Below are 288,358 nucleotides of genomic sequence, written 5' to 3'. Positions count from 1 at the left end.
CGTGTCCCTCTCCTGTTACCCCCACCCCCGCTCATGCCCCATGTCTCTCTCCTGTTACCCCCCACCCCCCTCTCATGCCCCGTGTCTCTCTCCTGTTTCGCCCACCCCCCGGTCATGCCCTGTGTCTCCCTGCTGTTGCCCCCCACCCCCTGCTCATGCCCCGTGTCTCTCTCCTATTGCCCCCACCCCGCTCATGCCCCGTGTCTCTCTCCTGTTACCCCCACACCCCTCTCATGCCCATGTCTCTCTCCTGTTGCCCCACACCCCCCGGTCATGCCCTGTGTCTCTCTCCTGTTGCCCCCACCGCCTGGTCATGCCTGTGTCGCCCTGCTGTTTCCCCCCACCCCCCGCACATGCCCCGTGTTTCTCTCCTGTTACCCCCACCACCCTCTCATGCCCCGTGTCTCTCTCCTGTTGCCCCACACCCTCCGGTCATGCCCCGTGTCTCCCTGCTGTTGCCCTCCAACCCCCGCTCATGCCCCATGTCTCTCTCCTGTTACCCCCCACCCCCCGGTCATGCCCGTGTCTCCCTGCTGTTGCCCCCCACCCCCCGCTCATGCCCCATGTCTCTCTCCTGTTACCCCCCCCCCCTCTCATGCCCCGTGTCTCTCTCCTGTTTCGCCCACCCCCCGGTCATGCCCTGTGTCTCCCTGCTGTTGCCCCCCTCCCCCTGCTCATGCCCCGTGTCTCTCTCCTATTGCCCCCACCCCGGTCATGCCCCGTGTCTCCCTGCCGTTGCCCCCCGCTCATGCCCCGTGTCTCTCTCCTGTTCCCCCCATCCCCCGGTCAGGCCCCGTGTCTCACTGCTGTTGCCCCTCACCCACCGATCATGCCCCGTGTCTCCCTGCTGTTGCCCCCCACCCCTGCTCATGGCCCGGGTCTCTCTCCTGTTACCCCCCACCCCCAGCTCATGCCCCGTGTCTCTCTCCAGTTGCCCTCCAACCCCCGCTCATGCCGCGTGTCCCTCTCCTGATGCCCGAACCCCCGCTCCTGCCCTGTGTCTCTCTTCTGTTACCCCCCACCCCCTCTCATGCCCCGTGTCTCCCTGCTGTGGCCCCGCACCCTCCGCTCATGCCCCGTGCCTCCCTGCTGTTGCCTCCCACTCCGTGCTCATGCCCCGTGTCTCTCTCCTGTTACCCCCCACGCCCCTCTCATGCCCCGTGTCTCTCTCCTGTTACCCCCCAACCCCTCTCATGCCCCGTGGCTCTCTCCTGTTACCTCAGATGCCCCGTGTCTCTCTCCTGTTGCCCACCTCCCTCTGGTCATGCCCCGTGTCTCCCTGCTGTTGCCCCCCACCCCCCGCTCAGCCCCGTGTCTCTCTCCTGTTACACCCACTCCCTCTAATGCCCCGTGTCTCCCTCGTGTTCCTCCCACCCCCCGCTCATGCCCGGTGGTTCCGTGCTGTTGCCCCCACCCTCCTCTCACACCCCGTGTCTCTCTCCTGTTACCCCCACCCCTTCTAATGCCCCGTGTCTCTCTCCTGTTGCCCCCCACCCCCGGTCATGCCCTGTGTCTCCCTACTGTTGCCCCCCCCACCCCCCAGCTCATGCCCCTTGTTTCTCTCCTGTTACCCCCCACCCCCCCGGTCATGCCCCGTGTCTCCCTGCTGTTGCCCCCCACCCCCCGGTCATGCCCCGTGTCTCCCTGCTGTTGCCCCCCCACCCTCTGCTCATGCCCTGTGTCTCTCTCCTGTTACCCCCCACCCCCCTCTCATGACCCGTGCCTCTCTCCTGTTGCCCCCCACCCCCCGGTCATGCCCCGTGTCTCCCTGCTGTTGCCCCCCACCCCCCACTCATGCCCCGTGTCTCTCTCCTGTTACCTCCCACCCCCCCGGTCATGCCCCGTGTCTCCCTGCTGTTGCCCCCCACCCCCTGGTCATGCCCTGTGTCTCCCTGCTGTTGCCCCCCACCCCCCACTCATGCCCCGTCTCTCTCTCCTGTTACCTCCTACCCCCCCGGTCATGCCCTGTGCTCCCTGCTGTTGCCCCCCACCCCCAGTCATGCCCCGTGTCTCCCTGCTTTTGCCACTACCCCCTCTCATGCCCCGTGTCTTCCTTCTGGTGCCCCCCACCCCCGCTCATGCCCCGTGTCCCTCTCCTGTTACCCTCCACCCCCTCTCATCCCCGTGTCTCCCTCGTGTTCCCCCCACCCCCTGCTCATGCCCCTTGTCTCCCTGCTGTTGCCCCCACCCCTCTCTCATGCCCCATGTCTCTTTCCTGTTACCCCCCACCCCGCTCTCATGCCCAGTGTCTCTCTCCTGTTACCCCCCACTCCCTCTCATGCCCCGTGTCTCCCTCGTGTTCCTCCCACCCCCCGCTCATGCTCCGTGTTTCTATGCTGTTGCCCCCACCCCCCTCTCACACCCTGTGCCTCTCTCCTGTTACCCCCACCCCCGGTCATGCCCCGTGTCTCCCTGCTGTTGCCCCCCACCCCCTGTTCATGCCCCTTGTCTCTCTCCTGTTACCCCCCACCCCCGGTCATGCCCCGTGTCACCCTGCTGTTGCCCCCCCACCCTCTGCTCATGCCCCGTGTCTCTCTCCTGTTACCCCCCACCCCCCTCTCATGCCCCGTGTCTCCCTGCTGTTGCCCCCCACCCCCCTCTCATGCCCCGTGTCTCTCTCCTGTTACCCCCCACCCCCGGTCATGCCCCGTGTCTCCCTGCTGTTGCACCCCAACCCCCACTCATGCCCTGTGTCTCTCTCCTGTTACCCCCCACACCCCTATCATGCCCGTGTCTCTCTCCTGTTGCCGCCCACCTCCCTGGTCATGCCATTTGTTTCCCTGCTGTTGCCCCCAACCCTGCGCTCATGCCCTGTGTCTCTCTCCTGTTATCTCCCACCCCCGGTCATGCCCCGTGTCTCCCTGCTGCTGCCACCCACCCCCCGCTCATTCCCCGTGTCTCTCTCATGTTCCCCCACCCCCGCTCATGCCGTGTGTCTCCCCTGTTCCCCCCCACCCCCTCTCATGCCGTGTCTCCCTGATATTGCCCCCACCCCCCGCTCATGCCTCGTGTCCCTCTCCTGTTACCCCCACCCCCCTCTCATGCCCCGGGTCTCCCTCCTGTTGTCCCTACCCCTGCTCATGCCCCGTGTCTCTCTACTGTTACCCCTCACCCCCCGGTCATGCCCCGTGTTTCCCTGCTATTGCCACTACCCCCGCTCATGCCCCGTGTCTCCCTGCTGTTGCCCCCCGCTCATGTTCTATGTCTCTCTCCTGTTGCCCCCCACCCCCTGCTCATGCCCCGTATCTTCCTCCTTTTCTCTTCCACCCCCGCTCATGCCCCGTGTCTCTCTCCTTTTCCCCCACCCCCGCTCATGCCTCGTGTCTCCCCTGTCCCACCCCCCGCTCATGCCCCGTGTTTCACTGCTGTTGCCCGCTGCTCATGCTCCGTGTCTCTCCTGTTGCCCCCCACCCCCCGGTCATGCCCCGTGTCTCCCTGCTGTTGCCCCCACCCCCAGTCATGCCCTGTGTCTCTCTGCTGTTGCCCCACCCCCCGCTCATTCCCCGTGTCTCTCTCCTGTTGCCCCCCACCCCCGCTCATTCCCCGTGCCTCTCTTCTGTTACCCTCCACCCCCCTCTCATGCCCCGTGTCTCCCTCGTTTTCCCCCGACCCCCCTCTCATGCCCTGTGTCTCTCTCCTGTTACCCCCCACCCCCTCTCATGCCCCGTGTCTCCCTCGTCTTCCCCCCAACCCCCGCTCATGCCTGTGTCTCCCTGCTGTTGCCTCCACCCCCCTCTCATGCCCCGTGTCTCCCTCGTGTTCCTCCCACCCCCCGCTCATGCCCCGTGTTTCTGTGCTGGTGCCCCCACCCCCCTCTCACACCCTGTGCCTCTCTCCTGTTACCCCCACCCCCTTCTCATGCCTCGTGTCTCTCTCCTGTTGCCCCCCACCCCCGGTCATGCACCGTGTCTCCCTGCTGTTGCCCCCCACCCCCCGCTCATGCCCCTTGTCTCTCTCCTGTTACCCCCCACCCCCCTCTCATGCCCCGTGTCTCCCTTCTGTTGCCCCCACCCCCAGTCATGCCCTGTGTCTCTCTGCTGTTGCCCCAGCCCCCGCTCATTCCCCGTGTCTCTCTCCTGTTGCCCCCCACCCCCGCTCATTCCCCGTGCCTCTCTTCTGTTACCCTCCACCCCCTCTCATGCCCCGTGTCTCCCTTGTGTTCCTCCCACCCCCCGCTCATGCCCTGTGTTTCTGTGCTGTTGCCCCCACCCCCCTCTCACACCCCGTGCCTCTCTCCTTTTACCCCCACCCCTGCTCATGCCTGTGTCTCCCTGCTGTTGCCTCCCACCCCCCGCTCATGCCCCGTGTCTCTCTCATATTGCCCCCGCTCATGCCCCGTGTCTCTCTCCTGTTACCCCCCACCCCCTCTCATGCCACGTGTCTCTCTCCTTTTACCCCCCATCCCCCTCCCATGCCCCGTGTCTCCCTTGTGTTCCCCCCAACCCCCGCTCATGCCCCATGTCTCCCTGCTGTTGGCTCCCACCCACCGCTCATGCCCCATGTCTCTCTCATATTGCCCCCGCTCATGCCCCGTGTCTCTCTCCTGTTACCCACCACCCCCTGCTCATGCCCCGTGTCTCCCTGCTGTTGCCCCCCGCTCATGCTCCGTGTCCCTCTCCTGTTGCCCACCACCCCCTGCTCATGCCCCGTGTCTCCCTGATGTTGCCCCCCACTCATGCCCCGTGTCTCTCTCCTTTTACCTCCCACCCCCCCAGTCATGCCCTGTGCTCCCTGCTGTTGCCCCCCACCCCCGGTCATGCCCCGTGTCTCCCTGCTGTTGCCACTACCCCCCTCTCATGCCCCGTGTCTCCCTGCTGTTGCCCCCCACCCCCCGCTCATGCCCCGTGTCTCTCTCCTGTTACCCCCCACGCCCCTCTCATGCCCCGTGTCTCCCTCATGTTCCCCCCACACCCCGCCCATGCCCCGTATCTCCCTGCTGTTGCCCCCCACCCCCGGTCATGCCCCGTGTCTCCCTGCTGTCGCCACTACCCCCCTCTCATGCCCCGTGTCTTCCTGCTGTTGCCCCCCACCCCCTGCTCATGCCCCGTGTCTCTCTCCTGTTACCCCCCACGCCCCTCTCATGCCCCGTGTCTCCCTCATGTTCCCCCCACACCCCGCCCATGCCCCGTATCTCCCTGCTGTTGCCCCCCACCCCCCTCTCATGCCCCGTGTCTCTCTCCTGTTGCCCCCCACCCCCTGGTCATGCCCCGTGTCTCCCTGCTGTTGCCCCCCACCCACGCTCATGCCCCATGTCTCTCTCCTGTTACCCCCCACCCCCAGTCATCACCCTTGACTCCCTGCTGTTGCCCCCCACCCCCCGCTCATGCCTCGTGTCTCTCTCCTGTTACCCCTCAACCTCCGGTCATGCCCCGTGTCTCCCTGCTGTTGCCCCCCGCTCATGCCCCGTGTCTCTCTCCTGTTGCCCCCAAACCCCCGGTCATGCCCCGTGTCTCCCTGCTGTTGCCCCCCACCCCCGCTCATGCCCCGTGTTTCTCTCCTGTTACCCCCACACCCCTCTCATGCCTGTGTCTCTCTCCTGTTGCCCCACACCCCCGGTCATGCCCTGTGTCTCTCTCCTGTTGCCCCCACCACCCTTTCATGCCCGTGTCTCCCTGCTGTTGCCCCCCACCCCCCGCTCATGCCCCGTGTCTCTCTCCTGTTACCCCCACCCTCCTCTCATGCCCCGTGTCTCTTTCCTGTTTCCCCACACCCCCGGTCATGTCCCGTGTCTCCCTGCTTTTGCCTCCCAACCCTCGCTTATGCCCCATGTCTCTCTCCTGTTATCCCCCACCCCCGGTCATGCCCCGTGTCTCCCTGCTGTTGCCCCCCACCCCCCGCTCATGCCCCATGTCTCTCTCCTGTTACTCCCCACCCCCCTCTCATGCCAAGTGTCTCTCTCCTGTTTCCCCCCACCCCCGGTCATGCCCTGTGTCTCCCTGCTGTTGCCCCCCACCCCCTGCTCATGCCCCGTGTCTCTCTCCTGTTGCCCCTACCCCGGTCATGCCCCGTGTCTCCCTGCCATTGCCCCCCACTCATGCCCCGTGTCTCTCTCCTGTTCCCCCCACCCCCAGCTCATGCCCCGTGTCTCTCTCCTGTTGCCCCCCACCCCACGCTCATGCCATGTGTCTCCCTGCTGTTGCCCCCCACCCCTCGCTTATGCCCCGTGTCTCTCTCCTGTTACCCCATCCCCTCTCTTGCCCCGTGTCTCCCTACTGCTGCCCCCCACCCTCCGCTCATGCCCCGTGTCTCCCTGCTGTTGCCTCCCACCCCCCGCTCATGCCCTGTGTCTCTCTCCTGTTACCCCCCCTCTCATGCCCCGTGTCTCTCTCCTGTTAACCCCCACCCTGTCTCATGCCCCGTGTCTCTCTCCTGTTACCCCCACACCTCTCAGATGCCCTGTGTCTCTCTCCTGTTGCCCCCCACCCCTCGGTCATGCCCCGTGTCTCCCTTGTGTTCCCCCCCACCCCCCGCTCATGCCCCGTATCTCCCTGCTGTTGCCCCCCACCCCCCTCTCATGCCCCGTGTCTCTTTTCTGTTGCCCCCCACCCCCCGGTCATGCCCCGTGTCTCCCTGCTGTTGCCCCCCACCCCCTCTCATGCCCCGTGTCTCCCTCGTGTTCCCCCACCCCCTGCTCATGCCCCGTGTCTCCCTGCTGTTGCCCCCCACCCCGCTCTCATGCCCCGTGTCTCTTTCCTGTTGCCCCCCACCCCCCGGTCATGCCCCGTGTCTCCCTGCTGTTTCCCCCCACCCCCGCTCATTCCCTGTGTCTCTCTCCTGTTACCCCCCACTCCCTCTCATGCCCCATGTCTCCCTTGTGTTCCCCCCACCCCCGCTCATGCCCCATGTCTCCCTGCTGTTGCCCCCACACCCCTCTCATACCCCGTGTCTCTCTCCTGTTACCCCCACCCCCCTCTCATGCCCCATGTCTCTCTCCTGTTTCCCCCCCACCCCCGGTCATGCCCTGTGTCTCCCTGCTGTTGCCCCCACCCCCCGCTCATGCCCCGTGTCTCTCTCCTGTTACCTCCCACCCCCCGGTCATGCCCCGTGTCTCCCTGCTGTTGCCCCCCCACCCGCCGCTCATGCTCTGTGTCTCTCTCCTGTTACCCCTACCCACCTCTCATGCCCCGTGTCTCTCTCCTGTTGCCCCCCACCCGCCGGTCATGCCCCATGTCTCCCTGCTGTTGCCCCCCACCCCATGCTCATGCCCCGTGTCTCTCTCCTGTTACCCCCCACCCCCCGGTCATGCCCCGTGTCTCCCTGCTCTTGCCCCCCACCCCCGCTCATGCCCTGTGTCTCTCTCCTGTTCCCCCCACACCCCTGCTCCTGCCTCATGTCTCCCCTGTTCCCCCCACTCCCAGCTCATGCCCCGCGGCTCCCTGCTGTTGCCCCCCCACCCCCCGCTCATGCCCTGTGTCTCTCTCCTGTAACCCCCCACCCCCTCTCATGCCCCGTGTCTCTCTCCTGTTACCCCCACCCCCCTCTCATGCCCCGTGACTCTCTCCTGTTGCCCCCCACCCCCTGGTCATGCCCCGTGTCTCCCTCCTGTTGCCCTCCGCTCATGCCCCATGTCTCTCTCCTGTTACCCCTCACCCCCGCTCAAGCCCCGTGTCTCCCCCGTGTTCCACACCCCCTCTCATGCCCCGTGTCTCCCTCGTGTTCCCCCCACCCCCGCTCATGCCCCGTGTCTCCCTGCTGTTGCCCCCCACCCTCCTCTCATGCCCCATGTCTCTCTCCTGTTACCACCCACCCCCCTCTCATGCCCCGTGTCTCTCTACTGTTCCCCCCTCCCCCCGGTCATGCCCTGTGTCTCCCTGCTGTTGCCCCCCAACCCACGCTCATGCCCCTTGTCTCTCTCCTGTTATCCCCCACCCCAGCTCATGCCCTGTGTCTCCCTGCTGTTGCCCCCACCCCCCGCTCATGCCCCGTGTCTGTCTCCTGTTACCCCCCACCCCCAGCTCATGCCCCGTGTCTCCTCTGTTACCCCCCACCACCGCTCATGCCCCGTGTCTCCCTCCTGTTCCCCCACCCCCTGCTCATGCCCCGTGTCTCCCCTGTTCCCCCCCACCCCCAGCTCATGCCCCGTGTCTCCTCTGTTACCCCCCACCCCCGCTCATGCCCCGTGTCTCCCTCCTGTTCCCCCACCCCCTGCTCATGCCCCGTGTCTCCCCTGTTCCCCCCCACCCCCCTCTCAAGCCCCGTGTCTCCTTCGTGTTCCCACCACCCCCCGCTCATGCCCCATGTCTCCCTGCTGTTACCCCCACCCTCCGCTCATGCCCCGTGTCTCCCTGCTGTTTCCCCCACCCCCCGGTCAGGCCCCGTGTCTCACTGCTGTTGCCCCTCACCCACCGATCATGCCCCGTTTCTCCCTGCTGTTGCCCCCCACCCCCGCTCATGGCCCGGGTCTCTCTCCTGTTACCCCACACCCCCAGCTCATGCCCCGTGTCTCTCTCCAGTTGCCCCCCAACCCCCGCTCATGCCGCGTGTCTCTCTCCTGATGCCCCCAACCCCCGCTCCTGCCCTGTGTCTCTCTTCTGTTACCCCCCACCCCCTCTCATGCCCCGTGTCTCCCTGCTGTGGCCCCGCACCCTCCGCTCATGCCCCGTGCCTCCCTGCTGTTGCCTCCCACTCCCTGCTCATGCCCCGTGTCTCTCTCCTGTTACCCCCCACGCCCCTCTCATGCCCCGTGTCTCCCTCGTGTTCCCCCACCCCCTGCTCATGCCCCGTGTCTCCCTGCTGTTGCCCCCACCCCCCGGTCATGCCCCGTGTCTCCCTGCTGTTGCCCACCACCCCCCAGTCATGCCCCGTGTCTCCCTGCTATTGCCCACCACCCTCTGGTCATGCCCCGTGTCTCCCTGCTGTTGCCCCCCACCTCCCGCTCAGCCCCGTGTCTCTCTCCTCTTACCCCCACTCCCTCTAATGCCCCGTGTCTCCCTCGTGTTCCTCCCACCCCCGCTCATGCCCGGTGGTTCCGTGCTGTTGCCCCCACCCCCCTCTCACACCCCGTGTCTCCCTGCTGTCTCTCCCCACCCCCCGCTCATGCCCCGTGTCTCCCTGATGTTGCCCCCACCTCCCACTCATGCCCCATGTCTCTCTCCTGTTACCCCCCACTGCCCTCTCATGCCCTGTGTCTCTCTCCTGTTACCCCCCACCCCCCTGGTCATGCCCCGTGTCTCCCTGCTGTTGCCCCCCACCCCCCGGTCATGCCCCGTGTCTCCCTGCTGTTGCCCCCCCACCCTCTGCTCATGCCCTGTGTCTTTCTCCTGTTACCCCCCACCCCCCTCTCATGCCCCGTGCCTCTCTCCTTTTGCCCCCGCCCCCCGGTCATGCCCCGTGTCTCCCTGCTGTTGCCCCCCACCCCCTGCTCATGCCCCGTGTCTCTCCTATTGCCCCCACCCCAGTCATGCCCCGTGTCTCCCTGCCGTTGCCCCCTGCTCATGCCCTGTGTCTGTCTCCTGTTCCCCCCACCCCCCGGTCAGGACCTGTGTCTCACTGCTGTTGCCCCTCACCCCCCGATCATGCCCCGTGTCTCCCTGCTGTTGCCCCCCACCCCCGCTCATGGCCCGTGTCCCTCTCCTGTTACCCCACACCCCCAGCTCATGGCCCATGTCTCTCTCCAGTTGCCCCCACCCCCCGCTCATGCCGCGTGTCTCTCTCCTGATGCCCCCAACCCCCGCTCATGCCCCGTGTCTCTCTTCTGTTACCCCCACCCCCTCTCATGCCCCGTGCCTCCCTGCTGTGGGCCCCCACCCTCCGCTCATGCCCCGTGTCTCCCTGCTGTTGCTTCCCACTCCCCGCTCATGCCCCGCGTCTCTCTCCTGTTGCCCCCCACCCCTGGTCATGCACCGTGTCTCCCTGCTGTTGCCCCCCACCCCCCTGCTCATGCCCCTTGTCTCTCTCCTGTTACCCCCGACCCCCGGTCATGCCCTGTGTCTCCCTGCTGTTGCCCCCCCACCCTCTGCTCATGCCCCGTGTCTCTCACCTGTTACCCCCCACCCCCCTCTCATGCCCCGTGTCTCTCTCCTGGTGCCCCCCAACCCCCCGGTCATGCCCCGTGTCTCCCTGCTATTGCCCCCCACCGCCCACTCATGCCCCGTGTCTCTCTCCTGTTCCCCCCACCCCCCTCTCATGCCAAGTGTCTCTCTCCTGTTCCCCCCACCCCCCGGTCATGCCCCGTGTCTCCCTGCTGTTGCCCCCCACCCCACACTCATGCCCCTTGTCTCTCTCCTGTTACCCCCCACCCCCGCTCATGCCCTGTGTCTCCCTGCTGTTGCCCCCACCCCTCGCTCATGCCCTGTGTCTGTCTTCTGTTACCCCCCCACCCCCAGCTCATGACCCGTGTCTCCCCTGTTCCCCCCCACCCCGCTCATGCCCTGTGTCTCCCTCCTGTTCCCCCACCCCCTGCTCATGCCCCGTGTCTCCCCTGTTCCCCCCCACCCCCGGTCATGCCCTGTGTCTTCCTGCTGTTGCACCTGACACCCCGATCATGCCACATGTCTCTCTCCTGTTACACCCCACCCCCCTCTCATGCCCCGTGTCTCCTTTGTGTTCCCACCACCCCCGCTCATGCCCCATGTCTCCCTGCTGTTACCCCCACCCTCCGCTCATGCCCTGTGTCTCCCTGCTGTTGCCCCCACCCCCCGCTCATGCCCTGTGTCTCTCCCCTGTTACCCCCCCACCCCCTGCTCATGCCTCGTGTCTCCCTGCTGTTGCCCCCCACCCCCGGCTCATGCCCCATGTCTCTCTCCTGTTACCCCCCACCTCCCTCTCATGCCCCGTGTCTCCCTCGTGTTACCCCCACCCCTGCTCATGCCCTGTGTCTCCCTGCTGTTGCCCCCCACCCCCTGCATATGCCTCGTGTCTCCCTGCTGTTGCCCCCCACCCCCAGTCATGCCCTGTGTCTCCCTGCTGTTGCCCCCACCACCCGCTCATGCCCCGTGTCTCTCTCCTGTTGCCCCCCACCCCCCGCTCATGCCCCGTGTCTCCCTGCTGTAGCCCCCCACCCCCTCTCATGCCACGTGTCTCTCTCCTGTTACCCCCACCCCACGCTCATGCCCCGTGCCTCCCTCGTGTTCCCCCCACCCCCCGCTCATGCCCCGTGTCTCCCTGCTGTTGCCTCCCACTCTCCGCTCATACCCCCTGTCTCCCTGCTGTCGCCCCCCACCCCCTCTCATGCCCCGTGTCTCCCTGCTGTTGCCCCCCACCTCCCACTCATGCCCCATGTCTCTCTCCTGTTACCCCCCACCCCACTCACATGCCCTGTGTCTCTCTCCTGTTACCCCCACCCCCTCTCATGCCCTGTGTCTCTCTCCTGTTGTCCCCCACCCCCCGGTCATGCCCCGTGTCTCCCTGCTGTTGCCCCCCACCCCCGCTCATGCACCGTGTCTCTCTCCTGTTACGCCCACACCCCTCTCATGCCCATGTCTCTCTCCTGTTGCCCCACACCCCCCGGTCATGCCCTGTGTCTCTCTCCTGTTGCCCCCACCGCCTGGTCATGCCTGTGTCGCCCTGCTGTTTCCCCCCACCCCCCGCACATGCCCCGTGTTTCTCTCCTGTTACCCCCACCACCCTCTCATGCCCCGTGTCTCTCTCCTGTTGCCCCACACCCCCCGGTCATGCCCCGTGTCTCCCTGCTGTTGCCCTCCAACCCCCGCTCATGCCCCATGTCTCTCTCCTGTTACCCCCCACCCCCCGGTCATGCCTGTGTCTCCCTGCTGTTGCCCCCCACCCCCCGCTCATGCCCCATGTCTCTCTCCTGTTACCCCCCACCCCCCTCTCATGCCCCGTGTCTCTCTCCTGTTTCGCCCACCCCCCGGTCATGCCCTGTGTCTCCCTGCTGTTGCCCCCCACCCCCTGCTCATGCCCCGTGTCTCTCTCCTATTGCCCCCACCCCCGCCCATGCCTTGTGTCTTCCCTGTTCCCCCCCACCCCCGCTCATGCCGTGTCTCCCTGATGTTGCCCCCCACCCCCCGCACATGCCCCGTGTCCCTCTCCTGTTACCCCCACCCCCCTCTCATGCCCCGTGTCTCCCTCCTGTTGTCCCCCATTCCTGCTCATGTCCCGTGTCTCTCTACTGTTACCCCCCCCACCCCCGGTCATACCCCGTGTTTCCCTGCTGTTGCCCCCACCCCCGCTCATGCCCCGTGTCTCCCTGCTGTTGCCCCCCACTCATGCTCCGTGTCTCTCTCCTGTTGCCCCCCACCCCCTGCTCATGCCCCGTATCTTCCTCCTTTCCCCCTCCACCCCCGCTCATGCCCCGTGTCTCTCTCCTGTTCCCCCACCCCCGCTCATGCCTCGTTTCTCCCCTGTTCCCCTCCACCCCCCGCTCATGCCCCGTGTCTCCCTGATGTTGCCCCCCACCCCTCGCTCAAGCCCCCTGTCTCTCTCCTGTTACCCCAACCCCCTGGTCATGCCCCGTGTCTCCCTGCTGTTGCCCCCCACCACTCGCTCATGCCCCGTGTCTGTCTCCTGTTCCCCCACCGTCTGCTCATGTCCTGTGTCTCTCTCCTGTTGCCCCCCACCCCCTCCAGTCATGCCCCGTGTCTCTCTCCTGTTCCCCACCACCCCCCGCTCATGCCTCGTGTCTCCCCTGTTCCCTCCCACCCCCGCTCATGCCCCGTGTCTCCCTGCTGTTGCCCCCCACCCCCCGCTCATGCCCCGTGTCTCTCTCCTGTCACCCCCCGACCCCCCTCTCATGCCCTGTGTCTCTCTCCTGTTACCCCCACCCCCCTCTAATAATAATAATAATAATAATTTGGCATTTATATAGCGCTACGAACCCTCAGGTATCTGAGCGCTGCTTATTACCCACGGTGTGTGGTGCTCATTTATCGACCTCGGAAGGATGAAAGGCTGAGTTTGGCCCCGCCGGGATTCGAACATGCGTTAGCAGGCTCTGCACGGATGTCAAAGCGAGCGCTCTACTCGCTGTGCCACTTGACCAGCTCTCATGCCCCGGGTCTCTCCCCTGTTGCCCCCCACCCCTCTCATGCCCCGTGTCTCTCTCCTGTTGCCCCCCACTCCCTGGTCATGCCCCATGTCTCCCTGCTGTTGACCCCTACCCCCGCTCATGCCTCGTGTCTCTCCCCTGTTACCCCCCACCACCGCTCATGCCCCGTGTCTCCCTGCTGGTGCTCCCCACCCCCCGGTCATGCCCAGTGTCTCCCTGCTGTTGGCACCACCCCCCTCTCATGCCCGGTTTCTCCCTGCTGTTGCCCCCCACCCCCCGTTCATGCCCCATGTCTCTCTCCTGTTACCCCCACCCCCTCTCATGCCCCGTTCTCCATCGTGTTCCCCCCACACCCCGCTCATGCCCCGTGTCTCCCTGCTGTTGCCCCCCCTCTCATGCCCTGTGTCTCTTTCCTATTACCCCCCTCTCATGCCCCGTGTCTCTCTCCTGATGCCCCCCACCCCGCGGTCATGCCCCGTGTCTCCCTCCTGTTGCTCCCTACCCCTGCTCATGCCCCGTGTCTCTCTCCTGTTACCCCCCACCCCCGGTCATGCCCCGTGTCTCCCTGCTGTTGCACCCCAACCCCCACTCATGCCCTGTGTCTCTCTCCTGTTACCCCCCACACCCCTATCATGCCCGTGTCTCTCTCCTGTTGCCGCCCACCTCCCTGGTCATGCCATTTGTTTCCCTGCTGTTGCCCCCAACCCCGCGCTCATGCCCTGTGTCTCTCTCCTGTTATCTCCCACCCCCGGTCATGCCCCGTGTCTCCCTGCTGCTGCCACCCACCCCCGCTCATTCCCCGTGTCTCTCTCATGTTCCCCCCACCCCCGCTCATGCCGTGTGTCTCCCCTGTTCCCCCCACCCCCTCTCATGCCGTGTCTCCCTGATGTTGCCCCCACCCCCCGCTCATGCCTCGTGTCCCTCTCCTGTTACCCCCACCCCCGCTCATGCCCCATGTCTCTCTCCTGTTACCCCCCACCCCCCTCTCATGCCCCGTGTCTCTCTCCTGTTTCGCCCACCCCCCGGTCATGCCCTGTGTCTCCCTGCTGTTGCCCCCCACCCCCTGCTCATGCCCCGTGTCTCTCTCCTATTGCCCCCACCCCGCTCATGCCCCGTGTCTCTCTCCTGTTACCCCCACACCCCTCTCATGCCCATGTCTCTCTCCTGTTGCCCCACACCCCCCGGTCATGCCCTGTGTCTCTCTCCTGTTGCCCCCACCGCCTGGTCATGCCTGTGTCGCCCTGCTGTTTCCCCCCACCCCCCGCACATGCCCCGTGTTTCTCTCCTGTTACCCCCACCACCCTCTCATGCCCCGTGTCTCTCTCCTGTTGCCCCACACCCTCCGGTCATGCCCCGTGTCTCCCTGCTGTTGCCCTCCAACCCCCGCTCATGCCCCATGTCTCTCTCCTGTTACCCCCCACCCCCCGGTCATGCCCGTGTCTCCCTGCTGTTGCCCCCCACCCCCCGCTCATGCCCCATGTCTCTCTCCTGTTACCCCCCACCCCCTCTCATGCCCCGTGTCTCTCTCCTGTTTCGCCCACCCCCCGGTCATGCCCTGTGTCTCCCTGCTGTTGCCCCCCTCCCCCTGCTCATGCCCCGTGTCTCTCTCCTATTGCCCCCACCCCGGTCATGCCCCGTGTCTCCCTGCCGTTGCCCCCCGCTCATGCCCCGTGTCTCTCTCCTGTTCCCCCCATCCCCCGGTCAGGCCCCGTGTCTCACTGCTGTTGCCCCTCACCCACCGATCATGCCCCGTGTCTCCCTGCTGTTGCCCCCCACCCCTGCTCATGGCCCGGGTCTCTCTCCTGTTACCCCCCACCCCCAGCTCATGCCCCGTGTCTCTCTCCAGTTGCCCTCCAACCCCCGCTCATGCCGCGTGTCTCTCTCCTGATGCCCGAACCCCCGCTCCTGCCCTGTGTCTCTCTTCTGTTACCCCCCACCCCCTCTCATGCCCCGTGTCTCCCTGCTGTGGCCCCGCACCCTCCGCTCATGCCCCGTGCCTCCCTGCTGTTGCCTCCCACTCCGTGCTCATGCCCCGTGTCTCTCTCCTGTTACCCCCCACGCCCCTCTCATGCCCCGTGTCTCTCTCCTGTTACCCCCCAACCCCTCTCATGCCCCGTGGCTCTCTCCTGTTACCTCAGATGCCCCGTGTCTCTCTCCTGTTGCCCACCTCCCTCTGGTCATGCCCCGTGTCTCCCTGCTGTTGCCCCCCACCCCCCGCTCAGCCCCGTGTCTCTCTCCTGTTACACCCACTCCCTCTAATGCCCCGTGTCTCCCTCGTGTTCCTCCCACCCCCCGCTCATGCCCGGTGGTTCCGTGCTGTTGCCCCCACCCTCCTCTCACACCCCGTGTCTCTCTCCTGTTACCCCCACCCCTTCTAATGCCCCGTGTCTCTCTCCTGTTGCCCCCCACCCCCGGTCATGCCCTGTGTCTCCCTACTGTTGCCCCCCCCACCCCCCAGCTCATGCCCCTTGTTTCTCTCCTGTTACCCCCCACCCCCCCGGTCATGCCCCGTGTCTCCCTGCTGTTGCCCCCCACCCCCCGGTCATGCCCCGTGTCTCCCTGCTGTTGCCCCCCCACCCTCTGCTCATGCCCTGTGTCTCTCTCCTGTTACCCCCCACCCCCCTCTCATGCCCCGTGCCTCTCTCCTGTTGCCCCCCACCCCCCGGTCATGCCCCGTGTCTCCCTGCTGTTGCCCCCCACCCCCCACTCATGCCCCGTGTCTCTCTCCTGTTACCTCCCACCCCCCCGGTCATGCCCCGTGTCTCCCTGCTGTTGCCCCCCACCCCCGCTCATGCCCCGTGTCTCCCTCCTGTTCCCCCACCCCCTGCTCATGCCCCGTGTCTCCCCTGTTCCCCCCCACCCCCCTCTCAAGCCCCGTGTCTCCTTCGTGTTCCCACCACCCCCCGCTCATGCCCCATGTCTCCCTGCTGTTACCCCCACCCTCCGCTCATGCCCCGTGTCTCCCTGCTGTTTCCCCCACCCCCCGGTCAGGCCCCGTGTCTCACTGCTGTTGCCCCTCACCCACCGATCATGCCCCGTTTCTCCCTGCTGTTGCCCCCCACCCCCGCTCATGGCCCGGGTCTCTCTCCTGTTACCCCACACCCCCAGCTCATGCCCCGTGTCTCTCTCCAGTTGCCCCCCAACCCCCGCTCATGCCGCGTGTCTCTCTCCTGATGCCCCCAACCCCCGCTCCTGCCCTGTGTCTCTCTTCTGTTACCCCCCACCCCCTCTCATGCCCCGTGTCTCCCTGCTGTGGCCCCGCACCCTCCGCTCATGCCCCGTGCCTCCCTGCTGTTGCCTCCCACTCCCTGCTCATGCCCCGTGTCTCTCTCCTGTTACCCCCCACGCCCCTCTCATGCCCCGTGTCTCCCTCGTGTTCCCCCACCCCCTGCTCATGCCCCGTGTCTCCCTGCTGTTGCCCCCACCCCCCGGTCATGCCCCGTGTCTCCCTGCTGTTGCCCACCACCCCCCAGTCATGCCCCGTGTCTCCCTGCTATTGCCCACCACCCTCTGGTCATGCCCCGTGTCTCCCTGCTGTTGCCCCCCACCTCCCGCTCAGCCCCGTGTCTCTCTCCTCTTACCCCCACTCCCTCTAATGCCCCGTGTCTCCCTCGTGTTCCTCCCACCCCCGCTCATGCCCGGTGGTTCCGTGCTGTTGCCCCCACCCCCCTCTCACACCCCGTGTCTCCCTGCTGTCTCTCCCCACCCCCCGCTCATGCCCCGTGTCTCCCTGATGTTGCCCCCACCTCCCACTCATGCCCCATGTCTCTCTCCTGTTACCCCCCACTGCCCTCTCATGCCCTGTGTCTCTCTCCTGTTACCCCCCACCCCCCTGGTCATGCCCCGTGTCTCCCTGCTGTTGCCCCCCACCCCCCGGTCATGCCCCGTGTCTCCCTGCTGTTGCCCCCCCACCCTCTGCTCATGCCCTGTGTCTTTCTCCTGTTACCCTCCACCCCCCTCTCATGCCCCGTGCCTCTCTCCTTTTGCCCCCGCCCCCCGGTCATGCCCCGTGTCTCCCTGCTGTTGCCCCCCACCCCCTGCTCATGCCCCGTGTCTCTCCTATTGCCCCCACCCCAGTCATGCCCCGTGTCTCCCTGCCGTTGCCCCCTGCTCATGCCCTGTGTCTGTCTCCTGTTCCCCCCACCCCCCGGTCAGGACCTGTGTCTCACTGCTGTTGCCCCTCACCCCCCGATCATGCCCCGTGTCTCCCTGCTGTTGCCCCCCACCCCCGCTCATGGCCCGTGTCCCTCTCCTGTTACCCCACACCCCCAGCTCATGGCCCATGTCTCTCTCCAGTTGCCCCCACCCCCCGCTCATGCCGCGTGTCTCTCTCCTGATGCCCCCAACCCCCGCTCATGCCCCGTGTCTCTCTTCTGTTACCCCCACCCCCTCTCATGCCCCGTGCCTCCCTGCTGTGGGCCCCCACCCTCCGCTCATGCCCCGTGTCTCCCTGCTGTTGCTTCCCACTCCCCGCTCATGCCCCGCGTCTCTCTCCTGTTGCCCCCCACCCCTGGTCATGCACCGTGTCTCCCTGCTGTTGCCCCCCACCCCCCTGCTCATGCCCCTTGTCTCTCTCCTGTTACCCCCGACCCCCGGTCATGCCCTGTGTCTCCCTGCTGTTGCCCCCCCACCCTCTGCTCATGCCCCGTGTCTCTCACCTGTTACCCCCCACCCCCCTCTCATGCCCCGTGTCTCTCTCCTGGTGCCCCCCAACCCCCCGGTCATGCCCCGTGTCTCCCTGCTATTGCCCCCCACCGCCCACTCATGCCCCGTGTCTCTCTCCTGTTCCCCCCACCCCCCTCTCATGCCAAGTGTCTCTCTCCTGTTCCCCCCACCCCCCGGTCATGCCCCGTGTCTCCCTGCTGTTGCCCCCCACCCCACACTCATGCCCCTTGTCTCTCTCCTGTTACCCCCCACCCCCGCTCATGCCCTGTGTCTCCCTGCTGTTGCCCCCACCCCTCGCTCATGCCCTGTGTCTGTCTTCTGTTACCCCCCACCCCCAGCTCATGACCCGTGTCTCCCCTGTTCCCCCCCACCCCGCTCATGCCCTGTGTCTCCCTCCTGTTCCCCCACCCCCTGCTCATGCCCCGTGTCTCCCCTGTTCCCCCCCACCCCCGGTCATGCCCTGTGTCTTCCTGCTGTTGCACCTGACACCCCGATCATGCCACATGTCTCTCTCCTGTTACACCCCACCCCCCTCTCATGCCCCGTGTCTCCTTTGTGTTCCCACCACCCCCGCTCATGCCCCATGTCTCCCTGCTGTTACCCCCACCCTCCGCTCATGCCCTGTGTCTCCCTGCTGTTGCCCCCACCCCCCGCTCATGCCCTGTGTCTCTCCCCTGTTACCCCCCACCCCCTGCTCATGCCTCGTGTCTCCCTGCTGTTGCCCCCCACCCCCGGCTCATGCCCCATGTCTCTCTCCTGTTACCCCCCACCTCCCTCTCATGCCCCGTGTCTCCCTCGTGTTACCCCCACCCCCTGCTCATGCCCTGTGTCTCCCTGCTGTTGCCCCCCACCCCCTGCATATGCCTCGTGTCTCCCTGCTGTTGCCCCCCACCCCCAGTCATGCCCTGTGTCTCCCTGCTGTTGCCCCCACCACCCGCTCATGCCCCGTGTCTCTCTCCTGTTGCCCCCCACCCCCCGCTCATGCCCCGTGTCTCCCTGCTGTAGCCCCCCACCCCCTCTCATGCCACGTGTCTCTCTCCTGTTACCCCCACCCCACGCTCATGCCCCGTGCCTCCCTCGTGTTCCCCCCACCCCCCGCTCATGCCCCGTGTCTCCCTGCTGTTGCCTCCCACTCTCCGCTCATACCCCCTGTCTCCCTGCTGTCGCCCCCCACCCCCTCTCATGCCCCGTGTCTCCCTGCTGTTGCCCCCCACCTCCCACTCATGCCCCATGTCTCTCTCCTGTTACCCCCCACCCCACTCACATGCCCTGTGTCTCTCTCCTGTTACCCCCACCCCCTCTCATGCCCTGTGTCTCTCTCCTGTTGTCCCCCACCCCCCGGTCATGCCCCGTGTCTCCCTGCTGTTGCCCCCCACCCCCGCTCATGCACCGTGTCTCTCTCCTGTTACGCCCACACCCCTCTCATGCCCATGTCTCTCTCCTGTTGCCCCACACCCCCCGGTCATGCCCTGTGTCTCTCTCCTGTTGCCCCCACCGCCTGGTCATGCCTGTGTCGCCCTGCTGTTTCCCCCCACCCCCCGCACATGCCCCGTGTTTCTCTCCTGTTACCCCCACCACCCTCTCATGCCCCGTGTCTCTCTCCTGTTGCCCCACACCCCCCGGTCATGCCCCGTGTCTCCCTGCTGTTGCCCTCCAACCCCCGCTCATGCCCCATGTCTCTCTCCTGTTACCCCCCACCCCCCGGTCATGCCTGTGTCTCCCTGCTGTTGCCCCCCACCCCCCGCTCATGCCCCATGTCTCTCTCCTGTTACCCCCCACCCCCCTCTCATGCCCCGTGTCTCTCTCCTGTTTCGCCCACCCCCCGGTCATGCCCTGTGTCTCCCTGCTGTTGCCCCCCACCCCCTGCTCATGCCCCGTGTCTCTCTCCTATTGCCCCCACCCCCGCCCATGCCTTGTGTCTTCCCTGTTCCCCCCCACCCCCGCTCATGCCGTGTCTCCCTGATGTTGCCCCCCACCCCCCGCACATGCCCCGTGTCCCTCTCCTGTTACCCCCACCCCCCTCTCATGCCCCGTGTCTCCCTCCTGTTGTCCCCCATTCCTGCTCATGTCCCGTGTCTCTCTACTGTTACCCCCCACCCCCCGGTCATACCCCGTGTTTCCCTGCTGTTGCCCCCACCCCCGCTCATGCCCCGTGTCTCCCTGCTGTTGCCCCCCACTCATGCTCCGTGTCTCTCTCCTGTTGCCCCCCACCCCCTGCTCATGCCCCGTATCTTCCTCCTTTCCCCCTCCACCCCCGCTCATGCCCCGTGTCTCTCTCCTGTTCCCCCACCCCCGCTCATGCCTCGTTTCTCCCCTGTTCCCCTCCACCCCCCGCTCATGCCCCGTGTCTCCCTGATGTTGCCCCCCACCCCTCGCTCAAGCCCCCTGTCTCTCTCCTGTTACCCCAACCCCCTGGTCATGCCCCGTGTCTCCCTGCTGTTGCCCCCCACCACTCGCTCATGCCCCGTGTCTGTCTCCTGTTCCCCCACCGTCTGCTCATGTCCTGTGTCTCTCTCCTGTTGCCCCCCACCCCCTCCAGTCATGCCCCGTGTCTCTCTCCTGTTCCCCACCACCCCCCGCTCATGCCTCGTGTCTCCCCTGTTCCCTCCCACCCCCGCTCATGCCCCGTGTCTCCCTGCTGTTGCCCCCCACCCCCCGCTCATGCCCCGTGTCTCTCTCCTGTCACCCCCCGACCCCCCTCTCATGCCCTGTGTCTCTCTCCTGTTACCCCCACCCCCCTCTAATAATAATAATAATAATAATTTGGCATTTATATAGCGCTACGAACCCTCAGGTATCTGAGCGCTGCTTATTACCCACGGTGTGTGGTGCTCATTTATCGACCTCGGAAGGATGAAAGGCTGAGTTTGGCCCCGCCGGGATTCGAACATGCGTTAGCAGGCTCTGCACGGATGTCAAAGCGAGCGCTCTACTCGCTGTGCCACTTGACCAGCTCTCATGCCCCGGGTCTCTCCCCTGTTGCCCCCCACCCCTCTCATGCCCCGTGTCTCTCTCCTGTTGCCCCCCACTCCCTGGTCATGCCCCATGTCTCCCTGCTGTTGACCCCTACCCCCGCTCATGCCTCGTGTCTCTCCCCTGTTACCCCCCACCACCGCTCATGCCCCGTGTCTCCCTGCTGGTGCTCCCCACCCCCCGGTCATGCCCAGTGTCTCCCTGCTGTTGGCACCACCCCCCTCTCATGCCCGGTTTCTCCCTGCTGTTGCCCCCCACCCCCCGTTCATGCCCCATGTCTCTCTCCTGTTACCCCCACCCCCTCTCATGCCCCGTTCTCCATCGTGTTCCCCCCACACCCCGCTCATGCCCCGTGTCTCCCTGCTGTTGCCCCCCCTCTCATGCCCTGTGTCTCTTTCCTATTACCCCCCTCTCATGCCCCGTGTCTCTCTCCTGATGCCCCCCACCCCGCGGTCATGCCCCGTGTCTCCCTCCTGTTGCTCCCTACCCCTGCTCATGCCCCGTGTCTCTCTCCTGTTACCCCCCACCCCCGGTCATGCCCCGTGTCTCCCTGCTGTTGCACCCCAAACCCCACTCATGCCCTGTGTCTCTCTCCTGTTACCCCCCACACCCCTATCATGCCCGTGTCTCTCTCCTGTTGCCGCCCACCTCCCTGGTCATGCCATTTGTTTCCCTGCTGTTGCCCCCAACCCCGCGCTCATGCCCTGTGTCTCTCTCCTGTTATCTCCCACCCCCGGTCATGCCCCGTGTCTCCCTGCTGCTGCCACCCACCCCCGCTCATTCCCCGTGTCTCTCTCATGTTCCCCCCACCCCCGCTCATGCCGTGTGTCTCCCCTGTTCCCCCCACCCCCTCTCATGCCGTGTCTCCCTGATGTTGCCCCCACCCCCCGCTCATGCCTCGTGTCCCTCTCCTGTTACCCCCACCCCCGCTCATGCCCCATGTCTCTCTCCTGTTACCCCCCACCCCCCTCTCATGCCCCGTGTCTCTCTCCTGTTTCGCCCACCCCCCGGTCATGCCCTGTGTCTCCCTGCTGTTGCCCCCCACCCCCTGCTCATGCCCCGTGTCTCTCTCCTATTGCCCCCACCCCGCTCATGCCCCGTGTCTCTCTCCTGTTACCCCCACACCCCTCTCATGCCCATGTCTCTCTCCTGTTGTCCCACACCCCCCGGTCATGCCCTGTGTCTCTCTCCTGTTGCCCCCACCGCCTGGTCATGCCTGTGTCGCCCTGCTGTTTCCCCCCACCCCCCGCACATGCCCCGTGTTTCTCTCCTGTTACCCCCACCACCCTCTCATGCCCCGTGTCTCTCTCCTGTTGCCCCACACCCTCCGGTCATGCCCCGTGTCTCCCTGCTGTTGCCCTCCAACCCCCGCTCATGCCCCATGTCTCTCTCCTGTTACCCCCCACCCCCCGGTCATGCCCGTGTCTCCCTGCTGTTGCCCCCCACCCCCCGCTCATGCCCCATGTCTCTCTCCTGTTACCCCCCACCCCCTCTCATGCCCCGTGTCTCTCTCCTGTTTCGCCCACCCCCCGGTCATGCCCTGTGTCTCCCTGCTGTTGCCCCCCTCCCCCTGCTCATGCCCCGTGTCTCTCTCCTATTGCCCCCACCCCGGTCATGCCCCGTGTCTCCCTGCCGTTGCCCCCCGCTCATGCCCCGTGTCTCTCTCCTGTTCCCCCCATCCCCCGGTCAGGCCCCGTGTCTCACTGCTGTTGCCCCTCACCCACCGATCATGCCCCGTGTCTCCCTGCTGTTGCCCCCCACCCCTGCTCATGGCCCGGGTCTCTCTCCTGTTACCCCCCACCCCCAGCTCATGCCCCGTGTCTCTCTCCAGTTGCCCTCCAACCCCCGCTCATGCCGCGTGTCTCTCTCCTGATGCCCGAACCCCCGCTCCTGCCCTGTGTCTCTCTTCTGTTACCCCCCACCCCCTCTCATGCCCCGTGTCTCCCTGCTGTGGCCCCGCACCCTCCGCTCATGCCCCGTGCCTCCCTGCTGTTGCCTCCCACTCCGTGCTCATGCCCCGTGTCTCTCTCCTGTTACCCCCCACGCCCCTCTCATGCCCCGTGTCTCTCTCCTGTTACCCCCCAACCCCTCTCATGCCCCGTGGCTCTCTCCTGTTACCTCAGATGCCCCGTGTCTCTCTCCTGTTGCCCACCTCCCTCTGGTCATGCCCCGTGTCTCCCTGCTGTTGCCCCCCACCCCCCGCTCAGCCCCGTGTCTCTCTCCTGTTACACCCACTCCCTCTAATGCCCCGTGTCTCCCTCGTGTTCCTCCCACCCCCCGCTCATGCCCGGTGGTTCCGTGCTGTTGCCCCCACCCTCCTCTCACACCCCGTGTCTCTCTCCTGTTACCCCCACCCCTTCTAATGCCCCGTGTCTCTCTCCTGTTGCCCCCCACCCCCGGTCATGCCCTGTGTCTCCCTACTGTTGCCCCCCCCACCCCCCAGCTCATGCCCCTTGTTTCTCTCCTGTTACCCCCCACCCCCCCGGTCATGCCCCGTGTCTCCCTGCTGTTGCCCCCCACCCCCCGGTCATGCCCCGTGTCTCCCTGCTGTTGCCCCCCCACCCTCTGCTCATGCCCTGTGTCTCTCTCCTGTTACCCCCCACCCCCCTCTCATGCCCCGTGCCTCTCTCCTGTTGCCCCCCACCCCCCGGTCATGCCCCGTGTCTCCCTGCTGTTGCCCCCCACCCCCCACTCATGCCCCGTGTCTCTCTCCTGTTACCTCCCACCCCCCCGGTCATGCCCCGTGTCTCCCTGCTGTTGCCCCCCACCCCCTGGTCATGCCCTGTGTCTCCCTGCTGTTGCCCCCCACCCCCCACTCATGCCCCGTCTCTCTCTCCTGTTACCTCCTACCCCCCCGGTCATGCCCTGTGCTCCCTGCTGTTGCCCCCCACCCCCAGTCATGCCCCGTGTCTCCCTGCTTTTGCCACTACCCCCTCTCATGCCCCGTGTCTCCCTTCTGGTGCCCCCCACCCCCGCTCATGCCCCGTGTCCCTCTCCTGTTACCCTCCACCCCCTCTCATCCCCGTGTCTCCCTCGTGTTCCCCCCACCCCCTGCTCATGCCCCTTGTCTCCCTGCTGTTGCCCCCACCCCTCTCTCATGCCCCATGTCTCTTTCCTGTTACCCCCCACCCCGCTCTCATGCCCAGTGTCTCTCTCCTGTTACCCCCCACTCCCTCTCATGCCCCGTGTCTCCCTCGTGTTCCTCCCACCCCCCGCTCATGCTCCGTGTTTCTATGCTGTTGCCCCCACCCCCCTCTCACACCCTGTGCCTCTCTCCTGTTACCCCCACCCCCGGTCATGCCCCGTGTCTCCCTGCTGTTGCCCCCCACCCCCTGTTCATGCCCCTTGTCTCTCTCCTGTTACCCCCCACCCCCGGTCATGCCCCGTGTCACCCTGCTGTTGCCCCCCCACCCTCTGCTCATGCCCCGTGTCTCTCTCCTGTTACCCCCCACCCCCCTCTCATGCCCCGTGTCTCCCTGCTGTTGCCCCCCACCCCCCTCTCATGCCCCGTGTCTCTCTCCTGTTACCCCCCACCCCCGGTCATGCCCCGTGTCTCCCTGCTGTTGCACCCCAACCCCCACTCATGCCCTGTGTCTCTCTCCTGTTACCCCCCACACCCCTATCATGCCCGTGTCTCTCTCCTGTTGCCGCCCACCTCCCTGGTCATGCCATTTGTTTCCCTGCTGTTGCCCCCAACCCTGCGCTCATGCCCTGTGTCTCTCTCCTGTTATCTCCCACCCCCGGTCATGCCCCGTGTCTCCCTGCTGCTGCCACCCACCCCCCGCTCATTCCCCGTGTCTCTCTCATGTTCCCCCCACCCCCGCTCATGCCGTGTGTCTCCCCTGTTCCCCCCCACCCCCTCTCATGCCGTGTCTCCCTGATATTGCCCCCACCCCCCGCTCATGCCTCGTGTCCCTCTCCTGTTACCCCCACCCCCCTCTCATGCCCCGGGTCTCCCTCCTGTTGTCCCTACCCCTGCTCATGCCCCGTGTCTCTCTACTGTTACCCCTCACCCCCCGGTCATGCCCCGTGTTTCCCTGCTATTGCCACTACCCCCGCTCATGCCCCGTGTCTCCCTGCTGTTGCCCCCCGCTCATGTTCTATGTCTCTCTCCTGTTGCCCCCCACCCCCTGCTCATGCCCCGTATCTTCCTCCTTTTCTCTTCCACCCCCGCTCATGCCCCGTGTCTCTCTCCTTTTCCCCCACCCCCGCTCATGCCTCGTGTCTCCCCTGTCCCACCCCCTGCTCATGCCCCGTGTTTCACTGCTGTTGCCCGCTGCTCATGCTCCGTGTCTCTCCTGTTGCCCCCCACCCCCCGGTCATGCCCCGTGTCTCCCTGCTGTTGCCCCCACCCCCAGTCATGCCCTGTGTCTCTCTGCTGTTGCCCCACCCCCCGCTCATTCCCCGTGTCTCTCTCCTGTTGCCCCCCACCCCCGCTCATTCCCCGTGCCTCTCTTCTGTTACCCTCCACCCCCCTCTCATGCCCCGTGTCTCCCTCGTTTTCCCCCGACCCCCCTCTCATGCCCTGTGTCTCTCTCCTGTTACCCCCCACCCCCTCTCATGCCCCGTGTCTCCCTCGTCTTCCCCCCAACCCCCGCTCATGCCTGTGTCTCCCTGCTGTTGCCTCCACCCCCCTCTCATGCCCCGTGTCTCCCTCGTGTTCCTCCCACCCCCCGCTCATGCCCCGTGTTTCTGTGCTGGTGCCCCCACCCCCCTCTCACACCCTGTGCCTCTCTCCTGTTACCCCCACCCCCTTCTCATGCCTCGTGTCTCTCTCCTGTTGCCCCCCACCCCCGGTCATGCACCGTGTCTCCCTGCTGTTGCCCCCCACCCCCCGCTCATGCCCCTTGTCTCTCTCCTGTTACCCCCCACCCCCCTCTCATGCCCCGTGTCTCCCTTCTGTTGCCCCCACCCCCAGTCATGCCCTGTGTCTCTCTGCTGTTGCCCCAGCCCCCGCTCATTCCCCGTGTCTCTCTCCTGTTGCCCCCCACCCCCGCTCATTCCCCGTGCCTCTCTTCTGTTACCCTCCACCCCCTCTCATGCCCCGTGTCTCCCTTGTGTTCCTCCCACCCCCCGCTCATGCCCCGTGTTTCTGTGCTGTTGCCCCCACCCCCCTCTCACACCCCGTGCCTCTCTCCTTTTACCCCCACCCCCGCTCATGCCTGTGTCTCCCTGCTGTTGCCTCCCACCCCCCGCTCATGCCCCGTGTCTCTCTCATATTGCCCCCGCTCATGCCCCGTGTCTCTCTCCTGTTACCCCCCACCCCCTCTCATGCCACGTGTCTCTCTCCTTTTACCCCCCATCCCCCTCCCATGCCCCGTGTCTCCCTTGTGTTCCCCCCAACCCCCGCTCATGCCCCATGTCTCCCTGCTGTTGGCTCCCACCCACCGCTCATGCCCCATGTCTCTCTCATATTGCCCCCGCTCATGCCCCGTGTCTCTCTCCTGTTACCCACCACCCCCTGCTCATGCCCCGTGTCTCCCTGCTGTTGCCCCCCGCTCATGCTCCGTGTCCCTCTCCTGTTGCCCACCACCCCCTGCTCATGCCCCGTGTCTCCCTGATGTTGCCCCCCACTCATGCCCCGTGTCTCTCTCCTTTTACCTCCCACCCCCCCAGTCATGCCCTGTGCTCCCTGCTGTTGCCCCCCACCCCCGGTCATGCCCCGTGTCTCCCTGCTGTTGCCACTACCCCCCTCTCATGCCCCGTGTCTCCCTGCTGTTGCCCCCCACCCCCCGCTCATGCCCCGTGTCTCTCTCCTGTTACCCCCCACGCCCCTCTCATGCCCCGTGTCTCCCTCATGTTCCCCCCACACCCCGCCCATGCCCCGTATCTCCCTGCTGTTGCCCCCCACCCCCGGTCATGCCCCGTGTCTCCCTGCTGTCGCCACTACCCCCCTCTCATGCCCCGTGTCTTCCTGCTGTTGCCCCCCACCCCCTGCTCATGCCCCGTGTCTCTCTCCTGTTACCCCCCACGCCCCTCTCATGCCCCGTGTCTCCCTCATGTTCCCCCCACACCCCGCCCATGCCCCGTATCTCCCTGCTGTTGCCCCCCACCCCCCTCTCATGCCCCGTGTCTCTCTCCTGTTGCCCCCCACCCCCTGGTCATGCCCCGTGTCTCCCTGCTGTTGCCCCCCACCCACGCTCATGCCCCATGTCTCTCTCCTGTTACCCCCCACCCCCAGTCATCACCCTTGACTCCCTGCTGTTGCCCCCCACCCCCCGCTCATGCCTCGTGTCTCTCTCCTGTTACCCCTCAACCTCCGGTCATGCCCCGTGTCTCCCTGCTGTTGCCCCCCGCTCATGCCCCGTGTCTCTCTCCTGTTCCCCCCACCCCCGCTCATGCCTTGTGTCTCCCCTGTTCCCCTCCACCCCCGCTCATGCCGTGTCTCCCTGATGTTGCCCCCCACACCCCACGCATGCCCCGTGTCCCTCTCCTGTTACCCACACCCCCCTCTCATGCCCCGTGTCTCCCTCCTGTTGTCCCCCACCCCTGCTCATGTCCCGTGTCTCTCTACTGTTACCCCCCACCCCCCGGTCATGCCTCATGTTTCCCTGCTGTTGCCCCCACCCCCTGCTCATGCCCCGTGTCTCTCTCCTGTTGCCCCCCACCCCCTGCTCATGCCCCGTATCTTCCTCCTTTCCCCCTCCACCCCCGCTCATGCCCCGTGTCTCTCTCCTGTTCCCCCACCCCCGCTCATGCCTCGTTTCTCCCCTGTTCCCCCCCACCCCCCGCTCATGCCCCGTGTCTCCCTGATGTTGCCCCCCACCCCCCGCTCAAGCCCCATGTCTCTCTCCTGTTACCCCCACCCCCCGGTCATGCCCCGTGTCTCCCTGCTGTTGCCCCCCACCACTCACTCATGCCCCGTGTCTCTCTCCTGTTCCCCCCACCGTCTGCTCATGCCCTGTGTCTCTCTCCTGTTGCCCCCCACCCCCCCCGGTCATGCCCCGTTTCTCTCTCCTGTTCCTCACCACCCCCCGCTCATGCCTCGTGTCTCCCCTGTTCCCTCCCACCCCCCGCTCATGCCCCGTGTCTCCCTGCTGTTGCCCCCCACCCCCCGCTCATGCCCCGTGTCTCTCTCCTGTTACCCCCCGACCCCCCTCTCATGCCCTGTGTCTCTCTCCTGTTACCCCCCCACCCCCCTCTAATAATAATAATAATAATAATTTGGCATTTATATAGCGCTAAGAACCCTCAGGTATCTGAGCGCTGCTTATTACCCACCGTGTGTGGTGCTCATTTATCTACCTCGGAAGGATGAAAGGCTGAGTTTGGCCCCGCCGGGATTCAAACCTGCGTTAGCAGGCTCTGCACGGATGTCAAAGCGAGCGCTCTACTCGCTGTGCCACCTGACCAGCTCTCATGCCCCGGGTCTCTCTCCTGTTGCCCCCCACCCCCCTCTCATGCCCCGTGTCTCTCTCCTGTTGCCCCCCACTCCCCGGTCATGCCCCATGTCTCCCTGCTGTTGACCCCTACCCCCGCTCATGCCTCGTGTCTCTCCTCTGTTACCACCCACCACCGCTCATGCCCCATTTCAGCCTGCTGTTGCTCCCCACCCCCCGGTCATGCCCAGTGTCTCCCTGCTGTTGGCACCACCCCCCTCTCATGCTAGGTTTCTCCCTGCTGTTGCCCTCCACCCCCTCTCATGCCCCGTGTCTCCATCGTGTTCCCCCCACCCCCCGCTCATGCCCCGTGTCTCCCTGCTGTTGCCCCTACCCCCTCTCATGCCCTGTGTCTCTTTCCTGTTACCCCCCTCTCATGCCCCGTGTCTCTCTCCTGTTGCCCCCCACCCTGCGGTCATGCCCCGTGTCTCCCTCCTGTTTCCCCCTACCCCTGCTCATGCCCCATGTCTCTCTCCTGTTACCCCCCACCCCCTCTCATGCCCCGTGTCTCCATCGTGTTCCCCCCACCCCCCGCTCATGCCCCGTGTCTCCCTGCTGTTGCCCCCTACCCCCTTCTCATGCCCTGTGTCTCTTTCCTGTTACCCCCTCTCATGCCCCGTGTCTCTCTCCTGTTGCCCCCCACCCTGCGGTCATGCCCCGTGTCTCCCTCCTGTTGCCCCCTACCCCTGCTCATGCCCCGTGTCTCTCTCCTGTTACCCCCCACACCCCTCTCATGCCCTGTGTCTCTCTCCTGTTGCCGCCCACCTCCCTGGTCATGCCATTTGTTTCCCTGCTGTTGCCCCCCACCCCGCGCTCATGCCCTGTGTCTCTCTCCTGTTACCTCCCACCCCCGGTCATGCCCCGTGTCTCACTGCTGCTGCCCTCCACCCCCGCTCATTCCCTGTGTCTCTCTCATGTTCCCCCCACCCCCGCTCATGCCGTGTGTCTCCCCTGTTCCCCCCCACCCCCTCTCATGCCGTGTCTCCCTGATGTTGCCCCCTACCCCCCGCTCATGCCCCGTGTCCCTCTCCTGTTACCCCCACCCCCCTCTCGTGCCCCGTGTCTCCCTCCTGCTGTCCCTCCCCCTGCTCATGCCCCGTGTCTCTCTACTGTTACCCCCCAACCCCCCGGTCATGCCCCGTGTTTCCCTGCTGTTGCCACTACCCTCCGCTCATGCCCCGTGTCTCCCTGCTGTTGCCCCCCGGTCATGCTCCGTGTCTCTCTCCTGTTGCCCCCCACCCCCTGCTCATGCCCCGTATCTTCCTCCTTTCCTCTTCCACCCCCGCTCATGCCCCGTGTCTCTCTCCTTTTCCCCCCACCCCCGCTCATGCCTCGTGTCTCCCCTGTCCCAACCCCCGCTCATGCCCGTGTCTCTCTCCTGTTACCACCCACCCCCGCTCATGCCCCGTGTCTCCCTCCTGTTGTCCCCCACCCCCCGGTCATGCCCCATGTCTCTCTCCTGTTACCCCCGGTCATGCCCTGTGTTTCCCTGCTGTTGCCCCCACCCCCCGCTCATGCCCCGTGTTTCACTGCTGTTGCCCGCTGCTCATGCTCCGTGTCTCTCCTGTTGCCCCCCACCCCCCGGTCATGCCCCGTGTCTCCCTGCTGTTGCCCCCACCCCCAGTCATGCCCTGTGTCTCTCTGCTGTTGCCCCACCCCCCGCTCATTCCCCGTGTCTCTCTCCTGTTGCCCCCCACCCCCGCTCATTCCCCGTGCCTCTCTTCTGTTACCCTCCACCCCCCTCTCATGCCCCGTGTCTCCCTCGTTTTCCACCCACGCACCTCTCATGCCCCGTGTCTCTCTCCTGTTACCCCCCACCCCCTCTCATGCCCCGTGTCTCCCTCGTGTTCCCCCAACCCCCGCTCATGCCTGTGTCTCACTGCTGTTGCCTCCCACCCCCCGCTCATGCCCCGTGTCTCACTCATATTGCCCCCGCTCATGCCCCGTGTCTCTCTCCTGTTACCCCCAACCCCCGCTCATGCCCCGTGTCTCCCTGCTGTTGCCTCCCACCCACCGCTCATGCCCCGTGTCTCTCTCATATTGCCCCCGCTCATGCCCCATGTCTCTCTCCTGTTACCCACCACCCCCCGCTCATGCCCCGTGTCTCCCTGCTGTTGCCCCCGCTCATGCTCCGTGTCTCTCTCCTGTTGCCCACCACCCCCTGCTCATGCCCCGTATCTTCCTCCTTTCCCCCTCCACCCCCGCTCATGCCCCGTGTCTCTCTCCTGTTCCCCCACCCCCGCTCATGCCTCGTGTCTCCCCTGTCCCCCATCCCCCGCTCATGCCCCGTGTCTCCCTGATGTTGCCCCCCACCCCCTGCTCATGCCCGTGTCTCTCTCCTGTTACCCCCCACCCCCTCTCATGCCCCATGTCTCCCTCCTGTTGTCCCCCACCCCCCGGTCATGCCCCATGTCTCTCTCCTGTTACCCCCCACCCACCGGTCATGCCCTGTGTTTCCCTGCTGTTGCCCCCACCTCCCGCTCATGCCCCGTGTTTCACTGCTGTTGCCCGCTGCTCATGCTCCGTGTCTCTCCTGTTGCCCCCCGGTCATGCCCCGTGTCTCCCTGCTGTTGCCCCCACCCCCGGTCATGCCCTGTGTCTCTCTGTTGTTGCCCCACCCCCCGCTCATTCCCCGTGTCTCTCTCCTGGTGCCCCCCACCCCCCGCTCATTCCTCGTGCCTCTCTTCTGTTACCCCCCACCCCCCTCTCATGCCCCGTGTCTCCCTCGTTTTCCCCCCACCCCCCTCTCATGCCCCGTGTCTCTCTCCTGTTACCCCCCACCCACCTCTCATGCCCTGTGTCTCCCTCGTGTTCCCCCCACCCCCCGCTCATGCCCCGTGTCTCCCTGCTGTTGCCCCCCACCCCCTGCTCATGCCCCGTGTCTCCCTGCTGTTGCCCCCAACCCCCTGCCCCGTGTCTCCCTGCTGTTGCCCCCCACCCCGGTCATTCCCCGTGTCTCCCTGCTGGTGCCCCCACCACCCGCTCATGCCCTGTGTCTCTCTCCTGTTGCCCCCGACCCCCGCTTATGCCCCGTGTCTCCCTGCTGTAGCCCCCACCCCCTCTCATGCCCCGTGTCTCCCTCGTGTTACCCCCACCCCCGCTCATGCCCCGTGTCTCCCTCGTGTTCCCCCTACCCCCCGCTCATGCCCCGTGTCTCCCTGCTGTTGCATCCCACCCTCCCCTCATGCCCCGTGTCTCCCTGCTGTCGCCCCCCACCCCCCGCTCATGCCCCATATCTCCCTGCTGTTGCCCCCACCTCCCACTCATGCCCCATGTCTCTCTCCTTTTACCCCCACTCCCCTCTCATGCCCTGTGTCTCTCTCCTGTTACCCCCACCCCCTCTCATGCCCTGTGTCTCTCTCTTGTTGTCCCCCACCTCCCGGTCATGCCCCGTGTCTCCCTGCTGTTGCCCCCCACCCCCGCACATGCCCCATGTCTCTCTCCTGTTACCCCCACACCCCTCTCATGCCCGTGTCTCTCTTCTGTTGCCCCACAACCCCTGGTCATGCCCTGTGTCTCTCTCCTGTTGCCCCCCATGCCCCGCACATGCCCCGCGTCTCTCTCCTGTTACCCCCACGCCCCTCTCATGCCCTGTGTCTCTCGCCTGTTGCCCCACACCCCCCGGTCATGCCCCGTGTCTCCCTGCTGTTGCCCTCCAACCCCCGCTCATGCCCCATGTCTCTCTCCTGTTACCCCCCACCCCCGGTCATGCCCGTGTCTACCTGCTATTGCCCCCCTCCCCCCGCTCATGCCCCATGTCTCTCTCCTGTTACCCCCCACCCCCCTCTCATGCCCCGTGTCTCTCTCCTGTTTCCCCCCACCCCCCGGTCATGCCCCGTGTCTCCCTGCTGTTGCCCCCCACCCCCTGCTCATGCCCCGTGTCTCTCTCCTATTGCCCCCACCCCGGTCATGCCCCGTGTCTCCCTGCCATTGCCCCCCGCTCATGCCCCGTGTCTCTCTCCTGTTCCCCCCACCCCCCGGTCAGGCCTCGTGTCTCACTGCTGTTGCCCCTCACCCCCCGATCATGCCCCATGTCTCCCTGCTGTTGCCTCCCACCGCTGCTCATGGCCCGTGTCTCTCTCTTATTACCCCCCACCCCCAGCTCATGCCCCGTGTCTCTCTCCAGTTGCCCCCCACCCCCCGCTCATGCCGCGTGTCTCTCTCCTGATGTCCCCAACCCCCGCTCCTGCCCCGTGTCTCTCTTCTGTTACCCCCCACCCCATCTCATGCCCCGTGTCTCCCTGCTGTGGCCCCCCACCCTCCGCTCATGCCCCATGTCTCCCTGCTGTTGCCTCCCACTCCCCGCTCATGCCCCTTGTCTCTCTCCTGTTACCCCCCACCCCCCTCTCATGCCCCGTGTCTCCCTGCTATTGCCCCCCACCCTCAGGTCATGCCCCGTGTCTCCCTGCTGTTGCCCCCACCCCCCGCTCAGCCCTGTGTCTCTCTCCTGTTACCCCCACTCCCTCTCATGCCCCGTGTCTCCCTCGTGTTCCTCCCACACCCCGCTCATGCCCCGTGTTTCCATGCTGTTGCCCCCACCCCCCTCTCACACCCCGTGTCTCTCTCCTGTTACCCCCACCCCCCTCTCATGCCCCTTGTCTCTCTCCTGTTACCCCCCACACCCCGGTCATGCCCCGTGTCTCCCTGCTGTTGCCCCCCACCCTCTGCTCATGCCCCGTGTCTCTCTCCTGTTACCCCCCACCCCCCTCTCATGCCCCGTGCCTCTCTCCTGTTGCCCCCCACCCCCGGTCATGCCCCGTGTCTCCCTGCTGTTGCCCCCCACCCCCCACTCATGCCCCGTGTCTCTCTCCTGTTACCTCCCACCCCCCCGGTCATGCCCCGTGTCTCCCTGCTGTTGCCCCCCACCCCCGGTCATGCCTCGTGTCTCCCTGCTGTTGCCCCCCACCGCCCACTCATGCCGCGTCTCTCTCTCCTGTTACCTCCCACCCCCCTGGTCATGCCCTGTGCTCCCTGCTGTTGCCCCCCACCCCCGGTCATGCCCCGTGTCTCCCTGCTCTTGCCACTACCCCCTTCTCATGCCCCGTGTCTCCCTGCTGTTGCCCCCCACCCCCCGCTCATGCCCCGTGTCTCTCTCCTGTTACCCCCCACCCCCCTCTCATGCCCCGTGTCTCCATCGTGTTCCCCCCACCCCCGCTCATGCCCCGTGTCTCCCTGCTGTTGCCCCCCACCCCCCTCTTATGCCCCGTGTCTCTTTCCTGTTACCCCCACCCCCCTCTCATGCCCCGTGTCTCTCTCCTGTTACCCCCCACTCCCTCTCATGCCCTGTGTCTCCCTCGTGTTCCTCCCACCCCCCGCTCATGCCCCGTGTTTCCGTGCTGTTGCCCCCACCCCCCTCTCACACCCCGTGCCTCTCTCCTGTTACCCCCCACCCCCCTCTCATGCCCCGTGTCTCTCTCCTGTTGCCCCCACCCCCAGTCATGCCCCGTGTCTCCCTGCTGTTGCCCCCCACCCCCCGCTCATGCCCCTTGTTTCTCTCCTGTTACCCCCCACCCCCGGTCATGCCCGGTGTCTCCCTGCTGTTGCCCCCCACCCTCTGCTCATGCCCCGTGTCTCTCTCCTGTTACCCCCACCACCCTCTCATGCCCCGTGCCTCTCTCCTGTTGCCCCCCACCCCCCGGTCATGCCCTGTGTCTCCCTGCTCTTGCCCCCCACCCCCCACTCATGCCCCGTGCCTCTCTCCTGTTGCCCCCCACCCCCCGGTCATGCCCTGTGTCTCCCTGCTCTTGCCCCCCACCCCCCACTCATGTCCCGTGTCTCTCTCCTGTTACCTCCCCCCCCGGTCATGCCCCGTGTCTCCCTGCTGTTGTCCCCCACCCCCCACTCATGCCCCGTCTCTCTCTCCTGTTACCTCCCACCCCCCCGGTCATGCCCTGTGCTCCCTGCTGTTGCCCCCCACCCCCTTTCATGCCCTGTGTCTCCCTGCTGTTGCCACTACCCCCCTCTCATGCCCCGTGTCTCCTTGCTGTTGTCCCCCACCCCCCGCTCATGCCCCGTGTCTCTCTCCTGTTACCCCCCACCCCCTCTCATGCCCCGTGTCTCCATCGTGCTCCCCCCACCCCCCGCTCATGCCCCGTGTCTCCCTGCTGTTGCCCCCCACCCCCCTCTCATGCCCTGTGTCTCTTTCCTGTTACCCCCTACCCCCCTCTCATGCCCCATGTCTCTCTCCTGTTACCCCCACTCCCTCTCATGCCCCGTGTCTCCCTTGTGTTCCTCCCACCCCCGCTCATGCCCCGTGTTTCCGTGCTGTTGCCCCCACCCCCCTCTCACACCCCGTGCCTCTCTCCTGTTACCCCCCACCCCCCTCTCATGCCCCGTGTCTCTCTCCTGTTGCCCCCACCCCCAGTCATGCCCCGTGTCTCCCTGCTGTTGCCCCCCACCCCCCGCTCATGCCCCTTGTCTCTCTCCTGTTACCCCCCACCCCCCGGTCATGCCCAGTGTCTCCCTGCTGTTGCCCCCACCCTCTGTTCATGCCCCATGTCTCTCTCCTGTTACCCCCCACCCCCCTCTCATGCCCCGTGTCTCTCTCCTGTTGACCCCCACCCCCCGGTCATGCCCCGTGTCTCCCTGCTGTTGCCCCCCACCCCCCACTCATGCCCCGTGTCTCTCTCCTGTTACCTCCCTCCCCCCGGTCATGCCCCGTGTCTCCCTGCTGTTGCCCCCCACCCCCCGGTCATGCCCCGTGTCTCCCTGCTGTTGCCCCCCACCCCCAGTCATGCCCAGCATCTCCCTGCTGTTGCCCCCCCCCCCCACTCATGCCCCGTGTCTCTCTCCTGTTACCTCCCACCGCCTCGGTCATGCCCTGTGCTCCCTGCTGTTGCACCCCACCCCCGGTCATGCCCCGTGTCTCCCTGCTGTTGCCACTACCCCCTCTCATGCCCCGTGTCTCTTTCCTGTACTCCCTAACCCCTCTCATGCCCCCTGTCTCTCTCCTGTTGCCCCCCACCCCCCGGTCATGCCCCGTGTCTCCCTGCTGTTGCCCCCCACCCCCGCTCATGCCCCGTGTCTCTCTCCTGTTACCCCCCACTCCCCGGTCATGCACTGTGTCTCCCTGCTGTTGCCCCCCACCCCCCGCTCATGCCCCGTGTCTCTCTCCTGTTCCCCCGACCCCCGCTCATGCCTTGTGTCTCCGCTGTTCCCGCCCACCCCCCGCTCATGCCGTGTCTCCCTGATGTTGCCCCCCACCCCCCGCTCATGCCCCGTGTCCCTCTCCTGTTACCCCCACTCCCCTCTCATGCCCCGTGTCTCCCTCCTGTTGTCCCCCACCCCTGCTCATGTCCCGTGTCTCTCTACTGTTACCCCCCACCCCCGGTCATGCCCCTTGTTTCCCTGCTGTTGCCCCCACCCCCCGCTCATGCCCCGAGTCTCCCTGCTGTTGCCCCCCGCTCATGCTCCGTGTCTCTCTCCTGTTGCCCCCCACCCCCTGCTCATGCCCCGTATCTTCCTATTTTCCCCCTCCACCCCCGCTCATGCCCCGTGTCTCTCTCCTGTTACCCCCACCCCCGCTCATGCCTCGTTTCTCCCCTGTTCCCCCCGCCCCCCGCTCATGCCCCATGTCTCCCTGATGTTGCCCCCCACCCCCCGCTCATGCCCCATGTCTCTCTCCTGTTACCCCCACCCCCCGGTCATGCCCCGTGTCTCCCTGCTGTTGCCCCCACCACTCGTTCATGCCCCGTGTCTCTCTCCTGTTCCCCCCACTGTCTGCTCATGCCCTGTGTCTCTCTCCTGTTGCCCCCCACCCCCCCGGTCATGCCCCGTGTCTCTCTCCTGTTCCCCACAACCCCCCGCTCATGCCTCATGTCTCCCCTGTTCCCTCCCACCCCCCGCTCATGCCCTGTGTCTCCCTGCTGTTGCCCCCCACCCTCCGCTCATGCCCCGGGTCTCTCTCCTGTTGCCCCCCCACCCCCCTCTCATGCCCTGTGTCTCTCTCCTGTTGCCCCCCACTCCCCGTCATGCCCCATGTCTCCCTGCTGTTGACCCCACCCCCGCTCATGCCTCGTGTCTCTCCCCTGTTACCCCCCACCACCGCTGATGCCCCGTGTCTCCCTGCTGTTGCTCCCCACTCCCCGGTCATGCCCCGTGTCTCCCTGCTGTTGGCACCACCCCCCTCTCATGCCCCGTTTCTCCCTGCTGTTGCCACCCACCCTCCGTTCATGCCCCATGTCTCTCTCCTGTTATCCCCCACCCCCTCTCATGCCCCGTGTCTCCCTCGTGTTCCCCCCACCCCCCGCTCATGCCCCGTGTCTCCCTGCTGTTGCCCCTCACCCCCCTCTCATGCCCCATGTCTCTTTCCTGTTACCCACCACCCCCTCTCATGCCCCGTGTCTCTCTCCTGTTGCCCCCCACCCCGCGGTCATACCCTGTGTCTCCCTCCTGTTGCCCCCTACCCCTGCTCATGCCCCGTGTCTCTCTCCTGTTACCCCCCACCCCCGGTCATGCCCTGTGTCTCCCTGCTGTTGCCCCCCAACCCCCACTCATGCCCCGTGTCTCTCTCTTGTTACCCCCCACCCCCCTCTCATGCCCCGTGTCTCTCTCTTGTTGCCCCCCACCCCCCGGTCATGCCATTTGTTTCCCTGCTGTTGCCCCCCACCCCACGCTCATGCCCTGTGTCTCTCTCCTGTTACCTCCCACCCCCGGTCATGCCCCGTGTCTCCCTGCTGCTGCCCCCCACCCCCCGCTCATGTTCGTGTCTCTCTCATGTTCCCCCCACCCCCGCTCATGCTGTGTGTCTCCCCTGTTCCCCCACCCCCGCTCATGCCGTGTCTCCCTGATGTTGCCCCCCACCCCCGCTCATGCCCCGTGTCCCTCTCCTGTTACCCCCACCCCCCCTCATGCCCCGTGTCTCCCTCCTGTTGTCCCTACCCCTGCTCATTCCCCGTGTCTCTCTACTGTTACCCCCCACCCCCCGGTTATGCCCCGTGTTTCCCTGCTGTTGCCCCTACCCCCGCTCATGCCCCGTGTCTCCCTGCTGTTGCCCCCCACTCTTGCTCCGTGTCTCTCTCCTGTTGCCCCCCACCCCCTGCTCATGCCCCGTATCTTCCTACTTTCCCCCTCCACCCCCGCTCATGCCCTGTGTCTCTCTCCTTTTCCCCCACCCCCGCTCATGCCTCGTGTCTCCCCTATCCCACCCCCGCTCATGCCCGTGTCTCTCTCCTGTTACCCCCCACCCCCGCTCATGCCCCGTGTCTCCCTCCTGTTGTCCCCCATCCCCCGGTCATGCCCCATGTCTCTCTCCTGTTACCCCCCACCCCCGGTCATGCCCTGTGTTTCCCTGCTGTTGCCCCCACCCCCCGCTCATGCCCTGTGTTTCACTGCTGTTGCCCGCTGCTCATGCTCTGTGTCTCTCCTGTTGCCCCCCACTCCCCGGTCATGCCCCGTGTCTCCCTGCTGTTGCCCCCACCCCCGGTCATGCCCTGTGTCTCTCTGCTGTTGCCCCACCCCCGCTCATTCCCCGTGACTCTCTCCTGTTGTCCCCCACCCCCTGCTCATTCCCCGTGCCTCTCTTCTGTTACCCCCACCCCCTCTCATGCACCGTGTCTTCCTCGTTTTCCCCCCACCCCCCTCTCATGCCCCGTGTCTCTCTCCTGTTACCCCCCACCCCCCTCTCATGCCCCGTGTCTCCCTCATGTTCCCCCCACCCCCCGCTCATGCCCGTGTCTCCCTGCTGTTGCCGCCCACCCCCCGCTCATGCCCAGTGTCTCTCTTATATTGCCCCCGCTCATGCCCCGTGTCTCTCTCCTGTTACCCCCCACCCCCTCTCATGCCCCGTGTCTCTCTCCTGTTACCCCCCACCCCCCTCTCATGCCCCGTGTCTCCCTTGTGTTCCCCCAACCCCCGCTCATGCCCCGTGTCTCCCTGCTGTTGCCTCCCACCCCCCACTCATGCCCCGTGTCTCTCTCATATTGCCCCCGCTCATGCCCCGTGTCTCTCTCCTGTTACTCCCCACCCCCCGCTCATGCCCCGTGTCTCCCTGCTGTTGCCCCCCGCTCATGCTCCGTGTCTCTCTCCTGTTGCCCCCCACCCCCTGCTCATGCCCCGTATCCTCCTCCTTTCCCCCTCCACTCCCGCTCATGCCCGGTGTCTCTCTCCTCTTCCCCCACCCCCGCTCATGCCTCGTGTCTCCCCTGTCCCCCCCATCCCCCGCTCATGCCCCCGGTCTCCCTGATGTTGCCCCCCACCCCCCGCTCATGCCCGTGTCACTCTCCTGTTACCCCCCACCCCCTCTCATGCCCCGTGTCTCCCTCCTGTTGTCCCCCACCCCCCGGTCATGCCCCATGTCTCTCTCCTGTTACCCCCCACCCCCCGGTCATGCCCTGTGTTTCCCTGCTGTTGCCCCCACCCCCCGCTCATGCCCCGTGTTTCACTGCTGTTGCCCGCTGCTCATGCTCCGTGTCTCTCCTGTTGCCCCCCACCCCCCAGTCATGCCCCGTGTCTCCCTGCTGTTGCCCCCACCCCCAGTCATGCCCTGTGTCTCTCTGCTGTTGCCCCACCCCCGCTCATTCCCCGTGTCTCTTTCCTGTTGCCCCCCACCCCCCGCTCATTCCCCGTGCCTCTTTTCTGTTACCCCCCACCCCCCTCTCATGCCCCGTGTATCCCTCGTTTTCCCCCCACCCCCTCTCATGCCCCGTGTCTCTCTCCTGTTACCCCCCACCCACCTCTCATGCCCGTGTCTCCCTCGTGTTCCCCCCACCCCCCGCTCATGCCCCGTGTTTCCCTGCTGTTGCCTCCCACCCCCCGCTCATGCCCCGTGTCTCTCTCATATTGCCCCTGCTCATGCCCCGTGTCGCTCTCCTGTTACCCCCCCACCCCCTCTCATGCCCCGTGTCTCTCTCCTGTTGTCCTATCCCCCACTCATGCCCCGTGTCTCCCTGTTGTTGCCCCCCACCCCCGCTCATAGCTGTGTCTCCCTGCTGTTGCCCCCCACCCCCTGCTCATGCCCAGGGTCTCTCTCCTGTTACCCCCCCGCTCATGCCCCATGTCTCCCTCCTGTTACCCCCCCACCTCCTGCTCATGCCCCGTGTCTCTCTCCTGTTACCCCCCACCCCCATCTCATGCCCCGTGTCTCCCTCCTGGTCCCCCCTACCCATGCCCAGCGGTGTTCTCTTTATACACCCCGCCTTCCCTTTCCATGGTGTCCATCTTGGTAAAAGATTTTCCTTCCTACACCTGGACGCCACAGGCGTTCCGGTTTGGGAAGAAAAATCTTTTTTTTACCACCCAGGTTCCCACTTTGAGAACCTAGGATGCTAGTGGTCTTCATCCATTCAAAAGGATGTTATGGTTACGTTGCACTAATAAAAAACTATGAAATTCAATTAAAAATGTGTTAAAGGGACGTTATAGTTAAGTTGCACTAATAAAAAACTATGCAATTCAATTTAAAAAATGTGTTAAAGGGATGTTATGGTTAAGTTGCACTAATAAAAAAATATGAAAATCAATGAAAAAACTTTGTTAAAGGAACGTTATGGTAAAGTTGCACTAATAGAAACCAATGAAATTCAGTGAAAAAACTTTGTTAAGGGGACATTATGGTAGTTGCGCTATTAAAAACCTATGAAATTCAGTGAAAAAACATTGGTAAAGGGACGTTATGGTTAAGTTGCGCTACTAAAAACCTATGAAATTCAGTGAAAAAACTTTATTAAAGGGACATTATGGTTCCAAGTAAAACCGAAAAACCCTTGAAATTCGCAAGTTATGGTAAGCTAAGCAACCATAACTTGCGCCGCCACCGTGCACTGCTAAGCCTAACACCCAGGACATCAAAGATGACATCACAAATGTCATTGATGACATCACTGATGACATCACATGTCTGACGCCCCCTTTTTTCCTTTCCTGACATATCTAGGCCACATGATTTTCTTCAGCAACAGTCAGGAACTAAAAATTGTAAATGTACTATATTTGTAGACTTATCCTTCAAGTATGTTCTTACAATAATTCCCTTATGGTCCAGTCATATCATATGAAACATATACATAGGGGAAGACACAACCTTGAAAGACAGCAATCCTTTTTGTGCATTAAAATTATCAGTGGAGTTATCAACACTTTCTGATAGTTTTGATGTATTTTATTACTGTACTTTCCCTGTATATGCTGATAATTTTATATGTTGTACTCACACTATTTTCCTTAGAGTCCAGACACATCATGTGATATATATATAGATAGGTTAAGTAACAGCTTTGAAACAGAGCAATAATTTCTCTGCATAAAGGTAATCTGTTAGGTTATGAACACTTTCTGCTACTATTGCTGTTTTTTTTCTCACTTCAATTCCCTTGTATATATTCATATTTTTATGTGGTGTTGTCTCTTTGTGATTTGTCTATAATAATGCAATTATGTAGTAAGTGGGTTTTATTACCTACTTATCACAAGTTTCACTGTACGCAAAACTCTAATATGAAAACAGGTATCATTTCACTATTCAACATGGCAAGCTTATGAATATTGCACCTCCATCATGTAGGATGCACACAATGCCTATGTTTCTACATTAGTACCTTAGTATACTGGATTGAAGTTAATAATAGAATGCTATTTATATCAATGCATAGCTTAATGCACTGATTAGCACTTGATATTTATTCCAATAATCTTTGACACTTTTTTTTATTAACATTACACTAAGAATCCCCTGTACAGACTTTTCATGAAAGGTAAATGCACACGTGATGTCATCAGTGATGTCATCAATGACATTTGTGATGCCATCTTTGATGTCCTGGGTGTTAGGCTTAGCAGTGCACGGTGGTGGCGTGAGTTATGGTTGCTTAGCTTACCATAACTTGCGAATTTCAAGGGTTTTTCGGTTTTACTTGGAACCATAACGTCCCTTTAACAAAGTTTTTTCACTGAATTTCATAGGTTTTTAGTAGCGCAACTTAACCATAACGTCCCTTTAACAAAGTTTTTTCACTGAATATAGATATAGACAATATAAATTGGATACATGTTTCCTTAGATTCCCTTAGTGTATATACACATAACATAGAACATACTGAACCCCCTACCTGTGCTAGTGGGTCTGATGTTTGTGGACCATGCGTATGTTCGCGGATGGACTCGGTCAATATCAGCATTATCCAAAACCTCAGGGGGTATCTTACATTGTTGTATCATGCAATAGAAACACTGAACATGTTCAAAAAGCAGCACATAAATACATTACATTCAACAATAAATAAGAAGTGGAAACTGTATGTATAAGAAACCAACCGTCCAATTACATAACATATGCTACATAATGCAATATACCAAAACAAAATAAATATGCCTCCAAAAGAATAGCCTCACGCAAACTGCACAGCAAAAATCTGCAGCACACCTATGCAGCAGTAACAGCAAAACTTAGCAAGAAACAAGTTAGTACACTACATTTATTTTATACATTTATAAACTTAATAATATATATATTTTTTTTACACAGAAATGTCTAGTACTTTAGAATGCCTGGAAGAAAATGTTCCTCGTGATCAAATGAGTGAAAACAGTGATAGTAATGGTAGACACTACACTCTATATAAACCAATTATTACCCATTACTTTATGTGTACTTACCAATTTCTTTCTTAAATACACCATACAGACATTAAAAATAATACTGAAACAGGGACCTTAGTAAATCATCTGCCGCGAATGGAGCAAAAAATGGATCTATTGAATGAATACTGCGCTCAGAAATATTATTGTCCCAAGGGTTCGGGCATGTGTTTCTAAGCATACGTTGATCGATCGTACAAAAATTTCCTATGCACCTTACCGTAGTTTTCCTCTTTTTTACACATGCAAAATCAGGCAGCAGGGTGCGGCCATCTTGGAATGCCCTGGAGGCACTAATTAATATGCCTGCCCCTGAGGCTGACATCACCAAACCTAGTGATATTCTCTGCCTATCTCCAGGACGTTACTGGGCAGCGTAGCCAAACACATCCATTCACCACCTACGTGATAACGTTAGTTGACACAGAACCTGGAATATCAACACACATCATCTCACAACACAGCGCGTCCCAATTTTGAATTTAAAACTATACATTTAAAGGAAATAGCAAAACTGTAAATTTTTTAAAGTACTTGTATTTCACAATAAACGCGCTGAGAACATCCTGCGATTTCCATAATCAAGCAAATGGGTAATTTTTTTCTTCTTTCTCGATCCACAAATGTTTATCGTGAGTCATGCGGTGTTCCTTTTGGGTATAAAAAGCGCATTGGACGCACTGTGAATCGTCGGGCTGTGGCATCAGCTTGGCGCTAGGCCACCGTAAACGATGTCAGGTTGCTCCTTATCACTGGTACTGCGTAAGGGCATATCGGCCTGTGGCGATCGTCCCAAAAAAGAGTCGTTGTTATCCAGCCATTCATGTGTATCTGCAGCTGCTGGTTGAAAAACCCATCAGTTGGTATCTGGAATTGATGACAATCGCAGAAAGGCAGGATGTAGCTGTTTAAAAACAATAACAGAAATGTGTCTCAGTAGCCGATCTTTAGTACAGTTTATTATTTTACCCATTAATTCGGCCCATGTTAAAACTAATGATGAACACGGACGTGAAACATGGGAACACAGAGAAAACAACGTGGAAAGTAGTCTTCAATTTACTTCAAAGGTTACTGCTATGCAATATGTTCAGCTCAAAAAGGGATGCTGACGCTACAATCAGGGAGCAAGCTAAGGGCAAGAAGAACACATAGATGTAATTTTAATTAAATATTAGCGTTGAATTACGCGTTTGTGGAACCTGGAGGAACCCACTAGTGGTGTACACACATCTCGATGCTGGACTGCCCATGAGCCCGGGACAAAGGCAAGTACACACACAGGTTGTATTTGCGTGTCGTTCCAATATGACACAAACAACAACCGAGTACAATGTAAGCCAGCAATAACGGTCGGCAAATGATAAGTTGACTCGTTGCTCTATAAAATCATCAAAAGTAAAACTTACATAATATTTGGCATTTCCATTCTCTCGGCGTAACAAATTTTCATAAAATAAAATTACATGTTCCTTTGTCCAGTTTTGGAATGGTGAACCTTATCATATTTGACAGTGTTACATCCGTCCCTTCAAGCATTCCTTTTGGAATCCTCCCTTTGTTTCAAGGTCAAAAACTAATTGAACCTTATACTGTGAACGATGTGTGGGTTTGCTGAGCTCGGAAGCAAAATTTCAACAGCGCTGACCTTCACTCAGAATGGGAGCCAATAGCCCTTCCGACCATAGTTGCAATAGAAATATTTTTTCAAAAGATATGAATTGTTTGCTACCATTCACCAATGCGGCCGACATTTCTACGGATTTACTTTGTTCTTCTGGAGAACTTCGCACTCTCCCAGTGACTCCCACAGCAAGGCCACACCACCTGTCAGCTGAGCCCATCTCCTCTTCACACGGCAAATCACATAAACATTTTTTGCATGGAGCAAATCTCGAGCCCTGACAAAATGTGCTTGTATGAGAATGTCCGAGCAAGCCCTGCTGCAACCCCCTCCAGCCAGGCTGTGGTCCCCTGACCCCATGACCGCAGTTATGTGTTAGAGGCCCATACTTTGCACACGTGTCTTTGTACTATCCCACTTTGTGTCACTAGCGAGGTGAACGGTGTGGGGGTCTTGCCACCATACAAATGCAGACACATAGTAAATACGTAATAGTAATGCTTTTACGTTATAATGCAGATGGTACCAAAAACAACTGCAAGCTAATGGGATTCACAAAGGGTAAAGTATCACTTGGTAAGGAAACCTTCACAACAATAGGTATAATCTACCGTGCAGGAGCCACAACCAATGCAGGTCACTACACTGCATATATATAAAAAAACTATTGTGGATGGGTCAAATGTAATGATACTAACATTACTGTAAAACAGAGGTTACCAGCAAATCTTGTAAACGCTTACTTAATATTCTCAAAACCAACAATTACTAACTAATCTGTGTATGAAATCCTTTAAGTTCCAAGGACGAGGTATCTCGTCCTTGGGATTACCTCCCCAGTGCCAAGGACGAGATAGCTCGTCCTTGGCACTTAAGGGGTTAATGAAGGAGAAAATGTTAGAAGGCTTTGCATGGTGAAATACTAAAATCACCAAAAAGGCCTTGGCACTGGGGGGAAAACCCATGGCAGTTAAAAGGTTGAACAAAACTTGACCTTCAAAACTATGACCAGTTAGAAAACGCCAACAGGTACCTAACTGCCCCAAGATTCTGCAACATGCAAACAAATAAATGAATACCATTAAAATGAAACAAGAAATACACAGTTACTATACGCCAACAGGTATCTAACTGCCCCGAAAAATCTGCAACAAACCAACAGATAGATGAATACCACTAAAATGGGAAAAGAAAGAAACAAATACAATACACCAACTGCTATCTAATTGCAACAATACAACAATACTACCACTACTTCCAAATAAAAAACCATACACATATTAAATTCCTCCTACTGAACTCAATGAAAGAAATGTATTGTACCACAACTTAGAAAGTTTTTTTTTTTAATCCAGCAGGAATTTCTTTCCCACACACCCAATGATTTAATCAACAAACTCAGGAACTGAGCAAATTGCACAGTACACTGGTTTGAACTATAGTACTTCAAAAGTGCTAACTATGAGGGTCTACAAAATACAGAAATATCTACTACGCAATGCAATACTCATTATAAACTGCCTACAGTAACTACCCATGCCATGAAAAAACTGCAAAAAACAAGGGGTTCCTGGGAGTCTCTCTGCCAGTCATTAGTCCTGGGTACGAGAGCCTTACCCAGATTTTTAAGCTCACTATCTTTCACAGAGGAAAAATATCCCAATCATATCAGTCTTTGTCCTGCACAGGGGCAGTCCAATTTTTTAGACCTACTTTTTGATCATTTAAAAAAAAAATACTGGTCGGATTTTCACCAAATTTACAAAACCACGCTTTCAGGACCAAGCTGTCACTCCTGCTGCAAATTTGGTGAAACTCTGTCCAGCGGTTTTGGCTGTAGGCGCGACAGACATTTTTTCTCCATTCAGTCTATGGGAAAAAAAATAATTTTGGGACCCCCCTACAACTTTGCCCCCCCTGGACCAAACCTCACCAAACTTTGGAAACCAATTCAGAGTGCACCACATACGTTCTTTGCAACGTTTGGTGAAGATTCGTCAATGGGAAGCGAAGTTATAAGCCTCCCAAAATAGCCCGGGATAGCCCGAGGCCGCCTAGCAAGATGGGACCACCCACAGAGGTCGTCCTCTGGCCTCACACTCCATGTGGGTGGTCCTGAGTTTAGGAAAGGGGTCTGTTGCACAAGACTCTCCCTAAGGGCCCCTGAGCCCCTCCAAGGAAGAGTGAGCTAAAGTAGCAGGTCCCCAGTCAGTTGGAGTTCACTCCAGGGGAATACTAGGGAAAAGGTAAAGGATATATGTGGTGTTATTAAATAGAGAGGGGTCCTCATTGGGATCCCTCTAAAATTCACTTTGGTGTCTGCGTCTATTAGTGATCAAAGAACACAAGGTGTAGGCCGTATCCTGTTAACAGCTTTTTATTTTAGCAGGTGCAGCAGCCCTCCCTGCCCTGTGGGCTGGGGGTTGGATGGTGGTATCCATGGCAGCAGCTGCACATGTATACCTTACCATTTGGTGACTATGCCAGGCATGTCATTGCATTATTGGGGTATTTGATGCAGAACTTGAGCAAGGACAGCCAAAAACCATTGGCTTTTTCAATGTGTGTTGTGTTTGGGCTGTTGTAGAGTTTCAGCTACCTGGGTTCTCCTAAGACATTAAATCTTTGTAAATTTGCAAAGGTAGAGAATGATGCCAGCAGGCAAACCTAGAGGCTACCATTTGTGTGAGGGAATAAAAACCTCCTGAAAATGGATACTCAGATTAATACTGTGTGTGGATTGGGTTTTCTCAAGTTAAAGCAACTCAGGAAAATCCTTCCTTTTTTTCCTGAGGACCTCTACGTACAGGTAGTTACAGTGAATCGTAACGGTAGCCTAGAGTACTGTAGTGCTTTTTTTTGTCTCAACCTGCTTACCGAGTGATCTGTTGCAGGTTCTGCAAAACGTAGCAGTTCGTCTGGTGAAAGGTATGCCTTTCGGACAGCATGTATCCAATGCTCAGCGGGAACTTCACTGGTTGCTCGTTCAGGCCCAAATTAATTTCAAAGTTCTGTATATTATTCATCGGGCTCTGAATGAACAGGGTTGTTTAGCCCTGGAGGAAACAATTCAACGGTACTGTCCAGGCAGTGCACTTCATTCAGCAGATGCTGGACTTTGAAAATACCCGCCTATCGTCGAGAAAGGATAGGTGGCTAGGGGTTCTCCATCTTCGGGCCTTAAATTGTGGAATGCCCTTCCAATAGGGTTCCGCTGTCTGCGATCCATTTATTTGCATAAACTGTGTGCTTTCCCTGCCCAAGCTTCTAGACAACGCCATGATACCTTTGGTGAAAGAGCACTACACAAATACAGTGATTGATTGATTGATTGCTTGCGAACCTATATTCAACAACATTTCTTATTTGAGCTTGAGTCTGCCTCTCACTTTCAATGACAATACAAATAACAACAAGAACAACGGCGGCACAGTAGGTGCTGGAAAATTGATGAATGTCCAATTCCTGAATTATCAGGCATATTACATTTGTTACGAGGGTGACCAAGTCTGACAAGGGTTAGAACGTCCTGTAGGTAATAGTATGGATCAGCTCAAAACATGTCTCCATGGTGCAAACCCTGTCATTGTTCTGGCCAATAGTAGGGCCAGGATGACAAAGGAATTCACTAAACAGGATGCTAAATTGTAAGTTTAACATAACATAACATAACATAATGGTTCCTGGTAGACAGCGGCTTAAATCCTAAGGGGTGTACCTACAGGTACAACGGCCCTGTACAACTGCCCTTTCAGGTTGATTTGGGTGCCCAAGACCACTTGTAACTGAGAGAAATGCCCACTTGACTGAGCAATGTCCACTCGACTATTGTCATGCTTCTAAATATCCACTGATGGGCCAGGATCTTCTGTCCACTGGGGCACTCGGTTCATGGAATACAGCATTGTGGGGAACGATTCCAGATGAAGTGACTCTACTTCCACTGCACTGTCAATAGATGTTAAAGCAGAACCTTCACCCGGAGAACCTGCACCCTTCCTCTCTCACTCTCTCTTTCTCTTTCCCTTTCTCTCTCTATCGCTTGTTAGATTAGGTAGAAATGCAACACTCCCAAATCAGCCCCAGCATCTGTTTGAGTTGTGTTAGCGTGCAGCCATACCCCATCAAGCATTGCATGCATTTTGTGGTGGCCACTTTGGCCGCTTCTTCAGACAATGCTCCACGATACTCATGAGATATAAGCATGACTTTGAGGAGGTATTGAGCAAGGGACACTCACACTTCTCTCGGCTGTTCCAATTATGAGCCCTCTGAAGTCTTGGACACCCAGCTGTAGTGGAGTAACTTTTCTGAAAATGTTGGGGGTGACATGACATCTAAAGGAAAGGAGACCCTGCCAAAAGTTGGGAAAGACAACCACCCTTGTTCCACTCCCCCACCCCCACCTAAACTTATGCCCATGCCCTGCCGGGCAAGCAATAGCAGTTCAAACAAACTCTCTTCTAGTTTCACCTCTTATCTGACTAGTCTACATCTGATATATCTCTGGCATTTTTCTACAATGTCTATGTCCGACCCACCAGGCAGTGGCCCCCCTCACTACGCATTCTCTAGCATACAACTTTGTTCATGGCCATATTAAACATCCACCTGTGCAAATCGTGACTATCTCAGCATATAGACTAAACCAACTGTAGAGGTAGGATGCATTAGCACAGGGTAGGGCAGAATTTCTTAGAGGGTGGCAAGCATGAAGTCTCACCCATAAAGGACTTTTAATGGAAGATGCCAAAATGTTATAACATTTTCCACTGTCACCTTTCTAGGTAACCCCCATTATATGGACCAATGAAATCTGACAGTGTGAACAACGAGGACATTATAGTGGCTCACAAACTCTTCATTGTACTGCAGATAGGCAGACTATGGAAGACATGTTGGTTCAGTCTGTACATCCTGTGAAGGATTTTTCCATATGCGGTGTTCCTACGCTGGGTTAAAGTCATGGCAACGCGATTAACATTGTTACTTGAATACGATAAAGGTCTCTATCAGAGGCTTGTGGCTTATGCCATTGACAAGCGGCAGCAAGTCCCGATTGGGGAAACCTATTTGCTATCACAGTTGTCAAGTAAAGGTCACACTTGGCCAGCACTGCGCTAGCCGTCCTGACAGCCTAAATTGAAATTAATTGATTTGACCACCCTGTACCTTCTACCAGACATATTGCACAAAATTCCACCATCTCCGCCATGGAAGTGCTATGCAGACATTAAACGTATGCAGATCCATCGATACAGACATAGATGGACCTGCATGGAATAGCATTGGCCCATAAATTTGAAAGACTTCCAGTTCTTATAAGAGCACTAGAACGAGAGTGGACCGTAGGGAAGGCCCATAAGATCCTAAACCCTGTCTGATGTCTTCTGTCTACTTTCACATCTGGTTTAGATGTTCAAGGATACACTACCAAGAAGCCATAGCATTGGCCAAAGTGGGGGCTTATGAATAAAGAATAATGCGAAATGACATACACACTTTACAGAACCTTACATAGGTTGGGTTATCTCAATTTCACTAAAGTGTATTTGAGTCATGCCATTCAAGTAGGAAGGGCCTATCCTGTGGTCCTGTCTCATGCATATAGCACAGCGGGCCTCATTCCGAGATTGGTGGTAGGCATGGTGTTATTTGCGCCATGACTGCCACCAATAACGGGTCATGGGGACTTACCGGTGTAGTCCGACCCTGGCGGGCCGGTAAGTCCCCATTGAAAATGTTTTCCCCATTCCCATTTGAGTCACCTTAGGGCTCAATGGGAATGGGGAGGGCGCTAATAACGGGCTCACGACTTGCAAGGCCATTATTAGCGCCCTGGTCCCTTACCGGGCCCTGTAAGGGACGTGTGGTCGGACCACACATTCCTTACGGTTCCCTCCAAGGGACCTCGGAATAGGGCGGTAGGGGATTACCGGCACCGGTCTCCTTACCTGTGCCCGGTATCCCTTACCGCCCTACTCCTAATGACCACCAGTGTCTTACTTTGAAGAGTTGCGTCACTGTGTCCAGTGTAGGACTAGGGGGGCACCTCTAATATGGCCATATCCTTGCAGGGTGCAGATCATGCATGCTACATATATGTGTATTGTTTGTAGTTTTATAGAAATTATCAATTTCTTTGATAGACCTGCTTTATTACATCAGCCCAGTGGGGCTGCTGCACAGACTTCAACAACTCTTACATTGTATAAGAAGCTGGATGTGGAAGCATGTTCTTGGCCAGCACAGGCTAAATTTGGCCCGTTTACTTTTTTGGTTCACTTATTCCTTTTCGGCGAGCCCATGGTGAAAGTTGACTCTCAGGTTTTGTTCTTTCTGGACATGGCTTGAATGGTGGCTGAACTTCTGAGCACAGATGTGGAAGATGATGTCGTCCACATGGTCTGCTGCCAGATCCAATCCCTTTTGTGTTGTTGCTGCGCATGTCACAGCCAGTTCATGCTTGACCATTCTGAGAATTCTTTACCGGGAATTCACAATGTTTTATGGGAGCTTTCTGTGGAATAGATTTGTAAGTCATATTTGAGGGTGACTTTGTTGATGATCAATGTGATAGGACTGGATGCCGTAGAGAGGGTGTGATGAAGCAGGCTGCTGTTATGGAGGTGACCATGATGGTGGACTCTAGTGTCTGGAGGTGATCTATGGGAGAGCAATGATGGGACCCACTCGTTTAATGTCTCATCTAATTCCACTAGTTTGTGCATATTTAGGCGAAATTAGGGGTGGCCCATGGCCTCTAAGGGCGCAGAGTGATAGAGAAGGACCAGCACTGTTTACTTTCTCTTGCCTTGGCCTCTAGCAAGTCTACAATGACACAGACCACTGCTGGTTCCGTTTTACATACATGTTATGTGATTTCAGCTGAGTTATGATTTTTGATGACAGTCATTTTTCTGTACCTGGAGTAACTTTTAATTCCATTTCCAACTTGTCTGTCCCCTTATAGTAGGAGAACAACATGTGCAAATCAGCCTGGACAGCAGAAAAAATCAGAAAGTGATGGCTGGAAATATTTCGATCAGTGCTTCTTGACTACTTTCAGCACTCGGAATTCCTCTGAGCAGCACTCCACTACATCATTTTGTAAAGGATGTCAACACTTTTCCAGAAGGGGACAGCTCTGTGAAATCACTCTTGAATCCCTTCCCCAAAAAGGTGTATTCAAATCATAGCTGCTACAATATGTCCTCTCTGCACGGTAGGGTGACCAGAATTCAAAAGTAAAAAACCGGGACAGGGCAACTGACATAAAAGTCAGACTAACGCTTGAAAGTGGTTGTCAAGGCCCTGCACTTCAGTAGCGGTTGGGTTGGAGGAGAAAGGTCTTTAAGTGTTAGTGTTCAAATTAACACATATTATAATTAATTTATTACAAACTAACACTGACTACCAAAAACCGAGACCCCTGCAGTTTCCAATGTAAACATAATCTTGAGAAAGGGGGACAGAGCAGCAAAAACCGGGACCGTCCCAGAAAAAACAGGACGTCTGGTCACCCTATTGCACAGGCACACAAGCAACCACTGTTCACAAAGCAACACAGAAACAAGATGTCTCCCGTAGCTAAAGGAGACAGGGCATTGAGGCTCAATCCATGCACGTGCATCCCCTCAGATAAAGCATAGTCACATGGCAGCCAATGTGCTCAGGAACTGCATACAGAGCAGAGGGGGGTTCATCCACGCTAATACTGGTGACATGGCAAGAGTGTGGGTGCACCCTACTCCATGTGGAAAATAGGCCAAAATCTCCCCATGGGTGGGGTTGCAATCTGTTGATGTACCCTGCTGTGGGTTGCCGCTAAAGGATCCCAGGTACTCTCCAATTCCCCTTCGACTGGGCCCCTCTGATGCATTCTTCGTATATGCCATTTCCTGGGCCTAGTACATACAGACCGCCCCAGCTCCCAGGGCCTGATTGCCTATATACATTCCTTGTTCATACAACACATGTACACACGCAGTAGGGCATGTCTCATTGCATAACATGCGTCCCATGCAAACGAGAAATGCCCTCTTTGTAGTGCTTACAAGCAACATTAGCAGACCACCTTTGCTATTGAAAAAGGGCCCTGTGACCCTTCCACAATACCAATTTGAGGCAAGCAACAGCTGCGGTGGGGCCTCGCATTTTTTAATGTGGCCAATAGCGTGCAGGTGTATGGAGGGCGAGACACACAGGTATATCAGTTGTAAACAGTGGGATGAAGGCGGAAATAGTGTTTCATGAAGTGATGTGTGAACATGCAGAGGAGCTGCTTTCCAACCAGAGCACTTCCGAAAGAACTCACAGGCATTCCTGGGACTGAAAGAGCAAGAGTCTGATATTCCATCACGAAGACAGACTCTGCAACAAATCAACAAAGCATCGAGAGAAAACACTTCTCTACCGCCAAGAAGCAGTGCCAGCATGCACATAATGGCAGTAAAGTTGATATTATCAGCTTGGAGAAAGAAACATTGCTCAATACCAACATTTCTAAATAATTCAAAGAAGCAAACTGGGTACAACAAGCAGCACGCAGGAGTGATGGAGGAGGAACGATGGAGGGGCATGCAGGTGTGATGGAGGATGAAAGAGAGGTGCGCAAAAGAGGAGAAGTTGCTGAGGAAAGAGGGGGGAGCATGTAGGTAAAGAGTGGTGTCGGAGAAGGTAGGGAAGCCAGTAGCCTGTGGATCCTGTTCCCGGAGTGATGGTGTGAGGCCCACACACAAAGAATGCCACCCATTGCAAGCAGCATCCCGAGATGTGTGGGTGCCCGAGTCACTGTCCAAGAGATCAGGGACATGGAAAACATTGCCCTGCAGCTTGAGACGAGAGAATGGCGACCGTGTTGTTGTGATGGAGCTGGCAGCAAGAGAAATTGCCAATACATTTAATTTTATTGGGGGACGGTAGCGGGTTTATATTCTTTTAATTTTCTACTTCCCCTCCTTCTTAAAAAAAAATAGTGTAAACAATTCAAAATAAAACTTAGTACGGTGTAATGCTTAGTCTACACAAGAATAAAGAATTATGTGAGGGCAGACATTTGAAGGGCCAGAGTCTTACTCCAGGAATCAGGACATCTTTTGATTTGGATGGCTGCTTTTCACTCACTGCGGTTTCTATAGCCTGTGTCTCCTCTTTTTGGTAAGTGGTGCGCCATTCACACATCTAAGAGGAAACCCTGTAAGAAAGGAAGGATTATCATTCCAAATACAATAATGCCAATGCAGACAATTGCAGAGTCAATGAAGAGGTGCACTATGTGCCAACCATTTGCAGGCTAGCAAAGTCCTGTACATTAGCCCAGCGCGATGGATGATGCTTTAGCTGCTGGAGCCCTGGCCCTCACGGCCCACCGCCAGCAATACGGAGGATACAGAGGCTGTTCTGGCAGTGATAAGGGTAATAGGAAACAACATCCACGTCACACGCCGAGTTCCACCAGATGCGCTGGCTGAGCGAACTCTATGGGAGGGTCACTCCCCATCCCCCAAGCCATTCCAAACCTGGGGGTGTTGATCCCAGAGTTAGCATCCCAGACAGAAAATAGATTGGCAGCATTGCCCATTATCAGCCCAGGAGAGATTGCATAGTGGACGACAAGACCAGCTATTCATGTGTTGTTGAAACCGTGTTACCGAGCATGAGGCCGTAACCTCCTGCAACAGTGGAGTGTGAATTGTTGAATTTTGCAACGGGCACCACCCCATGAAAGTAGTCATCTGAGACCTGAGAGGGGGTCCATCAAGAAATTCCTCTCTTGGCTTGGGCTGATGTCTCATGAGAGAGACATACACATTGTGTGTGTGTGTGTTCTCCCTTCACTGTGAAAGATCGGCAGAACTTGTGTTTGCACCCCCTTCCCTGCAGGAGCGCAGCATCACTTGCATGTGTGATCTGCCTGCGGGAGTGTGCCAAAAACGTTTCGTTCGCCCCTTCCATGCAGAGTGCTACAAAGATTGAGTGTACACAACATTCCATGTGGAAGTCCAGTACAAATATTGTGTGTGATCCCTTTACTGAGGGAGTGTGGCAAAAATGATGCATGTTCCCACTGTAAGAGTGCTGCAAACATTGTTTGCACAACCTCCTGTGGATGTCATGCAAAAATGTAACATGTGCCCCCTTTATTGTGGCACTGTGACAAATATTACGTGTGTGAGTGACTCAGTGTACTCGTTTTAGAATACTGCCATTGTCCATGAAGGACCTTGCAATACTTTGCTATGATGTGGTGCTCATTCATGTTGATGAAGGTCAGTTGTTCAGCTTGGAATCACTGAAACCATGTTCTGATTGCACTCTAGCTGGGGGTAGCTTAGGATGTTGGTGGAAACACAGACAAGTGCTGCTGACCACACAGACACATTGAGAACCAATGCTACAGTAGGTCATTGTCCTTTCCAAGCTGACATGTGTCGCTCAAAAACATAGCCACCATATGTGCTACCGCTAGTTGTTGTACACCCAAGCCCATACACTTTGAAGAATGCAGAATCAGGAAGTGAACCCCACAGGGGTGTGTTGTGAGCCCTGCATGGGGTTCCCCTGGACCTGACACAGTTGCACTTGGTAAGAGGCAGCTGCCACATGCAAAACTTCTTAATGGCTGTCAGAGATACTCACCTGCCATCTGCCCTCATACCTTTGCTCTCTAAGCAACTGTTTTCGCAAATACCTCTCAAGTGTAATCTTGCACATTTCATCTGTGCCTTCTTGAAATGCAGTGTTACCTCCACTCTTGGAACAGAGCCAATTGTACCTTAAAGTGGGGGTGAGGGGGTCAAAGAAAGATGCCAAAATATATTAAATGTTTTCTTATATGCTTGCGCAGTACGCATGGTTCGTCAGAGTAGTCGTCGCACCATCTGCACAATTTCTGAATGGCTTTTGATTTCAAGTTCAGTTGTTTTTTTGGACAGGTTAATTTCCAACAATATATCAATGGAAGCACATTGCGAACAGACACGAAGCTATGGTTAACATACTGTGTGTATTCGTCAAAGAGCCACAGCACAGAGCAGAAATTGTGCATAAGCGCAGTCGGTGTGAAGAAGGCCCTGTCCGATGTTCAACCGTGACTGCAGCTGTAGTCACTTACTGCTTTACATTGTTCACACAGGTTGTCAAGAGTATGCAAGGTTGAATTCAAGCAGGACAGAATAGTGCATTTTAACTGGTGATGTGGAAGTTTGTGTTGCACTTGCAAAGCATTTCTGGTGCTGTGTGACTGTTGAAAATTAGAGCAGGCCTCATCTGCCATAGCAACCATTTTAAGGAAAGGATAACAACATCTGACCAAAACGGTGTCACCACTAGATGGAGAACATGTACAAAGCATGGGATACGCATTGTGTTCACCAGCCTCAGGGCAGAAATGGCATTGGCCATATTGTCTGCTGCCACAACTCCCAAGGGTATATGATTGTGCGTTTGTCATTCGGCTTCTACCTGCTTTACTGTGTTCCAGATGCCTGACCTGAGGGGCTCCTGCCATCAAAGCCTTGCTTGCACAAACAGACTTCTGGGTGGATGGCATGCTGCTGCTGTGGTCACCCCACTTGCTCGCCAGTGCCGTCAATAGTGGGGAAGGCAACCCAGTGTGTCATTGTAGGTATTTAGTCAATACTCTGACCACTCATTTACATATCGATTTTGAAGTCGACATTCCTACCTGCCAACTTAGCCAATGTCTTTCTCACTGCAAGAACGACTGCATCATACAACTCATCATTGCGGACAAAGTAATTCTGGCTGGGAATTTGCCAGCGAGCATCAGCACATGCCATCAGCTTCCTGAAACCTTCAAAGGTGCAGAACAGAAGGTCTACTCCAAGCATGTTTGGCAGTTTGGCATACAGCAGCCATGCTCATGGATGGTTACAATGATATTCCTGGTTCTGCTGAATGACTCACTGAGAGAGCAAGGCAAGGCATTGCCAGCCTACTGCTGACTGTTCGATTATTCCTGGGAAGCTGTTGATGTGTGTTGGTCCCATTTCTGTATATGATGTCATTTCAGATAGCCCGGTATCAATGAGGTACCCAGATTGGCCTCTGGTTTCCCAGAGGAGACCATTGTTTTGGCATGGTGTGCAAATGGTGGCAATATACAGCTTTTAACCCTGACCAAACTAATTCCACACAAAATATATATGAACTATGGGCCTACAGCAGCAGTAGGTGCCATTGGATGTTCAGCAGTGGCAGGAGGAGAGGAAACAAGCACTCCAAAATGTGATAAGAAACAAGAAATAAAAGAAATTCAAGGGCTTTCGTACATAAGCTATTGTGCTCAACCAAGTTGTGTGTGACTATGCATTCAATCAAGCCTGAAAGACTTTTACCCTGCATTCCAAGTGAAACATTACGTTTGATAAGTAATGTTATGTCAGCTTTTGCACTCAACCAAAACTTCTAAGTGCATGTTTAATCAAGCGGCACAGCCCAAAGATTTTTCCCTTCACTCAACATGTACTCATACGTTTGACAAGAAATCAAATTGACTGTGTGAGTTTAATCTAACCACATGCCCCATGTACTTTCCCCTCTAGCTCAAATTGTGCTTATACATTTAACAAGAAATTAAAGTGCTCATGTTTGTCTGTTATTGAGCTCAATACACTTAAGTGTGAGCACACCTTCAATCAGGTCACTTGCCCCAGAGATGTTCCCCTTCACCCAATGTTTTCCAATATATGCAACAATAAATTCATGTGCTCATGTATGTCAGCTATTGCTCTCAGCTGAGTCATGTGTGAGCATGCACTCAATCAAGTTTCTAAAGTGTGCTGATTAATTTTACAACATGTCCATGAGCTTGTGTATGTCAGTTATAGCACTCAATCAAGTCATGTATGACTATGTGCTTATTGAAGCTGCTCCAGCCCAAACCACTCCTTCATCCCTCCTAATCACATGCCCAATCAACCTTCTACTAAAGGCGCTGTTTGAGTGATAAGCATTGCCCAAACACTTTTCCCCTTTGCTCTAAGTGAACGTATGCATTTGACAATACATGCAAGTGCTTGTGTTTCAGCTGCTGTCCTCAACCATGCCAAACGTGAACACACATTCAATCAAGCTGCATGCCCCAAAGACTTTATCCCTTCAAAATGTGTTTATAAATTTGACAAGACATTGAAGACCTGGTGGATGTTAGTTATTGTACTTACTAAGTCATGTAAAAGTGAACATTTAATCAAGCTAAGTGCTCCAAAGACTTCACCCCTTTACTTAAATTGTGCTAATTCATTTGAGAATAAAGTCAAGTGGTCATGTGTGTCAACTGTTGTGCTCAACCAAGTCATGTGTGAGCACATGTAAATCAAACCACATGTTCCAAAGACTTTTTCTCTTTTTTCAAAGTGTTCTACTACATTTTACAAAATGTTTAAATGCTTGTGTTTGCCGGCTACTGAGCTCAACCAAGTCATGCATGAGTGCTTGCTCAAACATGATGGCCAAGTGTAAATTCTTCCTCCTCCCAAGCAGGAGGTGTGTTGGATCACACACCCAACCCCCCTGCCTCTAATTCCACTGCCTGAGTGATCAGCAAGACCCTGAAAATAACTATTTTCCAGAACGTCCCGAAAGTATGCTAATAAATTAGACAAGAAATTCATCATCATCATCATGTTTATTTCGGATATGTATGAACAATCCATAAAACAGTACACAATACAAAACATATCTAGAAATGGATACAATAAAAACAACCATCCAAAGACAATACACAGCAAATTATGACAGTTCAAAACATTAAAAATACAATTCATTGGACGGTATATGTTAGCTCATTTCAGGGCATCATATTCATCAGACATTTCCTTTGATGCAATGCTTTCTTAAAGAATGAAAGTAGAGAGCAACCCACACGTGGGGAGTCCACCCACAACAATTATATTGGTGCAGGTCGATACTGTACAAAACCCTGTTCCTGCAACAAGGGTTGTGGGATATTTTGACCCACTCAGATGTGCCTCACTGCATCACTTTACTGCATTGGTGCAAGAACAGCACAAAATGGCCATGCTGACTCCTGTCTGTGCCAATATCTCGAAACTGTGTTTTATAACAACCAGAAAATGGCTGCACAGCCCTGCCAACACAAATTTCAGGTGGGATGGAAAAGAGTATTCACTGCAGGAATGTGCCAGTGTGCTCTGCAACATTTAACATATAGTGGAGTGAAAGAGGCTGCATCATTGTGCTGAAAACCCAAAATGCCTCTTGAAAATGACACATTCCAAACTTTAAAAGTGCTGCTTGGTGCTAAATTCATCATTTCCTCATGAACCTCTGTGATTAAAAAGGACCTGCAATGGCCAGGACCATTCATGGTGTCTCAGAGGAACCGGGCCTCATTTGAATGACAGCTCCTATCAAATGTATCCTTGAAAAATCAACCAGGGACTGTGTTTTCATTGTACACGGGAAACGCGGCTAAAACATTGCAAGTGTAGCTATAGAATCAGCTGTAAGAGAAAGACTCTAAACAGATGCCTGATACATGTATCCATGCTGCAAACAACTGCAGCACTCAAGGAAAGAAGTAGAGTTGTACCAAGTGTATATTTACTGCAGATGAAAACCGAATTTAAAGAAATAAGTTAAATGCGCTTTTTCCTGAATGAAGAGCAAAATCGCATATGTAAAGTACATTGTTGTGTAAAGGCATGCTCATTTAGAAATGTAAAAATATGTCTTGCTGGTAAAAGTACTCTTATAAACTGTTTTGATTCCTAGGTAAAGTCAAGATTTAAAATAATAAAATAAAAGCTAAACCCAGGATAAGTTGGTAAACTATATATATAAAAAAGAACCTGCTCTGCTAGTGCTAGCCCTGAGAAAGGGTGACACCTCATAAACTGCTGGCACAGAAAAGGCTAATTGCTAGCTTGGAGACGTTGAATACCCAGGACAATGGGACTTCCCAAGTCGTCATCAGACATTCGTCTTTCCCCCAGGCTGAGACAATAGCAGACTAAGACTCTCACCTTTCAAGTGTGAGGGGAAGGAAACTTCAGTCAACAGAGAGGCCCCTCATCCTGCTTCAAAGGAATTGACATTTGGTGGCAGTTGGGGAAGAGAATAAACAAACTGATCAAGTGACAGTTGGTTTTAAAAACCTTATTTGTAACTGAACTTTAAAGACATTTAACTTTACAGCAACAATGCGGAAAATATGAAAAGTTGTAGTTTTAAATCTAATTTTATGCTCTTTCTTTGGAGACGTGGAAGAACTCAGTATTGCATAAGGAACAGAAGTTGTAAAGAATAACAGATTGTGGGGAAAGTATTGATATTGTGCAAATAACATTTTGTACACACATTCCAGGAGTAAATGCACATCTGTGTACAAATTTGGGAAATTGTAGGCCAAATCTTTCATGGTTAAAATTGCCAAAATGTAGCAGAAAAGCAAAACCAGGTCCCACAGACTTGGGGTTTGGATTGAAATGTGACCCACAGAATATGTAACCTGTGTGTATGATTTTCTCAGAGGTTCTAAATACATAAATATGTATTTGTGGGAAAGTTAGATTTTGGTTCCAGGAGCTAGGGGAGGTTTCTAGACATTGTCAAAGTAACACCATAAAGATGACATCCTTTTCTGTGATCCAATCAGCGAAGAGCAAGGCGGAAACTATGCTCTTGCCCAATCCTAGCATTATGGATGTGGACAGTATGCCTGCCCCTGCCATATTCTTTAGTGATGTCATTTGGCATGATAAATAAGGGAACCTGACAACACAAAGACACTGATTCCTGGCTTTCTTCCTGAATTCCTGTGCGATGTCCTGTTCCTGATTTCTTCATCCTTCTTGATCCTGATTCCAGATTTCATTGCAAAGCCAAGGCCTATGCATTGCTGAACCCCTTTTCAGCTACTCCTCAAACTCTAAAAATCCCAGAAAACCTAGGGAAACATCCTGATCCAGTTTTGCTTGCTACTGCTAGATGCATGCCTGCAAACTCACCATCCCACTGATCTCCAGTCTCCAGTGCAGTCCAGTCCGGTCCAGTGCAGTCCGGTGACCAGAACTGCCCACCTGATCCTGTTCCACCTCAGTTACCCAACTGTCCTTGGTTAGACCCGATCCGTGCGATGACCAGAACCCTTGACAGTCCAAAATCTTAAATTAAAGTGGACTGTAAGTATAAGTAGGAATCATAGAAAACCATAGCATACCTTGCCTTGCCTTGTCCTATCCCCATCTCTAAAAACCATCCTATCCTTGCCTTAATAACTTGTAACATTGTCAGAATCCTTATTGCCATCCTATCTTTGATTTATCTTGCTAAGCGCCATTTCTTTAGTCATTTTTTTCTTGTCTAAATCTTAAGTTATCCATCCTACTTCGAGTGATCCGACTGGTCCTGCCAGTGTGGGCACTGGGGATTTGCCATTGAAGTCATGAATCAACTCCAGTGCTTACTTTGTCCCTCATTGGTATTCTAGCCGGAATGCTCTAGTCATAGAGTAAAACTATAGTAAATATTTTCTTGTCCAAACTGAGTTTCTTTTCTGTTTTCACTACCCGATTTTTCTAAAAACGCCTCTTATTCAACCTTGCATATCTTCTAGCTACATCCCAACCCAAAAACCGCACTCAAAATCAGTGTATTTTACCCGTTTTCTTAAAAACCTTTTGGTTAATTTTAGGCGGGAATCTGCATATTTTGCAAAGTTTCAGACGTGTGATTTTTGTTCTAAATTATTTTCAACCTTCCATCCAGATTCAAAGTGTTAACTTTTGCTCAAACTATAGCTCATGATTGTTAGCATCTTTCCAATGTTGCTCCAATAGAAATGTGTATTGATTTAAGGATTTTTGCACACATTCACTGTTTTACCCAGCCATTTCCGAAATGTCATTTTATAGTGTAAGATTTCAAATCCGATTTTCTCTCTTGTTGGGGAGAGAAGGTTAGGTTTGAATTCTATGTTCTATTTCTTATTCCTGATTGCCTGCTGCTTCCTTATATATGTGTAGAATTGTTTATTTGTGGGTTAAGGAATATTGTAGGGGGAAATCCTAACTTAAGTGCTATCTTTCCAAATAAGCCAAAAATGTTCTTTTCTCTGGTGTTTTCCTTCTGTGTTGCTAAAGAGTGAATTTAAGTGCATTACATATTTTATTTATCTGTTATTGTCACCACATTGGTGATTGCTGCTCCCTATTGAAAGTATATGTTTGATTTGAATTTTAAATAAATAAATAAATATTACTTTTACCAACCAGCCTGATTCCTGGTCCATCGTGACCCTGGGTATTTCAGAAGGGGTGTGATATGAGTGGTATATCACTCAGAATATTGAACCTATAGACATAATAAAATAAGCATTTCAGCTGTGCGCTGCATACTAAGCTGAGACCAAGGTGCATCGCCTGATTGAAATGCTTAACAGATTTTGGGGCTTGTGCCATGATGTTGAGTTTGGGTTACCACCCGTGACAGTCTACCACAGCAGACTAACCTGCATTGTAGTGACACCTTGCTTGGTTGGTGTACTGTTCTATACTGTATAAGCGACCTCCCAAAAACAAATACTTGTTAAGCGAGATTTCACAGGATCGCTGGTTACCTTTTCTTCCCGGGGTTCGTGGAGTCGAGGCAGCCAGTCTGTCGGAGCGACGATGCCGATGAAGCTGTAACGCGGGAAGTTAACCCAACACCCTCCTGACAATAAATGGCAGGATAGCGCTGAACCAACTCCCAACGCCACGGGTGGCACTTCTCTGCATTAACGTGACATCGGGACAGTGTTTCCACTGACAGAGAAGGCGAATGAGTCCTTAAACACCAGTAGATAGATTGGCTGTTCTTCGGAATTTCCAGGAAGGCAGCGGGCACCGGCAGGGCACAAGGAAGAAGAGAAGGCCAGGCAGCAAGGACAGGAAGGACTGACCAAGAATTCACTCGGGATGGGAAACAAGGAAGGAATAAGGCAAGACAGGCAACCCAAAGAAGAACCCCTCCAAACCCCAAGGCCAGGAAGTAGGGACAGGGCCAGGCAGGAAAACCAGGAACTAAAGGGACCAGGGGGCAGGGGGGAGAGAAAGGTAAGAGGACAGGACTGAGCAGGGCAAAACTGGCAAGGATAACAGGAGAGACTGAAGCAAAGGAAACCAGGCTCCAGCAGCGTGTACACGGAAAAAACCACGTTGAGACGCGCTATCTCCGTGCATGCAAGGCCCTTTTAGAGTCCGGGACCAAAGCGAGGTCCGGAACGCAAGTCAGTGTTACTGCGCATGCGCCAACGCCAAACGTTGACGATCCGTGCATGCACAGAACACGCAAGATGGCTGCGCCCATGGACCGTGGAACTCCATGAAGGAGAAGTCTGCCGAGGTCGAGAACCCGGATCCCCACAGGTAAGTGGCACACGCGAGCGAGCGCGCGGCGTGACACCATACCCCCTCACGGACAACCCCGGGGCACCAGGCTTCCAGGGATAGCGGAGATAGAAGTCCCGAACCAGGCGCGGCGCATGCACAAAGGAGCACGGTTCCCAAGTGCGGTCAGAAGCCGGATAGCCCTTCCAGCTGACCAGAAACTGCAGTGCACCACGCCTAATCCGTGAATCGCAAATCTCCTGTACTTCAAACTCAGGAACTCCCTGAACCAAGACCGGGGCAGGACGGGAACAGGAACGTTCCAGAACATCAGGTACATAGGGCTTCAAAAGAGAGACATGAAAAACGGGATGGATCCTCCAAGAACGGGGTAGGGACAACCGAAAAGCTACAGAGGAAACCCGCCCAATAATGCGGAAGGGACCAAAAAAGCGGGGGGCTAGTTTCACAGGTAAATTGCGTATCGGCAGATTCCTAGAGGACAGCCATACTCTGTCACCAACTTGAAGGTCAGGCTCAGAACTTCGTTTCCTGTCAGCCTGTTCCTTCATCCATGCCCGTGCCACTGCCACTGCCAAGGTACCGGCCGCCAGACGATGTTGAACGCGTATCTGAGTCACCAAGGCATCTGCGGATGGAACAGTACTGGTAGAAATAGGACGAGCAGGTAGTAGCTTGGGATGTAATCCGGCAGAACAGAAAAAGGGACTGAGTCCGGTAGCAGAATGAACAGCATTGTTGTAAGCCACCTCCGCGGTGTCCAACCACTCTGACCAGTTGTCTTGAGTGGCATTGGCGTAACAACGTAGATACTGCTCAAGAGTTTGGTTGGTACGTTCTGTCTGCACATTGGTCTGGGGATGATAACCAGAACTCAGAGCACGCTGAATGTCCAAATGCCGACACAGTTGGTCCCAAAAGGAAGAGATGAATTAAGACCCACGATCCGACAGAATCTTCTCGGGAAGACCGTGGAGACGATACACCTCGTGAAGGAAACGTTGTGCCATCTGGGAAGCGGTGGGTAGTTTAGGAAAAGGCAGGAAGTGAGCCATTTTGGTGAAGCAGTCCACTACCACCATGATACACGTGTAACCACCCGAAAGCGGTAAATCCACAATGAAGTCCGTAGCAATGGTATGCCAAGGGTACGGGGGTGTAGGCGTAGGTTTCAGAAGACCAACGGGTTTCTTGCGCGGAATCTTAGTCTGGGCACATACTGGACAGGAATCCACTTAGAGCTTCACCAGCGTGGCCCATCCAGGCCACCAGAATTGCCGTGCGACCAGTTCTTGAGTTGTGCGAACTCCTCGGTGACCACAAACGACTGAATCGTGACAATTTTGCAGAATGATCTTCTGTAGCTTTAAGGTGGGAACGTATAGACGATCCCCTAAAAACAACAAGCCATCACGTTCTTTGATGTCAGAGCGTTGCAGTATCTGTGACCTGGAGGGATCCGTCCTAGTGGCTTCTAACACCTGTTGAAGCTGGGGAGTCACCATCGACAGGAAATGCTTCAAAGTAATCAAAGGTTCTGGGTCCTTGGCCCCTTCGACGTTGTTTTCCAGGGACTGGGACAGGGCGTCAGCCTTCACATTCTGGGAACTCGGAATGTACGTGACCGTGAAATCAAACTGCGAAAAGAAGAAGGCCCAACGAGCATGCCGGGATGTTCTGCATTGCAAAGACCATAAAAATTGAAGATTACAGTGATCCGTGCGAACTTCCACCGGATGCCTTCCACCCAGCAAGTGATGACGCCATTCCTCGAATGCTGCTTTTATGGCCAGTAATTCGTTTTCGATCACAGCATAGTTTCTTTCACTCACAGACAATTTCCGAGAATAGTAGGCCACCGGGTGTTCAGTTTTCGTAACTGGATCTTGCTGTAGTAACACCGCACCAATTGCGTAGTCAGAGGCGTCGGTTTCGACTACAAATGGCTTTTCATCATCCGGATGTACCAAAACAGGGGCCGACATGAAAGACTTCTTCAATTCCCGAAATGCCACCTCAGCCTGTGAGTCCCAGTGAAATGATACTTTGGTGCTGGTCAGGCAGGTTAACATGTTGGCAAGGTGAGAGAAACGAGGTATGAAGCGTCAATAAAAATTAGCGAAGCCCAGGAACCTTTGTAAGGACTTAACCCTGTGTGGCTGTTTCCATTCCTGTATGGCTTGCAGTTTCCCGGGGTCCATCCGCACTCCTGTGCTGCTGACTACATAGCCCAGGAATTCCATACTCTCCTGATGGAATCGATACTTCTCAGCCTTGGCATACAGGTGATTGGCAGTTAACCTACGGAGTACCTCCTGAACGTGCGCAACGTGCGCAGTGCGAGTATCAGAGAAGACCAGGATGTCATCCAGGTATACTCATACCGATATACCAATAAGGTCGGAAAAGATATCATCCATGAACCGCTGGAAGACGGCCGGGGCATTGCAGAGCCCAAACGGCATCACTCTGTATTTGTAGTGACCAAAAGATGTCTTGAAGGCCGTCTTCCACTCATCCCCCTTCTTAATCCGCACCAGGTGATAGGCCCCTCTAAGATCTAACTTGGTGAAGACCTGCGCGGATTTCAAGGATTCGATGATGTCCCGGATGAGTGGCAGTGGGTATCTGTCTTTCCTTGTGATCTCATTTAATTGGCGATAGTCGATACAAGGGCGCAAAGTACCCTCTTTCTTCTTGACAAAGAATAGCGGGAATCCAGCGGGAGACTTTGATGGCACGATGTAGCCCTTGTTGAGGCAATCCTTGATGTACTCCTGTAAGACTCCCTTTTCGAGTTGTGTTAATGAATAGATCTTGCCGTGGGGAATGACAGCATCAGGCAGGATATCGATGGAGCAGTCAAAGTGTCGATGAGGCGCTAAAGGAATGTCCTCTGGCTTGGAGAACACCTTGAGGTATCCGGCATACTCCTGAGGTACCGACTGAGTGGCACATAGACGGTCAGATATATTGACAGGATTGAGAGACTCCAACTTCACTGGGAAGGAATCGTGAAGACCACAATCCTGAGGACAACGTGCCGAAGTGAATGTCAGGGATCGAGCAGTCCAATCGACCTGGGGATTTTGATAAAGCAACCAAGGCAAGCCCAGCACCACCGGAAAAGAGGGAGACTTGATGACATCCAACGAGATTTGTTCGAGATGCCCTTCCACAGAGAGCCACAAGGGATCGGACCGTTGGGACACCGGACCTGAAGATAATGGAGAGCCGTCGATTACTTCTACCACAGTAGGCCGTTCTTTGTGGTGTAGACGGATCCCCTTGGAAATCGCGAACGAGGCATTGATGTAGTTACCTGACGCACCACAATCCAGAAGGGCCTGGGTCTTAGTACACTTCCCTAGCCAAGCCAAACCTACTTCCAAGGTCAACAAAGGAACCAGGTTCATGGGTTGAAGGTCTGATTCAAGGAGACGGCCCGTCGCTGCCTTCACAACACACAACGGGCCTGTTAGTTTTCCTGCTTCCTCAAAGGACGTAGGGGGCAAGTGCCTAGAAAATGGCCAACACCACTGTAATACAAACACAAGTTTTGCTGCCGTCTTCTTTTCTTTTCGGCCTCAGACAACGGGCCTCGGATGGCACCCAACTGCATGGGTTCTGGGCCCACGTCTGTTGAGGTAGCTGGCCCGGATGATTGTACAGGTAGGACTGGGCGGTACTTGTCGATTCTGCGACGTTCACTCCGTCTTTCTGCTAACCTGTGGTCGATGCGTAAGACTTGCGGGCAATGTTTCCGGCTCCGGAATGTGCAACAATTCGTCCTTGTATTCTTCTTGCAGGCCTCGACAGAATAAAGTTTTCTGAGTGATTTCGGGCCATTGGGAATCGGTTGCCAGTTGTCGAAACCGACTGATATACTGGATGATATCACCTGATCCCTGTTTGATCTCCATTAGTTGGTTCTGGGCCATGGCTGCCAAGTTAGGTGGTTGAAAGACATCCAAAAAGGCCTTCTCAAAAGCGGGGAAATCACCCAGCAGGGGGCTGTTAGTAGAGACCAGAGGTGCGGCCCAAGCAAGCGCGCTACCGGTCAGGTTTCCTAGAATGTATCCGATCTTGGCCTTGTCTTGAGCGAAATGACTGGACCTAAACTGAAAATGGATCCTACAGTGGGTACAGAACTCTGCCACTCGACGCGGATCTCCATCAAACTTCATGGGAGTCGTGTAAGCCATGGTGTTCTCAGGCGGTAGAACTGGTTGTGATAGTCCGCCCATACCCCGGCCCATCGCTTGTCGAAGAGTGTCGTTCTCCTGGCGAAGTGTAGTCATCTCAAGGCGCATGGCACGCATTTCTTCTCGTAGTTCCTGCATTTCATCCATGTCGAGACTGGAGGAAAGGCGTCTCAATCTGTTAAGCGAGATTTCACGGGATCGCTGGTTACCTTTTCTTCCCGGGGTTCGTGGAGTCGAGGCAGCCAGTCTGTCGGAGCGACGATCCCTATGAAGCTGTAACGCGGGAAGTTAACCCAACACCCTCCTGACAATAAATGGCAGGATAGCGCTGAACCAACTCCCAACGCCACGGGTGGCACTTCTCTGCATTAACGTGACATCGGGACAGTGTTTCCACTGACAGAAAAGGGGAATGAGTCCTTAAACACCAGTAGATAGATGGGCTGTTCTTCGGAATTTCCAGGAAGGCAGCGGGTACCGGCAGGGCACAAGGAAGAAGAGAAGGCCAGGCAGCAAGGACAGGAAGGACTGACCAAGAATTCACTCGGGACGGGAAACAAGGAAGGAATAAGGCAAGACAGGCAACCCAAAGAAGAACCCCTCCAAACCCCAAGGCCAGGAAGTAGGGACAGGGCCAGGCAGGAAAACCAGAAACTAAAGGGACCAGGGGGCAGGGGGGAGAGAAAGGTAAGAGGACAGGACTGAGCAGGGCAAAACTGGCAAGGATAACAGGAGAGACTGAAGCAAAGGAAACCAGGCTCCAGCAGCGTGTACACGGAAAAAACCGCGTTGAGACGCGCTATCTCCGTGCATGCCAGGCCCTTTTAGAGTCCGGGACCAAAGCGAGGTCCGGAACGCAAGTCAGCGTTACTGCGCATGCGCGAACGCCAAACATTGACGATCCGCGCATGCGCAGAACATGCAAGATGGCTGCGCCCATGGACCGCGGAACGACGTGGGAAAAGACGCCACCGCGGATAGAGTCTCCATGAAGGAGAAGTCTGCCGAGGTCGAGAACCCGGATCCCCACAGGTTAGTGGCACACGCGAACGAGTGCGCGGCGTGACAATACTCCAAGACCAGGCCGGTCTGTAAAAGTAAAAGTAAATCAACCCCAAAATAATTAATAAAGAAATTGATATTTCCAAAATGGCGATCCCTGTAGAAATCAGTATGGCTAGGGAGCACCCCCCTGCACAAACTTTTTGTCAGGGGTGAGTGGCCAGAACAGAATGAACAGGTCTGGCTGCAGGAAATCACAGAACAGGTCGCTGCTATGAACTTGGATTTATGGCAGGACAAGGGCCCATTACACCAAGCTCTCAGTGAATTGTACATGGCTCCAAAAGTTAAAGAAGAGCAAAGCAAAATTGCCAGAATTGCGGCCTACCTATACCTCCACATAGGAGTGATGCGGGAAAAGCATGCTGAAAACATAGTTCTGACACAGAATCAAATTGAAGCACTAGAGAGAATCCAGAATGATCTAGACTCTGCAGAACAAAGCTTACTGAAGAGCCAAGAATTAGAGGCAGACTCTAGAGATTGTGTCACAAAATTAAAAGAAGATCTGGCTCTCCTACAGAAAGAGAATGCAGAGCAAGACACCCAACTACAGGCACTAAAAGAGGAGTGCCAGAAAGGGTTCACTCTCTGCAACAGAGTCAACAGAAACTGGCGCAACAATTAAATTATAATAGAGCCTGCACAGAACAGAACGTTACCCTACAAAACCAGATAGAAACCTTGAAAGAGGAAAATAATAAATTAATTATGAGAGACCTACACTCTCAAACAGAGTTTGATGAGGAGTGCCAGAAATCCAATGCCATCAAAAAACAAAGGGATGACCTGGCTGAACAGAGAGGTGCCCTCAGTCAGGAGACGCCTTAGACTAGGAAGTAAGCCAATTAAAAACCAAGCTTGAGGGAAGAAAGCTGACCCTCCAGGAGCTCAATGAATTAGAGACAGAGTATGGGAAGCTACTAGAGCACACCAGACGGGCGGAGGATGCTCTGGAAGAGAACAGCCAGGCCAAAGATGCTAAAATTCAGGAGGTGAGGCTCCTGCAGCAGAAATTGGCCCAGTATTCCCAGACCATGCAGGAAGCGCAGAGAGACAATGAGGCTCTCTGTGAAAAGAATGATGTGCTTCGCCAACAAGTGGCAATGCATGAGCGAATCATTGAGACCAGTAAGGCCTTGATAGAGGAACAAAAGGCTCAGATTGTGGCTTATCACCAGGAAATAGGGACTGAAAAAGAAAAGGTAGAGAGGGACAGAGCAACCCCTGATCATTACACAAGGACCCCTGTACTCAGGGACTCAAACCCCTTCAATACCATGAACTCTGACAGCTTCATGTCTACTGGCTCATATGAACCAGGGGCCATTGGGATGGTAGAATTCAATAGAGTTGGGAAGATGGGACTGACAGATCAGCACCCCTCCAGAAATTGATGGACGGGCGTCCCTGTACAGATCGCCAAAGATTAGGGCTAATATCTCTGACCAGGAAGACTCATATGAGGGGAGAGTCAGGGAACTGGATCCACATAAATACCACTTTCCAAAAGATCAGTTGGTGAAATTTGGTGGGGAACCCTAGGAAAGAAAGCCCAAAAAGAGTATCCCAAAGACCTCTACCCAGTTAGGGCTGTTGGGGGGGGTACTCCACCAATCCTGGGAGCAGGGGAGAGTCACAAGACTCTTCTGAGCACCACAGGAATAGGGAAACCAGGCCCCCACATTCTGAAAGCCCTTCTCAAGCTCGCAGAATTGGGGAGTGCCTAGATGATCAAGGAGCCACCTCTAGTAGCAGTGCCTCTGAGTCTGAGGACGAGTGGACTCGGGTGACTAAAACCAAAAAGGCAAACAAAATTAAGAGAGCTATACAAAAAGATCCCCTTAAGCAGATCAAGGCCATTAGGAGTGTCATAACTCCATATCATAAACATTCAAAGTATTCTGTCAGGGAACACCTAGAATTATATGAAGAGATGATGGACACTTTTCATCTGAAAGACAGCCAGAATTTCATACAGTAGATGAAGTGGACATTCTCTCCTGAATACTCCAGTTTCTTTGCGAGACTGGAGGATCAGAACCACTCAAGATGGACCACCTACAGAGACGGCCATCTTAAAACATGTTTCTGCACATAGAAACCCCGAGGAGGCCAGCACGGCGGCCTCCAATCTTCAGTGCAGGAAAGATCAGGCCCCACAAGAATGTGTGCAGGAGCTCAAACGTGCCTTTGCGCAGACCACAAAGAGGTTTCGCACAGATAGTCGGGAGTTCATCACCACCTTCTTCCATGCACTCCCCAAATACATAATGACCCAGCTGGTAAGGCACTTTCGTGAGAAAAGATCACTGGACTGGGTCATAGAACAGGCGACCCATATTTATGAGGTACACAAAAATGTAGATAGCAAAAACGCAAAAGAAAACCCCAAACCAGCCAACATCCCTGCTGCTGCTAAGGTGGCGGAGGTGAAGGTTGCCCCTATTTTAGTTCTGGAGATGACCTAAAAATATACCTGTACAAAATCCATCGAGCCAAAGAACCAGAAGGCCCTCAGGCCAATCCCAGACAGGTGGTAGTCAGGGAGGTAATCCCAAAAATGGGACCTCTAACTCTCCTGATTACATTACCCCCTGATACAAGGGTAACAAACCCATCCTGGGGTATGTGTGGACTCCCCCAGCCCAAGTGGGGGAATCCAACCAGGTAGGTACCACCCCAGGAAACCTCCCTCCTAACTTTCCCCAGGAGGGCAGTAATCCCCCAAATGCCATGTGGGTTTCTTTCCCCGGTACCCTCAAAACTTCAACCTACAGAACAACCCTCCTTTCTTTCCCCACTTTCCTGAGCCCAGACAGCCCAATCCGGGAGAGGGGAGTTCAAGGGTGGAGGGGTACTATGGGAGAAGGGATAGTTACTCTTCCTGTGTCTCACCTAGGTTGGATCAGAGACCCCTGTTCCAGCCAGAACGGGTGTCACAACTGGAGTGCCAGATCCAGAACCTGTCCCAGGATCTGGGTCGCATGTTGAGGGCTCAGCAGAACCCTCAGATGAATATGGCAGCTCAGAACCCCACAAACCAAGGGTCTGGTACTCCAGAACAATGACGGGAAGAGAACCCCGACAACTCACTGGTTCCAGAGGAGGAGGCACGGGAGAAAGGGAGGTATAAAGCCTTAGAGGAAGCTTCCATCTCCACTCGTGGAAAGCTCCTGGAAACCCAGGAACCGGAACCAAAATCTCCTGCCCCCGAAAGTCTGCAACCCAAGGAACAGAGGGTGGGTAGGAGAAATAAAGGACCCAAAAAGGCCCATTTTGTGGAGGAGGTTAGTATCCTCCAATTTGAAGGAGAGGAGTCCTCAGAGGTTTCTGGATAAAAGATCTTCTCCTTCAAGGACAGGGAACTCCTCCCAAAGAAAAATGGGTCCCGAGACATCCTAATGAAGACTGGGTGAATGTGGGACTGAGTTAGAATCGCCCACCATTGAACCCCAGAATGATAGTCAAGAAAACCACACTGCCTAAACCTATTCTGGTGACATCCTCCTAAAAGGGGGGGTGGCCCAGAATCAGAAAAAGGGGAGCCCAAAACTCCCTGAATATCCAACTGCCACATTTGTCTTGCAGATCCCCAAGCTCCCACACAAAATCATGCCTAAACTACCCCTGTGTCGGAATCAAGAATCAAGAAATTGACCAACCAACTTGCCCAAAATGCACATTATCTCTGCCCCCTTGAGGAGAAGGAGGGAAGATGTTATGCCATGTCCAAATAAAAGGGCAGTGTACAGTATCGGCACTGGTGGACACTGAATCCCAAGCAACTCTTCTGTCAAAGAGGGCTTTTGATCAGCTGAATTCAGGAAGGGGAGAGAGATACCAGATCCCTCTCACCTCTCCTCCTGGACAACTTCAGAACTTCAATGGGAATGAAAATCCTGTCAAGGGGACTGAGGATCTGGAAATTAAAATTGGGCGACACAAGGTGAGACACCCGGTCATAGTTTGAACACCGGAGGGCACACCCTTTCTACTGGGGAATGACATCCTGCGAAGGTTGTCCCCCCTAATAGACTGCGTGAACAAGGTCCTCTGGACCCAAACTAACCGGCCAATAAAATTAAAACATAGTGTCAACCATGTTAGTTTAAATGGCACATACCACATGGTTGAATAAAAACAGGATCACATTGAGTTCCATTTTCAAAACCACCATTTCCCTGATGTGACAGTAATTGGTGTGGGACAACAATCTGGTGATGGGAATTCCTCTCCATTTCTGAAAATCAACCTTCCTTCCAGTTTCAAGTGGCATTCCACACTGGAAGGAAATACTCTGAAGTTCTATATTAATTCACAATCGGAAAATCCCAACTCCATAGTCAAGAGTGATGAGAGACCAGCTCAAAGTTTAGCTGACATTCAGAAGATTAGAGAACAGTGATTCATCCCTATACAGTTAAATGAGGGGAAGGAATCTGTTCTCGCCCGAGTGTGCGTGAACAACGATAAGAGCTCCATTAGCAAAGCCATGTTGCGAATACTTCCGAATGATCCAGCCATTCCCACATTTAAATTGATTAATAAATGGGAAATGGACCTGGAAACTCAAAATTCCAAACATATCCTGCCTAGGTGTATGCTTAAAATTTCTATAGGCAACAAAAACATAGTACATAACTGTTGGGTTGTGCGAGATGTCCCTGCTGCATTCTATTCAGGCGGTGACATTCTCAATCGCTTTGCCATTAATTTGGACCTGATAAACTACAAAGCCTGGTCCCGATTAGGGGGTGAATCCATGGACTTTGATGATTCAGAAAAAGCATTTCGGTCAACCCAATTGCTGCCATATGCAGTTGAAGTTCAAATTGGAGAGGGAAGTCAACATCCCAGGATGGACACGACTATTCCCACTTGAAGTAAAAATTAAAAGAGGACAGAAACTGCAAAATCCTGACGCATATGTTCACCTCAACGCCCATCTCCAACATCAACGGTTGGGTTAATCCCAACACCATTAGTCAATTTAGAGCACAACACCATTCCAATATTGATGGATAACAGCAACCTTAGGAGCACTATTATTGGAATGGCGGTTGATGACCGACATTTTTCCATAGATTTAGGTAATGGACTGATAGGACTAATCCCCAATGACTGTTTTGACAGTGATAGTGACAATGACATAACACTGGACAGAATCTTCACCCAGCATGGGGGGAATTTTCTGGTGTACTCTTCCTGCCCTTATGGTAAGGAAGAGGTGACCTGTGACTTCAGGAGGGTTGAGGTGATCTTCCAAGTCCACAAGGACTGCCTTCCCTGCCTGAAACCCGCTGTCCAGGTCAATACTTTAACCAGGGACTTCTCCACCCAACTGGAGGAGGCCGCTGAAATAGCCAAACCAGAGGTCTTTCCGGGCTTCAGGCAAATGGTTGAAGAGCAAGTCAACCTAGCTGATGCCTGCAAGACTCTAAAGCAGAAGCAAAAGTTGAAACGACTTTTCTTAGATTTTCAAGATCCGAAATCCATACACCAACAATTCCCACAGACCCTGGTATGACACCAGTGTTTGTGAAGCAATATCACTTGCCTCTCGCATCCATGGAGTCCCTCACAGAAATAATCAAAAACCTTGAGTCCCGTGGGATAATTCGTCCAGTCCACAGCACCTTTAATAATCCGGTACAGGGGATTTTAAAACCCAACAGCCAGTGGAGACTCTGTGCTGACCTAAGGGAGCTAAACAAATAGGTCCATACACCCCGATGGCCCCTCCCCTACATTGACCAAGGGCTGGCCCAGATCCAGGGGTCAAAGGTATGCACTGCCATTGACCTGGCCAACGGGTACTGGACTGTACCTGTCAGTAGGGAGGACCAATACAAGCTGGCCTTCACCTTCGGGGGGCAGCAGGACACATGGACCCGGACTCCCTTCGGATACATCAACTCCGGCAACAAATTAAACATATTCTTACACAAGGTCATGCCCGACTTGGGTGAAAGGGGTAACCTGGCCTATGTAGATGATGTTCTGATCAAAACCTCAACAGTGGAGGAACACATAGCTGAAATCCGTCATTTTCTGACGCAGTTGAGGGCTGCCGGAGCAAAACTATCCTTCCAAAAGGCACAGTGGTGCAGGAACCGTGTCAATTTCTTGGGGCATGAGATAACTCCTCAGGGTCTCTACCCCCAGGAAAAGAAAGTGTAAGCACTCCTGAAACTAAAATACCCCACAACTCTGCGTGAGCTAAGGAGCCACCTTGGACTGACTAATTACAGTAGGAAGTTCATTGAAGATTACGCAGAGATCACAAGACCCCTGATCATCTGTTGAAGGGGGGGGTCAAGTGGGAGTGGGGTCCAGAGCAAGACGAGGCAGTAAAGCAACTCAATAGAAGCCTCTCACAAGCGCCTTGTCTAGTTTACCCTGTCGAAAACAAGGAGTTCTTCTTGGAGACAGGGTTCTCCAATACATGCTTGACCGCAGTATTATATCAAAAGCATGACAAGGTCAATTAAGTCATCTCCTATGCAAGTAAGACTTTATCCTCTGTGGAGGAAAAATTCAATGATTGTGAGAAGGCCCTCCTGGCAACAGTGTGGGCATTGAAAAATTACCACCCGTTCATCCAGGGGGAACACATCATAGTGGGGACTCCACAACTGCCTCTGCAATATCTCCAAAGTGACAGAATCCGGCCCAGAAATGTGAGTAATTCCAGAATTACTTCCTGGAGTCTGTCAATGCAAGGCTTTCCTGTGGAGGTCATGTATGGCCAAAACAAGAAGAGTCCCCCCGCGCAAGGTCTCGCTGACTTGCATGATTGTACCATAGAAAACTGTCTCTAGGACAAAAGTCTTAAAATCCAGGACAACATGGAGGAATACCTGAATTCCCTGCACAAAGACTATGAAGAAGACAAATGCGAGGGAATGCCCACTGTTTATATGGATGGGTGCTCCTACCATGTTGACAACAACAGGGAAAAGGAACTGGTGGCCGGCGTTGGGAATGCCTGGGTGAATGATGCCCCGGAACCCTCTCCTGGGTACAAAATCGGTCCCTGTAATAGTCAGGTGGCAGAGCAGATGGCAGTTCATCAAGCCATCCTCACTGCCGTCCAACACCAACTCCACAAACTGGTTATAATCACTGATTCAGATTATGTCCAGAATGGGTTCGTGGAGCACCTGGTTAATTGGACAACCAGGGCCATGCTACGTGCTAACAACAAACCAGTCAAACATGGCAAGCTAATACAAAGTATGGATGATCTGGTCACCTCTAGTGGGATGACCATCTACTGGAAAAAGATCAAGGGTCATTCCAGAATAGAGGGACCAGACAAAACTGGGAATGACCTAGCTGATCAGCTGGCCAAAACCAGAGCCATACAAGGGGATCTCCTTGAGATTGAGTCCCTATTGGGGGAAATCCAGGTCACTGCTATCACTAGGTCCCAGACAAATGCTCACAATGAACTCTCAACTGCCCAGTGGAGTAAGGAGACCCCAGATGCTGATTTAATCACGGCTCAAAAAAGGGATCCAACCATTGGTAAGTTTTATCAACACATTGAGGACCCTGAGAACTTTCCCCTGATGAATACCGATTGCATTGGGAAAGAGGACCTCAGAGTGTTGATGAAATGTCCAAAAATGTTCCGAATCCAAGACGATTTGTTGGTGAGGAGATCTGTATCTGACTGTGACCAGTGGGTGGTCCCAACCTCATTCCGAAGCCTGATGTTAAGCCACGCCCATGATGTGACCACAGCCGGTCATCGGGGGTTTAGTACTACATTAATAATCTTGAGAGAGGTTGCATATTGGCCACACATGGGGCAGGACCTCGACCAATAGTTGAAGGGATGTCTTGTGTATGCATAATTTCAGCCAACATCACTCACACACCGAGCTCCCCTCCAAAAGAGGGGGATAACACTGCCTTGGTCAGATTTACAAGTAGATTTCATCGGGCCCGTGATTAGCTCCTCTAAGGGGAACAAGTACATTTTAACCATAACAAGCTTGTTTATTAAATGGGTGGAATGTCTCCCGGCCCCAAATTGCAAGGCAGAGACAGCAGCTGCCCTGATGATCAATCACATCTTCTCGCATTTTGGACTACCCAAAAGGATTGAGTCAGACCGAAGTAGTCACTTCATCAGCGAAGTGATGACAAAGATTTGCGAGATACTTGGGGTAAAAAGGAAACTGCACATTGCATACCGCTGTCCTCTAGTGGTGGAGTTGAGAGATACAATAAAACCATTGTGAGCATACTAAAAAACTTTGTGGCAGACTCGGGGCAAGTTGGGATATTCGATGACCACTTGTCCTGATGTCCATCAGATCTACCCCTTCTTCTGCAATTAAAATGTCTCCATTTGAGCTGATGACTGGACGAAGGATGGTGCTACCCCAGCATCTGCTCTACAGAACACAAGAGCAGACACTAATAAACGCCTCCACAACTCATGAGTATGTTGAGACTCTGAGAAAACACCTTTAACATGCTTTTCCGTATGCTCAGCGGAATCTAGAAAGATCTGCAGACAGCATGAAGATAACCAAAAAGGAATATCAAGTAGTAGACAGGGTCTACTTGTATAATTTCCAAAGGAACCAAACCAAAGAGCGAAAATTCTTGCCTAGCTGCCAGGGACCTTTTGAAATTGTGGACAAAATCTCACCAGTCGCCTACAGAATCCGCATCCCCAAGAGCGACTTGACAGAGAAAAAGTGGGTCCACATCAATCAGCTAAAGAGTTGCCACCCCAGGCAAAATAGCAAGCAAATAGAGGAGCCTAGAGAAAACCTAGTGGGAGATACTCCTGAAGCTTAGGAATATTTCAAATTGTCACTGAATGCATGCATATATCCCACAGATGTCATCCCGATTGGAGGACAGTTAGTGGGAAAATTGTCATATCCGGTTTGTGTTCTATTTTATAGATTTGCACTGATTATGCCTAACAACCACGGAGGACTTCTTATGTTCTTGGCCCTACGTACATCCCTGAAGAAGTTCTGATACCAACTTGAGGGAATGAAAGATGTAGATTTTGTTTTTTAAAAGAGAATCTGATCATGTTAGATTCCAACCACTTTTTGACTTTTTATTTGTTGTTCTGTATCTTTTGAAGGATAAACCTCACACTTGGTATCAATTGTGTCAGTCTTGATGGCACGCTGTGCGTCTGTGACTGTTGTTTTTAAATACAATGCTATTTTTTTGCTTCTGAGGATGTTGTAATATGTGAGTGTAATGACTAAAGAATGTTCACAACCTACAGGTTGAGCAGTAACTGAGGCCGACTTTTTGGTTTAGTATTGCCCTAAAAACGCATGCCTGCCTGAACTGTGTCAATTAAATACTGATACTATTGTAAAATGGTGCACAGAAATAGAAACATCGAAGTGTATTCTGTTCAGAAATGCCTAAAATCACCCCTGAAATCGAAGCTTAGTAGTTTATGTAAAAGGTCCCACTCTGAAGTAAACAGCAAAGGAAACCCTTGTCCCTCTCAGAATGATTTCCAGTGATTGCTGAAAAGCGCCAGAAGCAGATTCCCTGCAAGATATTGCTACACAAACACAATTACCTAAAGCTCTAAAGTCTGAAAAGGTCAGCAGATCTCAAATATAGAAAGGAATTAGATGACCCATGGTTCAGCCAAACCTATTTGCCCAGGATTAGTTTCTGGTCATTGCTCGCTGGAGCCAACATAATCTTCTCTATGTATAATTTTGTCACCAATGTCCTGCTTTTCTAATGCTAGGAACCCATCAATTCCCAAAATAAGACATTCTACCTTATTATGAGTGGTCATTCCACCAGGATGCATACATACTGGATGCCAGACCTTTACTTCTGCCTCCTCTCATTATTGGTCATCCCTTTGTTTAAGACCAAACTAAGAGGTGCATGTGGTTGTAATATGCTTCTTTGCCAAAGATAATGACCTTGATCTGCAACCCTGAATCTTCTGGTCTTCTAATCAGATCCCTAAGAGATTGTAATCATCGGCAGGATAACTTACACTTGAGGGACGCTCCTCCTCTAACACAAGTATTCAATAGATCTCCAGGCTGCCTCTCTCTTTGTCTTTCAATCATTTTTTTTATGATAACAGTGGGTATTTACTGCTGCAACTCTGGTTCAAAGTGTGTTTCTTTTCTTCTATATGTTATGTTATGTTAATTTGACTTATACTGCATACCGTTACCATTAGCATGGACTCACACGCTCACGTGGTTCTGTAAGAAAGTTGGCTGGAGAGGTTAGTGAGGGAAGAGGGAAAGGATAGAGGTTGTGCTTTTCTGTTGGTGCTTGTAGGTGGCCAGGTCAATGGCAGTGCATACCACATTCTTATCTCCTTCGGAATTGGGTTCCATAGATTGGCAATTGGACGTAACAATGCAGTTCCTCCAAATTTCCTTTTTTGTATTGTTTTGTTTCTATTTGGAGCTCGTTGTTTGATCTTAGGTTTCTTCCTGGTTGGTAGCGGTTGATCTTGGTTTGGAGGAATTCGGTTCCTTGTTTGTGTACTGATTTGTGAGCGATGAAGAGGGCTTTGAATTGAATGCGTTTTTTTTTCTTCCTGGCAGCCAGTGCAGGCTTCTCAGGGCTGGTGTGATGTGGCCTCTTCTGTTTAGTCTCAGGAGTATCCTTGCTGCAGTGTCTTGGATGCGTTGGAGTTTTTTTGTGAGCCGTTCTGGCATTCCAAGGTAGAGGCTATTGAAGTAGTCGATTCTTGATATTACTAGGGTGATGATTGTGAGAGTTCTGTGGGGAGGAGGTAGGGAAGGATCCCTCTAAGTAGTTGCAGGAGGTGGAAGCATTTATTTGCTATAGCGGTAACTTGTGGTTGTAATGAGAGTCTGTTGTCCATGAGTAGTCCCAGATTCCTTATCATGGCCGATATGCTTCTGGTTGGGTTGCCAGGCCAGGTGGCAATTCAGTTGTGTATCTGTTTTGTTATGCTCTGGTGGTGAGATCATTATTTCTGTTTTGGATGGGTTTAGCTTGGGATTGTTAGTTGTCATTGAGCTGTATGTGTGAGTGAGGCAATTGTTGAGGGTGTTGTTTCGGTATTGGGTTGTTGCTAACTTGACAATGAGTTGCGTATCATCTGCGTAGTTGTAGGCTGTCAGTCCGTGGTTTCGAACGAATTTCCTTAGGGGGGACATGTAGATGTTGAAAAGAAGTGGGGAGAGGCTATAGTCTTGTGGTATGCCACAGGAGATGTTTTTGGTGTTAGAGGTAAACGGTGCTAGGTACTTTCTTTCAGTTCGTTTAATGAGGAAAGATGTTAGCCATTGTAAAGTGAACTCGTTTACATCACATTCCTCCAGTCTCCCAATTAGTCTTGTGTGTCTGATTGTGTTGAACATGGCTGATATGTCCAGTCGTATGAAGGCATATTGTGTGTTGTTGTCTACATTTATTTTTAGGTCATCCCATATGGCTGGAAATGCTTATTCTGTTCCTCTCATGTGTTGGTCGAGTTTTCCATTTGTTTCTACGTGGTTGAGTAGGATTCTGCATACATTGTTCTCCAGTAGCTTCATGTGGTAGGGTAGGTTGATATAGGTCTGTAGTTTGTGGGATCTTCTGTGCTACCTGTTTTGTTTTTTAGGAGTGGCTTGATGTAAGCAGATTTGAAGGATTTTGGTACTATCCTGTGTTTAGGGATAGGTTCATCAATAGTCGGAAATAAGATGCTTGGGTGCTGAGGTTGAGGATTTCTTTGTAGATGCCTGGGGGGCATGGGTTGCTGGGGGATCTGGCAAGGTTGCTGTCATTTATTAGTGTGGACAAAACCTCTTAATTTATTGGTTCAAATCGAACCAGATGTTGAAATCCCCTAGGATTACTAAGTTATCATGATAGGTGGAAAGGTGAGAGATGGAGTCAGTGTTTTTTGTTGCAAAGTTCGGGATCTAGGATGGCAGCCTGTAGATCAGAAGGAACAGTACATTGGCTTGATGATTGAGCTTCATTTTGATGAGGAGGCATTTGCAATGAAGGGAGTCGTGTGGCTCAGATGTGGTCTTAGTGCGCCATTGATTCTATCTCCTCTATGTTTTTCACTGTTGGCGTCTATTAGTTTTGAAATTGTCTGGTATGGCTTTGTGAGTAATAGTCTTGAAGTTGCTTGAAAGCCAAGTTTCTGTGAAAAAGAGTGCATCTGTGACACCTCGCTTAGTAGGTCATACATTTCTGTTATGTGTTTTGCCATGGATCTTACGTTGAGTACGTTGCAGTGCAGTATGTCTGTTACTCCTTGTAAGTTGTTGCTTAACCTTTCTGTCTATTCTTTATCTTTTTTGGCCCCATGCAGACACACTGGCACAGGATTCCTTTCATCACGCATCTGCTTGCTGATTAGGTGGAGCACTCACATATAGAAAAATGTCCCATTGAATATTTAATCCATTCCCCAGGACATGGATTATCTCGTAATTGCATCTAGGTTGGCACATGCAGCAAGTCAGATTTCTCCGACTGGAGACGTGCCATTTCCATGTTCTATTTTTTGTAATTTTTTTTTAAAGGGCAACAATGGGTGAGGTTCTCCCAGGTACCTGTTGTTTGTTTTTCTCTCCCCAATAAATTGTTCATTAGCTCACCCACAGAGTTAATGTCGATGACGATGTGATGATAAATTGCTAACTTGCCGGATGCACTGGCCAGTAATGACCCTGAGTCCTTGGTAATGGCCTGTGTGAAACTCAAGATAGGTGGACCATTGCTGACTGGTGCAGCCTTCCAGCTCAGCATTTTTTGCCACATTGTTTCATACTGAGAAATGAGATCATTACCTTCTGCGTGTTGACACCTTGGTTGTGACATAATAATGTATGCCTCCCACCGCTCTCTGATTCCTGCCAGACTCTTCCCTCTTTTTATCCATTAATTAAGGCACTCTCACTGCTAGATTCCTCCACCTCACCACACCCCTCTCATGGCCACCAATAGAAGTAAAGATTGGTCAAACTGTAGTCCCCTTCCCTATTTTTTACAGTGAACGTCTTTTCTCAAGTAAGCAGGGGACTATTAACTAACCATACATAATTCCAGGGTTTTAATAGATATAGACCATCATGCACAAGCTCTCCTGGAGACCACACTCAGCCCTGCTACTTGGTGTCTGAGCCTTAACTACCCAGGAAAGACCACCTTTGCTTAAATAAAAGGTTCTGATGGATGCTTGATCTGGCAAAATAACTAAACTATTAGGCCACTAAAATAATAATGTATTGTAGCTTATCCTTGAAAAAACCTTAGTTAAGACGAGATACATTGATCCAATGTATTGCAACAAAATCTATGAAATTCAGTGGTTGTGAGAAGTGATGACCATCTTAATTCAGTCGCCTTCACAAAATGTTCTCCGTCCTATGTCATTTTCTTATCTCATTGTTGAGCCATGCTCTGATCTTATGAATGTGCTCAGGGTCTGAGCAACCTGGGTAGTTGTGCTGGCCACTAAAAGATGGCACAATGATTTGCAGGCACTAAATGCAATCTCTATCTGCCTACCAACAATTATGATTCTTTTCTCCTCCATTGTTATTATTTTGTATTGAAAAGCAAAGCTGACAAACTCAGCCACAGACCCTGAATTCACTCTCTTGCCTAAACAGAATGCTAAGATTTGTTATCTGCAACTTTGCAACTTAATATCTGTTCTGGTTTCTAAAGGAAGCTGTATTGATTTAATGCAATTGATTGAATGTAATCTTATCTCATGCCTGCCTCACAAACAATGATATGATGTTCTGGGTCCAAAATAGACTCATAGCGACAAAAAGATGCCTTAATCAATTTTTAATGTCCTACCACACTAGCAGCTAAATCCTATTTTAATGCTCGAAATGTCTCCCAACCAAATCCTTTTTTTACCTGGCCCTTGACTAAACCCCATTTTAAATTTCTATCTCTCCTGTAACAAAATCCCGTTACTTTTCTTCCTCTCCCTCACCTAAAGTCTACTACTGCACTGCTCTAGCAACCGTCTGCCTTTGACTCTGTTTAACAAGGCTGATTCTGAATTTGAAGTATGTGTGCCCTATTCCAATCAGTCAACCAAGAAATATACTTTATTTCAGCTAATTTGCCAGCATCGAAACACATTAAAAGAAAAATTCCACTTCGTTTAAATATGAAAAATGTCATTTATCAAACGTACAGATTCAAATCATGATGTGTCTATAGATCACTACATGTGGGGCTGAAAACATTTTCCCTTAAAATAAGTTAATTTAGTTTTAGAACCAATATGAATTAGCAATACAATATTAAATAATGAATGCAATGGTTTTCACAGTGTCAATCAAAACCTTGTACAAAATAGTTCAAAATATTTTAGACAAGAGAGATATAATGGACTTAGCAAAAGTATTAATATCCATATCTTAAACGTTATCTCTCTGATTTATTATCCGACTAGTTTTAGAAATCTTCTCATGCTACTCCAAGCGTAGTGCAAGAAGTCCGTAACAGCAAAAGTGGAATCATGAAAGATGGTACTCTTGCATAACACCTCTCCACTTACCAATCTCTTATGCTATCGGTTGTTAGACAGTGTTCTACATTTCTCTGCCTAATAATTGAAAATGCTGGACATAGAAAAAAAAAGTTGAACATTTTCTACGCAATCAATACAAAGGGGACATTGAGCAGAAGTTATAGTATTCCATCGTGCACCTTTTCATGCAAGGGGTAGAATACCTAATCTTAACTTCATGAAAAGGAGTCGGGCATAGGGCCTTTCATCTGCCCTTAGATAGATTTCCATCCCTGTGTAACTATTTAATGTCAGGTAGGATGGCCCGAGTATATTGTCTAATTTCTTCTTTAGAACATGCTCCTTATACGCCTGAGTCACCTGATCTTTGCTAGCCTTACAGATACCTAATGTTTTTGACTACAGGTTCTCTAAATTCAATCTCCTCAGCCAGCTCCTGACATGCTTAAACCAGCAGAGGCTTCTACCACCCTCACTGAATAAAACATCTAGGGTTGCATCTTGATGTTATTGGAGATTGGGATTTAACCAGAGGCATAGCCACTAGTGCAACGGCTTAAGGGCAGTTCTATCCTCAATCAATTGCCATCCCAGTTCCAGATAGAGAGTAGCATTGGGGGAACTCAGAGGCAGTAGGAGTAATTCTTTGAGAGTTTTATTTTCGACCGTTGCTAAAACATGTGTACATCACTACATCCCCATATCTCTGCACCATACACTGCACCAGCAACTGCCTGGGCTTCAAATATCTCAAATATGGGAGCTAGATTTCAATGTCCATGCTTCGCTGAGAGGGTTATTATTGCTGAGCCCCTTTTCTCTAATATGATCTTAGCTCTGGCTGTGTGCTGTTCCCATTTTTTCAAACAAAAACTGCTTTGGGCCATTCAGGTTTGGATAGTTTGGTAGATGACATTGTGAGAAGCGGAATCTATGACATACGAGCCAGAGATAGGGATGTGGATTTGGGGGTCATCTGCATAGTTTGTGTAGGTGACATCCAAGTCATCCAAGGTTTTGTAAATATATTGTAGAGTGTCGCAAAAACACAGGTAGCTTGTGGTATGCCACAAGTGACCGGGCTTGGCTGTGCTGCTGCTGTAGGTGAGCAGATTCTCATTGTTCTATCCATTAGGAAGGATTGTATCCATTGAATTGCTTTTGATGAGAAGTGGGCCACTGAAGCTAGATGGTTACAAAGAATCTTATGATTGACCAGATCGAATGCTTCAGAAAGGTCTAGTAGCAGGAGCAGAGCTAATTTACCTTTGTCTTTTCGTCCATTTGAATTTTTAAATCCAGTAGAGCTGTTTTCTGTCCCGTTGTCTGGGCCGGAAACCGGATTGTTGGAGGCCAAGGAGGTTGTTGGCTTCCAAATAGATTTGTATCTGGAGATAAGATACTCTATCCAGTATTTTGAGTAAAAAAAGCACTGTTGTGAAGCAAAGACTTTTGTAGTAAAGGGAGTACCCATGCCTTTTTCAAGTTGGTTGGGACAGTACTGTTTTCGAAAAAAGCGTTGATAAGCCTTGTGATGAAGAGAGTTAGATCTGTTGCGTAGTCTTTGATGACTGCTGCCGGTCAAGGGTCACCTTGGCATCTAGAACGCTTGAGACTGGTGATCATTTTTAAGACTTCAGTATTGGTGTCTGGTGTGAATTCATATTACGGACCCATATTGCTGCCCGAATGGGCAAGTGTCATGATCCCAGTGAGAACACAAAGCACATGCATTAGGCTCCAAGGCACACCCTCTTATATCAGTGTAGGAAGAGGCTGGACATGCAGGGTGGCTGGCTGGCGCAGGCGTTTATTAGGAGCTACTTTGACCCACACCAACATGGCCACCAAGACTGAACCTGTAGTGGAACTAAAAATGGCCCCCGGCAGATCCGAAGATCTGACATCCCTGGTGGTCTAGTGTTAACAGGGCGCGTCCGAGGCTAAAAGAACACCCCCCAGACCTGAGCATTTCTTCTGATACCTGCCACAGCAGTGTAATGCTTACAGCTCCTGTTTTCATGTGCACGGAGACTGTAGTTTACCGGTGCACGCCCCAACTCACTTGCAGCCATACTTACCCGAAGACTTCATCCTCTGACCCCAGCTTCAGCCTCCATCTTGATACTTACTTGGAATCGATGCCGATCGAAGTCCGCAGCAACCACAGCTCTTGAAACAGAGAAAACTACAGTAAGAGCCTGAGGTTTACTGAAATTCCCACCCGAGTTTCCCATTTAAAACAAACTTACCTGAACAATCGAACAGCCGCTTCACTCATTCCTCGCGCTGCAGCCATCCGGAACAGCATTTCGCGAGAACCGCATCTGTGGAACGGAAGAGAGAAAGAGACTTGTTAAAGCGCACCACGTCTCCTGGCAAGAACGAACAATACGAAACAAGCCGCTCTCTGCGCAGTAAGCTGCTAGAAACCCCAAGAAGACAAGGCAGCGCTATACAAAGACTTACGAATAAGACTTACTTATTCACGATCCATTGTGTCACAGCTGGCCTGGATCCCTACTCACAGTGAAGCAACTGGAGTCAGATGCATACCTGACATCTCCAGCCCACCTTCTTCATCTAAACATAGTCTTCATCCAGACCCTCCTTGCACATCCTACCAGAGGCTCCGAGTTCTACTGGGCTCCTCCCAACTTCACTGCTCACTGGAGATTTCGTTCTTCAGCGAGCCACTGGAGGAAAGAGTGGCTTGGGTATCCACCATAGCAAGATTTCCAGTGGGGGCAACGCTTCGGCACAGTCTGGACCAGGCACTCCTGCAGGGCACCAGAGGTAAGCTTTACAGCAAGGGACTGTTGAGAAGGCACAGTAGGTTGTATTAAGGCTTTTTTAAGTTCAATTTTGGATTGTAAGATCGGTATTTTATTGGACATTGCTTGCAAGATGTTAAAACACCAGCTGGATTCTTTGTTACAAACTTCAGAAGGAGGTACTGGGCATTCTAATTCTCTCAGGATGGGGAAGAGTTCCTTTGTTCCTGATTTAGCATTTGTTATTCTCTTATTGTAGGTGGAACCTTTAGTCTGGATGACGATTTGTTTGTAATTTTTAGCCATCTCAACAAATGTTGCTCTGTTTGAGTCATTAGGTGATTTTTTCCAAATGGTCTTGGCTGTTCTTTTTGCATTGTGCAGAGTTTTTAGTGTAGGCGTGAATCATGAGTTGGTGTGGGCTAATGGCCTAGCTTTGCACATAACAAGAGGAACTAAATTACCAATAGCAGCAAGGACTGTCTGGTTGTAATGGTCTGCCATAGTGGATGGATTGTCAGTTTCTGTGATGTCACATGCCAGAATAGGGTGCAGTAGTGGTAGAATATTTATGGCTGTGATGTTTTGTTTGTTTCTGGATAAGGTAGCTGGTGCAACCGGGGGGGTGCTTGATTGGCCCTGAGTTTAAGAGGATATTGAAAGTGATAATGTGATGGTCAGACCATGGACATTTGATGTTAGAGGTTATGACAGTATTGCAATTCAAGTAAACTATCCAGTCAAGCGTCCGACCCTTGATATTTGTGGGATTCTTGATCCGATGCTTGAAGCCTAGTGCCGAGATGGAATTAGCAAGGGCTATGGCATTGGCATCTTTTGGATCATTGAAACCTAGGTTAAGTTCACCCATGAGGAGGGTTTGGGTACTGGGTTTAGTGTTTGTTGATAACAGTTGAGCTATGTCATCCTCAAATGAGAGTATTGGACTGGGCGGTCTCTAGATCAGGTGAATCTGCTACAGCAAGAAAACAGTGAGGCCACAGACAGCTCTGGATCATTTCCTATTCTCTGCATACCTTGGTCTCCATGGGCATTGCTGGGCGGTAGAGCCACTTCATTCTAGTAAATACTTGACAATGACTCAAGGAAATAATAAAAAGCAGGGCAGCAATGCAAAATCCCCCAAATCTTTGTCTAAAGCCGGATCCCCATCTATCTTGGTGACTGAGAAGGAGGTTCAATCTGCCTGTCATGTGTTGCACTCACCTGTTGATATGAAGAGGGTCCATCACAGTATGAACGAGAGTTTTGCCTCAATTAATACCAAGCCAGATGCCATCACAGCTACAGTAGCTCAATAAAGCCAAGCAACAGGATACAGAAACCTGAATGAGTGCTCCAAAGGATACCGTGACTGACCTTCAAGACTCAGTGACAGACCTGACCAGAGACCTAAAGCACATTAAAATAAAATGTGAGGACTTGGAATCCCATACTTGAAGTAATAACATTTGCATACTTGGAGCATCTGAGAACAAGGGCAGCATGAAATATTTTGTTGAGGACTTTCTGAAAACATTGCTGAGTTGCCCCACAATCTCCCCTCATTTCATGATTGAAAAGATGCACTGCTCTCTGGCACACAGACTGAAGCCTGGACCAGCCCCGCAACCAATCACCACCAGAAATCTGCACTATACAAGAGCTTTTTCTTCAACATGCTAGGGAAAAGGCTGAGATTCACTATCTCCAGCCAGATCTTTCTACTCCCAGATTTTTCAACAACTGTACAGGCAGAGCTTTAAACATTCACAGGAGCCAAAAAGTTACTTGGAAATGGAAATGTTCCATATGCTACTGTCACACGTGTGAGAGCGGACACAAGACAACATAAGTGGCATTTTGGTGCTCTAAAATCCCAAAACAAGGATAATGTGTCAGGGTGATGTGAGTGAGTGCTTCTAAAGAGGGCGAGAGTAAGAGGGTAACATAAAAATACCGGATACTCAGTTCATTATCATTAATGGGATTAGGGATGAACACAAGGACCCATTAAATCCGGCACTCAGAAGTCTGCGGAGTTCCCAGTCACTCCACAGACATCTGAGCGCTCCATGTGCGGGGTTGGGGCTCTGTGTCCTCCTCCTTGTTTCTTGCTCAGTCACATTTCACTTGGTGAAAATGCAGCACAATCGATGAAGCGGTCATTATGCCATCATTTAATGCAGACCTGAGTACTTTATTGGCGTGTCCTCGTGTTCAGCAAAAAGTAAGGATCACAGACTACAAAGGTGTCCAGCCCTGATGACGGAGTGGCTGATAAGATTGGGACACACATCTGTGGATGTACAGTGCCTCTCCATGTAATTAAAGTAATCGGGAAACCTTGTACCAAAAGACTCATGAACCTTATTTCTGAAGCTATATGGAATCATTACCAAACTGCTGCAACTTGTTCTGAGAGCACCGCGTGAGCGTATCGTGGATTAGGGATTCCTTCCTAGTTCTTTTTCTTTTCTGGATTCATACATCCTTGAGCCAAGGCTTTATTGGTACGCTCCGAACAATCTGAACAAACTATTTTTCCTATGACTTAATATCATTAGGCAAGATACTGAGGTTCTCACCCTCCTCTCCGTTTCATTGTACATCATACATTTCCACGTTAGTCACGTTCAGACCCCCGTGACTTTACTGTAACACCAATGTTGCCCATTTAATGTGAGGTGTTTTAACGCCCCCGCCCACAGACAAGATCAGTAAGGATCGATTTAACCATGTTAAAAAATTGGGTGGTAAGTTTAATTGGAATATTGCAAACAAATACAGGTATTAGAAAGTAATACCATTTTCACTGGTGATCCTCTGGCCATAAAAAATAACAGTAAGATGGATGACCTTTTAGCTTTATTTTGCAGTTCGGTCAATAAGGAGCTATAGTTTCATATGTATTGCAAGGTTGCTGAGCAAGCCACGTGTATACCCAAGTACTTAACACTAGACTCAGAAGTTCCCACTATAAGCACTTGGCGCCGCCCCCTACGTTAGGGGGCAGAGCTCTGACTTATCTCAATTTATTCTGAATCGGCAATGGTTACCGAAGTCAATTATTTAGTCAACAATTGGCCGGAGATTGCGAAATCAAATCTGCTCTTGATGTGTTATGTAGAGCTGCCAAAAGGGAGGTAAAGTACTTTGCTGTTCCTACCATGGCAAGGGGATGTGGAGAGAATAACAGGCCTGCGAGGGCACTGGCATGCCTGATAAAAGACGAAATGGGTGCAAGTGCTGCATCAGCAATTTGTAATAAGGAAGCTAATATGTGCACTAAAGGTTCTGATATAAATTATACCTTTTTTAATATTCATCATCCCTAGGTGGAATGACAAAAAAACGATGACAACGGTTTAACCTTTCTTGATGTTCTTCCAATGTCAGTGTTGTCCCCCAAAGCGGCTGTGCCGACAGTACTCCCGCTCAAAATTGAGCTCCTGTGTGCAGTAGAGGATGTCCTTAATGGCAAGGCCCCTTGGTCGTATGGCCAGGCCCCTGTGTTTATAAGGAATACCAAGCTCTGTTGGCACCATATCTGTTGAAACTGCATGTGGAGGCGCGTACAGTGGGATCACTTCCATTCGCACTATGAGAGGCGGTTATTATCCTTCCCTTAAAGTCTAACCAACCAGGAATGTTTGTGGATCACATCACCCACTTTTGTTTGTTAATGTTGATATCAAAATGTTTGCAAGAGCTTTGGCCAACCACCTTTTACCATTTATGATCCACTTGGTTCATCTAGATCAGTCTGGATCTATACCTGGTCCTGCAACAGTGCTAAATCTGCGTTGACTGTTTTCTATCCTTTCTCAGGTGAATCCAAGTTCTGACGCTATAGCTGCTACTCTTGACACCGAAAAGGCATTTGATTCTGTCTCTGGAGCATTTTTATTCCTGCTGATGGAGCACTGAGGGTATGGTCCTTATTTTAGGTTTTACATCCGGTTACTTTAAAGTAAACCCACTGCCATACTGAGTGTTTGAATGCCCACTCATGGCTTCTCAGAAGCTGGGGAATGCCCCCTGTCACCATTTTGGTTTACTTTGGTGTTAGATACGCTGGCAAATTTGATTAGATCAGAGAATTCACAGGTTTTCTGATTTGGAGACACCTGCAAGATCTTTCCACTCTGCACTGACATTCTCCTGCTGTTCATAAGAGAAATCAAAAATACCAATTTAGAGCTGGTTTCCATTCAGGCCTTCACGTTAATTAGTAAAAGTTTGAATTATTTCTCCCTGTCCACGCTGACTCCCTCAAAACGTCATTGAGTTTGCAGGGCACCTGATGCCATTACCTATTTGTATGTTATTTTATGTAGCTGAAGAGGTTCTCTATTCGCTGTCATTATACATTACAAAACATTTTTTTAAGTGTAGAAATGGTTCAGAATCCCAATGTCTATGATAGGTCGGGTTTCACAGCTGAAGAAGATTGTTTTGCCCAAACTCTTTTATTGTTTTCAGCACATTCCAATTTGACTTGGACTTATGTATGTCACTAAACTCAAAAGAATGGACTTGGAGTGCATCTGGAGCCGCCCTGGCACTGTTTGGCTGAAATTGTTATATATAACCTGGCCTTACACTCAGGCTCCAGGTCTCCAGGCTCCAAGTTCTTAGCTAGGTGAAGTTCACCTCCATTGAAGGATCCACTGGGAACCAAAAGTGGCCCTAGAACTGTTTTTCAATGTGGCTCCATACTACACTGTGTGAGCAAGTCCAACCCTTTTAAGAAGTATTTATGGGGCTTCTCCCACAAAGAACAATTGGAAAAGAAAATAGGTAACCACACAAAAGAGGTCCATGGTGCTGAGACCCACTGGCAAATCTCCACAGCTCCCTGTAGGACAGTCCACCCCTGCCTCCATTTGGTACAACACAGATACTACATTCCCCGATATTATGATATGGTATGATAGGTTATTTACAACGCACTTAATACCCAGAGGTTTCTAAGCGCGGACCGGGGATCGAACCTGTGTGGCTCTGTGACGTCTTGCTTCCAAGGTGAGCATGTTGCCGCTGAGCTATCCTCCCGAGAGATGTTAGAATTGAACAACCTGCATCTGCAGGATTTGTCAATATTCAATATGCAGATACATGATCATTTGATCCCTTCAGGGTTTGGCTTGGCGCTTGGCAGAGCATATTTTTCAGGTTTCATCTTTCCAGCCTTTAAAGTAAGGCTATCCTAATTTGGGGTCTTCCAAATATTGTCCCCACTTTGGACAAAGCACTTGTCCTACTGCTTGGGAAAGCCAAAATACCGAATAAATACTGAAAATTTTAATTAAATATATATGGTATGGTAGTGGGGTAAGGGGTTGCAATCGGTGGGGTTGGGGTGGGTTTAAAATGGGGGAGAAAACAGGGGGTTTGGGGAGACCCCCCAATTTAAATGATAAATAAACAATTCAGTATTTTTTTTTCGGTATTTTGGCCACTCTGAAATGTACCATTCTGATTTATATAACCCACACACGCTGGGTGATATGTTTTCTGAAGGCTAGTTTGTTTCTGGCTCAGGTTAGTGTGGGCGGGGTCCATTACGATTTCCCGATACCAATGAATGCGGGCTGCATGCCAGGCTAAATGGCCTGTGTTCCCTTTAAAGCCTACCAACCCACCATTGTATTTAAGATGTCTTCCGCTTGGCTGGTTGTAGGCAAATCGTATCCACTTTATATAAGTTGGTCCAACAACATGCCCCACTGGATGGAGCTTGATTTAGGTTTGGTGTTCATGGCTGAACAATGGCAAGATATGGGCGCCCTTAATAAATAGGTTTCCTTCAATTCCAGATTTAGTGTAACACCATTTGAAGCAATTAATAGACTCCATTATAACCCAACCAAAGTAAACATGTTTTTATTTAGAGTGGGAGGACTGTTGCCCCAGGTGTAAATCTGAGGACTCGGGATACATGTGCATGAGACAGAATTGCCCTGTTCCGGTGGTTGGAATCTGAAATAGAGTTTGCGGCTGATTGTCCGTGATCATAGGTGTCCCTCTGTCAGATGGTCCTGCCTGTGGTCTCCTTGGAGACTTGGGTGCCCTCTGAGTTGTAAAAAGGAGATTTGTTAAACATGGTTCTCTGCTGGCGAAGCATTGTGTTCACAAGAAATAAAAGCAGAGAGTGGCACCCATGGTTCATAGTAGTCTTGGGCCAATTATAATGAAGAGGTATACGCCTCTCTGGCATCCATACATTCTCGGCTAATAGACCTTTGGCTAGACTTTGACGTCTCCCTGGACTCTCATGGAGGGCACGACACACACATGTATACGCTGATTCCACCATCTTGCCCAGACCGTTCTACTTTTAATAAATACTTGTCAGATGTTAAAATGTTACATCTGTTGTGAAATGTATATGGTATTATGCTTTTTGATAACTTTTGAATCCATTTACCGAAATAAAGTTGCAAAAAATTGCAATAAAATTTTACTTTGGACTTTCGACTTAAATTTATCAGGTGAAATGAACAGTTTATTTTTTCATAACAGTGAAATGTAGTATTTGCTGACAGTGTTTTTTGCAATGCGATCTAAATTTAGCAAGTTAAATGAATGCCTTTTTTCTTTCTTAATAGCCAAAGGTAGTAGTTAATGTCTGGGTCTGTTTTGCATTTTGTGACTGAAAGGAAAGATGGGAATCTAATACTACCCCTTTGTCCGTCTTCCACGTTGCAGTCCTTACTCTATGAGGACTCGCGTTATAGAGATGTCAAGAACTATGACGAGGAAGACCTGGACTCAGAGTAATGAAGATTACCAGTTAGTAATCTAGCCATTACCTCTTTGTGAGTCTTTGTCTTCACAGTTCTTGACATCTATATGAGGTGATGGCCTATGGCGAGGAAGACTTGGGCTCGGATTGATGAAGATTACTGTTAAGTAATCGGGCCATTAACCTCAGAAATATTGCAGAGGAGATCAGTCGCGTAGCCATCCTTTCTTCTGCCCAACCCCACCCATTACCTTTGAACTTTCTCCACTTTCCCACAAACTTCCCACTGTCGTATCACATCATCCCCACACCAAAAATGCATAACCTGTCCCCCTTGACAAGTACCCCCACACTCTATCGACCTTAGCATTTGTTCCTTGAAACCCTTTCATACCTTAACACTGCTCCCCAATTTTGATCGTACGCACCTTCCCGTTCTTTGCAGCGACCCTCGCCCCAACGTGCCCACACCCAAATCCCTTTTTAGATGACCAAGTCCTGTGTTTACTTCTGTCAAGAAACCCATCCCAGGATCTTTACCTAGATAATTTTCCCCTATCTACACTACTCTTGTTACCAGCACGCATGTCCCTCTTCCATCACCTTTCTCCCATCAGTAACGGTGGTACTCGCTGCCCTGGGAACCGCCCCATGCATCACCTCACCAAAACATGTTCCTGTCTTCCTTCCCATGTGTATCAAAACATCTTCTTCCACACTTGTCTGCCTGGCAACTTTACAGCAAATAATCGCACATCTGTATCTCTGTTATGACGTTCATCAGCTGTACCACATATGCTGAAAGAAACAAATCATGAGAAACATATTACACGCCTGTACCCTCTTCAAATCACACCTCTTCAATTCCTCTCGGCCCCGTCTCCCTGATCTTCCTTATACCTACCCTAGCTCCCCCACCCAAATGCTAATCTTCCTGCTACTTTAAACCAAAACCACGTCCCTCTAGTACCCCCCTATCCCAATGGCAGTGTAACCAAAAATGTCCTTTCTTCCCCATAACCCCCTTTGAAAACGTTCCTCGAACCTTTTCCTCTGTTAACACCCCCCCGCCCCTGCTCATAACTAAAATCCGATCCCACCAAATGGATGTCATGCTTCTGACCAACCCTTTCGTCCTTGACCGGAACTAATTCTGCCCCCTTGCCATTAACTACACACCCCTTTTCTTTAGCTCATTTGATGCTTCTCACCAAGATGTTCAAACCCTCCTTCGCCAAACTTCCATCTTGCTTCAATAGCTCCTTCCCCATTTGCAACCCCCACTTCCGTTAACCTGAAAGCCCCAACACCTATGTAAAGCGTACCCACAAACTTTCCCTCACATGCCGACTATAATAACTGAACCACCACCTTGGTGCAATCCGTATAAACAAACATGTTGTCACTTCGGTCCACTAGACTGCCCCTTATCCCCATACCTTGGTCCTCAGCCAACCAGCACCCTGCTGTACCTCTCTCCTGATCCTGGTACCTAGGTCACAATAACCGCCCCTCGCTCTTTTATCATTACCTTGGACATATCCTGCCAGATCCACCTAATCATACAATCACTAACATCAACAACCCCCAGGCTTTAACCCCACATACGACGGCAGACCCCTCCCCTTACTAAAATTAACCTTAACTTCATCCACCTTGTCGGAAGACATAGCTACTACCAATCTGCAGCACCTTTTCTGCAAAAATCTCAGAGCCAGCGCTCTCCCTATTCACCCCCGCCCCCATTCGTCTGGCACACCCTTTTTATGACCGGCTGTTTATCCTCACCCCATCACCTCATAACATACCACCACTTCTGCTCAGAATTCCCAAAGTCCCACAACACCAGCCACCCACTTCATAAACATGGCTCCTTCCACCGTAACTTGTATCGGCCATTTCCCCCAACGAGGTCAGAACCCAGTGCACCCTGCCAGGAATCTAACCTAAAGAAAACCCCCATCTTATGTACCAAACACCCTTGCTCACCGTCCAGAGCGCTCACTCCACTCCACCCGTTCTACCAACCATCGCCCGCACGACTCCTGACACTTACTCATGACACTGATCCTGTAGCCTACCGTACAGTGCTCCTTGGGCCATCCCCAAAACCAATTGTGCCATTGACACACCCGCGTTCTGGGTGCTGTCCCACACACCATCTGCTCCTTCCACCGATTGCATCCCTAGTCACCACACTTCTTTGTGCAATAGCTTATTGCCAGTTTTCCAGCCCCTCCGTTCTCCTCACCATTACCCCATTGTCCAATGTAATATTTTTGCCCAATCCAATTGTTACCCATAACATAGAACCCCTCCTTGACACATTTTTTCACCCTTCTCCATTACTTCCCCTTGTGCCATCACTTCTTGCTACATGCCCATTCCATTGCCCAACCTGACCTTCCATTGGAAGCTCTATATTTGTTGTTTTAACCCTTCCACTTATTGTGAAATGCCTAACGTCCCTTCATAACATGGGGCCTCATTACGAGTATGGAGGTAGCCATGCTTTTAGCGTCATGGCTACCCTCATACCGGGTACCGGGTCCGGGTTGCAGGAATAGGGAATTACCGGCCCATTCCGACCTTGGAGGGCCTGGTAATTCCCTTCCCCGGGACCAGGACCCGGACCCGGTACATCCCCATTCCCATTTGAGCCCCCATAGGGCTCAACGGGAATGGCGAGGATGCTAACAATGGTTGTCAGCATCCTGGTCTGCTAGCGGGTCCCGCTAAGGATGCCTGGTTTTACCAGATGTCCTCAGCGGGACCCGCTGCAGACCTCGTAATGTGGCGGGCCAGAATGTACAGTGCCGGTCTCTTACCGGCAGCGTACATTCCGTGGCCGCATGGGTCGTAATGAGGCCCATGTTCTTTTAACTGCACCATTATACTTTACCTCCTCTCCTTGCCGTCCTTGCTGTGCTAATTCCTTTTGTGTTCATGTAATCTATCGGACAACTGCTGCACCAACAGCTTCATGTGAAAATTGATTTACTGACCTTGGGGTTTAAATCTAGGTTGTATTTTCCCTGCTGTGTTCTTTAAAATCCTGGTGTGCCCTTTAAAACTCTAGGTGCATTTTCCTCTTCAGTGTTCTTTTAAATCTAGGTGCATTCTCCCTGCTATGTTGTTCTAAATCTAGGTGCATTTCCCTGTTGTGCTTTGTCATACCTAGGTTGCTTTTTCCCTGCTGTGTTCTTCTAAATCTAGGTGCATTTTACCTGCTGTGTTCTTTTAAATCTAGGTATATTTTCGCTGCTGTGTTCTTCTGAATCTAGGTACATTTCCCTGCTGTCTTCTTTAATTCTAGGTGCATTTTCCCCACTTTGTTCTTCTAAATCTAGATGCATTTCCTTGACGTGCTCTGTTAAATCTAGGTTTCATTTTTCCTGCTGTGTTCTTTTGAATTCAGGTATGCCCCTTTAAAGTCTAGGTGCATTTTCCCCTGCTGTGTTCTTTTAAATCTAGGTGTGCCCTTTTAGGTTCTAGATGCATTTCCCCCACTGTGCTCTTTAAATCATATGTACTTTTTCCAATTACTGTGAGTTTGATTCTAGGTACATTTTTCACCTGCTGTGTTCTTTTAAATATAGGTGTATATCCCCCGCTGCATTCTCCAAATATAGATGCATCTTCCCCTGCTGTGCTCTTTTAAATCTAGGTGTGCCCTGTTTAATCTAGGCACATCTTCCCCTGGTGTGTTCTTTTAAATGTAGGTGTACCCTTTTAAATATAAGTGCATCTTCCCCTGCTGTGTTCCTTTAAACCCAGGTGCTTTTTCTCCTACTGTGCTCTTTTTAAAATCCTAGTTCTTTTTCCAAATACTGTGCATGTGATTCTACGTGCACTTTCCCCTGGTGTGCTCTTTTAAAGCTAGGTGCGCTTATCTTCACTGGCTGGATTCTTTTGAATCCAGGTGCATTTTCCCTGAAGTGATATTTTAATTTCTAGGTACTCTTTACAAATACTGTGAGTCTGACTCTAGGTGCTTTCCCCTGCCGTATTTCTTTAAATCTAGGTACATCTTTACCCTACTACGTTGTTTAAATCTTGGTGCATTTCCCCTGCTCTGTTAAATCTAGCTCCATTCTCCCCTGATCCTATATGAACCCAGGTGCGTCTTTCGACCTCTGTGAGCTTTGAATCACAGGCATCTTTACCCAACAATAGACAGCATGCCTCACACTACCGTAATCAGAGCAGCATGCTGGTGCTCCAGAAAGCCTATGAATGTCCAACCCAGCCAACCCGCCCTCTCCCTTGTCTAGTCCCTCCCTCCCCATCATTACATGCAGCCCCTTCTGCCCCCTTCAACAATCCCAGTTAAACGCTCCACCACCCCATCTCCAATCACCCTCTTCTCACACCCATCCAACCTCAATGACCCCTCCAGCCTCTCCCCGTCTCACCTGCCCAGATCCTCCCACCCATCCACTCCCACCCCCTACCGATTTGCCTCCGCTCCCTCATCCCACATCTCCCGAATGTCCTCCCCCTTCAGCCCGCCAACTCACACTTCCCATCGCTAAGTGCAGAAAAGGCCACCCTGGCCAAAATTCCATTCTCAACAGCCCCCCGCTCTTGCCCACACCCAGTGGGCCACACGGAAGACACAAAAGGGCCAAGGCCTCAGCCACCTCTGGCCCCAACTCGCCTCTCCCATGCTCCATCACTGATCCCAATTCTTGTCCCCTCTCTACAGCTCCCAAATCTCCCCACCCACCCCAACTCAGTCCTAGCTCTATTCCCCTCCTCCCTTTTCCCCATTTGCCCACCTACCCCCCCCACACTCTTCTCTGGCCACCCCATCCCTTCCCCTGCTTCCACCACTCTCCCCACCCCCTTCTCCTACAACAACACACCCTGCTGCATTTGCAAGCCCAGGCCTTCTAGCTCACACCTTCCTCTCCAACAACACACACTGATCCACACTGTTAGCAGAAACACCCCCTTCCCCTGAAACGGAATCGCTCTCTTGCATTCTCTTCAACATCAGGTCAGTCTCTAAAAAACTAAATTAACATCTTTGACTTGATCTCAGATGAAGACCCAGACATCCTCTTCATCACAGAGACCTGGTCTGAAGGTGACTATGAACCCATTGCACACGAGCCATTCCCCCCGGATGCAACCTGATTGATCAGAACAGACCAAGAAGAGGAGGGGGGCTAGCCATCCTACACAAACACCAGATTCCAGTCCTTCTCAAGGACACCTTAGCCTGCAGCACAGATTATGAATCACTGCTTGTAAAATTCCAACTCTCCCCGCTACCTCCCACAGCGTTCTACTCATATGAAGACCCCTGGCTACAACAGGAACTTTTCCGACTCTCTCAGTGATGCCCTATCAACAACCTTCAACCATCATCCTGCGCTAACCACACTCGGAGATTTCAACATCTGGTTTGACTCCCCTTCAAACACTATGACCCTCTCCCTCACAGATAACCTAGAAGCTCTCAACCTGATGTAAAAGAGGTAATTTCTCGGCCATAACCCATTAAAGCCATTCATGGATAGAGACATGCAATTGTGTAAAAAACAAAAACATGTATTTCTTTACGGCCAGCCGGGAGGATTTCTCATGTCAACAGGGTGGTTCAGCTCGCATGGAAAGTCTCAGGGTTTTTCTACATCCAGCATACATTTATAGAAAGACAATATATGACACGCCAGTTCTGTTCTAACATGCACCTTACAATGTAATGGGTCAGGTTTCTATGAGTAAAATGTATTGCCCTTTCTTGTTGGACACAAATGCTTCCGGAAATGCATCATTATTACCTGCCCCAACGACCTCATATTTCTGCTGATCACCATATATAATTTGTTTTTCCCATTTTCAAATTAATCATAGAACTTATGTTGCAACTTAAAGCTGGTTAGAGGCAGTTTTACGGTGACACATATTGTTGCAAAACTCTGCCAAGGACGTAAGGCCTGCTGTTGCATCCCTATAGGTCTATTTGTCTCACTTATCTATCTCTTACTTTTGTGGCAATTTCAAAAAAGGCTCTTGCGACAAACTACTGACATCATGTTTTTCTCTCCTATTCGATTCTGTTTTATACATGACATTTTGCCAAACTCTGTCTGCAATTCTTTTTGTAATGTATGCTGTGGCGTCCATTTTGGAAGGAATGGATATCTTTTGCTGTATCATTTCTATGTCATGGGTTATATTCTGCATATATTTCAGCATTTTGCTGATACATTATTTATGATATGTTTTTCAAGTGTCTATTGAGTGTGGGTAACATTCTTCATGTCTATATGCAGATTCACCTAATGTCTGTGTAACTTTGTGATAAATACATATTTGCCTCATGTCTTATGCTACGTGCGTCATAAGTGAGATAACATCACTTGCATTTGTCATCCTTGCTCTCACTGTTTCTGCTTATGGTATGGATGATACAGATGTTTAAGTGAATAACTCATTTCATATTTGCAATATTGGACCGGGGTAAGGGCAAGAGCCCTGAGTGACATGTTCATCTGTCCATCAAAGAGGGGAGGGGTAGTCGTTTTTGGTCTACACCTCTTCACTGACACAAATCACTTCTCTCCCCACTCATACTGCAGGCCACACCCTCGAAGCAGTCAGCACCGCAAACATCATATCCATTCCCTCTTCCCGCCTCCTAATCTCGACAGATCACTCTGCAATCTTCTTCTCTCTGCCAACCTCAACTCCAGCCCCCTCCCAGGTCCTCGTCCTACCATTGGCAACCTCCACCCCTCACCCCACTCTGGAATAAAGTCATCATCACCCCGGATTAGCCAATTCCCACCTCAACTCACTACCAGTACTCCCAGTACTCTCTCTCCAGAAAGGCCATCTTTACATCAAACTCTTTGATCACTGGCTCTCCAGCACCCTCACACCCCTCACTCCAACAAAACAGACCTCTCAGAGATAAGGCCCCAACCGCAAATGGTACACCACCCATCTCTCCACTTGTCCCCTGTCCCAAATCCCTCCACCTTCTCCTCTTTCCCCCCGTCTCACACCAGGAGCTCCTCATGCTCCTAGCGCAAAACCACCTGTAGGCTCTCCTGGAGACCCATGCCCACCCACACTCTTCAAGAACATCCTAACATCAACCTGCACAGGCAGCATTGCACGGTCACGCCTTAACCAATCCCTCACCTCGGGAATCTTCCCGCAAGCCTTCAAAAACGACTATATCAATCCTCTCCTCAAAAAACTCACGCTCAACCTACTCATTCCCCAGAACTACCGGCCCATTTCCAGTACCTGCTCCTTTGCCAAAATCCTGGACTGCACAGCATACAAGCAGCTCGGCTGCTTCACAGAAACCAGCAACCTTATTGAACCAGCCCAATCAGGCTTCAAGCCCCTCTGAGGAACTGAGTCCTCCCTGGTGTTGGTTTGGGATGACCTAAATAGAAGACCAGACTTGGAAAGATTCAAAGTGATCATACTTCTTGACCTCTCGGCTGTCTTGGATACCATTGACCACACCATACTCCTGGACAGGCTACACTATTTAGGAATCAAGGACACCACTCTCACATGGATCTCCTCCTTCATCTCAAATTGCTTGAAAATCATACTGCTCCCCTCTTTCGCCTCCACCTCTTGCCTAGTGCTGAAAGGGGATCCGCAAGGAGCATCACTATCTCCCCACCTCTTCTATATCTATTTTAGCCCCCTCCCCAAACTCATTCGCTCCCACAACCTCATCTGATACAACTACTCAGGTGACACTCAGATCATCCTCAAAATCCACAAATTGCCAGGTGCCACCCCTCTGGATCTCGCATCATGCCTCTCTGACATTGACCACTGGATGATGACCAACCACCACCTTTACAATCCTGGAAAAGCAGAAATCCTAGTATGTGCTAAACCTGGTCTCCTTCCCAAACCTATCACCTGGCCTCACTATCTAGGACCTCCCCCACACCCTTACCCTAGACAACTTCAACTTTGGTGAAGAAAACCTCAGATGCACGCTGAACTCTAATCTATCCCTCTTCCAACATATCAACTGCGTATCCAGAACCTGCTTCTTCCACCTACGCATCCTCAGGTGAATCTTCCCGTACCTCACTGACCCACAGCAAATCTCTGCCATCCTCACCATCATCCTCTCCCACTTAGATGATGCAAACTGCCTTTGTCTAGGGGCACCGGTTTTCCAATTTAGGAAACTCCAAAGAATCCAACAGGTTGCTGCTCATTTGCTCATTGGCATCCCATCTACAGAACACATTAGCCCTGCACTCAGAGTCCTACACTGGCTCCTTATTGGTCAATGGATTACCTTTAATGCCATGTGCATTACTCACCATGCTATCCACAGCACCAGACCTGAATTCCTCCAGGAAAAAATCATATGCTACCAACCCACCAGGATCCTCAGATCTGGCGCAGCGCTTCTCCTTGTTATCCCTGATTGTAAATTCTACAGATTGTGAGGATCCTCCTTCTCCATCCAAGCTCCCACCATCTGGAAATCTCTCTTTCCACATCTGACACACTGACAACCACCTCGCTATCAGAAAGGCAGTCAAAACCTGGCTATTCCCTTCCTCCACTTTCCTATGACTGTATTTTCACACAAGCACCGGCCCAGACTCACACAGTTCACATCACAGCAGATGCCGGTTGCTTTCATGGCAGCCACCCTGCTAAACTCATCCCATTCCACTCATGCATGCGATCACACATCAGCTACCAGGGCGTCCTGCACTCTAACGGGTGCACGCTGGTTACCGGACACCTGACAATCTGATAGTAGCTTGTACGTTACCACCGAAAGTGTCTGGACAGTGGATCAAGCCTTGATATATGCAGCAGGGCCTCACCCAAACTGCCGCCTTGGTCGAATACTAGAGACCCTGCACCCGCAGATCCTGTCCTATCTAATATCAAAGGGGGCTGGCCCAAAACACTCAGAATTCTCTATTAGATTGATCACTGGAGGTAGCATATGAAGTGTGTCTAGTTGAATTATGGGGATAGGAAATGTTACACACTTAGATGGATTCCCCTATCTAATCATCAAAGGGGCTTGCCCAAGCACTCAGAACGCTTGATTCATAGGTTCATCTCCATTTCCATTCATAGGTTCACTGGAGGTAGAGATGACTACCTACTTGAAAGTGAGTATAGGACATGGTATCAGATGTTTTTGGGGACGGGAAATATATCATAGGTCATAAATTAGACCCTTACAATACCGGCAAGAACATGTCATAGGGCTGTGCCAAGATATGTGGGTGACCTTGCACTGCATCTAATTAATACATTTGGCTCCACTTAGAAGATTACGTCTACAAGGTTTCAGCCCACCCATGATGCTCCAAGTTACTTACGAGCAACCCGCTTTGCACTTATAACTGTTTAGGTTAGCCGTTGAAACGCACAGTGGTAAAATACAAGTGTCCCATGGCATTGCACTTCTTAGATTTCTTGGTTAGTTTCTTTAGAACATGGAAGACACATAATAGCTATGTCTATTTAATTTATTTGCCTATTGCACTCAAATAATCCTATTAGCATGGCCCTTTTCCATGGTTGCAATCTACCCCTACTAGAAGACGCTCTTGGCCCACCAGCCTATCTCCTTGGGAGACTTAGGGGTAGTCGGCCCATAGTGCCAGAAAAATCTGTCACAGTGACTTCAAAGATAAACTCCATCTGAGTTTAAGGTAATTATAAATGCCCCACTTCTGTGGAAATCTGCCAAGACACTGCTCTCCATCCATGCACTCTAGAATGCAGCTACAACTATGACAAATTTGATCTAGCTGGTCACATAAATGATCGCACGGAAACCCCAGACTTGTCTCAACACATCTGCCATTAGCATATAGCGACAACCTATGCAAATTCGGTCTATCTGGGCACACATCGAGTCTCCTGCACTAGCGCTCTGTCATGACCTCCCACAGTACCCGCCCATGTACCTGACCTCTTGGGTTGCTTACTGGAGTCTAGCCAGCCCTTCTAAGTCCTAATCTCAGCCAAATACACACACGCATCTTAAAGTCTACTCTTATAATGTTTTCCCGTACCTTGACTTTGGTCCCCGCTGGCGTTCCCACCACAAAGCACATTGAGGCCATACAAATGGGAAAATGACGCTACATAAATGACTGCAATACAATACCACTTTAAGTCACTGGACAGTGCCATCCTGCGCACCTTCTACATCCACTCCCATCCACCTCACAATGCCACATTTCCTCTGCTAATGATTCCCCAGGCTGCGAGTGATGCCCCTCTGTACTGGGTGCCATCGTTTGCACCTACCATAAATTGTCATCTCTCTCCCTCACTCCTCCTCGTGGCATATTCTACTGCCCTTTTGCCCTCCTGTTGCATTAACTACCCTTCCTCCCTTAGATGCTCCTTTAATTTCTTGTCCAATTCAATTCCTACAATGTGTAAATGCGCCACAACTCTGACCCCCTCTACTATGTTTCACCTACCTCTTTTCACATATCTGCCCCTTCTTGTATCCCCACCAACCCTGTAGTATGTCTGCTACTATTTTAATGCTGCACGGATGCAGCAATAACCTCATACTATTATCCCCTCCCAAACTGAGATAAATTAGAACTTCTGGGTAATCACATCTTTAATCCCCTGCCCCCGTTGCCTCTTCCACCACATGCCTCTTCATTGTTTGACACCACTCCTTAGCTGTCCTAACTTCTCCCTGCACAGCTTCTTACCTTGCAACTTTACTATCCCAACCCAAAAACCACACATGAAGCTCGTACCCCCTCCTGATACCTTACACTATCACTTATTCGGGTAATCCTTTAACTATTCAACCCCGGTTCCCTGCTCATATTTCCTCTCCCACACTCCCTTTCCCACTTCTACTCACCCGCCACACACAATGCGTGACAAGGGGCCATCCTGTGCACCTACTGCCTTCCCGCCAGAACTCGCCAATTGTTCCGGAAGCAACTCCTTTATTATGCTCCCACATGCTGTATAACTGCTTACCCCTGTCACCTGTCCCCCTCACCCTTTCCGGGTGAAGAGGTGAAGAAACAAGCCAGCAACTCAAGGGTAAAACTGCTTGCCTTATGTAAGGCAGTGGTCAAGCGGTTACGCACCTACCACCATAATCACATCCATCCATCTATTCCCTTCATCACACTCTTGCCCTCTCCTAACCTTACCCTTACATCTTCATTGTACCTCATCCCGCAAGTCCTTGACTTGCACAAATGCCATCATGCTGACCTCCATGTCTTTAAGCAGTGCCCGCTGTTCTCTGGCATTTCTCCACCCTAAAACTCATATGTATCCAGATGTTTTTTCCTGATTTTTTTATTCTTGCCTGAGAGGGCCATTATATGACCTCTAAGGGCTGCTTTGAAAGCATCCCAATCATTGACAGTGGAGGTATCTTGGTCTTGGTTTTCGTTGAAATATTGTTGAATGAAGGTGTTGATGGATTGAATAGAGTTTGAGTCATTTAAAAGAAAATTATTAAGTTTCCATCTGGAAGCACCTTTGTTCATATCTGTAAGGGAAAAAAAAGTGATGACCGGAGCATGGTCAGAAATAATAATATTGGATATTTTAGAGTCTATAATGGATCCAGATAGGGTCTTAGTAGCAAAAATATAGTCAAGACGTGATAATGTGTTATGAGGAGGGGAATGGAAAGTGTAATCCAAATGTGAAGGATGAGATATTCTCCATGAGTCAATAAGTCCTGTTTCTCCTAGGCAGTTTATAAAGGATTTATGAGTTTTGTTGGGTTTAAACATGCAGCTAGATTTTTTCGATCTAAAAATGGGTCAAGAACCTGATTGACATCACCACACATTATCAAATTGGTGAAGTTATTTTTCAGAATAATTTGTTTGATATTGTTCCAAAAGGAGGGATCAGGTAAAGTAGGTCCATATATGTTGAGAATTGATACTTGTGTTGTGTCAATAAGCAGTTTTACCCAAACCCATCTTCCATTTGTATCTGCATCTTGGGCAAGAACTTTATAGGGTTGTTTTTTACTAACTAGTATAGCTACACCATTTTTCTTGGATAAAGCTGGACTAGAAATCACCTCCTTCACCCACTGAGATTTATCACAACTGATATTCCATTTGATCCTGCTAGACTTTATGATCTATTCATTTGTATAGCTTTAAAATGCATTACGGCTAACTGGAAAGATTCTAGTTTGCTTTCTGTAAGAATTTAGTGGAATACTATTTGTTATACTCATAAACTGGAAATGTGCATGGCCAATAATCTTAACACAATTCCAAAATATAATGCTAAATGGCTTTATTTCACCAAGTATCTCAACTGTTTCAATGCAACTGCTCATGGTACATGAACTTACATTTTTATGTCTTCATCACTATCCATATGTCTATACTCAAAATGTAATGCCATAACTAAACAATATTTGAAATAATTAAATTATTTTGATAACATTTTCTAATATACCCATTCTCCCCCCCAACCTCTACCCTCCTAGTCCTTATATTCTAGTGTCTGTCTCCCTGTTCGTCTCCCCCCTTATCTATTTATTCACCACATATAAGTCACTCTTTACAGACTAGAGTTTCTTCTATTACAACACAACCGGTTATAGTTATGTTGTTAATACCAACTTTAGTTCATACAAAAATGTAAGTGAATTTAACTAATGAATTATTTATATTGATATACTTTTACAATTGACCTCAATCATTCAATATGTTATTATTAATTGTTCTTGTTGCATTCAAAGTCTGTAACTTGTTGATACCTGTATCAGAATTAATATTTATACAATAAAAACTATTAAAATCAAAACTCATATGTATAATCACAGCTGAGATCCCATTTTCCTTAGGATCACCAGCCCCTGGATTTCACCTCTCACTTCCCATCCCATTTTTTTTTACCCTTCTTAGGCCCTCCCTTCCTTGTGTAGTGACTCAAAGAGATCCACAACTCCCCATTCCAACTTTCTTCTTTAACCACCGTCTTTAAATGGCCCTGTATTGGTTACACCTGTATGCTTGCCCTTCGTCCTCTTCCTTTACTCTTGACCCTTAATTAGCCGGATGTGGCATCCACAACCAAGTAGTCCCTTGCCAGCGTCTTCCATTTATGGACCATATGCCAGCGCTCTCCCTATCCCCTACCAGTACCTTGGCCATTATCTCCCCTGCTCACCTCTTTGCATATGGGCCACCCTTATCCACCTATTCCATCCTGGCTGCACCATTTCCTCTCCTCTTCTCCATCTACCAGCGCACTCCTGCTGTAGAAAGAAAAACATGTGCTTGCTTGAGTCATCTGATCTCAGCTTGGGGCGGCCACCCCACCGCTCTCGATCTCTGTTGGGTTGGGGCATGGAGGAAAGCCACCCAGGCTCCCTCCTCTCTAATCTGTGTGGGCCATGGTGTCCCAGTCTCCCCTCGCCATTGCAGAGGTCCCTGTGGTTGCACTGTTTCCTCCCCATTGCGATGCTGCCTCTCTTGGGGGAGCCGTCATGGCCCCTCCTGTGCTGCAGCTTGTCGTGAGGGATGGGGAGCCGTTGCTGCCCCCCCTTGCTGCGGCTCGTTGTGAGCGATGGACGGCCATACGTCCCCAACTCCGGAAAATCTCTTGCAACACCTTACTCCCAAACCTCTTCTCCCCTCTCGAAAGCTAGGTAGACCGAACCACTAGCTACCCCCATACTCCTCTTCCCTGCAAACCTGTACTGACAGAAAACTGGGGGAGCTGGACCCAATAAAGAAACAGGAAACCCTGGGACTGCTATTTGCCCCCCTACGGCCCCCAACTGTACCCTCTGTCCCACCAAAATCCATCGCAATATATCCTCACACCTCTGTTGGGAAGACCCTGAAAAGGAGGGGAAAACAGCAGGGAAAAATGTTGGATTACTGCACAATGGAAAATCAAAAAAGGGGGGATAACTAAGCTTGACTAAAAGGAAACATTTTCTGCCATACCTCTTTACATATAAATAATTATATAAAAGTGGATATCAACATATAGAGCCTAAATAACACTCTATGTAAGACTGTGGGTAAAGCTGCCACCTGACCCTGCTGGCCAGAAAACGGTACCACCTCCCACACTATGCTAGAGACATAAAACTATACCAGAGGAGAGAGGAGGAAGCCTGGGAAACATGTAAGGTGACCCCCCTGCTCGCTTGCCCGGCGGCACTGCATACAGCCTGCCACAACAGCACCGCAGCGCTGCCCTGCACGGGCTGAAGAGGTAAGAATTAGCTTGGGGCCCTGTTCTTAACTGCCACCAGAGCCAGGCTTGCCATCCCCGGAAGACATAAGGGGCGTGACACCCCACCCATCCCTGGCCCTAGTCACCCCCACCCCTTATCTGGGAAAGGAAAACATAAAAATAAATAATCTGCTACCCGAGAAAGAGTGGGGAAAAAAACTCACTGCCCTGCTCCAACATAGGCAGCTGCCACGCTCCGTGGAGCTGCCTGCACCCTTGTTGTCCCAGAAAAGCTACCAGCAACTGCTGGGCCTGCCGTCTGACGTCACCCCTCCATCCCCCAGACCAGTGAAGGTTCAGAGCAACACGTAAGGCGTCAAACTGCCAACTGTTCCCGAACCTTCGCCGGCCTCCACAGTGATTGGCACTCTATCTACCCCCTTATGTGGCTCGCTGGCCTCGTGCCCCCCTCTGCTCCCCTCCGAAACCCTGCAAATTTAAAAATGTGACATCTATACAGGGTGTGTCCATTATATAACCCAGTCCCTTTCACCTGTAAACTGTGTGTAACTGTTCTTTCAATGATGTTGCCATACAATTGGAGATGATTAAAGTGTTTTTAGTTGGATACATCTAAGATGTTGATTTTTAAATATTGTTGCATGAGGTGAAAGTTGGGCCGGTCCAGGCGGAAGGGGTGGGGGGTCAGCGCCTAGCATCAGAGCTCTAGTAAGTGCTTAACTCTGTGGGGAGTTAATCACTTCAATAGGGCGCTGATGCCCGGTGTTGCATGTGAACCCCTCCTGGGAGCATGGTAGCTCCCAGGATGTTGTAATGGGTCACGTGGCAGTAGCCACGCGACCAACATAATAAAAGAGGCGAGCCAGTCACTCCCATTCTGGCTCCAGCGTCGTTCCTGTTGCACCAGGCTGGTGCTGCGCTGTAGGTGCTGGGCCCACGGACGGGGCCCAGCTTAAGGATGGTGCCCCTGCCGGGCAACGCCGTCCAGACGGTGCCCCTGCCGGGCAACGCCGTCCCTGTGGGTCCCCCAGCCATGTGAGGCGGGTTGGGAATGCGACCCCGGCCTGGGTGCCCCCAGAGCCGGGGCCGCGGTGGCCAGGTGGACCTGGCCACGTGTGCGGAGCTCCGGTGATCTGGAGCGGGGTGGGCTGAACCCCCACCCCTGAGTATGCGGCATGGGCGCCGCCTAGGTGTGCATACTGTCGGGTGCCACCCGACCCGAGCATGGGGCTGCCCCTGCGTGCCCCCGAGGATCGCGTGCGAGGGTGGGCCCATCACCAACTGGGCTCGCAATGAAGATGGGGACTGCGAGCTGCCCGCCCTGTCCCCGAGGAAGAGGGGCCCTGCGCGCCCCAGCAAGAAATGGTGAGGCGGGCCCATCTCCAACTGGGCCCGCAAAGACGGAGGGTGGCGAGCTGCCCGCCCTGTACCCCGCGGGAGACGGAACGGGTCGGCGGCTGCGCCACATGAATGAAGAGATGTGGCCCCGGGAGGAGGAGCGGCTGCCCTCCCCGTGTGAAGGAGGATGAGCGGCGTCGGCCGCCGCGGTGAGGGAGTGCTGGGGCCGCGCACCGGCTGAGGTGGCCTCCATGGAGAGTGGATCTGCGGCCCTCTCCCCCAAAGGTGAGGGAACATGCTAGTGGCTGTGCCGCAGCGCGGACGTGCTGTCCCTCCCCCACCATAAGGCGGCGGTGACCTGCAACGAAGGGGCGGGTTGCCTGTCCCTCCCCCACCCACAACATGCGCGGGGCTCGCGGTGGCCGTGCTGGCCTCGATGGGTGCCAGCCCCGCAGAGACAGGGAATGTCGCCAGAAAAGGGGGGCCACCAAACAGCTGATGCGGCCCCCATGGGAGGCGGGCCCAACACCAACTGGGCCCATGAAAAAAAAAAAAAGAAGAGTGTGAGGCGAGCTGCCTGCCCCTCCCCTGCCCGGTGGGCCCAGGCAATATGAACAGCCCAGGTTGCGGCCCGCGATGGGGAGGAAAGGAGGAGAGGTGTGCCCCCCAGAGGACATGAAGCAGCTGGGGCCGCAATGGAGGGGTGAGCGGTCCGCCCCCCACCCGAATGTCAAGGGGCACAAAGTCATACTGCCTAGCTGCCCTTCCCCCCCCACTGTCAGGAGCCGCACGCGATGGTCTCTGACCTGCCACAATGAAGAGCGGCGTACATCGCCGCATGGGAAAACGGATGCGGGCCCGACTCCAACTGGGCCCGCTAACGAAACAAGACCGGTGCCGCCTCCCTGCCCCCGCTGTGAGGAGGAAGATGCGGCTCTGCCGCAACAAAGAAGTGAGCCGCCGGCCCCTCCCCCACCCCGGGCAAGGAGCAGCGAGGTGGCTGCAGTGAAACAACTGGGCCCGCGGCGGAGAATGGAAAAACTGTGATGCTGGGCAAACATAACGCCAGCAACCCCCATGTGAAGGGGGAGGTGCGAAAGGTGGCCTGTTTGTCCGTCATCGGTGCCCTGCTGCGGGCTTGCCCCCTGACTCTGGACTTGGCCGATGTGGCCCCTGGGTTTCCCCAGGTGCGGCTTTGCCGGCCCTGAGTTGTGAACTGAACTGTCCTGAATAGCTGCCCATGGATGATGTTGGACTGGTCTCCTGCAGACCCACAGTTGCTTAATGTGGACTCAGCAGCCACCCCCATGAAGACTGGGATCCTGCAGACCCTGGACTTGCTTAAAATGGCCCATTCAAGTGGCGATGGGAAGCTGTGATCCTGCATAGTGTGGCCATGCTTTAAATGGTGCCAGGGGGGATCAACAATGGCGGCATTCAGCAATAGTGAAACCACTCACCCAGGTTAATAAAGGGTGCATTAGTAGAGTGGTTGTAGGAGTAGTAGTGGGTAATTAGCGGTATGTGTTTTGTTTTGTTGTTTATTAAAAAACGGAGTGGTGTTGCATGTGAACCCCTCCTGGGAACATGGTAGCTCCCAGGATGTTGTAATGGGTCACGTGGCAGTAGCCACGCGACCATCATAATAAAAGAGGCGAGCCGCTTCCGACTCGCCAGTCACTCCCATTCTGGCTCCAGCGTCGTTCCTGTTGCACCAGGCTGGTGCTGCGCTGTAGGTGCTGGGCCCACGGACGGGGTCCAGTTTAAGGACGGTGCCCCTGCTGGGCAACGCCGTCCGGACAGTGCCCCTGCCGGGCAACGCCGTCCCTGTGGGTCCCCCAGCCATGTGAGGTGGGATGGGGATGCGACCCCGGCCTGGGTGCCCCCAGAGCCGGGGCCGCGGTGGCCAGGTGGACCTGGCCACGTGTGTGGAGCTCCGGTGATCTGGAGCGGGGTGGGCTGAACCCCCACCCCTGAGTATGCGGCATGTGCGCCGCCTAGGTGTGCATACTGTCGGGTGCCACCCGACCCCAGCATGGGGCTGCCCGGTGGACCGGAGCAGCCCCCAACACCCAGCTAGGCTGCCACATGCTGGTTTAGCAACGGCGCCCTATTGAAGTGATTAACTCCCCGCTTCTGTGCTGGAGCAGTGAGCTAATCACTTCATAGGGCACCAATGCTAGTTTACCATCAGTTCCCTATTCAAAGGAAATGCGCGCCCCGCTCTTGTGCTCGCGTTGGTGAGAGCAGGGCGCATTTCCTTTCAATCGGGTAGCTTTACCCACCACGCCAGCCCAGGGAGCCCTTGAAAAACTCCCCCAAGCTGGTGTGATGGGGAGCAAATGTGGCGCCCCGTTCGATAGGACAGGGCGCCCGGGCCTCGAGCCGGCCCTGGTTGCAACTTCCCTTCTGTGATAAGAACCAAAGCCTGGGCAGAAATCAGGACTCTGCCTCTGCTCTCTACCACTCCTTAAAAAGAGTACTTGCGCAGCACTAAACGCCATTTCTGGAAGGAACTCTCTGCTTGCTCGCCTACAGGGACTTTCCTCTTTGCTAAATTTCTGGGCTGCTTCTGATGCGTGGTTTTCTGGGACAATCTGACCTCGTTGTCTGCACGGTTCTTTGCTTATTCTTCACTGCGCTGGTTTGTTGTGAAGGCCTTTGTTATGTCACTCTGCTGTAGCTGGAAAACACCATATGTGCCCCCCTTGGCCAGGCTCCCCCTTCATTGTAAAAAAATAAATAAAATAAACCGAGAAAGGAACCCAAGACCGATGCTCCTAAAATGCACCTTTGTAATGCAAATCCAAACAGGGACTACTTGTTGGGCAAACATAAGTATGCATTTGAGAACTAATATTTCATTGAATCTAACGTCTTCAAATAAATATTATGGTCAGTTGAAAGTATTAAAAAAATAAAACAGATAGGAAGTGAAACTCGCATAGACCGTTTTTATTGAGAAACCATTTCTGTAATAAGAGATTGCCGTAGTGCCAACAATGTACGTCATTTCAATGACGCAGAACATTGCATGGACCCATATTTTGAAGTCGGAAGGAAAATGCATCGTGACTGTTCGCCAGCGACTCACGTCTGCTAGTAAAAAAAAAAACTTTTCTACTTCGGGAACAGTAAACAACATGCCCCTTGACGAGGCAGAAATGCGTGCAGTGAGCTCATTGCAGTGCCTGCTAAAAATACGCAGTTGTCGGATTGTAGTGCCAACCGTGGTTCAAGGCAATTCACCATACTTGTCTGGTCGCTAGGGGGCACTACGGAACTATTGTTCAGAAATCTATCCCCAAGCGAGCCCATTGACGGCAGAGAATTAGAGTAGCAGAGGCTCTAACTACGGCGGGTGACTCCTAGTGTTCCAATGCCATACACAGTTATTTTTTTTTAAAGATTATCAGAAGGCAAATAGGCTCAGGTTTGTGCAGATGTATATCTCCTAAGGCCATACAAATGTATCAGCAAATATTGGTTCTCATTTTTTTCAAACATAGACAAACTCAATACCCAGAAACTGTAATCTTTCCAAGTTTTTGGAGCTATTCTGGTTTTGACTAACTGGAAACAAACAGAACTCAAACATACAGTCATCTCTATTCAGAGCCCGGTTGACTGTTGATTTGTGCAAACACAATTTCAGCAAACGCGAAAATCAGGCACATTTCACTCTGCACCTCAGTATGTGGCCTTTACTTGAAACCGAAGCGTGGTTGGCAAGTAATCAAGGCACTGCTGCATTGTAAAATGGCGGCGTTCTCTATGCTTGCAAGGCTACTTATAATGCTGTTCTGTAACAGGGGGCTGCCTGCCAGAGGCGCAAAATATTTTTTATAGGGGTGGCCTGGTGAGGCCACAGGAAATCTTGGGGTGGCACACAAATCTCTCCTTATCTCTCCTCCCTTCTCTCTTTCTACTCCCCCTCCCGTTCCCTTCGATCCGCTGAACATTTCCTTCTCACTGTTCCTCCTTCCCCCTGCGCCTCCTCCCGTTTCCGCTCCTTCCAACTCCTAGCGCCTCTGCACTGGAACTCCCTTCTTCTTGCAAACCGCTCCACCTCGACCTTCTCCTCTTTCCGCACTTCCCTTAAATCTCTCCTCCTTCATTCTCCTCCTTGAAACCCCCTGCCCCCTCTGCATCCCCTCCCTCCTTATTCTTCCCCCTTGACTATCTCCCCTCTCCCATCTCCCTCTCTCTCCCTTCCCTTTCCCTCCTCCAACTCATCACCACCCCTCCCCCCTACCCAGTCGCACTCCCCTGTACCCCCTTTCCCCTTCAGTTAATTGCTCTTTTCACTGTTTTGTTGAATGATTCATATTGTAATTTTGCTTCCACTGTTATATTGTTTATGTTTTTATGTATTAAGTTGTTCCACTGTACAGCGCCTTGGTGTAAGGCGCTTTATAAATCAATAGGAGGGGGCGTGGTAATGATGTTTGTGGGCAGTGGGGGCTTCTTTGGGTACACTTCGACCATTGACCGCTAGCATCTGTACTCTATTACGCATTTAAGATAGATGCAAAAAAGGGCCAAACTGTCATTGACAAATGTGGTCCACGTATTTTTTCAGGTTCCATGGCCTTTTTTTTTGGTCACACTTTCACCATGCGTCAAATACTAAGAATTGTAAATCTGTTAGAAAAGAGTAACAGGTATGATACTTTCTACCCCATCAGGTCTCTCAAGCACAGGTCCTTAATATTAAAAACAGAACTGCTAAGCAGTGGCTGGCCATCGAGAACTACCCACTTAGACCTGTGTCTCTGGGTGAGTGGCTATGGGCCCCTAAGAAGTCTTTCCCTAATAGTGTATTGCAGCACTTTGTGATGGGACCCCTTTTGAAACTATTGTGGAACAAAAAAGAGATCGAAAGTCTTACAACCTGGCCCTCCCCATTGAGCTGTATCTGGGCTCCACCCATCAGAGACAGAATTCATGAACAGTACCGGTATCAGGAATGGTATGAAGCGGGCTTAGAAAGTGTGGGGCAAATCCTAAAGCGAGATGGATGCATGTCAATCCAGGACCTGGAGGCAGGACTGCACATGAGATCCTTTGATGTGTTCAAATACCTGCAACTGAAAGGTGCGCTCACGAAATCAGAGTGAGTGGAAAGATGAGCTTCAAAGAGACCTCACCAATTTTGAACGGATACTTAGCGACACCCACTCGAGTAAAGGCCTCACCTCCCGTCTATTCGGATCCCTGATAGTGGAACGGGAAAACAACCTGGAGAATCTAAAAAAGAGATGGGGAAAAAGATCTAGGTCCCCCACTATCAGACCAACTGTGGTCAAAGATGTGTGAAATGGTGCAACAAATATCTATCTCAGCGCAATATAAACTGCATGGCCTGAAGGCACTGGTGGCAGTACGACCCCCTCAGACTCTCAAAGATTTTCAGTCATACTAGTCATACTAGCCCCTTGTGCTGGAGGGAGTGTGGAAGCCATGCCGATTACTGGCATATGTGGTGGGCTTGTCCCAAATCCCAAACGTATTTGAGTGAAGTTCTGGCCTGGATAAGGAACATAGAAGGGATTACCAGGGACAGGGACCCAAGGCTGGTGTTATTCAGACTAGAGGAACAAGAAGGGCGCTGGGTAAAGTCCTGCATATGACTCACTTCCTCCTGCTGGCGGCCAGAGTCTGTATCACTATAGGCTGGAAAGAGAAGGACCTTCCGACAGAGAAAACATGGGCCAGAAAAGCCAGAGAACTCTACGCAATGGAAAACATTATGGGGGCCATGTAAAATATATCCCCTAGCAGGGAAAGGGAATGGGCTCCCTTCCTCGAAGCCTACAAAGGAATGAATGAATAGCCTGAGCCCCAAGTACACTCATTGAACAACTTGCCCGTGACTCAAGGACCAAAACTCACGGCTTGTCTCGTCTCCATTGCGGGGCAAAGGGGGAATAAGGAGGGAGGTGGGAGTTAAAATCAAGTTAAATTTTAAATGTTACCCAAACTGATACTTTTGCCGAGATTAATGTTTGAGCACTGTTCAAGAGAGGTGCAGTTACATACGCTTTGAAAACAATCAATAAAAGTAATTTTGAAAAAAAAAACAGAACTGCTACAGCCTAGCTGCAAAAATGATAGAAAATACCCTAGTCGTTTACACGGGAGCCACATTTCATATGCACATTCAAGAGACACCTAGCCTGACAGCAAGGGAAGTTTCTAGCAAACTTGGTGCCGAAGGCGAAACCTCAGAATGCGCCCCCACCCCACTGACTGGCACACGTCACTCCCAAACTACACCTCTGCTGTGTGACAAAACCCCTCCTCAATATGAATGAATAGTGCTATATAAATAAAGCTGGTCCCATTACATTGTAATTCAAGTACTTTACAGAATAATTCTAATGTGAAAACACAGCTGTTGCTGCCCAAGTAAATGGTTTTTCTGTCACCTGCTTTTAGGGAAGGCCTTGCCTGAATGCAGTTTTAAACTGTCCGTATTGGCACACTGCGGTGTGAACAGCCTATAGGGGTCTGAGGGCCCACTGACCTGGCCCTGTGTTGCAGGTGTTGTGTTCGTACCACCTCACTTGTATTTCGCAAGGGGCAATACTAGACTAACCATATGAATTATTTTCTGATAGAAGGTTATAACTCCAAGATGGACAGTCTGGTACACTCTTATTGTGCTCTTTCAAAATACCTCTCTGAGAGTGGGAAAGGGGACAAATAGCACCAATGAGGATTCCTGTATACTTTGCATTGAATCACAGAGCCTTTCAGGACTATAACAGTGATCAGAGATCTCTACATTTGATAAACAATTCTGTGATAAAATGATTGTATGTGTGAACCTCTAAATGCATAACTGATGGATGTCTTGGTGCTCACATCAAGGTTCACAATATTCACCCTAACATTAAAATGTTTGTACCTTGAACCATACATGCTCATTTGGACAGCTTACGTTTTTGGATGCAAGTATAAAATGGCTGCAACATCAGCCACTCAAATGGGGTACACCGGACAAGGGCTCTTTTGCTTCTTGTTTAAGTGTGGGAACAGTATGGCATGCTCGTCAGAGTCACATACACAAAACAGTCCGCCGTGCTCCTATATGGACATTAGGCACATCAGACAAAAACAGGTATATGTACTGTTACATAAGGGAGCACCACATAGACACCATTAACCAACAGGGTCATTGCTGCACACATCACTGCATTGATTTGCCATGGACTACTGTCTGCATGGTGACACACAATGAACTCCACTTTCCTAATCAAGGTGCCAAGTGACATTGAGTTGCCATCTGGTCTGTTGTGCGCCCGGGCCAAGAAACAGGGCTGCTGACAACCATAAATGGAAAGATTCCCAATGGACTAAGTTACGATTCTATTGTGGGAAAAGAAGGCTCGGCAGTCTGGCTCAGTTGCACATATATCATCCAATAAAGCAACACCAGGTCAGGGTGCCACACACAGACACACTCTGCTTACCTCAGCTCTGTGAAGTGTGGTGGAAATAAATCTCTCGGCGCCGCAGGGCAGCACAGGTCTCCATCTCCATTTGCAGTGCCACCAATCCAAAAATATTGGCAGCATGTTAACTTTGCCCCCAAACTGGCACTTCAGCTTAGCACCTGGCACTGCGGCCAGTTGCTAATAGCTTTACTGCCAGGGACCTGCATGGCTTCTGGGCTCATAATAGCCTGTGTAGCTCTGAGCAATAATGCTTAGTTATCAACAACTTGTGAAAGAAAGCCTAGTCCTACCATCATTAAAGAAACACAATTTAGATCCATCCTGAGGGCCCATAAACTATAAGCTCATATCAATGTTTCATTTCACAGCTGCAGTTATTGACTCAGAGGTAATGGTTCCGAAGCTGACATTATAGATGTGCATAGGAAATGAGTATGTCTTAGGGGTAGAGGTCATCCGCAACATAATTAGCATTTGACACAGTGGCATACATACAGTAGTCTCCTTGACTGGGCGATGGGGATTATTGAGGCGGCAATGCCCTGGATGCACTGTTATCATGAACAGAGATCAGGGTGCCAGTTAAGTAGTTCTCTTTCTGCTTCCATTGGTGATCGCACCTAAGTCTGTATGGTAGGTTAGCCATGGAGGGTTACTTTTTGATACGCTTCTGCCATTGCAACCATAGGTACAGAGATTGGTGAAATCCTCCCACTGTCTGTCTGTACACCATGTCAGATGTTAAATAAGCAGCATCGAATGTTCTAGTTACAGGCAGTGCCTTTATCCTGTGTTTTATACTGCTCTGCTATGTTCTTAAACATCTCCAAGAAGGGGAGCTTCCAGCTGTCCAAAATAGGGCTGTTTGCATTATGCTTGACCTGGAGAATTACGGCAATGTGTCTATGCATCGAAAAGCACCTGGCTAGTTACAGTCCCTGTGAGTTTACAGATGCAGCTTTGGGTTGCCAGCCTGGTCTTGGTGTGAAACAACAAAGTATGTGCTGCGCAGACGGCACAACAACCTACATGCAGCCAGAACTTTGGAAACCCAGAAATAAATACAGCCTGGGAAGCACAAGCCAATTGCCAAAGCAGAAATGCGCGCCTCCAGGCTCAGGCTGTATTTATTTCCAGGTCCGTCCACTGTGGGCATTGGGCTGCGGCAAACCCAAGCAAAAAAGAAAAAAACAAAAAAATTAAAATACTTTTTTTGTTCGCACTGAACTACTGGGCATGCTATTTTCCATGCACATTTCAGTGCGAAGAAAAAAGAAAAAAAGCTTTTTTTTCTTCAAATTTCACAGGGTGGCCGATGGGGGGGCCAGCATTTTTATAAGGAGGGCTATAGCCCCCCTTGGCCACCCCTTGGGGGCGCCCCTGCTGCCTGCATATCGCGTGAAGATGAAGCCTGGACCGCCTGATATGGAATGGTATGTTATGTTAAAGGTTCTTATACCGCACACTGTTGCCACCTGCGTGGTCCCTTGTCACTCTGGTGAATCTGTAGTGCAAGGAGAGGAGAGTGGCGGGTGTGTTAGTAGGACTGAGTGGGAATAAGAGCAGGAGAGCTGTGATGTGTTGTTGGCAGCTTCAGTTCAGAGAAACAGGTCACTGAGCGTAGGTGTGTTTTTCAGTTGGCAGTCGCCACGTGGTGTTGAGCGACACATGTAATGCCATTATTTACATATTTGAGCGTGGGGTGAGTGGCTGTGGCCACCACCCCCCCATGCCCTGGGAAGAGACCTGAGGGAAATAGATGCACCCCATAGACCGACCAGACGTCCAGTCCCATTCCCCATGAACTTACCAGTGAGGACCGAGCAGTGGGCACCTGGCATGACACCTCACCATTCTGCGCTGAGCCTTGGACCATAACATAAATCAGCAAGAAATCTCCCTTACAGTGACCCCAATGTTGATCTCATAACTAAATCTAACGTAATGTGCCCCAGCATACCACCTCACTCCCTGAAATGTAATACACCTCTCTCTGCCACCAATCTACAGGGTGGGAAAACCGGCTAACGGCATGGCCTCTGCCGCTCCACAGGTCTCGGTTTGGTGCAAAGCGAGGGAGAGTACTTCTTGCTCCCTCTCTTTGTATGCCGCACAAGACCCTCAGTTCTGTGCTTCTCTCGCCGAGCGGTGGTACATGACAATGGCGTCATCACGCCTTTTGGAGCCGGAATGACCCCCGCCCCCTTGATTAACTCACTCCTCATCCCGCCTCCACGTCTCCCAAGATGCCACCGTGGCATGGTGCCAGGGCATGCTATTGTTATACTGACACTAAAACACTTTTGTTGGAACCATCTAGTGCTAGTAATTATGTCTAATTGAAATAGCGCCACAATAGATATCATTGACATATAATAAATATTGCGCCATGAGGCATGCTGTCCAACAGTAAAGATGTATTGTGTTAAAAAAAAAAAAACATATTGAATACTGTTCCAGGTGAACATTATAATGATAATGATGGGTTTATATTATATTGCGTCTTAATCCAAAGAGCTTTACAGAGCACATATTTACATACAATATCACCCAACTGAAATTGGTACAAACAATTATATACAAATACAACAATTGGAATATTGTGAACCTAGAAGAAATGAAATCTCTGTAGTACTGCTATGCATTGGAATCGCCTCCCTCGGGATTCTGTGCTTTCGAACAATACACCTTTGCATATTGTGCCAGATCATGCCTAAAGAATATTGTGCCCGCGTATAGGGTCCTAAACTATGGCATTATCTGGACCTTCCTGGGGTTGAGATAATGATATACAGCACATGCATAAGGTCTCATTGTTCACTACATGACAACAAGTAAACATAGTCAATCGTGTGAATTTGGAAAATGTCTTTGGAGTTTAATCTGGGCCCTTCTCTTGACTGGTGTTGGTGAGTAGAGCCGAATGTCTATGCGAGGCAGACCCTTGGCAGGGAGAGAGAGGTCTATGCCACCACCCCTTCCCCTCTGCTTTAAGAGTATTAATCTGAGATGCAAACATGAACGTTAGGTTGGAAGCATAGGAACCCTTCTTAATACAGACACATGACATCAGAAAGAAACCCAACTGTCCTGTGCTGTTACATACATAATTTATTTGCAAAACAAGAGAGTATGGCTCCGTGTGAGTTAAATGCCGGCTATGGAAGTCGGAAGGTCTTTTACATTTGATGTGTATGCACCATATAACATTACCAATATGCAGGGAACCTCATTCAGCACAGCAGTGGAGATGTGGTCTCCCTGCACATTCAGTCTTTGGCCTCTTTGATGATAATGGAAATACGCACTGGTCCTGCAGTACTAAATTAAAGCCACTCCACCTAGAAGAGATGCTGGTTTGTTGTTTAAATTGAAGCTGCCCTTATGGGAATGCATGCCCTATACACCGAACGCATAGCAACCTTGCAGATCAGGGCTAGCAGCGACCCAACACAAGACACCCTACTGAGAAACGGAAATACGGCCCTATTCAGGAATTAGATGGTGAACAGTGCCACTTTGGCTGATTACATCTTTAGCAGTCCCTCTGAGAATTGAGAGTACTGCCTCAGTGGCGTTCTAGCAGTCCTGCTGACAAGAGTCATGCAATCCCATTAAAGGTGTTGGAGCTTTGCAGAGAGTTGCAGTCACAACAAAAGGATTGCACCCCTGCTGGGAACTAGGCGTGGTGCAGTTAAAAGTAGTTTCTGTGCAACCCTCTAATGTTCCTCACAAGTGGCATTGACCACTTAGTGAAAAATACAATACAGCAACTAAACGCCTTCAGAAAAGTGAACATTCCGACCCATTACAACTATCCCAGCCATGCTACGAAGCATCAGTACTGGGCCACTTGGGAAACTGCAACTACTCTACGAAATGGAAGGCTAAGTTATTTTTGCAGTTCAAACTGACTTTGCACCAGTGCAAAGTCAGTGCAAAGTCACTTTGCAGTGCAAAAATACACTTTGCACTGTCCTTTGAATCAGGGTGTTTGTTGGCAGTGCAAAGTGACTGTGCACCAGTGCAAAGTGACTTTGCACCACACTAGAAATTTCTCGAATCAGGCCCTTGCTGTTCACATTTGCTACCTGCATGCCATTTACCTCACCTAAGCAGACACATTAATCCACCAAACTCTACCGGAGGATTGAAACATAGGAACTGCAGCAGGGTCACTGCGGCAGGTGAATAAACTGGCTAAAACCTGTTGCCTACGAACACTGTTAGAGCAGGAGCTCCGGTGCGCTGCAGGAGCAGCATCTAGCATCCCTCCCCAACCCAGCTACATGAGGTAAGCTACTTCCCCGACCGCAGCGTGATTTGTTCAATATGGATTATTCTTAGCGCGTAATTACCCCCACTACCAGACGTTGTATGCAAGTCCACTTGCTTCCTTTATTTTGCTCATCCGTAAGCAACTTTGCCCGTAAGCATCATTCTTCCATTAGCCAACACATGGCATCAACCGCTTCAAGATGGTGGCTCTTCGTTTACCTACCTGCAGCCACAGCCAGAAGTTGCACTGACCACCATCCCATTGGCTGAGGCTCCCTTATTGTGCACCAATCCGTGACTGGAGGCGCGAGCTGGGCCACCTCCAGTAATGCCCACATCGGCAAGGCTGGTGCCTGTCCAAGCGTGTTGCCTACGAACACCGTTAGAGCAGGTGCTCCGGTGCGCTTCAGGAGCAGCATCGAGCATCCCTCCCCAACCCAGCTGCAAGAGATAAGCCCGCTGGCTACTTCCTCCATTGCAGCGTGATTTGTTCAATCTGGATTATTCTTAGCGCTTATTGCGCGGTAATCACCCCCACTACCAGACGTTGCATGCAAGTCCACTTGCTTTCTTTATTTTGCTCATCCGTAAGCAACTTCGCCCATAAGCATCATTCTTCCATTAGCCAACACGTGGCATCAACCGCTTCAAGATGGCGGGTCTTCTTTTACCTGCCTGCAGCCACAGCCAGAAGCTGCACTGACAGCCATCCCATTGGCTGAGGCTCCCTTCTTGTGTACCAATCCGTGACTGGAGGCGCGAGCCGGCCCACCTCCAGAAAGGCCCACATCGGCAAGTCTGGTGCCTGTCCTGGCCTATCCTGCCGTCTGCCAGAACCCCTGCCCAACTGAGAATTCCTGGAGCGGCGATATAACGTCTAAAGGTACTGTACTCACCTCTTCACGCTGGAATCCCCCGCCCACCCCTCTGAGCGAAGTAAACAAAGCTAAACACTCTGCATATTGTGTTAATGACGGCCGGGGCTGACAGAACTGCTCTGCAATGATTCTGATTGGTGTACCGCCCTCAACTCCTGTGTTTCCCATAAATGTTCTAAATGCCAACACCTATGTACCTCTTGCGTCCGAGCGATCTACTAAGCCTGTACAGACACAGTCTACCTCGATTTTAGCAACTGCAGCCCTATTGTACCCATTTGTCCTAGCATTTGTAGCCTATGGTGCCTAATTCAAATTTAGCAACTGCAGCCCTATTGTACCCACTTGTCCTAGCATTTGCAGCCTATTGCGCCTAATTCAAATTTAGCAACTGCAGCCCTATTGTACCCACTTGTCCTAGCATTTATAGCCTATTGTGCCTAAATTCAAATTTAGCAACTGCAGCACATTTGTACCCATTTGTCCTAGCATTTTCAGCCTATTGTGCCTAATTAAAATTTAGCAACTGCAGCCCTATTGTACCCATATGTCCTAGCATTTGCAGCCTATTGTGCCTAAATTCAAAATTAGCAACTGCAGCACATTTGTACCCATTTGTCCTAGCATTTGTTTTTTTGTTTGTTTGTTTATTTGATAATGCGCAGCCAAGCCCTTGGGCAGCTGGGCACAGCAGTACAAGAAATCTCGAAACTTAGTTACAGTGCTTGTCAAGTTATAGTACATACATGTGAATACAGAGGTGGATTACAGTACAGGATACATTACATTTGTAGTTGTAGCAGTGAATAGGGGATAGGTTACATCATAGGGTCTTAGACAGTAGCTATAGGGAGTGAAGAGGTTAAGAATTGCTAGAGCGGAGCCGTTTGAGAGCATTGACTCTGAATCTCGCGTAGGGCAAAGGGCGTCTGAGGTTAGCAGGGAGTGTGTTCCATGCTTTGGCTGCTTTAACTGGGAAGCTATTTCCTCCAGCTTTGGTGAGTTTGAATCTAGGGATAACGAGTAGGAAGGTGTTGGCAGATCTCAAGGGTCGGGAGTTGAGTTTCCTGGTGATCTTTTCCGATAGGTAAGGTGGTGCTAGAATGTTGAGGCATTTGGAAGTGAGGGATATAGTTTTAAGGAAGATTCTGTCCTTTATTTTTAGCCAGTGGGCGTCCTTCCTAAATTTAGTGATGTGCTCTCTGTGAGGGATGTTCAGAGCTGCTCATAGAGCGTTATTTTGCAACTTTTGAAGTGTATCCGTAACATACTTGTTGGCTCCTGAATACAGGGCGTTGCAATAGTCTAATCTAGACATAATGAGAGCATTGGCCAGGGTAATGCAACTCGCCTTAGACAGAAAAGGTCTGGCAGCACGGATTAATCTGCATGTGTAGGCAGTGGAGGAGGCGAGAGAGTTAACTTGTTTTTTGAGGTTAAGTGAAGAGTTCAGGTAGAATCCTAGTGTTTTTACCTCTGGCATAACTTTTATAATGTTATTGTCAATATTAAACGATGTTAGTTGGAGGTTAGTTTTTTTAGGTGTAGGTCGGATCCAAGGAGTAAGATCTCTGTTTTATCATCGTTCAGGAAGAGGCCATGGGAAGCCATCCATGCCTGAATGAGGATGTACATTTTGTTCACTAAAGCCAGGTCCTCTTCGTAGTTGCCCGAAAGGGGTATGAGGATCTGGGTGTCATCAGCATAATTAGTGTAGGTGACACCCAGTCTGTCCAACTTGCCGAATAGTGGCTTAGTGAAGATATTATACATGGTGGGTGAGACACAGGATCCCTGTGGGACTCCACATGTTATTTGGATGGGATCGGCACAAGAGGAAGTAGAGAAAACTCTCGTCGTCCGGTTGGCTAGGAAAGATTGAACCCAAGCGATAACTTCTTCTGTAAAGTTGGCAGCGAGTCTTAGGTAGGTACATAGTACTACATGGTCCACCAAGTCAAATGCTGCTGACAGGTCTAACAGTAGTAGCAGAGCAGTTTTGCCATTATCCTTTAGTTCCTCAATTTTTGTTTTAAGGTCTAACAGGGCTGTTTCCGTGCCGTGGAGGGGCGGAATCCTGATTGTCATGAGCCTAGTAGATAATTTGTTTCTAAGTAATCTTGAATTTGTAGATAGGCTACTCTATCAATAATTTTAAGTAAAAAGGGTACAGTGGTGATGGGCCTATAGTTGGTGGGAATTGAGGGGTCAAGAGTTTGTTTTTTCAGTAAGGGGAGGACCCAGGATTCTTTCACATTAGTAGGTACTGAGTTGGATTTAAAGGAGGAGTTGATTAGCTTGGAGATGAAAGGGGCTAAGTCTCTGGCCACATCTTTTATTATTTGCGCTGGGCAGCTGTCGCCCTTGCAGTTGGATGGTTTCAAGGAGAGTATGACCTTTTCGGTATCAATGATTGAGATTGTTTTGAAGCTGAATGGTTGAATAGTATTGCGCTCTTTTTTCTTTGTTATTTTAAGTTGGAGAGAGGAAATTTTCGCTCTGAATATTAGTACACCATGTCTTATCCTTCGGGATAGTGTCGACTGGTTGTATTGGGGATTCCATTTCACGGAGGATGGAGAATAGTTCTTTTGTATTTGATTGGGCTTTTGTGATTCTGTCATCAAATATTTTTTTTTTTTTGTATTGATAATTTCTTTCTTATAATGTTTTGAATGTTGGGCTAGCTTGGCTTTATTGTTGTCGGTAGGCGAATTGCGCCAGATAGCTTGTAGTTTTCTTTTCTGTTTTCTTAGTTCATTAAGTTGGGGGGTGAACCAGGCATTCAGATGCGCTTCCTGTTTACTTTTGCGTAGTTTAGTGGGGGCAATGGTGTCTAATGCCTTGGTCATGGCATGGTTGAATATGTCCACTAGGATGTCTGGGTTGGTGTTATTTTCCAAGTTGTTGATGGCAGGGAGGAGGGGGATGAGTTTTTCAGCAGATATGTCTTTTTTGCTTCTAGTAGGTAAGGAAGGTATTATGCTAGTAGTTTTGGGGGTGAGGAGATCGAGTTAGGCCGTGAAATTGATTACGTAGTGGTCAGTCCAGGGTTGAGGGATGATGTCTGTAATGGTGATGTTACAGTTAAGTTCTGATATCCAGTCAAGAATTCTACCCTTTATGTGAGTAGATGAAAGGAATTTTTGGGTGAGCCCGTGGTCATTGAGAAGGGCTGTTATAGGGTTGGCATGCTTGTTGTCTGGGTCGTTGTATCCGATGTTAAAGTCACCTATCAGTAATGTTTGGGAGTGATTTTTCGCATTGTCCGCTATGAGGCTGGTAAGGTCCTCTTCAAAGGTTCCTAATGGTCCTGGGGGGCGGATAATCAGATGTATGGTCAGCGTTCGGTTGTTAGATAGCTGCAGCTTGGCTGTGAGTATGTCACAGGATAGGCAGGGAGGCGAGATAGTCAATCTAATAGGTAGGGTATTTTTAAAGATAATGGCTAGGCCGCCACCTTTAGTTTTTGGGCTGTCTACTCTAAGTATTTGGTAGTTGTCAGGTATAGCAAGCATCAGAGTCGGACCTGCCGCCTCATGGAGCCAAGTCTCTGTTATGGCAAGTATGTCCAAATTACCATTACTTAGAATGTCAGAGATTTCAGGGGCATGGGCTACCATGGATCTGGCATTAATAAGAGATCCAGTTAATGTCATGGTGCTTTTAGTGGTCGGATTTTGTGGTAGTTTGATAAGGCGTTTGCCTTGATTTAGGTGCTTCTTTGTGTAGGAGAGGGTGGGCGCCGGGTTTAAGATTATTTTATTAGTTGCTTGTGCACATTTAGCTGAATAGTGTTGGGTGGGAGGGAATCCCATTGTATTATTATTTCTTTTGGGTTTGTAAATGCAAGGTAATCTTGCTCTAAGTCTAACGTTTCTGTCCAATGGAGGGCTTGTATTTGAGGGGGCGGATGCCATGGTAATAAGGATCGCGGCCATAAATGTGATGGTCAGGGAGTTTAAGTTTTTACTCATGGTGTTAGGGGCACCTAGGTTCAAGTCCTCAGTAGTGGCGAAGAGTGACCTGTAGAGGTAGAGGTAGTGTAGCTAGGGGCTCATCTAGGTTCGGGGTAGCACTACGAAGCTAAGTAGGCATGTGCCGGCAGTACAGAGTGACATATGCAAGTAATACAATTAGCCAACAGCAGAGGTTCACCTAAGTTCGAGATTTGCAGATGGGCTAAAAAGTGGCATGTGCAAGTAATACAAGTTAACCAGCAGCAGAGGTTCAACTGAGTTCAGATGGGCTAAAAGTGGCATGTGCAAGTAATACAATTAAACTAGCAGCAGAGGTTCACCTAAATTCGAAATTTGCAGATGGGCTAAATAGTGGCATGTGCAAGTAATACAATTAAACTAGCAGCAGAGGTTCACCTAAATTCGAAATTTGCAAATCGGCTAAAAAGTGGCATGTGCAAGTAATACAATTTAACCAACAGCAGAGGTTCACCTAGGATCGAAATTTACAGATGGTATGTAAGTGTAACTATCGCAGGTAGGTCTGAATGTACTGGCGTGCGCCATTGAGCAGCAAGGTTCATCTGGTTTTGCAGCGTGGCTAGGGAGAGGGATGCAGTGCTAGGCAATGTGTGCGTGCAGAACCTGGCCGTCGCCTGTGTCGGGTAAGTACAGACTGGCGTTATTAGCTGTCGATGCAGTGAGCATAATGTTTCATGGCAGGTGCAATGTCTCTTGTTTGCTGGGCTCTCTGAGGAAGCTGGTGCTGTGGCATGGGGTAAGTGTACCAGGAACTTTAGGGGGTAGGTTTCGTGAGACTATTGGTGGCTCTGACTTTGGACCAGTGAGTCTTACGGTGCCGCTATACTGCAGGCTTCAGGTAGACAATGGTGGCATTTGTCGTTAGGGAGCGTGTTACTGGTGCTTACCTATGTCAAATATCAGGGTCGTGGCTCACTGGTCAGGCGAGGAGGCATTCGAGGAGCAAGGGTCCCGGCCTACTCTCTAGCCATTCTCTGGACAGGCTCGGGACAGGACCTGCTCCTTAGTGTGTGGTCCTTCGTGGGCTGGTCCGGCGTTCGCCTTCCGGCGACCGATTGGCTGAGAAATCAGGTGTGTGAGCCAATCGGTTGCAAGGCAGGCATCACGAGGCAATGGCAAGTCAGGCAGCAACTTTGCCGAGCCCGGTGGCCATTTTGGAATGGGGGCAGCCTCGTGGGAGGCAATGGAGGCACGAAAGCTGTGCTCAATGCAGGCACTTGGGGCAGTTTCTTGGCACAGAAAATATTTTCGTAGGTTGAAGTCGCAGAGGCAATATTCTGACACAGCGTTTCAGGTTTTTCAAAATTAGCACTGGAACGAGCGCAGGTGTGGCATTGATGCCATTAAGCCTACCTTCGCTAATACTGTTGTCCCCGGCTCTATTCCAGAGCGGGATCACTGCTCCAGCAGCAGAGGAGCTCCTGCTTCTTGGAAGGGGTTGGATCGTATATGTCAGTCTATTGTGCCTAATTCGAATTTAGCAACTGCAGAACATTTGTATCCCTGCTGTTTCTAGCATTACAGCCCAACCCAGCTTGCTACTAATTATGCGTCAGCTCCTCTTCCTGTTTAACACCACCTGGCTACTTCCTCTCCTCGCCACCATTGCATTCACCAGTTTATGCAGCCTCACCACCTAACATAAGCTTTGCATGACACCCAAGCTCATCATGGCACACTCAGCCAGCACTCCGACTCACATCCTGCCCCACATAATCCCTATTTGAACTCACCTGCACTGTGGCTGGAACACTTCGCCACTAGACCAATGCCCAATCTACCCTGCTCCGCGACCCTAAGGAACGCAAGACTAGGTTCAAGATTCCTCCGCCATACCCATGCACCCCAGAGGCTCTCTCACCCACCTCAGAGCCCTTCATCTACACAATCACCCCGCAGTAACATCATACAGTCACCACCTAACAACCCCCCCAAAGCAACTCTAATCAAAGGTGCCTTGATTAAGGCCAGGTCACTCCCTGTGCATGCCTTAGATATTGCTGATCTGATTATAACTCACTTTTGACTTCGTGGCCATAACTGAGACCTGGTTACATGGCGCCTCAGGACCACTACTAGCTCTCGCCATTCCTGCCGGTTACACTATTATCAGATGCGACTGCAATACCAACCAATCTAAAGGCGGCGGTGTCGACTTCATCCACAAAATCTCCATTGGCATCAGAAGCATCAACAACCAACAAATTCTGTCCACAGAACTTTTCACGGACAAACTCCCCATCTCCCCTAATCAAACCGCCACACTCCACCTCACACCTCATATACCAACCACCTGGACCCATATCAACCTTCTCAGACGACATCATGTCCATCATAGCTGATTAAGCCAAAACCAAATCACAAATCATCTGACTTGGCGACTTCAATTTTGGTTTCCAAGACCCTAACAACCCCGTAGCACTAGATCTGACTAACACATTAACTGATCAGGGTTTCACCCACCACATCACGGAACCCACTCACTCCAAAGGGAGAACCCTCGATTGGCTAGCTGAATCTTACTGCTGCATCAACCTCAAGGACAACACTCCTTGTGCATGTTCAGACCATCACACAATCCTCTTCGATATTAAAACCACTGACCATTGCCCCAAACAAGAACATGCCTCTGCCACCCAGACCAGAAACAAAAGAGACATTACTAAGGCTAAACTACTCCCCCTCATCCTCCCGCTATTAAACAACATTGCATCCTCATGCACGGATCCCACAGTATTAGTTGACACCTTCAACCAGACCATGCTTAAAGCACTGACCCCATTGCCCCAATCAAATCGAGGAAATCTAAACCTCGAGCCCACCTCAACTCGTGGTTCACCCCCCATCTAAGAGAACTCCGTAAAGCTAAACGCTCTGCCGAATCTCGTTGGAAAAGCCACCCCTCCAACGCCAACAAAGACTACTTAACCATTTCCTCCCTTAACTACAAAGAAGCCATCTTCCAGGCAAAGAAAGACACCTACAATGGGCTCATCATGGAAGCCAAATCCAACACCAAAGAGCTCTTCAAGATCCTCAAAGAACTTGAATCTCCCACAACCCCACCAGATACATGTAGTAAGAACAGCTTGTGGTGTACAAACATACAAGCTGCCCTGCTGGGTAAAATCAACACGCTCCAAGCCAAAATTAATGTCAAACAATCGTGCCTCCGGACTGACAACCAACCCGCCCCCTCTCACTTGCATCACCTCCCCCAGCCCTTCAGCTTCACAGCCCTCAGTATATCTGAGGTTGAAAACATCATCAACAAGCTTAAACCAACCAACTGCCAAGGCGACCTATGTCCCGCATCAACTATTAAGGAAGCGGCACACGAACTAGCCCCTTTTATCACCACCTTCATCCACACATCTTTCAAAACAAGCATTGTCCCTAACAATCCAAAAGATGCATGGGAAATCCCCTTACTCAAAAAGCCCACTCTCGACCCGAGCACACCTAGCAACTACAGGCCCATTACTACAGTTCCCTTCCTGCTTAAAATCCTTGATCGGGCGGCATACCCCCAGATTCAGGAATACCTCAAATCCAATAAACTCCTTGGTCTCAGGCAATCAGGCTTCAGACCCAGGCACGGGACAGAACGGCCCTCATCGATCTGAAAACACAAATTGAGGACCTTAAAGACAAAGGGAAACTAGCGCTGCTGCTACTATTAGACCTATCTGCAGCCTTCGACCTTGTCAACCACTGCATTCTCTGTCAACACCTCTCATCAGCCGCCAATTTTTCAGATGCTGCCACCTCATGGATCAGATCATTCCTTGACAATAGATCCATGCGAGTCTTCTCCCCCTCCGTGGCTGAACCCTCACCTGTCCCTTGCGGCGTGCCCCACGGCTCCTGCATATCCCCCACACTATACAACGTGTTCACCAAACCTCTCTTTGATATCCCTGACTATGTGGGTGTCACCTACACAAATTATGCCAATGACACCCAGATACTCATCCCTATCACTTGCGACTATTTGGCTGACACCAAATCACTGAATGATGTCTACCTGGTCATACAAGCCTGGATGGTTCAACATGAGCTATGTCTTAATGATGATAAGACTGAGCTCCTCATCCTTGGCTCACACCACCACCTCAGTAAACTTGATCCTGCTTTCAAGTCTTTCATCATTGACAGCAACACCATCAAGGTCTCTAATGACACCAAAGCCCTCAGTATCTACCTTGATTCCACTCTGTGTCTCTCCAGACAAACCAACTCAGTTACATCTGTCTCTGCCCACACGTGCTAACTGATTACCGCTTGTCGCCCCTTTCTCTCCACGGCTAACTGCATTATCTTAGCCAGAACTCTTGTCATGTCCAAGATTGACTACTGCAACATGCTCTATTTGGGTACCAGTCAAAGGAACCTGAACAAGTTGCAGGTCACCCAGAACAACACCATCAGAGCAGCCTTCAATACTCCTAGAAACAACCACATCTCAGACACCAGACGCAACATGGGCTGGCTCTCAGTAGTCCAAAGAATCTCTCTAAAAACTGTAAGTGATTTCAATCCAGCACTCCAACCAAGTCAATTCCTAGTATGGGATGCCCAATGGAAACCCTTATTTATATATTTTTATGTCAAAAGTTATTTTAATTCTGGATGATGTACCCTTATATAATGCCTCTGTCTTTGAATTCCCCCGGTCTCACTGAACTGAGAAATAGGTTTGTTTTGCAAATTAAAAGATTTATTTGAAGAATTGAACTATATATAGATTACACTTTTATGGATATGAATAATATCTGAATATCACACTTATGAATATGAACAATGATCAGCAGTGGGAAATATTACAATATCAACAATCTTTTTAATCCATTAGGAGTAGGAATAGGAAGAATAATGTAGCAGAGAATACTTTGTATGGGTTCAAGAAATTGCAATGATAGGAAGGAATGCAACACAGAAATAAAACTTGATATGACTTCAATCAAAGACAATGTGATCACTCTTTCCCCCTGATATTACTCAATCCCCCCTATTATGCAATATGAAGATATGGAATGAGGGCACACAGGTTTCAGGAATAACAATCAACAATGCAGTTCAATCCCAATTCCTCCCCAGCAAGCTTAGAGAGAACAGTAATGATTTTAAAACAGGTCAATTGCTTTTAAATGTAATATGAATTGAATGGGAAACATGCAAAAAATGACTTTAATTCGCTAAATGGGATTCAGAACTAGTGAGAGTTGCTTTGGATTGGGTCAGGTCAACACTAGCAATGATTATAGAATGATTAGCAGATGGAAAAGGAAATTCAGAAGTTGAAAACAAGAAATAGCTGTTTTTACAGGTGGTGAAATTGAGCCAAATGCAAATTCGCAGCAACTTTTCAGCATGCGGGAAACACGATTACGGAAAAACTATGAGGAATTGGAAAGCTGAGGATGTTAGCTTCAAAATGACATTTGAATTTCGTTCCTAGCACGTACGGGTCAAAAGTTACAGAGGTTTTAGTAGAGGTCGATTTTTCTCAAAAGGAGTCAAAAGGAGTCAAGATTTCTAATGAAATTGCACTTTGAATTACAAACAGGTTGGCATACACTAACAATTATCACAGGATTAGATGGATGAGGAAGGATTCAGAATGGACAAAAGAGATTCTACAATGCCGTCTGGATATGTTGGAATGGGTTGGATGGATTCCTTTAAACTAAGAAATGACTATGGACAGTTCTCTGCTAAATACTCACTACTATGGCTTTGGAATGGAATGGACCCGTGAAAGATCTGGTCAAAGGTTTGGCTTGGACTCCGCTCGCCACCGGACAGGTCTCATGCACTTGGTTCTGCTCTCAGCACTCTGGTATCTGCGCGGCCTCTTGGACTGGATCTGATGGGTTCTGGGTTACAGCTCTGCTGGACTGATCTGGATCTTGGGTTCTAGCAAAGGTTGTTGGCCAGAAGCAGCAAACAGCTCAGCCAGGCTGTTGAATGGATTAGGTTAGGCCCCGTCGAAGTTAGGGGTTAAATCAGGTTTGCAAGGTTTTTAAATGCCTGGTGAAAAGGGTTCTGCTTTTATGATTAGGCCTCTGCTTCAGGGTTCTAGAGTCTGGTTCTAGAGTCTGGATCTGGAGTCTCGTTCTGGAGTCTGGATCTTCCTGCAGGGTGCTTCGCCAGTGGATCAGTTGATGAGTGAAAGAGTGTGTTTTGCCTGTCCTCAGCAGTCCCTATTTATACATTTTCCAAAGTGGGTGGGGTGGCTGATTGTCTATGCCCAACCCTCTAAGGATCTGATAGGTCAAGAATTCCCTGTCCCCTGATTTGTGAAGGAACAGTGTGTCATATGGTGTCATCATGTGTCAGAGTGATGCTGCCATTTACAATCTAGGGAAGAACCTCCCCTTTGCTTTAACCCAGAAAATCTATTTTTCCCCCAAAACATATTTTCAATATGCACAACTTGTTAATACTACATATACACATCACAGATTGCCTAAGGTACGTTTCTGTCAAAATCTTATCGTCCTACGAGTTCTGGTTCATAAATGACAATTTTTTCGCACTTTTGGTTGGTTACACATTTTCGGATCTGTACGATTTTTTATACATACATGTACATACCCTCTGGGCATATTCCTGTAATTTTTCATGTTCCTAGCATAGTCACAATAGCTACAATATTAACATTTTTATGGTTCAGTCTCTGAATGTCGCACAGATTCCAGATTCATTTTAAACTGTGAGTGAATTTTTCATTTTAATAATCTCTAAATTTCATATTTTTGTCAGTTTGGTACAATATTTTATAAGTCTTTTCCTTAAACATATATTTAGTCCAATTTCAAATCCACATTTTCAGTCTGGCCCGCCTCCAAAGCTTGGCTGAGTCAGAGAGTCACATGGCTTGTCTTCCTGCCAGGGCAGTTGTTGTCAGACACACCAGAATTACCATTTCCATTCAGTTCAAGGACTCCATTGTCTCTTTCCCAGAACAGCAGAGGAAGCCTCCTCCCCTTCTCATTAGCATCCCAATGCGATATCCTCTCCTTTTGGTGGGAAGGAACAGGGTGGGGTGTTCTCAGGGGAAGAAAGCCTCTTTGAAGTTTTAGCTGATTCAGGTTACCTTATGGTCCATTTTAACATTGTCCCTTGTGCAAAACTACAGTTACAAATTTAAAATAAGCAAACATATCTTCAATTCCAGTCTTTTTCAACATGAAAATCAATGTGTGGCACCCTATATCGCATTTGATGGAAGTCCCTTCCTTGGCATACTTAGCTTTTGAGACACAGTTTCTCCTGTCAGATTTGGAAATCGCCAGAGTCTGACAGATGCGAGTAACGGCATTGCACCCATTTTTGACAGATTTCTTTACAGCAACCATCTTCAAAAGTGGACTTTGTTCAGATAACATATACGTCTGCTGACATTATATTTATGTGGATTCTTGAGGTAGAATGATGTTCAACACCCAACAGGAGGTTGGATCTTTTGGGTGGTTTGTGAGCCATGATTTTTGCACATTTGACAACCAAGAAAAAACGGATTTTCACACAGCTCTGTGTTTCTTTTGCCATCAGCCTTGCTCTGTGGGCAGCCAAGTGATGGGTTTTGGCAGTGGTCTCCTGTGTTACCACTGACATAGGCAAAAGTGGATGGCGGCCTATTTTTCAGATTTTTACTGCGCACTTTTGGGTGATTTTTAGCGAGCAGAATGCTTTCCAGTGGCCATTCTGATGCTCCTGATGCAAGCAATGCACAGTACTGTTGCAGGGCCTGGACTAGTGGGTTGAAACATCCCACAAAACCCTGACACTCACCCATAAGTGTCTCTCTAACCAGGCTCCCACATACCTCTCCAATCGATTTACACCCCGCATCTCCATTCGACCGCAGAGATCTGCCCAAGCCAACTGTCTCACCCTCCCCAGGTTGAAGCGACAGAAATCGGGTGGTTGCAGCTTCCCGGTACTAGCAACCAAATTATGGAACTCACTGCCCTCCAAACTCAGGTCCGAACCCTCCTTACACGCCTTCAAATGTAAAACTAAACTGTGGCTCCAGGATAATGACAATTAGCAACGGCCCTGTTTCATCTCTGTTTTCACCTGCTAATGTAAACCTCTTATGCATATGACTTGTATATACCTCCTATTGTAAATATTGTAAATAGAGACTATGGGCCTCATTACGAGTATGGAGGTAGCCATGGTGCTATTAACGCCATGGCTGCCTCCATACCGGTCTCCAATACAGGGTTCCTGCAATGAGGAATTACCGGGTCCTTCCGACATTGGAGGACCCGGTAATTCCTCCTTGCAGGAACCCATCCCCATTCCCATTTGAGCCCCCATAGGGCTCAATGGGAATGGGGAGGGAGCTAATAATGGCACTGTTAATAACGGCCCATTATTAGCTCCCGTTCCCCTCACAAGACCCGCTAAGGACGCCTGGTTTTACCAGGCGTCCTTAGCGGGTCCCGCAAAGGGAACCTCGTAATCGGCGTTCCCGTAATGAAGGGTGCCGGTCCCGTACTGGCACCCTTCATTACGGGAGCACCAGGGTTATAATGAGGCCCTATATATCTCTCTTGTATTTTGATGTACTACATGTCACTTTATTTTATTATATGTCTTTGTAACCTATCCTAAGATATGCGCCCAGATGCCCGAGGGCCAGGCGCGATTTACAAATAAAGAAATTCAAATTAAACACATTATTCCAATAGGCCAGTACAGGCTTCCAGGGCAGAGCTAGTGTCAGTCATATGGATGGCAAAGCAAACGTATGACTGACACTACCAGCACCTATAATGATCCTGTTTGGAAATAGGTCCTTTGTAAAGGGCGACAGATGAATAGCTCCATGGCTTGCCATATCCCATCACAATGCGACATACCCACACAGCCCAAAACTGTGCATCATACCGAGGCTTTGTGGTTTTTGGTTGAAACCTCAGAAGCCCAGAAATACAACATCCGGAGAAAAAGGGCCTCATTGGTTGCAATGAACAAACATTAACCCAGGGCTTTAATTTGGCCGGAGCTAGCCAGGCCGAGGCCACAAGTATCTCCAAACAGGGCTCCTGAGCCGGGGCCCTGCCGGGACCCACCCCAGACTAGCTCCCAGCCACGCTGACACCTCCTTCAGGCAGCATGTATAGCCAAACCACTGCAGTTATACAGACTGCCTGCAGGTGTCAGCACTTCGGAGGTACTGACACCTGCAAGCAGCCTGTGTAACCGTGCAGCGCTGTGGCTGCACAGGCTGCTGATGTCTCTGTACTCAGAAACAGGGGAAGGGGTGGACTTCCCAGCTCTCCTTTGTTTCGGAGTAAATAGTCATCATACAGCATGAAGCCCACGGGCTTCATGCTACTCAATGACTTAACTCGAAAACAAAAAGAGAGCTCGGCAGTCCAGCCCTCCTCCTGTTTCTGACAACAGAGACATCAGCAGCAGGGTGACCTTTCATTCAAAGAGCCGGTGGTTAAAGGATTGCCTGCCATCGGCTCCTTGGATGAAAGGACTGCCTGCTGTGTGTGAGCTGGGGCACACTGGTGTCACACCTCTGGTTCGCCCAGTGTTGTGGTTGAATCTGGTATGAAAGGGAGATGTTATATTGTAGTCTTGTCTTGTCACTGGGCTGGAGTGCTTGCTATCAGAATGTTGATGCATGAATACAGCTCAGGAGAATGTTGAGTGGATCTGTGTGTGAATGTTCTGAGAGTGTGAGTTGGGGCCTGAGCTGGGGCGAGTTGGTGGCCGGTGGGTCTACTCCTCTGTTAGTACTGTTAATACCCATCCATGATCCTGTCCTGTTCCATACATGACTGTATATACATAAGAGGAACTGGAATATGTACATACTGTACATACTGTATAATAAAGCCTTACCTGAACCAATCCAAGACTCCACAGAAGATCTGTGTATGGGTGCTGAGTGCTTATGACTACAGAGAGGCTTCACAACACCCAGCCCCTTCTTTTGTTTAAAAAGAGGAGCTGGGCGTATCAAAGGTAATAATGCCAGTGCGCATCAGCTCTACTTCCATTACCAGCACCCCCCAACCCTAGGGGGCATGACCTAAGTACCCCTACTCAAGCCACACCCCCTAAGAAGATCCCCCCTTGATTTTTAATCCCACTGAAAGCACTGCATTAACCCCTCGGTCCCCTGTGGAGGAAGACTGAGAGGAAGCTTCAGGGGTAGAAGAAGCATAGGAAGGTGCTTAGCCTGTACAACTGCGGAAGGGACAGCTGTCTTGGCCTGACCCTTCCTGATTGGTGTGGTGCGGAGGGGTCTCTCTGCTTAAGGTGGGGAATGCAGGAGAACAATCTATTCTTCCGTTCCACTACAAACACCAGTGGTGACAAACCCTTCCTGGCAGAACATGTGGGCCCTCCATTCTTTTACCGGACCTTTTGCACAGACAGTTAAAACATCTAATACATTGGCTTTCTTGTTTAAACAAGTATTTCTCAGGGGCTAATATGAGGAATTGTGTTGTATTTTAAACCGTTTGTGAGACTACAGAATCAGGTTGCTCCACAAATAGAAATGGTTTCAAAATTAGCCACAATTCAACAAAATAACCTCTGAGTCCTGACAGACATGGTTGTAGCCAAAACATGATATAACAGTGTTATTGCACTGTATATATTTGTGATCCTAGACTTTTCTTGTCCATGCTCTGCATGTGCATGGTCTGAATAAGACCAATGCAGGTACGGCAAAGATGCTGTTACCTCGGTTTTTTTAATGACGTATTTGTCTTCGTTCTTGGGTTATTTTGTGAAATTGTGGCCAATTTTGAGCCGTTTCTGGGACCACTAAAAAGTGTTCACAGTTGCTAAAAATGGGCCTTGTGCTTTGGCAAATACGTTTTTAGCCAACAAAGATGTAATGTCGTATTTGCAGTGTCTGTATTCGTAGCCCCAGGCCATGTTTGTCCCCATGTCCGGTGCTCAGGGTCTGAACATGACTTATGCAGGCCTGGGACAAATGTCCTTTCCTTATTGCTTTGCTAAGAAAAAGAATGTGTCAGTGGCCATGGGCCATTTTGAGGAAGTGTGGTCATTTTTGAGCCTTTTCTGTGACCAAAGATTTATGTGGCTCCAAAAATAACAGGCATTGGCAACGGCAACAGTTTGGTCATTTGTGTAGGCATGAGAAGTGCACTTGCCAGGCACTGCCGTGGTTCGTAGTGGTATGGCCATTGGTGGTAGCAGCTGCAAAATGGTGTGAGAACCTGGGCATCTAATAGCAGCGCCTATCAAATGCCTAATACTTACACACAAGCCATAACTGTTGTTTTTGCCAATGCTAGTTTGTAACAGGACTTTAGTGAAGGACACGCATAAGTGCTTATAAATTGAGCGGCAAAACGCAAAGCTGGTTAAGACATTTTTTATTAAACCAGTAGTTGGTTTACAGCTCCAATTAAGTAATTAACTCTCAGATGACAGCTTTGTAAAAACACTGACTGGCACTTTTGACAAGTTTTATGGTAAGCTTTATTAAAGCGAGCTCAAAGGGTTCCTGCAAGGTGGTACTTTTGGTGGGAAGGGGTAGGAACTGGGTGGGGATGGCTGTAGGGATTAACATGGCTGTCCACAGGTAATGGGTGGGAAAATAACCACACACCTACAAGCTGTGTGTCCCTCATCATATGCCATTTCTCCCTATTTGTACTCAAATGCAATTGTTTTGGCTTATTAACGACACTTCTAGTCAAAACTAAAAAAAAACAGAAGCAACACTCCCAACTCAAACTAACAAGCATTGGCAATGCCAATAGGCTTGGCATTTACTGCTGTTCTTTACATTATTAATTTATAGGCACCAGGGTGCGCAGAGGAGAGTGCAAAGTTTTAAAAGGAGGATGCGATAAAGTGTGTGCAGGTGTGCAAGAGAATGAGAAGGGGAATGGAGCAATCAAGGAAGCTATTGATAGAGTTTGCCATTGATGATGAGTAAGAGGAACTATGAGCGAGAACGGTGGGCGTGAGAGGGTAAGAAATAAAGCGAGAGTGTGAGAGGAAGGATGAGAAGGGGTTAGAGAGAGAGGAGTTAAGGTAGATGGGTGGGGGAATAGAGGGTATATGTTGGATGGGGCTACAGAGCTAGAGGGGGTAGGTGTGCACGGGTGGGGATACAGTAGAGAGAGGGGGGCAGGATGATTGGTGGTAGAGAGGGGGTAGGATGTGAGAGGATAGAGTGAGGGTGTAGGGTGGGTGGATGGCTGTAGAGAGAGGAGGTGGGGTAGAGAGAGTGAGGGTATGGTGGGTTGGTGTGGGTAGAGAGAGTGGGGGTAGTGTGGGTGGGGCTGGTGGGGGTAGAGAAAGTGGTGGAAGCATGGGGTGGAGAGAGTTGGTAGGGTGACCAACAGTTTTGGCTTTTGCGTAAGAATGGGAAAGCCCTTTGCCAGGCACTGCTGTAGTGGTGCCCATTGGCCATTAATGGTAGTACCTGGGCATATAATAGCAGCGCCTGGTAAATACCTAATACTTTTACAGAAGTTAAATCTATTGGATTTGCCAATGCTCGTTTCAACAGGACTTCGGTGAATGATCAAGAGTAAACCTCAACAACCCCTACTCCAACTCCAAGCAGCAAGGAATTGACTCCCCCTCCCAACCAGGACTCTCCCTGTGGGCACCGTGCGCACACGCAGTGTGCTCGCCTAGGTACATTGGAAGGCATCTGCCGGGGGCTTCTGTGGAACTGGCATCAACTCTCTTCCTCACTTTACCCTAGCAGGAATCCCGCTGGGTTCTGCCCCAAACTCTAATACTCTCACCCGCTCCCTTACGTGCCAATACAGTGCGATCTCTACCGAGTGTGTGCAAAGGCATCCTTTCTGTTTCGAGAGGGTAATAGTCTAGACCAAGTCAGCACCCTGCTCTGCCCCCCCCACCCTGATCTCAAGAGAAGACAGGTAGCTTGAAAATAGGGGGAGGGTGTTCTGACTCAGTACCTTTCTTCTCCTTCCCCCAGAAGCTCACTGTCTCCAGAGCTCTGGTTCTCTCTTGGCTGGACTACTACAACAGTGTCTTTCTAAATCTGCCTGCCTCTACTCTCCACCCTCTGTAACTAATCCAGAACAGGACTGCCAGACTTGTCCTTGGCCTCAAGCACAGGGATCGGATCTCTCCAGGACTGAAATATCTGCACTGGCTCCCAGTAGCTGGGAAGATCAAGTCCAAAACCCTCTGCATTGTCCACAAGGCCTTCTGGGGCCTGGGATCCTCAATACCTTCAACCCTCTCTTCCTAAATATCTTCCCTCTCAAGCTCTTCGATCTTCTGCCTCCAAATCCCTTAGGGCCAGATGCTTCTCCAAGCAACGAGTTGGTGGTAGATCTCTTTCTTCGGCTGGGGCCTCCCTCTGGAACAGCCTCCCTGCCTCCCTGAAACTTGAGGAGAACCATCTGCAGTTCCGGAAGCATCTAAAAACCTTTGTCTTTGCTTCTGCCTTTTCTCCTCCTCTCCCATGCTAACCTCCTGGCTGAAACTGAATCTGCACTGCTTACCTGGCCACCCTCTGTTCTCAGTCCCAGGTCACTCCCCCACCAGTCACACACACCTGCACTGCCTGCCTGGCAACCCCCGCACTTGGGGACTGTTTCTGTATCCCTACAGTCCAACTACCAGCACTTGACATCTGATGTCTGCACTTACCGTTGCACTTGCCACCTGCTGGCTGTTACATTACCTATTGTTATTATTCTATGCCATGTACTGCACTGCCCCCCGCACTTTCCCTCTTCCCCATTCCATGCACTTGCGGTATCTGAATGACACCTGGCCTAGTAGGATCGTTGTCTGTCCTCCCTTTGTTCCCCCTCCGTTGCCACGTCGCGCCTTGAAAGACTTGTGTATAGGCGCGTTATAAATGCCATACCATACCATATCAGACCAGCAGGTCAGACCAATTAAGCAGCATTTACATATTAGAGCAACGTTTTAAACAAGCACCACCTTATAGACTGAAGATTAACCCCTCTGCATAACGCGTCAGGATTCCACCAGTGTTAAGTATCCCTACTAGTCCGAGTGCATCAGCAACACATCATTGACAGCTGCTTGCAACTTCCTACTTAGCGAGTAGTATAAATAAAATCCAGTTTTCCTGCTGACGCCCTGCCCACGTGTCTAAAAAAATGCATGGCTAAGTGGGGCCTGTGAAACATGTCCCATCATACTGGGGACTCACCAACGAGGCCAGAGAAGTGAGAGTAGACTACTGCCGGGCCCAGGCCTTCTCTGCGTGAGAGTCCCAGCCGAGAGAGGCAAAGGCGGGAAAAGGGTCTGCACTGACCGGGGAGGCCTTCTGGCTCTGGGGGATGCACCTGGCCCTATGTAAGTGCCGCCGGACGGTGGACACGGTGGGTGGGTTGAGGGTAGAGGGAAGGTTACATTAAGAAAGAACCGTGACTGCATTGCCAAATCCACGCAGGAACTCACTGAAAACTGTACCATTACATACCACCCCCAATGCTACGCAAACAAGCGAATCGCTTATAATTGCATTAGCCCCTACAGGCAACTCCCTCTGGCTAAGGATAAGCCTGCAACTGCCTTGGCACGAGCCTCGGATTAACCAGCCAGGACTCTCAAGAGCCTGTCCTACCAGCAGCAACATCCCCCTCTCTCTCTCTCTGAAGGCAGGAGCATGCTTCCCTCCTCCTGAATCTATGTGCGCTACAAGCTGGGCAGCTTTGGAGACCAGTCACGTGTCTCGCGGGTAGGTAACCAGGTTTCATAAGGTGCGGGAGAGAACACAAGCGCCATTTCGAGATTTACCTTCATTCACCAGAGCTGTAAAAACAGACGCAAGCGCAATAGACGCACTTTGACATGGCAACTGGCCTACTATGGGATGAAATGGCGGAAGCACATCCCTCACAGAAGAAAATCATGGCCCGGCCGGCGCTTTGGCCATTTGGCGAGAGTCTGCTCCCAGACTCCCCTTTCCCTCTTCGAGTTTACAGTACCAATGTTTTGGAATTAGGTGGCGCTAGGGCCACCAAATACGCTAAAACCAAAAATGGGTAAAAATTGTTCACAATTCCTCAAAATACATTTTTTTAACCAAAAATTTTAAAAAACGATGTACACTTGTTTTTGGCCGGTTTGTATTGGTGTCCCCGGGGTCCTTTTATTCCAGTTCCAAACATGCAGCTTTTTCAATTTTGTTTGTGTTGAACAGTGAAAGCATCCCTCGCACAAAAAAGGCACAGCAGTGCAAACTTCCTCTCACAGAAGGGGTGTAACATTGCCTCGGTTACAGGAACAACATGTCTGCTAGCCCCTTGCCCGACTTCTATACTCTTAACCCCCCTGGCGTGTCCCATATTTACAGCGCTCCATTGCTTTGTAGCTAGTTTTGCCATTTACAAATCCCATACTTACTTACACACACACCCCTCTCCCTGATTCCCCACCCCGTGACCTCATGTCAGACTGTCCTAGCTCAATCTGCTTTCAGGGTCTTCAAAGCTTCCCCTGCCCAAGTGTTTATCCGACCGTGGGCTGCCTTCTGACCTCTTGCTCAAAGCATCACCCAAGGGGCAGGAGTAAATCCGGACCTTTCTCTGAAGCAGCGACACATTATTCCCATGCAACATTCACTTTCTGTTAGTGAGATCTGTATTTGCCTGAAAGGCACAGTCTGTATCACAAACAGTTAAATTACTCTGGTCCACAATCATACATATGTACGTAAGCCATCTTCACCCACCAGGTGTTGTGGACTGAAAGGTTAATGGCCACTCCCCCAAATAATACAATTAGTGCATGTTGACATTTTGCTTGTGCAGCCATGTTATTTATACGCACCAATAAACACATTGGGCCTCATTACAAGTTTGCCGGTCAGGAAACAACAATGCCGGTAAGCATACCGGCACCGTTGTTTCCGGGCCGGCAAACTGTGAGTCTGCGGGCGGAACGGCACCCGCCAGCAGACTTTCACGGAAGCACATACGCCGTTATTGACGGTGACAGTGCTTCCGTGGTTCCCATTCCTGTGGAGTCGGGAGTGGGGATCAACATTTTACCTGCGCCTGATTTACCGGAGCGCTGGGGCTTTAATGCCCCGGTTATTCCCCCAAGTCAGGCGCCAGTAAATAATTACGGGTCCGGCGGCTACCTGCTGGTTTTTCTGGCATGGTTTCCGCCGGACTCGTAATGAGGCCCAATTGTTTCATATACACTGAAAAAACAGTTGCCATTCATTATTTGCTATGAAACTTCTATGAGCACTGATGTACAAATGTATTTAAAAAATTTGAAAACACTGTGAAAAAACATCAAATAGGACAAAGCAAACACTGTAAACCAGAAACTTTATCTATATCTGCCCAAGAGGGAACAAATAATTCTCAGACATTAAGAGCATTCCATCATTGGCCCTCATTACAATTTTGCCGGTCCGGAAACAACAGTACCGGTAAACTTACCAGCACCGTTGTTTCCAGACCAGCAAAGTACAAGTCTGTGGGCGGAACGGCACCCACTCGCAGACTTTCACGGAAGCACCGGCACCGTTATTAACTGTGCCGGTGCTTCCATGGTCCCCATTCACATTGAGTCCCATGGGACTCAAATTGGAATGGGGACAAACAATTACTGCTGCCTGACTTACCGCACTCTAATGCCCCGGTTATTCCTGCAAGTCAGGCAGCGGTAAATCATCGCAAGTCCGGCGGCAGCCTGCCGGTTTTACTGGCATGTTTACCACCGGACTCGTAATGAGGCTCATTGTGCTCTTTGTTAAGACTGCCCTGTTCCATTGAAGGCAGGTGAAAAGTGTAGGCATTTTTATTTGTTTGAATAACAGGGCTGTCAATTTCGATCAGAAATGACTTACAATAACACATTTATAGATGGTGTAGGCATTCCCACAAAGGGTGACTGTACAGTAACACAAAGGTGAGAACCAGCGGTGAGCCAATTTATGAGTGTGCAAAAAAGTCGCTATATACCAGGGACACAACAAAACACACAGAAAGCAAATATATATGAAAACGGGATATACAAATACTTTTTGCATACAATACTTTCAATTGTTAAGCTTCACTATAGGCAGTGGTGGGGTCAGGTAGGGAGTTTGGGGGAGAGGACAGAGGGAGCTAATTCGTTAGCAAATAAGATCAAAAGTTGGACTGGATTTCATTGTTATGGGCAGTGGGTTCCAGTGGAGGGTGGCGAGTAGGGAGAAAGAGGGAAGTTAACAGAGGCACAGGGAGGGCATGGGAAGGTGAGGTGGAGTGCAGATGAGGATCGAAGGGAATGAGATGGTGAGTAAACTGAGATACAATTACACAGGTATCGAGGGGCAAGACCAATGATCGCTTTGTAGAAGAAACTTAAAAAGAGAGCGGTTGTGCATGGAGAGCCTGCCGGCAGGTTGTTGGTAGATAGAAGTGGAGGATGATCTGGGCATGTTATAGAGAGTACGAGTAGCAAAGCTGAGGCCTTTGTCTAGAGGGTCAAAGGAGTAGAGAGGAAAGCCAAAGAGTAGGCTTGAGCAATAGTCAAGTTTGCTGAGTATGGGAGTGGACATACGTTTTTGTAGAGCGGTTACCAAGAAAAGGACACATTTTCCAAATGTGAGGAGGTTAATGCGAGCAGTAGATGCAGTGGTAGTGATGAATTACTGCAGTCAAAGGATGCTATCAAAGAGGAGCCCAAAATTGTGAGCCTTGGTTGAGGGAGTAAGAATGTCAGGGGGGAAGTAGATAGGGGAGGATAGGGATAGCATTGGAAGCCAGTAGAAAGATGACATCCATCAGTTCAGCATGAGGCACCGGATTGCCATCTAGTGATGAATTGCAGTGATATAGCTCGTAATCCGTTCAAGGACGGCTGGGGTAAAGGAGGGACATGAGAACAATATTTGTGTTCTTCAGCAAAAAGGTGATGGGGAAAGCCAAAAGATGACATAATTCTTCCTATGGCAGAGGTATAGAGGGTGAAGATCAGAGGTCCAAGGACTGATACTTTGGAGATGCTGACAGGGAGAGAGATGGGTTCAGAGGTTTGTGAGTTCTAAGAGGCAGCAATCCAAGCGAGATGAGATGACCCCACATGGTCTGCTTACCCACACTCTGTCAATCTCCTCCACTCTGGTGAGCCATGTCTTCTCCTCACGATCGTACCTCTCCTTCTAAGAGCATCTTCATCCCAGTCTATGAACCTCATCCCCCCAACCATGGCGGACAGACTGACATGGATACCTTCCTCCTCAGGACTTCAAAAGGCGTAAGGCCTGTGGTGACATGCAGTGCTAGTCTGTATGCACATACCACTTTGTCCACGTTTTTCTCCCAGTCTTTCCCTCCCTATGAAACCATGCGGACACTCTACATAAGCGTTCTGTTGAATCTTTCCACCACCCCGTTGGTGGCAGGATGGAACAAGGAACAAGGGTGCTTTATGATGCACTACACCCATCCTCTCTTGGAAATCTCTAATTTCATTTGAGGCTAACTGTACTCCATTATCTGCCAGGAGCTTTCTGGCAGATCCCTCCCTTTGAGGAACTTTGTCTAAAAATTGCACAACAGACCTCGAGTCGGCTTCTTGCACCAACTTGGTCTCCACCCATTTATAATATAGATCAAGTAATGCAAACACATACTTCTTTACACCTCTCCTGGACCGGATAGGTCCTAGTATGTCTAATGCCACATAGTCCCAAGGCACTCTCGAGAAGTCCAGAGGCTTTAGGGGCTCTGTATACTCTTTGAGAACCTTGCCTGATGCAGCACAAACATTACAATCCTTTATCATGTCTTCCACCTCACTATCTCACCCTGGACACCAATAATCAGTCCTAAAACGCCCCTTGGTTTTTGTTATCCCAAGATGTTCACTATGAGCTAACTCTAACAACTTTCTTCTGATACCCTCCCAGGGAACATTGCACCCTGATCGCAAAACATGTCCCTCCTCAATAGCTAACTCATCTTTAATCCTGTGGAACACACCAAGTTCAGCTTCACTGTTCCAATGTGACCAGTCACTCTCAATCATTTCTCTGATCCTGCATAGTTCAGAATACTCCCTGTTGGCAAGCTCCCAATCCCTCTGAGAGACTGTGCTATCACAGACTGCAAAGAATTTATGACAGGAGTCCTCTTCAACTTCTTCAAATTGAGCCACACCTCTTCCATTGTGTGAAAGCTAATCAGCAATTACGTTCTCTTTCCGCAGCACAACAAATTCTACTACAAAGTCATGCCCCTGAAGAGAGGTGACTCACCTCGAAATTCTGTGTGATACTTTATTTTATTTATTATATATATATATATGTCCAAAAGACTGTTTTTTCTGCAGTCCGTGGAAAGCACTCCCCCAGTCAAACAATGTTACTTCAGGAAACCAGTGTCCACTATCAAAAAGTAGTCTTTATTAGATTAAAGAGCGCAACATATGGCTCATGAAATCCACTGGCATCATGGATCTCCCAAAACATATGGCCCTCGCATAGCGGAGTTATATATATATATATATATATATATATATATATATATATATATATATATATAGCGCACCTCTAGGCGCATATACTTAAGAGATTGGTTGCAGTGCTTCAGGTCACAGAAAGGAAACGCAGAAGGTTAATACATAATAGAGGATCGTACAGTGGTAATCCATCACATGCAAAGTGCAAAAGAGAATTCAGGGTGAGCAAATACATGGAGCCTACCCAATGTTACAGGGCGGCTGCGGATGACAAATGCAAAAGTCAAGTATATGGGCAAATACATGGAGCCTACCCCACTTTTCAGGGCGGCTGCGGCACACAAATACAAAAGTCAAGTTTATGGGCAAATACATGGAGCCTACTCCATGTTGCAGGGCAGCTGTGGCACACAAATGCAAAAGTCAAGTATATGGGCAAATACATGGAGCTTATCCCATGTTGCAGGGTGGCTGTGGCACACAAATGCAAAAGTCAAGTATAGGGCCGCAATCAAGATTACAGCACGGAACTGTGCCTCACCCTAGGGCGCCCTGGTAGCGGTCAGGGAGCAGACAGGGGGCTCAGAGTGGGCATTTGAAGCAGTGGGCCAGCTGCCGCCTCCCGCACCTGCCGATTGGGTGATGAATGTAAGGCAGCCAATGAAGTGTGTTAGGTCCATGCTACTAAGGTAGCAGCACAAAGCAGGCAGCCATCTTGGAAGGTGGTGAGGGCTGATAAAACAACAATAAGCCTCTCCATATGGAATGAAATGCTCACGAAATGCACCATACTGGGCAGCAAAAAACACGTACTTCAGCACATGTGCTTCTTTAAAAGTATGGCAGCGTTTTTCAATGCAGTGCATGAAAAATGCTTTGGGAACAGACATCAAGACAAATGCACTTCAGGATGATGATAGGGGTCTGTGGCAATTGCGGGGAGGGACCACGAGGCGTACCTACATCAATGGTGCACCTACCTGGACACATCAGCAATTCATATCTGTTGTAACTACACATGTTTTTTTGTGCCTGGAGACTTTTTTCCTTACTTTCTGGCTATTCCGGAAGCAGGGTCAATGACCTGCTGAATTCTCGCGGCCACAGTGGCTTCCTTCCATGGTAGACCATATCTACTAAAAAAAAGGATTACCATCTCAGAGGACAGAAGAAGTTTTCCTCTCCAGAGTCCATCTCTTCAGGTGAGGAGGAAGAAGGGGACTTTGAGACTGCGTCTGACAAGTCTGAGTGAGAAAACGTTGACACTGGGACACTGCATGGTTGGCAAAATGAAATGTGCTTCCACAAAGAAAATGTCTCTTGGCATAGGGAACCAGACCAACTTTAACCAGTGCCCCCTTGTGAGCTTCGCTCCCCCCAGTCTTCTTTCTTGGGGGGAGTCCTTAATGAAGTGAACATCTTCTTTTTACTCGTGCTCTGTCTCCTATGTCTGGGAGGGCCCAGCACATTCACAGAGTTCTTCAGTTCCTTATTTTCCAATTCCTTCACACAAGCCAACATGTGCTCCAATATCTTGCAATGTCTATGATCTTCTCCAAATTGGGATCCATCTTGGCCCATATTTCCGCTCTGGTTTTCTATTCTTTCTCACTTTTAACATAAATTGGTCCCTTAGTTTTTCGTTGTAAGACTGACTAAAGTTACAACTTTTATCCAGATCTCTTAGCGCTGTGATGAAGTCGAAGGACTTATCCATGCCCTGATTCCTGGTAGTAAAATGGTATCGCTGAATTACGATGATGATTTTCCTTTCAAAATGTTTATCCATCTTCCTGAAGATGGTTTCATAGGGGTGGGTGCTTCCTCCCCTTCCCCAAGACCAGAAGCCAGAAGAGGATACAGAGAGTTCTGGGAGAGGGGTAGCACTCAATGTGGAAGGTTGGCCCATGAATTGCAAGTGCATAATCTTGAAAGTCTTCCTTACAAATGTCCCACTTCACTATAGGTTCTCCAGGGGAAGAAAGAATCTCTGCCGACTAAATACACTGCCTGTCTGAATAAACACAGTTGCACAGATTAGGCACTGGTACAACCAGATAAAAAAAACAAGTGCATAAGAGAGTCACTGAGGCGAATCAAAGAACAATCACGCAGTAATCACCACAGAGTGACAGCACCATGAGGAAGCTTGTCAACTCTAGATCACCTTACCGCTTGCCCCGGTAGCCAACGAGCATATGTTGTAAATCCGTTCATGTGCTGGGAACTGCAGGTCATTTCTCCATGAAATAAATGTGCCAAATCACGTGTGGCCGTCTTTAAGGCTGGAGGTAGTATGGAATTGGGTGAAGTGAGATGTGAGGGTTCCTTACTCTGACATAGGAAGGAAGAGGTGCGCCAACCAGAACCGTAATCTGACCTGCCTGCAGAGGCAGCGTATCCCCCAATGCAATGTATCCTCCAAATCAAAGCGGGACCCACCAAGCCAAGCAGGGCAGCAGAAGGAGATGGGTGCCGCTGCTGTCGATGCAGAAAACAGATTGGCCACACTATAGGGTGTGTCTCTCCCAACGCAACCTGGATGCTGTGCGGGCTGGGATCAAGCCCAGACTGAAGAGTGGAGTGTTGTATAGCCACCCGTGCCTCGGGTGGCCCACGCGCATACATGCACGCACGCACACACTCAGAGAGACACGGGACGCGATGCTGCCTGCTACGCGTCCCGGCGGCAACTGCCCGCACGGACGCAGTTTATTAAACTGCGCATGCGCGGGTCCCAAATGAGGCTCGCGCATGCGCTACAACTGACTGGGACGTCACATCCCTTTTTTTTTCATCAACAAAACAGTACAACAATATGGTGCTCTAACAACGCAAAACTGGTAAACACAAACTGGATACTCCCTGGTGACGGCACGTTGGGACCTCGGCTCAGTCCCCTGAGTCCAGGACATAGTCCTTGAGGTAAGCAGGCAGTCTCCGGTCCCTCCGCACGGGGTACCTCGAGGTGCCCGGCAAAGTTCTATTGGTACTGAAGTCCGCAGGGGCGATGGCCCTGGTGGGATCCTCGTCTGGAGCCTCGGGGATCGTGTCCTGGTGTGGCATCTCCTCTAGACCTGTGGCCTCTGGTGATGTGTCCACTTTTTTTAAGAAAGACCTGTTGCGGGTGACAGTGCCGTGTTCACAGGCCGCTGTCACCATAGTTCCTTTCACGTGGGTGACCTTCCACGGGCGAAGCTCGTAGGGTAGAGACAGTTTTCCCTCGGGGTGCCGGTTCCGAACTAACACGGAGTCTCCGACACACACCTCGGTGTCGTGCAGACCTCGTCTCTCGCTCTCCTTCTGATTGCGCATGGCGCGCTCCTCTCGAACTTTGTCATTGTCTATGACACCTGGTCTCCTGCCCTCTACTTCTGGTATCATTCCCCGAGGGCAACGCCCGAACAACGCCTCCGCAGGGGCAACCCCGGTTGATTGGTGAGGCGTGGTGCGATATTCTCACAGAAACTCCACAAGCTTTTTCAGAAGGTCTTCACCCCAACTGGCGGAAATCCTCAGTACCTTATTCAAGGTACGCATCATCCTTTCGGTCTCTCCGTTCGCTCGAGGCCATAGCAAGGATACACTGCGGTGACGGATCCCCCTATGTTGGAGATACTGGGCAAACTGGCTGCCGGTAAATGGCGGTGCATTGTCCGAGCAAAGTATCTCTGGGAATCCAGGCGTTGCAAACATTTTGTCTAGGGCCCTCGTGGTAAACTCTGTCGCTGTGGATTCCACCACCTCCACCTCCGGATACCTTGACCATTGATCCACCGCCACCAGAAGATACATGCCCCGACCAGTCGAGCCAAAGTCCACGTGGACGGTTCCCCACGGCTTCTCACTCCGTTCCACAGAACTGATAGGTGGGGCCTTGTCTCCTGGGTTGGCTGCCTGACATGACAAGCACTTTCTCAGGAAACTCTCCACCATCCCCTCCAAATCAGGAAACCAGACCTTGGGCCGAAGTCTCGCCTTGGTCTTGACGACCCCTTGATGCCCGATATGAGCCAGCTCTAACACGCGCATCCTTAACGCCTGCGGGATCACAATCTGCCTCCTTCTTAGAATCAATCCATCATCTGAGACTGACAGTTCATCCCGGACCTTCCAGAGTGCCTGCAGGTCCTTTTGGGCATCTGACTGTCGCCGTGAATTGTTACGCAGCACCTCTCTCCAGTCGCCACTTCTCACGGCCATTTGATGATGCCGAACACCTCATCCTTGGATGATTCCGTCGCTATAGCCAGCCTCTACAGCGCCACCGGTAGCGCCCCATCCACCATGTGACAGAGCAACCTTTGGCAGTCGGACACGCCACCGTCCTTCTCTGTATTCTCTGTGTTGGGGTGCCGTGAGAGATAGTCTGCCGGGTTGTTGGTTCCTGGTCTGTATATTAGTCGAACCCCATACTCCATTAGGGCTAACATCCACCTCTCGATCCAGGGCGGCGGCTTCGAATACACCCCCGCCAATATGGGCAGCAGCGGCTTGTGGTCCGTCACCACTACGACAGGCTTGCCCAGGATGTACAGGTGAAAATGGTGACAGCCCCCCAGAATGGCTAGCGCCTCCCTTTCAATTTGCGAATATCGCATTTCGGTGTTGGAGAGAGCCTTAATCGTAAGCGATGGGTCGCATGTCCCCCCTTTCATCAAGCTGCAATAGTACTGCCCCAACACCCACGGGACTGGCATCCACAACAATCTCCGATTCCACGGAAGAGTTAAAGTACGCCCTGGTGTCCCCATCGGACAGAGCATTCTTGAGGGCTTGAAATGCCTCCTGTTCCTTGCTTTCCCACCTCCACATGGCGTCATTCCTGGTCAGCGCCCTGAGGGGTTCAGACAAGGAAGCCAAACCCTTGATGAAGCGCCCACAGTAATTCACCATCCCCAAGAAGCTCCTTACCTTTGTGGGGGATGATGGTGCCGCAGCTTCTCGAATGTCTCTGATCTTAGCTGGATCCGGTGACACTCCAGCGGCGTGAAAAATAAATCCAAAAAACCCTATCCGGTCTTTAAAGAATTCACACTTTTGACGGTGTAGGGTAAGTCCCAGATCACTCACCCTTTTCAGCGTGCTCTCGAGCCTCTTCATGTGTTCTGCTTCCGAGTCGGCAAATACCAAGATGTCATCACTCATATTCAAGACGCCTTTAAGGCCTGCCAGCGCCCCCCTAATAGTGTTCTGGAAGACTTTGGCGGCCGATGAAATGCCGAAGCTCAGGCGCTTAAATTGATAAAGGCCTTCGTGTGTGGTAAAAGTCGTGATGAATCTAGAGTCTGGGTGGAGCTCAAGCTGGTGATAGCCCGCCCGTAGATCCAATTTCAAAAAAACTTTCGCCCCCTGCAACTCCCCAATGATGTCATCGAGGGTCGGCGTTAAGTGTCTCTCTCTCTTAATTGCGGCGTTGGGGAGACGCATATCTACACAAATTCTCACCGCCCCAGGCTGTTTTGGTTTGGGCGCCACCACAATGGGCGAAACCCAGGACGTCGGTCCTTCCACTCTCTTGATAATGTCCATACTGACAAGCGACCGGAGCTCATCTTCCACTTTCTCTCGAAGATGAAACGGAATCCGCCTGTGCTTGAGGGCTGTTGGTCTGATCGTGTCGTCAATGTGCAGACGTACCGGGGGTGCCTTCAACTTCCCAACTCCTTCAAAAAGGCCTGCAAACCTGTCCAGCAGTGTCTCAATATCCACCTGATAGACCTCTAGTGCAAAGTGAACCAGGTTCAGGGCTTCGGATTCCGCACAGCTGAGTAGAGAGTGGGGACTCACATCTGTAACGAAAAATCGGGCCTTTATGGTCTTTCTGCCCCTGGATACAGGCGCTACAAACACACCCTTGATGGGGAGCGGAGTGTCTCCGCCAAACATGAAAATCCGCGCCGCCGAAATGTTCAGCACGGGAGGGCCCGGAATCTTCTGGTAATGTTCCGAGGCAAGCACGCATACTGAGGCCCCTGTGTCAATTAGCACTTGTGTCGGCACCCCTTGAATGTTCACAACACATTTGGGCTGTCTTTTACTCTTCGCCCCAGTGGCGATGCTCGAGATGAAGAATACTTCATCTTCCTCCTCCTCTTCCTCCTCAGCTAACTGAAGTCTCTGCATTTCTTGCTCCAAAGCCGCAATGCTCCTCTGCCTTCTCGAACCAACCCCTCGTACCCTGCCCCTCTGTATTGACACGGGAGCTGGGGCACGACACATTCGGGCGTAGTGTCCTGGTCCGTTGCACCGGCCACATGACCTCGATTTGGCCAGACACTCTTCAGAGTGGGGCAAATCATATCCGCAATACTGGCAGATAGATCCAGACCCTGTTGGGGAACGAGTTTCCTGTCGTTTCTAACCCCACTTGTCTTTCGACGCAGTCTGTTTATTGATAGCAAATGCCTCTTCCGATTTCCCAGGACGCACTGCTGCGTCCATCTTGGCACCTCTCGACTCTGCCAGTTCATAGGTTCTACCACTGTCTAGGATTTGTTGCAGGGTCCAGCCCGGTTCCCTCAACACTTGCCTTCGTAGTTTGCCTGAGCCACACCCTTGGAGTACTTGATTCCTAATCATCGATTCCTCACTGTACCATCGACACGTGGTGGCCATGAGCCGCAGTCGAGCACAAAACTGATCAAGTGATTCCTCCTCCTGCTGTTTTTCCCCACAGAAGAGAAATCTCTCGTAGTCGACGTTAGAGAGCGGTATAAAGTGATTTTCCAGAGCAGTTTTGACGGCATCATAGGTGACTACCTGCAGGTTCAGGGATTCATATATGCGTAGGACATCCAGACCTGCCGAGTACAAAAGAGTGGCCCACTTTGCATCGTCATTGGTTATCCCAGTCTCTGTAAAGTTTTTTTATCCATAGCAACCATCTTGGGCACAACTTCGAAGGGGGACCGGACACATCAAACTCTTGCATGGGTAACAACGATCCCTGTTGTGCTTTCACCACCACAGTCGCAGCTTCCGCCTCTCCGCCACTTCCCGCCATGTTTACAGGTCGCACAGGCACCTCCTTATGGCTCAGAGGCCGCAAACCTGACTTGGGTGGGCAGTGCACGTACCTCACATTACTGTACGGTGGAATTCAGCATGCCCTTGCTCCCCTCCAGCTCTGTGTGTCTTCCTTGTTGCCAGCTGTGCTTTCCAGCCACCTTTTGTGCGGTAGCTATGCAATGTGGGCTGTCCTCTGGGTTGTAGAGGACTGCCAGAGTTCCAAAAATTCTGTGAATATGGTATGAGCAGCGCACGAGCACCTTTTCAGGCCGCTACTACTGCATACCAGACGCTAGGACACCATAGATTTGTTCCCACCGGGTCCGTGACTCACCACCGTGCAGAGTCGCTGATGTAAAACACGCTGTGTTCATCGAGCAAACGCTGCGATGGTATCCCGCCTCATCGCCAGTTGTTGTATAGCCATCCGTGCCTCGGGTGGCCCACACGCATACATGCACGCACGCACACACTCAGAGAGACACGGGACGCGATGCTGCCTGCTACGCGTCCCGGCGGCAACTGCCCGCACGGACGCGGTTTATTAAACTGCGCATGCGCGGGTCCCAAGCGAGGCTCGCGCAGGCGCTACAACTGACTGGGACGTCACATGGAGAAGGAGCATGACGCTGTCACTCAAATGAAGCGGTTGGTTGAATTCCCAGCAACCGAAGGGTCACAGATACACAAGGGCAGGAGGAATTGAGCAGGGGGGCCTTGGTGGGTTCGAAGCTCGTCGCCAATCTGTTAGGACTCGTACCACACAGGAGACCAGGTACATTATCAAACACATACTTTAATGATATCTAGAACATGTGGCCCTCTTTCCTCCACAACTCCGCCAAACAGTCTCCTTAGGTCATGTAGAAGATGCCTTATATCCCTGTGTATGGGTCCTGGAATCATTAGGAATTCACCTGGCAATAAAGTAAACAAATATTTCAGCACAGGCATGCTACGAATCAGAAAGAAATGTAAACTAACACTTTTGTATGTATACAGGTATTTGAATATATACAGGAAACAAGTCAAATACCTAACACTATGTCTTTGACCTTTTGGGGAGCAAAAGGGTCAATAGGAGTGCAAGATGGGTTGGCACTGTCGAAGGATGGGTGCTAATTCAATAGGATAGGTAGGAGAGGAGTAAACAAGAGCAAAAGAAGCAGGGGAGAGGTGGTGGGCATTAGTAGAGTTGGGAAAAAAGAGAGAGGAGTGAAATGGGAGCATCAAACAGTTTAGAGATTTTAGAGGAAAATTAGTGAGCAATCAAAGTAATTAGAAAGGGAGGAGGCATTGGATATTAGCTTGCGAGGCGTAAGAAAAGCTTGGAGAGCAGATGAAGGTTTGCGGGGGTGATTGCGAAGAGAGGAGATTATGTTTGTGAAATAGGAGTGAAGCAGAGACATGAGAGGAAAGCAAGGTTTCTGTGATAGAAGGAAGTGAAAGTTGAGGGTGATGAGAGTTGGTCAGGGATGTAGGAAGACGTATTGCAGAGGGATTGTGCATTCCAGAGGCCAAGGGAAATAGTGCTAAGAGGCGAGATAGAGGAGCAGGTGCTGTGCAGTAGTTGAGGGGGGTAGATGAGGCTGGAGTTCCTGGGGGCATTTTATTTGAGGGATGCAGGTACAGGGGGAAGGAGGAAGATGGGGTGGCTGGAGAGTGATGCAGACATTACACCAAGTTGAGACTGGATGCTATGAGAGAAGGGAAGGAGAAGAGTGAAGAGAAGGAGGAATGGGCGAAGTCAAGATGCATGATTAAGGGTAGATGAAATAGGCAAGTGAAGACAATGAAGACAGGGTGCAGCCCGAGAGAGAGGGGGTAGCTGGGTGAATGGACAGGAGTGGGATGGATGGTTGGCTGAGAAGGGCTAGATTGGGGCTTTAGGTAACCAAAATACAGTTTGAAGGCCCAAACAATGTTCCTTGGTCTTCTGAGGTAACAGAAGTGCTTGCAGTGAATGGATAGTCAATGTGTGGAAGGAACCCTATGTGTGTAAGTAGAAGTCAGATAAAAGGTGAGCTTGGTAAAGTCCTGGTTTGAGCAGGTGTTCTGGCCTTAGGCCCTTCTCAGCCTCAACAGGTAATGAATATTTAAAGGGCTTGCCCATCAAAAGTATAGATTATCATTTAAGAAGCATTTGAACTGGCTCATTAAATGTATGGAACCACACATATTTGTCAAGTGTATGCCCATTGCCATCTTTCTCATCCCCTCAAAGGTGTTACAGATCATCTGAGTTAATCAGCGCCATTTTCCACCTGGATGCATTTCACCTACTTTGTTGCATCCAGCCCAGTTGAATGCTGGGCTTGGTGCCAAGACAGCTTTTCCGGAGCTACAGGAACCCGTCCACATGTCTGAAAACTCTGGGACTATCTAGCTGCAATCACTACTTGACTTCTCTTGCTCCCAAACAGATGAATCCCCAACTGCTCATGCAGTGAAGAGCGCAGCATTACAGTAGTGGATCAATAGGCATTGCCCCCATTAGCCTCTTACCTTACTTAATATACCAGCATTTACCAAAGCAAGACTGGCTATATGCTCATTTACAATTATAGTCTTGTCTCAATAGAAGACACTGTTGGACAAAGATGCTATTTAGGGGGAGGGCTCCCACATTTTCTTGGGGGAATTTAGGTCTTTTGTAACATTTCTAATATATCGCCTAAAATAAAGTTCATTCCTATGCAACTCAGTGGGCAAAAAAAGGAATCTCTCTTTTCCTGGTAAGAATTCTCCTGCTTAGGTGTTCCCACATGTTGGCCAGACTCTGCCAACTTCTTCTTAAATAAAAAAAAGGTACTGAAGCACAACGGAAAAATCCTAGTAGTGTGCTGTTCATCTTAGAAATGCAGGCGCCGCTGTCTCGTTTAAAGCCCAGTGGTGTGCTGAAAATGGGGACAGTCCTGCCTCATACAAAGTATAGTGGGCCTGATGAGAATGATGGCATCGTGCCATTAAAGTTATAGGAAGCTAGTAAACAAAGACCATCCCTGATGAGAATGCAGTTTCTGTCCCTTAAGTGCCAGGCTGTTATGCAAGTCTGTGCAAAAAGGACGGACATACTCGTCCTTGGCACCTAGCCCTGCTGAGAAGCGATGGCCGCATGTCACATTTTACTGCAGGGTACAGTATACCTGGCAAAGATGATAAAAAAGGGAACGGTCAGATTGTATGCCTTGTCAATTTACCTCTTTTGCAAATGCAGTCTTTCATTCAACACATGAAGCTGTGAGCGCTGTCACATCTGTAAGGATGAAGAAATCTTTGGCACTGCCCATTCATTACACTCTCCGCTGGGCCATCACGTATGCCACAGGGTTTTTAGTTACAAACTCACATTTCTGCTATTTAACCAAACATATATCAATCCGAAAGACACAGGAATTAACAGAACATTCCAGGGGCTATTTCTCCCTAGACTCTTTACTCCGCTTTGCAAATGACTGTCTTTAAACAAACACATGTATTTATTTTATTTTAAGTTTATTTTACACATGGTATAATAAAGCACACTTCAAAGCCACACTATTTTGGGCCCTGCTTCTGACCTTTCTCTAGCATTTCAAGGGGCGCTGCGGCACCCCCGTCAGCCCTCGTTCCAGCTCCACTGCATGTAGTAAGGACAACTTCTGGGGCGCCACCAAAGGATTTAAAACAGGTAGCCTGTAGCAAAGGTGGGTTCCATGAGTTCGCGCGGATGGGGAAACTGCCAACCCCAAGAAGGATGGGATCATGCTGGGAAAGAGTCTCTGCCATCTTCAGAAATAATGGGTCTCCGCTTTCTCTCCAGAGACGCTGAACATTGCCTTTAGGAAGGTTGGCACCTGAGGATTCACTCTGGGGAAATAGAACAAGGCGCTTGCAGAAAGGAGAGGAGATGTTCTGTATTCATACACTTGAAGTCCCTGTCCTGTCTTTGGAGGGATGCAATCCCATGCCTAGGTATGCCCTCTATGATCACATATATCCCCTTGTATCAGTCCATGCGCCATCAGCATGGCACCTCCTTCACTTCTCCGACATTCACCCTGCTCTGCTCTCTGCCCATCTTATGGACTGTGGTTTTAAGGAGACCCTGGGAGAAGCATGTGAAATGTAAATAAGGAAAAGCATAATGCAGAGGAGAACATGGTCTTGTGAGAAGCCCCAAAGCATTTGTTTTCCTCTCATTCTTTGCCTGAACATTTTCGAAGTGGCAGAGCTGCTAAAGTCAGGCAGGGCTTTTCAGGGTGCAGAATTTGGGGAGATTTTCTTTAATTGTTGAGGATGGGGTGATGTTGGGTGGCTGTGGCTGGGGATGCCTTAGCTCTCTACTGTGGCAGGCCAGAAGCTTGCACCTGTGCGCTAGGAGACAGTGCTGGGCGAGACTGCCGAGGTCACAAACATTTATAACAATTTTAACAAGCACGTTCCAATATAGGTATTGAGAACGACCATGGTTCAAATAACATGTTCTATTGCATTTCCTCCATTCAGAAGGTTCTAGAAGCACATTTTAGCTCACTGACCCTTCTAGAGGAGAAATACCATTTGCATATCTGTCTGGTCCCAACCACAAAGGCAGTCCAGCACTGAAATGCTAGGCAATTCTCCTCTGAACAAGAGTACCATCAGCAACACCAGACATGTGTTTTGGCCTTGTTCAACCTCCAGAGTGCAATGAAGCTGAGCCTCTCCAAGGTACAGTGAGTAAGGGCTCAATGTCTGCATTACCCCCGGCGACTTAGGGAGAAACCCCAAGATTTAGAACATTAACAAGAGTGTGGTAGCCCTTCTACTGAGAATGCACATGGTTCAAATAACCTGTTCTAGGGAATTTCATCCACTCATGAGAGTCTACAACCACGTCTTAACTCACTGACCCTTCACAGAGAAGAAATATCTATTTGCATATCAGCCTCCCCCACCCGCAAAGGAAGTCCAGCACTGAAATGATAGGCACATCTCTGAACAAGAGTACCAACAGCAACTTCTGGCACGTGTTTCGGCCTTGTTTGTAGAAATATTGCCTGAGGCAGGCTGGCACAACGGCAGGTCCCTACGCAGCATGAAGTGTGATGAGTTTGTGATGTAACAGTCAGCTGCAGAAATCAAGCCCTACGTAATACACCCATCATGTCAGCATAATAAAAAATGAGGGGGGCTGTAAACCCTGCTTTGTGGTACTGCCAAGCTTCTCGAAGAAGTGCATGTTGCACCCAGACTCCCAAGCCAGCCTGGGCCATCATGCATGAACAATACAAATGGTGAGATGAGCATGCTGCTGGATAGGAATGCTGCATGCTGCGCTGGGGGAAATATGTACGTTTGTTTTTTAAACAAAGAGTATATCTTTCCCGTAGAGTAGGAACAAGGGGGGCGGAGCCTGTCACCCAGCATCCAAACAAACCAGATGCCACTGTGCATAGGCAGTAACATTATTATGATTATGCCTATGGCAGAGGCAGCTTTTCTTGCCGAGAGGGGTTGCATGCAGCACCCAAGGGGGCACTGTGATGCTGGAAATGCATCAGAGGGACAGGGCCTGTGAATCCTTGTCCTTTACTGCTTTTTATTGTGTGTTCTGTCATGTTTTCTGCCCAGGAGTCCATGTGGGACTCCTGGCAGTGCAGCTCTCTCTTTTGGTTTGGTGAACAGACCCATGGGATACCCTTATGGCACCCATGGGTAGGGGTACAACCCTGTGCCCCTAGTGTATGTTTTTGGGCACCTGTGGGTGGCCCACAGAGCAGGGTATGGGCTGGTGGCAGCTCCATGCTGAATTTGACAGGTGCTCTGGGTGTCCTCCATTTTGGGATACCCAGGCCCTGCCATTGGGATCAGTTGATTCCTGATAGGAAACAAGATGGCCCCTGTGGCCTCTTGCTTTCTATTGCCTGTTACCTTGTTTACCAAAGTCCTGGGAAGCCCTGACTCTGTCCCTTCCCCCTGACTGGCTGTTGGGTGGAAGTTCCATATATGGTGTTGTTGTGAAGGCCCAGCTAGACTGACTGGAGCCTTCTCAGTGACTGTATGTTGTGGGTACCTCCTGTGGGTGGGACCTGGGTGAATGGAGTGTGAGACCAATATACACTCCTTGTTGTGGTTGTCTGGTTTCTGGCATGAGAGACAAAGACTGAGACAGCCCTGCCCGAAACTGGCCTGAATGCAGTGTGTAGTGTTGAATGGCTGGGTATTTGTCCCAATCCACATTCCTTGTTGTGAGTGTCTGAAAGGGAGGAGTGTGGCCTGAATGCACTGTGTGCCTGATTGGCTGACTGACTGCATGAATGCCCTTCTGTATGATTGGCTGCTGAGTGTGTGCCAGCAGTGTGGATGAGAGACAGAATAGTATATCTGGGGAACTCTCACCACTGGTAGGAGGTTCAGGGAACGTTCAGAAGCGTTCAGAAGCGTTCTGGAGCTGAGTCTCCACTCTAAGAGTAACTGGAACTGCTGATCCTCGACGTCCAGCTGGAAGAAGAAGACTTGCTGTTGCATTTGCTTCGACCGATCCGAAGGCTGCCGAAATCGTCGAAGACTGACCCGAGACAGGACCTGGTAAGGCGCCCTCTTCCCGTGCTCCGAGGGACCATCGAGCACCGCTCCATCTTCGCCGGAGCGTCCTGGAAGACAGACCCTCGAAAGGCTGCCGACCTGAGACGGGACCGCCGAGGAGATCGAAGTGAAGCACCCGGACATCGCCGCCGTCGAAGTCCATTGCCGTCGACCAGGGTTCGCAGGTTTGTGTAACCGCTGGAGGCCCGTCGAAGTTGTGTTGCCCAGCTGTGGGAACCACTTGACGCCGTGCCGCCGAGGAGCGGAGCTGTCTGCACCTTTGCCTAAGAACATTCGAATCGAAGGACTCCCTCGTCCGCACCGTCGACCGCTTTATCCTGAAGGAGAAAGTCGAGGACGACCAACGCGCCGAGGAGAAACCTGCCGGTGGGTTTCCCGCCACCCGAAGACCACAAAGACTCGAACGACTCGACGCCCTTGCTGGGCCTCCGTCTCCACAATCTTTGCGGTCCAGAACTATTGTCACCGAGGTGCCCCGCACACCTCTGCCTTGCAGGAGGCCGACGCTCCGACGCCGACGAGCACCGCTCGGACGAAGCTGCCGCCTCATCGACGCCGTTCTACCCTGTTTGTCGACGGACGTTCGACGCCCCGTGTCTCCCGCTTGAAAGGGAAGGCATTCAAGAAGGGCCGTCGATTCCCCATCGCCAAACACCGAGTTCCTCGACGCTTCTCGACGCCTCTCGACGATCCGTCACTCCCGCTTGAAAGGGGGTCGCTCAAGAAGGATCTGCCGACGCCTCTTCGAAGAACTCGACTCCACCAGGTACATTGGGGGGGTAAAAACATCATAGGAGGGAACAAGACTTGCAGAACAATATATGGACTGGGTTTGTGCTATATCTTTATTTTACAGGTTGCGCAGGTGGGGGGATCTCCACACAGAACTGTGTCTAGTGGTAGGGGCCAGTATTCTGCCTATTGCTCAACCATCTTATTTTCTCTCCTCTCTCTATTGTTGGTTTCACTCTATTGATCTGTGTGACATTGTTACAGTATTTTTGATGCACTTTAATGAGATCTAATACAAAGGGTGGTACCACTTTAGAATTGTATATATTTGCCATTGTTGATTTTCCTAAGTACAAAGTGAGTTATTATAATAAGTGTACATAACCTTGAATATTGATTATATAAAGACTGTGTTCTAACCAATACAGTGTGTGGACATTCCTTTGTGGGGGCTTGGGGACTACACTGTACTTAAGAACCAGCCTGCATCACCTCCTGAGAAGCTAGGCCTTGATTGCTCGTCCATTGCTACTGTAATAGAGAATATTGGCTGGGGTCTTCTGTGCCTCTCTTCTACCATATAGAGAGCAGAAGTACAGACACCCCCCACCGGTCCTTTACAGGCACTGAGACTGTAAACGACTCAAGGTCATTGTTGGCAGGAGAATATTTTCATCAGGGGGGGTTAACATCTATCTCCCCGAAATTAGTGCAAGTCAATTGAGGCAGCCTTCAGCAATGTAGGGAGACTACCCCCTTGGAGAGTGTATTTTTAAAATAATGTGCTGCAATGGGATACACAATAGCACCATTTCTGAAAAAAGGGGAGTTAAAAGACATCCAAATTACAACAGGTTCTCTATGGTAACCCATGAAAGAAAATGCAGTAGATATGAAGTTGAAGGGGGCTCGAGCAAGGGGTGTGCCTTAAAGGTGATGGGTGTTGGCTACAATGGGAGCAGCATTCCCCAAACAATAAATCACGAGGCCCTGCATACATGTATTTTGGGTTACTCATCATGGTCTCAGGTAGTCTGGTTTGCATACAGTCTTCATGTTACAAATATATTTCTCTGGCCAAGTTTGTAAATAAGTCATTGGGCCTCATTACGACCCTGGCAGTCCCGTAATGAACGGTGCCGGTACGGGACCGGCACTGTTCATTACGGGATGCCTGATTACGAGTTGCCCTGGCGGGACCCGGAACAGACATCTGATAAAACCAGACGTCCTTTCCGGGTCCCGCGAGGGGACCAAGGAGCTAATAATGGGCCCATTATTAACGGGCCCGTTATTAGCTCCATCCCCATTCCCATTGAGCCCTATGGGGGCTCAAATGGGAATGGGGAATGGTTTTGTGCATGAGGAATTACTGGGTCCTCCAAGGTCGGAATGACCCGGTAATTCCTCATTCACAGAACCCGGACATGGAAACGATTTTGGAGGCAGCCATGGTGCTAATAGCAAATTGGCTGCCTCCAACTCGTAATGAGGCCCATTGTCTGTAAATAAAACACTCTCACAATCAGTAAAGAAGCAATTTAATCAGTCAGGCTAGTTTTATTAAATTTGGTAATAGGATGCAGGACGACCAACTTTGGCACTTGGGCAATTTTGCATTTACAAACCAGTGCAAAAAGAAAGAATACGTCCACGTGAAAGCACTTTTACTCTTTTATTTCCCTATTGGTTTTGTAAAAAATGACACTTTGCAGATTACATTGACAATGAATTTCCAAAGGATCCACCTGTTTTCATCAGGTCTGAAATGCAGGCAGATTCCATCGTAGTCCATTAGTTTGAGACCTGCATGACAATCGCATGCAGGCATAGAACTAGGGAGTTTTGCAGGACGAGGAAGAAGCATATATCCCTTTCCTATCTCCCACTCTGCCTGCCAAAGGTTTTTAAAATGCACCAGAGTGTAAAACAAGTGTAAATACTGGTGTAAGCCTTTTACGCCTTGGGTTTACACTGATTTCACTGCACCATAGCTTTGAAAAGAGGCCCCATTAATTAAATTAACTTAATACTGTAAATAGATCACCCATGACAAAAAGGAGGGGGACAAATAGCACAAGGCTGCTTTGCATAAAATCAAAGAGCATCTTTCGAAACATCAGAATAACCACAGGTTTTTAGATTTGACATATTTATTTCTGATAGTAATTTAAGCTGAAATCCTTCAGAGCACATAATGTGCGCTGGGTTTAGTGACATTTAATCTGTCACAACACTCACACTAAGAGTAAAATGTATAAAAACCTTTGGACATATGTACTTGTTTGGACAGCCCTTGTCCTTGACTATGCAGGTTGGCCTGGCTGCTTAAACCAAAGGCATCCTTTAATGTTTGTTCCTCTGCCTGCAACACTGTCCTTTTGCTGGGACACAAAGGAGGATGGTCTTATGGGAATATTGTTGATACCAAAGGTAATTTCTCATATTTTGAGGGGCCAGTACACCCTTAACCCCCCTCCCCCACGGTAGTTGGACCCATGTAGGCAGTCACTCCCCAAGTATGCTTCAAAAAAGCTTGAATACCCAAGGAGGACTACTGCACATTGAATTGACAAAATGAACCACCTAAATCACCTTAAAGAAATATAGATTTTCCAATCATTTGTTAATCACAACCTCGTGGCCTTCTTGTGACCCTGTGCAGATAAGGATCCGTATTCGTGAGCTTCAGCCAAATCATTGCTATAGTACACACGGCATCATGTGTCCCTTTGGCCCCCTAGGAAGTGACATCACATGACGGATGACAACAATAGCAGGTCATCATACGTTTTTAAACGACCAACGATGAAAAGTTAAGACTGCAGGAACAGTGACGAAAGCTGAACATAATTTTGAAATTCTTTTTATTTCAGGTATTCCGAAGCTGCACAGACCTATTTCTGAGTCAGTGCGAAATTAGCATTTCTCTTCAGCAAAGACTTTCAAAGGTGTCCTTTTTCCCACCTTGCGTGCTTGTAAATGTTTCCTCATTTCACAATTTCTCAGATCGCAGCAGTTCTCCATTGGGCTACGTTTGTTCACTGACACAAACGTGTACTATTTTTCTCCAACTGTGTTTGCAAAGTGAATATACAATACACCACCTCACAAATGTACAACTAATGTGATAGCTTGTTCAGTGGTGACTTGTTCGTTTGGGCGCAACAGCTCCACCCTGCTTGTATTTTGTGCCAAATAAAAAGATGTGAGATTTGATTTACAATTCAAAAGTGAGATCTTTCACCAAGTGTGAATGCACAGTGCTGCTGCGTTCAGGGAACCTAACAGTTGTGTCTGTAGAGTGCACGTCCACCGACAGAGCGCTATTGACAGATAACAGAAGTCTATTGTTACCCAACCTAATGGTACTCTTAGAAATCTCGGGGGAGGTTGAAGGGCTGAGTGGACCTGCCAGGATTTGAACCTGTGACCATGAGGTCAAACACAGGCCCCTGTAGTGGCTGCAATAGTCCTTTGAGCCACAGACCCAGGCATAGCATATTGTTGGCCACCAGGCCTGATGATGGTGAGGGTGGCGCTTTGCAGTAGCACGTCCAGCATGACTAACAGGTCCTCTGGCTCGACACAGATTGCATAGAGTTTAAGATAGAGAGGCTGGCATGGCGTTGAAGGTCTAGCCCCACCAATCTCTTAACCTTTGTGTTTACAGAACAATAATAATTGCCGAGTTGACTTGTTCTTCTCAAGGTGGGCCTTCTTGATTAGTGTGTGTGGCGGATCTGAGACCTAAGTTGAGGTGGACACAGGGGAGGAGCCAGCCTCAAAATTCTGGGGGGCTGGATGATCTTGGTGAAAGCTGGTCGTGAGTGAGGCCATTAACCCAGTGAGCTATCCAACACCCTCATCCCTCTGAGCCCAGGAGGCTGAATAACTATTTTCCCTGTCTTTGGCCGATTAGATCCATCCTTCAGCCCACATCAGAGGTTCGTCTCACAATGCCATGCTAATCATTGGAGGCTTGGGTAGTCTAAAAGCTGAACTCAGGAGTTAAGCCACTGGCTTCATTATAGGGGGTATATTGATATGTCCTGGGCAGGCTCTTGTCCACTGCCTCTTTATGTTTGTTGTTGCTGCCACATTAATGATTTTTTAAATGTAAATCCATTCTCCAAGTTGAGAAATTCGACAGGCTCTTGCTGTCGCAATCATTTGCCATGAAACCTGGACTGCCCTTTGCCTCAAAGTGGCAGGGCTTATTACCTCCCAAGCCAAGGGCTGGCAACACCCATGGGGAGAGAAGAGCAGGAACATGTAGGATGTGTATGTCTATGTATGTATGTATGTATGCATTTATTTATTTATTTATTTATGTAAGCATGCATGTATGCAAGGGTCTGTGTGTCTGTGAGTGTGCAGGTGCATTTGAATGAAGGAGTGCAGTGTATATGAGCGTGTAACTGAGTGTGTATGTATGAGAGAGTCCATAGTAAATTTGTAATATGTGTATTGACTGGGCACTTGAGTGTGATGGGGAAAGGACTTACAGAAGAACGAGGTTCCAACACCGGAAGGAATACTTTGGCACGGCATGGACATGGAGCGTCCTTAGGATTATTAGTGCGACTTTAGTGTAGTGGTTATGTTATATTTTGTTAGTTGATATTTGTGTAGTGCCTACTGCCATTGGTATGGCCTGGAATTGATATTGTAGATGAACGCCCTATGGAAGACCGGAAGCCTGAGAGGAAATGCAATGAAATTAGTGGTAAATGCATGTGTGCATTTTTAGCCAAACAGAACGTGTCTAGAAATTGGCTAGGTCTCTAACAGCAATCCAGGTTCCAAAGGAGAGAGGACGGGTGCTGTGTCCAAGTGTCAAAAGCTATGTGAACAGCTGGACTGAATTTGTTTGTGTGACTCAGCCACATTCTAGTGGTTGGCGCGGGTTGAGGTATCCAATCTGGGGGGGGAATAATAAATTCTCTTGGATCCCAAAATCTGTTACACCTAGAAACGATCTCTCCCAGAATCCCTGTTTTCCTATGTCTTACTCAAATACTCCCAAATACTCCCGGTCATTGTTTTCCACATCCCTCGGGCCTCCATAGGGGGTCCGAAGAATGTCCCGGGGGGGGCAGACTCTTTTAAAAGGGATTAAGATGACTGTCTTTAAGCTTGTGGGATGTATTTACCCATGCATCCGAGCCGTACCTCAAAACTGTGCAGTACTGACATGGAAAACATCATGATGGCCAGAGCTTCCCAGAAAATGCACAGGGAAATGCAGGAAGAATAGGCTGCCACCCATTTTTGCCGATGTTATGGGCACAGAAGGAAACTGCCTAAAACCACCATTGGACTACCCACACAGTAGTCTGAAACCATTGGGAATGGCAATGCTGATTGCCAAATGCAACCTAGAATTGTGGGGAATTCATTTTCTTAAATCCCAAAAATGGGTGCAGTACCAGTGCTCACCACTATCCAAAAGCCGGCAGTTTAAAACCACCCTGTGTTTCTCTGAAGGCAAGCCAAAGTGCCTATTTCAAACATTGCAATATGTGCAAAATATTCACTGAACACCAGCAGACATTTGGTAGAATGGAGTTTTGTGTGCCTACAAAATCTGGGAAATGAAGAGCCCAGAAAAATGCTTATAACAAGACTGGCTGCGCTGTGGATTTCAGCAGTTTAAGTTGCACTGGATTTAAAGACACTAAAATCGAAAATGTTTAAATTGACTGAGTGACCTACTTTTGAGTATCACATAGGTTGCAATTGTTTAAATGTCATAGTTTTAAACTTAGAATCAGCCTTCTAGCTGCATATGTGAAAATGTTTAGTTTTATTTGAATGCAGGAACTGGGGAACAAAAAGTGACATTTTATCTGAAACCTGGCTTAAGGAACTGAATTCTGCCTGGCAACTACCCCCATCAGAAGGGAAACTTGAGTCACAGCTGTGTTCCCAGGCCAACCTTCCTTTTGCTGCCCACACTAAGGATATGCCATCTATCTGATAATTGAATTATCTGTGCTCTGTAGGAGAGTGAACAAAGCCCTCTTCACTCAGGCAAAGGTTTTTATTATGCAGTCGTAAAATGTAGCTTCCTCTTGGCAGGAGCTGGGAGGGGCACTGCCTGTGAGAGCAAGCTGGCTTGGCAGAACTGGAAAGACCAGTATTTCAACCTTGTGCTGAGGGTAAACCACACCCCTTTGTAGCCAGAACATAACTTTAAAAAGATGAATAACTCATAGAGCGGACATGTGAAAATTTTATAAATGACACCATAATTCTTGTGATTTTTCTGCCCACATTTTAAGAGGTTTTTCGACCCGGTGGCGTGTTCAGGGGGGTGTCAGCGGAAAAGTGGATATAACTCTAAATGTATGCATGTTAAAAATCTGAAACTTCATCAGTTAATGTCCCTACTCCCTGCACACATGTATGTAAAGTTGGGTCCATGTCAGAAATTGCAAAATCAGTTAAAAAGTGAAATATGTGCCAGTTCTGAATGCAAGCTCCCAGGAAGAGCAGAGTTTGAACAGGGGATACCTCCTGTAATGCATGATGGGTGCATATGATTTTAAAACAATATGTACCTATGCAAATATGTATTTGTTTCAAATCTAGATTTGTGTGTAAGTTGACAGGAGGAGTGGACTTTCTGCAGGCTGTAAAATGACATCACTCTGACTCACAGTTCATTCCCCAATCAAATGATAAATGGAAGTTTGACCAATTAGAAGCTGAGAGAGAGGTAGGGTCAGTGATGCTAGAACACACCCACATTCTAAACACATAAAAGCAGACAGACAGGACAGATAGGGACCTTCCAAATCCATCTGCAGCGGGACGCTCTGCCGGAAAAATCCATACTTTACCTCCATCAACCTCCAGAGAGCCAAACTAGAGACTTCAATCTATCCAGAACTAAGAGACCAGACCAGAGAGAAAGCAGTGCTGTACCCAGAGAGACCCAGACCAGCAGAGAGAGCTGACCCAGATCACTGTGAAGTGCAGAGGCCAGACCAGACCAGACCAGAGTCCAGTCTAAAACCCTGACCAGATCCGTGATGAGGCCCATTTAATTCAAGAATATAGTGTGAGTACCCAGCAGAACTGTGTAGAACCAATCTCTTAGTTTAAATTCATCTAATTCAATCTATTTAACCTAAGTAGAACTGCCTCCTAGCTGTCACCTGTCATTTCTAGTTGCAAGCTGCACTTGTCATTTTGAGCTTTTGAAATTTGCAAACCCAAAAACGACCTTTATTAAATCGCTCATATCTCCGCGACCGTTTGGGCTAGAGACTTGCAGTAACTTTCCTCTGATAGCTTAGAATCGTAGCTTTGAATCGTACCAAGAACCGCATTCCTACCCCTTATAGTTTTACCGCAATCGCGGAACACGCATCCGCGAATTGTACCGCGAGTTGAAAATTTCTTCACATGTAAAAACTGCTGCTGCTTGCCTTCCATTTGCCAGAAATTCGTTTAACCTGCTAACTATCCCTGCATCATTGCTAGTGTGAGCCTGGACTAATATTAACTAGATACCACTCACCCTGAACCTCTGAAAGGGAATTAAAAAGCATTTCCAGCATATTTCTCATCCATTGCTAGCACATATCAAAGCATTTGGGCCTGTGTTTTCAAAACTCCTATCTGTGTTTTAAACTTCTGTTGTCTAAGCTTGGGGGGGATTGAACTGATTACATTGATTGCATTTCTGAGAACTGTGTGCTTTCCTCCCATTCCCTTGCATTGCATAAAGAGGGGGGGAGTGAATAGCCAGAGAAAAGTGATTACATTGTTTTGTTGAAATCAGATTGAGTATTTCTATACTGCATTTCATTCATTCAACCTTGCATCCATTTGAACTCTATAAAGCATTTTGTACCACCTTCTTCTTTTGTTCCTATTTACCAGTGTGCTACCTTATCCATTTCATGTCAACTCATTAGTGATTATAAGAAGTGTGCTAGTGCCAGATTCTCTGTTGTTAATCTGTATCATATCAGATTAAGTGTGATATTCAATTATTAATTTATTATAAAGTGTCATATATATCTCTATTTTAAATTATCAAATAAACCTTTTAAACTTGCAAAACAGAACTACTTCTTGGCTCAGTGGGGTCAGGGGGATTCCAAGAGAGGGGTGTTATATAGGGGTAGTCATCCAGAACGCATGAACTGGACCTAAAGATATATCAATAAGGGTTTCCATTCAGTATTATAGACTAGGCGTTGACTTAGCTGTAGTGTTGAATTGAATCCTCTTACAAATTGGGGGCTCGAGCCGAGACGTTGGGTTAGATTTACCACTTGTGCAGCTTAATACAGTGTGCTAACTGACGGGATACATACATCCGGTCGGATCACCACGCTGCATTACGCTGTGAAGCATTCCTCAAAAGGGACACTCCAAGAAAAGTTCTGTTCTGCAAAAATAAAATACAAACTTCTGTAAGTCAGGACAGAGACCAATCTCTAGAATGACGACCTTAGTAGACATGAAAATAGCCAGAGAGCACCTCTTGCATAAGCTATTTGTGAGAGGTGAATGGACCGAACAGGGCCAGGATGTGTGGTTGCAGGCCATCACACAACAGGTCACTGAAACAGGGTCAGATATATATAGAGATCAGGGTCCCTTACATGTGGCCCTGAGTGAACTATATATGGCTCCTAAAGCCAAAGAGGAACACAATAAGATTGCCAGGATAGCAGCATACCTGTACCTATATATGGGAGACATGCAGGATAGATGTGCTGAAAGCCAAAATCTGGCAAATAGGCAACAGATGGCATTACAGAAGGCCCAATCTGACCTGGTCTCTTCTGAGCAGAGGCTGCAGAGGAGCCAGGAGTCAGAAGATGATAGTAGGCAGCACATCATTAAAATAAAGAAGGATATGGATGTGCTGCAACAGGAAAAGGTAGAACAGGATACCAGATTTCTGGCCTTGCAGAAGGAATACCAAGAAGGTTTGGACTCCCTACTGCAAAACCAGAAAAAGCTGGAGCAACAACTGGACTTCAACAGGGTATGTGCTGAGCAGGTAGTCACCCTGCAAGGCCACCTAGATAGAGTGAAGGCAGAGAGCAACAAACTAATTCTGAAAGACCTGGATACCCAGGCAGAGTTTGATCAGGAGCGCCAGAATGCTGGTGCCTTCCAAAGGCAAAGGGACGACCTGGCGGCACAGATGCAGGCTCTTAGTCAGGAAAGGGATACCTTAGGCCAGGAAGTCTGCCATTTAAAAAGAAAAATGGAAGAAAATCACCTGGCCCACCAGGGACTGGGTGACCTCCAAAAAGAACACCAGAACTTGCTAGAGCACACCAGGAGGGTGGAGGATGCTCTAGCAAGAAAGGAGCAGGCCAATAGGGACACAGCTCAGGAGGTAACCCTCCTGCAGCAAAGACTGGCCCAGTTCTCCAGGACCAACCAGGAAGCACAGAGGGAGAATGAGGCCCTCTGTCAACACAATGATAGGCTCCAGCAACAGGTAGCGATGCAGGAGAAACTGATAGAGTCGAGTAAGGCCTTAACAGAGGAACTGAAGGCACAAATGCAGGCTCTTGCATTGCAACAGGGAGCAGGGGCGGATAGAGATGAGGTTCGCTGGGAAATGGAAACTCCGGAGCATAACCTCAGGAGCCCTAGTACCAGAGGCCCTCATACCTCTCAGTCCCTGGACTCTGCCACCCCCATGTCCCCTGGTGCACATGAGCACAGGGCCACAGGGATGGCAGATTACTATCCAGCTAAAAGTATGGGGCTCATAGGCCAGTACCACTCAGGAATGGAGGGGTGGGCATCCGGGTATGGGCACCCAAGTACAGTACAGTTCAGTGGGGAACCCCAGGAGAGTAGGCCCATTAAGGGCATCCTGAAAACCTCTGCCCAGTTAGGTCAGTGGAGGGGGTACCCATCAAATCCTGGCAGCAAGGAGGAATCTGAAGACTCCTCTGAACTGCGCAGGACACAGGAGACCAGGTCCCCACATTCTGCCAGCCATTCCCAGGCTCGCAGAATCCGGGAAAACCTGGAAGAACAGACGGGAACCTCTGGGAGCAGTGCCTCTGAGTCCGAGGAAGAATGGACAAGGGTTACCCGAACCAAAAAGGCCAATAAGGCAAAAAGGGCCTTGCTTAAGGACCCCTTAAAGCAGATTAAGGCGATCAGGAGCGTCATCACGCCTTACCATAAGAACGCTAAGTATTCTGTTTGGGAGCACTTAGAGTTGTTTGAACAAATGATGGAGACTTTCCATTTGATGGACAGCCAAAGCTGTATTCAATATGTAAAGTGGACATTCTCCCCGGAATACTCCAGTTTCTTTGCGGGGCTGGAGGACCAAAATCATTTAAGATGGTCCACCTATAAGGCGGCCATCTTGAAACATTTTTCTGTTCACAGAAATCCTCAAGAGGCTCGCAAGGCAGCCTACAATTTGCAATGTGGGGAGGATCAGGCCCCACAAGAATTTGTGCAGGAGTTGAAGCGTGCTTTTGCACAGACCACAAGAAGGGTGCGCACGGATAGCAGGGAATTTATAAATACGTTTTTCCATGCCTTGCCCAAATATATCATGACCCAGCTCGTGAGGGATTTTCACGAGAAAAGATCTTTAGACTGGGTCATTGAACAGGCTACCCGGATCTATGAGGTGCAGAAACCGATAGATAGCAAAAGTAATGCCCAGAAAAACCCCAAAGCCAACAGCACCCCTGCTGCTGCCAAGGTGGCAGAGGTAAAGGTTACCCCCGTTTTGGATTTGGAGATGGGGGGGCCTAAAAACCTGCCTGCACCTAATAATGCTAGGCCCAGGAGGTCCTCGGGTCAGTCACAGACAGGGAGCCAAGGAGGCAGCCCCACAAATGGGGTCCCTCGCTCTCCTGATTATGTAAGTCCCCGTTACAAGGGAAATCGACCCATCCTGGGTTATGTGTGGACTCCTCCAGCCCAAGGGGGGGGATCCAGACAAGCACCTAACCCAGGGAACTTCCCTCCAAACTTCCCACAGGAGGGCAGAAATTTACCAAACCCTGGGCAGAACTTTTTCCCCAGATATCCACCCGACTTTCAGCCCCAAAACCATCCATCCTTCTTTCCCCAATTCCCTGAGCCCAGACCACTGAATCCGGGAGAGGGGAGGCCAAGGGTGGAGGGGTACCCAAATCTTCCCAACCCGGGGTATTACCAGAGGAGGGACAGCTACCCTTCCCGGGATCAGCCCAGGGGAGAAAACAGGGCCCCGTATCAGCCTGAGCGGGTTTCCCAGTTAGAGCGCCAGGTTCAAAACATGGCGCGGGATCTGGGTCACATACTGAGGGCTCAGCAGAACCCTCAGATCGGCATGCCAGCGCAGAACGCACCCAACTCTGGACCTGGTGCTCCAGAACAATGACGGGGGCAGCACCCCGATAACTCACCGGTTCCCAGGGAGGAGGCACAAAGGGAAGGGGGGTGTAAAGCCTTGGAGGAAGCTTCCTTCCTCACTTGTAAACAGCCCCTGGAAACCCAGGAACCGGAAACAAAATCTCTTGCCCCTGAAAGTCTGCCTCCTAAGGAGCAGAGGGGGGGTAGGAGAAACAAAAGACCCAAACAGACTCAGTTTGAGGAGGAGGTACAGATCTTCCAATTTGAGGGAGAGGGATCCTCAGAGGATCCTGAGAAAAGGATCTTCTCCTTCAGAGAGGGGGGAACTCCTCCCAAAGAAAAATGGGTCCCTAGGGATGCAAATCCAGACTGGGGAGATGTGGAGACTGAGCTACCGCCGCCCACCATCTCATCCCAGAACCAACAGCAAGAAAATCCCCTGGTTCAAACCCATCCTGGTGACTGCCTCCAAAAAGGGGGGGGCGGCCCAGAACCGGAGCCAGGGGAACCCACAATGGCTCTGATCTCCAGTTGCCAACTTTTTCTTTCAGATTCCCAAGACTCTCCACAGAATTCTGCCCAAATCTCTTCGCTAGCGATGTCCAAAACCAGAAAATTAGCCCACCAGTTGTCCAAAAATGTACATTATCTGTGCCCCCTTGAGGAGAAGGAGGGAAGATATTATGCCCCGGTACAAGTACAGGGGCAGGGTACAATCTCGGCACTGGTGGACACTGGATCTCAAGCTACCCTTCTGTCCAGAAGGGCCTTTGACGAACTGAATGCAGGAAGGGGAGAGAATTATCAAATTCCTCTCACCTCTCTTCCTGGGCAACTCCAGAACTTTGACGGGAAGGAAATTCCCGTCGAGGGGACAGCAGACTTGGACATTAAGATCGGGCGACACAAGTTGAAACACCCGGTCATAGTTGTGACTCCAGAGGGCACCCCTTGTTTACTAGGGAATGACCTCCTGAGAAGGTTGTCACCCCTAATAGATTGCGTAAACAAGGTCCTCTGGACCCAGACTAGCCGACCGATAAAATTAAAACAGAGTGTCAACCATGTTAGTTTAAACGGCACCTGCCACATGGTTGAACAAAAATCTGACCAAGTAGAATTTCACTTCCAGAATAGCCAAATTCCAGACGTGACAGTAATAGCAGTAGGACAACAGACTGGTGATGGGGGGTCCTCTCTATTTCTGAAAATCAACCTTCCTTCCAGTCTAAAGTGGTATTCCACGCTGGAAGGAAACACTCTGAAATTCTATACCAATCCACAACCTGAAACTCCCACTCCTATAGTCCAGAAAGATGTGAAATCAGCTCAGAGCCTGGCTGATATTCAGCAAATTGGAGAGCAGTTGTTCATCCCTGTTCAGTTAAATGATGGGAAGGACTCTGTTCTCGCTCGAGTGTGTGTGAACAACGGTAAGAGCTTCATCAGCGAAGCCATGTTCCGCCAACTCCCAAAAGATCCAGCCATTCCCACCTTCAAACTGATAGACAAATGGGAAATGGACCTGGAAGCACCTAATTCCAAACATCTCCTGCCAAGCAGGTGTATGCTCAAAATCTCCATTGGCAACAAGAGCATAGTCCACAATTGTTGGGTCGTGCGAGACGTCCCTGCCGCCTTTTACTTAGGCAGTGACATTCTCAATCGCTTTGCCATTAGTTTGGACCTAATAAACTTCAAAGCTTGGTCCCGATTAGCGGATAATCCCATGGGCTTTGATGATCCAGAAAAAGCATTTAGGTCAGCTCAATTGCTACCTTATGCAGTTGAAATTCAGATTAAAGAGGAAGTCACCATCCCAGAAAGGACCCGACAATTCTCCCTGGAAGTGAAAGTTAAAAGAGGACAACATTTGAAAAACCCTGATGCTTACATACATCTAAATGCTTCTCTCCAACAGCAAGGGTTGGGGGTAAACCCAACACCATTAGTCAACATAGAACATGACACCATTCCAATAGAGGTGGATAACAGTGACTTAAAGAGTATTACTCTAGCCGCAGGCACCATTATTGGAATGGCGGTTGATGACCGACATTTCTCCATTGATCTTAGAAATGAACTGTTAGGACCAATCCCCAAGGACTGTTTTGACAGTGACAGTGATGACAATACAACACCAGACAGGATTTTTACCCGGCATGGGGGGAACTTCCTGGTGTACACTTCTTGCCCTTATGGTAAGGAAGATGTGACTTGTGACTTCAGGAGGGATGAGGTGATTTTCCAGGTTCATGAAGGCTGCCTTGCCCACCTGAAGCCTCCAGTCCAAATCAGCACTCTGACCAGGGACTTCTCCACCCAGCTGGAGGAGGCCGCTGAAATAGCCAAACCAGAAGTCTTTCCAGGCTTCAGGCAGATGGTGGAAGAGAGAGTCAACCTAGCTGATGCCTGTGTGACTCTGGAACAAAAGCAAAAGTTGAAACAAGTTTTCTTGGATTTCCAAGATCTCTTTGCGGTAGACTCATATGACTGTGGTCGCACTGACATCCACACAACAACAATCCCCACGGACCCTGGCATGACTCCAGTGTTTGTGAAGCAATATCGCTTGCCTCTCGCATCAATGGAGTCCCTTACTGAAATAATTAAGAACCTTGAGTCCCGGGGAATAATCCGTCCAGTCCACAGCACCTTCAATAATCCGGTGCTGGGAATATTGAAGCCAAACGGCCAGTGGAGACTCTGCGCTGACCTCAGGGAGCTCAACAAACGGGTCCATACTTCCCGATGGCCTCTGCCCTACATTGACCAAGGGCTGGCCCAGATCCAGGGGTCACAGGTATTCACTGCAATAGACCTGACCAATGGATACTGGACCGTGCCTGTCAGTAGGGAGGACCAATACAAGCTGGCTTTTACCTTTGGGGGCCAGCAATACACATGGACCCGGACTCCCTTCGGATACCTCAACTCCGGCAATGAATTCAACATTTTTCTACACAAGGCCATGCCTGACTTGGGTGCAAGGGGTAACCTGGCTTATGTAGATGATGTCCTCATCAAAAGTTCATCTGTGGAGGAACACATAGCGGAGATCCGTTATGTTCTGACCCAGTTGAGGGCCGCCGGAGCAAAGCTTTCCTTTCAGAAGGCACAGTGGTGTAGAACCGGTGTTAATTTCGTGGGGCATGAGATTACTCCTCAGGGTCTCTGTCCCCAGGAAAAGAAAGTGGAAGCACTTCAGAAACTGAAAGACCCCACAACTCTGCGGGAACTAAGGAGCCTCCTTGGACTGACTAATTACAGCAGAAAGTTCATTGAGGGCTACGCAGAGATCACCAGACCCCTGATTCATCTCCTGAAGGGGGGGGTCAAGTGGGAATGGGGTCCAGAACAATCCGAGGCAGTAAGACAACTCAAGAGAAGCCTCTCACAAGCGCCTTGCCTAGCTTACCCTGTCAGAAACAAGGAGTTCTTCCTGGAGACGGGGTTTTCTAATACGTGCTTGACGGCAGTATTATACCAAAAGCATGACAAGGTCAATAAAGTAATCTCCTATGCGAGCAAAACTTTATCCTCTGTGGAGGAAAAATTCAACGATTGTGAGAAGGCACTCCTGGCAACGGTGTGGGCATTGAAGAATTACCGCCCGTTTATCCAGGGGGAACACATCATAGTGGAGACTCCACACCAGCCTCTGCAATATCTCCAAAGTGACAGAATCCGGGCCGGAAATGTGAGTAATTCCCGAATTACTTCCTGGATTCTGTCAATGCAAGGCTTTCCTGTGGAGGTCCGATATGGCCAAAACAAGAAGAGTCCCCTCGCGCAAGGTCTGGCTGACTTGCATGATTGTGCCAGAGAAAACTGTCTCGAGGACGAAAGTCTGAAAATCAAGGACAACATGGAGGCATACCTTAATTCCCCACACAAAGTCTTTGAAGAAGACAAGTGTGAGGGAATGCCCACTGTGTATGTGGATGGATGCTCTTACCATGTTGACAACAACGGGGAGAAAGAACTGGTGGCCGGCGTAGGGAATGCATGGGTGAATGAGTCCCCAGAACCCTCCGCTGGATACAAAATTGGTCCCCGAAGTAGTCAGGTGGCAGAACTGATGGCTGTGCATCAGGCCATCCTCACTGCTGTCCAGCATCAACTCCACGAACTGGTCATAATCACAGATTCGGATTATGTACGGAACGGGTTCGTGGAGCACCTGGTTAATTGGAAAACCAGAGGCATGTTATGTGCTAACAACAAACCCTTGAAACATGGGAAGTTGATCCAAAACATTGATGATCTGGTCACATCGAATGAGATGACCATCTACTGGAAAAAGATCAAGGGTCATTCCAAAGTAGAGGGACCAGACAAAACTGGAAATGACTTAGCTGATCAGCTGGCCAAAACCGGGGCCATCCAAGGGGATCTAATTGAGATTGAGTCCCTGTTGGGGGAAATCCAGGTCACTGCCATCACTAGGTCCCAGACAAATGCTCACAACGACCTTTCAATTGCACAATGGAGTAAGGAGACCCCTGATGCTGATTTGATTACTGCTCAGAAGGGGGATCCAATAATTGGTAAATTTTACCAGCACCTTGAGGACCCTGAGAACTTTCCCCTGACGGATACCGATTACATTGGGAAAGAGGACCTAAGAGTGTTGATGAAATGTCCAAAAATGTTCCGGATCCAAGACGGTTTGTTGGTAAGGAAATCCAAAGCTGGCCACGATCAGTGGGTGGTTCCTACCTCATTCCGAAGCCTGATGTTAAGTCACGCTCATGATGCGGCCACTGCCGGTCATAGGGGGTTTCACACAACCTTGGAAATCTTAAGAGAGGTTGCATACTGGCCACACATGGGCCAGGACCTCAACCAATATTTGAAGGGTTGTCTTGTGTGTGCACAATTTCAGCCGACATCCCTCACACACCGGGCGCCTTTACAAAAGCGGGGGATGACACTGCCATGGTCAGATTTACAAATCGACTTTGTAGGCCCTGTGATTCGCTCGGCTAGGGGGAATAAGTACATGTTGACTGTGACATGCTTGTTTACCAAGTGGGTGGAATGTCTCCCAGCCCCAAACTGCAAGGCAGAAACTGCAGCTGCCTTGATGATTAACCACATATTTTCCCGTTTTGGTCTACCTCAAAGGATTGAGTCAGACAGAGGTAGCCACTTCACCAGTGAAGTAATGACAAAGATGTGGGAGATACTGGGGGTCAAGAGAAAGCTGCATATTGCTTATAGACCAGCTTCTTCTGGGGCAGTAGAGAGATATAACCGGACAATTGTGAGCATATTAAAGAAGTTTGTGGCAGATTCTGGGCCAAGTTGGGATATCCGATTACCTCTGGTCCTAATGGCCATCAGATCTACCCCTTCATCTGCAACCAAAATGTCACCATTTGAGTTGATGACTGGGCGCAAGATGGTGCTTCCTCAGCATTTGCTCTACAGGACCCAAGAGCAGACACTAATAAATGCCTCCACTACTCATGAGTATGTGGAGAATTTAAGGAAACACCTTCAACATGCTTTTGCTTACGCTCAGCGGAATCTAGAAAGATCAGCTGATAGCATGAAGACCCATTATGACCTGAAAACTTCCAGGAAGGAATATCAGGTGGGAGACCGGGTCTATCTATACAACTTCCAAAGGAACCAGGCCAAGCAGCGCAAATTTTTGCCTACATGGAAAGGACCCTTTGAGATCATCGACAAGATCTCCCCTGTGGCCTACAAAATCCGCATCCCCAAAGGTCCTTTGGCAGCGGGGGAAGACAAGTGGGTCCACATAAACCAGTTGAAATGTTGCCATCCCAGGCACACTCTGCAACAACTGGAGGAATCCTCTGGAATCCTAGCGGGTACTGTCTCAGACTAATTCAGTTCCAACCATAAAACATACCACATCGAGTCTCTAAAATATTGTGATTTGCATGAAACTGTCTCTTAGTTATACTGTTTTTTTATCAAAATAAGAATGTAATGTTTCGTCATGATGAAATGCATATGCTGTCCCACCATCTCAACAGTGGTGGAAACACGTCTATGAGTAGGTATTGCCGCTCTTCCTTTGTCGTCCTAGGAGAAAGAAGACCTTGAGACTGGCCAAGGAGGACGATCCGGAGACCGGGAACGAAGATCCAATGGGCCCAGTGGACCGCCCAAGACTCCCATCAGGACTGGCGAGGAGAACCGATCGATCAGTACCGGATGGAGAAGAAGATGATGAACTGTGCCATCTATTGGAAGAAGATGAGGAAACATCCCAGATCTTGCGAGTCCCATCAGTGAAACCGAATGGCCATCGCAAGAGGGGGGCTTGTGGGATGTATTTACCCATGCATCCGAGCCGTACCTCAAAACTGTGCAGTACTGACATGGAAAACATCATGATGGCCAGAGCTTCCCAGAAAATGCACAGGGAAATGCAGGAAGAATAGGCTGCCACCCATTTTTGCCGATGTTATGGGCACAGAAGGAAACTGCCTAAAACCACCATTGGACTACCCACACAGTAGTCTGAAACCATTGGGAATGGCAATGCTGATTGCCAAATGCAACCTAGAATTGTGGGGAATTAATTTTCTTAAATCCCAAAAATGGGTGCAGTACCAGTGCTCACCACTATCCAAAAGCCGGCAGTTTAAAACCACCCTGTGTTTCTCTGAAGGCAAGCCAAAGTGCCTATTTCAAACATTGCAATATGTGCAAAATATTCACTGAACACCAGCAGACATTTGGTAGAATGGAGTTTTGTGTGCCTACAAAATCTGGGAAATGAAGAGCCCAGAAAAATGCTTATAACAAGACTGGCTGCGCTGTGGATTTCAGCAGTTTAAGTTGCACTGGATTTAAAGACACTAAAATCGAAAATGTTTAAATTGACTGAGTGACCTACTTTTGAGTATCACATAGGTTGCAATTGTTTAAATGTCATAGTTTTAAACTTAGAATCAGCCTTCTAGCTGCATATGTGAAAATGTTTAGTTTTATTTGAATGCAGGAACTGGGGAACAAAAAGTGACATTTTATCTGAAACCTGGCTTAAGGAACTGAATTCTGCCTGGCAACTACCCCCATCAGAAGGGAAACTTGAGTCACAGCTGTGTTCCCAGGCCAACCTTCCTTTTGCTGCCCACACTAAGGATATGCCATCTATCTGATAATTGAATTATCTGTGCTCTGTAGGAGAGTGAACAAAGCCCTCTTCACTCAGGCAAAGGTTTTTATTATGCAGTCGTAAAATGTAGCTTCCTCTTGGCAGGAGCTGGGAGGGGCACTGCCTGTGAGAGCAAGCTGGCTTGGCAGAACTGGAAAGACCAGTATTTCAACCTTGTGCTGAGGGTAAACCACACCCCTTTGTAGCCAGAACATAACTTTAAAAAGATGAATAACTCATAGAGCGGACATGTGAAAATTTTATAAATGACACCATAATTCTTGTGATTTTTCTGCCCACATTTTAAGAGGTTTTTCGACCCGGTGGCGTGTTCAGGGGGGTGTCAGCGGAAAAGTGGATATAACTCTAAATGTATGCATGTTAAAAATCTGAAACTTCATCAGTTAATGTCCCTACTCCCTGCACACATGTATGTAAAGTTGGGTCCATGTCAGAAATTGCAAAATCAGTTAAAAAGTGAAATATGTGCCAGTTCTGAATGCAAGCTCCCAGGAAGAGCAGAGTTTGAACAGGGGATACCTCCTGTAATGCATGATGGGTGCATATGATTTTAAAACAATATGTACCTCTGCAAATATGTATTTGTTTCAAATCTAGATTTGTGTGTAAGTTGACAGGAGGAGTGGACTTTCTGCAGGCTGTAAAATGACATCACTCTGACTCACAGTTCATTCCCCAATCAAATGATAAATGGAAGTTTGACCAATTAGAAGCTGAGAGAGAGGTAGGGTCAGTGATGCTAGAACACACCCACATTCTAAACACATAAAAGCAGACAGACAGGACAGATAGGGACCTTCCAAATCCATCTGCAGCGGGACGCTCTGCCGGAAAAATCCATACTTTACCTCCATCAACCTCCAGAGAGCCAAACTAGAGACTTCAATCTATCCAGAACTAAGAGACCAGACCAGAGAGAAAGCAGTGCTGTACCCAGAGAGACCCAGACCAGCAGAGAGAGCTGACCCAGATCACTGTGAAGTGCAGAGGCCAGACCAGACCAGACCAGAGTCCAGTCTAAAACCCTGACCAGATCCGTGATGAGGCCCATTTAATTCAAGAATATAGTGTGAGTACCCAGCAGAACTGTGTAGAACCAATCTCTTAGTTTAAATTCATCTAATTCAATCTATTTAACCTAAGTAGAACTGCCTCCTAGCTGTCACCTGTCATTTCTAGTTGCAAGCTGCACTTGTCATTTTGAGCTTTTGAAATTTGCAAACCCAAAAACGACCTTTATTAAATCGCTCATATCTCCGCGACCGTTTGGGCTAGAGACTTGCAGTAACTTTCCTCTGATAGCTTAGAATCGTAGCTTTGAATCGTACCAAGAACCGCATTCCTACCCCTTATAGTTTTACCGCAATCGCGGAACACGCATCCGCGAATTTTACCGCGAGTTGAAAATTTCTTCACATGTAAAAACTGCTGCTGCTTGCCTTCCATTTGCCAGAAATTCGTTTAACCTGCTAACTATCCCTGCATCATTGCTAGTGTGAGCCTGGACTAATATTAACTAGATACCACTCACCCTGAACCTCTGAAAGGGAATTAAAAAGCATTTCCAGCATATTTCTCATCCATTGCTAGCACATATCAAAGCATTTGGGCCTGTGTTTTCAAAACTCCTATCTGTGTTTTAAACTTCTGTTGTCTAAGCTTGGGGGGGATTGAACTGATTACATTGATTGCATTTCTGAGAACTGTGTGCTTTCCTCCCATTCCCTTGCATTGCATAAAGAGGGGGGGAGTGAATAGCCAGAGAAAAGTGATTACATTGTTTTGTTGAAATCAGATTGAGTATTTCTATACTGCATTTCATTCATTCAACCTTGCATCCATTTGAACTCTATAAAGCATTTTGTACCACCTTCTTCTTTTGTTCCTATTTACCAGTGTGCTACCTTATCCATTTCATGTCAACTCATTAGTGATTATAAGAAGTGTGCTAGTGCCAGATTCTCTGTTGTTAATCTCTATCATATCAGATTGAGTGTGATATTCAATTATTAATTTATTATAAAGTGTCATATATATCTCTATTTTAAATTATCAAATAAACCTTTTAAACTTGCAAAACAGAACTACTTCTTGGCTCAGTGGGGTCAGGGGGATTCCAAGAGAGGGGTGTTATATAGGGGTAGTCATCCAGAACGCATGAACTGGACCTAAAGATATATCAATAAGGGTTTCCATTCAGTATTATAGACTAGGCGTTGACTTAGCTGTAGTGTTGAATTGAATCCTCTTACAATATCAAATATAAGCAGATTTTCTACTTTTCTATTAAAAGCAGTCACCATAATCCTTTTTTAAAGAGCCTTTGTCACCCTGCACATCCTTTGGTCCCCCTAGAGGAGGACAGCCCCTAGGTGCGGGGGGGGGCAGAAACAATATTTTTATTCAAGACGAGGCTTGGCATGGAAACTTTGAATACCACTGCTTAAGTGCATTAGGAGCAAAGCTAACTTGTGTGCGTGTTTACATGGCAAACACTGGCATATATTGGTGCAGCTAGCAGGAACGGGATATCATATAATGGCATTAGGGTATTATAGCCAAAGACAATTCAAGTGTGTCCCTACATGGCACATACTGTCAAATAATTATGCAGCAGCATGGACATGATTTCTTAGAGTGGTATTATGGAATTATGTGTGGTTTTACATGACAAATACTGGAATACATTGGTGCAGCCAGCATAGATATGATTTCCAACAGTGGCTCTAGTGCAATATGGGCACAGCCAACATGAGTTTGTTCTTACATTGTAAATATTGGCATATATAGGTGCAGCCAACATGCACATGCTTTCATACAGTGGAATTAGTGCATTATGGAACAGGCCAACATGAGTGTGTGTGATGAATAAACGTCTGTGGCACCAATGGTCCAGGGATGAATATCGGTTTCTAAACCATCAATCAGCCCCACACCTCTAGAACACCAGAAGAGATCCAAACAGATCCTTGTCCAATTTTGGTAACGGCAGGCTTATCTCTGCAAGGTCGTGGATCAGTGGTTAGTTGCAACACAGCGAAAATATAATGATTACCCAATGTTAAAAGGGACTGTCCTGTCAAGGATGTATGCACATATCTACTTTATTATTATCACAACAGACAGTTCTAGCACACTACAAAATACAACTCACCCTGTAAAAGAATTCAGAGGACAGTTTCAAAAAGGAAAGGGAATGTACTCTGGATATTGACAGGAGGGTAGTTGGTAAAGTAATTAATTGAAATAATTGAAGGACATTTGCTTTCATCTGAAATGGAGCATGAGTTGTAAAATGTCACTAGGGGCCTTCAGAGAAGGACCTGAGGGACAGAACCACAATGTACCTTGTGCTTGTAGAGGTTCTTGGTGCTCGATAGGGTCGAGTCGGTTTCAGGGCACTTTGCAGCTCCTGCGACAGAGTTCAAGATGGGAGACAGCTGCAGGTATCAGGTGGCAGGCAGTTCGGCGAGCCAGGCTGGACAGACGGCTGCAGGGTGGCCTTGACAATAGCTTGGAGTCAGGAAACTCTGTCTCAGTGCTGGTTGGCAGGTCTGAAGCACTGGTCGAGGTGTCTCGGACAGCTTGAGCGACTGCGGCATAACAACAGTCAGCGGTGCAGTCGATTGCAGCCCGAGGGTCTTGACTGGCTCGAAAATGTCCTGGTTGATGCTTGTTGATGCACTCCTCCTAGCTTCTTCACTGGGCTGGTGTCGGTCTTTAAGGTGGACGGCCCAAAGCTGAGCGTAGTGTTGCAGGCAGCTGCCTTGTCCTTGGTTTGATTCAGAGACTCACTGGCACTTCCCACATAGGCAGCTTGCTTGCAGAGCCTACAAGGGCACGCTGTGTGCTGGCTGGGTAGCGGTTCTGGAGATGCTTCAGGGTCCTCTGGATTCAGTATCTCCCTCTGTTCTCTGGGAGAAGTTTAGATAAGGGATTTTGCTTCCCTCTTTGGAAATCCTGGCCTTCCTTCAGTGGCGAAAGCTGTAAGGCAGACTGTACATTCAGCTAGGGTCCAAATTAGTTCTTCTTGTTACTCCTTGTAAAGTCTTCAGATGATCTGCCAAAAGAGGGGCTCGACCCTCTTTTGAAGCCAAATGGGCCCTAGTGATTGGTGTAGGCAAAGTCTACCTTAATAAACCAATCCTGTATCCCTACCAACGATGTCCTATATGTATGAGGTCATAACCAGAGTGCTTCGCAACAGAAAAGGGAAAAGGGGTGAAAACATGTACTACTGAGTCCCACCCATCTTCCTGTCTGTTGTGGATCAAAGGGTCTCTCTGTTTAATTGAGCTCTCTGTGGTTCCTGTGTAAAGTGGCAGTTCTCCCTTGAAGCTGTGGCCAGACCACACTTTTTGTCACCTCCAAACCACATACTCGTACCTCAGACCTTCTTAATGGTGTTCCCTGCAGGGATGACTACTGTGAACAACTGTCCCAGACCTGACATGTCACTGCCCTTGATACTAAGTGGCAGGTGCTGGCTTCAGGTTGATACAGTCCATATCAAAGATGTTGGTGTTTTCCTGTCCTTTGTTAGTCCTGCGACTAGGCCCCCTGCGGGCCTGTTTGAATGAACTCTGATTAGTATACAAAGCTGCCACCAGCAGAGCTAACAAAGGATAGGGTGGATCTATGGAGCCTTTGATAGTTAATTAGGCTGACCATGGCAGGAGGAAGGTTTTGCCTTCCGCTTCTGAGGTGCCTTGATGTACTCTTGGCTGTCATATTCCAACTAACTATGACAGGGGGGGGCGGTGCCTGTAGGCTGTGTCCACGCAGAGTACACAGGTCTATCTGTATGTCGTGCAGTGAGCATAGGAAAATGTGTGCTGGAGGTTGATCTACCATCATTCAATTTCATTTAAAATTTCAAAAAAGCTCAGGCGAGCGCTCGCCCACCGTGTGGATGATCGTATTCCTCAAAACTGCGTCCCTCCTCACTTTTGCATAGTTCTCTATCTCCATCACTTTCTTTGTCTGTCCCACTCTGTATTTGGGCTGGTTAGAACTGGGCCATTCATAGTGCTGTGCCCAGATGACCCAGAGACCTCTGGCGAGCCAAAGGCACCCTGGTGAATCTGAGGCACTGTGTGAATCAGCATTGGCATCAACGACTTTAGCCAAGTAAGTTGGAGACCCAACAGGCCTTGTTCTGTGTTAAGAGGTAATTGAGAGCCATGCCAGTGATTCAGACGCCTCGTCTGAAAGTTCTCCTTTAAGGTAGTTCCATGTTAGTTGCAGTTTCATTTACCAACTAAGGAATCTTGTCAGACTTGAAATCAGTAACTTGTTGCATGCAGATTGCATACCGAATCTGCTGATTGTGCAATATCCAACTGAGCCACCTTGACAGGATTACATCCTCACAGAACGGGGCACTTTAGACCTCTCACCTTAATAGGTAGGGTTGGAACTTTTATATATCTGTCCATCCGTCATTGTTACCCACTTAGCAAATGTTAATGGGACTGAATTTACAACTTATAAATTACTGGCAGTAGGTGCAGTCTCTGTGTCTCTCTTTATCACACACACACACTCAGGCACCCTCTGCAGTAGGTTAATCTGCCCACCGAGCTATTCTACTAGACGAGGAGCCGTTTCAAGCAAGTTAATATCATTTGGTCAACCTCGGAAGGATGAAAGACTGAGTGGACCCTACCTGGATTTGAACACGTGACTGCAGGACGTGTTGCATAGATCTGTTTACTAGCTACATTATTCTAATGGTTATTTGAAGAAGATTAAAATCAGAAATCAGCAGGTTCCTCACAGATCCCAGCAGCAAGCACGTTAAACAACTGGTTTAGCATGCAGTATTGGCACCTGTGACTTACACGTTACCCACAGTTTGCTCCAGCAGACACGTTCATCCTCTAAGGTATGTATATCTTTCCCTGTCTTGTGGCATTGCCCCCACCTAGTCAGTACAAACCACCTTGTGTAGTACATCTCCCCCTATTCCCACAGTGTGTCCCTTATATTTGTCCCTCACTCAGAGTGTGTCCACCTCAGTGTGCATCCCCATCTCTCTTGCTCAGTGAGTACCTACAGAAAGGAAGGTCAAGTAATGCTGACAGATGATGGTGCCAATTGGCTTGACCTGCTTCATTCTAATCAATTGCCATTGTCCAGTATGCTGCAGGGTTTTAAGATGGCTTGGTCTAGCTGGGGAAAGCCCCAGCAGTCTCCAGAAGACATCCTTGAGGAAGGGCTCCCACAGGCCCACATGAGTAGCACCGTGCCTCCCTTTAATCAAAACCACTCATGTGAGTGTGGTTGGGCATGCAGGGAAGTTTTGCGTCTGCTAAAGCAGGGCAGCCAGCATCAAACTCCCAAACTCTAACTCCTCCAAATGTGTATACATGACTCATAGGACCTCATTACGAGTCTGTCGGTAACCGAGCCAGAAAAACCGGCAGGTTACCGCCAGACCCGTATTACCATTCTGCCGCCGTGATTCCCGGAAGAACTTGGGCATTACGACCCCGGTGACCCAGGAATTCCGGAGGCGGAATTGTGTAAGTCCCCATTCCCTTGGAGTCCCATAGGGCTCCATGGGGATGGGGACAATGGAAACACCGGTTCCGTCTGTGATGGAACCGGTGTTTCCATGTCCGCCTGCACGCGGGTGGTGTAAATCCCACCAGGTCAGACCTGGCAGGAGTGACACCTCCCGACTGCAGGACTCTAAATCAGCCGGTCTGGAAAGAACGGAGGCAGCGTTTTTACCGCCACCGTTCTTTCCGGACCGGCAGGGTCGTAATGAGGCCCATAGTTTGCAGCCACTTAACTAGTAGGGTGTTATCATAATGGGCACTGGCCATTCTGCTTATTTCCTTTATGTGCACCTAAGGGTTGCAGGCTTGAATCACTATTGCCGATATGTCATGTTTACAAATGTATTATTGTTCTTACCTTCCCAAAAGGCTCTTTGATTTTATGCAAATAGTTTACGTTGGCGCTTCCTGCCCTCCTCCCCTAAATGAGTGCTCTCCTGGGTGATTCCAGAACCAACTGAAGATGCCACAGATAAGATAACACATTGAGGTCTGTCTTCGAACAACATATTACTGCAAAGGCAGACAGCAGGGGAGCCATAACCCTGAATGAGCACTTAAGTTCTATGAAGCACACCGGGCCTATCTGAGCCATTTATGTACAAAATTAAGGGGATGTACTCACTGATTGCATTGCAAATTATTTACAGACAATATATTTGGAGTTTTATTTACAGCATACAGACGGGATGCAAACAAGAGACCGTGCTTGATGGACCAAAGTACATGTTTGCAGGGACTCATTATTGTTGGTTTGAGGCAGGTTTGCCCGCTGAGCCAGGGCTGGAAATGGAAGATATTAACTGTGGGATCCCACCTGCAACGGCCGTGGTTTGGGTTGGAGAATGTGGGAGATTTTTCTCAGCGCCCACCCATAAATAAAGGTTTGAATTCCAGGAGATTACTTATTAACACCAGGGAAATAACCAAAGAGAGGAGTGTTTCCTATGAGTTTACATGCAAAGTATAAAAGGTGCACACCTTTTAAACCTACAAACCGTGCTTACTTATGTTCAGCAGAGTGCAATCCTAACAATCATATTCATGTATATCCTGATCAGATGTTCAAATGGCGTAGTGGGTAAGTCTCTCATCCTTAGACCGTATGTTGTTCGAATCCCGGCTTTGGAAAAGCAACAAAGCAAATCAAAAACAGCAAAACCTTTGAATGGTGTAAATGGTTTTTCTGAGGTCTGAGGAGACATATAATTTGCCAGATCTTGGATCTGGGAAAATCTGGGCTGATGACCAGTGCTGCTGCCGGAAGCCAATTCTGCCACACCCCCTTTAAAGAGCCTTACCTCGATTTTGTATCCTGCTTAAAGCACTGGTATGCTGTCATTATCCTTGTACTATGTTTCGATCGGGGTACATCTCACTCTTTTCTAAGTGTACATGCCCCTCTACGTTGCTCTGGAGTTTGTGTCCAGCCTTCCTCAGTGTATATGAGGCTTCTTGACAGCACTCCATACCTGGCCTCATATGTCTCCTCATCTCTCCTCAGTGGGTATGTCTCTACCTCCTTGACATGTCAACCCTGGTAGGGCTCTCCCTTGTAGTGCTGCCCCTTTAAGGGCTTCAGCACGTGGTGGAGTGACGTTGCAATCTGCCGCGTGCTCCTATAAATAAACGGGGCATTCCCGGCCACGAACCGAACACAGCTGTGCCGGACCGAATCTGTGTGCGTGGAGGGGCTCACGGGGTGTCGCTGGCAGCTAATATACCTGGGGCTCATGCTGCACTGTGACAAGTGTGAGTTTCTCAAGACCACCATCGAGTTCTTTGGGTTTGTGTTTAAGGAGGGGGGGGTGTTGCCTGACCCCAGAAAAGTAAAAGACATCATGGAAGCACGTCCGCTAGAGAATGTGACGGAGATGCAGAGTTTTCTCGGCATGGTCACCTATTGTGGCAGATTTATTAAGAAGTTGGCCTCGAGGTCGGAGCCGCTGTAAGCTTTCACAAAGAAGGACATTACCTGGCAGTGGGGGCCATTGGAGCAGGCAGCATTTGAAGACATCAAGAGTTCCATAACCGCTGAGGAGACCATGGCATTTTTTGGCCTTGCACTGCAGTACGAGATTGTGGTGGACGCTAGCCCTTTTGGCCTGGGGCAGTGCTGACCCAGGTGGACACCAACATGGGTGTACGTCTGGTGGCCTACGCTAGCAAGGCCCTCTCGGAGACCGAGCATAGGCACTCCCAGATTGAGCGGGAGGCATTGGTGGTCCTGTGTGGCTGCCGGCATTCCAGGATATACGTCCTGGGAAACCAGTGACAGTGGTCACTGACCATAAGCCCCTGCTGCCTATCCTGGCCAGCACATCCTCATAGCCACCTGCAAGGACTGAACAGTGGATGTTGGCGCTACTGGAATATGGTGTCTCCCTGGTGTATCGGCCGGGGAGCAACAATGCTGCATACTATCTATCTCACCATCCAGGAGGGGCACCTGAAGGACCGGTCGACAGTTGCTCGGAGGAGGCAGATGCGCATGGGCAACTAGTGGTGGAGGCGGTGACTCCCAATTCCATGCCGCTGAGTGATTTGGAGCAGGCGGCGGCACAAGATGAGTGTTTCCTCATTACTAAGGCGGCCATTCACCAAGGGTCGTGGAAGGCTGTGAAGGACACGCTTGCGTTGAGGACGCAGGAGGCCAAGGTCACCCTCGAAAAGCTGTGGAAGGTGAGAGATGAGCTGACGTTCCCGTAGGCTGGCCTTCTGCTCCGAGGAGACCGCATCGTGGTCCCACAGGTCAAAGTACAGCAGGTGATCGAGCTGGCTCATCAGGGACAGCAGGGCGTGGCCAAAACAAAGGCTCGACTATGCCAAAAGGTTTTGTTTCCTGAATTGGAGAGACAGGTGGAGGAGTTTGTTGCAGCATGCATATGGTGCCAGGTGGTGTCCACAGCCCAAAGGGAGCCCGCGATAGAGACCATGCTGCGGGGAATGAAACCGTGGGAGGTGGACCATGTAGACTTCGGATCCACAACCCGGAACACACACTTTTTGGTTGTGGTTGACGAGTGGTCCAGGTACCCGGAGGTGGAATTCGTGGAGTCTGCGGCATTTTCAGAACGTGGTGGTGGCGGTGGAAAAGATATTTGCCGCACATGGGCTGCCGAAGGTCTTGTGCTCGGACAACGGGGCACCGTTCCTAGGTGAGAGCTTCGCCAAGCTGATGGAGGACTATAGGGTTCATCACAGGGGGGTCACTTCGCTGTGGTCCAGGGCGAATGGCGAGGCGAAGCCGATGATGAGGACCCTAAACAAGATGTTCTGCATCGCACAAGGACAAGGCCAGTGTTTGAAGAGAGCTCTGTACCAGTTTCTGCATGAGTACCGGGCCACGCCGCGCATGGGTGGCGCCTGCAGAAGCAGTATTCAAGCGGTGCCAGAGAGGACTGCTACCTGAAATGGGGGAGAGGGGGAGAGGGAACCCGCCGTGATCGATGATCAGCAGGTGGAACGGGACCGAAGGCAAAGGACGGAACAGGAGAATCTACAGAGGGGGCTCAGGCCTCAGCAGTTTGCTCCCGGGGATGAGGTGTTGGTATGGAACTGGCACCCGCACGGGAAGCTGTCACTGATATATGAACCGGGGCTGATGGATGTGGTGGCTGTGAAGGGGTCGATGGTGATGGCCTCGGATGGCAATGCGTCTGTGACTCGCAACGCCAGTTTCTTTAAGAGGCTGGGGGAGCCTCTGGCAGATGCGGCACAGAGTCGGGACATGATGGAGGTTCCTGATGAGGGCGGGGGTGTGGCTGTGCCCCCCAGCTCTCCATCGTGAGAGGCTACCAGCAAGGGAGGCCTGAGCCGGGAGGTCAGCAGGAGGTACCCCCTGAGGGCAGGACGAGGGAAACCTGCTCACCTCTCAGACTATGTGCTGGATTCGTGAACGGCGAGCAATGTCCTTGGACTTTTCCAGATTTGCGGGATCCAGGGTGGTTGCTGTTAAAGGGGTTCTTCATGGGTTACTGTTTGCAGTGTGTTATGTATTTTGAGTAGGTTACTGTTTAAGTTGTATGTTGTTGTCTTATGAAAAAGGAGGAGTGTGGTGCTGCCCCTTTAAGGGCTTCAGCACACGGCTGAGTGACGTTGCACTCCACCGCGTGCTCCTGTAAATAAACAGGGCATTCCTGACCTCGACAGTGCGACTGTGGAGCCCGAACCGAACACAGCTGTGCCGGACTGAGTCTGTGGGCGGGGAGGGGATCAGGGATATCGCTGGCTGCTAATAGACCTGCAACATCCCTCTCAGTGAACATGTCCCTTCATAGGGTTCCCGGTTGCAGTTGTCTCCTCTTCTGTCCTCAGTTGAGTCTTTGACTCAGGTGAGGGATGCAGGCCTCACTCACCCTAAACGCTGCAGAGCAGGCACCGTTCCTTGGGCACCGTTCTGACAACCTTATTTTCGGGTGATATTTGCTAATTTGCATTTCTTAGATTTGTATTCTTATTCTTTTAGATTTATGATTTGAATATTTTTTTATGTGTACTCTTGTGCAATTTTAGATATGTATCCTCCCATTTGATGTTTTCCTGTTTTAATGATTTACTTTACTGCCCTGATCCCTGTAGCATGCAACTGCCGCCTGTGAATACCCCACTTCTATACTAGACTACCTTGGACAGCATTTCTAATAGCAGGCTATCATTTAATACACTTCACGAAAGTTCTAATAATGTTTAATCTATTTATCACCTAACGGTGAAAAGACTGACACTTTAAAGTTTGCACTTCTCAAAACTTGCTCAGCCATTAGACACGCCACTGAAATTGCTGACTTGATTCTTTTACACAATCTTGATATGTGTTGTCTAACAGAAACATGGTTTTCCAGTCACACCAATCATGTGGCCCAGTTAGCTACTCCGCTTGGATATAACATTATCCAAACTGACCGGGACGTTGGGAGGGGAGGTGGTGTGGCAATTATTCTAAAAAGTTGCTTCAACGGGCACTCTCTCACTCCTAACATACTGGACGATTGCGAATACCTTGCTCAAGAAACCTACGTAGCACTATAGTTAAGGATTGTATTCAGTGCATCACACCTTTAGTTTTGAACATTATTAATTCCTCTTTCTCACACTCTGTGGTCCCTCAATGTCTCAATGGGGTCTGGATAACTCTGGTTCTCAAAAAGATTACACTTGACCCAGAGGTTATAAGGAATTACTGCCAAATCACAAACGTTCCCTTCTTACTAAGGTTTCTTGACAGGACTGGTATCTTCAAATTCAAAAGTATACTAATGAAAACAACTTACTGGGTGAACATCAGTCTGGCTTTCGTGCCATGCATGGACCGGAGACTGTTATGCAAAATTTTAGAGACAAATTGATTGAAACTGCTGAAAGTGGTAAAATTGCCCTATTGATGTTGCTTGATCTTTCAGCGGCTTTCGATCTGGTGGACCATTCCTTGCTTTTGGAGAGAGTGAGTATTCTTTCCAACTGTGCCAAGCAGACCATTTAATGTGTGTCATCTTTTCTAGGTGAAAGATCAGCGAGATTTGCCACCGGAGGGTTCCAATCACGGCCTGAAACCTTAGTATGTGGCATCCCACAAGGCATATGCCTCTTGCCCACTCTTTTCAACATTTATACACATCCTCTGACATGCTTGACAGTATAGATGTGGAATACACAAATTATGCTGATGATACACAGCTTGTTTTTGAGCTCTCTGTGAAACTACGATCTTGACAATGCAAATGTCAACAGTGTCTATGACCACATCCATAGCTGGATGGTCGAGAATTCTCTCACCTTAAATAATGAAAAAAACCGAGCTTATGCTTGTTGGCTCAGCTATTCGGTTAAAAAGGTGGACACAAGATACAGCCACCTAAGACTTGCCGATTGCTTCATAATAATGTGTTTTCATGTTAAGATACCCGGGGTCCTTTTGGACTGGGGCTTAACATGCAGAAAGACCAACTCCAGGTGAAGGCCTCTGTTTCCTATGTTAGCAAACTGTTGCACCAAATGAAACCATATGTCTCCACCCCTTACGTCACATCTGTTGCTTCTGCCTTAGTGAATATATTGCATCGACTATTGTAATAATCTGCTGATTGGCACATGCAAAGGCAACATTGGAACACTCAAAGTTGTTCAGAATGGTGTTGTGAGAGCTATTTTGGGAAAAGTACAGTAGAGAACATGTTACCAAAGCAAAAGATAGTTGTATTGGCTACCGGACTGTCACCGCATCAAACACAAAATCCTAATTCTTGCTTGTAAATGTATCTCAAAAAAGGCTCCCGAATATCTCAAAAAACGCATACACAAGGCACCTGCACCAATAAACTAACGCTCAAGAGGCACCAATAAGCTTGCCATTCCTAGACATAAGTTAAAAAGCTTTGCAGGCACAAGCTTCAATATGTGTGACCCCTTACTCTGGAATTATATTCCCCAAGGCATCAGTAAAATATCCTGTCTAATTTTAAAAAGGCAGTTAAAACACATTGGAGGTCATTACGACCTTGGAGGTAGCTATGCCGCTATTTGTGGCATGGCTACCTCCATTCCGGGTACCGGGTCTGGGTTCTTGGAATGGGGAAATACCAGGCCATTCCGACCTTGGAGGGCCCGGCATTTCCCCATTCCAGGAACCCATTCCTATTCGAGCCCCCATAGGGCTCAACGGAAATGGGGAGCATGCTAACAATGGGCCAGTTGTGAACAGGGGACAGTAGTCACTCAGAAGGAGCACCAGCAGCCAGTAAAGTGCATTGTTTGGTGGGCATGAAAAGCCAAACACAGTACAGCAACCATTCACAACCCATTGTATTACACCTAAAAACCTCTTCATGTAATTACACTTGGAAATCTCTTAAGGTTGTAAGTAATACTATAAGAAACACATTACAAGCAAGAATATATATGTGCCTACTCCTCTTTTGAATGCCTGATCTCCAGGCTCTCTATCGCTCATGGCCGCCCTCTTCCTCTTAGAGTAGGCTGACCTCTCCTATTCTCTTTTTGCCTCTACCTCTCAACTTCTCCTTCTTTGAGACCGTAACATCCACCTGGATACTTCTAATCCCTCCTTGGGTCTCTTATGCAACCTCTGCGACACTCTCTTGCTTTCCATTGGACCCTCTGGTCTGACACAATCTGCCGGGCATACCTTGGATGTTCTCATCTCCTCAGACATCCCCCTCTGCAACCCTCTCACCACTCCTCTCTCTCAGACTGACCCATTTCTGCTCTCCGCTCACCTTATGCTTTCTGTCCCCCAGGCTAAGCCCACGCCAGCACTGCCACCTTCCTTCTCGGTCATCCTACCCATGAGGCGTGTGTCAGTGCATGCCTTTGCTACTACTTTCTCTGCTCCTCCTACACCCGTGGCTGACTCACACTCTGGCACAGCCCTCTCTAACCTGCATCTTTCTATCTGCAACATTCTGGACATCCTGCCCCTGTCATGAGAATACGTTTGAAGCCTACCTCCAAGTGCAACTCTTGGTATGATTTGGACCTCACCACCCTGAAACGTAAGTGTAGGATGGCTGAGGAGAAGTGGAAGGCATCGGATGCATGCTCTGACAAACTGGCCTGCCGCTTGCGCCAAACGCAATATAGACTCCCTGTCCTGTCCAAGAAGAGAGCCCACATCCAAGCCTGCATCTCTCCAGCCTCTAAGAACACATCCAAACTCTTTAAAATATGCAAGGAGCTGGCCAATCCTTTTGAAGTCTCCACCTCTCCTTTTCCCTCCCATGCCCTCTGTACAGCTCTGGCTTCTTACTTCACCACTAAAACTCAGGACATCCTTTCCTCTCTCTCTCTCCCTCTACCTCTCTTAGCCCTCCTCTGGCTGCCTCTCTCTCTCTCCTCATCCCTTCTTCTTTTTTTCTCCGACTACACCTGACAAGGTTTCTAGACAAGTCCAATCTATGAAAGTGTCATCTAAACAGGTGCTCCCCTGCTCCTCCAGAAACATCAAGGACCACATTAACATGCTTGCTCCAACATTAGCCTATTCCTGCAATCACTCTTCTGCCACTGGAACTTTCCCCTCTCTCCTCAGTCCCTCCCTTGTGCACCCCCTCCTTAAAAAGCCTTCTTCCGATCCTACCTGTCTGGCAAACAATTACCCGATCTCTATCACTCCTTTCCTGGCCAAACTCCTGGAAATGCTGGCCACCTCCCAGCTTACTCTCCACACTGAATCTGTTGGTTGTCTCCATGCCCATCAGTCTAGCTTCAGAGCAGCCAGAGGCATGGAAACTGCTCTCTTGAACACCCATGAAGATCTGCTGATTAATCTTGATTCAAGCCTTCCTTATGTCCTCATCCTCTTTGACCTTTCCTCTGCTTTTGACACAGTCAATCATGCCATCCTGGTCAATCGACTCTGTGAGAACATGGTCATCATGGATCAGGCCCTGGAGTGGTTGTCCTCCTTCCTCATTGACTGACCCTCCCAGATCCAACTTGGGTCCTTTCTCTCCACTACCTCTCTTCCCACGTGTGGTGTTCGCCAGGGCTCTAACCTCTCACCCTGGCCCTTCAATCTCTACTTGGCCCCTTTGGCCCACCTGATCTAAATCTTCTCCTCTAACTTTCAGTGTTACGCGGATGCCACTCAGCTGTCTTTCAGGCCCCCCTCAGCCTCCTCTCTTCTCTTGCTCATTCCTGACTGTCTATCCATGATTCAGGATTGGTGCGTCTCCAATGATCTCTGCCTTAATGCCAGTAAGACTGAGATCCTTCTCATTGGGAACCCTGCTCCCGCGTTCTGTCTCTCACTCAGGCCGCCCTCATTGGGCCCTCTTCCTTTGCCTTCCTGTGAGGCAAAACACATTGGTGTCATCTTCGACTCCACTCTCTCCTTCTTTCCTCACATCACGGACATTGCCAGGAAGGCCCACTACCAGCTGCACCTCCTCAGAGGTATTCTTCCTTTTCCCACTTTCCCCCAGAAGCTCACTGTCTTCAGAGCCCTGGTTCTCTCTAAGCTGGACTACTGCAACAGCCTCTTTCTCAATCTGTCTTCCTCTACTCTTCGCCCTCTGCAACTAATCCAGCACAGGCCTGCAAGAATTGTCTCCAGCCTCGAGCCCAAGAGCTGTATCTCCCCAGCTCTGAAAACTCTCCTCTGGCTCTCGGTGGTTGCAAGGCTCAAGTTCAAGACCCTCTGCATCGTTCACAAGGCTGTCTGGGGCCCGCACTATATCCAGCTCTCTCTTCCAAAACACCTTCCTTCCTGAGCCCTTCGCTCAGCCACCTCTAACTCTCTGAGGGTAAGACGCTTCTCCAGGCAGAGAGTGGGGGATAGATCTCTCTCCTCTGAAGGTGCATCCCTCTGGAATGGTCTCCCTGCCCTTTCAAACTTGAGCCAAACTACCTGAAGTTCCAGAAGCAGCTCAAGACCTTCCTTATCGCCTCAGCTTTCTCTCTCTCTCTCTCTCCCCTGCAGACCTACCTGCCTGCTGTGCTGACTGGTGGCCTGGCTACCTCAGAGTCTCACTGGGTACCAGGCTCCTCCATGACCAGTCACCCCTACACTGCCTCCGGGCATACCACACACTCAGGGGCTGTAACTGTAACCCTACAGTCCTCTGCTTCCTTGCACTTACCCAGAACCAAGCTGCCCTGGCTGCACGTACTCAGAGTAATGCTGCCCTGATTGCACTTCCCCTTTACTTTTCCCTGGCACTTTCCCCTTCTCGCCCTGCGTATCATATCATATTTAGTTTTGGCACAAAGGATGAGGGGGTACTCCGCTATTAGGCTATCAAGCAAAGGTACGGAGCGGTGGTGCAGGGGCAACCCAGTGAACAACTCCAGCCCAGGGTGTAACCGTGTTCCCCGCTCCTGTTCGGCTTGAGCTGGGAACCCTTGATTCATGCTTACAGATGTGGTGATTAGCTGCAGGGATCCAGACAATGGGTATGCCTCTTGGAACTGGGTGACTATAAGGAGGCAAACTGGAGACAGAGGTGGTGGCATTGGTATTTCAGATCACCCTTTTAAAAGGAGGAAAATCCCGGCTCCCTCCTTCATCCCTTTGAGTGCAGCTGAGACAGCATGCTCCAATGGTACGTCAGAAAAAACAGCACAGGTCTTGCTAATGGTAGCCAGAGTCACTGGATAACTCAAAAATGTACCTTTGTAGATAGACATTTCTCTTTACAAATCCAGGAGCGATAACATTTTGCCATCCCTATATACAGAACCCACAGATGCACACCACTTCTCGATCCAGCAATGTCTACCAGATGTAAGTAGGCAGCTGTGAAACACAGTTTCCCCACCACAGTGCAATGTCCAATACGGAAACCAAGGACAGAATGACGTGCGCCTAATGAGGTCCAAACCCTGTGTTGGATTCACACTGGAACTGTAAACTGTCTGGCTGTACTCTTGGTTGCCCATAAAACATTGAGTAGGGCTTCTGGAAGCATTATATTGTGAATCATTTTCTCAGAAAGCTCAAGCATGATATATCCCCAACGAGGGAATACATGCTGTAGCTGAGCCATGTGGTGGTATCCGAAAATGTTGGGTGCACCTAGACAACCAAGTGATAGGGAAATTTGACCATGCTTATTAAAGCTCTGAAGGGATTGCGTCTCTTCCAGGATAGCTGGAGCAGCCGATGGTCCACTGCCTTAAAGAATGTTTTAGGTCTAATGTAGGGATTAGCTGACACACAGGCTAGTGATGTGGGGAGTATAATCATTTTAACCACTGAAAATCTCCCCATTAGTGTTAGTGTAACATTGCCCTGATACACCCTACCAAATCACTAAGCATCATTACCTGTGAATACTTAAAGAGCTCAGTGGTCACCTGTAACTGTAAAGCATCCAGCCCCTCTACAGAGCACTCAGTAGATGATATACTATGAACAATGGCAGTTCATCTTAAATCCAGAACTTAAACAGAATTCCTCTAAACAGTTGAAGCATGTTAATTAGCGGATGCCACCAAATCACAACACATCATGAGAGTACAATGACACCACATGTTGAATTCCAGCAACAGACATACCCCGATCTGTGAAGGAGTATCAAACATCCGCACAAATTTTAAAGGCAATGGTGGACACCGCTACCTGGTGCACCTTCCAATCATAATGGAGTCAGAGATGCAATCAATGGTCTTGACACTTGCCAATGTATTATTATACTGTTGATGCAACTGTTGAGGACTAACACCGAACTGCACTAATGTCAGACAGAGACGTTTTTATAGGAGGGCAAAAGGTGCACTTGCCCAAGGCCCCAACCTTGGAGGGGGCCCCACAAGGCTGCCTGATTTAAAGAAGTAATATTCCTTTGTTCACCAGACTTAAATAGCACACATCAGGATATTATATTGCATGGTGCTGAGGTTCTAAACCTATTGCATGTCTGTTTTGGCAAGTATATTCTGCTCGATCAATTCATCATGTAATGCTTTCTGTGTTCACTCTGGTATATATGGTTTGTGTGTTACTTGCGGCACAACTCCTGTAGCATTCTTTCCTTCCTTTGGGAATTATGTTGATCATGTGCAATAAGCAAATTTGAAATGCATATTGGTAAACTGAGTGCCACAATGGTTCAGAAGTTAGCTCAGTGTGTTAAGCACTCACTGCAGAGATATGTGTTCCTATGCAAGATTAGAATAGCACATTCCTGTAAGGGTGAAGTTTATAAACCTGCCTGCCTATGTACTTGGTCTTTCAGCACAACAGGTGCTATTATCTGCAATGTACCTGCACCAGGTAGAGGTTGCTATAGAAACAAACAGTCATCCTTATGGTGAAGGTCTAGAAATTGGTTTGTTCATAAGGGGTGTTGTAAAACATAGGCAAACATCTCCAACGATGAGTATAAACTGTTAGTCCAAGAGATTAATAAGTATCTGAATTTGGAACAAAAGCATTCATGCTTCTATCCTGGCTTTGCCAGAAGACAATACAGTGATCCTGGTGAATCATCTAATATCGCGTACATTAATGTTCTGTCTTCTGTGAAGTTTGCCTCCTCGCATGCTTGGGGCATCATTTAGCCCATTACTTGGTTCTTTCATTTTATGAAGGTCATTTGAGTGGAAGGGGTGGTAGACAGAAGGGAGCGGACCGAATGGTGAAGGACTCGGGCAAGCATATTTTAAAGTCTGCTCGTTTCACACAAAAAGTCAAAGGTTGTTCTGCACGTTTATAAATTACAATGTCACAAGCCATTGTTTTGGAAGTATGTAAAGCTTTAAAATACAAAAGACAAACCCAAATTACATCTGTTAAATCACACTGATTGGTATGCTGGTATTTATATACGTCTCTTGATGATGGAGAGAATGAAGGTAGAATCATTCTGTGTTACACCCTTCTGTAATATTTTGTTTTTTAAAAATGTTCATGTTTGGTAATGTCATTGGTGTACTTTCCAAGTCAGTTTTATAAAATGAGATTATTTTAGTTCATGGTAAGAACTGGAAAAGAAAGTGTTCAAATGCAGAAATTGCAGAGTTGACACCAATCCCAGATACACCCCATAACCAGTGTGTGCAATGCTGGACATCTAATTTAATCTTGTATTGCCTAGCCTCTCAATATTGCCAGTCCCTAAATGTTTCAAAATTGTCAGTCCTTTAGAGAGATTTACTTCTCAGGGTATGATCTTCATAACGGCCTCACTCATGGTTTCACAAGCTATTGTGCTGCTTCCATTACTATAGTGAGCATTGATATATTGCACACCACAGGCACTTTTTTCTCTAATGGCAACACTATTTGAAAACCATGTCCCACTTCTAATGTCAGTCTGTCTGGATACAGACATCTTCCTGGTAGCTACTAATCTGCATCCACTATCCATGCTATGGTATGTGTAGCTTTCTACTTCCTTCCAATTGGTCTCCTCTATCCATGCTTGAGCACGTTTGTGTACTGTGCGGCAGTAAATGTGAAGTATCTGTCTATTCTGGGTTAAATGCACCTTTTACATACAGTCCTGCATTAATACTACAGGCTGCGTACCTTCCTGGATTCTACTGATGATAAGTCTCCTGTATCCATGCTTATTTGATGGAAGCCCTGATTGATAAAGCCAATCTGCAGAACCTGTGATCTATTAACACCAATCAACTTAAAATCCCTAGATGCACCCTGACTCAGACCTCCAAGTGTACTTTTTATCTGGCAGCCCCCAGGGTCTGGAATGCCATCCCTCCTGACATTAGAGCACTGAGCTCTACAGTTCTTTTCAAGAAAAAACGTAAGATCTTGTTATTTCGATAGTTTTTCTGGCTTCTTCCTATACTGGTCGGCTTCGCTCTCTATACCTGTTCACATTGTTTGTTTGTTGCGCCCTTAAGCCTACGGGTACCCAGGTGCACATTACATTAAAGTAAAAAACAGAAGTAACCCCTTCATAGACTGCTGATGTTGGCCTTCAAATGGCACTTGTTTATCATTCTTGTTAGAGCCAGAATGAAGAGGGTAAGGGGACTTAAAGGGAATACACATCCTTATTTTTAATGCTGTGAGGCAGCATATCAACCTATGGGTTGTGATTGCGGCAGGGGTGCCAGGGGCGGGCAGATATTCTTGATCACTTCATTCCTTTGGTTTTGTGGAGGGGGGCCCCAAAGATGTCCGTGCCCAGGGCCCCAAAAGTGCTTAAGATGGCCCTGATGTCAGATGTATACATTCACAATCAACTGAATCGAAGGCCTTCTCTGCATCTAGGCTGGCGAGAGACCAGTTTCCTGGGTCGGAGTTCACCCAGTCCAGTACCAGAAGAATCCTCTGCTGATACGAAACGGTTTTCCTACCAGCAATAAACCCAGCCTGAAGTTCCACAACTAACCTATCTACGATACTTCCGTGCCACCCTGTAAACCTTTTACTGAGTATTTTTATGCCGTATTTATAAGAGATAGCAGCAGGGAGGAATTACATGAAGTCTCGGATTTACCAGTTTTCAACAATAGAATGGCAAGCACTTCCCTCATAGTAGATGGTAGTACGACAAAACATTGGTAAGCGTGAGACTAAACCCGACAAGAAGCCCCTCTAATCCCGGCACCTTGCTTTCTGCTAAATTCTGAATGGCCTACAATATATCACATTGGCCCAATGGTGCATTTAAATAGTGTCGGTCCTCAATGGATAGCTGGGGTTGATCAGCTGTAATTAAGGAGTCTAGTACTTGATCCTTGCTTAATCTGGCTTGCTGCGAGTACAACCGCCGGTAGAATTCCATAAAGGTGACACTGATAGGCATTGGACCCCTGGTGATGGCCTTCTGTGTCACTTCAATACAAGGAACGGGCTGATAGACCGACCTCCAGCGATCGGTCTGGATTCGTGCCACCAGGCTTATCAGTCCCAAGCATGCATCCTCGAAGTGTACTATTCATATCAATATTTACTTAGTCTATCTAACAATTTGGATAATGTAGCACGTTTTTATTAGTTGCTGCCAAACCAATGTTCCTACTGCATGCAGCCTGTCCAGTTCCTTAATCCTGTCTTCCAATTTCTGAACTTCCCTATAAGAGGTCTTCTTGAGCCCCTCCACCCCCATTGCATGGACTTGATGTAGCCCCCGGTGTAAACCTTAAATGTCTCACATACGATGACTTCCGTAGAAAAAGAATGCGGATTCCCAAGACTTTGTCAGTGGGCACCATGTGAACAAACACATGGTTGGTAAGGAGGGTTGTATTTAACTTCCAGTCGTCGTTCGTCTACCTTATTTAGCTGAATTATCCATGGCGAATTGTCCAAAAGGAATCGATCTAGATACTCAGCACGTGTTGCTCTTTATAGTGGCAAACTAATTGTGAATAAAATATCGATCCGTGAAAATGTGCCATGCAGTTGGGCCTAGTAGCAAAATGTGCCCCCACCCCATCGAAAATTCCCTCCATATATCCCTCAAATTGCAATCTATACTACATTAATCTGCATCCTAGATGAGGCACCGAGTTGTCTGCCACTACTCCTGGAACTATCCTACATTGTATCTGGTATCCCATTAAAAGTCACAACCCCATGGTATGTAACAATGTATGTTTTCAAATGGAAGAGCAGACATCTTTTCGAAATATGGTCGGTCGCCGTCTATACTAGGGGCATTAGAGCTTACTATAAACACTTCAGCGGGTGCCATGTTGCCACACAGACCCATGAAGCACCCGATGCCATCAGAGCATTGTTTTTTCAATGCAATTGGACCCCATGAGCTATCTAGGTGACCACCTCACACCCAGATCCTCAGCTTCTCGTGTTCTAATTTTGTCAAGCAAGTTTCCTGCAGCATAATAATAATAATCGTAAATAGGCACTCACTCTATGACGCGTAACAACACTGTAATGCCCCTCATATTCCATGATAATAATTCAATGTTGTGAGACATTAGGCGAGAGGAGCTAGGACTCTTTTTCTGTTGACAGTACGAGTTCCATTGGGCACTGTCCTAGGCCTCTCCAAACAAAAAAACCCAGTCCTTTGTTATTAGTTCTTTGGCGAGACATTAGGCCTCCAATTGCATCTACTGACCCATGTATATATGTCAATAAACAGCTACTGGAACCCTAGTACAGGCACCAATGCCAATGTAACCCAGCCCACCACTCAACCCCTACAGCCGTACCCAGCCTGGAGGATACAAATAATTACCCATGAGGACTCTGAGAAACTGAAGTAGCATAAATAGACCGACCCACGCAGTACAGACCCAAACTTAACAACCCGCCCCTCCGCCCCCAAAACACAAATGTGCCCCGTACCCACACCAGCAGCCACAAACAGGGCATGACACCAAAACAGCAGCCACAAAGCACTTGTCACACCTCCCACCCCTTAGCTTAATGAGCAATACAAACACTCATATGTATGGAGTTCTTCTGGTTGCTAGTCATTACCCAAGATGCTAGTCTGAGGTAGCGTTTCTATGTGGGCCAGTGCTGCTTCAGGACTATTGAAGATATAACGTTTGCCATCAATGTCCACCCTTAGCTGGGCTGGTGGCAGCCTTGCATACTGTAACCTTCGGTGCTGCAGGATTTTCTTGATGCCTGCAAATGTCTGCCGAAGTTCCTGAACAGCAACCCTATAGTGTGAGTAGCGGGACCATGGAACTCCACTGTGTGAGATCTCTCCTTATTCTCATGCTGCAGAAAGAGGCTGGATCGTTCTACTATAGCAAAGCAGCTTGATGACGGGGCTTCAGGTATCGGGTGCTGCGCTGGAGATCTACGGGCTTTGTCCCCAATCACACTCTAGAGATTCTCCACCTCCGAAACGAGTGAAGGAAGGAAGCTCTCCAAAAGATCTCCAACGCCGCCACTTCCCGTATTTCCAGCCAATCCTGGCAGACATATTTTGTTACGGCATGAGAGAGCCTTCAAATCCATCAGCTTTTGGCTGCATCTTAGCGCTGAGGTTCTTGAGCATGGCGAGGTCGCCAGTGTTTGCGTTTACATGATATGATATATGGCATATATTGAATTCTACTGTAGAGAGTCTTCGCTTATTCTCTGTTGTGCGTTTGCGCATCTTTTCACGGTATCCGGTCATTGCATCGACAACCAAAGCATCCACAGCCATACCATTTAAAAAAAAGCATCTAAAAAAAAAGCACCTATTGCATTTTTTTAAATGGTAAAGGGGTTAGTTTAATAAAAATTGGTTTTAAAGGTTAAAAAAGGGAGGTTGGGGGGACCCCCCATTAAAAAAAATGCATTAGATCCTTTTTTTTTTTAGATGGTATGGCATTAGATGCTTTGGCTGTCGATGGAATGCCTGTAATCGCTTTTCACATGTCCTCCCATAGGAGCACAGTATGTTGAGCAAGCGAGTCCATCTGGGCAGATAGCTGTTTATTACCCTTCAGAACTAGGCATTTAAGATCATTGTTGGACCGGTTCCCAGTCTCATTATGGGTAGGAGCATCGCCTGAGAACCGTCAACTGTCTGAGAGCTCATTCCGGCGTGTATAGAGGAGCCCTTGGCTGTAAAACTATTGGCAATCATGTAAACATGTTTAAGAGCTGCCTTGCAACACTGCTTTTGCTGCTTCTTCATTTGTATTATGACTGAGAGGTGCACTGTCTTACGCCCCACGCTGTGCAAGCCGGGCCAATAATGTGCATATTGTTGTAGAATGCTTTCCTGCACTTCTATTGATCCACATGAATGGCCTCAGCAATGATGACTGAATTCAAGATGGCCACTGGTTTGACCGCCTGAGCATTCAATGAATTATCTAGTTGTCCTGTACAACCTTCCTCTGGACCTCTACTTGCTCTCCTGTGTGGGCCCAGCCTCTGTGGCTTCCAAGCATTGCAATGAAGACGGGAGAGCACCAACAGCCCTGGGTCAGCTTTGCGGCAGTTTGACCCCCCACACCTGTGACATGCTGCTTGGAATGCTAGTTAGCAACAGGGGGAATCACCACCACGGGCCCTCCACACCTCTGCGAGGGCGGCCGAGCATTAGAGCAGGCGATTGCACTGAGCTATCCACCACAGCTACGTCAGAAACGTTGCAAAAGCCTTACTAGGATCCCAAGTAAGGGCTGCCCAATGACTGTCTGAGGTTCAGGTCGCTGCAGAATCTTGCCCGGTTGTTGAAGTTGAATCCAACTGTAGTATTTGTATAAAGGATCATTTTAGAATAGACGTGCACAGGAGCTGAGACCCCAAGCTGCTACTCACCCGCCATCTTGGGAGCACCCCGTGCTCTCATTCTACATTTACCCATAAACAAAACACAGCATCCCCACCCACTCTGTTTTATCTCTAGTGGTGCGGCTGTCAGAATGGATGGAATAGCTCCAGCACTCTAGCAAATGCGCAGCTGACAATGTGAATCACCCCTATACACAGAGGCGGAGCCAGGATTGTGTAATTAGTGGGGCCTGAAGTTAATGTAGTTGGGCACACACCAGTGACATTGACATCTTTAAATGCCCACACAGCGCTGCTGAGTGGACATTTACAGATTTTGGGTGGGTCTTGCCCGCTCAGACCCTACGCCTCTCCCTATACAGCGCAGAGACAGTGTAGTGTGCTTCAATACGTTAACCCTGCCGGTGCTACTGGCGGGTTGAAGCTGGACTTGCAAGATTTACCGGCGCCTGGCTTGCCAGTAACACCGGGGGATTACAACCCGGCATTCCAGAAAGTCAGGCGCCGATAAGGTGTAAATCCCCATTCCCATTTGAGTCCCATAGGACTCAATCGGGATTGGGGATCATGGAAGCACCCGCACCGTTTATAACGGTGCGGGTGCTTCCGTGTAACTCTGCGGACTGGTGTCGAACTGTCTGCCAGGTCTGACCCTGGCGGGTGGGAGGGCACCCGCCTGTAGAGTCATACTGTGCCGGTCCGGTAACAAAGGTGCCGGCGCCTTGTTACTGGACCGGCACAGTAAGAATGAGGTCCAGTGAGAGAGAGCGAGAGAGAGTGGGAGAGAAAGAGAGCGCGAGAGAGAGGGAGAGAGCGAGAGAGAGAACTAGATCACGTTTGATCAAGCACGCCCAGCTGTTACATTCTTTACTCGAGTCTTACTCGAGTTACCTTGCTTGTGTGCTCCATTAATTTGCATCCCGACAGCCATCTCTAATGTCTCCTCCAATGCTCCCGTGGCAAGGTCTGCTTGTTGTTACTTGACTCCTGGGAAAGACGTCAACTTGCCTCTGAGGAGTCATTTGGGTAGCTTTGAAAAACAAATAAAGATGCAAACGAGACAGTGGTTGGGCTTATGTGTGTTTGCACAGTTACTGCGTGCGTCGAATTAACCGCTTGTTTTAACGCTGACAACAAACAGAGTAGGCGGCTCGGGGCGTCCCTGGGAAGCCATGAAAAACATCTTGATCTTGAAACAAGACCCAGTTTCATGTACAGAGCAAGTGCATGAGCAGAAATGCCCCCTCCCTCCAAAAAGCAACTGGCAAAATAGCGTCTCTTCTTAAGGGTAACATTATTTCTTTTGTTCTTCCCAGGTGTGTAACTGAGCTGTGCTGGGATGTTGTCAACCTTTGGAGGTTGGACTTCGAGTGAGGCCACATGTGTGTGCAGTTAATGCACCTATGCACCATTCAACTGGGAATGTTAATGACATGCATGTGAAATAGGTAAAAGGAGGAATGCTCGGTATAAGTTCCGGATTCTGCACAAAAGCCGTCAGCCGTGTGTGTTGAATATTGTACTGACCTGGAGTCTTTTCAGGCTCCAGGTGCACTTTAATTCCATCCCCTGTTATCAAAGGAGCAACGCTAGACAAAAGAAGTGTCAAAAAGCAAAAGGGGCACCATCTTGAGGGTCTATTGCACTGCTGGCCTCTCTAGGGCAAGGGGGTCCACACCATGAGTAAACCCTCTAAACTAGGGTGAAACCCCCAAATCTTCATACTTTCTCTGCTGTGGAAAGTGCAGCGAACTATAACTGACTCTCCTGACTGGGAACCACCCCAGAGAACTGTTTATTTTTGGGTTTGTTCTCAGTAGAGGGACTCCCACATTGTTGCACAATTTAAAATGCTGGGGGGTTCACCCCAAATCTGTGCCTAGCTAGACGCAGCACCACAGCCACGCCTCCCTGATGATGCACAATAAGGCAGAAAGGCGTGTCTCGAGTTGCTGCTCGTGCTCGTGTTCAGAGGAGAATTGACCAAGATGTCCTGGCACATTGGGCTAACATGTGGTTGTAAACCCTTCCGGATGTTACTCCATTACATAGAATGGGTTGTATGTTCCCTGTTCATTCTCAGTAGGGGAATGATTGTAATTCACATCTGCAGATTTTACCGTAGCCCCTCCCACTAGCACCTCTGGGAACGCCCACTAAGGCAGGCTTGAGAGTGCGCAATGAACCTATCCCTGCCTCCATCACACACACCTTGGAGTTGCATGTGGTTAGTCATGGGCAATGTATGGATCGTTTGCCCAAGGTAAGATCCTCTTACACCTGGGAAAGCATTCTGACTCTCCCTTTCATATCCAATCTTTGAAAGGACGCCTGCCCAAGCGGGTTGACGTCTAATAAGCTGATCAGAGGCGCAGCTTTCTTCGTTTTTTAAAGGAGCTTGTTTAGTGCCCCGTCACATGCCAAGGCATCATTCTGCTGACTAGTGTGCCATATAAACATGGTTCCTGATGTTCCTTATGTTATAAAGATTGAATTGGCATACATGTATGATCGGTGGGCTGCAACATCGACGGCAAGGCTTCAACCTGATGGCGTTGTTGTGTTGTTGGGTACAATAGAAGGCACAGTCAGGGAAAATGAGCAACATGTCATGCCATTGGAAATGACCAGATTTCGGTGGCCCAGCAAACGGATCAGTGTGTTTCAATTGACTGAATTCTTCCCTCTAGGGAGTTCCGTAGGGTTGGGGCCAAGTTAGAGAGCACTCAGCCTCCTCAACTGGAAAGATTAGTCCGGGGATACAGAGGAGCTGAGGGCAGCTCGATGGAAGGTCCTGAGACGTCTGGTGTGGGCAGGAATGTGACACACATCACATGGAAGAGTAGGTGTCCAGGCACAGGAGGAGGTTCAAGTAGAAGCACCCCTGAATAGGAAGTCAATTTAAGGTACAACGTGTGGGGGAGGGGTGGTCCATGGCCTTGTACTGTTCATCACGAATAACCCAATTGTGACAGAGAACCCCAGCATCAAGCTAGTGTTCTACCACAATGAAAAGAAACCCAGAAAAAACAAATCCTTTTTTTGACTTCAGCTGCTAACCATGTTTCTCAGGAGCCATTACATCTGCTAGCAAGTGAGGGGCACAGAGGCTAAAGTAAAGTGTTCACTCTTCCTCAGAGCATGGCAGGCCCATGCAGCTTGCTACATTGCCCTCAGGGGAAGTGAGGCAAACCAAGACCTCAGGCTGTGGATCCAGTGTCCTGATCAGGGTCGGGCACAGAGATCGAATGCTCTCAAAACTTCACAGATTGCATACATACATTGTGCCTGAAATCTTTCTGTTTGCCAATCTGCCTCTCAAATTGTCAGAAATAGTTTTTGAGCAAGAATGATTCCATTTGCAAAGGCTGACTCAAGGAACACCTAGAACCAAGAGCGAGGGAGAACAACATTTTTATGTTTGCTGCTAGAGCTCTTTGGCAAAAGTTGCCGGTCCAATTTGCATCAAAGTACTGCTTAAAACTGTTGCCTAAACCCAGTCCTTGTATTTTGGGACATATGAGAACTAAGACACTGGAATCCAGAGATTTTGGCCAGAATCACAAGGACTGTTTCCTGCTTCTCAGAGGGAGCGAGAGAGTTGCTGTTGCGGTGGATGAGGGAGGGAGAGAGAGAGAGAGAGAGACCGAGCCTCTCTATGCTGATCTACTGCTTCCATTTCCACCAGTTTCATGTGGGGCAAAGGGAGTGCAGCAGTTTCCTCCCCTTGCCCCACTCCTATCTCCCCGAGAGGGCAGGCACAGAGGCAAACGGAGGATGACTAGACAGTTAAGTATGGGGCAAGTGGTCAGAACTGAAAGGGCTCTTAAGTGTCTATTCCCTCTATTTGTCTAGGGGGTCACACACGCGGGTACGACTTCACAAAGGGAGGTCATGATTGCAACCCCTGGTGACTTCCGAATAGCACACTCCACTTACAGAAACGTCCCCCATAGCCCTGGCCAGTCCCTGTTACCAGGAATGTGCTTTTCTGCTGCCCCTCTGTATTCTCACCCGTTACTTCTCTCCACTGTTTCCCCGCTCTGTCTCTTCTTCGCCTTGTGGTATGTCTGCATGCCCCTTGCCTGCATCTTTCCTGCATCCCTTGACTCGCCCTCTTTCCCTGTGTAGCTGCTCTTCATTTCTCAGTGCATCGTCCCCTGCACACACAGCAGGATCTTTCTGTTTGCCCTGCCCACGAGCACAGTATACGGTGACATGTCAACATAGTGTGGCAAAAAACTCACAGAATAACAGTCTGAAAAAAGTACGCATCCAATGCTTTGTTCAAAATAAAAGTCTTACAAAAATAACATTGAACACATTAGTGAGTTTATTTTTGCTTCCCAAAATCCCCTTTAGGATTGATGTTGGTCCTGTGTTTCCGAGAATGTGGTTGTTGCTGCAGTTGCAATGAAGCATTGAAGGGGTCTCCCCTCGCCTCCACCCCGAGAAGACATTGTTCAATATGGGAGATTGCTGTTGTTGTTTTAGTGGAGTGTTGGGTGGGGACGTGGGGTCGCCCACAAAGAAGACATTCTGCATTAAGCTAAGTAATATTTGATAACATATATTTTGATTTTATAGCGGTATATTTGGAGGTCTTGTTTTTAAAAACTATTTAGTATTTTTTCATTCTTAATTTTTTTCTACAGTTTGTATTTTTGTTCAGTTTTATAATTTACTTTGAGAGTTTTTCATATTTATTTGTAGCACACTATTTTTGAATCTTCTCGATCTTATCAGCAGCTGTTCCCGATATCTGCCCCCTCGTCCTTCAGCAGGCCTGCCTCTCTGCGTGTTATCCTACCTGCTCTCTCTTCAAAAGTGCCTGCTCTCCCTGATCCGCCATGTTGGCCCTTTATCCCGCTGCGTGTCCCAACCCCTCTTCCATGTCTGCCTTCTGTTGCCCCACTAGTTTTACTGTCTTTTGCCATCAGCTTTTGCCCTCCCTGCTTTCCCCTCTCCTCCATATGCTCCCTGGTCAGTGTCCGGTACTTCCTCGCCTTTCTCTCTCTTTGCCCCTTCGCTAATCAACAAATCTTGGTCTCTGCTCCTTTCTCCAAATAAGTTACTGATTTGTATCAGGTTTTTCCAATCTCCGTCCCTCTCTCCCCTCAACAGATCTTGGTTTGCTTCCATTCTCACTATTTATTTATTTATTACATTTATTGAACGCCCAAACCCTGAGGTATCACGGCATAGTTACAGACATCTTGATTATAATTGGGTAGCATACGCAGTACATTCATTTGCAAAACAATTATACAAAAAATTACATATTTTGGAAACATTAGTTATCGTTACATCACACATATTTACATATTTGCATATTTGGGGTACGAGTCATCCTTTCATTGGTGTCTATCTAGGGGGAGGTGACCGATTGGTGTTAGCTAGGTAGCAGTTGGCTAGAATTGGTTAAATAGCCAAGTTTTTAGTAACATTTTGAAACACTGGAAAGAGGCTTCATTTTTTATGTTTATGGGGAGTGTGTTCCAGTGTTTTGGGGACATGACTGGGAAGCTGCTTCCCCCTGCTCTGGAACATTTGTGACGTGGGACCACGAGGAAAGAATTTTTGTTAGATCTAAGTGTTCTGTTAGATAATTTTTTGGCTATTGAATTATTGATAAATATATGGGTGCTTTCTTAGCAAGATATGTATGGGTAACACAGTGCTTTGAAGATGATTCTGGCTTTGATGGGTAGCCAATGGATCTCCCTCCTGATGTTGGAAATGTGGTCTGACTTTTTTAGTCCCAAGGCTGCTCGTAATTGTTTATTTTGTATTAGTTGTAGTTTGGCCAGGTTGGTGTTAGAAGTGCCTAGCAGGAGTACATTGCAGTAGTCCAGCTTGGACAATATCAGAGCCCTGGCTAGGGTAGTGCAATTATTCAACATGTGGGAATATACACATTTGAGGATTTTGTTAATTGACTTTTACTGACATCGGGCATATTTTCGCAACTCCCTACCCCTTATCTATGCCCCTATATTTTTCGGTGAGTCTTTACAGAGAAAACAAATTTGGCAAAAAGATCATTGAAAAATAAACCAGCGATGAATCAACATTGTACCATATTTTAGTCCGAATGTAAAAGAAATTTGAGCATTATCAGCCCTTATTTGCATAAAGCCGGGATGCCTTCCAGCCAAGTAGCACTATCCGATACCTGCTTCCATTTCAGTACTGCACATCTCCTAGTGATCCTGATGTGAACCCATCAGCTCCTCCTTTGAGGAGTTACTGCTTTCGCTGCAGTGCTTGCCTGCTCTACTCCTCCCTCTTCCTTCTTAGAAAGTGCAAGTCCCCCGTCTGTCTACTTTCGCCTCAGCTGTTCCTGCTTCCCATAAATGCAATCATCTGTCTCGCTCTCCTCAGCAGCTCCTTCTGCTTATCCAGATCTTATTAATATGATGTTGCGCTTTTGTAGGGCATACTTCAGCCTCAAGGAACCTGGCAATATGAAACCAAGGAGTAGAGCACAATGAGTCGAGATTAACCTCGGCAATGGGCGGACCCTGTCGGTAACGGCCTGCCGCCCATGTTAAGGGCCTGAGCAAAGCGTGGGTCCGTTAATGAGGGTGGCAGTGCCGTTACCGACAGGGTTGGCCCACTGCCGAGGTTAATATCACCATTAGCACCCGTGTAGTTTTTTTTTTTTTAAGAAACAGGAAGAAACTTAGCTTTGTGGTGCACCTCGGCTCTAGAAGTGCTGTTATTGAAGCCTATTTTCCATGATGATGACAGTCATCAACATGGACTACAGACTTCCAGATGAGCAGCACTACCGGAGTCGAAACGCACCACAGAGGTAACTTTCCTTTTTTTTCCTTTTTGAAAAAAGGACACCATTAGTAGTTTCCTACACAGGTGGCTAAATAGTGAAGAGGAAGGAACGTGCCCGTCACCAATGAGAATGCTTTCCTTAGTGAATACAGCCCACGTTCTGAGTATTCCTATTGGTGGATGGCGCCTCCTAGGGTGCTAAGGGTCAATAAAATACCTGGACGACGAACCAGGTCTTGCTAACTAGACAAAATTGGAAAATGTTTGGGCCATCATGGATGTATTTGAGAAGAGAGCTCAACATGGAAGCAGCTTTGACGTAAATATTCTCCCTCCAACCTAGATGGATCCGGAAAGTGGAGTGTCCAGAAAATTCTGGTTGGAAGAGTGTTGGTTTCGAAAAAATGGTGTCAGAATGAGAGGAAAAATGTCATGCTGCAGAGAAATTTCCATGTGAAAGTATCCAGCAGTCAGAGTGGAGCTGATACCTTCTGGCACTCTGCAGGTTGATAAAATGGCTGGGGCAATTTGTCAAAATCGGAGTATTTGTTGGATATAAGTGATTTGAATCAGAATGGAGCAGAAGATTGTTTGCAATGGAGGTTAAATGAGAAAGTATAATTTGGTGAGCATTGAACATGATGGAAAGTTCGAGAAGCAACAAAACTGCACAACTGTTCGAGCCAATGAAACGACAGAGGTCGTCTCCAACTGCTACCATCACCATTTCCATGCAGTGCTTTGATCGAACTTAGAGCAGCATTAGGTGAAAAACATGTCTGGATTCAAGAAGTGACTGGAGTTGGTGGGTGGCTACCAATTTAATGACTTTCCCCAGAAGTGGGAGACTACTCCTGAATCCAAATTTGGTGGTATCTCGGCGATAATACCATCAGGATACCACCAAAAGGAATTACCGTTTCGGCTACTTCGTCTGCCAGACTTACCGGCAGATTCCAAGCGGCAGAAACGCCAGTAAATCTCCATTCCATGGAGCCCCACAGGACTCCATGGGGGATTTTGCTGGTATTACCATGCAGGTAATACTGTCAGTTTTATGCCGGTAGAGGCTGGATTTACCTCCAGCTCTTAGCTGGAGGTAAATCCTCCATCCCTACCAGCAAAGTTGTAGTTGGCCTTTCTGGTTAAAGTGCCAGTAAACATTATTACTGACACCTTTACCGTGTACCGTTCAACTCATGATGAGGGCCAGCATCTCCGGGATCACGGTTCAGTTTCTTCAGTCTCAATATAATCCAGGCTAGTATCAGTTGGTCTGGAAAGGAGCTGTGTATAAAGCAAAGGAATTAAAGCTGAGAAATGGTCAAGGATAGAGAGGAACTGATCTCTTTAAAGACCTGTTGGGGAAATGGGGAGGCAGGCAAACTGGTGTCGCAGATTGTAGCATGGATGGGTGACAGGATAAAAAGGGAAAGGAAGGAGAGGGATGGTTTGGAGGATGATAAACCATGCTGCAGAGATTTAGATATATTGTTGTCATTGAATTTGTCCGTTTTAGTAGTGAGAGAGTCTATGAGCCTCATTAGGAGTTTGCCAGTATCCCGGCAGTAATACTGCTGGGGTTGTCTTACTTTTTTAATCCACTCTGCCTTAAAGCTCTGATCCTCTGGACGAGTCTGGCGGATCTGTTTTGTAAATGTCTCAGCTTCACTATCTGCTGATCCAGCCTAAATTGGCCACCCTCATACTAGTCATTTTTCAATAGCCGTGCCACACATTTATTAGAGTGTCGGGAGGACAGCCCCAGACATTGGAATAGACGCTCCTACGGGACAAGCGGATTCATTGTCAAGACACATTTCCGGTATCCCTTACCCGCTGTAGTCAATAAAGCTGTTGGACGCTCCTCACGCATCTGGATATAGGGGACCAGGCCCGCTGCACCTGTCCTTTAATCTGTCCCTGATTGGAAGGCTACCCACCACAAGCTGGCCGGCCTGGATGAAAATGTCTTGTTGCACAGCTCTTAATATTTTTCAGAGAGCCTGATCGCCATCATCTGGTTGCATGAGGAGCGATGGACAGCTTTGGAGACCATGGGAGGTAAGCGACACCGGATACACCAGAGCAGTAGGTTGACAATGACCAAGATCAGCAAATGAATAAGAAATACATCTATTCAACAAGATACAGTACTTCAAATTAAAAAGTAATAAACATAGTATACAAGATACAGTATTTCATAAATATGCATCTGTGATGGTGCTACATACACACGTTCTACCATAAAACCATACATGTATTATGACTTTCCCAAGTGCTGAGTAGCCCTACTCACTACGACAGAATATTCAAACCTTATCAGGCAGGCTAACAGGGATAGCCAGCAGTGAACACCCAACTCTATAGTACCACATGGCAGCGTGGTACTAGTTCTTGATTTATCCACATGGGGGCGGGGGGCTGGAACATTTTGGAGCTGGCGTGATGTTCTCAAGCTATAGAGCCCTAATGCTGTCATCTTAGTCATTGTCATTTCTCCTGCTGGGTGTGCCCCTCCCAGTTGTCAAATTGTGATGCCAAAGTTCAGTTTAGAGAACCCAGGGGATGACCCTAGCACTGACAGCGACGCTGATCCCCTCAGAAGCGGCAGAAGAAAAGTCCAGGATATACTTTAATTGAAACCTCTAATTGCACCTGCTCCCAGTACAGATCATGGGATGGAGATGGGAACAGAGTCAGAGCCTGAAATAAAAGATGTGAAGTTATAGAATAAGCAGGAGAAGGATATGTTATGCTAATCATCCTGGCCTAGTTTCACTCCTTTCTCAACTCCTTAAGCTGAGCTCTGCATCAGTAAAGGGTTCTTTCCAGTGGCACCACTTCACTCCACCAATTACCACAAATCCTTTGTGTTGGGCTCAGGTAGTGCTTCGCGGCTTGATCATGGCACACACTGAACTTGCCAGCATTTGAAGTAGCTGCAGTCTTTGATGGAAGTTGGCAGAGGAACCCAACGCTTGAGTAAGAGGAGCCGAGTCTGCAAGTGAAGGAAATGCCAACCCTGCACACCAGGCATGACTAGAATTCCATCCAAGATTGCAAGTGTGGCATTGAAATGCCCTCCGGTCCATACTCCCTTACATTCGCATCTTTATTTGTGCAAAGACGTTACACATATCAAAAAAGCCTAATATTCACAGCGTTTTTTAAAATAAATCATTATAAGGATAAAAAATGACTTATGCCCCAGTAAATATAAAATTAAGTTAAACAGTAAAGAAAAAATGACACCCAAATTGTATTGTATTTGTTATTTATATAGCGCTCTTTCCCCATTTGTATGGCCTCAATGTGCTTTGTGGTTGGAACGCCCTCAGTGACCGTAGTCAATGTGCTGGATTTTAGATTCAGAGATGCATGTGTGCATTTACACCGGTCTAGTACTTAGGCGGCTGGCTAGGCTCGACTGAGCAGGCCAGATGTCAGGCACGTGGGCGGGTGCTGTTGGTGGTTTAGGCTAGAGTGCTAGTGCCGGAGATTCAATGTGTGCCCGGCTTGACCAAAACTTTTCGTAGGTTGTCACTGTATACTAATGGCAGAGATGTTGAGGTACGTCAGGTGTTTCAGTGTGGACAGCTATATGCGCTGCTAGACCGGATGAGCATAGCCATAGCTGCATTCTACAGTGCATGGATGTTTGGCCAGTGCATGGATATAATGAGGCAAGAAACACATAGCAAAACAGCAATACAATGAATACAAAGTATTCAGCTAATTACTAAACTCCCAACCGACTTCATCCCAAAGCCCTAATCAGCTAAGTCTGCAAAACCCATGCCACAGAGGAATCAGGAATTAATTGCAGGTGCAAAACTGCTGCTTTGCACTGAATAAATCGCCTGAATTTGAATATTGGAAAAAGAGCGCAACAGGGATTGTGCAGGTATTTTGGTCATAAAAGAATAAAATGGCTATGTGTTTCTACCGAGTCGGAGCAAAGAAAACAACAACACAACAAAGGTTCTTGCGCTAAATTTGACCAGATAGCTAGAAAACATCCAATCAGCAATACATTAAGCATGGTTCATAGTGATAATATCGAAAACCAAAATCTCGAAAACCAAAATCTCGAATACAAAAGGCCGAAAAATAAAATATCGAATTTTTTTTTCAATGTGTTTTTTTTTTAAATGGGGGGGTTCCCCCCCAACCCCCCTTTTTTTCATTTTTTTTTATTTTACCCCTTTTTTTTACTTACCTGACCCCAAAAACATATATAAATAAATAAATAAAAAATTCGATATTTTTTTTTTCGATATTTTTTTTTTCGGTCTTTTTGTATTCGATATTTTGGTTTCGAGATTTTGACTGACTACCATTAAGCATACAGGGAACTAGCCATTTTCTCACCCAAAAAATCTGACATTTGCATTAAATAAGGCTCAATCGTCCAGTGTGTATTTAGCATAATGTGGTCTTTATTACTTTTCTTACCCAACAGTGTATCTTCCCTAATTTTCAGGCAACTAGCTAGCATCAATTACTTCACAATTAGTTCACCCACCTTTCTTATAGAGTCAGGGTTAAAAACCAAAGGAGAGCAATTCATGTAGGTTTAAGTATTTTTGATGAAACATGACCATTGAATCCTACTTTTAAACAACCTATCTATTATGTCTAAGGGGAGTTTTTTTACATAGTGTCGGAGGAGTGGGTGTTACAATAAAGAGCTAGCCAAAACAATATTGGCTTCAACGGCCAGCTAGCTTCAACATATCATTGGTTGAGCACATTATGCACGGCGAAAGATGGAGCACAGCTAGCGAGATTCAAGATACAGTTGGGGAAGGTATCCTCAACCCGTTGTCCAACAACCCCATTCTTGAACCCTCAGATGCTCACTCCATAAAGCAAATGCCATGTAGTTTTGCCAGATAGCCGCATACAATGACTTATAGCATTTGTTTGACTGAATAAATTACTAGCCGAGTGATACCCCTTGCGACTTAGGCAACATCAAGAGCGTGGCTATGTATATGAGCGTAGCCTCTCAAATTCTCAGTATGTCATATTCAGGACTTGGCTACTAACATGAGCGTAGCCTTTCAAATTCTCAGTATCTCATATTCAGGACTTGGCTACTAATACGAGCGTAGCGTATCAAATTCTCAGTATCTCATATTCAGTACTTGGCTACGAATATGAGCGTAGCCTGTAAAATTATCAGTATCTCATATTCAGGACTTGGCTACTAATACGAGCGTAGCATATCAAATTCTCAGAATCTCATATTCAGGACTTGGCTACTAATACGAGCGTAGCATATCAAATTCTCAGTATCTCATATTCAGGACTTGGCTACTAATACGAGCGTAGCATATCAAATTCTCAGTATCTCTTATTCAGGACTTGGCTACTAATATGAGCCTAGGGACTCAAATTCTGTGTAAACACAACCTGGAGGTATATACATTTTGCGACCCTATTCACTTCTTTCACAATTCAATTTAAAAAAAACATGGACAATTCCCCTTTTCATCCTGAATTTTGCCCTCGTTTTCCCAGCATAATTTGGGAGTTCCCTCTCTTCCACGGTATGGAAGCATGGGTGTTTATTAAGTGCTGGCATATTATTCACATTGAACGGTGCTCCCTGCGCGGAAGGGGGCTGGGATTTAAACAATACATACTATTGTTGCTCCGGAAGATATTTCTCCGAAAACAGACATCCGTACTATTTGCTACATCACGGCAGATGATTTTGAATGTATAACAGAGTGCCTTCCCTTCAGCTCTGTGCACCTTGCCGTCATGGACTCTTCCGCTGCTCATAGAGATTCATGTTCTGAATGCACCTTTTCCAGAGTTTCCTTCGGAAGATCAATCACAGCTCTCATAACGGAGAGTCGATCAGCAGAAAGCCCCCAATTCTCCATTCAGTTAATACAGCCAAAAAAAAGACTATCCACCAAACCCTGGACGTGGATTATAGCCTCTTGAAAAGTGGCAAATACTGCTACAGTGGAGGCCTCGGTCACAACCTTCAGGGCCACGCCAGGTGGAAGTGACATGCAAAACGATGTGTGAGCTAGGATAAGTGCTTTAGGGAGAGGTGGAAGTGGGATGGGCACTAGTGGTAGATCCTGGGCCTTTCGCATAGGGGGAGTAGTCGAGGTGAGAGGATGTAAAGAAGTGCAACAGGGGCACGAGGGCAGGACTTGGCTGAACCACCTGCCCAAACTGAAATGATCCAATCAAATGAGGCATCTGAAGTGGTGTCCATGACTGGAAAAGCCTTATCGTGGCCATGAGTTTCAACTGATACCTGATGGCTATGGCCAACTTCCAGATGAGGCTCCCTAGGTAACTCTATGATTGAATCCAAAGGAGACTCGGACTTGAACTCGGGAACTAACGGCCATGGCGAGTGGTTTGAGTCCACTATCTGATGATGGTGGACTGGTTTTAGTCTGACTCAGGACAGCCCTCACAGCTACATTACTGGAATGTAGTCTAATAGTGTTAACTCATGGATAACTGTTTGCTAACACAAGGCGGCTAAGTCATTGTAGGTTGGGGTAGGTGGGGTTAGTGAGTATGTGTTTAGGATGGGTTTTAATACGGTCGGCTGAAGTCTGCAGCTGGTCTATTTTGCCCATACTCCCCCCCTGAGAGGGTCCCAGGAGACCTCTTACTCCTATGTCCCTCAAGACCTGAGAGAAGCCACATTGCCACTGTTCCCTTCATCATTAAATCACTGGGTCAAACAAGTTACCAAATCACCAGATACCACCAGAGCAAAGAATGACATGAACAGATAGATGAGAACAACATTGGCTGGACCATGTATAGGTCTGTGTGACTATAAGTGCCATTAGCCCCGCACCAGTAAACAACAGTAAAAACGTACTAATGCATAGGGGGAGCGGGTGTTACTTGCTCTCTTACTCTCTTGCTGAGAAAACTCGTTAGTGACCATAAATGAGTACAACCAGGCATTCAGACAATGGGGGTCATTACAAGTTAGGAGGTAGCCATGCTGCTGTTAGCGGCATGGCTTCCCCCTTACTGGGTACTGGGTCTGGGTTCCTTGAATGAGGAATTACCGGGCCATTCCGACCTTGGAGGGCCCGGTAATTCCTCATTCAAGGAACACGTCCCCATTCCCATTCGAGCCACCATAGGGCTCAATGGGAATGGGGAGGGTGCTAACAACGGGCCCGTTGCTAACGGGCCCGTTGTTAGCACCCTGTTCTGCTTGCGGGACCCGCTAAGGGCACCTGGTTTTACCAGACGTCCTTAGCGGGACCCACAAGCAGACCTCGTAATGAGGCAGTCAGGGGTTCACGGCTCCAGCACCTTTACCGGCGCCATTAACCCCTTACCGCCTCACTCATAATGATTCCCAATGTCTAAGCCTTTAAAGGACTAAGAGGGTACCTTAAAAATTGAACAATTAAATGATTGAGACACTGACTAAGTTGGTGGGAATACTCGGATAAAGCTGGCAAACTTCAGCCACCGTTTTTCAAAGCCCCACAATCCTTTGGTGTTTCGTCTTTACAATTTAGAGTTTCAAAGTTTTCTTTTGCCTATGAGCCATGCAGGACTACTGCGGAGCAGGGGGAAAATCAATGGCTGAGATCGATGACTCAGCCACTCACTCCACAGCCTCACCCCACAACAATGCACCCACCAACACAGGAGCCAGAGATGAAATAATGTGGTAAAAAGATGTCAAAACGCTACAGCAAAAGAAGGAAACGAGGAAATCTAAAACCTTATCCCCCACACTGGAGTGCAGCTCCAATAGGGTGACCAGATTTTCAAGACAATAAAAAACGGGACAGCCAACAGCATAAAAAAGGACTCCCACCCCCTAACCGGTCCTTCCCCGCCCCCATTCCCACAATATATGCATACAAATTGTGCGGCTTCCAGTGTTGATAAAAGCATGTAAATATCAAGCATGATACTGATTGAATTATGTATTTTAAAGTTATATTTGTACAATAAACTTGACTGTTATTGGTATTTAGTGTCAAAATGTTGAGCATCTCAATTATAACACACAAAAAAATGTAATATTAGTAACATTGGTGCTTTTGCAGTCAGTGCATGAGGCTTGTACCTGGAACGTTGGGGGTTCGAACCTTTCCTAAGATGAAAACATTCTTAACAACATTCTTAACATCTAATACTGTTTATATAGTTGATATAATAATAATAATAATAATAAATAATAATAATTATAATAATTATAATAATAATAATTTGGCATTTATATAATAATAATAATAATAATAATAATAATAATAATAATAATAATAATAATTTGGCATTTATATAGCGCTACGAACCCTGAGGTATCTGAGCGCTGCATATTATTACCCACGGTGTGTGGTGCTCATTTATCGACCTCGGAAGGATGAAAGGCTGAGTTTGGCCCTGTTCGTTAGGAGGCTCTGCATGGATGTCAAAGCGAGCTGTGCCACTTGACCGGCATTAGATATAATTGATCATTGTTTGAGATTTTAAAAAAACAGGACTGTCACTCTCCTCTTGCCCAAAACCCAGACAGGGTTTTTGAAACATCAAAATTCTCGAGACAATGGGACAGAGGTCAAAACCGGGACATCTGGTCACCCTAAACTCCATCAGATCCATAACAAAACAAGCAACTCTAAACCCGCGTGATCCTGTGCTCTATGGTCACCAGGGTTCAAATCTCTCCCAGAGCTCCAGGCTTGATCCCGGCTTGATCCCAGCAAGAAGAGTGCAAAGTGGCGGGGGCTGGCAGCTTGTGCTGCTATATTTCACTCCTACACACTCAGCCGGGGCTTTAAGTGGGCCGGGTCCCGGCAGTCACCAGAAAGAGCTCCCAAGCCGTGGCACTGCCGGGGCCCACCCCCGACTAGCAACAGCCAGCCGACACCTCAGGCAGCCCGTGTAAGAGGCTGCATGGTTACACAAGCTGCCTGCAGGTGTCAGCATTTCGGTTTACAAAGAAGAACAGTCATTGCCTTTTCTTTTTTCTAAACCGAAGTACTGACACCTGCAAGCAGCAGGTGTAACTGTGCAGTGCAGGCTGCCTGATGTGTATGTGCTCGAAATAGGAGGAGGGCTAGACTGCCCAGCTCTCCTTTTGCTTCGAGTAACTAATCATCACCCAGCATGAATGCTGGGTGATGACTAGTTACTCAGAACAATCACACTTAAAGCACTGCACTCGGCTGCGTCCTTAGTACCAGCAGGCACATGAGACCAGGTTGCACAAGCCCCACCCACCAAACAGAAGAACAACAGGGGCCGCTACTGAGCCCCTCCATTCACCCTGTATTGGATCACCTTTCTAACCCACACTGGAATTTAGAGTTAGCAGTCCTCATCTTCCAACACAGCCCTCATTCAAGGTGAGGTTCAAAGGTTGGTGGAGCTTTGCAGTCAATGTTGTTACGGACTGGTGCTATGTACGTGAGACTCCGCAGGAAACTGAAATCACTCTTGTTTTAATCATTTACTGGATAGACACCAGCACCTAGTGGCAATATAAATAGTAAAGTGCACAATGTAAGCATAGTAAATCCACCAAGTGGATAATTTGTCCTCTAATTCTGCCTCTGTTTCCAGCTCTGAGGGAGAGCGAGAGTCTGCTTGGCGCGTGCAGCGTATGATCTGATTCTAAGGATGTTAATATGCTAACATGATCACACCGTTTTCTGGTGTTGTACCTGCACGTTTTGCCAGAAAATTAGTAGTGGCATATAAAGAGTGTGGGGCAAGGGTCGCTGACCACGTGAGTGGTCAGAGTGGAGAAGACTAAAGGCTTTGATCAGGGACGTCATTTCACCAAAATGCCATGGGTAGCGGAAGTGACATTCACGAACCTTGACCCCCCATGACATCACAGGAAGTGATGTCATTTGACCCCACCCCGAAGTGCTATCGCGTGAAGAGATGGAACACGACCTTTCACCCGTTGACAAAACAGAAAGTGGCATCACATAGCATTGTACACTACGGAAAATATGGTTACAATATCACTATAATGTGATGTACATTTCATACACGAATGGATCGCCATATGTATCGTTAAGATCAGTGTGTATAGGCCCATATTACCAAATTACTGTGAATGCAAGCAGACATCCATGACCAAATGATAATGATGTGTTATTATATAGCACTAACACTTAAGCCCTTTATATAGAAAAAATATACACCCAATATCACCCAACCTGTGTTGTTACTCATTTATCGACCTCAGAAGGATGAAAGGCTGAGTTGAGGTGTTTAAGAACAGACTAAATCAATGACTCACCCTGAAGTGTGCCTGAAATAAACCTTTAATGAGTCTAGCAATTATTGTATAGAATTCCAGAAAGACACATTATTTGGTATTCCTATTCTTTCTTATTTAGGGTCAGTGCTGAAAGTGTTAGACTTTTGCCACGTTTCTTCTTTTTTTTCAGGGGCCTGAACAAGAAGGCCAGCCACTCCAGAAGTAAAGAGCCACATGGCGCTGGCCACAGCCCAGGAGCTTGCATTAAAAAAAAAAAAAAAAAGTTTTTTTTTCTACTTTTTTTTTTAGAGGTCGCAAGGGAGTGCACAGAGGTCACAAGGGAGACCTCAGAGGTCGCAGTTGCGACCTCTGGCGACCTCCAAATGACGTCCCTGGGTCTGATGTATAACATTGGTCTTACAGACACAGCCTTCTTTATTGGAATGTGTGGGAGGAAAGTACAGTGGTAAATGCGGATACAAGTGCTCCGTGAATGAATCAGTCAAACAATACCCAAGAAAATGTCAAATCTGTGTACGCTTGTTGACGGACCCAACCCCTGAAAGTGCCTTCCAAGCTTTGTCATAACGTTAAGGAAGTCAGCTAAGGCCAAGATAAATATTCCATGCCAACTGTGGTGTTACGCCTTCATAGTATTACGTGATGGGAAGGCCACCCCATAGGATAAGAGGAAAGGGAGGAGAGAAGGAGAATAAAGGAGGCACGTGCGCTAAAAAACGGGGCAGTGCCAGTGACACACCCGACATGTGTGTACTTGTGATTCTTTCATGTCAGCATAAGCACGGCCTGTAACATCCTCCCCACCCCTGCAGCAAGCAAGAGGTTAGGCTGCCTCACATATCACTTTGGTGACAAGGTCCGAAACGTCCACACGCAAAGAGTCAAATCCCAGCTCCTGCCCGCTGAGCCACTCACCCGCGGGCCACCGGGTGCCAACAGAGCCCCTGTGGCATGGAGGTGTACGGTCTTGTCTGTTAGTGTGCTCTGACCGTCGTGCGTGGCCCCCGTGCCATTCAGCAGAGCAGAGGAGGCCCCAGCAACGAAGTATGACTCGCCGAGCTCAGGAGGATACCACGCAGCATTCAGCGAGCAAAGAGCAAAGTACACTGATCGTGATCCGAGTGGACGGAGAGGTGATAAGTCCCGCCCACGGTATTACACGAATTGTTCGAGTACAATTGCTCGAATGACACAATTGACCATTTTGCAGGGGTCCAAATTGACCTTCTGCACAATTGACCGTATGGATATATATATATATATATATATATATATATATATCTATATATATATATATATATATATATATATAATGGGTTGGGATGGGGTAATAATAATATAAGGGGATTGAGTGGGAGGTTTGGGGGGTGGTTTGGGTGGGGGGTTGTGGAGGATTTCCCCCGCGTATATATCCTAATTGACCGTTTATATTCGGTCAATTGTGCAGAAGGTCAATTGTCATTCGGACAATTGTAATACCAACAATTCGTATACAACCCCGCCCACATCCACTGGAGAAGAGCCGAAACCGGCCAGCAGTTCATGTAATAAAGCAAGCTAGCCTCAGAAGAACGCAGGCACGGATAATAAGATTAGGTCAGACGCATGTGGCAGCACATGTTCCCAAGCTGCTACAAGGTGAGTGCAGAGGCCTGCAGCTCACCACTGTACCACTGAGCGTGCGCAGCATCTTTCAAGGACCACCAGAGCAAGGCCTGTACACCGAGTATGCAAACCCAGTGGGGGACAGATTGTAAAGAACCGCTTGCAATAAATGTACCAGTCCAACTTGCGAATAGGGCGTGGCATAAGTCATGGACCATTCGACAAGCAAAGGTGAACATGAAGCCTCCGAAACTAGTTATTTAGATCCCTCGTACATTTTGTTGTGTAGTAAACTTAGTGACCATGTGGCTGTGTTAGACAACGACTTTGAACCTTTACGTTAAATCATAGTTCACCTCTCACCATGTGGCTGCTCATCCCTCTGTAGTGTGACCTTTTCAGAAGATACCTTCTTTCAGTAGTTTTCTGGAGCACAGATGATTTGGGGCCTAACCTTCCTTTTTGGAGGGAGTGATTATCAGATTTTATGATTTTAGGGTGGAATGCAGATGGGAAAAGACCAAGGGCCTAATTTGCAAAAATGGTTTCAATGGGACTTTCCCATGTTAAAACATGTTTGTAAATCGGGCCCCAGGTGTTTGTTGCTTCATGAACTTTGGGGTTCATTGCTGCTAGCCATCATTGCTGTGCGGATCTTAATTACCATCTGGAATGCTCTGACTGTTGGGAGATGACCTGGGGGCCGGTTTTGCTGGTGTATGTTTGTCTTCTAGCAACAAAGGTCAATAAAAAGTTGTAATATCCACTCCCAATGCAGCATTCATGTGGCAAACACCTTTTTGTCATGTCCAAGATGAGCCCTGTGCCTTGACAGGTAGAAATCCCAGCAGGCAACTGAAGAAACCACCTGAGCGTGCTAGGGTGTGGTTTCAGGCGTCTCTCAGCCTGCCAACCAAGGAAGGGGAAATGGGTGACTGTGGCCCTCAAATCTCAAGTAGCCCCTTCTCTGCACCAAAGGTTCGTGCCACCGATAAGCCTTATCAAGTATCTGCCAGCTTGCAGATGATTGCTTTATGGCAGTGGTTATGATTACGTCACAGCTTTCCTCCCCTTGACTTTTGGGGCCTGCTCACCATGTCTTCATATTTCACACCACAGGAATGTTTAACAATGCAACTAGACGATTCTTCCGTGATAGTTTGACCTATAATTTAAGACTTGGTTGCGGGGTGGGGGGTTCACAAGAGAATCCAATTTTTCTGGGTCTGTACCTAGGCTGTATGCTGGAAGCAACTCTCCAACTTCATCTCCAATCTAGGAATTGGGTTGTGTGGTAAAAGTGACAGCAAATTCGTAATTCCTCAAAAAGTTATTTTAATGCACCCACCAACGCGCAGCGAGCCCCAATAATTGTGTCGATGCAGGATCTGTTGAGAAGCATTCGCTGACTTGTAGTCTTGCACATGTCTTCTTTCTTCTATGGTCTTTTCTGATGGCCGATTTCAGTAAAGAATTCAATGCAAATTGTCACTGATTTGCAGATCTTCGCCGGTTGAGATATCAGCAACAGGCATGTGTGCATTTTGTTTGATTAGGTTTATGGCTGAGTGCAAAGGTCCACAGAACAGAAGTATGTTTACCCAATAAAAGGATAGGGCAGTTTGCATGCATTGCCATCCAAGGCATGCTAAGAATAACTTTCAGGTCGCGAAATGCAGACACTACCCTCCCCTTGTCACCACAACATGCGTGAATGTGCACGAGAAGCAGCCCCTCAGAAGGCAGCCAATAGCAGCACCCGTGTTGGGCTCACGGCCAGATATTCCATGCATGCGGATCAAAGGTTTGCTCCTATGATAACTGTTACCTGTCTGAGTGCTGGTTGCCATGGACATGTCTTAAATTATTTTAAAATGAGCAGGGAGCTTGAAAGGTGCAAAGTCCAAGAAGTATTGTTTGTTTTACTGCAAGAGCCAAACAAAGACCGCCCTCCGCCCTCGCCTAAATTATCCAATATCCCATCGAGGGTTAAATGACTTGTGCAGGAGGCAGCAGTGTTGCTAGGTCTGGAAAAGATCCAGGGCTATGCAAATGTCGGCACTGTTGGGACTCAGGCCTAGCTAGCCTTTTGGTTGTAAGCCCTCAGCGTCTCTCCTGGCTACAATCAAAAGACCCAGGGCTATAGCCCCCTTGCCACCCCCAACCCCCCTTAGCAACGCCTCTGGCAGGAGGTTCGGTCTAGCAGAGCAATGAAGCAAGCCAGAGCAGCACCCAAGAATCGTTTTTTCTCCAATAGTGCTCCAACCTCTATTTTGCATATGGGGAAAATATCACGTGAAATACCTCCAGCACAACATTCAGTGGTACTGTTTCCTGCAATTACGCCTTGCGAAGTTAGCACATGCACCCAAATTGCATGCAGAAATATCGCATGAGATAATTATGCACACGCAAACCTCTGATTATGCGCGCACATTGCCAAATTGCCAAATAAAGGCAGGAGAAACACACGTGGCTTCTTCACCACAGCGGTAACAGTGGCGATTGTGACAGATACCTACCAGAGTGCACATGGCAGTGAGTGGTAGGAAATGGCTGTCTAGTGAAAGGGTTCACACATGACACTATCTGGAAGAGGTGAATGAAAGGACCTAGGCTCAATAGCCTTCCGTGTGGGTTGCACACCCTATCATGCACTGTGTGGTTGAATTTCTAGTATTAGAGTTCCATTTGTCATTGCATACATTTCGCGATGGTTCCAAAAATGCATAATAGACAGCAATCACGTTTCTTGCATACTTGGATTATTGAAAACAATAGCGCAGATGCTGCTCAGACCAGTGCATTTCAGACATTATTAGTCCTTCTTCAGGGTCAATAGCTCTCATCGAATACTGATCAGTCAATAATGTACAGAGATTCACAGACAAGTTATACACATTTCGTGCAACTTGTTGAATTATGTAGTAAGCCGCACAGTATCATCAACACCCATTTAAAGTGAAGTAATAACAATTGGCCACATTACGAAGACACAGAGACAACATATAGGAAAAAAAATCATGTATTTAATTCTACTAGTTAGCACTGTCTGCCATAATGCATTTGTGATTGCAATAGTTCAAGTAATGCTATGTGTTGCATATTTTTAGAACATGCACTTCTTATCAATTCTCTACATAATATAACTTAACGTAAGGACCCACCACTCTTGTGCGGCAAAGAAAACTTATTGCACACACTTTGACTGATATAACGTTTGTTAAGGACACCCATGCAAGGTGATGGCCCGTGTGCAAGTCTCCTCTTGAATCAGGGTAGTTTCACTGACCTGCTGTCGATTCTCAATGCTGTGTGCGGCAAAATGGAGTGTGTGATAACTGTGGAGTAGAGGCATTTGTCATGAATCTAGAAACAATGTGCATTCATGTATCTATAGGATAAAGTGCCAGAATAGCCCTTACTGCCGTGTAATGCCTGCGTTGGATCATCTAGAGAAAGAATTCTGAAAGCGGCTCAAAAAGGCAACGCTGCAGACGCTGCTGTAAAAATAAACTCATCGGTTGTCATGGTGAGGACGAGGCAGCAGAATGGAATAGGCAATGTGTAAAGAAGGTGGCCATCTTGAAAGAGCAAGATAGGCCCGATGGAAATATGATCATACTTGTTACAGTGTAGTTGGATTCTCTCTAATCTACAATGAGAGGGACAGATACGATCTCACCGTGCTTAGCTATAAAAAAAACAAGACAAAACTACGAACAACAAAAAACCAAAAACAACAACAATTCCTAATCTTATCCGTTCGAATCATATTTATGAGATGTGTTGTATTTGAAAAATAGAAAATAATAAAATAGTAATAACAAAATCACTCTCTGAGGGTTATGTGTAACATAAGTGTGCTAGGATGATTGGGGTAAAGTGCTGTGCAGCTGCTGATGATTGCGGGCTGAAGCAGTCAGCATATAGTATAATCTCTGGTGATCTGGTAAAATCTTTCATCGATCAATGTGGCGACCAAATAATAGATGTCAACATTCACTGTGTGGATGTGACAAAATATGATAAACCTACTGCTAGAATACTGATCATCACAGACATATTAGGGGTACACTCTGGAGTTAACTTAAAGTATAAGTCGAACGAATCTCAAGAACTTGTGGTAACATGATATTGCAATGTATTGTTCACCATGTCCCAATACTTCAGTGTGAAAAATGTAAGAGTCCAGTGGTTGAAGAATACCTCCTGTTGCTGGTACAATGGGACGTCCTGGGCGAGGGATCATGTCCTTGTGTATTTTTGGCAGTAGGTAAAAATGGGGAATTTGGGGGTAAGGAGTAGAGAGAAACATTTTGGTTTTTCTTAGAGAACCATTCCAGTCCTTCCGCTCTGTTTAGGATTTTCTCAAGGTCATTAGCAATTCCTTGTGAGGGATCATGTTCTATCTTAGCATAGATAGACTCATCACCTAATTGGCGTGCACATTCAGCTTTATAGTGTTCGTGTTCTGAAGTACTAGTGCTCCCCCTTTGTCAGTTGGTCTTATTACAGTGATTACATTGTGTATAATGTTTTGATGAGCAATAGTTTGCTTCTTCTGTTCAGATTGTTGTACTTTGGTTTACCGAAGTGGAGTTTTTTTAAGATCAGATAGTTCCATCTTTTTGAAAATCTCTATGGAGTGTATATTGATAGATGCAGTGAAAGTACTCTTTGGTTTAAACTCAATGAATTCTGATTGTTATGTGTCGTTATTCGTTTGCAGTGGTAATTCTGGGAAAAATACTTGGAGTTTGAGTTTACGTACAAGCTTGTGTAGTTTAACTTTGTGTTGGTTGCATATGTTAATACAAATTTGATGCCTTTTTGCAATGTCCTGATTTCCTGTTCTGTCAGGACTCTCCTGGATATGTTGACAACTTAGTTTGTTGCATCTGGAATCTTGTGAGCATCCCTTGGTTTCTTCCTTTTCCCCCTCTGCGCTCTTTTCCCCTTTGGCCATCCCCTAAAAAAGGTTTGGCGTGGCCTGGAGTGGCAGCGCCTGTTTGTTGATTAGCAGTACCTGTTGGGGTGGTATTTGGGTTGGATCCGGTGGGTGCTGTGCGGCTTCCTGCAGTACCCGAGTCTGAACTACTGTTGTCGGTTGATGGATTACTCAGTTTCTGAGATTGAAATTGATATTTGTCATCCCATGTATACACCTCATCATTGAGGTAATCGTACGTATTGCGTCTACATTTTCAAATTGTCCTTGCTTCGAGGTCAGCTGTTTACGATTCTATACTAGTATTGATGTCTGATAGTATGCTGCTCAGGCTCTCCGCATTGATGAGTGCAGTGATTTCTGTTGATAAATCATTAATTTCTTTCCCTAATGTATCTATGTTGCCCGATTGTTAGTAAAATTAAATCCAGTGAACATTTGTTCAGAATCTGCTCCCATTTCTCAACAAAGTCCTTATTTTCTTTACAGAGTGTGGGCCGTAATGGTATCCTAAGGCCTCCAGGTATTCTTTGCGCTTTATAGTACCTACTCAAGGTCACTGCATGCAACTTTCTGTTAATGGACTTGCGAATCACGTATTCAAGTTGATTCATCTTTTTTATACTTATACGTTAAGTTAACTCCAGATTGTACCCCTAATATGTCTGTGATTATTAGTATTCTAGAAGTAGGCGTATCATATTATGTCACAGCCACACAGTGAAGGTTGATATCTAATATCTAATAATGCCCTTAGATTAGGTCTGAACCTACCAAGGGCCCACCATATCTCTGAGATAAGACGTAATACCCACTGGCTTTCTGTCAACCAGAGGATCGAGTTTAAAACTATGTCACTTACTCATAAGTGCCTTGCCAACCTTGCGCCCAGCTACCTGACTGACAATTTTTCCAGAAAAAAACTCTAACTGTCCAACAAGATCCTCTCAACTACACTGCCTAAAGGTTCCCCAGGTTTAAACTCCAGAGAGCAGGAGGGAGCAGCTTCCCTGCACTAGCAGCTACACTTTGGAACACTATGACATTAATTATAAGATCTGAACCATCCTTCGATCTATTCAGAAAAAATGTAAAAACCTGGCTCCTCTCGCAAGAGACTTAGGAATGTTTTCCCACTCTGCTTGCCATACTTACCAGTGCACTTTTGATGTTTTATCTACTTTTCTTGCTTGGTTGTACTCCCCACTGCCATTGATTGTAACTATGTACTATACCCACTGCTATATTGTATCCTATTTGCTTGTTATTGTGTAACATATGTATTCAAGAAATGTGCCCAGATGCCTCAAGGTTCGGTGCACTATATAAATAAATAAATATTTGGTTGCCAGATCGATGAAAGATCTTACCAGATCACCAGATATTATACTAGGAATCTGGACATTCCATCGAAAATGTATTCATCGAATACATATCCATCGAAATGTATTAATTGAATTGCTTTTCCATCGAAAAGCATATTCATTGAATGAGTTTCGATGGATCATTTCAATGGATAATTAGGGTTAGGGTTAGATTTAGGGTTAGGGTTGGATTAAGGTTAGGGTTAGATTAAGGGTTAGATTAGGGTTTCATTAAGGGTTACATCAAGGGTTAGATTTAGGGTTAGATTAAGGGTTAGATTAAGGGTTACATTAAGGGTTAGATTTAGAGTTGGGGTTGGGTTAGGGTTATGGTTATGGTTAGGGTTAGGGCTAGGATTAGTTTTAGGGTTAGGGCTAGGGTTAGATTTAGGGTTAGATTAAGGATTACATTAAGGGTTACATTAAGGGTTCGATTTAGGGTTAGGGTTCGGTTAGGGTTAGGGGGTGCCCTTAATAAGCACTAAAACGTTACATGAAGCCGGCCAGTGCCGAAATACTTAAAAGATTTCTGGACTTTCCAGCTCCATGTAATGTTATAACGTGCAAAATAAATGCATCGAAATGCTATTTTTAACATGTAAAAGTACATATACATTGAAACTTGTCCATTCCTATTTTCGATGGACAAGTTTCATCGATATGTACTTTTTATTCAAAAGATAGCATTTCGATGCATTTACTTTCATTGGATTTTTTTCGATGGATTGTAATTTCGATGCATTATTTTCGATGCAAAGACCATAAACCATTATACTATATGCTGACTGCTTCAGCCCATGATCATCAGCAGCCGCACAGCACTTTTTCACAATCATCCTAGCACACTTAGATTACACATAACTCTCAGAGAGTGATTTTATAATTATTATTTTATTATTTTCTATTTTTCAAATAAAACACATCTCATAAATCCAATTAGAATGGATAAGATTAGGAATTTGTGTTTCTGTTTTATTTCATTTTTTGTTTTGTAGTTTTGTCTTGTTTTTTTTTAAAACAAAGCACAGTGAGATTGTGTCTGTCACTCTAATTGTTGATTAGAGAGAATCCAACTGCACTGTAACAAGTATGAACATATTCACATCGGGCCTATGTTGCTCTTTCAAGATGGCTGCCTTCTTTACAGCTGGCCTATTCCATTCTGCTGCAACTACTCGCTTCGATCTCACCATGACAACCGATGAGTATATTTTACAGCAGCATCTGCAGCATTGCCTTTTTGAGCTGCTTTCAGCAATCAGAATCTTCTTTTTCTGGAGTTTTTTCTTTAGATGATCTGACGCCGTATTACATGGCGGTAAGCACCTTTCTGGCGCCTTATGCTATACATTCATGAATGCACATTGTTCCTAGATTTATGACAAATGCCTCTACTCCACAGTTATCATACACTCTACTTCATAGCACAAAGCATTGCGAATCGACAGCAGGTCAGTGATACTACCCTGATATTTTAGGAGAATTACACATGGGGACATCACCTTGCATGGGTGTCCTTAACAAGCGATATATCAGTCAAAGTCCGTGCAGCTCCAAATCATTTTTCTCTGCCGCACAAGAGTGGTGGGTCCTTACGTTAAGTTATATCATGTAGAGATTTGATAAGAAGTGCATGTCCTAACATTATACAACACATAGCATAACTTGAGCTATTGGAATACCATACACATTATGACAGATAGTGATAACTAGTAGAATTAAACGTGTGATTATCAATACAGCAACACTAATAACTGCTTGGTATTTATAGAAATAATGACAGTTTGCTTACTCTTCATTCATGTTCTGTTATTTGTTTTATTTTTCCTATATGTTGTCTCTGTGTCTTCGTAATGTGGCCAATTGCTATTACTTCACTTTAAATGGGTGTTGATGATGATACTGTGCGGCTACTACATAATTCAACAAGTTGAATGAACTGTGTATAACTTGTCTGTGAATCTCTGTACAATATTGACTGATCGGTATTAGATGAGAGCTACTGACCCTGAAGAAGGACTAATAATGTCTGAAATGCACTGGTCTGATCAGCATCTGCGTTACTGTTTTCAATAATTCAAATACGAAAGAAACTTGATTGTTGTCTATTACGCATTTTTGGAACCAGCACAAAATTTTGCAACAACAAAAGGAACTCTGATACTAGAAATTCAACCACATATTGGATGACAGGGTGTGCAACCCACACCGAAGGCTATTGAGCCTACGTCCTTTCATTCATTTCCACAATTTGAGTGGCCAGTACAAAGGCACACAATTGTGGGTCTGCACCCCATTCACATTTTACTTTGACATGCTTTTAACAGAATAATCTGCCATTACATAAACTGAAAAACACTGCCAGCTCAGTAATTGAAGATTTCAACTATCTGGAGAGGTGCCTGGAGCCCACAGTGAGAATGTGTGCGCTGATTCCATGCGCATTCTAAAAATGGCATAACTGCATATGACACTGTTTGGACACCTGGGGTTCATGTTTGATGTCTTTCATAATTTGGCCGCAATACCTGCTATATTTTCACTTTCAGCTACATGGGCCCGCCGCCAAATTTTCCTCAGTTTTAGAGTGCAAAAGGTTGTGCGTAAAAAGGCAACATATACACTTGTATGCCATCCTTTTGCCCTCCGCCGTGCAAATGAAGTAAACACTAGCTGTCATTTGCGCATCGCAGATAGTGTTTACAGTGCATTCTAAGGAGTCTGCCGGCTTTTAGACTCTATAGGAATAAACAGCATTTGCTCTGGTGTGAAAATCCATCCCGGTGCAAATACTGTAGTATTTTTATCGCAGAGAGGAGGTCAGCGGCGTAATCATAAGTTACGATCAGATCTCCCTCTCTGCCCGACAAATAAATGAAAATGAGCCATTACGTGAATTAATGGCATGTAAATCTTACGCAAGGCTTTTACGGCATTCATTTACATTGCTTGGTCATTCAAAATAAGATTGTTGATGTTCTGCAAGAGTAATGGACACATCTGTACAATTATCAATCTGTCGCGCAGTGCATAAAAGAGGAAGACTTGTGCTGCAGTCTCCATGGCTGAAGACTACGATATTGAGAAACGTTCTACCACAGGCTTTATTGCCCATGCATCTAGTTGAAGCCCCAACATGCTGCCACTTACACTCTTCAGGCACATTAATAATATTTGGAAATATATAAAGTAGGACAAATATAAAACTATAGCAATTTTCATAATTGGCAACATGACCCATTCCAATCTGTAGGTGCTTATCCAGTCCTGTTTTTTTCTTTGCATTCTGGAACTTGTAGTCCGTGTTTTATAATGGGAACTGTGGAACTACAAGTCCCAGAATGCAAAGAGAAAAAAACAGGACTGGATAAGCACCTACAGAATGCAATGGATCATGTTGGCAACTATGCATTTTCAGTAAGCAGAAAGGACATCATACATCAAGTAAAGCAGCAAACTAAGAGTGTGCATTGTGGTTAATCAGGCTCATTACAGATTTAGACAAGTGCGAGGGCCCCCTAGCCTTTTAGTTGTACCCTTCAAGAACTTTCCTTTGCTGACCCTCCACAAGGACATCAGCTAGGCATGCCTGATTCTTCATGAATATGACGCTATGACACATTTTTCTAGAGTGGTTTGACTGGTCAGCAGGCTCTCACTCTGCATGCGGTATTCTAGGTATTACAGTATCTGGGACAGGTGACGCATGGTGGCAGCTCTTCTTTCGCATTACAATTTAGACATATTCTTTTAAATTTTGATCTAATATTTTTATCTAAAAAAATAAAATAAAATTACATTGTAGAACAGAAATGTGATCAGCGCATGTTTTTACACACTTAGTTCGATATGCATTTCTCAGTAAAGGGAATACATCCGTTTAAGTACAAAAATGCAGTCCTTCACTTCTGGGTAGCCAAACACCATCAATATTGTAGTGGGTTTAAAACGTATAATGTGAGAGTAGAGTAGGCCATTTAAATTAATTAGCCACAAATGTCATAGGGCCATCTAGTATGTTTTTTCCTTACATTTCTTTAAACATTGATGGTGCATGTAAAACATGCCTCAATGCCCCAATGACGATGAGGTCAAGTGGACACACTGTTTATCCCCTATGCGGGTGAAACGCGTATGTGGTTACTCCATCCTCGAGAGCTGTCGGTTTTGGCCTGGTAGAACTATGTACAAAAGAGTGCTGCCCTTTAAGAGAATAACATTAATCTCCTAGGGAAGAGAATTGCAAACATTTAGTTTAATGACCTTTTAACCAAGGCTCTGAGCTGCTGTGACATGTGCGGATTATAAACTGAAAATGCCATATTCTACAAGCAGGCAAAAATAAGGAATACACAGGCCTTTTGTTGTAATGTGCTGGTGCTGTGGAATCTTGAGTTGATGGAATGTTGGTGTGGAGTGTTGTCCTTTGAGTGTTTAGATTCTAAAGGGTAAGAGAGAGAAAGTAAGCTGAGCTGTGTGGATGGGCCGGTGTTTCTTCCCTGTGTACTCAAGAACGTACCTGTACATCTGGGCACAATAAACATACTTGTAACTTACCTGGTTCCTGTCCGGTGTATGGTGGAAGGACCCCACCTTGGTTACTTCACTGGTGACAAGGATTCCTGTGCCAGGAACTGGTGCTGCTGCGGGGGAGCAGTGGGCCGGAGACAATGCCCCCAAAGAGACCCATCCACATTGCCACCAGCTAAGACTGCAGGCCGGGCAGTGCTGGGAGCGGCTGAGGCAGCTGAGAACGGGATTGTCTTTGGCCCTCCTTTGCTCTGTGGCTAGGGGCGCATAGGGTTCTGAGGCGTTATTCAAGTGGCGCAGGGGAAGCAGGCTTGGGAGTCCTGCCTGGTGGTGCAGAACGTTTCTCGACCTGTTGTTCAGGGGGAGCAGGTGGTTTTGTTTTGTCTGTGTTGGCCTGGTGACAGTCATGGGGGTATCATCGGGGCATACTGGCCCCAGAGACCTGTAGCCGGGCGGCACAGACGAGGATCCCAAGTGGCCGGGTGTCATGGTGGAAGCACCCAGTGTGCAGAGTTTTGGATGAAGGCCTTTGTTCTCCGGCTGGCTGGGTGGCGCAGGAGGGTGCCTGGGTGGAAGCAACAGTGAGGAGTGCCGTGTCAGCTGGTGGTGAGGCGGGTGCCCTATACGGCGATGAGTGCATAGTACACTGTGCGCCGGCATTGAGGGGTCTGCAAGCATGGACTATGAGGAGGAGTGCGCAGTGTGGCACAGGATCCAGGAGAAGTGTGGTGGAGAGCGGCCGAGGTAGCAACCTGTTTGGCTGTGATCGGGTGGCCGTTGGAGGGCAACCCTTTACAGATGGAGAGGTGTTCTCATCTGCTGTTTCTAATAGAATGGTGACGTCAGTGGCACATCAAGCAGTGGCACAGCCGCGTCTGGTAGAACGCAGCCTTTCAAGGGCACGCAGCATCACTTCCACCACTGGAATTGAACACAGTGTGCATTCCAAGGATGTATTGCTTTCTGCTGCCAGTGGTGTGGGCTGTCGAGAGCCGTTTTGGGATCGTGGTTCTGGTAGAAAGGGGACAAAGAGGCATCAGGGTACTTTAATTGAGTCTCCAGTCAGCGAGTGTGGGGCAGAACCAGAACAAAATAGGAGTTGTATGTCCGGTAAGCCCCTGGACATGGGGATATTTCCCATCTGTATGGTGGGTAAAACTTCCTGTGAGGAGTTCTGTGGAAGGTGAAGCAGTTTTGTGGAGAATTCGAGGGAGCTGGACTTGGATCTAAGGGGGTTTAATGTCCAGCTGAAGGCCCTCAACCTATCTGAAGACTAAGTAGCATGGTAGTCAGGGTGAGGCCTGTGATTTTTGTGTTGTTGTGTTGGTGTTGTGGCCTCTAGGTTAGTGCTTTACTTAGTGGGGTTGGCCATGGGATGATGTTGTCTGCGGCCGGTGAGTGTTGAGTGAGGTTTTGTGTTGTGGCCCCTTGGTGCTCTACCACGGTTCATTATAGTGTTGCCATGTTTCTTTTAACTCATGTTTATATTTGCCATATTCTTAACTCATGTTTTCCTTTTTAGGGGGAAACCTGGACTTGTGGGTGTGGGGTGTTCACCTGCTGGGACATTCTGTGTTTGTTTTTTTATGCGGGTAAATTACCTGCCTTGATGGGACAGTAATATGGTTTTCCTACTAAGGGGCAAACCTTGGACATGTGGGTGCGGGGTATGTTCTCATCCTGTTATGGTGGACTTTTGCTTGCTGGTCACTCATTTATTGCGAGTTCAGAATGTTCTTTACACTTGTGCTGTTGTGTTCGTAGGGTCTCTGTGTGTAGAGTGGTGTTGGAGTTGACTGTTAGTGGCAGTCGGGAGGTTGTGTGAGGTGTTATACGCTGTTGGTTACAGCCAGAGTTGACTGTTGGTTAAGGTCGTTGAGGTTGTGTGTGGTGTGAGGTGAGGTAAGCTGTTGGTTACAGCTAGTGTTGGCTGTTCGCAGTTGGAGGTTGTGTGTGGTGATTTTTGGCTGTTGGTTATAGCCAGGTTTTGACTGTTGGTTACAGTCAGGGAGGTCGTGTGGGGTGCTATGCTTTTGGGTACAGCCAGTTTAGACTGTTGGTTACAGTCGTGGTGTAGAGTTTAGAATATTGACTTTTGATTACAGCCGTGGTGTGTGGTGAGTATAGGCTGTTGGCTACAGTCAGGGTTCTAGTGTTGACCGTTGGTTATAGTCGGGGAGGTTGTGAGTGAGGTTAAGCTGTTGGTTACAGCTATTGTTCAGCTGTTGGTTACAGCTTGGTTTGACTGTTGGCTACAGTCAGGGAAGCCTAATGTGGTAGAAGTTGCCCTTGATTTAGGGTGATGTGTTATGTTGGTGCATTCCCACTGCTAGGCATATTTTAACTCCTATGTCAGGCATATGGTACGGGTTGTCTACATTTGCAGTGTTTGTAAAGGTGTTGTGTTCTGGGGAGGCATGCAACATGTTCCTCACAGTTGGGGTTGGTATCTGAATGTTTATCCACCATAGGAGGTGGGTTACGTTGGGTGTTGGTGTACATCACTCATCCTTGCAATAACGTGTGGTTACGTTTGCGAGTTGTCTTTGGGGTGGTTGCAGTTTGTCTACAAGTGTAGTGCAGGGTGCCTCCGTAGCTGCACTGCATTTTGCTGTTGCCGTGCAACTTGTTCTTATGTAGGTGCCAAGTTAGATCTGGTTGGTTCTGGATGCAATTTGTTGGATGCAATTTGTGTCTATGTTCACCATGTTGTTGTGCAGCATCTTGTTCTGGTTCATGGTCTGCAGCAGCATGTTGCTGTTGGCCCACGGGTTCTGTTCAGCATGTCTCTCCTTGTGGTTTGTGTTAACTAACGGGAGGAGAAGTGTTGTAATGTGCTGGTGCTGTGGAATCTTGAGTTGGTGGAATGTTGGTGTGGAGTGTTGTCCTTTGAGTATTTAGATTCTAAGGGGACAGTTAGAGAGAGAGTGTGAGCTGAGCTGTGTGGATGGGCCAGTGTTTCTTCCCTGTGTACTCAAGAACTTACCTGTACATCTGGGCACAATAGACTTACATGCAACTTACCGGGTTCCTGTCTGGTGTATGGTGGACGGACCCACCTTGGTTGCTTCACCTTTCCCTGTTATGCACCTTGTCTCTGGAACAAGTACTCCACTTAACCCTAATTAACCCCATCTGAAACTCCCACCCGATCTGTCCACCTTTTCCCTGCAAGCCCCCTGGCTACCCCAGCACCATTACTCGTACCCCCTGGGTGTGTCCGCTATGTACAGTGCTCTGTTGCTGCCCAGCTAAGTTTGCGCTTTATAAACCCCATGCATGCGTACAAACCTATTCTACTTACATTTAATATGATAATGGAATTATTTGTCGAGCTGATGACCCTCACAAAAAAGTCCTTCAGCTGCCTCTGACCATGCCTGTTATGCAGGCCTGCTACACGCATGGTAGCCCGGAGGGCTCATGCTTCATGGAGATAAGCCAAGGATTCAGACTCCAGAGGGTAACCTGAAAAAACTCCTTTAAGAAAACTGGGATCTAAGAATCTGTATTAGGAAATATATAAACAAGCAAAATTACATTCTCAAAGAAATTTCCGAGGGAGCTAAAACTGTTGGAATTTCGAATTATGTTCCACCGCCTATTTAGTTTGGTCCATTTCAGGGTGATCCTTAATGTTTCCTTAATGGTGTAAGAAGGCAGCACCAATCAGAAACAGGAATGTTTCCATAAAATGTGCCATAATGGAGTAAAGCAGTCAAATCCTCTTGCAGGCCTGATAAGTCAGCGCAAGTGAGCCATTATTTACAGTAGTCCTCGTAAGTGGGGGGAAAAGCGCCCAGAACAAGGATTGACTACCCCAGGATTTGGTCAGCTGCTGTATTGCTTACTCGTTGCTGCTCCATTGGGTTGTAGATGTGTCTGCCTACTGTGCCATAAGGACGACCTTACAGGCAGTAGTGTCTGGACTCGCTGCAGGTAGCCAGCTCCTCTGGTCGGGTCTCTGTTGGAAAGGGGCCTTGTGTAGGAAGGCTAAAGGGGGATATCCCTGCCTCCACAGGGGCAGGTAGGGTCCTGGGCACATATGTGTGCTTAGTGGTGAACACAATCATGCATTTTCATTAAGTAGCATATTTATTCAGAAAGGCATGTTTTTTAATAAGAATTATATTCCCCACACTGTTTCACAGAGTAATATGCACCTTTTCTGAACTCACAAATGACACTGAGACACTTTAAAAAATACTGACAACTTATGAGCTCAACCGTTGTCCTAAAAGCATACATACATTATGTTTCTTGTAAAAACCATCATAATAGTGAAGACTGAAGGCATGCTAGAGGTCAAGTCATACAAGTGATCTTTCGTGCATACCTGCGCCTTAGAAGACATGTTGGCAAGGATTACCATGAAAAGATTGAAAAAATACCCAATGAGAAATGACCGAATTTGTGTGGTTGAATTTTTTTTTTTAAGAATGCAGGGGTAGACCTCTGCTTCCCCCACACTTCCAGTTACCTTCACCTATACCCGTACCCTACCTCACATCTATATATTATTAAAAATGTAAAAAAATAACCTAACAAACTCGACCAAATAAATGGAGTCATTTCTGATTAGGTATCGTTTGAATTTGATCATTTCTGCCGATACCGTTGGCAACAGTATGAAGATTTCTGCAAGTCACCATTAACATAGGAAAGGCACTAATGCAATGAATGCCATCAAAAGTGTCATGTGAGAGAAAGGTCTCCACTGTGTCTTTGCCATGAACACAGAAACGGTGATCTACAGCATAGGTTTGATCTTGCACTGGAGGGTGGCTCTAGACGGTTTATGCTTTCTTGGGGATTGATATGTAAGCCTGGAGAGGGATGCGTTGATGGTGAATTCATGTGACTTGGTGCTGTGGCGAAATGAGGGGCAAATCTGCCCAACCCTAGTTCAGTCAGCAAGCTATGGACATTGCTGCTCTTAGAGGAGGAGGCCTTCGTATCAAGGCCTGCACGAGGGAGAGGCAGCACATTCATGTGGGGGGTGTCATTGATGCCGCTGATCATCCGGGGGAGCTATGTGTCATCATCATATAAGTGGTGTTGGTTTATGTGGTTGTGTTTCTGCAGGCGTACCCTCATTAATCCATGTACACATTTAAATGACTGGGGATAGGATGAATCCCTGTGTGAAATTGGAGGATTCTGGATGAAGGGACACACTATTGGCTGCAATCTGTACAAACATCTGCCTGTTAGCCAGGTAGATATATAAGCAAAACAAGGCAAACCCTAAACAAAATTCCCATGGAACCAGTTCAAATATAACAATGCCTGTTGCCCATATTGCACTTGTGTAATGAATAAAACAAGGGTGTGAACGCACCTCTACTGAGTATGAACATGGGTCAAATAACCTGTTCTATGTCCTTTCTCCTCCTCCAGAGGGTCTACAACCACGTTTAACTCACTGCACCCTTCACAAAGGAAAAAGAAACATTTGCATATCAGTCTGGACCCACCCACAAGGGCAGCCCAGCACCAAAATGCTAGGCAAGTCTCCTCTGAACAAGAGTACCATCAGAAACCCCAGACACGTGTTCTACCCTTGTTGGGCCATATCAGTGAGGTGAAGCTGAGACACATTGAGCAAGGTGTCCACGTCTGGATTATCCTGGGTTACTTAGGGTGAAACCCCAAGTTTGAAAAATTAAACAAGAGTGTGAGGCCCCTCCACTAGGAATGTACATGTGTCAAATACCCTGCTCTATGGAATTTCTCCCCACCAGCGCGCGTTAGCTCTGTTGGCATGTATGTTCAGATCACCGCCCCTCCCAAACTATTTAGATTGCGAAAAATATATTAAAACACAGAGAATGTGTAAAAGTTGGTGCAGGAGAGAGGGGGGAGCTTTGCAGGTGGAAGCCATTGACGGAGTAGGAAGTTATATAGGGGGGAACTAACCACATGCTTTGAGATAGTGCTATGTAGAATACATTGTATGTGCACAATAGTTATAAAATTAGCTTATGTTGCAGGCCTGAATCCTCGCAGGCTGTTGGACACACAGATCAATGAGCCCTCATTTCTTGTTTGATTATTACATTCCGATTTCCGGGCATGGCAAGGAACACGCACGTACACTCACATATAAATGTATCTATTTACGCCTTTGAACAATTAGGCAGCAATGCACGCAGCCAAAAAGGCGAAGGACTGCAGCCCAGTGCTACGGCCATACCCATGGGAGCCGGGGCAGAGGTCCCAAATTCAGCAAAACATGGACTAAGATTTTGGACACTAGCACCCCCCAGAAAGATGGTCACACTAATTGAACTACCAGATGTGCAGGAATGTGAGTCTTAAATCCTTCATAAATTGGATTGATTAGTGGGATACCAGGGCACCTCTAGGGAGGGGGAACTGATACAGGGGGGAGCAGAGAACAACACAATCTGTTATTTGTACCAAGGAGAGCCACGGGTGATGCCCATGCAGTGGGGATGCATGATGGCGACACCTGCGTGTCTGGGATGAGAAAAGAGTTGCTTTGTTCACAAGGACCAGGCTGATCTCGAAGTTATCTGCCAAATTCATGTTGACGACAAGGTGCTTACCATGTGGTCAGGAGTAAAGACAAGGAGATGCCAATTGAGTCTAACCAATGGCTTTGCAGCGTTTCAAGATGGAAGAGGTTGTTACCCACGTGTGGTGAAGATGGAGAAGACAATGTGACCAACTGGGAGAAGGGTTATACGTAACAATTAGCATGTAAATAGGCAGCAGCCAAAGAGGGTGGGGATGAACACTCAATATTGAGTACGCCATTAGTGACGAGTTGTATGTTCATAAGACACACACATACCATTCTGAAACAAAGAGATCGGTGGCAGTGGGTTTGTAATACCATGTCACCCATTCCTTTTTGTGTACAACACAAAGCTCTTGTTCTTCTCAAAAAAAGGGCGCTCTTAGCCTTTTTCCATAGTGGGTTGTTTTTCCTTGGTCTGTTGTTGGAGTGTTTCCCTACATTATTGGTGACCCCGACGTGATCCCAGTCACCCCGTGAAGATGGAGGATTTGTTGCCGCACATGTTATGTTATGTTATCTTACTTTGCATTTATATAGTGCCTTATGTATCATTGGTATGATCTGAAAGCGCTGGTAGGTTGAAGGCCCTCGGGAATCGCAGTTCAGTCAATGGAGAGAGAGTGTGGTATGGTGCGTGGGTGCACCGGATATGTGTGCAGCTGGTGTGGTTGTAGCATGATAGCTGCTTCTTAGCAGTAGGTGTGGTGCTTAGGAAATCAGTTAGATGTGTTCAGTCTGGAGGGTGGACACCCAGACTGAAATCTGGCTCCGTTAGGCCTGAGGAGATGCTTAAGCTAGCCGGAATGTGCTCAGCTAGCTGTGTTTTATTAGGATGATGTGGAGTTCGTGGGGTCATGTTATTATGAGAACAGCTAGACCGAATGTGTCATAGTACAGCTGTGTTCTAGTTGAATGATGATGGTCTAAGTGTGGGACATGCTATCATTCATACTTCCATCTAAGTGTGGTACAAACTATCATTTATAATTCCATCTAAGTGTGGCACATGCTATCATTTATAGTTCCAACTAAGTGTGGTACAAGCTATCATTCACAATTCCATCTAAGTGTGGCACATGCTATCATTTACAATTCCATCTAAGTGTGGCGCATGCTATCATTTACAATTCCCACTAAGTGAGGGATATGCTAACGATCATATGCTATCATTCGCAATTCCATCCAAGTGTGGTACATGCTATCATTTACAATTTCATCTAAGTGTGGCACATGCTATCCTTTACAACTCCAACTAAGTGAGGGATATGCTACCAATCATACAGTGTCAAGCCCAATTCCATCTAAGTGTGGCACTTGCTATCATTTACAATTCCAACTAAGCGAAGGATATGCTACCAATCACATGCTATCATTCACAATTGCATCTGAGTGTGGCACATGCTATCATTTACAATGCCAACTAAGGGAGGTATATGCTACAATCATAATTCTATCTAGATGATGCACATGCTACCATACACAATTCCATCTAAGTGTGATACATGCTATCATTAACAATTCCAACTAAGTGAGGGATGTGCTACAATCATAATTCTAGCTAGATGAGGCATACACTATCATTCGCAATTCCATCCAAGTGTGTTCCCTGCTATCATTTACAGTTCCAACTAAGTAAGGAAGCTGCTATCAACCATATGCTATCATTTACCGCTGCGAGAGGTAAGGCATCAGAAGGAACTGATACAAAACCGCAGAAGGAGCTGGTAGATTTATTAAAGAAGGTGATCGGTGTACTTGCACGAATAAAATTTGAAAGCCGAGCGGTGCAGCACACATCTGTAGGAATAGATGAATGGGGAGCAGAGGATATTTTGTTTTGGATAGACAGTACAGCTATTAAGGATGTGAACATAGAGAAGGGGAGAGAGGAAAGGAGGAGGCAGGGGGAAAGTATGGACTATGGTACGTACGGTCAGATGATGAATATGACCATATGCGAGGGGTTGACGAGGAGTGGGATTCTGTAGACGAGTTGGAGGAGGAGGAGCAGCCACCTGTGACTTCCCCATGAGTAGAGAGTTTGTGGGGACCTAGATTACAAAATAGATATGGATGTAAGGTAGTAGCAAAGAGGTCGTCAACAGGAAAAAAGATAGTAGGGAAGATGATAGGAGCACAGTGTCCATTATTAAACAAGGGACCGGGGAGGCCGCAGTATATACCGTGGGCCCATATGGATAAAACAATCTCATAAAGGCATTCCCATCTCTAACCACTGGAGTGGGTAAGTGGCTATATGCTTTTGAGAAGCAAACAGCTGGTACAACTTTGGCCATAGCGGACTTGAAAAGCGTGTTTGTCTTGATGCTTGGGGATCAGGCAGAAAACATATGGGATAAAGTTGGGCATCTGGGTGTGAAATTGGGTGACAACAGTCATGACGCAGTGCATTTTAATGACATTAGGCCCCAAGTATGGATGGCGCTATGGCGCACATATCCAGACACGCCTGATCTATAGTTGATCATGCAAAGGACAATGCGAGATGATGAGGACCCTGCCCAGTATATGTTTCATATACAAGAGTTGTGGAGGGCAGAAAAGGGGAATTCCTGGGATCGAGCAATTCCAATTTTCTATTTCGTAGTTAAAAGAGTTCTTCCGAAGGAGGTACAGAAGGCACTTGACAAGATAGTGGGGATTGAGCCAAAGGGTTGGGCAGAAATTCAGTCTATTATTATCCATCATTGTAAATGGTTGAAAGAAAGGGAGAAGGAAGCCAATTAGAGAGCACAAGCGTAAGAAGCAAAACTGATTCAAAGAAGCTAGCAAAGGTTGCATTGGGGGGAACTGTAGCAACTCTGCAGACAGAAGGATCAGCAGAGGTAAGGGCATATCAGGCAGATGTGCGAGCAGCACCTGTGTTGGGAGGTGAAAACGATTGGGCAGGTGGGTATCTGCCCCAGTATCAAGGGAGATTCCCAGGTGGATTCCAGTGGGGTAGAGGAGGGTTCTCAGGACCCCAAGGGGGATGAGGAGGGTTCGGTGGAATGGGGACTCAGGTAGGAGGAGCTGGTCAGTGTTGGATGTGTGGGCGAATGGGTAATTTTTCAAGAGAATGTAGAAGCAGGCAATTGTTTACATACCCCCAGCAACAGATGTATCCTTATCCCCAGGGAGGTCCGGCCCCATACCCCCAGTTGTACAGGCAGTAACACCTTGCAGTTGCTTATGGTGCACCACTGTCCGGTGCCCCACCTGCTCCCCCACCATCCTGACCACAGTTGCCAGCTCCAGGCTCCCGTAACATGCCGCCATATGCAGCACAACAGCAGGGTCCTCAAATACCAAACAGTAACGCTGTGCCGAAAGGCACAATGATACATTATCATAGGGCCACAGTGATTGGAGGGAACCCATTTGTTTTCCCAGGGATAAATACATATCCAGATTAGAACAGCCCACAGAGAGCCTTAGTGTGCCCAGTCCTATCGATCATTGCCAACCCAGAAGAGAAACCCTTGGTGGGCATGGAGATAGGAAATAAACCATTCAATTTCATGGTGGATATAGGTGCATTAGTGAGGGAGGATTATCTTTATCAGGTGAGGTCATGGATACAGAGGGTTTTTCTGGGGCAATTCAACCAGTTCCTTTTACATAGAAATTACCTATTAGGTAGGGGACAGAGAGGTGTGGACTCCCTTGCTGTACACCACTGCTACACTGATAAACTTTTTGGGACATTCTGAGTAAGCTAAAAATGACCATTTAATTCACTGAAAGCGGTATGATATGTTCCAAACCTGGAATGTGTGCCGTGAGGGTAATGTTGACTTTACATGCATTGGGTATTGAATACACAGTAAGAGTGGCCTCCTATTTGTGTTTGTACAGTGTCACCATATTACTCAGTGCAGTGTTCCAGGTGGCTAATAAATACTGGGAAGTACCTCAGGAAGTAGTTGCAGGAATGATCATCAAACTTGATATTGAAGGGGTTCTATTGCCAGAGGTCAGGATTGTGTTGATAGCAGTTGATTCTGATAAAGGGGAGTGGCGCATAGTCCTGTGCATTGACCCTACAATACCAATGAAAAATGTTTTAGATGGGGATATTTTAGAGAGTAAAGAAAATGACGGGGAAATATTATTGGAAGTGTGTGTCCCTTGCAAGATTATGATACAATACAGACACGTGGCCTGTTCCATGTTACTGATAGGGAATGCCCCCTCCTTTGCTTCAGAGGATTGGGGTCAGGTACCTGATAAGTTGTGGATGATTAATCTGCATGATGTGGTGCTCTTACGGAGTGTTTCCACAACATGTAGCACTTTGAAACCTGGCGCTGTGTTACTCTGAGTTAAACAGTGTCCCTTATCAATGGCAATGGAGGAAGCAATTTATGACACCATAATGGCCCTTTTGCATCAGGGTATCGTAGTACCATCAAATTCACTGTGTAACACAGCTATATAGCCAGTGAAAAAAATCAAAGGGTGCTAGTTGGAGGATGACTCAGGATTTTCACCCCCTTAATGATGCTGTACAGGCACAGTTCCCAGTGGTTCCAAACCCTGCCACCATATTATGTAACATACTTGTTGAGGCAACCCATTTTGCTGTGGTGGATTTGAAGAACGCATTTTTCTCAGTACCCTTACATTAAAATTAACAATATCTGACATCGGTTATGTTTGCCGGGAGCTGATTCAAACATACTAGGCTTACCCAAGCGTACTGTGAGTCCCCAAATATATTTAACAGAGTATTACATGGGGATCTAGGGAACATTGATGTTCCCAGTACTCTTGTTCAATATGTGGACGATTTGTCGGTGTGTAGCACCGCTGAACAACAGTGCAGGAAAGACTATATTGCCTTGTTACACTTATTGGCTGACAATGGATATAACGTGGACAGAGCAAAGTTGCAGTACTGCCAGCAGGAGGTGCTGTATTTGGGTCAATTGATTTCAGTAAATGGTAAAAAAGTGACTCCATAACACGCAGCATTAGTACACGCTACCCCCTACCCCCCAGCCAGTGACAGTTAAGGATATGCAGACATTTCTCGGTTTGTGTAATTACTGTCGAGCATGGATCTTTGATTACATGTCCTATACTCGCCCGTTGCTAGAGTCCCTTAAATAAGCATGATGGATGAAAAATACTATTATTTGGACGATGAAAGGGTCACTAGTTTTCAGGAACTGAAAAATGTAATTTCTACTGCTCTGGTGTAGGCTCCCCCTGACTATACTAAAGATTGTTATCTTTTCTCACATTCTGACGGTCAGATATTGACCGCAAATTTAACACAACACAGTACTATGGGTCATAAACCCCTAGCATACAGTGGCATGTTGGATTCTGTTATGCAAGGATAGTTTCCTTGTGAACAAGCTTTGGCTGCTGATACTTTTGATATTCAGAAGTCTGCTACTATTGTTATGGGGTTCATTGACGTTCTATTTTGAACACACTGTATTCACAATACTGGAGTGGTCCAAATCCACATTGACTACGCAAAGGGGTTTCTCATATGAAGTGATTCTCTCAAGCCCATCTACTGATATTGTTCTTTGTAAGACAGTGAACCTGGCTACTTTTTTGACTGAACTCATTACTAATGATAACAAGGTGCATGATTGTGTTACATACAAGGGCCCTGAGAATGACATTCCTAAGGCACATGACTATGCTTAAGATGATGGAGAGGTGTTTTTTTGTTGATGGGCCTTCAACTATTGACCAGGAGACAGGCTAGTGACATACTGGGGCAGCAGTTGTACGATTAGGTGGTGGGGAAGTATGAGGTTTTTGTGCAACAGAGTTTGCCAGGTCATTATTCAGCACAGACAGCAGACTCGATTGCCCTCATTGAATCTCTTGTTTCAGCGCAGGGGTGCCAAGCTACAATTTATTCTGACTCGGCCTATGTTACAACAACTGTTCATTTGGGATTGTCAAGATGGATGATAAGTGGATTCCGTAGAGCAGATGGGTCCCCGGTACAGCAAGCAGCACTATTGGATCAGCTGATTCATGCATTGTCACAGCCCATGCTTGCGGCAGTCGTTAAGTGTGGTGCCAACACAAGTGGTGCACACTTAGGGAATCATTCACAGAAGAGTTTTATAATGGCAAAACCCCATTGGAAAATGCTCTGTGAATAAGGGCCTTAGTCTCCCTCAGGAATGAAGCAGTAGACACAGCAACCAAACAGGCTGCTTATTTGCCAGTACCAGATATTTCTGAGCACCCATTTGTTGCAAAAACGCAGTTGGAGTTACAAGTTCCATATACTGTGCATCCAGTCACCGAAATAATTGAGATACAAGGTTTGGCACTGCAAAGTGAGAGGTTGTTGTGGCAACAAAGGGGGTGTGCACAGTCCGCAAATGTTTAAGTGTAGAGACAGGCATACTAGACAACAATGTACTTCTGTTGCTACTATGCCTATTATTATTCTGCCTGCATTGACCAAACTGTCCACAAACTGTATGCCACACATTCCGTCTGCTATTGATGCTCCTTTTGTATGCCATTTCTGCAAAGACACTAGACTTCTTCATGCCACTAACTTCTACCTTGGTTGCATGCTATCTAATGCTATAGTATATAGGAATGCCCTTGTCGACCCCCTCTATGCCAATCACAACAGCTCCTCACCACAAAACCAGCCAGCTACCCATAGAAAATGGGCAAACTCAACCAAACTAGCCTTTCACACAGACCCTCACACCACAGCCAATGTCGGTCAACCTCTCATAACATGCGCCCTCATTAATATATGCTCCTTACCAATCCACGCACTAGAGATCAACAATCTCATCATCAACCACAACCTTGATGCCCAAGCTATATCTGAAACTTAGCTTCATGAGGCATCTGGGCCTGCTCTATCCCTAGCCATCTCCTCTGGGTAGACGATCTACCAGAACGACAGGCTCACAACTAGAGGAGGCGGTGTCACACTTGTAGCCAGAGACTCCCTCGCCATCACCATCAGACAGGTCAATATCTCCATTAATGACAATGTAAACCTGCTATCCCTCAAACTGTCACGATCACCCCCTTAAACCATCACCATCCACCTCATTTACCAGCCTCCTGGCCCCACACAAAACCTTGAGGAAAAGCTCCTCCACATCCTCGAGGACAACATTAAAGCCCCCTTAAAGATTCTCCTCCTGGGAGACCTTAATTTGGGCCATCTTCGAGGACAACATTAAAGTGTCCTCAAAGATTTTCCTCATGCGAGACCTTAATTTGGGCCTCTATGACCCCAATGACAGTCAGGACACATTGCTGGCCAAGCCCTGGAAACCCTAGGTTTAAAACCTCAGGTCACCAACCCCACTCATGCGAAGGGCCGCACATTATACTGGATTGCTGACCACAATTGTCAGGTCTCAACTAGCACCAACACGCCCTGCCCATGGTTTAACCACCACATTATCATCTTCTCCATCCCACAAAAACCAAACTTACTGCCGACCCTTTTACTCCCTTCAGTCTCACGGAGCTTGCTGAAGCTCACAAAAGAAACTATAATGCTTTGGCTGGACACTTCCAGTTTTAAACTCCCGCTCACTACTGACCCCAAGTTACTAGTGGATATATACAACTCTACCCTATCCAAAGCAGCAGAAAACATAATTGCCCCCCGAGTTCCTCGCAAAGCCAAACCCGTCAGGCACTCCAACTCTTGGTTCACCCCCGACCTCCTAGAACTGCGACTGAAAGATGACTTCGTCCAAATCTGCAAACTATATAAATCAGCAATAAAAACTGCAAAATCCAACTCCATTCATTGCAAGAATCTACAACGCCAAATCAGATACCAGAGAGATTTTCTCCATCTTTAGGGTACTGGAAACTCCTTCCACACCTCCCCGCACTGTCGCCAAGGATGAAACCTGGTGTTCTAACATCCAAATGGCAAGGTTAAATTAAATAGACACCCTGAACAAGAAAATTCTTTATCACCCAGCCAAACACCATAAGGACAACCATGCTCGAGCCACAAGAATCCTTCCCAAATCCCATAACCCTTACTTCCCCCAGTTTTGCTTCAGGGACTAATCATAAACTGAAGTCCTAACAATAATCAAAAGTCTGAAATCCTCAAAATGCAAATGAGACATATGCCCAGCACCAATCATCCGAGACCGTGCAGAAATACTAACTCCATTCATCACTGCCTTCATAAATGCCTCTTCCTCTACAGGTACAGTGCCAGCCAGCCTCAAGGAAGCAGCTTGGATCCCCCTCCTAAAAAAGAAAAATATTTAGACCCTGCTATTCCTACCAACTACAGGCCAATTACAACTGTCCCTTTCTTACTTAAAATCCTTGATTGAGCAGCCTACCTGCAATTCTTCCTTGAAATGAACCACGTCCTAGGAATGAGACAATCTGACTTCTGCCTCGGGCATGGCACTGAGTCAGCCCTGCTTGACGGAAAAAATCAACTAGACGAGATCAGGGATGAGGGAAAGCCAGCACTTCTCCTCCTTCTAGATCTGACTGCAGCATTCGACCTGGTCGACCATAAAATCCTCTGCCACCACCTCACCACCTCTGCAAGCTTTACCTCTATGCCTGCTGCCTGGATCGCATCATTTCTGGAAGGAAGAGTTATGAGGGTATTCTCAGAAAATGCTAATGCCTCACCATGCCCCATCCCATGTGGGGTACCGCAAGGGTCCTGCATTTCCTGACCCTTTATAACATCTTTACCCGGCACCTTTTCGATATCCTGGAGTCCCTCAGCATAGCCTGCACCAACTATGCTGATGATACACAAATTCTGATCCCACTGACAGGCAACTATGCAGATAACTCAAACACCCTTAACAAAACCTAATCCTTAATACAGTCATAGATGGCAGCAAATCACCTGTGTCTAAACACTGACAAGACTGAAATCCTACTTGTTGGACCACCCAGAGCCCTAAAATATCTCAATGAACAATACACTACCTTCCAGATTGACAACATCTCAATCCCCATCCAGCTTTAGAAAAAACCCTACAGGTATACCTCGACGCTTCCCTTACAATGTCCCACTAAGTGAACGCTATTGCCTCATCAGCACCCTATGCCACCAAGTTTGTAAATGCTGCTAGACCCTTCCTCTCCAGAAATAGCTGCTTAATTTTTGCCCGAGCAATCATCGGCTCGAGGATTGATTATTGCAATTTCCTCATTGCAGGCACCTCCACCAGAAACATCCACAAGCTCCAAGTAATTCAAGATAATGCCCTCCGAGCAGCCCTGAACATCCCTAAAGGAGAACAGATCTCAGAAGCAAGAAGAGAGGGCCACTGGCTACCCATCCAAGATCACCTCATCTTCAAGACCTTGTCCGTCACCCACAAATTCCTATCCAACACTGCCCCATACCTATCTCAGAAATTAGCCTAAGCCCACTTGTGAAGACCTATGACACCATACACTGAACGCCTACTGCTACCAAAACAGAAATGAACCAAAGCCGGCGGCTCCAGCTTCCCCTACTTAGCAGTCAAACAATGGAACCTCAGAGTAGAAAAATCTTATTGGGTATTCCAAATAAGTGCTAAAAACGCACCTGTTCTCCTAACCTGTAACACCTCCTGTGCCTTGCTCCTGTTACCCTGAAGTATTGTAACAGGAGCAAGGCACAGGAGTGCTAATAACATGTACCTGTAACAGCGCCTAAGTGCCTCCAGACTGTTTGTGCGCTATACAAATTAAATACATAAATAAAGACAGACCAGCACCGGGATGGTGGTGATGCCCCAAGATTTGGCCTTTGTGGCATTCGACCAACTCCACTACCTCACCCATGTGTCTAAACAGCATATTGCTACGGATATATAAGAAGATTGGTATGTGCCCAATATTCAGGAATCGTTGTCTGTGTTCACGTCAAATTGTGCAGTTTGCCAGATGTACAGTACTGGGCAAACATTACATACTTTGAGGGCCACACTGCCACGTCCAATTGGCCCATTCCGTGATGTCTAAATTGACTTGCCATATATGGGTGTGAGATGTAATTCCTTCTGTTATTTTATGGTGTAGTGTGTCCTTTCTGCCTTTAGATTAAGGCTGGTCCATGCACACATCCTGATGCCAAGTTGGCTGCCATGGTTTTGATAAGAGAAGTGTTCCCCCGATGGGGAATGTGCAAAACGCTTACAATTGACAATGGCACCCACTTCTTTAATGAGCTTTTTTAGGAAATTGCAATAGGAATTAAACATAAGATGTGATCCAATTATCACCTCCAGGACAATGGCATTGTAGAAAGGATGAATGGTTTATTGAAAACAAAGTTGTCTAAGCTCTGGGCCACTCTGAAGAAGACCATGTTGAGTTTACGGACTGAGCCTGTAAATACCATCATCTCTCCCCACATGAAATTGTGATGGGGGAGATGGATGCACACACCGCTGTCTCTGGTGTGTAGGGCCTCTGGTGCTCAAAGGGCTGTGTTGATTTTGGGGTGGAGTTTCATGTGTATTTGACTCAGGGCCTCATCAGATGTTGGGTGGTGTCCCGGCGGTAAATGTGTTGGGATACCATGCAATGCAAATAGCGTTACCACAACTCTGTCCGGTGCTATTCATGCCAGATCCCGAGTTGCAGGGGTGTGGTAAGTCCCCATTCTGGGCACTATTACCATGGCACTATTAGCACCATAGTAATAGCACCATAAAATGGGTGGAAAGTGGCAAATCTCCAACTTTCCACCCACACTTGGGATCAGGCAGAGTGGTAATGCAGCGGTAATGCTATTACTGCTGCATTTTCACTGCTCCACCCAACCCCTGATGAGGCCTTCAGTTAACAGAGTGTATTAAATACCTTTCTCAACAGATTGCTCCACGTCAAACAGAAGAAGGTGACACAGCGATGTACCAGAATATGCAAGCTCGTCAGCATTGCAATTGCTCCCTGGGATTGAGTTGAGCTTATGGCCCTTTAGGAACGTGCATGCAATAGATGGGTTCACAGAAAACCTTTGAGTCCAAATAACCAAGCCAACTCAGGAAGATGGTAAATTACTGTTTTATTAACAATTATCTAAAACAGGGAGTTACAATGAACATCAACTGGGATATGCTCGATTTCTCTCAACAACTTTTTCACACAACATAGACTTTATACAAAAACACGTCAGAAGAGATGTCATTCTATGTGGCAAATAATAAAAAACCTACTGGGGATCGGGATAGGCTTAAGAGGAACATCTAAGTACACATTATATAGGAACTAGGATTGGGATTGGCTGCCCACAGTGAGGTGTGCAATGCATGCCTACCTCTCAAACATGCCATCATAAGAAATCATTAGATATGTGGTTTCTCATTGGTCTTTAAACTATAAGATCCTTCATTATATGGGCCAAAGAATTGGTTGGCATGTTTATGCCATGTCTGGAACATTCGGTTCACTTAGTAGCACGTAAGCCCAGACCCAGGTGCAAGGAGCTGGGCCTGACTCTACCTCCTCACCCAATTAGCCCAGCATCTTTCATCACCGAAGTCTTCTGCCATGAAGATTTCTTTGAACTTGGCCTTGTCTCTGGGAATACATGGGAGTGTGGGCATTCACTGTCGTGTTCTTGGACTCCAAGTTCAACTCTATTTTTATCCTTGGCTCACGTGACAGGAGACCATGATTTGGTCCATGTTGCCAATCTTAAATGCTCTAAATGAACTAAACTTGACACTATTGGTGTTCTTTTCCTGCACCTTAACAAGGGATGATTCATCCTTCACATGTTCACTCCTTTGCAGAATAGATAGCCAACCTTCGCTGCTTAAGTCTTGACTCCAGGCCAGACAACCTCGCCATGCAGCTCCACAATTTCAGCTTATTCTTGCTGCAACACAATTCTCCCTTTCTTCTTCATGGGTCCTGGCTTACTAAAATTCATGATACCGATGTCCAGCTCCTTTACAAAGGCGGCTCTGCCTGCATTCTATTCACTACATATAGCCAGCTTCTATGATGACTTAGTCTACCTTGTATTTCAGTGTCTGTACAATTATTGAACCATTGATTCTCTTCAGTACTTCATGCATGTGTAATCTTCTTTTACATATTAAAAAGTTCACTTGACTCTTTACTTCGTCATTAGTTTCTGTTGGATCCATACATCCTATTCAGCCAATATCCTGAGGCATCGTTCATGCCCCCCGGATTCCTACGGCATTCTCATGTCCGCGGGGGGAAACCGTGGCACCTGCCCTGGCGATTACATCAAAGCCGGGAACATTTCCAGTAAAACACTACACTTCTCAATGGGGACTGCGTGCGGCACGTTCTTGGATCGCTCGCTTGTTTTGTGTGCGTTCCACGCCTCACACAAACTGACTTCCTATATCTGGCCACGCCCCCAGAAAGCCGGTGCTCCTAAACCGTTGTATTTCAGTGAGCAGCGTTTATTGGAAACCTTTCTGTTTTTCCTGGTTACCTGGTTCTTGACTTCTGCTTGCCTCACAGACTCCGTTACTTGCTTCCCAATTCTGTTTTGACGCCATTCCGATCCGCCCTGCTACTTGAACACAGACTTCTTACCGGACTGCCTTTTGGACACCCTTTTTCATTTCTTGTCTCTGGTTCCCTTCCTGACTCCTGGCTCCTCAACTCTCGCCAGTTCCTGTTATTTCACTCCTCTTAAAGAAGCGTATCCCTTCTTGACAAAGCTTTCTTTGTAGCAAGGGGTTCATGCACACACTGACGTACCTCACTACTTCTTCCTGAAACAGTTTCTTCTGCATTTTGGAACGCTTTGCAGTTTGCTTACACCATTGAACATTTTGGAACGCTTTGCAGTTTGCTTACACCGTTGAACATTTTGGAACGCTTTGCTGTTGGCTTAAACCCTTGGGATTTTGGAACGCTCTGCTGTTTGCGCAACTCATTGGATTGTTGGGACGCTCTGCTGCTTTATCCTGGATTGTGTTCTGCCACCTCCTTAGTAGCGTCCTCGTGCCGCCCGGGTCAGGGAATCCTACTTGTCTAGTCTTCGGAAAACAGCGATACTATCCTTGGGACACTCTCAAAGGTGCTATCAGAAACCTGCTTCTCCACTTTGTCTTGTGATCTGTCACAAGTAGGTATTCCACGAATCAAGGGATTGTCACAAGTAAGGTTGTCGGTCTTGCAGGGGGTAGAGGAGTTGGTTTATTGCCACAAACAACGGTATGTAATAGTTGCCTTGCTTTTCTCCCTCTAGCTCTGCTGTGCATCCTGCCTTTTTGTATGAGCCTTTGGCCTGACAGGTTTTTTTTACCTTGCAAGCCGTGCTCTCAGGAAGAAAGTTTATATTTCTTCAGTGGCGTGTAGACCAATTGGTCTCCCGGACTAACGGTGGATCTGACAGAATACGACAGATATAGGAGCCTAACATTGGTGCCTGTCTATCTGTAATGAATCCTAGTGCTGACCCCATGGCTGCTATGATGCAGGCCTTTTCCACACTCCGTACAGACATGGCAGCAGCACATGCTTCCTTGCATCAACGAATGAATGTCATGCAAAGCCTTGGGCAACCCTTTCCCACGGATGAGGAGTTTGGGTATGCTCCCGCTCCTGTACCACTACCTGTCCCCCCGACACCCCAGCCTGGTTTGGCTCCGGTGGTACTACCTGGCCCCTTTCCCTTGGCCCCACCGGAAAGCTTCACTGAGGATCCCAACTCTTATAGGACATACATCAACCAATGTCGCCTACATTTTTATGCCGTCCTTTGGCATTCCCCAATTCCACAGCGAAAGCAGCATTTGTGCTTTCACACCTAGGGGGTATGGCCGTGGCCTGGGCGAACCCCTTATTGGAATCTGATGGCCCTGTTTTGTATGACTTTGATGCCTTACCTGCATCAAAAAAAAAAAAAAAAAGCCATGAACCTGGTTTTTGATGCCAGATATAAAGCTCAGGCATCGGATTTGGAATTTCTGGCATTATCACAGGGTAAACAACCCCTATTGCCGTATCTTGCCCGGTGGTACCAGTTGGCTGCAGAAACCTCTTGGCCTGAACAGAAAAAGGCGGCGGTCTTTTACAGGGGTTTGTCAGATGAACTTAAGGACGCATTGTCCATTGTTCCCTCTGTTCCTTCAGTATTCTCTGGTCTTCTTGACTTGGTATTGCAGGTGGATGCCCTTCTGCAACAGAGACATGGAGAACGCCGGCATCCTGATCTACACCCCTATAAACCTGAACTGGTATCTTCTCCAGTCCCTGGGGATGTAGAACCCATGCAGATTGGGGCAATAAAAGGTTCTCTTACGAAAGCCGAGAAAGAAAGAAGACTACAAAACAATCTATGTCTGTATTGCAGGCAGACGGGGCATTTCATTCGTGCATGTCTAAAGCACCCTGCTAAACGAGCGGGAAACGCCGGGACCCCTCCCTAAATCGAGCCAATGAGACGGGTCGGCCTTCCAATGGCTCACTCCTTTGCCCAGCTGCCATGCATATATACCGGGCCATGTCCTTTTCGTTGCCCAACGCTCAGACCTTCTCTAGCCTAGTCATGATCGATTCCGGGGCAACATGCAATTATATGGACGAGCAAATGGCAGAAACGTATGGTATCCCTGTAGACCCTAAAGACAAACCAGAAGCGATTTATGCAGTAGATGGCTCCTGTCTGGTTTCGGGTCATGTCGTAAAACAAATGCAACCCCTACAAATGAGTACAGCGTAAGGGCATACTGAATACGTGTCTTTTGATTTTATCTCTGCAACGCAGTTTGGGATTATTTTGGGCCTCCCTTGGTTGCAAAAACATAATCCTGTCATTGACTGGGTGAAACAAACGGTGGTCTTTTCCTCCCCATCATGCAAGGCTGATTGTTTTTACGCTCAGGGTATGCCTCTCTCTTCTCCATGCATGGCATTAATATCAAGCACGGACACTGTTAAAGCCACCACAAGGGTGGTACCTGAACTACCTTCTGTATACCGGGATTTAGTTGATGTGTTTGATAAGGGCTTGTCTGAATGGCTCCCGCCCCACCGGGAGTACGACTGTCCCATTGACTTGGTTCCCAATGCCACTCTCCCTCACAGTCGGATATATTCCTTGACACGGCCAGAGGAAGAGCAATTAAAGAGCTATATTGAGAAGGCTTTAAGACTTGGTCATATAAGACCTTCCCGTCCTCCAGCTGCATCTCCAATTTTTTTTGTCCCAGAGAAGGAGGGGGACCTCCGCCCTACTGTGGATTACCGTGCACTCAACGTGGTAACAATAAAAAATCAATACCCACTACCCCTCATCTCAGAATTATTGGATCGTCTCACATCTGTTAAAATCTTTACAAAACTGGACTTGAGGGGGGCTTACAACATGGTTTGGGTGTGTAGAGGCGACGAGTGGAAGACAGCCTTTAAGAGCAAATACGGCCTCTTTGAATACCTAGTGATGCCATTTGGCTTATGTGATGCCCCTGCAACGTTCCAACCTTTGGTCAACGACATTTTGTCCCGTGAGGGTAGCTCAGCGGCAACGTGCTCGCCTTGGAAGCAAGACGACACGAAGCAACACAGGTTCAATCCCCGGGTCCGTGCTTAGAAACCTCTGGGTATTTAGGCGCATTATGAAAAAACAATTACGCAACTGAAAAATAAACAAGCAATTCCTGTAACAGCGCCTCGATGCCTGCAGGCTGTGTGAGCACTTTAAAAATGCAAATAAATAAAATTTTCCGAGATGTGTTAGACATTTTTGTGGTGATATATCTGGACGATATATTAATATATTCTGAGACATTGTTACCGCATGAGGAACACGTACGGACAGTATTTCTCTGCCTCCGGGACCAGAAAAATTTGTTTTTCACGTGTCCTCTGTGGAATTCCTAGGTTTGGTGATATCCTCAGGGAGTTCACATGCATGATGCAGATATACGTGCGGTCCTGGACTGGCCTACTCCTACTTCTCTTAAAAGTTTACAATCCTTCCTCGGATTTGCAAACCTTTATGGACGGTTTATTGCATCATTTTCTTATATTGTGGCTCCTCTGACTTGCCTCACCAGCCTCTCGGTTCCCTATTGTTGGGGCATTCAGGGCCAAAACGCCTTCCAGACCCTGAAAGAGGCTTTCACTACAGCCCCAGTCCTGCTGCACCGAGATCCCTTGTTGCCTTTCATCTTTGAGGCCGATGCCTCTGCCATTGCTCTTGGGGCCATCTTGTCACAAAAATGTCCCACGACTCAGCAGCTCCACCCGGTAACTTTCTTTTCCAGAAAACTGACTTCCCCGGAAAAGCATTGTACCATAATGGAACGGGAACTGCTGGCTATATGAGCTGCTTTTAAAGAGTGGTGACACCATTTGCTGGGGGGACGGCATCCTGTTATGGTTTACACGGATCACTGTAACCTTTGAGCCCTTTCTACTGTCAAGTGCACCAACTCCAGACAAATCAGGTGGCATTTGTTCTTTGCACAGTTCAATTTCACAGTCTCTTACCAGCCAGGCCCCTAACATGGCAAGGCCGATGCACTTTCTCGTATTGGAGACGATGCATCTCCAGCAAATACAGTCCTTCCTATTTTGCCGAAAAACACTTATGTGTGTTTGTGCAGCAACTAGTTCTCTACTCGAACATATCCGTGGTTGAGAGCAGATCATGCAACTGTCCTTCAAGGGTTGCAAGCACGTTTGATATCGGGATTGCCATACATACAGGAATGCCTGTATATCCCAGATGTTCGAACCCAGTTACAGGCTCTAAGTTGGTCTCATGGTACCCGTATGGCTGCCCACCCGGGACAAACCAAAACTCTCGACCTTTTACTCCGATGGTGTTGGTGGCCAAATATGAAACAGGATATGGCAGATTTTGTATTTAAATGTGCCGTATGCACACAGTGTAAATCTGTACCTGGAAAACCTGTAGGGCTTCTCCAGAAAATGCCCATCCCACCACGCCCAGGGCACACAGTGTCGCTAGACTTTGTGGTTAAACTTCCGCCAATCCAAGGGCTAACCACTATTTTGGTGATACCTTCACCAGAATGGCCAGGTTTATTCCCTGTAAGGGTGTTCCCTCTGCTCCTGCACTGGCCAACTTGTTCTTTGAACAGGTGGTACGTCTGTTTGGTCTTCCTTTGGTTCTCATTTCGGACCGGGGATCACAATTTACCTGGCGTTTTTGGTTGGCCCTTACCCAGTTCCTTGGCATCGATGTACGTTTGTCATCATCATACCACCTTCAGACAGACGGGATGCCAGAAAGACTTAACGCCACCATGGAACAATATCTTCGATGTCTCTGTCTACAGTACCAGTCTGACTGGCTGTCAGTATTGGGGGCTGCTGAATTTGCATATAACAATGCTTGTCACATGTCGGTTGGCTATTCCATGTATGGCCAACATCCACAGGTTTTACTGACCGCCCTTCCATCAGTGACACAGGTACCCGCAGCTCAAGCAACGGCCCATTCCTTGCTGTCTATCGACACTGCTGTGGTGCACCATCTACACCGAGCACAAGATGGCATGAAAAGACAGGCTGATAGACAACGCCAACCAGCTCCTGAGTACCACCTAGGGGACAAGGTCTGGTTATCCACCCTGCATCTACATATACCAGGCAAGAGTAAGCTAAGCCCTCGTTACGTGGGTCCCTATCCCATCACGAAGTGCATCAATGCAGCTGCCTATCGCTTGGGTACACCTCCTGGTTGGAAAATACACCCAGTGTTCCATGTCTCCCTATTACGTCCTTATATTGTTGGTACGCGCCTGTTCAAAGCTCCCACTCCTATTACGATACAGGGAGAAGACGAATACAAGGTGCATGCTAGCCTAGATACTCGGATTGTCCGAGGTGTTTGCCATTATCTGGTGGACTGGAAAGGTTACGGCCCAGAAGACCGTACCTGGGAGCCTGCTTCCAACATACATGCTCTGCGTCTCTTGCAGGCATTTCTCCGGTCTCGTGGTCTACGGCCCGGGGGATGCCCATCTTTGGGGAGGTGTACTGTCATGCCCCCTGGATTCCTACGGCATTCTCATGTCCACGGGGGAAACCATGGTGCCTGACCTGACCATTACATCAACGCCAGGGACATTTCCAGTAAAACACTAAACTTCCCAATGGTGCTTGCGAGCGGCACGTTCTTGGAACGCTCGTTTGTTTTGTGTGTGTTCCACGCCTCGTACGAACTGACTTCCTATATCTGGCCACGCCTCCAGAAAGTCGGTGCTCCTAAACCGTTGTATTTCGGTGAGCAGCAGCGTTTATCGGAAACCTTCCAGTTTTTCCTGGTTACCTGGTTCTTGACTTCTGCTTGCCTCCCGGACTCCGTTACTTGCTTCCTAATTCTGTTTTGATGCCATTCCGATCCACACTGCTACTTGAACACGCACTTCTTACCGGGCTGCATTTTGGACCCCCTTCTTCATTTCTGGTCTCTGGCTCCCTGCCTGACTCCTGGCTCCTCATCTCTCGCCCGTTCCTGTTATTTCGCTCCTCTTAAAGATGTGTATCCCTGCTTGACAAAGCTTTCTTTGTAGCAAGGTGTTCATGCACACACTGACATACCTCACTGCTTCTTCCTGAAACAGTTTCTTGTGCATTTTGGAATGCTTTGCAGTTTGCTTACACCGTTGAAAATTTTGGAACGCTTTGCAGTTTGCTTACACCTTTGGAATATTGGGATGCTTTGCTGTTGGCTTAAACCTTAGGGATTTTGAAACGCTCTGCTGTTTGCACAACTCATTGGATTGTTGGGACGCTCTGCTGCTTTATCCTGGATTGTGTTCTGCCACTTCCTTAGTAGCATCCTCGTGCCGCCCAGATCAGGGAATGCCACTTGCCTAGTCTTGGGACAACAGCGATACTATCCTTGGGACACTCTCAAAGGTGCTATTAGAAACCTGCTTCTCCACTTTGTCTTGTGATCTGTCAAAAGTAGGTATTCCACGAATCAAGGGATTGTCACAGGTAAGCTTGTGGGTTTTGGAGGGGGTAGAGGGGTTGGTTTGTTGCCACAAACAACGTTATGTAATAGTTGCCTTATTTTTCTCCCTCTAGCTCTGCTGTGCATCCCGTCTTTTTGCCTGAGCCCTTGGCCTGACAGGTTTTTTTTACCCTGCAAGCCATGCTCTCAGGAAGAAAGTCTATATTTCTTCAGTGACGTGTAGTCCGATTGGTCTCCCGGACTAATGGCGGATCTGACGGAGTACGACACTTATGACATCACAGACTTCTTTCTTTGCTCTTTTTCATATTCCTTCAGGGAGTTCCTCCCTCAGATTATCGTCCTTTCGGGGATACATTCGATAGGGTTGTCTCAATGGGTACCTTCTTTCGACTATACGCTGCGGTATTGGCACAACTGCTGGTGTCAAACACGGCACGATCTCAGGCTTCCAATATATAGGAGGTAGGAAGTAAGGGGTGTGGGATTTCCTGCACAGGCATGCAGATGCTCCTCTACAGTGTATATGTGAAAAATGTTGTCTGCAGGTGGAACGAGCCTCGATATAACAGACCTTACACTGTTGTGTATTCTACTCCGCTTGCATAGTAAAGGAACTGTACTGTGTGCATTTGTCTGATGTAAGGAAAGCACCACAAACATTGCCAACAACCACAAGCATTTTAACTGACTGTTGTTAACAAGGGGATTTTTCCTTATGTAAAGACACATTTCACTGGTTGTATTTTCTATTGATATCTAAGTTTTGTGGTTTGTTTAAGGCTGTTTTCTGCTATGGATTTTCGAGTTTTTGCATTTTTTAAGGAAACACATGTTATATGGTTCAGAAGGTTTTGTAGGGGAGCATTTATTCATCTCTAGTGTGGATTTGTTCTTGGTTTCTTTTTATATTTGTCAAGTGAAGTTATATGGTTAGGTGATAGAAACAGGGTGCGGGGTGTAGTACAAGGGGATGTAAAATCAATATTTGTTTTGACAGATTTTTTGATGTCGCAACACCAAGTGACGAATATGTTACCATGGAAGTGAACTCTAAATGACTGAGAATACAAGATACTGTGATCTGGAACTCAAAGATGCAAGTTAGAAGGGATTTAGATGAAGAAAATGAGTATAATAAATACAAAGGTGTAGTCTTTAATTCAATGTCTGATGTGCACCACACAAAAGTTAGTGTCTTGTGGTAAAGCCATATTAACTCGGTAGGGAAACAGAGGTATAACTGGAGTTGTTATGTCTGCCCTCTCAATCCCCACGCGTCTGGGGCACCCAGCATGTTAGTACCCCAAGAAATATTGCCCTTGGAGGCCCAGTGTTTGGTGCATTTAGTGCTGTGTTGGGTTCGCCGTCTGTTCCAGGGGCCCATGGTACAAGTTGTGCTAATGGACAGAGATGGAGAGAAATGTGCCAAAGATGACAGTGTCCCCCAATGTAAGCCAGAGCTCATGTTAAAACTGGATGGAGTGTTGTTTATGTCAAACAGATTGGAGAAGGAAGTGGTGAGCTGTGCAGCAGAGGGGCTGGTATGGTTTGGAGAAGAAGTTATATGGACCGTCAATAAGAACTGTCTCACGATATGGACTGCATATATACCTAAACTGACATGGATTGTAATTGTAATTGTTTATTTGTAAAGTGCTTATACACAAGTGAAGTGCTTCAAAGCGCTTCAAGGCAGGAAGGGAACAAAGGAATACAGTAGTCATTTTTAGGCCTTGAAGTTTCCAAATTAATTGAAGCACGTGAAACCCCAGTAAGTTCAACAAGCAGATGAATATCAGTTTTGCTTTCAAGGGCATAGTAGTGTTCCTGTAAACACTAACACTAAGTGCAATAAGACAATGTTCATTCCAGATCTTGAAAAAGGAAAAGCAGCACTGATGGACCTATACTGGGCATGCAGCTAACAAGCATATCTGCATCTTCTGTCTTCATGGCGAGGCAGGTGTGCGTTGACAACATTGCATTCTGCTATATTGGTGGTGCCTGAAGCACATTTGACAATAGCCTCCAAGCATGGTGTGTCACAATCTGTCCCAGTCTCCATCCAATGCCCCGAAATGAGGAGGAAGAATTGATTGGCAAAGTTGAGGAGAAAGAGATTGAATTATATGTCAGAAGACTTTTCCAAGCTGCTTAAAAGGATGCCAGATAAATATCATTCAGATCACTGCCCCGCCCAAACTATTTAGATTGAGAAAAATATATTAAAACACAGAGAATGTGTAAAGGGATGTGCAGGGGGAGGGGGTAGCTTTATAGGTGGAAGATATTGGCGGAGTGGGAAGTTATATAGGGGGAACTAACCATATGCTTTGCGATAGTGTATGTAGAATACATTGTATGTACACGATAGTGTTATAACATGAATTTAGGTTGCAGGCCTGAATCCTTGCAGGCCGTGTTGGAAAAAGAACAACGAGGCCTAATCTCTTGTTTGATTATTACATTCCGATACGCAGACACAGCAAGGAACATGCACATACACCCACATATAAATGTATCTAGTTAGGCCTTTGAACAATTGGGCAGGAATGCATGCAGCCAAATAGGCAAAGGGCTGCAGCCCAGTACGAAGGCCATACCCATGGAAGCTGAGGTAGAGGTCCCGCGTTGCCAAAACATGGACTAAGGTTTAGGACACTAACACCCCCCAGAAACATGGACCCTGTATTTCAACTAGTATGGGGGGTTCTGTGAGTTTTCTCTCGACCGGCCTATATCCCGGGTTAGAGTCTCAACCAGAGTCTTTAGCTCACCATCCTTTCACAGAAGAGAAATGTCCACTACATATCAGTCTTTGTGCTGCGCAAGGCAGTCCAGCACCGAAATGCCAGGCAATTCTCTTCTGGCCAAATCCCAATCAAGGATTTATTGCTGGATTCTGACAAATGCTTCCAAATTCTGACATACGCCTACCACTCACCTTTTCCACCTCATGAGCTCAGCCGTACCCTGGAAATGTGAGGCTCATTCTAGAGGCAATTTTATCAGGACTAAACCAAATGAATGCGTGAAGAAGCAGTACCCTGGATATGGTAATCTTACCTACCAGATGTAAATCGGGAGCCAAACATGAAACAATAGGGTTCTCTAATCTTCTATACAAAGGCATACATTTCAGGCACAACTCCAGTGCCAGGGCAGCTTTGACTAACAAAGTATTGAGCACAAAGCCTTTCTGAAGTCAAAACAAACACAGTAGCTCTCCTTCCCTGACATGGCCGAGCAGATACCTGAGCCAACTCACGCGCCGGTGAAGCCGTACTAATGTGGCCAAACGACTGACCGCCCAACATGGCCAACCCTGAGGCCACCAAGTTATTCCTCTTGATAGAAACCATGTTACATAAGACTGCACATTTTCTTGTTTTTTAAACAACAATGAAAACACGCTCCCATTGCTTGAGCAGTGGAATACCTTCGTGTTAATGAATCATGGGTAAACGTTTGCAGCCTGTAGCTTGACTGGCAAGATTTAGCATGCCCTGGTGCTAGCCTGATAAACACGTTTGACGTGCCCCATGTTATTCTTACCAACAACAATAAACCAGCAAAGAAGTGCAGACAACAGTACCTTGGCTTAGGTATTATCTCGCCTAGGATTGCCACTCGACCGTCAGCCTGGCGCTAGAGTTGACAAGGCAGTTGACAAGCAGTATCTGTTGTTTTTGTTTTATTTTTAAAGAGTCATATAAAATCACAGTTGACAGGTGGACAGTTTTCTGTTCATTGCAATGACTCACTACTCCGCTATTGAGTCTTTGTGCGGTTATTTTTACCTTCCAAAATTTGAGCACACAATGCCATTGAGCAGATCACCTGCTTGAAGTGTGCATGTGCGAAATGGAATGAAACTCACACGAAGGGGGCACTGCTCCAGTTGATGTGTCACACTAAACAGGTCGGAACTCTTTGTAACTTTTTCACTGCTCAAAAGTGTTCAGCAGTTTTGTTTTAATGTGGAAATATACTTCTATCACCGGGATCAGATTCTACTTTATAGAAGAACATTCCTTTGGACTACATTCCCAATGGAAGTGTGCCAAGCCCTTTATGCACAGTTTTGAATTGCTGTCTTCTGTTACTTTTAACATTTGTGGATGTGATGTTAGTTTGGCAACTTTTAGGTGAAACACAAAGTGGTGTTTTATTTTTCACGACTGGGGGCTCGGTTTGATTTACTGCAGCAAATTACTCTTAATTTCCAGAGCACCATTAGAGCGTGAGTGGTGCCTCACAATGGCTCACTCCCTCATAATATAATAGGTGTAGCAGTGAAAACAACTGCCTCGAGACCTTCTTGCTGTTACCCATTTCCTACTCAATCTTTCCCCGTCCCTCGGTCTGTTCTTGTGTTAGTTAGAACGTGTCGGAAGGCGAGTGAGAAAGATCGCGCTATTGTGCGAATGCCAGTTGGCTGTGTTGCTGACTGAGGGCCTGATTCTGAGCTCGTGCTAAACACAGCGTGGAAAGCCGACATCTTCCCTCCAATTTCCAGCACCATCGTTCTGAGGTGGGTGGAAATATCGGAGAGGAAATGTCGTGCTTTCAAGCACAAAAAGCTGCTAAAATCTCTGGCTGTGGGAGCAACATAGGCTCCCGTGGCATCGCAAGCATTTCCTAAAAGATTGCCACTTCCATTAAACTATCAAACTGGCGCTGCAGTCTGAGAAAGGCTATTTTTATAAAGGGAAAAGGTGTGCAGTGGAGTTTAACGCCACCTCCCAGGGTACTGTTAATGAACGCCTCTTTAGGCTGGAGCAGGAACGGTGCTGTGGGTTTAGAATTCAGTTCCACCAGCCCCTCACACATGAGGTAGTTTGCAAGGCTGTTGCTATCCCATAATCACGGCTTTCCAGAAGTGTCCGACTTGATTTTTTTACTGCCACTCTCGGGTTAACTCAGAATCCTTCGCAGCATGGTAACGTGTCTTTCTGCTGAGACATGGCACTTTTCTTATTTAACATGCACCTCAGAATCAGTCCCTGAGGTGGGTGATGAAAGCTTGGGTTTGGCAGATCTGAGGAAGGAATTTGTGCCTGAAACATTACCATGTGCCTAAGTCTGAGCGCTTCAGTTACTTTTCAAAAGAATGTGCTGAGGAGCATCAGCACTGAAGGGAACTGCACGTATTCAATTCTGAAACAGTTTTGATTACATTTCATTTTTCCATTTCTCGGATTAATATAATTTGTCAATGCTTTCTTTTTCATACTCTTACTGAGGCAACAAGATTGAGGTCTTAATTAGTGCTGACAATATATTCACTCAGAGCTATACTCTTCCCATAACTTAAATACCAGGTATGTTATGGTGTGCAGTCATCATAAAATCGAATAAATAATGTCGAATTACAAAACAATCAAAAAAATTATGTCGGAAAAAAAAGTCGAATAATTTATTTTATTTATATATTATTTTGGGTTCCGCATGTAAAAAAAAAAGGTCAAAACAAAAAGAAAATTAAAAAAAAAGGGGGGGTTTGATGGGAACCCCCCCATTTCAAATAAAAAACGTAATAAAAAAGAAATTCAACTTTTTTTTTCGACATTTTTTTTGATTTTTTGACTTTCGACATCATTGTATTCGATTTTATGACTATAAACCGTATGTTATGTTATGCTATGTTAAAGGTTCTTATACCGCGCACTGTTGCCACCTGCGTGGTCTCTTGGCGATAATTTGCAAACATGTGGGAGTCCCTCCACTGAGCATGGACATCTCCTAATGCCCTGTTCGATGTGTGCTCCCACTCACGAGAGTCTACCACAATGCTTTAGCTCACGAGACCTGACCAGGGGAGAAGCGCCACGTGCGGGTTTGCGGCCCCATTGAGAACAGTTCAACCCATCTTTATAATTGGGCTGCCTTTCAGGCTGTCTGGCGGATTCGTTGCATTCCGCTGGCAGCGTGTGATGCAGGGCTGGGTTCTCAAGAATGTAGCACCATAGACACGGTTTCTATTTTTATCTTTTTAAATATCTTGGTCCCGAGCCGTATGCAAGATTTAATCTATTTGATGTATGCAGGAAGGCGCGCATTAACATGAACATAATCTTGTCTCCTACTTACTTGATAAATGGCATTTCAGATTAAATTGGCAGTTATCAGGTTCATGCAACCATACAAGTGTTAAAATACACAGGGATCCACAATTATAATAAAACACCGAATTAAAAGCAGATCTGGTTGATTATGAATGTAAATGCAAAGCCACTGCCCCAGCTGGAGCAGAAAGGACCTGGTATCTTGGGAACCCGTTGTGACTGCACTGTCACTCCTATGCTGCGCAATTGGAACCGGCAGGAAATAGGGAATTCGGCATTCCAGCATTCCAGTCAGCAGGGAAAAGGAAACAGTAAATAAACATTGCCGCATTACTCATGGCAGAACTCGTGAATAATGACAGGCACACGGCCATTTTGCAGTGCATGGGTTAAAGCCACAAGCAATTACGCAAACGCAGGAACAAGGGACACCAATATGTTTCTCTTCGGTTTCCAGTACCCGACACTTTCCGCACACTTTTTCAGGTTCTGAAATGTTGCTTTAGGGAGGTAGTGCTGGGTTTCATGTATCTCCACAAGCTTCTGCGGAATATTAAGTGGCTGGACGCACAATTTATGAAATGGTATTTAATTAGATGACAATGTAGCTTGATATTATTATGTGTTCAATAGAAAATGTGTGCGCCGGAGTAAAATGTGATATCTTTCCTTAAATGACTTTTGAAAGTTTCTGGAAAGGGGAAATAATATTAATAATATTAATTATATGTTAATGTTAATGTTAAAGGACATTTGTACCGCGCACGATCACCACCGGAGTGGACCCTTAGTGCTCTGGTGGCTCTGAAAGAGGAGGGGAGGTTCAGTTAGTGGGAGGAAGCAGGAAAAGTGCAAGAGATCAGTGATGTGCTGATGGCGGCCTCAGCCCGGTGGGTCCGTTGGCTGGGCCTGGGGTGTTTGCGGCCGGTAGTCGTCGTGTACTGTTGTGCAAGGCTATGTGTGTTTTTGTTTTGTTTTTGTAATGTAGTGAAGTTTGTGCGGTTTGTTGTGCTGTAGGTTTTGGTTGTGTTTGGTTTGGAATTTGAGAGGTGTATGCAGAAAGGGAAATTGTTAGTAGGGTTGGTTAGTTTGCGTCTCTATCCTGAATTGAAGCGCTCTTTTTTTTGTTTTAAATTTTTTTTTTTTTTAGTCTCCCCTGTTGCGGCTCTGTCCAGATCTGGGTCTGACTAGCATACAGGTTCCTTACTCCTCTAGCCCCCGCCTCTAACATGCTCTCTCATAGCTCCCCTTATCTTCCATTCATACTCCTGTGGCCATTGCACCTGCCAATGACAACCTCTCAGGTAGTGGGGTGATTTGCCAATATCTCGATAATTCCACACCAGTGTGGTACCTGGCGGTGATTAAGTAAGGGCGTGCAAGAGTGTTGGTGGGATTATCTGGGGTGGTTGATTCAGTCTCTGTGCGTGCCGCATGTGTTCTAGTCTATCCGATGTCATCGTCCAGTTGCCGTGGGCGTTATTCTCTCGGGTCAGGGATGTCCGTGTCTTTTCGGTTTAGTCATCCTTTTTTTCCATTTTCGGTTTCTTGGTTTGGTCTGTGGTGTTGTAGAGCCAGGTTTTTAGGGATTTCCTGAATTTTAGGTGATCTTCAGTGTTTCTTATTTATTTTGGGATGTTGTTCCAGGTTTTTGCAGCTATGTGGTAGGAGGATTTCGTTGCTTGATCGGAGGAGTCTCACTGGTTTGTAGACTGTTATTTTCTTTTTTAGGAATTCTGCTCCTTGTCCGCTGATTGCTCTGTGCGTTATGCACATTGTTTTGAAGGTGATGCAATGTTTTACTGGCAGCCAGTGTAGTGTTTTTAGGGCTGGAGTGATGTGGTCTCTTCTGGATAGTTTGAGGAGTAGTCTTGCTGCTGCATTTTGGATCCGTTGCAGTTTCTTCAGGAGGTATTCTGGTATTCCGAGGTAGAGGCTGTTTGCATAGTCGATTATAGGGAAAGCAACGCCTTTTTGTATGGAAGCACCTTTGCATGACAATGACCGTACATATGTCCCATATTTAATTGAAAAAAGCATGAATGTTATGTATTGCATAAAATGTATTTGTGATTGCGGATACGAAGTTCGCTAATTCATTTTCTGACATTTCTACAGGTTACTTGATTGGCATATGACATCCTAAATTGCTGCAAATTTGGTTTCCAAATGGTTTCCACTGGATCCAGTTGCTGATGTGGATGTTTGTACTTGCGCTGAATTATAACGTAGGAGGTTCTAGTGGCTAGTGCATTCAGATAAGTTTTATTGATCATTAGCTGGCTACAAATAAGAGCATAAAGTCATTGAATTATACTTAAGGATTTTGCAACCGAAACTAAAAATATGACATCTAGATTTCTAAACATAGGTTAAAGAAATAATATCTGTAAGATTTGAGAGCATTGTATATCGGAGGACAGATGTGAGTTACTGCTTGCAAGGCGCAATAAAGTTGCGAAAAGACAGACAGAGAAGAATTCCATGAAGTTCATTTAACACATAAGTAACCAATCGAACTAACTTCAGGTCATTTTGAAATTGGACAAATATGTACTTAACAGTTTGGTGGAACAAGCACCCATACACTAAATGTACTTCTATACAAGAGTTGGTTTCGCCTATTCATTTTCAGACGTCAAACAAGGGCACTCATTTTGTCTACTGCAACCATGCAGTATAGCAGTGGTTTTATGGCCTATCCAAAATGTAAAGGATAAAGGTTGAGCTCAGTGCAAGATCATTTAAGATCATATAAGCATTGCAATGAAAAAAGAGAATGGCACCTGGGAAACAGATTAATTGTAACATGAACCATGGGGTGTATATTAATTGATGACAGAGCAAAAAAAACTGCATGTGATTCCACAATCTGCATGCCAAAAATCGGCATTCTCCAACATCGTAAAGCCATTAGGAATATAGCTATGCTTTACTGGGGCACAATTTGCTGAAACTCATAACAGTAATGAAAATACTCTCAGATTATTTTTGGAGTACACATGTCTGAGCCTTCTATGAAAGGGGTCCATTGAAAATACAGAAGTTTGGAGTCAAAATGTATCATTTGATTGAATGTAGTGCAACCAATAGGTTGTGATAAGGATGAAGACATGTTTGAATGTGTCTCGATACATTATGCAGCCCAAGCAAGTCAGGGATCTCTTTCCCTTGCAATCAATGTGGCGCACAATAAAACCGCTTTTTATTTTGACAATCCCACTTTGTTTTATGGAGGCCTCCAACCAGTCTCGCACCCAGCCTCCACCAGCACCCTCGCGCTACAGTAGACCAGGAACCAGGTCGCTGTGTTATCAATGCATATTTGATTAATTTGTGATTTAATTGGAAAATTGAATATACAGTTACAATAGCCACCAGGGTGTGGCAGCACAACTTCAGAGTACTTTTAGTCAAGTGGCACACTAAGACAACTCAACAGGTATGGCAAACAGATTTACTTTACTGAATTCACCATTACTATCACCAGTTCAAAACACTATGGAAATGAATGCAATCCACCGGAAAGTGCCTACGCACACAAAGGATTCTTGAGCCCCAGATCTCCACTAGGCTTGTCAGCTTTGAATGGAAGGCAGTGGCAGCAGGGAATGGGACACAAGGTTAAAATCGGATTTGGAATGGGGTTTTCAGAAACAATATGGGAGCCAGCAATGAATGAGACAATTATTTTTTCTGCACCAGGTAAAATGGGTTTCTACTTATGGGACAGCACACAAGGGTACTTTGTGCTACTTAGACTAGAAAACAAATAATGCTTTAGAACAGACAGCACACAATAGGAAAATGTTGGTACATGCAACACATGGGAAAATAAAAAGGGAATGCAATAGGAAATTCGTTATCAAAATATAGTAGGGGAAGAGGGATAGACTAGGAAAACGGTTTTTAAAGATTAAGCTACATTTCCATGGAAACGAAAATGCAAATGAGACGCGCTTTTACTAAGGCTGCAAATGACAGACACGCTTTAAGCAATGAGGATATCACGATAGGAAAATCGTTTTTTAGTTAAAATGACAAGAGTCACATAACAGGTAGGCTCTGGGCAAGGAGATTACTCACAATAAGAAATCGGGTTGGACTCAAAATGACAGATACAAATAGAAATTTGTTTTGTAAAACACCAGTTAACCACATGGACAAATTCGTTTTTAGCTTATAATGAAATTAATTCTTTGGGGAAACGCTTTAAAACTATAACAACTCGCAAGACACTGGGAAGAGATAGTTAGTTTCGAATTCTAACAATCTCGATCCCGTGAAATAATCTGGAAATTAATTGATTTACTGAACAAAAATATACTAGGGGTCTCTAGACAAGGATTTTACTTGGATACCAGAATCCCATAAAATCCATAACAACTTAATGTCTCAACTGGGACCCTATCATCAAGGGTATGAGACATGGTATCTCACTACATGGACATGATATACGCATTTTAGGATGATCAGACTGGATAAGCTGCCATCGATGGCTTACCGGACTGAGGCCCTTCCAAACCGAACCGGACAGCTTAACAACCATAATTATGAGATTTCCTACTCCGATCCGTACTAAACTTAATCCAACACCTAATGGATTTAGCTAGCATACAAGCACTGCATGCATCCTTCAGGGATCTTTTATGACTTTCCCTGACACTGTCGGACTGAGAGGGACACCTGCCTGACTTCCGGGCCACGTGAATACGCCCCCCACGTGATGCACGCATCAGGCATCACATGATTTTACGACTCAAGATGCGATAGAGCTGAACGCTGACACCGTGACACACACGGGAGCCGGGACGTAGCCGTTATTGACGAAGCGGAAAGGTAAGCTCATTCTAGTTTGCCGTGACAAAGATATCAAGTCATTGGCAGTCACAGTAAGATCTGGGATTCAGCTTTAGGGGTCATGCCACACCGAGCAGCCGAAACACACCCAATGTGACTCATACACACCTGCTTGATATGACCTTACGGGAACCCAGGCATTAGTTAAACTGATGGATGGCTGTTTTTCCTTGCCTTTCCCTTCCCTTTCCTTCGCCCACTAGGACAAGGAAACATTACCCTTTCATCTGGGACACCATTTTGTGAAATTCCACGACCACGACGGTACCATAACAAGGACAAACAAGCTGCCGTATTAAGGTCAGTGGGACATGTTCTGGCACAAATGTTTTTTTCCGTGGACCATAGAAATTCTGGCAATATCCTCCCACATGGCACTATCACACGAATGGGACCTTGCATGTGAAAACTTATGCATAACCTATCAGAGGAAACTATAGACATACACATAAGTATAAAAATAAGCAGATTTCAGGTAGAGATGGATATCCTATGATACCGTGTTTGTGGTAAAGGAGATACAGATACCATCTGTTGTGTTTTTATAAAATGAATGGCACCAATAGAATTGCTGATTCAAAAGACATGTTTTGGCCGTTACTAGCCTAGAAGTGACGGGGGTGTATTTTGTCTTTTACACACAGGTCCACCCGTCTGTTCCAGCCCGATGGCACACAAAGAAGGTGGTAAAGTACAACCACTCTTATGTTCTGACACATGGTAGGTACTGACTAGACCTACTCTGCTATAAAGAACCAGAAGACTGTCCTGAATAAAGTGGCCATAATAAACAGAACACCACTGAAACCGGTGGACAGTGATTGCTACACTATATAGGCACTAATCTAACCTACTGTATGTGAGCAATCTTTTACATCACTCCACTTTATGCTTAAACACAAACATCTCAATATACGCTGAGTGGAGTGTGTTTTTGTCTTTATGTTGGTTTGTTATACAAACTTGGATTGTTTGTATTTTGTCTTTTTAAAAAAAAAAATACAAAATTTCGGTGCACGTGGTTTACAGACAATCCCTCGTTCATTAAAGTTATGAATAACCCAGTGGATGTTTGTACCCAAAACCATTGATGCACTGATTTGCTGTCTGGCTATTTGTCTCTTCCAAGACATACACATAGTGGAAGAGAGTGGTTGATGGGCACTATTTGAACAAGGCTGGATGTTTTACAATTAATAGAAGTAAGTAGTTTATCTTCTTATCCTATCCCCTTTTTGTAGGCGGCACACCAGCGCTACATAGGCTGAGAAGTGGGTAGGAGGAAGGGATAGTCAGAATTTCATCGCATCCTTGCTGTCTTCCTCCACAGCCTTGTTTTTCTTGATAAATGTTTTCCTTGATAACGTTTTTATTGATAACCTTTTCCTTGATAACCAAGCTTGCCCTCAACCACAGTGGTGTTTTCCAAAAACAGGTTGTTTGTTCTCCTGTGTTTTTGGAAATCAGACATATTAGGCTATAACTAAATCGTACCACATATGTGTTTTGCCCTAATTTTTGTGTTACAAAGTATATAGAGTAAGGGCAACTCCCTGTCAACTCACACCTTGCCCCCCCCCCTTTTAGGTTAATTCGTCTCTAGACAAGCAACTGGATATTCTTCAAGGGAAATGACAGAAATGCATAGGCAAACACAAAGGATTTTCACTGGGAACAATTACTACAATGCACAGACAAGTGAAATATCTTTAAATGGGAAAATGATTGAATTACACAAAGAAGATAAGGGGTTTTTCAATGGGGGAATCCCTATGGCAATGCTGAAGAAGATGGGGCTTATTTAATCTTTTGCTGGGGATGTATATAGTTACAGGAGAAGGCTTCATGGAAATCAAGGGAGCACCAGGGCATCACGGCAGGGACAATCAAGGGGCCAGTCAAGGCCTCTCTCTCTCTCTCTGTCCTCGAAAAGGGTCTCACTCCAGCTCCTGGCTTCACTCCAATACTGAGGCCCAACTCTGCAAGCATGGTTCCAGATTTGGTGAGCTGCACATCTCAAGATTTGGTAGGGAGAGTCCTGATTTGTGGCAGAGTGGCCTATTTACAAGGTAAGTGATGTCACTGATTTGTCATAGTTCTCAAAGAATTGATAGGGAAATAGTCAAGGGTCCCCTCCCATCTGTGGGCCGATAGGTCCAAAGAAAGTGGGAGTGTTCTGGGAAGCCAAGTGAGGATACCCCATCTAACTGGGACAGTGGGCTGGGTCTGGTTTTGCACATGGAATTCTCACTGCATCACAAATGCCCTTTCTCATCATATTATGACACATATGCCAGCATTTTGTAATACTACATTTTTCAGGGAATCGCATAAACCTTGTTTGATGTCTGTGTGACCTATTGGTGCAAAGCTACAGTATTTTCTCCAAAAGTATATTAAATGAAAAATATGTCACTCGTTGGGCGAAATATGGATAACAATTTACATCTTTTCTCAAATTTTTATGGTGCCCACATTTATGCAGAGATAACAATCAAGTTTTTCCTTGTAACTTTTGGTATGTTGGTGTCACCACAATTGTTTTGGCTCACCAGAAGTGGGTCACTGACAGCTTTCCAGAAATCCAAACATGAACTGTGTACGATTAATATTGCCAAAGTTATTCTATAACAGCATATCTCCTATTCTGTGCAATAATTGTGCCACTGCGCCTCAGTTATTCTTTGGAAGGGATCTGGCTTTTGCTCTGACGTCAAGAGAAGTACCTGTGTTTAGATTAGCCAGAGGCTTCAAGGGGTAATGGCCAGATTTATTACGGCCTAAGTAGTTTTAGTCATAAAACTGGGGGGCAGGAGAATTTCGTTGTCTCGTCCCCCACAAAAAGGATCTCTCCCAGCCTTAGGTTTGTATTTTTAACAGAATGGGCTCATACTTGAAGCAGGAACAGACTTTCATTCCCATTACAACAGGCCTTAGAAATCTAGTTTCACACTTCAAACCCACAGCAGAGAAATGAAACCAGGATTGCGGCCTGCCCCTCAGTGCAAGCATTTTACTTTTAAATCAACTTTAGCAAATGCACACAATCTAAACATGTAAACCCTTGCACAAGTAATTTCCTGCAAACAGCGATCATAGAAGGGCAACATTATACACATGTTAAAAGTCTAGCTGTACATGTGAATGCTTAAAGTGTTCCTTGTCCTTTGTCAATTCACCCTGCTGCAATTCCACATCTCCATGTAGATTCTGCAATTATTTTTCCTCTTTTGATGGGCTTATGATGGACAAACTTAAATTCCTCTATTATACATCTTGCACACATTTTCGTGAGCTTGTCTTCAATATAAAGGGAAAAACTGAATTTTGCACACAATTATTTCTGTCACAGGAAACTGGTCAATTCTGCTGTGCAGGCGTGAACATAATCTTGGCGTTTTCCTTTCACATTCTGGACACTGCTGTTTCTAACAACAGAACTTCAGCCATTTGAGACTTTTTGCAAACGTGGTCTCATGTCTTTCCGTTCTGTAAAACAATGAACATTTTTAGGCATTCACAAGTTTTTATGCCTAATTTCACTCCTTTTTGCTTTGAAATTGCAAGGGCTTATTATGCACATTACTTGTTGTTTTGACTAATATTCATTTTTAAATTCTTGGTCACTGTGATGTATTAGAAAGGCTACCTGATTATTTGTATAGAATCAAGTTTTCACAAACAATGAATATGTTTTCTATGGTACTTATAGGAATGGATGCATCGATACATCTGTACCAATAAATGTATTCATACAATAATTCACAAATGTTGGTAATTGACATGTGTAACTAGTTTGGAAGGTCGCTTTTTTTTTTTTAATCTAGTGATTTAAAACATGGATTTGAGGCACATTATAAGGACGAAACTAAACGTTGACAATGTAATATGCTATTAGCTGTCACTAAGTCCTTTTTCTCTTGTTCTTTCAAATTCCTGTAATCAAAGTCATAGTTTGAGATGACATTAGAAAAAAATCTGTAATATGTGTTAGCCCTGCCTCATTATTCCTCATCCTGGTGCTCCATTATTCCTCCCTCATTCTTCCTCGTTTCAGCCATTCATTGCCCCCATGTCACTCTTCCTCATCACAGTACCCCATTACCCGTGCTTTACTCTTCTTTATCTCAAGCCCCCCTTTAACCATGCCTCCCTCTTCCTCGCCACAGTCCACCATTACCCTTGCCTCTCCCTTCCTCGCGATAGTGCACCACTTCCCGAGCTTCCCCCTCCTTACCACAGTGCCCTATTACCTGTATCTACCTCTTCCTTGCCACAGTCCCCCATTACACACACCTAACCTTTTCCTTATCACAGTCAACTACCCCATGTCCCCTTCCTCATCATAGCCCCTCTTCAAACCCACATACCTATTTCTCATCACTGTCCCTAAATGACCATTGCCTACCTCTTCCTCATCATAGTCAAATGTTACCCCAACTGCTACTCTCTCATCCAAGTACCCCATTACCCCAACTCACTTTTTCTCTTCTCAGACCCCCAATACCCACCCTCACCTTTCCTTTTACCAGTCCCCCATTACCACTGTTTCACTCTTCTTGATCACTGTAGACCATTACCCTGCCTCACTCTCCCCTGGCCCCATTTTCCCCACCTCACTTTTCCTTGTCCCAGTCCCCCATTCACTCAGCCTCACTGTTCCTCATCACAGCCCCCCATCACCCATGCCTTATTCCTCCTTGTCCCTTGTCCCTGTACCCTATTACCCTGCTTCTCTCTTCTTCATGCCCACACCCAATTACCCACTTCACTCTTTCTCATCCCAGTCCCCCATTACCCACCTCACTCTTCCTCATCACAGTGCCCATTGACCTCTCCTCATTCTCCCTAATGTTAGTACCCCACTATCCCATCTCACTCTTCTTCGTCCCAGTACCCCATTACACCTCCTCACTTGTCCTCATCACAGTACCCAATTACCCCTTGCCCACTACTCCTTGTCCCAGTTCTTCACTACCCCCGCCACACTGTTCCTTGTACCAGTCCCCCTTACCTCCACCTCACTCTACATTGTCACAGTATCCCATTAGTACTACATTGCACCACCTCATTCTTCCTTGTACCTGAACCCCATTACCCAGGCCCCACATCTCCTTGACCCCATTATCTCTTTTTCATTCTTTCTTGTTTTCAACTACATGCAAACTTCCAATAATGTCTACTGGGGCATGTGTGAGTTAGCTGAAATGGCTTATTCTACTTGCACATTTCAGGTGGACGGATTTTTCTATCTTTTATAAACCCACCATAATGTAGCTGATGTTTACCAAACATACCCCAGTTCTACAACTATACAGATGCCAACATATATGGCACTGATGAGCCATAATAAGGGTCACACATGCATTTAGTGGTCTGCATCCATGACAGCTGTCTGTCTTGAGTTAAACAAGTTATGTGTATAACAGCATTTCCTTATTTTGAATATATAGCAAAACATTTTTATACTTACAAATATAGAAGCAAACATGTATTATTTTAAGATTATCATCTAAAGTTAGCAACCTATCCACTAAATTTCTTCAGGGTCTGGAAGTAAACGATTTCCAAAATGACGTCAATGAAACTTACGTACACAGAGCAACCATCAGTATAGCATCATACTACATAAAACAGTCTTTCTTGTTTTTCTTTTTAAATGCAACACTGATTGATAGCATCAAATTAAAAATATTGCACGATCTGAAAATTCACCAGCAAAACACCATTACTAAAACAAATGCATCATGGAGAATATTGGTATTTTCAACAGATGGCATACAGTGATTTCAAAGAAATGCAGAAGCAGTTTTATTAGCATTACACCTAGCTTTCAAAATTCTGGGACAGATGTATCTTGAACATTTCCAAATTTGCATTTGACTAATTCTGGCAAGGCAAATGTGGTTTGTAGGAAAACAGACATAAGAGCTGCAAATATATCTTTCATGTCAAATTAAAAAATAAATGATGGTAACATATCCTACACTCTTACCTCTGCAATTAATAATAATCATGTGTGGGTGTGTGTACAAGTCACCAGGCAATGACACATTGGTAACACCTGATTCTACTCCATAGCATGAACTCCATACCACAACACCTCGAATCTATGACAACCAAGGTGATGACAAATTCCTCTTTAAGCAGAACATGTGATTGGCTAAGCACCCTCACATCCCTCTCCCCCCACCAACCCCATTGCCTCTTCTGTTCTCCCATCCTCCCTCTGCCTTTCTCTCCTCCTTCTCTCCTATCACGCCTGGTGAGGGCACCAAAGTTGTCCGCTCCTTGAAGGTCTCCTCCAAACAGGTTTCCCCTTGCTCCTCCAGAACAATTGAAGACAATGGTGGTCATTCCGAGCTTGGTGCTAAGGGAACAATGATGCCGGTGAAGGAATACCGGCATCGATTACCGCTACGGCTATTCTGACCAGCCTGACCGCTATTAGTAGCATCGTAAAGTACAATGCCGTAAATAGTGGTCTGGGCGCAGGCACGCAACCCACCATGCCAGCAATAGCGGCATGCCGTAAACTGGAGTAGATCACAAGTGAAGCGGACATGCAAATAATGGCTTCATGAAGGCGGAAATAGTGGTTACCGGCATGCCGTAAATACCGGCATCGCTGACCTACGGTAAAATGCCCTGAGCAGTGTTCACAACTGCCACAGGTGCACACAATCAGCACAGGTAGAGGCAATGGATTCTGGCCCAGTACAAAAGGAGCACACCCACACACCACACCCCCTCCCACACCAAGATGATTCCAATAGTAGTAGCATTACTGCAGCAGGAAGACATGGTTGCATTGCCACAACATCAACAACAACAACAGCCGCCACCACAGAGGAGAAGGAGGGTGAGACAGGGCTGGCATGCCCAACCAGTGCAACCACCGTTACCACGCCGGCAGCCCCCAATCCCTCGCATCAGAGCCAGTCCTTTCAACCTAACCCCTGAGCAGATCCACACCCTGTACCATCTGGACCGGGACACCATCACCGCCATAGTGGACCAGATACACAACGACATAGTGAGCCTCATTGAAATACGCACCACCATCCCCCCTCTACTGAAGGTGGTGTCTGTGCTCCACTTCCTTGCCACAGGCACCTACCAGCACACAGTGGGGCACATGCATGGCATATCACAGCCCTTATTTTCCCGGATACTGAACCAACTGCTGGATGCCCTCCTCAAGCACACAAGGGACTACATATCCCTATCACGGACTCCTCAGGAGATATTTGATACCAAAGTTGACTTCTATGCACTGGCAGGCATGCCAAATTGTGTAGGTGCCCTCGACTGCACCCACGTGGAGTTGGTGGTCCTGCATGCCATGGAGGCGGTGTACCGCAACCACAAGCAATACCACCCCATCAATGTGCAGATGGTATGCGACGCCAGCAAGATCATCACACATTGTTGTGCCCGATATCCCGGATCAACTCATGACTCTATGGTCCTGCGGAACTCCACGCTACCACGCTTCATGGAGCGACATGCTGGACGATGTGCCTGGCTGCTTGGTAAGTTGCATGACCGGCAAATGGCATTGAAATGGGGGGAGAGATGCACACACCACCCTGGTGTCATTGGTGTGGTGACTGCACGTTGTGCACATCACCAAACACTGTGCCCCAAAGCATCACAAACGGTACATGACACCCAAATCCCATAGGAATGTGGTAAGGTTGACACCTATCACTACATGACTAACAGGAAACCACCCCACATCCCACAACACGTGCACCACTCATCTGCGGCCCTCACCCTCCATAACGCCATCCTGCACCGGGCAGTGCATATGCACTATGTGGCTGTCTCCAGCATATCACCACACAGGACAAGCATCCCTGTGAGTGCATCAAACTGAACCTATTAGGGAATCTACTGTATGGCACAGGGCCGACACACAAACAGGAGTGCTGCATGTCACCATGGGAATTATCAGCACTGATTGCCCAATATTGCACATACTACTGCTAACGCTCCCTCTAAGTAAATCTCACAGAACACAACACCTCACTAATTTGACACTAACACAGCTGTATGCGTACATGATGCATGTGCAACAAGACGTCAGGGTACACCATGTATCATCTTGAAGATGCAACCCACACCATCAGTCCATGGCACAGTACACATTGAGGAACTGAAAAAGGCGTCAGTACATCCAGGGACATGTGCATGTGGCCAACTTAAACCTGCAGGCATGTGTGACTAGTACAGCTGTCCATCATGATTCGCCTGACATTTACCTTTAATTGCCCCTCATGCAGGTGATAGTGGCTATCCCTTGAAGCCGTGGCTCCTCACCCCTGTCTGAAACCCACAGAACAGGCACGAGGAGGACTTCAATCGTTCCCATACCCGTACCCGTGTGGTCATCGAGCAGACCTTTGGCCTGTTGAAGGCACGATTTCACTGCCTCAGCCGGTCGGGTGGGGCACTCTTCTACAGGCATGAGAAGGTGGCCAAGATCTTCATGGCATGTGCCAAGCTGCACAAAATGTGCATCCGCCGGAACGTGCCCCTTTCCCCTGACATTGAACTGCTACCCCCTGGTGATGATGATGGGGAAGAAGAAGATGTGGCTGGACATCATCGTGGTGCCGATGCACAGGAGGGATGTGCTGTGTGCCAGTCAGTGATTGCACAATATTACTGACACACATGGCAGCAGAGGGTGACATGATGGTTGGACAGAGGCCACTGGGCTTGGGGTACATTTACACTATGCACTGTAAATGAATAAATGACACATGTGTAATGATGAATGTCCACTCAGGTCTTGTTTTTCACACAACCGGTGTATTAAATGTAACAATGTAAACGTAAGTGCAAAATCCCTCCACCACCCTCACCCCCCCTCCCACAACTCCCCCACCCTCACCCCCCTTCCGCCTCCCCCCACAACTCCCCCAAACACCCTCTCCCCCTCCCCCCACAACTCCCCCACACATCCTCCCCCTCCTCACCCTCCCTCCACAACTCCCCCACACAAGTCCCATTGAGTCTCCAAAGCCTACATGAGGCTGCCCTGACGATTAATTGGCACTCCCTGGTCCAGGGGGTGGCATGTCTTGCCGGCGCAGGGAACATGCCAACCTGCAGAGAGGAAGACGGTGTGGCCGCCTGCTGTGATAGTGTAGCAGGATGCCCTGCCTCCATGGCATCCGCTATGCGGCCTAACACCTGCCGGAGGGCTGAGACCTCCTCGCAGAGGCGGCTGGTGTTGTCAGCAAGTGATTTGGCCACAGAGGCAGTGTTGTCCGTGATGGACCTGCCTAGAGCGGCTAAGTCCTGACGCCACTCCTCTCTGGCCAGTCTGTTGTCCTGGACAAACTGCCGCACAAGGGCAGTAAGCAGGTCAGGGTGAACCAGTCGGGTGCACCTGTGGAGGTAGTCGGCCCCTGGCTGTCCTGCCCAGCCTGCCCAGCCTCCCTAGTCGTGAAAATTGGACTGAAGTGTCCCTCTGTCTGCTCATGACCAGACTGCTCCGGGGTGGTGGCGTGCTCTGTATCGAGCGATGATACTTGGGGGGATGCTCGTGGAGTTGAAGTATGGACCACTTCCGAAACATCGTCCTCCATGGGCACCCAGATGTTGTTCTGTGTGTCCTCCACAGCTGGGGTGCCTTGGCTGCCACCTCTCCCGCCAAACTCGACTCCTCGGATTGTGGTGCCACGCATGAATCATCATGATGGCCAATGGGTTGAGGTGGTGGTGGTGCTTCAACCTCTACGGGGCTTGGTGGCACCGGTGCAATGGGTACCTGGGGTGGCTTGCCTGTTGGTACACAACGCCCCCTGGGTTGTCCCCTCGAGGTTGAAGGGCGGTTGCTGTCATACCAGGACCTTTTCTGGGGTGTGGCCGGTGCAGGGGTTGCGTCCTGCCCATCGCTGTCATGGTCAGTGCCTGTGGGGGTCGAAGAGAGGGACGGCATGAGTGATGTTTTGATAGGCATCATACATACATTAGGTTAACTGCTCATTCACACAATTGGGGGTAATAGGCATTTGTGTTTGGATGAGCACTTTCTTTGATACATGGGTGGTTTATGCAGGCATACGTCGGCGTCACTCATGTTGCCCAAGAGCAGTGCTATCTGACATGCATAGTATTTTGGCCATGCACGCTGTGTGACTCGTGGCATTTACTTCTTTGTGTGGTATGTGTCATGTACGATATTGCCTTGCACCAGGCATCTGCATGTGTTTGTAATGCACCAGCCTACTTTGCTGCGAGTGTGTGTGTGTGTGTGTGTGTGTGTGTGGGACCATGGCTTGACTCTTTGAACTGACATATTGTTTGACTTTCATCAGATTTGGCATTGCAATGTTTACTTTGGACACTCACCTCCATCGCCCGATGTTGTGGCGCCACACTCCATCTCGCCAACACCTTCGATGCCTTCCATCCCTATCATGCTGGCGCAGATGTCCTCCTATGGGGTGAGCTTGATCGGGGAACTGGGACCTTCTTCTGTTCCCATGCCTCTCTCTTCATGTTGTTCGAGAACACTATGGCAGCATGCTCCTGCAGTGTGTCTACCAGCATCTGCAGCTAATCCTCATTCAACCTTTCTTTCCACAGGCAGGCAGCTCCCTTCTTCAGGTCCTTGGCCATAGTGGTGTTGGAGGTGGATCTTTTCCAAAAATCAGCAGAGTCGCAGGGGTCCTGTGTGGTGAGGATGGCAATGGATTGTGTTTTTAAAGATGGCCGCCGTGCTCCTTCTGTTCCTGTGCCATGACGCTACTTCCGGTTCTGCTTTCTAGCGGTGACTGTAAATAGCGGTGACCGTTATTAGCGGTCACCGCTATTTACGGTCACCGATAATGCTGCATTGGTCAATGTTGGTAGTGTTATCTGCGCTATGCTTGATGCCACTAAGGGCATTTTGGGTGCCTTTAACGGCATGGCGCAAATAACCTTACTGGCATGGCGTAAAGCTCGTGCCATCAAAGTCGTAATAGTCCTCTATTAGCGGACTGGTGACAGCCCGGACACGCTATTTACGCCATGCCGGTAAGGAACGTTACTTACTTCCAAACTCGGAATGAGGGCCAATATTGGTTCCCTTGACCCTGAACTCGCTGATAAACTCTCCAGTGGCTACCGGTTATTGCAAGGATCAAATTCAAATCCCTCTGCATCATCCACATGGCTGTTTGGGGCCAGGGACCACGCTATCTACAACTTACTAACACTAAATACTCTCCCTCCGGATCTTTACGTTCCTCCGGCTCCAAATAGCTGTGTCTGTTAAGTGCTTCGCTAAACAGCTAGCTGGTGGCCGATCCCTCTCCTTAGCAGGCTACCTCCTATGGAATAGCCTCCCCCTTCCTCTTCGTATTGAGCCGCATCTCCTCAAATTCTGGAAAGGCTTCAAGATTCTCTCTCCTCTTCACCTCCTCCTTCCCTTACACCCTCCTCTGTTAAATCCCACAGTTGCTGAGATTGGTAGCCAGGGCCCTTATGTGTCCTCCCGGGTCCTGGCCTCCCATACCCAATCAACTACAGCCTCCACCCCCCAGCAATTTGTCTTGGCACCCACTGGCCTATGTCATCATAGGCCTGCACTTGTTTATTTGCGGCTGACCACTCCACTTAGGCACTTACAGCTGCTCACTCCCCATCTCTTGATAAACTGAGCAGTCCCCCCCCACTCCCTCTACCCTGCACTTGCATGTTCCGAATGCTCACAAGGGCCAGTAGGTCTACCTCTATCTTCACGGTTGTATTTCTTTTTCATCCCCATATTCCCTGTCTGTTGCCCTGTGGGCACTTTGAAACACAATTTACTTGATGTATAAGCACCTTACAAACGCACAATAAATAAATAAATAACACAAGGATACAAAGGTCTCACCACACTGCCACCTAAAGCTCTGGACCACCATCATGCTCTTTCGTCTGTTCACAGACATACACGTTGTTCGTGAACAGCACAGAGCATCTCTACCATTTTATAATGTGTCAAAAGGGGATGGCAGGGCAGTTCTGCAAGTCTGCAGAGGGCTGCGGGCGTTTGCAGACATCAAAAGAAACACATGCAGCTTTCCTTCTTCTCTTTCTACACCGGTATATCCAAGTCAGTCTGATTGGCTGAATTCAAGCAGACACAAGTGCATCCACCAATCAAATGAAAAAACACTTTATCCGACCTGCTCACCACCGCTCAACAGTTCAGATGTATCTTTCTTCTCTGGAAGAGCATATGTGCTTTGACTCAGAGCCTGTTCTGCCACACTCATTCTCTCAAAACATTTGCAGCTTTACTGGTCAAACGGCTACAATCATCAACATCTACGAAGACACGACCTTGAAGGTATGTGTAGCAATCAACCATTTAACAAAATGAATACCGTGTTTTAGAAGAATACAGTATTTAGACTAGCAGTGTATACTTTTATTGTAGCCAAAATATATCTCATCAAAACTCTAAACTGTGTTTTTTTCTTTTAAGAGTTTTATTAGAATTACAATGATAATCACTTGGTAATAAGTGATAGTAAGTGCTGATCCTTCTGAATGTTCATATGCTTTCATTGTTTCATTGGATTAGTAATACACACTTCAAATAACTTATGTGGCTAGCAATCACCATCATATATTTTTATACAGCACTCTGATAGTTCCAATCATATGCAAAGCAATGTCATTTATTTCTTTGTTATTTTAAACTTATTGTATTTCTAAATACAAAATTAAGTTTGTAATAGGCAAACATGTACATGATTTTCAAATGTCAAATGAGATACATTGGAAGGGCAATAGATGAGTGACGACACCACGGGTACTAATTGCTTTACTTTCACCATTTTCAATTAATACTCTATGCTGTAAACACATTACAGCGGTAAGAGCGACGTTCCTATGTCTTGTGTATGGCTGTAAATCACTTGCAAAGATGTGCACTGAAAGTTTTTGTGTAACTATATTTTGATGTGCATCTTCTTTCTAAACACATTGGAGCAAAGTATCAAAAATGAATGCAAATTAAAAAAAGTGCACACGATGCACTTTTTTTCATTTGCGTTCATTTTAGAAATGCACAGAAAACCTTATCGACAAAGGTGACCTGCACATTTCCAGGGGGCGGAGCTCCTGCACAAAAGATGCTCTGGCCAAAGCCCTTGCATACATTATTCTCAGGAGCGCGCTACTGCTCTGATGTATAACTGGCTTTTTCCAACACCCACGTGGGTGCCCAAGGAATGCACTTCACAGTGGCAGGACCTTAAAGTGCCTCTCACTCTGATACACTAAAGAAAAGTCTACCCCTGTTTGATGGATAGAAAGGCAGAGGGACATGCTGCTGCTATGTCACTTAAAAGACAATGCACACGGGTCATGCATTTTGCCATCCCTCTGCAACTATAGTAAATAGGGGCAGGGAAATATGCTTAATTTCTGCTCATTTCAAAGCTCATTACATTTCTTAATTCAGGATTTGCATTGAAATGCATGAAATGTCCCCTTTCACAAATGGAAAAAAGGCAGTGGGAAAGGGCATCAGAATGTGCGCATATATGATGCCCACATTCAGATGCCCTTTGAGAATGGGCCACACTTTGTTTGGCACAAGTAATGAATAGCACTTGTCACTTGCTCCAAAATAAGGTTTGAGATTCTGCCCGAGAGTGTACTTTAGAATGTGCTGTAATAGTCATGATTTTTGATACACAAAAGGGATATCAAGTTTCAATGCATACACAGTTCATTTGCACACTTTCATGGCAAGTGTGCACTACCAATTCCAATGTGTGCAAATGATGAAAACATTGCTATCTTTACATGAAGAGGTGCATCTCTGCATCTCATCTCTTGCCGCCTAAAGAATAACCTAAATACCAATGACAATGTACAAATACACTTCAAATGTGCATACATTCAAATCTCCTTCTATCATTTCACAAAATCAAGTACTTTTCTGCACATCTCAAAAGGTATCATTCGTATAAAAAAACAATACACATTAACATATGATAATATATCAAATACTTCCATGCAGTTATTCAGAACTAGCAACTACTTACATGCAACAAATAGCAAGACAATTCCTACTCCTCTTATTTATTTGAAGTGCAACCTATGTAATCTGCTACATATATACCATTTATCATCATCAAACACATATAACTACTGTACATAACACTTTTACTTTACAATAATATTCTTTTTCTTTCTTAATTCCCACAGAAACCTGGCCCTGAAAACTGAATCAGCCACACAGACTACTTCGACAACAGCAATCTCTTTCTGCAGGAAGCGTCATTTAAATAATATAGTCACTAGAACCTGTATTAGAAATCTCCATTGCATGCTACTCAACCAACATCTAAATAACTCCCCATGAATCAAAGGTGAATGTCTCCAACAACAGCAGAACTAATGTACCATTATAATAAAGGCTAAACTTAAAACTATCCAGCTATTAAAGCATGGGCAAATCAGAGAAAGGGATGCCTCACCTAAAAGACACTGTGCCTCATTATAGGTTTGACGGTATCCTTGCTGGTAAAACCGGCAGGCTGCCGCCAAACTAGCCAAGAATTCCGGCACCCACGAATGGGCAATTACAGGGTCATTACGGCCCTGCTGACCCGGTAATTGCCCATTCACGGGCACCAGAATGGAATGCTCCCCGTTCCCATTTGAGCCCCATAGGGCTCAATGGGAATGGGGAGGTTGGATGCACCGGCACCACTCAGAATGGTGCCGGTGCATCCGACATGCTCTGCTCGCAGGTGCCGGTATGGCAGCCAGGTCAGACCTGGCAGTCGCAATGGCACCCATGAACAGAACTCCTAGTTTGCCGGTCCAGGAACTACGGTACCGGCAAGCTTACCGGTACCGTAGTTCCCAAACCGGCAAACTTGTAATGAGGCCCACTGACAATACCCTACTTATTTCTCTTTGTCCAAAGACAACAACGTACACAACACAAAAAGCAGTTACACATTACATTCTAAAGTTACTAATTTATTTCAGAAACAAACAAACCAGAAGGACGGAATACGACACCCAAGGAAGGTAAAAGTCCATACTTTCAAAAGGTTTTTGGACACAGATGATGTGATGCACCAGCACATTAAATTATTTTCACCACATAAAAGGTACCCATATTTCAAATTGCATTTCAATGTGAACAGCATAATGCACACATGCCCTTTCTCATCACTTTGTGCACTTGCACAAATCAAAGGGCATTGCTGCACATTCTAAAGTGCATCCCATATTCACAAATGGGATGCACTTTAAAATTCACAGAAAATGAACAAATTCCCCTGCACTTCTTTGGAGCAAGTGCAAAGGGATGTACAAAGGATAAATATCAGTATAATTTCTGGCCCTTTATTACACTTCTTCTTTAAAGGCATGGTCTAGTAAAACATTTTATTGTCCCTACGGATCGGCCATGTTTTTTTAAGCCTAAGTGGCTCGATTTTAGAAAACTTTCCTATGGACCTTACCCGAGTTTTCGTCCATTAAACGCACGCGAAAACAAGCACCAGGGAGCCGCCATTTTCTGATAATCCTATCTTTTCCCCCATCGCCCTGGCTGACCAGCTTTTGCGGCACTAAATCAAATCCCTTGCCCCTGAGCCTGTCATCAGCAGACTCGTACCGCCCATTTCCCAACGCCAAAGCACGTCTTGTGTCAACATTCGCTGCGCTTAAGCTAATGACGTGTCGCCATGGAAATGGCAGGACGCCTCTTTCCTCAATAAGTATAAACAGACCGTTTCACAACACACAGCAGCAGATTTTCAATTCCATTCCTCTCTCTGTGTTACTTTGAGTATTCTGGGACTCGTTTCAGTGCTCTGGTCAGCTACCTGCGCCGCTTGTAGCCCGTGTGAACAGATACCAGTACCACTGCTATAAATTATTTTAGTTTGTTTAACACACAATGGCTACAATAATGCCCTACATGTACGAGCCCGAGTATACCGAGGAGGAAGTACTGGAAAGGGAAGCATGCGAAAACGATGGGGATTCAGACGGCAGTTGGCAGGACGAATCAACAGATGAAGAGCCTGGGCCTAGTCGAATGGACTGCGTCTCCACCTGGTGCACATGCAATCGGTGCAAGCTAATGCCAACTGAGGACGAGAACTGCTGCTGCCGAAAAAACTCGGGATGCCTGGCCTACATTTCGGAAGGCGAGCCATGACCGCAATGCATCAACGAGCTGCCAGACTTCAGGGCAGCCTGCCTCACACGGGCCGTGTTGAGACTAATGATGGTGCTTATGCACGAACTTCGCGCAACTGTTCGTCCTCGTAATCCGAGTAACGAGTAAGTATACTCTGCTTGTCATGCCACTCCTATTTCATGTTCTTCTACTATATCCAAAATTACATCTACATATCATTGTAACGCATGTAAGTCGTTCAATAGTGTGCATTGTCTAGATAGCATTTGTCCGTGCAGAATGCCATTAGTTACAAGAATTGTCATTGACAACAAATGTTTATTAAACTTATCTTGGTCATTTAAAAACAGTTTGTTTCATTCCTTTTCACAGGTGGTACAGGCTAGTGGCCTATCGTTCCTTTACATGGTGGCTCCACGGGAGGCTTGGACACCGCGTTCGAAGAGTGATACCCGCCTGTGCCGTTCGTGTCATTAGAGAAATGTTCCCGAGTGACAGCGGTCAGTGAAGGGGATTTTCTCTCGCTGTGCTGCAACCTGACCTGTATAATCTTTAAAGTCTTGTATTTTTGTGTCATGAAAATAAGATACAAAATAAAACACCACATATATTTTAAGAACGGTTGTTTCGATTTTTTAAATGAATCAAGTGTGTCTCCATTCAAGGATGGACGTCAGACATCTGTGCTCCAAATGGGTGAAGGTCTGGTCGCTGTGAAGCAGGGTGGTCACTATCTATCTAAGCTAACATAACATATTCTCGATAATGCATGCACTAAATAACACTTGTTCAAAGTCTTTCAGTAGGTTATGTCTCTATAAAAGTCACACATATATCTATACTAACAATTACCATTGGATTATACAGGCCTTAGGGTCTTGACCACTATAATACACCGGTTGAAGTGTGGGTCTGTGCTCACAAGAATCTCCGGTATGTGGCATTTGTTATTGATAAGCAACGATATACTATATCTTGATATAAAGGCCGTTCACGCCAGTGGATGCGCGCTGGCATCGGGGGCTGTCAGGGGCGCGAAAGGCCAAGGTGCCAAACTACATGTACACTTCAAAAGGTATCCCACGCCAAGGGGCCATCGGTCACATGGCCTCCTCAGACCTCGTGTCTCCAGCCAGGCCTCCCATTGAAGCAGGCCGCCCCCCTGCAATCCACATAAGTGTGTCTCCATTCAGCAGTCTTCCTGTGCCTTATCTGCACGCCCCAGGCCCATCCATCCCACCCACCCTCTATCAAAGGCGGTTCGCGCCAGTGGATGCGCGCTGGCATGGGGGGCTGTCAGGGGCGCGAAAGGCCAAGGTGCCAAACTACATGTACACTTCAAAAGGTATCCCACGCCAAGGGGCCATCGGTCACATGGCCTCCTCAGACCCCGTGTCTCCAGCCAGGCCTCCCCTTCAAGCAGGCCGCCCCCCTGCAATCCACATAAGTGTGTCTCCATTCAGCAGTCTTCCTGTGCCTTATCTGCATGCCCCAGGCCCATCCATCCCACCCACCCTCTATCAAAGGCGGTTCGCGCCAGTGGATGCCCGCTGGCATGGGGGGCTGTCATGGGCGCGAAAGGCCAAGTTGCCAAACTACATGTACACTTCAAAAGGTATCCCACGCCAAGGGGCCATCGGTCACATGGCCTCCTCAGACCTCGTGTCTCCAGCCAGGCCTCCCCTTCAAGCAGGCCGCCCCCCTAAGACCACGACATACATACGTCATTCATTCACAAACACACCCCTGTTTCTAATACTTTATAAACCACTTGATATGTCTCACGAGAACATCTTTGTGCTTTGCAAGTCAACTCCTGAACGTGTTACCTGGCAACCACTGAGATCTACGCTAATCTGCTCGTCGTCGTGCTATCCGTGAACTTCTGTGACAGCTTAGAGCAAACCCATCAGTGTGCTACCTGTGGCCACCCACCTATTCTCCTGCAACATACTGCTCTGCTTGCTGAATCCAACTGTTTGTTGGTCAAGGTAAGGCCATGTATCCTAGTCATATTTCGCAGATTTTTAAATTTCTATCTATTTGCGAGTAGAGTACACAATAGTGCTATGTTCATTGGTCTCATTGCTATTGACTTGAGTTTCCATTGCTATGCTATCAATAGATCTATTTATTTTCATCTGTGTCTATTGTCATCGAATTGCATCCTTCGGGGGTCCAGTCTATAATGTAAGCATGTTTCCTTCTCGTGCAAGACAGAACATCCAAGGGACGAGTCACATGTTCAGATTTTAGACACATCATTTATACATTTCTGCAACTTATGCAAATACTAAGCCGCACATAATGAACTGGTATAGTTCCTGCGACCAAAACAAACCTTGCATTGATCATTGTATGATTCATTTACTTTTGTATCAAATCTTTATTCTTGACGATTGTATAATGATGTCGATATTTACTTTTCAGATTTATCAACAATGCCTGCCTGTTCGATTAGCAGTTGCCCTTCGAAGACCCATGCGAAATCTGAAGGCACTACAATGCATGTATTCCCGAAAACTGTTGATCGAATAAGAGAATGGGTCAGACATTGCGGATATCCACAGGATGAGCTGGAAAGTAGAGTCCAACAAGTCTTACAGGACAAGAGGGGTGATCGATACCGCATCTGCAGCCGGCACTTTTCCTTGGACATATACACAACATCTTGGGTAACAAAGAAGAATAAACGGCGAACGACACGGAAATTGCTCGAAAACGCTATTCCCACTATATTCGTCCACATTCCGCCACCGGTGAGTCAAGTGTCCGGATTTAGCTTTAGGACTTGCGGTAGTGTGTAGGTAGCCAAACGGATTAATTGATATTGTAGGTGTTCTATCCCTTGTAATAATTTCGATATTGATATGAGTGTATAGTTTTTTGAATAATGACATTTATCAATATATTCTTTTTCGATTTCATAACCCACAAATGCAATGTATATATTTGGGAACAGGGAACTGTGCTGTATTGAGCATTTTTCAAGTATTCTGTCGCCTTACATGGCTATTTTTAATATTGGCATTTCATTATCATTCATTAATTTACCTTTACAACTTCTTGACTATCCCTTGAATCTGAAGCAAGAACATTCTACATCCTTGACGTGGTCGCAGTTATCAACCACTTCTAGCGCGTATCAGGTAATCTTACTAGGCTAATCTGCTACAGACTTATTTTATGCATGTCAAGTAATAGTTTTATTTTATCGTGTAATTATTTTACCGAATGTTTGGTTAGTGCTTTCCAATTGATATACACCTTAGTTATTGTCCACTGGTGTTTGTTTTCAGTTATAATTAGTGTTATCCATACTAATGCAAGTACTGTCTTTCAGGGAGATGCTGAAGCGTCCGCCACATCTACAACATTTCTAGATGTTCTTCACCAGCAGGAGGTATGGATACTGACAGCTCCATCGAGCGTCATCATCAGAGCTGGAATTCTTGTCGTTTGATTGTTTTACACAACGTTTCATTCGTGGTTAGCCGTTGATATGTACCTGTGCTGTCGACCCCAGGTGTGTGTTATGTTTTCACTATCGTAATCCTCACTAATGCAAGTACTATGTTTCAGGCAGTTGACGGAGCGTCAACCCCTGCACTTGATGCAGAGCCTGACATTCAAGTAATTCCAGGAGAAGTGGGACCATGCGTATACGAATCGGCGCAACAGCTTTTGGAAGTGCGCACTACATTTGCAACATCCATAGATATTCTTCAGCAGCACGAGGTATGGATAATGACAGCTCCATCATGCGTGATCATATAACGTGATTCCATTTGCTATACTTTCTTCCCTATTAACGCAAGTGCTGTGTTTCAGGGAGACGACGAAGCTTCCACTACAATCACAACATCCAATTTAGATGATGCAGATGTAAATAAATCGGAGAAATAAGTCAATGAAATGTGATCATATTTAGATTTTCCTTGATTCTTTTGGACAATGCATCATTTGAGGTTATCTCTTTATATGTACCTGTGCGTTCGACCCCAAGTGTGTGTTATGTTTCCAATATTGAAAACCATACTAATCCAAGTACTGTGTTTCAGGGAGACGACAGAGCTTCCACCACAATCACAACATCTCATTTAGATGATGCAGATGTAAAGGAATCAGAGAAATAAGTTGATGAAATATGATCATATTTAGATTTTCCTTGATTCTTTTGGACAATGCATCATTTGTGGTTATCTCTTTATATGTACCTGTGCCATCGACCACAAGTGTGTCTTGTGTTTCCAATATTGAAAAGCATACTAATGCAAGTACTGTGTTTCAGGGAGATGCGGATGCCTCCTATCCAATACAACCATTCATGGCAGTCCATGCAGAGCCAGAGGTATGGATACTGACAGTTCCATCGAAATAGATCATCACTGGTTGAATACTTGTCGTTTGATTGTTGCACACAATGTTTAAATCGTGTTTGGCTATTGAGATGTACCTGTGTGTTCGTCCTCACGTGTGTTTTATGCTAACAATATTTTGATACATAGTAATGAAAGTACTATGTTTCAGGGAGACGATGGAGCCTCATTCCGTGCTGTCTATGCGGATACAGAAAATATAGTCGTTGCAGCGCAAGAGGAAGGGAGGACATGCGGAAACGAATCGGAGCTACAGCGTGCAGATGTTGAAGGTCGAGTCAAAAAAGTTGCAAAGAAAAAAAAACAAAAAAAGGTTAGTTACAAACAGTTCATAACTTTAAAAAAATGTTTGTGCTGGGGACTATTTTATGTTTTTTTCCAGTCAATTCTACTACACTCCATCTTGTGTTTAAACTGAACATCCCTTTTCCAATCTCTCCTCCAGTTACCCGTGGGTGTCAGAACTATACATACACAGACAGTGAAGCGAATGAGAGATGTGGCTTGCCAGACCGTGTACACTATGGAGGAACTATTAATTGAGGCGAGGCGTGTTCAGGCTCGAGATGCTCATGTCCAATGGCCAGAACATGAATTAACTGTGTTTGGAGACTACAGCAAAGTTGCATTGGACCATAGCTACAGTGCGACCGCACCACCACAAGAAGATGTTATTGAATGTATTGAAGATAGCTCTGAAGTAGTTGCAGATCAATTCACACAATCTACACCCGCCAAAAATTTGCCACCAAAAAACCTGTCGACATTGTTGTGTTCTCCCATCAATGTTGAAGTAATAGATGTCGAAATGACAGAGAATGAACCAGCCACAGCATCCATAGACGCATCAGAACTTGGTATCAGCGATATTACTTTCCAATGTGTTGAAATCTCCACAACGTCACAGGCCGAAACAACGTTGACGCAGGATGACAGTCTAATGAAAGAGAGCAAATACATTGTATTCGACAGTTGTTTGATGGAAATTATAAGTATGCTGAAATGTGTGCATTCCATTAGAGGGAAAGTAGGTGGGAAGCCATTGATTAATGTGACTCGTCAAATAAAAGGCAGTAACGTCAAAATAAATGCCGCCTGTAGATTAAATCATAGGTTCTCATGGTCTGCACAACCGATGCTGGGGAAACTGCCAGCAGGCAATCTACTGTGTGCAGCTGCATCACTTTTTAGTGGCTCCAGTTTTAGAAAGTTAGAGGCTTTCTTTCAGTTTGTGGGACTACATTTCATTTCTAAAACACTGTACTACATATACCAACGTGATTATCTGTTTCCGGCCATTAGTGATGCTTGGAAAATTGAACAATTGTCTCTAGCAAGTACATTCGAAGGCAAACGATTCAGGCTAGCCGGCGATGGACAGTGCGACAGCCCTGGATTTTCTGCCAAGTACTGCACCTACCACTTTCAGGACATGGATAGTAAGAAAATTGGGAGTTTGGTGGTCGTGCAGGTAACACAATGTACATCGTCAGTGGCCATGGAGAAACTAGGATTTATAAAATCAGTGGAATATCTACAATCAAGGGGAATGCACATCGACCTCATAGCCACGGATAGACACGTTTTTAATTGCCAAGACAATGAGAGAGCAGTTCCCACATATTAAACATCCATTTGACGTATGGCATCTTGCTAAATCAATCAATAAGAAAATCTCGGCTGCAGGGAAAAAAAAAGGTTTTGAAAGTATTTTTCAGTGGTCACATTCTATCACCAACCATCTTTGGTGGAGCTCAAAAACTTGTGAAGGGTCAGTGGAAATACTACTTGAAAAATGGCGGTCACTGATGCACCACTGTATCAACGTTCACCGCTGGACAGAAAATCAACATTTCCACCAATGTGAACATGGCCCTTTGTCCCCAGAGGAGGCACGGAAGAAGAAGTGGTTGATTCCATCTTCACCGACACACAAAGCCATTGAGAAGATTGTTTTCGACAAAACTCTATCAAGAGATTTGAGAGGACTGACAGAATTCTGTCACACAGGAGATTTGGAGGTGTTCCACAATATGTGCCTAAAGTACAGGCCAAAGCGCTTGCATTTTAGCTGTCGGGGCATGAAACATCGCACTCTACTAGCGGTCTTGGCCCATAACAGCAATGTCGGACGTGAACAATCTAGGACTAGGGGTAAAGTAAGGATGCCTCGCTACACTAAGGTGTTTTCAAAACGAAGTAAGCAATGGGTGATCAAACCAGTCTATGATGAAATGCAGTTCGACTTTGTGAAAGGCCTTATTGTTGCAGTGTTAGAGAAGCACAGATATGGAATTTTGGACGTTTCTGTGCAGAGCAGTGATCCATTGCCACCGAACATTGCGACTGTGCCATGCCCATCCGAAGC

This window comes from Ambystoma mexicanum, chromosome 6q (genome assembly GCF_040938575.1).
Source record: "Ambystoma mexicanum isolate Mex_15411 chromosome 6q, UKY_AmexF1_1, whole genome shotgun sequence".
Classification (NCBI taxonomy): Eukaryota; Metazoa; Chordata; class Amphibia; order Caudata; family Ambystomatidae; genus Ambystoma; species Ambystoma mexicanum.
This window is presented reverse-complemented; position numbering follows the sequence as displayed.